The sequence below is a fragment of the Maniola jurtina genome, chromosome 24, assembly GCF_905333055.1.
Source record: "Maniola jurtina chromosome 24, ilManJurt1.1, whole genome shotgun sequence".
Taxonomy (NCBI): domain Eukaryota; kingdom Metazoa; phylum Arthropoda; class Insecta; order Lepidoptera; family Nymphalidae; genus Maniola; species Maniola jurtina.
This window is the reverse complement of record NC_060052.1, coordinates 4,086,895-4,375,252: the sequence shown is the minus strand read 5'-3', so window position 1 is coordinate 4,375,252 and position 288,358 is coordinate 4,086,895. Positions and strand designations below refer to the sequence as shown.

General features: G+C 36.2%; 1 protein-coding gene across 1 annotated transcript; it reads left to right on the top strand.

Moving 5' to 3' along the window:
* Positions 1–81,642: 81,642 nt before the first annotated feature.
* Positions 81,643–266,990, top strand: LOC123877492 (octopamine receptor beta-2R-like). The gene is made up of 6 exons (XM_045924288.1): positions 81,643–81,885; positions 146,016–146,061; positions 253,522–253,777; positions 254,492–254,671; positions 255,985–256,243; positions 258,362–266,990. The coding sequence occupies exons 4-6, from the start codon at positions 254,502–254,504 to the stop codon at positions 259,088–259,090; spliced, it is 1,158 nt and encodes a 385-aa protein (XP_045780244.1). The 5' UTR covers positions 81,643–81,885; positions 146,016–146,061; positions 253,522–253,777; positions 254,492–254,501; the 3' UTR covers positions 259,091–266,990.
* Positions 266,991–288,358: the final 21,368 nt, after the last annotated feature.

Here is a 288,358-nt window from a genome sequence, read left to right as displayed (position 1 = left end):
CGAAATTGGATTTTAATTTGATATTTGCAGTGCTGCGATTTATTTAATTCCATAATATTTCCTCTGATATTTTTATTAGTTTGTGATATTCTAACAAGTTTGAGTTTCAGTTTTAGTTTTTTATTTATAACCGATGGCCCGGTTTCTACCTAAGTCGAGCAGAGAGAAGATGTGTTCAGTTCACCAATCAGATCCTTAATTGAGGATGAGAAATAACCTGATCGGGGGGTCGGGGGCTCGATTCCGGGCACGCACCTCTAACTTCCAGAGTTAAGTGCGTTTCAAGCAATTAAAATGTCACTTGCTTAAACGGCGAAGGAAAATTGCGAGAACATCTGCATGCCTTGGAGTTCTCCGTCATTGAGCGTTTTTCCATTAGCCAACCCGGCACCGGCACGACACCGGCATGGGCCTAGACCGGCACCGGCGCCGGGGCTTTGTTTTTCCACTGAGCCGGTGTCGAAGCCGGTATACGCCCGTCCTCCTACCCACCCCGCGTACTCACACACGCACACGGCTACAATTCATGTACAATACACATGCAGTTTTGCCGGCGGACATGCAGTGGGAAGCTTGCTATCCCGGCGCTGGGCGGCGGGAGTCAACGCCGGGCCGTCACCGGCGCCGGTTAGTGGAAAAACGAACCATATATTTTCACACGTCATTTATGCTTCCCCGGCACTGGCACGGCGCCGGCGCCGGCTTCGGTGCCGGTGCTGGCCCGGTGAGTGGAAAAATGCCCATTATCCAGCGTGGCGGACTAAAGGCCTAAAGTTAAACTCTTCTTTCTCAAGCTGAGAGTAGATCCGTGCTCAGTAGTAGACCGATGATGGATTTAGATGACACATAATGTACATTTAAAAATATATGTTACATATTTTTATTCCCTTGGTAGACAGATACAAAAAACAACAATTAATTTCGCAACATTGCTAAAGTAAAATGTAATGTTTTTCCCATTTCTGCAATGGGAATAGAAAACGCAATTTATCTTCACTTGACATAAAAGGAATAATGCCTTATACCTTTTAAACGTGGCGTCAGATGTTCTGAAATAAGTAAACATTGTAGGTTGTATTGAATATATCTTATCATCTAGCTTTAGCCTTCGGTTTCACCCGCGAGTAATTCTCTTCGTCAAACACGGGGCTAATAGAGTTTATGTGACTTTTTGTTAACTCATAAATTGAAGATTATAGAAAATGACTTAGATATTAAAACATAATGCTAGTGACTGGACCTAATTTATTTTTATTATAATTAAAAAAATTCAAAAATCAGGTACCAGTAAGTACTTAGGTATATAAGTTTTGTGTCCTTTGATAAAGGCAAAAAAGGCGTGAAACTTCTTATTTGCCATCCATATGTAGTTTATGGGAGGTATAATATGGAATAACGTCTAAATTACATAGAAAAACATTAAAAAAAATTCAAAATGAAACCCGACTGCGCAAAAGCCTGTATAACTTAATTACAAATTCATGATCATGCTGAAAATAAGATCTCACGTCGATGTGAAATATGTATATCACTGATATCGATCAATATAATTAGTAAAAGTTTTCACATAGACAAAAGATCGCATTTTTTCTATGTGTGTTCTTCATTTCTGTGCTTATCAGAGAATACCTTCTTCGAATACCGTAAGCTGAAAGCATTTCTTTGAAAAAATATACTTGCACCTCGACTCAAGAAAATATTGCATTTGAGGTGTGAGGCTTCACACTCTAAGGAGATAATTCCGGGACAAAAACCGGGACGTTACTAGGTTACTACTAGGATATACCCGACATGCGTTATGCGACTCGTGCGCCACCTTTTAATGGAACTACATCAGAGCCTTCACGAAACAAGAACTACACATCAACTCAATCGAATAGATAATGTGTATACGCAAAGGTAACGAACAGACAGGCAGACAAACATTAGATGACGCTCGAAACTTCGTCCCCGTGATTCTCGTGGAAACTTTTTTTTAATAAATTTTAAAACATAAAAGTTTATTGTCTTTCTCCAGGAACCAAGTAGAACGATGCCCGCCACATTATGATTGAAATATCCCATAAGAACTCTTTGATTTTCCGGGACTTCGTCCGGGACTTTGTCCTTCCATTGGATGCAAGATTTCTCTTTTTTTTAATTGCCCAGCGCTTGACTGCAATCAGATTTACTGGCAAGCCTATAAGATGAAGCGCGCTTACCTAGAAGATGCCTATTCACTCTTCACTTGAAGGTACCCATATTAATAAGATCACAGTATCAAAAGACAGAATCGGTTAAACGGAAAAGTTAAAAAAGTTATTAAAAGCTAGAAGACAGACTGAAAGGCAGACAGACAGACACACTTTCGCATTGCTTATATTACCTAGCACAGCATTGATTTTCCGGGACCAAAATAGTCTTTGTCGCCCAGGATGACAGCTATCTCTGTACCAAATTTCTTCAAAATCGGTGAACGGAGGGTCCGTAAAAAATTAGCAGACAGACGGATAGACACACTTTCATATTTATAATAATATTGCTATGGATTGGAATGAAACAGAAGATTCAGGTGAAAAATCGGCAATTCCTGTATAAGTCCCACGTTTATCTTAGCTGTTCTGTCTACGGGTATGGGGACGGATTGGATCGGTTTTTGAATTCGCAATGAGAATGTTTTATTCATACCGCCGGAACCGCTGCTACTAAGACGTCCAATTTAAATAAGTCGTGTAAAGTTTGTTTAAACTTGTTTTACTGCAATATAAAGCTTTACATGCATATTTAAACGGTTTGGTGAAGACTCTATTATTTTAATAGATACTAAATTTCTGATATACCTAGGTATGTAGAGATAATATATTAGTGGCTGCGTGTAAAAAGTAAGTAGTTACCATGTAGGTACCTACCTATAGTACCTACCCATTTCAGGTTTTAGTGGACTGATTTTGTATGTAGCTTAAATACAAATGAAGACCTATGCTTGGGAATGCGGTAATCTCGTCAAAATAGATTTTACAGTTTTGGCGGATAAACCGAATATAATTGCACGAAATTAAATTTTACAGGAGAAACTAAGACTGAATGAAAGTTGTTGAAACTTTACTGTGTTGTGTATCATTTTGACAAAAAAAACTTAGACTCAAAGCCGGGTTTTGATTGGAATTAGGTCAAATTTATATTCAGTGATCGAAAACATGAACTTTGGACTCAGTTTCAAGCAAAATTTGAATATTGCTTGGAAACCAATTCATTTGTAGTCAGTGGACCAAAAACGTCCAGATTAATGAAAAACGAATTTCGACCGTTTTGTCGGACATTTTATAAGTAAAAAATAAAATAAAGAAAATGTAGCCCAGAATATAAAATGAGCAAGTAAATATTTTTCATTAGCGATAGAAACGGACGTTGAAATTTCTTTGAACTGTTTTATTTGACTTATTACTGAGTTCATAAAGGAAGGTATTTCTAAGAGCAAGGAAAACTACTTCGGAAAACTTAACAAATAAATTGCATTAGAATGTTTTTCTTGAGTTGCGGGCAGACGATACTTATGAAATAAATAAATACTTGAATAAACCAATGGAATGAAAATTTATTATATTTCCATAAGTTCTGGTTTGATTTTCTCATTTTGTTGAAACATGCGCCCTTTTGAATAGCTAGGTACTTATTGAATGCACTACTTACCAACAGATTTTGTTATAATTGTAAATTGTATATTACAGACTCCTTAAGACTGTGATCTTCATCATTGGTAGTACAGAGCGTTTAAACATAATAAATACCGTCACAATGAAATTCTATCAACGTTGGTGAGATGTAAAATATCATGCTATACCTACAGCCAGTGGCGTGCACAGGATTTAAAGCCAGGGTAAGTATTAATTATGGTATGAACTTATTTTCTGGCAGGTCATAATGGAAAATAAGTGTTAATTTACTAAAACTAGGGTAGGCAGTACTTCTATACATCTATGAGCTGCACGCCCCTGCCTACAGCCTACCCTAAGAGCGGTTACGCACTGCATCCGATCCGAATCCGTGAAAATACGTTCTGAAGTAGTCATAGATGTATATGTATGGTAGTTTACGCAATAGATTCGACTTCCGTCATCCAACTTCTCTCCGTCAACCGTGCATCTCCAATTCGGAACAAATATTCAGACCGCCGTAGTAGGTAGGTATATCTGTATACTGTTTGTACGAAAGCTTTCGCATAACCCCACGCATTCAAATCATTTGTGGAAGCTTGGATTTGGATCAGAGATCGGATTAGTTCGTGAGCAATATCCGAATTCGGTCAGAGTTTTTTATATCCTTATTTTCACGGATTCGGATCGGATGCAGTGCGTAACCGCTCTAACTGCACTAATTCTAACCGTAATTGCTCTAAGCGTCAAACCTTTGTGTCAGAAGCTACTCTGAGAACCCACTGGACTATCATCACTTGAAACGTCCCGCCATAACTCAACTCTGGCCACAGCAGTACTACGCAGAAGGACAAGTTCTAAACAAGCTTCAAGTACTTGAATCGCATTCCTAGTCTATTTTAAACTCGGCAGCTTTCAAAAGTGTTAAAAAGAAGGTTCTTTCTAGAGCGCGTACAAAGAACAAAGTTTCTTTCAAATCTCTTCGGTGTACGTCCGCGTCGTTTCGTTAAAAATACAACTTCGCTGCGCGTTGAAGACGAAGCGTATTGAAGTAAAACTTGTATTCTGAAACGAGTAGTATTTTGTTCGTTAGTGATTTAAACGGTTGGACACACTAAACCTGCAGCGGAAACCTTAGTTTCCGCCTTTAGTCGCCACTCGCGCCGTGCCTCTACTCGCCGCGGTTTGTTTGAGTTTGTAGTGGGTTCTTCACAGACCTGGACGCGTTTGGAACCCTGGTAGCTTTAGTTTTAAGTTTACGTAATTAATTATCACCACTATAATAATATCATCTTACAAATCTAACAATTCTGACCATCAAAAGGTTTACAATCGTAAATACTTTGAACAAAGCCTCGATAGCTCAACGGTAGAGGAGTGGACTGAATTCCGAAAGGTCAGCGGTTCAAACACCTCCCGTTGTCGTACCCACTCCTGGCACAAATTTTACGCTAATTGGAGGGGTATTGAGTCATGATTCAAATTCAAATTCAAAATATTTTTATTCAATTAGACTTTAACAAGTTCTTTTGAATCGTCAAAAACATCTACCACTGGTTCGGAATGCCTTTCCTACCGAGAAGAACCAGCAAGAAACTCGGCGGTTGCTCTTTTCAAAGATTTGACATACAATATTATGCCATGCATAAAAGCAATTGAGGTCCCACGCATTGCTGGAGCGAGCTGCAGGTCAAATCAACGCTCTTTTATCATTTACATAATCTTCGAATGTATAATATGCTTTTCTCAGGAGCATAGTACAAGTTTAAAATTGATTGAGGAATTAGCATGGTTATTATTTAACCATGCTAATTCCTCAATCAAAGGAAGGCTAGCTTTAAGTTTTATTATTTAAAAAAAAATATAAATGACTAGCTGACGCCCGCGACTTCGTCCGCGTGGATTTAGGTTTTTCGAAATCCCGTGGGAACTCTTTGGTTTTCTGGGATAAAAAGTGGCCTATGTGCTAATCCAGGATATTATCTATCTCCATTCCGAATTTCAGCCAAATCCGTCCAGTAGTTTTTGCGTGAAGGAGTAACAAACATACACACACACACACACACACACACATACAAACTTTCGCCTTTATAATATTATAGTGTGATTTTGAGTTTGAGTTTGAGTTTGACTCGCCGCCACTCACCGCACCTCGACTTCACTAGCTGTTATTAGCGCACTCGGTCTACGCTAGCCCTACACTTGAAATGTTTTGTTCCAAACAGTTATATTGCTTTCGAAGTTTCGATGTTGCTCGAGGACACGCTATTTAGCAAATTAGTAGATTGTTTTGCTTTTGCAGAATTGAAGTTCCTCATTGTAACTCAGTCATTATTCCAGTTACTTGATCCAGTAAGTTGATTTTAGTGATGTATTGGCCCTTTGATAAACATGACCCTTTCCGATATTGGTGACACATTTGCATACCATTTACTCGTATAAGAATCTTCTACTGTATAATATACAAGTGTGAATTAAAAATTTATAACACCCCCGACAAGTGAATGTTACAGTAACTAGAAAAGAGCTGATAACTTTCAAGCGGCTGAACCGATTTTCTTGGATTATAGCTAAGAACACTCTCGATCAAGCCATCTTTCAAACAAAAAAACTAAATTACAATCGGTTCATTAGTGTAGGAGCTACGATGTCACAGACAGATACACAGCTGATACACACGTTAAACTTATAACACCCCTCTTTTTGGTCGGGGGTTAAGAGGGCTCTCTCCGTCACTCGTTTCCACTCGTTTCATACAATCGTAGTTCCAATGTCATTTGAATATTAAACAACCAAAGTCCATGCAATTTTGCAGACATATTCTAGAAACTAATATCTATGTCTGTGGTTTTCCAGATTTCTGTTAAAATATTCGGTTTCAAAGTTACGCGGTCTTAAAAATTTACATACAAATCTTCGAGCCCCTGTAATTTTAAAACTACATATTTTTAGATAAATCTCAAACACCACAGACACAGATATTAGTTTCTAGAATATGTCTGCAAAATTTCATGGACTTTGGTTGGTTAATATTCAAATGAAATTAGAACTACGATTGTATGAAACGAGTAGAAACGAGTGACGGAGTGAGCCCTGTTAATAAAAGGAAAAGCTGACTGATCGATCAACGCACTGGTCAAAATGTAGATAACTATTATGGCGTGGACCTCCGTTAAGAAAGGGTTTTTAAAAATTTAATCCCTAATACAGGGATTTGAAATGTGTGTAGTGCACGCGGACGAAGTCGCGAGCACATGCTAGCAATATTATAAATGTGAATGTTTGGATATTTGTTACTCCTTAGCTTCACAATGACTAAACCAATTTTAAAAAAATCTGAAATGAAGATATGTAGTTTATACCCTGAAATAACAAGTGGAAAGAGCTATATTCGAAGTTTCTCTATGTGATCAAATCAGAAATGGGGAGATTCAAAAAGAACCGAACTAACCGACATACATAACTCAAAGGGTTGCAAAGCTGAAAACCTAAGAAACCTAACCTTATTATTTCCTCTACAAACCATGCCCGCCAAGAATACCTACGAGTAGCGTCCCTGAACAGACAGGTTGATTCTTTGCGCAAAAAATTAAGCCAGCCCTTGTTACCCGACTGCGGTAATGCCCAAAAGGAGGGTTATGTTTTTACCTGTATATATGTATGTATGTCCATCCCTATATCCGCCTGTAACTACTCAACGGCTCATAATATATTGACGGCGCAAGTGACAAAAGCGGCACAGTGTGTACACAAAATAAAAATGACTGCTTTTAAGTACGGAGTGAAAGAGATGCAGCAATGCAAACCGCAGTCGTGGTTTTTTCAAACCTTTTAAATTACTTGTTTTTACTCGTACGCGTATATTATCGTTAACAGTGTTGCCAGGTTTTAGTTTTAGAAACTTGTTCTCTATACAAAATCATGTATCAGCGGAACTTTTTCCAACTACCCGACGACGTCGCGTCGCGTGTAACGTGTTTATCCGTATTTTGTTTGAGAAAGTTTATCTCTGTCCCGAAGGATTCCCTTATATCACAATACTTTTGATCACGTAGTAAATTTGATATAAGTTCTTCCATGTTTTTGGGAACACGAATATAATAATATTACTCTCGAAAATACCGACAAATATGAATTTGTTTCTCTATACGTCAACGGTTGAAACATGAAAAGGTCATCTTACTCTGTTCCCTCTAGTCCCCTCCACTTTTAATATAGATACCTTTAAGTAAAGAGTGAATAGGCATCTTCTAGCCAAGCGTGATCCATCTTAAGCTGCATTCTCACTTGTTAGCAGGCCTGATTGCAGACAAACGCTAGGAATGATCGCAAAGGAACTGAAGTGCGAGATTTGAACTATTTAAATTATTGTTATGTAAATTCATAAATGAAGGCTTTATTTATTTATTTATTTAATATCTTACAACAGCATTTAACCTAACAAAACAAAAGCAAACAAAGTCATTATTTCGCGAAGAGCAGGTAACGGTGAAAAGTCTTGCAACAAGAATGAAATGCTACTATTTAGACAATGCAACAAAGCCTCAAATAATCTCTTTCACGAAGTCCTTTGTGTAACGGGGCATAGAGCAATGAATATACAGAAGCTAGTAACGTTAGAGGACGTCCACTGGCTACTGGATGTACCTACTTGTAGGTCTCTTGAAGGTGTGGCGACCGACCACTGTAGGTTGGTTAGACCGCGTTTTGGTCGTCGCGCAACTGTTTGTTGTGTGACGACGGTAAATCGCGGCGGGCAAATTCCAAGAATGCCAGCTGCATATTGCAGCTGCGAGCGCACCTGCTAAACACACCTGCGCGCAGCCGGTAAGAACCAGTATTTACTGGCTTTTGCGTAAACAAGTACGGTGGACGGGGAAAGACTATAAAAAGGCTTTCCCCAGATTCCCAGTGTTCAGTGCGTTTCATCAGTCTACTTTGACACTCGTTGCGTCCCCTTCGTGGACGACTCGCGACAATGAATAGAACGCATTCTGTTCCATGTAAATAATTAGTTAGCATTGTAAATACAACTTTAGTGTAAATTTTCTTATTGTGTATTATATAATGTGGGTAACAATAAACCAGTGTACATAACTTTGGGTGTATCATTTAACACCAGCGGAGTCATATATATATACCCCACAAAGGAATTGTCAACAAAAGTATAAAAATTTAATCTCTTACATGGAGTTATTTGTTTGGCGAGCCATAGAATATTGAATATACAGAGACAGCTTGTAATTTTTTAGCAGTTGATTTATGTATATAGTGTGGTCATAATCATAATCATAATTTGTTCATTGCAATTACATTTTACAATAGGCGGTATAAAAGTGTTCAGGTTATAGAGTATTTACCATTATAATGGTGTGCAATAGGTGGCATTTACAATTACACTCATTTATAATATGAATGACAATTAATTACATTAAATGTTATGCTTACTACGTTATATTATGTTATACGATGTATGCTAATTTGTTTGTTAGGTTCATTTATGTTTTCCACTAAATTAAATTACATTAAATTAAATTGACTAGTCTAAATCTAGTGCTATTCCTCTCTTAATTCGCTCTGTGGAAAAGGACAGCACTTTTAGACCTATCAATTTAGGCGATTGTGTACAACAGAATTAGCCACAATTTCAGCAAAGAGGGTCTCACTGATGAAATTTTTTATTTTTAAACGTCACATAGGTACGCATCTTAATTATTTTAATACAATGTGACTCTGAATATTGATTTTTAGATGGAAGCGCACTAAATAATCAGTCAACATAAAATTAATTTTTCGCAATTTTTCATTTGCTTAGTCAACCCAAGAAAACGTTGCCGCACTGAGTAATTGATTTAATAGTGCTTGATTTTACTCATATTTTTAGAATTGAAAGTTACGCTTTTTGCAACTCTGTTGGCTCTTGCGGCCCTTACGGCTTTTGCGGATCTTGCAGCCATATGAAATATTCTAAGCTACGAGTTATAATTTAAAATGAAACACCTCTACGAACACGTTTACCTGTGCAAAGTATTTCAGAGTCTTGTTCACTGTAATGACATTTGCGGCAGCAAAGACCGTAAAATTATGAGATCCACCATACACATCATAACACATGAAAACTTTTCATTCAACTTTATGTTTTACACGATTCATATAGAGGTCATTTTATCAAAGCACATAACAAGATAGGTTTGTGGTTGGCCGTACATGCGGGAAGTAAGTTGATTTTATAAGTCTTTACTGTCCCTTGTGGTTTTGAAATTTACTGGAATGAAAATAATATAGCGAAAAGCTTTGTGGCTTACCTGAAACTTATAAAAATATGGCTAACCTAAAAATTTTAAGACACTGTAATGATTTTTCACCGAAGAATTTGTATGAAAATGCATTCAAAATGTTATATAGAAGCAGGCATTACTTTACGGAAGTCCATGATACACTTAGGAACCAAAAGCTTTATTTGCCATAATCCGCTGAAACAGGCAGATCTTTAGGGTGCAACAAGCAGCATACAACATGCAACACCCGCCCCCCACTCCTAAATATGCAGGAAAAACCAGTCACCAATATAGTAATAAGCACCACACAAATTCCCCATAACACACTCGACCTCGACACACGTTCGTTTAGATAGGATTTTATAATTGATGAGAAATTACCCTAAGCTAATGCATCAAATCACAGTAAAAACTTTAATAAAAGGTCTACCTAGCAATAATTTACAAAGTTCAGAAGGTACTTTCGTAGTTAAGTAACTTTAGAAAGCTACAAAAAGTATTGGGGAAAAGATTACTGTCATGCATTGAGTTAGGCAACTCAGGTCATAGAGCAGCGGACCTCAAACACCAATAGCTAGTACGCTTAGTACGAGTTTTCGCATTTCGGCAACGTTGATAAATTTCGAATATCGAAGCAATATTAAGTAAGGTCCAAAAGTTTCTGGTCTACACATTAGATTAATCAGAGCAGTGCAAAACTTTCATATCATTAAACGACTGGAGTTTTCGTTACTTACTCACAATAAAATTTACTAAATATTTCATTTTGTTAAAATAAGTCAAACGAACAAAATCTGAGTACCAAAATCTAAATTTAGATTAAATTAGAACATAGATTAGAATATAAATATTCATGTGCCCGACCGCAGTAGTTTTAACATATCCCGGGCTTTAGCCGTATCCCTAAGGGAGTTGGCTAACTTCCGGCTTATGCCATTTCGCTGCGATATTATATACCAGTCACGTCGGTCGCGGAGAATTGCTGTTCTGTTGATATACAACTCTCTGAAGCCATGAATAAGAAATGGCGAAAGTTTAAAGTGAACGGTACGGACTTCAATCCAACTTATTCGTAATCCGATTCAGAGATATTCATAATTTGACATCGCCAAGAGAAGCGACGAGTTTATTTTCCTATTCTTTGAATTATTGGTCGAGCAAAACAAGGTTGAATTTCGATTAGATTGGGTGAATTTTGTTCTTTTGAGCGTCTGTCTGTCCAAAATTTTTCAAAATTCAAAATTCAAAATATTTTTATTCAATTAAACTTTTACAAGTGCTTTTGAATCGTCAAAATAATCTAACACTGATTCGGAATGTCGTTCTTACCGAGAAGAACCAGCAAGAAACTCGGCGGTTGCTAAACGTGCGGGTCCAATTGTTAAAGTTCTAAAAGTTCACAAACAAATTATTATCAATAGCTTATAATATGAAAACAAAAATATTATAGTATTACTCTTTTGCTTCTCAGAGGGTTTTTGTGTCAGGGTATTTAAATATTTTTTTATTTCGTGCTTTTTAACATATTATACAACTAAATAATACAAACAACAGGCTAAACTGCCTAAACCAGATAAATTGTATTTATTTTGATGGTTAAAAAATTATATTACGACTCAGCGATAGGTACCTAAAAGAGAAAAACGAAAATTTATAAACTTTTATGAGTGAGTTTCAAAAGAAAGCAAAAGTTCCTATTGGGGGGAAAATTAAAAACACGAATGAAGAATGGTGAAAGTTAGAGAGAACGAGATTAAAATTGACCAAGGTTGAATTAGATTTCCGATTATCCATAATTTGACATGGCCTACCCGAAATAAGGAATTCTATCTGGCTTTAACATTAAACACTAATTGACTGGATGGAACTGACTGACTAATATATTAACGTTCAGTTTGAGTTACTGGGACTAGAAACTTGAAATTTAACTCTAGGTTTTCTTTTTCTTATTGTAAGAAGCGTTTACGCTTGACCACAATCACGTTTCATAAAAAGCAATGATGAGGATAGGTAGGCGCTTGCCTAGAAGGTGCCTATTCTGTTTTGCCTTGAAGTTATTTGGGTTATATGTGGTAGGGAATATGGACGCCGATAGGGCATTCCACACTTTAGCGGTCCATATGAGAAAAGAATAATCAATGTCGAATGTCGACCACATAAGGGTGCCAACATTCACGGTTTCTTGCTGTTCTGTAGCGGGTAGGTTCTTAACTAGATCTTAGTACTACTTACTCTTACTAACTAACTTACTAACTAACTTACTAACTAACTTACTAACTAACTTACTAACTAACTAGGTAACTTGGATCTCCTAAAAAAAGATTAGAAAACCAGCCGCAAATAAACCATTGAAGTCATAAAAATTGTCTAGTCAAGTCTATGATTGAAGTAAACATCAGCATTTGATTGAGTCTCCTCAAAAAGTAAACTTTGTTGTAGTGGATAAGAATAAAACTACTTTGTATGAAAGCGCTGGTTTTATTGTGTCAATAAATCCATCAGTCACCCATTGTGTCCTATTATTTAGACACGGGGCAGGGTGAGTACCCAACTTCACGGCCCTTAACGCATGATTGCGTCCACTTACCTCAAAGAATTATTGAGGGGCCCTTCGGAAGAAAGGATCCAATTCCGGGTCAACCCTTAAAGTTGCTTGTTCCATTAAAGCGTTTGTTTATGGGCATACATACCTCTTTTATCGCTTAACCTTCTTGTGCTCGGATTTCGGTCCCAAAGACCGATAAACCGACCGATTTTTCGGAAACTACTGATGTCTCCGAATTGGTCCGAAGATTCAAGTTTTAAAATAAGTAATATTGAATTTAAAAACTGTCAAGTGTTAAATGTGGCGATGGTAATCATAATAGATCACAGGTGCTTACTTAAAAATCAGCTATAAGGGTTCCAAACGCGTCCTATTCTAAGAAATAGGTAGCTCTTACATTCACTTAGGTTCCCAACGCGGCTTATTTTGAGAAGAAATAAGTACTTCCTCTTCAGAGGTCTTAGGCCCAGTTGCTTGACAAGCGGCAAGTTAAATAGTTAAATACGTTACGGTTATTGTTAAACAAATCAATCAAATCAGTGTTTTCTAACTTTGGACCAAATTTTACTTTCAACCTTAACAATAGTGTAGCGTAATTTTAAATTAAAACATTTTTACATTAATTTTGTAAGTCACTGGCAGCAAGCCTTGTGAACAGTTTTGTACAAAAAGAAACTAAAAGCCAGTCTAGGAAATTCCAGTTTTAATAAAGCATTCTCGATTACAAACTGTCTATAAATCGAGTCCTAGGGAAGTTAAATCATTAGTTAGTTCAAACTTCCACCATTCCATATTCATGTTCATTGATCAACTCGTCTAGAAGAAGATATTATAGCCACGTTGAATACAAAAAAGGCATTTTACAGAAGCGGAAAATAGTAATTTAACGCTGAAAATAATATGATCGTACTAGCTTATTCCCTACAAGCTAATGCGTGGATTTAGTTTTTTTTAATCCCGTGAGAACTCTTTGATTTTTCGGTATAAAGAGTAGCCTATGTCGCTCTCTAGTTTTAAAGCTACACTCATGCAAAAAAATCAAGTCGATCTGTTGCTTTGTTACGAAATGTTTGAAGGACAAACCAGTAAACCAACAAACAAACACACTTGCATTTAGAATATGAGTAACAAGGATAATTTATCACTATTATACATCAAATATTGAACACGTCATATAGAATATTGAACAAAACAATATATTAAACAACATATTATTATAAACAATGGATTACACTTCGAAGGCAACTATCGACGGCTGAAGTTTGAAAGGGTTTCAATTTCTTATTGCTTTTCTTATCCAGACCAGGCTTATACTTCTCTGAACTAAATACCTAGTCATAGAATTGGCATCAAGTCTTATATAACTATAAGCTGCAGCTTAAATTGTGTTCTACATTTCAACCCAATCAGTTTGCTAAAAAATCAAAGCTACTAATAAAACACTCCTATATTTTGTGTATTATATTAAGACCCAGTGGTCATGTAACTTTGCAAAGGGGAACATTGTTTATGGCACCTCTTCTCCAGAGGGCCTATGTTTCTTTTTATTCAAGCTCGTAATCTTTTTTCCAATACTTTTGCTTGGCGTTTGGAAGTCATGATTCAGAATGGAACTTTATCGGATTGAAATGGCAACATTTTGAATAAATATTTTTCTCTTTCGGTATTCCTATGGTATATGAATGCTATTTTGTACTCATCCCTTATTCCCATCGTAAGGAAAAATCCGATCAAAATGTTTCATAGTATGTAATTTTAATGCATTATGAATATATGAAGGGTCCAGTTTAAGAAGTTAGTTCTAGTATCGACTATAACTCACAAACTAGTCGATACCAGAACGAACTTCTTAAACTGGACCCTTTCAACTAAAGATTTTTATATAAACCTGTGAGGATGATACTGCCATTGCCGCAATTAAAGTGCCATAAGCCTACGTTGTCGTATTAGTTTACAAATTGCGAAAAACCAAGTAAAATTTGAATTTCGCGGGCAGACCCGTCGCTTCCACCTTAACTATGCATCATAAGAAAGCACAGAGTCACTCAGTGGGCTATGGAGAAAACTATGCTTGGAGTTTCTCTACGTGATCAGATAAGTAGGAATTAGAAGATCCATAGGAGCACCAAAGTCCGCTGGACCGATGACCTGAAGAAGGTGGCGGGGAGCGGGTGGATGAAGAAGGCGGAGGACCGTGTTTGGTGGCGCGCTCTTGGAAAGGCCTATGTCCAGCAGTGGATGCATACAGGCTGATGGATGGAAACTAATATTAATAATAAATATTACTAATATTATAAAGCCGAAAGTGTGTGTGTGTGTGTGTGTGTGTGTGTGTGTGTGTATATGTTTTTTAATCCTTCATGCAAAAACCACTGGACGGATTTGGCTGAAATTCAGAATGGAGATAGATAATATCCTGGATTAGCACAAAGACTACTTTTTATCCCAAAAAATCAAAGAGTTTCCACGGGATTTCGAAAAACCTAAATCCACGCGAACGAAGTCGCGGGCATCGTCTAGTATGAATATAAATTACCGTACCCAAATCAGGAATGGGAGGTCTCGTCCACTTTAAAACTTCAGCCATTTCTCATTCATTGATTTCAGTAATCTTTTTTCCGATACTTTCGCTTGCCATTTAAAATCTGAAGAAACTTATCTGATTCAAAAAGCGACTTTGTGAATGATTGTACTCTTTTTCACTGTTTAGAGTTTTAAAATTAGCATGTTGGTGACGCGACCACTTTAAACCCTGCATGTTTAAAATTTCTCCATGATTTTCTCAAAAATTTGAAGTAAGTATGTCAATCCGCATTTGGCCAGCGTGGTGGATTAAAGCCAAACCATTTTAATTGTGAAAGGAGATTGAAAATTGAAATTGAAATATGCTTTAGTGTACACCATAATAAAAAGAAACACAAAAATAAAACACACAAAAGTGGTACAATTTGGCGGCCTCGCAGCTTTGAAGCGATCTCTGCCAGGCAAACACGTTACAGAGGATATAATAACTAGTGAGATAGGGTAAAAAGGAGATCCGTGGTCAGTAGTGACTAATAAGCCGGCGATAGGCTGACGATGATGATAATGGTTATAAAACCTTTTTCCATCAGAATTCAGAATCTCGCAATTAAGTTGGCTGAAGCCAGTTAAAGTGGCTCTCATCTAAATTGCTGATGCTCGGGGAATATCAGCATTTTGCGTTCTCAATTGCATTTTGAAAATTGCCTCTAATCAAGAATAGGAGTCTGAGCTGGATTTAATGATCAAATTAAGTACGTTGAAATGCGATAGCCTTTACCGAACTAGATGGTTATAGGTGGTTTCAGACTTAGCGTTTTTTCTGTTTGTTTAGTGTAGGTATTAGTAAGCGTTTAGCGTATAAGCGTATTAGCGTTTAGCGTGTTAGCGTTTAGCGTGTTAGCGTTTAGCGTGTTAGCGTTTAGCGTATTAGCGTTTAGCGTATTAGCGTTTAGCGCATGAGCGTTTTACATCGTGCGGGTTTCAATAAATTGAATGCATGTGCATGCGATCATTCCGGCGAGCAAGACCAAGACAAGACCAAAACAGAACCCAGGCACAACCAAGACATGACTAAGACCAACTTTGCGAATGAGACCAGAAATCTCAGAGAAATCGGTGTGCATACATTAAAAAATTGGCTGGATTGAGAACCACCTCCTTTTTGAAAATCGTTTGAAAATGACAAAAAGCATCTGGAATCAAATGAAATAAATTAGCTACTAAACTCTAGTGGATAAACGTATCAAGTAAAGCTTTTAATAAGGTAAACTTGAGTTAAGAGCAGGCCTTAATTGTAATTTGCAAGTTCTCTTCAATACGCCGCAAGCTCCAGTTCTGGTACAGTGCAAGTTTGCTGTGAAACTAATCCTACAGTGCAATTGTTAACAGTAACCGTTATAGCCAACGCGTTAGCAAATAATTCAAAAACCGCTTAAACTCACTGCAGGGAAGTCTAATCAAGGAAGTGGTACTAAGCATTCTCGACTATTAAAAGTAGTATTCTGCAATCTCACACTCATGGTACACATACACTCAGATATACGCAACACACACCCAACACAAGTTTGCTGTCAATCTAATCCCACAGTGCAATTGTAAATGGTAACTGCTATAGTTAACTCCTTAGCAAATAATTCAAGAACCACTTAAACTCACTGCAGGGAAGTCTAATTAAGGAGGTGGTGCTACTAAGTGTTCTCGACTTCAAAAATAGGTTAGATAATATCTGCAATCTCACACTGACACACTCACATATATACACACCCAATACAAGTTTTCTATGTAATTAACTAATTAATCGCGAACTGCATTGGCCAATGGAAAACAATGGCATTATATTTGATAGAAATATTAGGCTCCTATATTTTTTACTTCCTGACCATGGGGACTTTGATTTAACACAATATTATTATTTATCATAACAAAAACTTTCTGTATATTTTTTAAGTTAATAAATATAAATAAAATAAACAAATAATTATTCATTATTATCTCTTATTTACTGAATACGGTCAAGGCAATGACAAAGCAACGTAACATAATTCCAGATCCAACAAAATTTGATTACCTCTCAGACAACAACTAAGTTCCTCTAATTCTCTATGCCCTCTAAAGAGCTTTGAAATTTGCAGTGAAACTAAATTTATAATGCAGTTGTAAACGTTAACTGTGATTGCAAATAGTTCAAAGATGATTTAAATACATTAAGGCAAATCTAATCAACTAAGTGGTGGTACTAGGGTTTCTCGATTGTATATAAAACTAAATTTATTTCGTATGCAAGTCGCAACTTGCAGCACTTAACACTTATAAATTACTAGCTGATGCCCGCAGCTTCGCCCGCGTGGATTGGTCAAATCCCCTGCAGCATCAGGATTGAGGAGTTGGACTCCAAATTTTTTATGAAACAATGTCGCAAAGTTCCTCTATCGATTAAAAAAGAAATGACGCAAATCGGTTCAGAAATCTCGGAGATTTCGGTGTACATAGGTAGAAAAACACAACTCCCTTTTTGAAAGTCGGTTAAAAAAGTAGCCTATGTTACTCCCTGGTCAATTCTGTACTTGTCTGTGAAAATCCCGTCAAAATCGGTTCAGTCGTTCCCAAGATTAGCCTTTTCAAACAGACAGACAGACAGACAGACAAAAATTTTAAAAACGTGTGATTCGGTTATAGTATCGTTCAAATAACCATATGACCTTAATATGCGGTAGTTATTTCGAAATTACAGACAGACACTCCAATTTTATTTATTAGTATAGATAACTTTAAGGTTGTTTTTAAAAATTGATCTGAATTGTCAGAAATGATATAAAATTATTAATTTATTTAATGAAGCTAGTTTAATAAGATAAATAGGAGGCCAACTGGAGTGGATTGTATAAGTACAGGTGAAGGGGCTTTTAGTCTCCCTCTGAGATTTGGATAGATCATTACTTTTTTTAGATTAAAACTCTCGAATAACCTGACTCTTTCCTGGTTTCGCATTAGTTTATGGGTTACTTTACGATTACTTTCGTTTGATTTACGAAATTGGAACTGTCATAGTTATAATTTTTCAATATACTACAACTATTATTTTTTAATAAACCCATAGTTCTAGTTGTTAATGAAACGAGAACCTATGGTAAGGGTTTCAACTTACAGAACGTGTTCGCGATTGTGTATTTTGTACTTTTTGCACCGCAATCTTACCTGTACCTAATTTCATTCAAATCCGTTCAGTAGTTTTCGCGTGATGCGTGCACATACAGACAGACAGAAAGACAGATAAAAATTCCAAAAAAAATTGTTATGGGGATATACCCTATCGATAGTAATGTTTTCTCCTATTAAAATTTTCAAAATATATTTAATGTACAGAAATCATCCAGTTACAGTTTAATTATAAGTATAGATATAGATTTATAGCTGGTTTTAAGTGAAACGAGAACCTATAGTAACGGTTTCAACTTACTGGACAGGTTCACTATTGTGTATGCTTGCAGATTTGCATCTTCTTCCTCCTTGTTTGTTGGTGTACTCAAAAGTGAAACAAACAACTTAGACTCAAGTGCGGTTGTCTAAACTAGACGTAAACTACGGCACAACATTGAAAGTTCGCTCGCAGAAATAATTTCGAAGAGACCATAAAATTGCTTTGTTTTTATGGCTCAATGCACTTTGCGGAAATTCAAAGCAACGCGATGCATTTTTTCTAGAATGTTAGCGTAGTGCATTCACTATTCTAAAATTCTAGAAAAAATGCAAACTTTATCTCTAACTAGATTTTCCTTGTGACTTCTTTCGCGTTATTTATAACTCGGGGATAACGTAGTTATCTATCAGTGAAAGAATTTTCAGAATTATCCCCTACATCCAAACATACAAAATTTTAATTCGAATGTTCTTTGAAATAACTTTTATGATTGGTAAACTCAAAATAGTTAACGCCCATTGAGATTTTTGGTTCTGTTGTTTATATGGGATTACGTTGAATGGTGGGTCGGTATAGTACTGAAATAGTAGCTCATTAATTTTAAAATGTAATTATATTGTATGCTTTAGGATAGGACTTCAGCAAATGAACCTACGTGGTTTCAGCTGGAGTCAACAACTTTTTTTTTGTTTTTTTTTTTTATTCACTATAGGTCAGCGCTTGACCTAAGGTCTAAGATGGGACGCGTTTACCTAGAAGGTGCCTATTCACTCTTGTTTTAAAGATACCCGGATTGTACTTGGATAACTACATGTAAAAATTGTATTTCTTTGTAATTTTGAATACTTAAATAAAATAAATAAATAAAAAGTGAATCTGTCAGATCTGCAGCCACAATATACAAACTCGTTTTTGTTGAAAACAAATAATTGCTTCTAACAGGCTCCTCATATTATTTGCTAATTTGCGGTTACACTTACAACTTACATCTGGTTAATTTTACACGAACTTTCCAAACACGACTGGTGTTGGATTGTGTATGCAAATTTTACACTCGTAATTTCAGTCGCAGAGTATTTTGTACTATCCAGACTAATCCATACTTAGGGCCTATTTCATTATCGCCAGATGAACTTCATCTAACGAATTTTGAAATTATTTTCAAAATTCCCAATTCAAAAACTGTCGTAGCGTTAAATTTATTCGTTAGGTAAAGTTTATTTGGCAGTTGTGACACAGGCGCAGTTCACGATAGTAAAAAAAACTAAATTAAAATCGGTTCATTAGTTTAGGAGCTACGATGCCACAGACAGAGATACACAGATACACACGTCAAACTTATAACACCCCTCTTTTTGGGTCGAAGGTTAAAAACAGATCAAAGGGTTTCGCCTACAAATAAGTTCATTCTTTAGAAAGGTTTAAGTCAATGTATAATTAATTTAGGTTAAGTGCATTTTACACAATAGTATAGAATGATTGGAGTCCTTCAATCCCCCAGGTCAAATCGGGTCTCACCCGGCCCTAGTCCACTTGACCTGACCCCAAGCTGCACTTCAATCTGTAATATCAACTACTACGTGCTTTACTGTGCCTATTTATTTTGGTTTACTAGTTAATTTACTTTTACTGATTTGTGAACTCAAGTTAACCCATGTCATCATTACACTGAGTACGGGTTTCCTTTCGGAATGAGGAGTTTTAGGCCATAGTCGACCACGCTGGCCAAGTATAGATTACAGACATTATTAGAATACATACAGATTGCCAAATTTCAACGCCTTTGGAAACATTATGGCGAACTCTCAGATATGCAGGTTACCTCACGATGGAATAGAATATAATAGAATAGATTTTTATTCAAGTAGACTTTTACAAGTGCTTTTGAATCGTCAAAATAATTTACCACTGGTTCGAAATGCCGTTCCTAACGAGAAGAACCAGCAAGAAACTCGGCGGTTGATCTGTTCAACTATTCCATCCATACTAATATTATAAATGCGAAAGTGTGTCTGTCCGTCTGTCTGCTACCTTTTCACGGCCCAACAGAGTAAACGATTCTAACGAAATTTGGTACAGGGTTAGCTTGTACCCCGGGGACGGACATTGGCAACTTTTTATCCCGGAAAATCAAAGAGTTCCCGCGGGATTCCGAAAGACCCATCCGCTTAACCGATTTGTTAGAAATTTGGTACCGAAGTACTTAGCTTGCGTCCCTGTAATTGAAATAGGCAACTTTTTATCCCGGAAAATCAAACAGTTCCCACGGGATCTATAAAAATCTAAATCCACGCGGACGAAGTCGCGGGCATCCTCTAGTTTACAATAATATGCTTTTTTTACTGTTAAAACTGATGTTTAATTATTCAAACTACACATTACTCCGAAAAGTTAGAGGTGCCTACCCGAAATCGAACCCAGGACCCTTCGAACAGGAGGCTGGCGTGACGTTTTAACTACTAAGTTATATTATAGCACGCTATAAAACAATATTAGGGAACCACCAGCTTACTTATCTACCACTTATTTACTTACTCATTATTTAGAACTTAAGTGCCTCAAGAAAAGTTATAAAGTTACTTATAAAATAATTTAAAGTATGCAGGTGTTTAAAAGGAAAAGTTTATCTTTAATGCCTCATTTTATGAAAAGATGCTACGAGAGCCTACGCATCTGCTACGTTGCTACGAAGACGTAGAACGGGCAGACATTCTTGGCTTTATCATGGCTTTATCAGTGACCTTGAAAATTTTTGCCCCTAAGCCATCAGTTTTAATCGATTTCGGCAATAAAAGTGTATGATTTTGTTAGCGATTCTCTCAAATTGTTACAGTTTTTGGTTTAACTATAATTGGATTTTAATTTAGTTTGTAACGATTGGGCTATCATATAGGTCACTTATAAAAAGCCTTTTGAACTTATCACACAAAAAATATTAATCATGATCGAATGATCATGACCGATTGTCAATCGATCGATTGTGCACACCTGCCGGTGAAGACGAGGCCTCGCTCGTGTACCTGTTTTTTGAAATTTCTGTTCCAGGCTAGATAATTACTGTCTTGAACTCATACTGCGATCTGAGGAGTGCGAAAGGTCTAAAGTGAAATCGTCAAAAATTTGAGATAGCATAGGTATATTATGGCCAACGAATCGATACAACACAATCGAAGATTATGTAAATGATAAAAACATGGATTTGACTCGCTCCAGCGATTAAAAAGAGCAACCACCGAATTTTTTGCTGGTTCTTCTCGCAAGGAACGGTACTCAGAACCAGTGTAAATGTGGTTTTGAATCATTTTGATGATTCAAAAGCACTTATAAAAGTTTACTTGAATAAAAATATATTCTATTCTATTCTAACGCGGACAAAGCTGCGGGCAACAGCTAGTTTATTTTCATATTCTCTTCCGCGTTTCTCTAACCAAGATTTTGCTTTGTAATAACGTACATGTCAAGTTTACGACGTCATATCGCCACGTGAGATGAGTTTCTTATTGCTGTAATGGGATTCTTACTTAACATTTTGTGAGCAAAGAATAATGTTATATACCTACCTTTTCCACGTCAATTCTTTTTATAGATGACAGACTTGCTCTTGACCATATATAGAGTTCCGTAACATACGTAATGATAATTGTAAAAAAAACATTGGTAAAAATTTTGTTTATAAGTCACAGAAAAATTTGTTACAAAATAAAGTATAAAGCTGTTGCAGTACAATAAATCATAGTGTAACCCATAAAAACGGAGCAGCTCAATCACAAATATATACGTTCCCTATTTCCTCTCTGGGAAACCTATACTGTGGACAATGATTTATGAAAAGCATATTTTTCATTTTTCCATTTATTTTGACCTAGGTTAAGGCGGCTTCGTCCGCATGGAATACAAAAACCCCTTATATAACCCCCTCGTGAGTTGAATTTTCAAAAAACCTTTCTTAGTCTATATCTAGCTATCTATATGCCTTTCAGCCCGATCTATTATAGTTTGAGCTGTGTGTTGATAAATCAGTCAGTCAGTCATTTTTTCCTTCAAATATATAACAGGAAAAGTCAGCTGAAGCAACGCACAGCTCAAACTACAGGCAGGGGAAATTTCTGAAAATCATTTTGATTGTGGACGACGGACGTCTATATCATACTAGAAAATGCCCGCGGCTTCATCCGCGTGGATTTCGGGTGTTTTTAAATCCCATAGGAACTCTTCAATTTTCCAGGATAAAAAGTAGCCTTTGTCCTTCCCCGTGATGTATCCCAAGTTTGTAACAAATTTCATTAAAATCGGTTCAGTGGTTGGGCCGTGATAACGTTGCAGACAGACAGATAGACACGCCTTCACATTTATAATATTAGTATGGTTTTTATTTTATTAGAAAGGAAAACTAACAGCTAATCACGAAAAGTAGAAAAATAAGCACAGAAGAAAAGTTTAGCTGATTAAAAGTTTTCACGGATAGAAAAGTTATATAGGAAAGAAAAAAAGCTTGCGTGGGAAAAGTAAAAGAAAAACTCTTACAGTAAGAAAATCAGGATAAAATAAGTAAGCAATAACAAAAGTAAGTTTAAAATAGAGTCAAAATCGTACTGTCAAAGGGTCAAAGGACTCTATCGCAATAATTATCCCAAGAAAAACATCCGTACCATTATTGAATGAGGTCAGACGCTCAGCAAATCAATGCTCCCAGATAGAGATTTTGAGAGCAAAAAATACGGCCACATTAAACCTAGATCAAGATATTATATGATCTATGATCTAGAATTTATGTTCTAGTGATATTAGCGCGGTGATCAAAATCATATTAATCATTTTTATAGACGAGAAGACTGTAAGTAGGTACTTACCACCTATTTCATAGATAAAGACAATTTTTGCCTTTGGTAACGATGACTTTACATTCATCAATCACACTAATCACACTATCACACTTCACACTATCATACTTCACACTAATATAATAAAGACGAAAGTTTGTGTATATGTATGTGTGTGTGTGTGTGTGTGTGTGTTTGTTACTCTTTCACGCAATAACTACTGAATGGATTTGGCTGTTTGGAATGGAGATAGATAATATCCTGGATTAGCAAATAGGCTACTTTTCATTCCGGAAAATCAAAGAGTTCCTACGAGATTTTAAAAAAACCGAAATCCACAAAGCCGCGGGCATCTTCTAGTTGAAATATAATTAAACAGTGTACAATTGATATTTTAAATAGATGACTTTGACTTTGACTTGAGGTAATAATGCGGCCGTAGGACTCGATCACTCAACTAAGAGTATCTATAGGTTATTGAGTATAATATCAGATTTTAGTGATACTTAATATCCGGAAACAACGGCACGTGCTCTCTGATGTAAACGGGAAACGAAAAAGTCAAATTCGGAACTCCAATGTCGGTCACCCATTCATTTACCGACTTGAGTCAACGTTGCTGTAGTAGCGCAATGTGCTTACTGATATGTATACGTATAATTGTCGCAACTAAACCGTACTATGTCCCTCATGAAATGTATAGTTTTCCAGTATTTGCCATACATGTAAAACTCGAGTATAAGCAGTTATACCTACATACCTACTTGTTGCGTTCGAGATTTAAATGCAATGGCTGCGTTTAGCCATTGCTTTCTCGAGAATTCTGGGACATGAAAAGCAGTTCTTCACAATCCATTTTGGTCTTTGTGCACCATTATTTTAAGAACAATATTGCTTGCAGTTTTAAGCACTCTAGATTTCGCGGCAAAGTATGTTTGTGGCACTTTGCAGTTTAGAAAGATGCTATTGAGCTGTAGAAGTTGGAACATTGATAATAAATAGAATGTTTTATTCAGGTTAAAACACTTAGGTCATAGAAAATAATGTTTGATACTTCATATTGAGTGTATTTTTAACCCCCGACCCAAAAAGAGGGGTGTTATAAGTTTGACGTGTGTATCTGTGTATCTCTCTGTGGCATCGTAGCTCCTAAACTAATGAACCGATTTTAATTTATTTTTTCTTGTTTCAAAGGTGGCTTGATCGAGAGTGTTCTTAGCTATAATCCAAGAAAATCGGTTCAGCCTTTTGAAAGTTATCAGCTCTTTTCTAGTTATTGTAACCTTCACCTGTCGGGGGTGTTATAAATTTTCAATTTACACTTGTGTTATGCAAAGTTCGAAAAGAGAAAGGCTGATTGTACCTACATCGGTATCGCATGTAACTCACTTTATTTTGAGAGGACACCTACGTTCTCCTCTCAGACTGAAATCATCATCATCATCATCTCAACCCACCGCAAGTCCTCTACTGAGTACGTCTCCCTCTCCTCTCGCTATGAGAAGTCAAACCCTTTCTCTTTTTGAAGATCATCTACGCAATTAAAAATCATTTGATATCAATACATCTATACATATAATAAAATTGTAGAAAAGTGGTGTCTGTACAATGAAAATATATAAAAAAAAGTAGCAGGGGTTGTTATTATATCGATACCGAACCCGAAATTGTAATTAATTTTTTTTTTGTCTGTTTGTCTGTTTGTCTGTGTGTTTGTGCACGCTAATATCAGAAACGGCTTATTCGATTTAGATACTGTTTTTACTAATATATTGTAGTAAGCTTCACTTAACATTTAGTGTTTATTTCATGTCAATCGGTTCATAAATAAAAAAGTTATGTCAATTTAAAGAATCACACTGCCCGAAAAGTCACTATTCCACGCGAACGAAGTCGCGGGCACAGCTAGTCAATAATAAAATTTGCGCAAACGACTATGACCGCTTGAGCTTTTATCGCTCGAGAATATTTTTTTATCATCTTAATTTTTATGGACCTTTTGTCCAACACGTACAGGCCATATTAGGGTCTGGAAGGTACTATTAAGTAGGTATTATATGATAGCAACCAATGTGTTTTACAAAAATAATGCAATATGCATTGAGTGGCCAGCCAATGAGAAAAGCCTTCAACAAAGAATAAACTAGACGTTTTTAACAGGGCTCTCTCCGTCACTCGTTTCATACAATCGTAGTTCCAATTTCATTTGAATATAAAGCAACCAAAGTCCATGAAATTTTGCAGATATATTCTAGAAACTAATATCTGTGTCTGTGGTGTTTCAGATTTTTCTAAAAATATGTAGTTTTAAAATTACAGGGGCTCAAAGATTTGTATGTAAATCTTTAAGACCGCGTTACTTTGAAACCGAATATTTTAACAGAAATCTGGAAAACCACAGACATAGATATTAGTTTCTAGAATATGTCTGCAAAATTTCATGGACTTTGGTTGCTTAATATTCAAATGAAATTGGAACTACGATTGTATGAAACGAGTGACGGAGAGAGCCCTCTTAAAACCTAAGTTCTACAGTGGCCTGACCTTTCTACTAATAGCATCAAGGTTGAGGTCATTATAGTAGATACTGGAGTTGTCATTAAAACTTTTTAATCAGACTTGGAGTTACAGCTTTTTTATTACCTTTGATAAGGCTTTTTAGTATAAATTGGTATACCTATACTATGGGATCAGTAACATAATTTTGCAAACTCAAACAATATATTTATTTAGTCGTCCCGCTTTACACACATACATACATCTCAAGCAATTATGACTGCAAATACTAGTCTAGTAAAATTCAAAATTGCTTGTATAGTTTATGGTTATTACTCAAAGTTGTTTGTTGTAAGTCTTCGTCCATCGTTTGCAAAATCATATCACGTAATTTTCACTTCTGCTTGTAAGGAAATAAGTATCAAAATCGCATGTGGTATTTATAATGTTGGATAAATATTGTGCTGTGTAAACTCCGGTTAGTTGTCCTAGTGTCTGCACAAGTTTATGTTTAATGAGCGTGCTACGACCATAACCATTAGTGTTCTAGTTTGATGAATAAATACTCGTAGAGGTTTGTCCGTGTAGCATAGACAATCGTACTATTATTAGCTATTATCTAAGTGATTCATAGTACATACCTGTCAGCGATATGAATATCTAACCACAAGATTTTAAATAAGTTAAGGCCGATTCACACCAATTGCGTACACGTGACACGTGCGTAGTGACGCGCGTAAACCCCTAACACACTGGGTTACGCAGACGTCCACGCTTTACGCAAGCGGTGTGCCATGTTTCATACAGTTCCGTACATTACAACGCAATGGCACGCGCTACGTGTACGCTTATGCAACGCTTACGCAGCCTGTGTGAACGAGCTATAAGTACTTCAAATGCGGCCCGAAATATAAAAGTAATGTCCTCATTTCAAATTAGTCAATTTTGTCGTCTTATCACTTAGGTGTTAAGTTTTATTTTAGAATAAATATTTTTGCTCTCATTTAAAATAATCCTTTTCGAATCTTTTAATATTAATTGTGGATGACAAGAGGTCTTAAATATAAATATTATGTTCAACTGTTATGGTCTATTAATAAACTGAAGTTGTTGAACTTGTTGATATTATAAAACTTTTTTCTACATTTTGTAATAGGAAACATAATAATTGTGTAAATAAGTAGGTATATGTGTTACATGGCCACTTGAGCGATAAATCCTTAGAAAAACAAAGTTCTTTTTTTAATTATTTATTAACCCACGACCCAAAAAGAGGGGTGTTATAAGTTTGACGTGTGTATCTGTTTATCTGTCTGTGGCATCGTAGCTCCTAAACTAATGAACCGATTTTAATTTAGTGTTTTTTTTTGGTTTGAAAGGTGACTTGATCGAGAGTTTTCTTAGCTATAGTCCAGGAAAATCGGTTCAGCCGTTTGAAAGTTATCAGCTCTTTTCTAGTTACTGTAACCTTCACTAATTGTCGGGGGTGTTATAAATTTTTAATTTACACTTGTTTATTTTATCGATGACAGCATAATAGCCATGACTCACGCTACGTTTCTTTACGGATTTTCCTATGCCTAGGAGCTTTATTCGTTTCCTTCGTGCCTTTGAAAACCTTTGATCCCCATTACCATGAACCAATTAAAGATCCTAGAATTAGCACACTTGTTTGGGTTACCAATTTTCCTACAGTGGGTAAGTACCTACATCCCATTCAGCATCTTTTCTTTCCTGAGCTTTCTTATGAGGCGCTTGTATAATATCGTTGTATCTTGCGCAGTTTGGTAATCTTCGTATAGATTGGCCGCCAATCGCCATGGCCGTAATTTGGCCGAAGGGAACAGTTAACATAATATTTTATCGGACGTATGTTTCGGTCCTAAGACTTGAAAACAATCTGATAGAGTTGCAACAGTATAAGCAGAGCCTCGATAGCTCAACGGTTGAGGAGCGGACTGAATTCCGAAAGGTTGGTTGTTCAAACCTCACCCGTTGCACTATTGTCGTACCCACTCCTGGCACACGCTTTACGCTTAATTGGAGGAGAAAGGGGAGTATTAGTCATGATTAGCATGGCAAATATTCTTTTATTTTAAAAAAAAGTATTCTAAGCCCATCAATACAATCTCAGATATAATGGTTATTCTATATCCACCGGAAACCGCTCAAAGTTAAATAATATACACGATACAAAATCGTGTTAAAATGATCCATTAATAAAACGTTACGCTGTAAATACGATTAAGCGTACCTATATTGTATGGAAATCTCTTGTTGTACAAAATAACATTGCAAAATGATATCAACCTTCAACACGCAATTTTCCGAGGAATTCTGCAGGATTTTCTCGAAACCCAAATGTATTTTTAAAATCCACGGAAACGAGAGGTTGGTAAAATCTTGGCCATTCTTTAAAAATAAATACTAAAAGTTCCTTTACTTTATCCATGTAGAATTTTACGTTTCCCTATAGTATTTTTTCGCAAACCCACGGCGTTTTCTTTAAATCTTTCTTATCTAATACCTTCATTTTATACCAACATCCACCCGCTCCCCACTACCTTCTTCAGGTCATCGGTCCAGCGGGCTGGAGGTCGTCCCACACTGCGCTTACCGGTACGCGGTCTCCAGGAATATAAAAATCTGAGGAAGGCGGAGGACCGTGTTTGGTGGCGCGTTCTTGGAAAGGCTTATGTCCAGCAGTGAACGCTTACAGGCTGATGGATTGGATTGGATTGGATTGTTCCTTCGTTCAATAATACAACCGTTTTAGCCTTAAGATTCTTAAAATGGTTTATTTTTTGCAATATGTTTTGGAGTCAGGGGACTTAAAATCGGCTCCAAAGTCATTTCTTTGACAACGATTCTGATATAATACGATACGATACGCTAAGTAATACCTAATTATAGTGTCATCATCATCGTGCTAAATCCATTGCCGGCCCACTAATGAGCACAAAATATCGCCTCTCAGAAAGAGATGGGTTTATTTAGTCGTCACACTGGCCAAATGCGGATTGGCAGACTGATTATTGCTGATTGGGTTTGGTGATGTAAATTAAGCGGATGTGTGTCTATCTGTCTGCTACCTTTTCACGGCCCAACAGTTTAACCGATTCTGACGAAATTTGGTACAGGGTCAACTTATATCCCGGGGACGGACATAGGCTATTTTTAATCAGGAAAATCAAAGAGTACCCACGGGATTCCTAAAGACCCATCCGCTTAACCGATTTGTATGAAAGGTACCGAGGTAGCTTAGCGAGGCATCCTCTGGTAGATAATAAATTTTTGGTAGCTTAGACATACATGTCTTCATTGTAAAGTGTAATAAGTAACAGGTTACATGACGCGAACGAAAAGGTTACAATGTCAAATCCTTTGATATTTGGTTGCCTGGTGGAGATCGCACTGAGCAATAAGGTCGCCTATGAATACAATTGTTTTCAGTTTTTAGTTTCTTTGTTATGTCTTGGTTATTTCATGTTTTGTGTGCAATCAAGTTTTCTATCTATCTATCGAAACTACTAGTTCGTCGCAATAACAGGGCAATGTAAGTGGTGTTACACGCTCCAGCGCCGTGCTGTGGCACTCTGCTGCGAATTGGACATTACTGACATATCATACTGGGATCCCCGACATATTACTTACTAGACTTTGGAATATTTTTAGCGGTGTTCGTTTTTTTCATCATCATCATCATCATCAGCCTGCGGACATCCACTGTTGGACATAGGCCTTCCCTATAGAGCGCCACCACACCTGGTCCTCAGCCTTCTTCATCCAGCCACTTCCCACCAGCCGCTTTGTATCGTCGGTCCATCGTGCTGGAGGGCGTCCCACACTGTACGCTTGCTTAAACGCGGTCACCACTCAATTTAAAAAAAAGAAAATTAGGCAGGCTAAATATGACTAATATTCCCCTTTCCCCTCCTACTAAGTGAAAAGCTTGTGTGGTTGAGTGGTTGCGACAATAGTGCAACGCATGGGGTTTGAACCGCCGACCTTTCGGAATTCAGTCCGGTCCTTAACCGTTGAGCTTTTGAGGAGAAAAACTGTTTCATGCGAGTAGATTGGTTATCGATTATTGCCTACGTAAGAATGCCAATATTTGTGGTTTCACACAGATCTGTGGTAAAAAGAAAGAAGAAAAAAAACGTTCATTTTGCAAATGGTGCCACAGATCACATGAATAATATCATAGAACGCAAAGACATTACATGGTGCTTCGTCTGTGTTGGTGTTAGCTGGCGGGCGTGCTCTGCCTTTTTGGAGTGTTTTTTTTTTGTTAAAACTGACTGCAAAGCGCTCTAAGGGGGTGCCGTGCGTATATCAGCGAGCGCCGGCACAGACGGGGTCCATACTTGTATAGTTTAATTACTAACTTGTTACAAATAACTACGAAATTGACGTTGGCTAATCTTTGTAAAGCCAGACGAGAGAGGAAAAAAAAAAGACATTACATCGCAGACAGAACGATGGATATTATAAGAAACCCAGTACAATAGCGCATGAGAATAAAATCGATAGTTGCAGGCATTGCAGCCATCTGCCATCCTCTCTGCTCGGATATTAAACTAAATAAAATAATACTGTATCGATGAAGCTATTCTGATATGGGTAATCCCATTTTGATATTTTTCACTTTCTTTGGATAACCTTTAATCGATAGAAATATTCTACGAATATCATAAATGCGAGACAAAATGTGTTTGTTTGTTGATTTGTTCTTCAATCATGCCGCATGGAAACTATAGATCAACGTGTTTTAGTGTCCCGTACCTCAAAAGGAAAAAGGAACCCTTGTAGGATCACTTCTGTCTGCCTGTCTGTTGTATCAGGCAAGATCCGTCAAAGGAATCAAAATCTTAAGGGTACTTACTTCCCGTTGACCTAGAATCATGAAATTCGGAAGGTAGCAATGCCTTATAGTATATATAGTACCTAAAGGAAAAATCTGAAAACCATGAATTTGTGGTTACATCACAAAAAAGTGTTATTTCTTGTACGAATGGTACGGATCCCTTCGAGGGCAAGTCCAACTCGCACTTAACCGGTTTTTTGCATGAATATAATTAAAGACCTGGAAAATGACATTTCACGTTTCGTTTTTAACCCCGACCCAAAAAGAGGAGTGTTATAAGTTTGACGTGTGTATCTGTGTATCTGTCTGTGGCATCGTAGCTCCTAAACGAATGAACCGATATTAATTTAGTTTTTTTTTTTGTTTGAAAGGCGGCTTGATCTAGAGTGTTCCTAGCTATAATTGAAGAAAATCGGTTCAGCCGTTTGAAAGTTATCAGCTCTTTTCTAGTTTTCTTATAGAGGTTTTTGTGTCGGGGTTTTTTAATTTTGAGTTATAATCACAAAAAATAAAAATAAATCGCAGGGTTTTCACAAAACCTAAATCTACACGAATGACTAAGAAGTCAATAAAGTATGGAAGGAAGTACCTAGCTATGGAACTTAGTAAACCTGTTGAAGCATAGCATGAACAACAATGGAAGAAAGATTAATCAGGCATGACCAACATGACAGAAACAGATTTCCTGAGGGTAATCCCTGAGGAAATCTGTGTGAGATGACACCCAAAACAACAACAAAAGTTTTGCTTGAGATGACAGTGGGTAGGCCCTGCATTTTGTAGAATTAATTACCACTGGGAAAGTCTCGAGGGTCTGCGAGGTATCTGTAATTCACTCCCGGCTATAGAGTAATTCCAAAACTTACCTAGTCAGGTACCGAACCCAGAATTATTAGGGTTCAAAAAGAAAAACGGAACCCTTATAGGATCACTTTGTTGTCTGTCTGTATGTCTGTCTGTCCGTCCGTCCGTCCGTCGTGTCTGTCAAGAAAACCTATAGGGTACTTCCTGTTGACCTAGAATCACGAAATTTGGCAGGTAGGTAGGTCTTATAGCACAAGTAAAGGAATAAATCCGAAAACCATTAATTTGTGGTTATATCGCAGAAAAAAAAATTAAGATGTGTTTCAATTTTCAAAGTAAGATAACTATACCAAGTGGAGTATCATACTATATGAAAGAGCTTTACCTGTATATTCTAAAATGGATTATTATTTATTTTTGTGCATAATAATTTTTGATTTATCGTGCAAAATGTCGGAAAAAATACCCGAGTACGGAACCCTCTGTGCGCGAGTCCGACTTGCACTTGGCCGGTTTTTCTTTTATGTAGGCCACTGCGTTCACTGGTGTACCAGGAGGTCATCAAATACAAGTGTTGTGTCTTCAAGTTTCAATTTACAAGGAAAGAGCTGGGGGGATGTGTGAAGATGAAACTGCGAGGTGCCGGTAATTCACTCGCGGCTGGTAATATTCCGCGAGTAGGTATATGTATGGTGCTCTAGTGTTTTTTTTTATTTGAGAAGAATTATTAATTTCACCCTCTTACTACAATTACTTGGCAGCATTGTTTTTTTGGCTCAGTGGTATCACTGGTAACTATAGCTCCAGTCGCCCTACCACCGAACTAGAGAGTCATTCCAAAAATTACCTAGTCAGGAACCGAACCCAGAACTTTTCATTTATATAGGTTACTGCGTTCACTGGTGTACCAGGAGGTCATCAAATACAAGTGTTATGTCTTCAAGTTTCAATTTACAAGGAAAGAGCTGGGGGGATGTGTGAAGATGAAACTGCGAGGTGCCTGTAATTCACTCGCGGCTGGTAATATTCCGCGAGTAGGTATATGTATGGTGCTCTAGTGTTTTTTTTTATTTGAGAAGAATTATTAATTTCACCCTCTTACTACAATTACTTGGCAGCATTGTTTTTTTGGCTCAGTGGTATCACTGGTAACTATAGCTCCAGTCGCCCTACCACCGAACTAGAGAGTCATTCCAAAAATTACCTAGTCAGGAACCGAACCCAGAACTTTTCATTTATATAGGTTACTGCGTTCACTGGTGTACCAGGAGGTCATCAAATACAAGTGTTATGTCTTCAAGTTTCAATTTACAAGGAAAGAGCTGGGGGGATGTGTGAAGATGAAACTGCGAGGTGCCTGTAATTCACTCGCGGCTGGTAATATTCCGCGAGTAGGTATATGTATGGTGCTCTAGTGTTTTTTTTTATTTGAGAAGAATTATTAATTTCACCCTCTTACTACAATTACTTGGCAGCATTGTTTTTTTGGCTCAGTGGTATCACTGGTAACTATAGCTCCAGTCGCCCTACCACCGAACTAGAGAGTCATTCCAAAAATTACCTAGTCAGGAACCGAACCCAGAACTTTTCATTTATATAGGTTACTGCGTTCACTGGTGTACCAGGAGGTCATCAAATACAAGTGTTATGTCTTCAAGTTTCAATTTACAAGGAAAGAGCTGGGGAGATGTGTGAAGATGAAACTGCGAGGTGCCTGTAATTCACTCCCGGCTGGTAATATTCGCCGAGTAGGTATATCATGTATGGTGCTCTAGTATTTTTTTTTATTTGAGAAGAATTATTAATTTCACCCTCTTACTACAATTACTTGGCAGCACGGTTTTTTTGACTGTGTGGTATCACTGGTAACTATAGCTCCAGTCGCCCTACCACCGAACTAGAGAGTCATTCCAAAAATTACCTACTCAGGAATCGAACCCAGAACTTTTCATTTATATAGGCCACTGTTGTACCAGGAGGTCATCAAATACAAGTGTTATGTCTTCAAGTTTCAATTTACAAGGAAAGAGCTGGGGGGATGTGTGAAGATGAAACTGCGAGGTGCCTGTAATTCACTCGCGGCTGGTAATATTCCGCGAGTAGGTATATGTATGGTGCTCTAGTATTTTTTTTTATTTGAGAAGAATTATTAATTTCACCCTCTTACTACAATTACTTGGCAGCATTGTTTTTTTGGCTCAGTGTTATCACTGGTAACTATAGCTCCAGTCGCCCTACCACCGAACTAGAGAGTCATTCCAAAAATTACCTACTCAGGAATCGAACCCAGAACTTTTCATTTATATAGGCCACTGTTGTACCAGGAGGTCATCAAATACAAGTGTTATGTCTTCAAGTTTCAATTTACAAGGAAAGAGCTGGGGAGATGTGTGAAGATGAAACTGCGAGGTGCCTGTTATTCACTCCCGGCTGGTAAAATTCCGCGAGTAGGTATATGTATGGTGCTCTAGTTTTTTTTTTTTTTTTTGAGAAGAATTATTACTTTCACCCTCTTACTACAATTACTTGGCAGCATTGTTTTTTTGGCTCAGTGTTATCACTGGTAACTATAGCTCCAGTCGCCCTACCACCGAACTAGAGAGTCATTCCAAAAATTACCTACTCAGGAATCGAACCCAGAACTTTTCATTTATATAGGCCACTGTTGTACCAGGAGGTCATCAAATACAAGTGTTATGTCTTCAAGTTTCAATTTACAAGGAAAGAGCTGGGGAGATGTGTGAAGATGAAACTGCGATGTGCCTGTTATTCACTCCCGGCTGGTAATATTCCGCGAGTAGGTATATGTATGGTGCTCTAGTATTTTTTTTTTTATTTGAGAAGAATTATTAATTTCACCCTCTTACTACAATTACTTGGCAGCACGGTTTTTTTGACTGTGTGGTATCACTGGTAACTATAGCTCCAGTCGCCCTACCACCGAACTAGAGAGTCATTCCAAAAATTACCTAGTCAGGAACCGAACCCAGAACTTTTCATTTATATAGGTTACTGCGTTCACTGGTGTACCAGGAGGTCATCAAATACAAGTGTTATGTCTTCAAGTTTCAATTTACAAGGAAAGAGCTGGGGAGATGTGTGAAGATGAAACTGCGAGGTGCCTGTTATTCACTCCCGGCTGGTAATATTCCGCGAGTAGGTATATGTATGGTGCTCTAGTATTTTTTTTTATTTGAGAAGAATTATTAATTTCACCCTCTTACTACAATTACTTGGCAGCATTGTTTTTTTGGCTCAGTGGTATCACTGGTAACTATAGCTCCAGTCGCCCTACCACCGAACTAGAGAGTCATTCCAAAAATTACCTAGTCAGGAACCGAACCCAGAACTTTTCATTTATATAGGTTACTGCGTTCACTGGTGTACCAGGAGGTCATCAAATACAAGTGTTATGTCTTCAAGTTTCAATTTACAAGGAAAGAGCTGGGGGGATGTGTGAAGATGAAACTGCGAGGTGCCTGTTATTCACTCCCGGCTGGTAATATTCCGCGAGTAGGTATATGTATGGTGCTCTAGTATTTTTTTTTATTTGAGAAGAATTATTAATTTCACCCTCTTACTACAATTACTTGGCAGCATTGTTTTTTTGGCTCAGTGGTATCACTGGTAACTATAGCTCCAGTCGCCCTACCACCGAACTAGAGAGTCATTCCAAAAATTACCTAGTCAGGAACCGAACCCAGAACTTTTCATTTATATAGGTTACTGCGTTCACTGGTGTACCAGGAGGTCATCAAATACAAGTGTTATGTCTTCAAGTTTCAATTTACAAGGAAAGAGCTGGGGAGATGTGTGAAGATGAAACTGCGAGGTGCCTGTTATTCACTCCCGGCTGGTAATATTCCGCGAGTAGGTATATGTATGGTGCTCTAGTATTTTTTTTTATTTGAGAAGAATTATTAATTTCACCCTCTTACTACAATTACTTGGCAGCATTGTTTTTTTGGCTCAGTGGTATCACTGGTAACTATAGCTCCAGTCGCCCTACCACCGAACTAGAGAGTCATTCCAAAAATTACCTACTCAGGAATCGAACCCAGAACTTTTCATTTATATAGGCCACTGTTGTACCAGGAGGTCATCAAATACAAGTGTTATGTCTTCAAGTTTCAATTTACAAGGAAAGAGCTGGGGAGATGTGTGAAGATGAAACTGCGAGGTGCCGGTAATTCACTCCCGGCTGGTAATATTCGGCGAGTAGGTATATGAATGGTGCTCTAGTTTTTTTTTTTTTTTTTGAGAAGAATTATTACTTTCACCCTCTTACTACAATTACTTGGCAGCATTGTTTTTTTGGCTCAGTGTTATCACTGGTAACTATAGCTCCAGTCGCCCTACCACCGAACTAGAGAGTCATTCCAAAAATTACCTACTCAGGAATCGAACCCAGAACTTTTCATTTATATAGGCCACTGTTGTACCAGGAGGTCATCAAATACAAGTGTTATGTCTTCAAGTTTCAATTTACAAGGAAAGAGCTGGGGAGATGTGTGAAGATGAAACTGCGAGGTGCCTGTTATTCACTCCCGGCTGGTAATATTCCGCGAGTAGGTATATGTATGGTGCTCTAGTATTTTTTTTTTTATTTGAGAAGAATTATTAATTTCACCCTCTTACTACAATTACTTGGCAGCACGGTTTTTTTGACTGTGTGGTATCACTGGTAACTATAGCTCCAGTCGCCCTACCACCGAACTAGAGAGTCATTCCAAAAATTACCTAGTCAGGAACCGAACCCAGAACTTTTCATTTATATAGGTTACTGCGTTCACTGGTGTACCAGGAGGTCATCAAATACAAGTGTTATGTCTTCAAGTTTCAATTTACAAGGAAAGAGCTCGGGGGATGTGTGAAGATGAAACTGCGAGGTGCCGGTAATTCACTCCCGGCTGGTAATATTCGCCGAGTAGGTATATGTATGGTGCTCTAGTATTTTTTTTTATTTGAGAAGAATTATTAATTTCACCCTCTTACTACAATTACTTGGCAGCATTGTTTTTTTGGCTCAGTGGTATCACTGGTAACTATAGCTCCAGTCGCCCTACCACCGAACTAGAGAGTCATTCCAAAAATTACCTAGTCAGGAACCGAACCCAGAACTTTTCATTTATATAGGTTACTGCGTTCACTGGTGTACCAGGAGGTCATCAAATACAAGTGTTATGTCTTCAAGTTTCAATTTACAAGGAAAGAGCTCGGGGGATGTGTGAAGATGAAACTGCGAGGTGCCGGTAATTCACTCCCGGCTGGTAATATTCGCCGAGTATACTTTATCCCGCCTTGCGGAGATATCCCAGATCATACGAACTTGTAGTGGATGGTGCTCTACTTAGTTAGAGTATCCATTGAGAAAGGACTTGCCATATTTGTTTTGTGGCAATTGTCATGACAAAAGTAAGATTTTAGTCCTTACTAGCTGACGCCCGCGATTTCGTCCGTGTGGATTTAGGTTTTTTGAAATCCTGTAGGAATTTTTATTTTCCGGGATAAAAATAGCTTTTGTGTTAATCCAGGGTATAATCTATCTCCATTCCAAATTTCAGTCAAATACGTTCAGTAGTTTTTGCGTGAAGGAGTAACAAACATACACACATAGATACTTACAAACATTCGCCTGTATAGTATTAGTGTGATACTGTGATTCCAACCATAATTACTTGTACTATATACATACTTACGTTATAGTTGTTTAGATTATAATTAATAGTTTGCATTTAAAATTATTCATCTGTCATAGATGTTTGTAGATTGTGGATGAAGCATTAACGATCGTTGTACAAATCAGTTGGGAAAACAAAAAAAATATTATATGCAATAATGAATAACGGTAAATAACGAATTTGGTAGAGCATATTTCAGTTGAGGCACTCACTCGTATATACTTATTATATCTGTGCTTATATTTTCCTCGAGTTGAATATATTGGTCGCTACTCGCGAAGCTTTGATGTGATTCTGTTTTTTTTTTTTTTCACTTTAATATGAAGTAATTTTAAATAAACCGCCATTGCAACGCCATTGCAATATTCAAACACCTAAGTTGTATGCAAAATTATTCAATTGCCATTCTGAAATTATTCACATACATTTGCATCTGATAGAGCACTAATAACACTGTTTTATCAAAATAGACGATCTCTGTTCTCAGTTAGGTATTAGGTATAACCTAGTCGTGTTTTGTTTATAAGCATACATAGTATCGTGTACCGGTTTTTTTAAATCAGATACAAGTTAGCCCTTGACTGCAATCTCACGTGGTAGTAAGTGATGATGTAGTCTAAGATGGAAGCGGGCTAACCTGGAAGGGGTATGGCAGTTTTCATTCAACCTATTCTCCCTTGGTTTCTACACGGCATCGTACTGGAACGCTAAATCGATTGGCGGCACGGCTTTGCCAGTAGGATGGTAACTATAGCCACGGCCGAAGCCACCAGACAGATTTAGCCACCCACCAGTGACAAAGAATTAAATCAATGATGAGCCTAATGAATCATGATCATCACCAACCCTCACCGGCTCTCCGTGTCTCTTAGAATGAGAAGGGTTTGACAATAGTCTACCAAGCTGGTCAAGTGAGGTTTGACATACTTCACACACTTTTGACAACATTCCGTAGAACTCTTAGGCATGCAGGTTTCCTCACGATGTTTTCCTTCACCGTTAAAGCAAGTGATATTTAAATGCTTAAAACATACATATATCTACTACACACATACATACTACACATCTACAACACTAGCTTCTCTTTCAGCAAAGGTTGCCTGGTAGAGATTGCTCTAAGCAATAAGGCCGCCTTTGCGCACAATTGTTTTTTCTGTTTTCTTCTTTCTGTGTAGTGCTCCTTTACATGTGTTTTTGTGTGCAATAAAGACGTCTATCTATGTATCTACTACTACTATATAGGTATATCCGAAAAGTTAAAGGTGTGTACCGGGGATCAAACTCCAGTCCCGCAGAAGTCGAAATATCAATATTACTATGGGCTATAGAGAAAAGACGAATAGGAGGTTAACGTTTTAACAAATATAAGTAAGTATTAGTATAGACTATGGAGAAAATAGGGTTTCTGAAACTTCATACCTAAGTACCTACTTAATATTTTCCAACCGGGAAAAGTATGAGAAAAGTAGCGCGAAAATGTCTATTCATCTCAAGAAGCTATTTTGGAGTCTGCATACATCAAAGATATAAGACGCTCCGGGGCTGCCTTTAAACTCAGGAATTTTTAACAAGCAAACATTTTTAGGTGAGATATCATGTCGACAAAGTTTTAAGCACTTCCTGTAAACTTCTGAGCTCTTAGTAAAGAGACTTTTTTTTTTCTTCGGGGGAGGAAAAAATCCCTACGGACATCTGCCTGCTGGCAGGGTGTGTCCGACTTGCACGGACTAAAATAACCTCCCCATATCTGCCAAGGTGAGCACGGAACTGCGTGGCATTACATCATGCTGACCTCCTAAATCTCTATCTTCTTCTTTTCTTCTTTTTCTTTGTCCTCCCTTCGCATCATGGTAGCCCTCAGCATTTGGCTATATCTTAGCTAGGCGTCTTCGCTCGACAGCATGCGCGCCATAAGATTTCCGGCATTCACGTCCTCCGCGTCGGTCGATCGAAGCGCTTTTGCCCTTAGGTCGGCACTACCTGGGCATTCGAATATTGCGTGTCTCTAGTAAAGAGACTTAATACATATACAAAAGCTCATAGTTTGAAGAACTGATCTAACATTAGGGTCCCAAGTTGCTGGAACGCTGGCCCATAAGAAAACACAGCGATAAGGGAACACCGCAGAAGTATGTCCTGCAGTGGTCGTAGCAATGGAAACAATGAAAACTTTTGGTAATATGCAGGATTAAAAAAGCAGTAATAATGCATTGATGACCTCCTTGGCGCAGTGGTGAGGTCTGAAGCCTCATAAATGGGAGGTCCCGGGTTCGATTCCCGACAGGAGCAAGTTGGAAATTTATCACACTTAATATTATAAAGGCGAAAGTTTGTGTGTATGTGGTGTATGTGTGTGTGTGTCTGTGTGTGTGTGTGTGTGTGTGTGTGTGTGTGTGTGTGTGAGTGTGTGTGTTTGAGTGTGTGTGTGTGTGTGTGTGTTTGTTACTCTTTCACCCAATAACTACTGAATGGATTGGGCTGAAACTTGGAATGAAGATATATAATATCCTGGATTAGCACATAGGCTACTTTTTATCCTAGAGAATCAAAGAATTCCTACGGGATTTTAAAAAACCGAAATCCACGCGGGCGAAGCCGCGGGTATCTTCTAGTAATTTATAAATCGTCTCTGGTCTGGTCTCGGGGGGGAGGCTTCGGCCATGGTTAGTTACCAGCCTACTGGTAGAGCCGTGCCACCAAGCGATTTAGCGTTCCAGTGCGATGCCGCGTGTAAACCAACACACTTTTGCATATAATATTAAATATAGATCGTTACAGCGGCAGTAGAAATACATGATAAGAATAAAAAAATTAACTCTCTCTAGCTATTAGGGTTCACGAGATAGGTACAACTCACTGACAGATAGACAGACGGTCGAACGGAATGCGGAGGCTCCCGTTGGCATCCTTCGGGTACGGAACCCTGAAAATAGCTCGCAGTTATGGTGATCACGGATATAGTCATGAGGGACTAACTACAGAAATAGAAAAAATATTTTTCCCACATAAGGAAATTATATCACGCAGCGGTACGAAAGAAGTTATCAAAAAAATACGTGTTCAGAAATGCTTAAATACTTTCTAAGTTGTAAAGCTTTTATGGAAGTTTCTTTTGAAACTGTATCAAATGTTTTGTTCTACGGCTTTGAAGTAGTAGGTTCAACTTCTTCAACAATTTCTTGGTAGTTGGGTAGGTATAGTACACGACAGTTCGAGATGGCCGCGTGGATTTAGGTTTTTCCAAACCCCGAGGGAAATCTTTGATTTTCCAGGATAAAAAATAGCCTATGTGCTAAGATTTTGCGTGAAGGAGTAACAAACATACACACATATATTATATACATTATTATTATTATAAAGCCTTTATTTATTCCTTACCTTACAAATTTTTTCCTTATGTCTAATCTTAACTATTACAATTTAGTTTCTTAACCTAATTAATGTTAGTATAATATGCTAATGTTAGTGTATATACACTATACAGTTATTTTATCGATAAGGATCCCTCATTGGGTAGGTATAGGCCCTATACACATTGGGAGGCCATATACACATATACACACCAACTATCGCCTTTATAATAAAATATTAGTGTGATGTCTTTCAAATGTAAAAAAAAATACTTTTTTGTTAGTTTTGGCTAGGCAGTCGTGACTTTTTAATCACGACTTGTATTACTCACTGTTAAGTTATCAACTAATATTCAATTACTTACTTAATTAACAAAATAGTTGCCAGTTTTAGAGCATCAAAGGACAAGGATGAACTCAACTGGAGTTTACTTTATAAATCGGCTCTAAAACATCGCTTAGCAAACTTTATTTGCTTTTAAACGAATACCACCTTACATAAATAACACATACTTCAAACAATTTTAGAACGTACCCTTCACGTCATAGATATTAAAATCGTATGCAAACTATTGAGTAATAGAGGTGCTATACGCTCCTGATATGAGCCAAACTTCTTCAATCAAATAGGAACTTTTTATCAAACAAATAGAGATTAAAATGGCTTGGGCGTTTTCGGATAATGTGTTTGTAAGTTCCGCAATGGATCCTGGCTAGTTACTAAAGTTTATGTTTATTTTACTGTCCGTCGGTGTTCTACTAGGTAAATTAGTTCTAGGTTAATTTGTATACTATATGAGAGATTTTGGACATGAAACACTGATCTATTGTTTTTCAGAGTTTATTGGAAAAGTAGGTATCTGCGATAAGCGGTAATAGCCTATAGTGATTAAGATTTATCAGCTTTCTATTGGGAGAGTCCTGAATTATTGATCCTGCGTTTCAAACAATTGAATAAGTTGGGGTAACGTTGAAAAAAAATATCGCGAGGAAACCTGCTGTTTTTCCCGCACTGGTAAATTCTATGGGAAATTGTTAACTTATCTCTCCACTACCACACTACCCATTATTAATGCGAAGGTTTTTTTTATGATAAAAGAAAATAGTGAGTAAACGAGCAGGTGGATCACTTGATGTTAAGTGATTATCGCCGCTCGTGAACATTTGCAGCAACAGTTATTTCTTTGTTGGTTTATTGGTTTGTTAGTTTGCTCTCAAATGAAGTCGCAACAGAGCAACGAATCAATGTGATTTTTTGCATGAGTGATTTTTTGCATTCTGGATCGATGACAAATTCCCAATTTTCAGAATCCAAAACGTAAATTCTAGAACTCTTTGCTAGATCAGTAGCAAAATAGTGTTTAAGTGGTATAATATTTCCCTTACCAACTTTCTACGTATTTTGCTAACTTTGTTCAGAAGTTTCTCGTGTATTGTGAGTATAATATCATGTAGCTTTTACCTAGAACGTACTTACTAGGTTTTTTAGAGTTCCGTATCTCAAAAGGAAAAACGGAACCCAGGATCACTTTGTTCTCTGTCTGTCTGTCTGTCTGTCCGTCCGTTGTTTACTCAACACACAGCTCCTTAATATGATCGCTAAGCTACGCCATTGTACCCTACAAAAAAACCGGTCAAGTGCGAGTCAGACTCGCGCACCGAGGGTTCTGTACTCGGGCACTTTTTCCGACATTTTGCACGATAAATCAAAAACTATTATGCATAAAAATAAATGAAAATCTGTTTTAAAATATACAAGTAAAGCCCTTTCATATGATACCCCACTTGGTATAGTTATCTTTCTTTGAAAATTGAAACACATTTTAATATTTATTTCTGTCCTGTAACCATAAATTCACGGTTTTCGGATTTATTCCGTTACTTGTGCTATAATAGCTACTTATCTACCAAATTCCATGATTCTAAGTCAACGGGAAGTACCCTATAGGTTTTTTTGACAGACACGACGACCGGACGGACAGACAGACAGACAGACAACAAAGTGATCCTATAAGCGTTCCGTTTTTCCTTTTGAGGTACGGAACCCTAAAAATCTTGGATTAATCCCGAAACTCATGGCCTTCTACTTAAACACCCATGGTAGAAGAACTGTAATCACACTAATATTATAAAAGCGAAAGTTTGTATGTGTGTGTGTGTGTGTGTGTGTGTGTGTGTGTGTGTGTGTGTGTGTGTGTGTGTGTGTGTATGTTTGTTACTCCTTCACGCAAAAACTACTGGACGGATTTGGCTGAAATTTGGAATGGAGATAGATAATATCCTGGATTAGCACATAGGCTACTTTTTATCCCAGAAAATCAAAGAGTTCCCACGGGATTTCGAAAAACCTAAATCCATGCGGGCGAAGTCGCGGGCATCGGCTAGTTAATTATATGATTGCTAAACTGTGGTAATGACATGTTTGCGTGTTGGTTATAAAGACATCTCGTGATACATTTATTGCAAAGAAATCCTCTTTTTTGGATTCCAAAAAGTAAATAAAGAAACAGCTTTATCATCCGGATATTCATAACATAACATTACCATTTAATCTACTTACTTTTTGTAAGAAAGATATATTAATAATATATGTAGGTATACTATAAGGGGCAGAGTATAACAACGGAGTGGAGTGTAGCTGAATATTTTTGATAACATATTTTGATAGCATTGATAATACTTTTGAAATTACCGATTGTAAAATTAATAAATTATAACGCCCCCGACAAGTGAAGGTTACAGTAACTAGAAAAGAGCTGATAACTTTCAAACGGCTGAACCGATTTTCTTCGATTATAGCTAAGAACACTCTCGATCAAGCCACCTTTCAAACAAAAAAAAAACTAAATTAAAATATTTATTAGTTTAGGACCTACGATGCCACAGACAAATACACAGATACACACGTCAAACTTATAACACCCCTCTTTTTGGGTCGGGGGTTAAAAACAAAACACGAATGAGACCCTGAACGAATGAAACCCTCGCCCATGAGCGCACCTGGGTGCAACTTACCACGCCGCCACAATGCAAAAATAATTAATTAATACAGTTTAAGTTTGAGTTGTTATCGATAACGCTACGGTACAGCACTACTCTACTCTGCCGGTGTGCGTTGCGCCTAACCAATAATATTTTTGACTTGAGCTGGGGCTCGAATCTGCTGCGGCGGACATCCGCTGGCGGAGTAACGAGGCGTTGTCGGTTCCTTTGTGCTCTGTCGTCAGCAGTAGGATGGAACTTCGTGAGGTTTTTTTATTTCAAGCGTAAAGCTTGTGTCAGGAGTTGGTACGACAATGGTGCAACGGGTGCGATTTGAACCGCCGACCTTTCGGAAGTCAGTCCGCTCCTCAACCGTTGAGCTATCGAGGCTCGGTAGCCTCGGTTTTTTTAGTCGGTAGGAGTCCGACATAACCTCTGAGCTCCCCCGTGGCCGGTGGTATCCATGACGAATAAGACATTAAACCAACAAGGCAGTAAAAATATACTACACAATACACTAATGCAATCATAACGCCTTGAGCCAAACAATTCAATTCTATCATAATTTGATTTAATTAAAGCTACAGAGTTAGGTCGCCGTACAAAGTTATCCTAACGTTTCCTCGTTTTATGCAGCTGATATTAATCATGTAATATCATATTGTAGTACAATATACTCGGAGAGCGCAGTGAATATATTAATCACTATTTAGTTTCAATATACTTAGATAATTCTCTACACGACGACTTTCGTCTAAAGCACAAGCTCAAGCGTTTTTATAGGTTCGCCATGTTCGTCTGTTTGACCGTCCGTCCGTGGCTTGGCTCAGATACTATTAGTACCAGAAAGCTGTAATTTGCATGGGTACCATATTAATTACGCGGGCAAAGTGGTAAAATAAAATACTGAAAAAAAATCATGGTAGGTACCTACTTCCCCTACATTTAAAGTGGTTTTTTAACCCCCACCCAAAAAGAGGAGTGTTATAAGATTGACGTGTGTATCTGTGTATCTATCTGTGGCATCGTAGCTCCTAAACTAATGAACCGATTTTAACTTAATTTTTTTTTTGTTTGAAAGGTAGCTTGATCGAGAGTGTTCTTAGCTATAATTCAAGAAAATCGGTTCAGCCGTTTGAAAGTTATCAGCTCTTTTCTAGTTACTGTAACCTTCAATTGTCGGGGAAGTTATAAATTTTTAATTTACACTTGTTTCTATCTCCTGATGTAGGGTAACGTTAGTATAATTCGTAAAATCAATGTACACTGTTATCTTTAAGTTTGCTAACCATTTTATCGATATAAATTAGCGATTAAACTAAAAAAGTACGGCTTACGTCGAATACTTATGACGTCACATCTGTGTATTTCATACAAGCTCCGCGTTTTATCGTTTGATAAAAAGTCGCTGATTGAACTAGTAGTCACCCCTATTCTTTCAAAATTTTGTGCGTGTGTAAAAATCATTTTTGATTCAGGGATCCGTTTGTGAAGCGCTACGAGTAATTTTTGAGATCATCTATTAATATCTATTATATATCACAACTTTTAACAATGAAGAATATGACCTAGTGGTTGTGTTTATATTCATAGCAATCCTGACTTACAATATAAGCCAAGCAACAAAGCAATTTCGGTCGAGTTAGTACTTTGGTAGGTATACAATGTTTGAGACCCAATTTAGACGTTGCGTTTCTATCAAAAGCAGCATTATACATAATATTTAACTTAATGTATAAATAATGTATGGCAAACTCAAGACTCGTAAGTCGTAGGTACGACAGTATTAAGAGGGGTCTCTCCGTCACTCGCTTCATACAAGCGTAGTTCCAATTTCATTTGAATATTAAGCAACCAAAGTCCATGAAATTTTGCAGACATATTCTAGAAACTAATATATATGTCTGTGGTTTTCCAGATTTCTGTTAAAATATTCGGTTTCAAAGTTACGCGGTCTTAAAAATTTACATACAAATCTTTGAGCCCCTGTAATTTTAAAACTACATATTTTTAGAAAAATCTAAAACACCACAGACACAGATATTAGTTGAATGACAGTTATTTTGTATGAAGCGAGTGACGGAGAGAGCCCTGTTAATGTATAAATAATGTGTGGAAAACTCAAGACTCGTAAGTCGTAGGTACGACAGTATTAAGACAGGAATGTCTTCCTAGACATAACAATAATTATTGATTATTGATTAAGCATCGATCCAGTACAATATCTTAAACCTCAATAGCTCAACGGTTAAAGAAGCGAACTGAAATCCGATGGGTTAGCAGTTCAAACCCCACCCGTTGCACTATTATTGTAGCTACTTCTTTTTTCGTGAGGAAAATCCGTCATGGATACCGGCTACGGCGGAGCACAGTAGTTCCTAGCTAGTAAGCTTTAGGCTTAGTTGCAGGGAAAAGGCGAATGTTAGTTAGGAATCATGATTAACATGGCTCATAATATTCTATAAAAAAATGATTAAGTATGCCTACTTAGCAATATCTTAAGGAGATTTGTCCCCGTAAAAAAAAGTTAAAAAAAGTGGGCATCTATTAAGGAACATTCCGAAAAATGTGAATTTGTGTGTAAAAATGTGCTAATTTGTACGATGGTAAGGAACCCTTAGTGTGTGAGTCCGACACGCACTTGATTATTGTAGTTGGTTAAAACTTTAAATCGTTAGTTAAAAAAGTTTGATATAATAATAACAGACCTTATCCTATTTTATTAATTAAACCCACGAGTTATTATCATCTAAGCTCCAATAATCCAAATAACATAATATCATATAACCGTATTAAGATGGCCGCTCGTGTACATTATTAATATCTCAATTTGCTCAAAGATAAAATAAATGACTAGTCGTAGAACTAAAATATCTTTTGCTATAATAATAATTTATATCTAAAATGAACTTCATTTTAACGTTTCAAAGCTGGCTGAAACATTTTAACCAAAGTTTTTGACAATTTGGAGAGGTTCCTCAACAAATAAAACAACTGAATATTTAATTAACCAAGTACCATGCAAATTACTTAGAAATCTTGGAGAAATTGGTGTACGTTTTAGATTACGTAAGTGTAAAAATTTATCTCACATCTGAATTTAGACATTGGTTTTAAGTTACTTTTAACCTACTTTTAACTTTGTTAAATTACCTAATAAGTAAGTAGTAAGTAAGTAAGTACCTATCAAGAATGCACAAATTATGTTACTATTTAAAAAAAGTTTAAAATAAAAAGATTTTGCTCCTTGGTTTTCTCCATAACGCAGAACTCTACTAAGAATGGATTTTTCAGGATTTTCCATCCGAGCAAAGCTGGGGCAGGTCAGCTGGTCATCATCATATGAATTTTACCCATGAATGCACCCGTGCTAGGGCCTACCCCAGCTATCAACATACACTAATATTATAAAGGCGAAAGTTTGTGTGTATATATGTGTGTGTGTATGTTTGTTACTCCTTCACGCCAAAACTACCAGACGGATTTGGCTGAAATTTGGAATAAGGATATATAATATCCTGGATTAGCACATAGGCTACTTTTTATCCCGGAAAATTAAAGAGGGATTCCCACGGGATTTCAAAAAACCTAAATCCACGCGGGCGAAGTTGCGGGCATCGGCTAAACTAAAGCATATACACACGATACACACAAATATACTACAAAACACGATGTTTTCGTTCACCGTATAAAGCGAATATTTAATCCCCGCCGCACATAACTCCGGAAAGCTCTGTAACTTTTCGGATTTATATGCGCACATACCTCTATGTGCTCCCAGGATCGGATAACCCCGATTTTTTTTTAATTTACAGACTAGCAGACTAGCGCTTGGCTTATCAAACCTGCTAGCAAGTGATGATGCAGCCTAAGATGGAGCGCGCTTGCATAGAAGTTGCCTATTCACTTTGTCTTGAAGGTACCCATATTAAAAGTGTAAGGGAAAACTTTTTAATAAACACTAGCCGATGCCCGCGACTTCGTTCGCGTGGATGTAGGTTTTTTAAAATTTCCGTGGGAACTCTTTGATTTTCCGGGATAAAAAGTAGCCTATGTGCTAATCCAGGGTATAATCTATATCCATTCTAAATTTCAGCCCAATCCGTCCAGTAGTTTTTGCGTGAAGGAGTAACAAACATAGACACACACACACACACACACACACACACACATACATATTAGTGTTATTAGTGTTAGTAGTATGTTTATTAATATACTAACCGATAGAACCATAAGCTGCTTAAAATTGGACGAGTAGGTGCCAAAGCGATCGCTCAAGCGGTAGTAGGCATTATCGGAAATATGCCGAACAATTCTGTCGAATCAGTAAAGGCACGTCAGGTTTCGAATTGAATTTGCTATTTATCCATCTAATATCTGTCAATGTAGTAACTCATGGGAACAGCATAGGAGTTACTAGTGGAATTTGGACCCACATTTGCAGATTATTGTTAAACTAGATAGTGCCCGCGATTTCATCCGCGTGGATTTAGATGTTTATAAATCCCGTGAGCACTCTTTGATTTTCTGGAATAAAAAGTTGGCTATGTCAATTTCCGGGACGCAAGCTACCGGTTAAACGGATGGACCTTTAAGAATCCCAGATAAAAAGTAGCCTATGTTCGTGCCCGGGATGTAAGCTAACTCTGTACCAAACATCACTGTACCTTTCATCAAAATCGTATACTATACTATAAATACACTATTGGGCCGTGAAAAACTAGCAGACAGACACACTTTCGCATTTATAATATTAGAATTGAAGTATGGATTCCGTGGTGTACCTACAACCAGCGGAATACAATAGTGTGTAGAGATATGTACTTATATAAGCGGATGTTTTTATATAGGGGTTCGTACAAGGAACGGTTCAGAAGAATTCAATATCCGATCCAGAATTCTAAATTCAGGCGGGCGAAATCAAACCCAAGTATTTAACCAATATTTCATCAATGAAACATTGTAAAATGCTAACCAATCAACCCATAAATCATTAAATGCTGAAACAAATAGCCTAGCGTTTTGTAGCAATTCATTAGGTGAAACTCAATTACTTGAATCGAGCATTGATGAGTTTGGGCGTAGTTGCGGATTGTATCTGAAATCGCTACATAATCGCAATCGCGAACATGATTATGTGAATTGGGAACTATAAAACGGGATTCGGGTTATTCTAGCTTCGATTGTAATGGTACGTTTTATGTGAATGGGTTATGAGTTGGAACAATTAGGTATACCTAGTCATTGAAACGTTATTTGAGTAAGTTAAAATTACCTTGATAAAGTGATCAAAAGTTTGTTTTAGAAGAATTCTCATTTCTTAATCATAATATGTAATTATGTAACTTGGTGTCTTTATCATTATGATCAACCCATTGCCAGACCCCTACTAAGCACGAATCTACTCTCAGAATAAGAAGGGCTTAGGTCTTAGTCCACCACGCTAGCCCAGTACGGATTGGCAGACTTCACAAACATTTAAGAACATTATGGGGAACTCTCACGCATATGCCTTCACCGTTAAAACAAGTTCTATTTTAATTGCTTAAACCACACATAACACTAGGCTATAACGGCTTGGTATCTTACGTATCACTAAATTCCTTGCACATTAGATATTACAGGAAGTATAATTTACTAAAGGATGCCCGCGACTTCGTCCGCGTGGATGCAGGTTTTTGAATTTTTTGCGTAAAGGATCAGCCTGGCTGTCCAGCAGCCGGAAATGCATCCAGTATTCTTGACACCATTCTACGCGGGCAAGTTTTTTATAGTAATTAGATAAGACTAGCTAAAATATTAGACGTTTAATCCCAAAAGCACTTTTAAACTGGGAAAGCGGGACTGGATCACTTTCCCTGGCTGATTTATGTTCACTTTTATCTCAATGAAACACGAGCGCTTTAAGTCGCTTAATTACCGACGAAAATTTTAAAATTACGAGCAAAATGTTCGTGGTTTAACGACAAAATTTTATACAATAACTAGCTGAACTGCCCGGGCTTTGCGTCGTTGTGATAAATAATTTCTGGACATACTAGGACTGTTGTAGGGACTTTAGCACGCCACGGTCTTGAATCCAGGAGCTCTCTGTGACTTTTTTTTCAATAAAAAATACCGAGCAAATGGACAGGCGGGTCACCTGATGTTAAGTGGTAACCGCCGCCCATGAACATTTGCAGCACCAGGGAACCGCCGATGCGTTGCTGGCCTTTCCTGAGTTTGTTAGTCCGCCGCTTGAATAACCAACCCCATGTTGTAATCTAGTGGGAACATGCGACTTATCTAATTTTGGTACTTATTTGCGAGTACTTATTTGTTGTTCATGCTCAGGATGTAACTAAAATTATAGACAAGTTTCAGTTTCTAATATTAGCCGTTTTTGACATACTTATAGCGTCGATTCGATCTCCACTTTAAAGCACCCCATATCATATGAGAGCCCCCCCTCCCTGGAATAAAGTCTTTTTATATTTTTGTATGCAATACTCGGCTGAAGACTATCAGTTTACATTATGTTTAAATTTGAAGAAATTACGTTCTGTATTTCAGAAGGTATCAGGGTCTGACAAACGGACAAGTGCAATTTGACTCAAGAAGACTCGGAAACCTAGCTTCGCTTGGTCAATGATACTAATTGTTAGTATTTACAATAACCTATTATTGCAAATCCGTCCTAGTTATATAGGGTACATAGCTTTTCCGACGAATCTTGTATCGAGCAGTCGTCAAACTGAACATAAACTACTAAATTACTCTTTAACAAACTTTGTTAATTAACAGCAAAGATGGTTGAGACCGACTGAGTTCTTAGATAAGCTTTGATCAAATACCTCTTATCAGAGCCGAAGTTTTGCTTTGATCAAAAATATTGTTTGTGAATATTTTGAGGTTTTAATATTGTTTAGCTCAAGTTATAGGGAAAATGTTAATAAAAATTCTGAATTTAAAAAAAAATCCTTTTTCCTGTACTATGAGTGAAATTCATCATCATCATCTTTATGGCCAACCCATCGCCGTCTCACTACCGAGCACGGGTCTCCTCTCAGAGTCAGAAAGGTTTTGGTATAGTCCATGGCCGTAGCCGGGAGGGGGGGGGGGGGGGGGGGGGGGGGGGGGGGGGGTTACTGTCGTACCCACTCCTGGCACAAGCTTTACGCTTAATTGGAGGGGAAAGGGGAGTATTCGTCATGATTAGCGTAGCTAATATTCTTTTTTTTTAATTAAAAAATGAACTTGCTAGTCGATCATGAAGAGCTGCATGAAGACTCAATTTAGATAAACCTTCACAAAAGTTGACGTATGACGGCTAAACTGCGTCAATTTATCTTTTACAGCGCAGGCAGGTGAAAAAGTTTCCGTAACACTGTCGATGGCATGACAAATCGATGCCATTTGTAAAATCTAACGTTTGAGTGATGTTACCTTTTTTTGGATATAGACGTAGAAGGCTTGATGGTAAATCGTTTTTTTAGGGTTCCGTAGTAACAAGCAAGCCTTAAAGCTCGTCCAGTCCACCTTTCCGACTATCCGTCTGTTCGTTTGTCTGTCACAAGCACTTTTAAAATAAACTATAAGAACAAGTTAAAAACTTACAACCGCTACATAGAAACATGTTAGTTAAATTTTGAAAAATATCAAGGTAGGTACCTCCTGAATATAAAAAGCGTACATTTGACCATATTTTTATATAGTTTAAAATGTAAAATTATAATAATTGTACCGCTGTTGTTTAAAAATAAAGGAATAAAATATAAAATAAATTAATTAAGTATTTTAAAACCCTTATTAGGTTTCTTAGATAATATTTTGGAAAAGAAATACCGTTGGAGATAAAGACCTCCTAAGTTTTTAACGAGTAGCGTGGCTACAGAACCCTACCTTATGCGTTCTGTCCGGCACTTGACTAGATTTTCATTTGACGAAAAGTTAGCCCTAGACTGCGATCTCACCTGGTGGTAACTGATGATACAGTCTAAGTACAGAGATTTTTATTAATCCTACTAGCTGATACCCGCGACTTCATTCGCGTGGATGTAGGTTTTTGAAAATTCCTGTGGGAACTCTTTGATTTTCCGGGATAAAAAGTAGCCTATGTGCTAATCCAGGGTATAATCTATCTCCATTCTAAATTTCAGCCCAATCCGTCCAGTAGTTTTTGCGTTAAGGAGTAACAAACATACACACACACACACACACACACACTTTCGCCTTTATAATATTAGTGTGATAAAGGAGAAAAGGAGAAAGTTTATATAGTGTGATACCCCTTATCAGTTTCTACACGGCATCGTATCAGTACGTTAAATCGCTTGGTGGCACGCCTTTACAGGTAGCGTGGTAAATAACCACGACCGAAGCCGAATAACAGACCAGACAGGAGACAGTTTAGAAATTATAAATTTCCAAATTACCCCTGCCGACAATCGAACCTGCAACCTTCCACTTATAAGAACACCGCGGTCAACACTGTACCAGTGAGATTGGTTAAAAAAGATAAAGCCAAGAAGAAGACGAACTAACCTCCTATAAGTAGAGCATTATAATCAAGCCATTGCTGGCCCACTACTGAACACGGGTCTCCTCTGAGAATGAGAAGGGTTTAGGCCATAGGCTGCCACGCTGGCCCAATGCGGATTGGCAGACTTCACACACCTTTGAGAACATGGAGAACTCTCAGTTCCTCGGTTTCCTCACGATGTTTTCCTTCACCGTTAAAGCCAGTGATATTAATTTCTTAAAACGCACATAACTGAAAAGTTAGTGGTGCGTGCCCGGGATCGAACCCCCGACCTCCGATTAGGAGGCGGACGTTCTAACCACTAGGCTATCATAGCCGTAAGTAGATACATAAAGAAACTTCTAAACAAAGTAAGAGTTTGCTTTTATAAGGCAGGTGTTACATTTCACGAGATTTCTTACATAAGCCGGATAAGTGGAAGAGTATTAAAACTTTTTATCTTGCCTTCGTTTTCGGGATTCTATTTAACTTGAGATGGTTTCCTTTGATACTTTCATGACCTTTTTAATTTTATTTATTACTGAACACGGATGGTTCAATAATAGCTTGCACATTAAGTAAATTATTTGGCGATTTTTAAGAGGGAAGTTGGATTTTGGAATCTATCTTGCTATAGATTAAATTAGACCACTCTCTCTCTGCCTCATTTTCCTCATAGCTAGAAGGGTCATGACTTATATCCATTAATACCATAATGACCTTGGTTTTTTTTTCGGGATAGTAATCTGGTGACCGATCTGATCTTTCCGGATACGAACCTAAGAGAAAAAGAGTCGGGACCCCGACTCTTAGGTTTAACTGGGGCTGGCCAACGACTTAGGTGTATTCTCCGAGGCACAGGGGAAACGAAATGCCAAGACCTCCAAACTCGGTCACCCATTCAGTTATCTACCTGGGTGGATATTGTTTAACCAGCGTGATCCAGCGCTTGGTGTTATGTCCAAACTTGGCCACCGTTCCTAGGACAATCAGATTTATCATAAAGGAATATACCTACTTTCATTATTTTGGTTTTGGTATCTAAGTAGCAAATATTTTGAGCTTTATTTACAGTTTAGGAATCTAGGTATTGGTGGCGGGATCCTAAACCGCATCCAATTTGCTGTTAACAAATCGAACGTTGTTGTGACACTGATGTGCGAAGTAAAACGAGGCACCTTTTTAATTTCATCCAGTCCGTCTGTCCATCTATCCAGTCACAGCAATTTAAATTTAAACTATTACATATGAAGTGTAGAGTTTAAAGAACGATTATAGAAATCTATTACCGCTACACAGTGGCATATAAAATTTTTGAAAATATATTTCTTTTTTTCAGGATACCTGCCTCCTGAACATCGAAAAAAACAATGGTTTACGCCCTCGAGTCTTCATCAACAAACGAGTGATATTATATCGTTAAACGGGTTTAGTTAACTTAACTTAATTATAGTTTTTGAAAAAAAAAAACTACTGTTTAAGAAATAATAACCGCCAATGTTTTTACTTACTTGCATGGCTATGGAAATCTAACTTATTATGCGTGTTCGAACACGGCCTTCATAAGATTTCATATTATACACATATAAATTTTTGATAAATTGTCATCACAATCATAATTTACAACGTATAAGATTACTAGAGGATGCCCGCGACTTCGTCCGCGTGGAATTATGTTTTTAATGATCCCGTGGGAACTGTTTGATTTTCCGGGCCTATGTCAATTACAGTGACGCAAGCTACCTCGGTACCAAATTTCATACAAATCGGTTAAGCGGATGGGTTTATCAGAATCCCGTGGGAGCTCTTTGATTTTCCGGGATAATAGCCTATGCCCGTCCCCAGGATATAAGCTAACCCTGTATCAAACATCAGAATCGGTTAAACTGTGAAAAGGTAGCAGACAGACAGACAGTACTACAGAGAGCCAGACAGACACACTTCCGTAGTGTGTAATTTTTTATTAGGTAGATAAAAAGCGCTAGGCTAATAAACAATAGCGCATCCACTATTCAAACATTTTGGTTCCTGCAAAAGCTTCTCCTCTAATTGGGATGCGGTTGTATCGGTTTTAAGTTAAAACTACTAAAATACTGCGTTGAAAGTTTTTTAATGAAGCTTTTCAATCTTATGATCGGCTAACAGCGCTCAGTGGATCCCAATTAATACTTTTTGTGTTTAATTAAAAAAATATGGAAACATTAATAACAGAAAATTCAACTCTTCCATTTTTGGAATGTTTGTTTTTCAAATTTCAGTTATGGATAAGATTATTAACTAACTTTAGATAAAGATATTATAAAACTTCAGTTAAGAGGGGTCTCTCCGTCCCTCACTCCATACAAACGTAGTTCCAATTTCATTTGAATATTAAGCAACCAAAGTCCATGAAATTTTGCAGACATATTCTAGAAACTAATATCTATGCCTGTGGTTTTCCAGATTTCTGTTCGGTTTTCCAGATTCTGAAAATATTCGGTTTCAAAGTTACGCGGTCTTAAAAATTCACATACAAATCTTTGAGCCCCTGTAATTTTAAAACTGCATATTTTTAGAAAAATCTAAAACACCACAGGCTCAGATATTAGTTTGTAGAATATGTCTGCAAAATTTCATGGACTTTGGTTGCTTAATATTCAAATGAAATTGGAACTACGATTGTATGGAGTAAGTGACGGATAGAGCCCTGTTAAACAAAGCTCAAACTGTAGGTATTAAAAATTGAGGACGAATTCGTATGCTTGGGTGTGTGACATAATATTATACGCGTAGCAACACAAGCTACATTGATATTGTGGTGCGGTGTTTACGCACCTTTTGGCATCTTCAAGAGTGCTTCAAAAAATAGCAGCCCGTTGCCAGGATTGACTTTAGATTATCTATAAGTATATACAAGAATATACTTATGACTTATTATCGCTCATAAATTATATCGCACATACTAGGTCTTGAAACTTGAAATTTTGCACCTTTGTCCGGGTACTTTTAAATTAAAAGTGAATAGATATTTTAACTAAGACAATCCCGTTCTTAGGCCGCATCATCACCACTTACCATGAGATGAGATCACAGTCAAGGTAAATCTAGGTACCTGTGTAATAGTAATAAAAAATGACCCATTCACCGGTTCTTTTCACGACAGCAATTTGCAAAAGTGCACGCTCCAAAGCGCTGTCTGTTCGTAAAATAAAAGTTATAAATTTTCCACTTTTTCAAAAGGCTCACATTTGTAACAGACTTTTCATCATTTGCAGTTTGCACCCTCGTGACTTTTGTAAGGGTGCTCGTGGAGCGGGCGATACGAAGTTGACTGCGCTAACCACTTCAAATAAAAATTTAGATAGTGTTGTAAAAAGCGAAAACCGGTCAAGTGCGAGTCAGCAGAGGGTTCCGTACTCGGGTATTTTTTATGACATTTTGCACGATAAACCAAAAATGCATAGTAATAAATAAAAATCTGTTTTAGAATTCACAAGTAAAGCCCTTTCATATGATACCCCACTTGCTATAATTATCTCACTTTGAAAATAGAAAATACTAGGTAATTATATTTCTTCATGAACACATTTCAATTTTTTTTTTTGTGATAGGTATAACCACAAATACACGGTTTTCGGATTTTTTCCTTAACTTGTGCTATACGACCTAAGTACCTGCCTAGTCCAAAAGGGATCCAAAAAGGGTCCAGTTTAAGAAATTAGCTCTAGTATTGACTGAAACTCACAAATTAGTCGATACTAGAGCTAATTTCCTAAACTGGGCCTTATCAAGTAAAGATTTTTATATAAACACGTGGAAATGATACTGCCATTGCCACAACTAGAATGTCATAAGCCTACTTTGTCGTATTAGTTAAAAAATTGCGAAAAACCAAATAAAATTTTAAATTTCGCGGGCAGACCCATCGCTTCGTTCATTGCTGCCGCGTTTTAATGATTACAGGACTTCGTCTGTGGTGGCGTTTGCAGGCGCGCGTGCGATGCTTTTTTGGAGTGTTTTCTTGTGAGAAGTGGCCGGTTTTTGTGGTCTGCTGGTGTTTATTGGTGGTGGAACTGACTGGGAAGCGCTCTAAAGGGACGCCGCGTGTATGTCGGTGGGCGCCGGCACAGATGAAGTCCATACTTATATATATAATATATAGTTTCCATAACTTGTAAATAACTACAAACTTGACATTGGCTAATCAGTGTAAAGCCAGACGAGAGAGAAAAAAAATGATTACAGACATACAGCCTCAACTTACTACAGAAGTAAATTGCGCAAGATCGCAAAAGTTTTCTCCGGCTAACCTCCGAACTTCAGTTAGAAGATAACACCGTGTGATCATGATGTTTGACTTGCTAGAGCTGGTTTACTGCAAGTTTTACTGCATTTGGTTTGAATATACAGGAGGTACATCTACGGGTTGAGTAAAACGCGCAATTAAGTCGGGCGGCGACTCAGAAAATTAATTCTGTAGGCTATCACTACGACGGTAAGGGACAACTCGCATCCGCTGGGGAAACCATAAAGCGGTCCCACTTTATAAGCCTGAATAAAGTCTTCGATCATATACAAAGGTCACTGAAGGGTTCTTTATTGATGTTGCCAATGGTTGCCAACTTATCAAATCAGCAAATCTTTATCGAAAGACAAAACGCGCGCTCAGTATAGAAGCTTGTTCTAAATAGTACAAGTGTAAATTAAAAATTTATATACAAGTGAAGGTTACAGTAACTAGAAAAGACCTGATAACTTTCAAACGGCTAAACCGATTTTCTTTAATTATAGCTAAGAACACTCACGATCAAGCCACCTTTCAAACAAAAAAAATTAAATTAAAATCGGTTCATTAGCTTAGGAGCTACGATGCCACAGACAGATACACACGTCAAACCCCCCTCTTTTTGGGTAAGGGTCAAAAATATTCGGTGAGCTTTGATAGTTTCAATTTAATTAAAAAATTATTTAGTTAGATAGTATAGTAAGGCTAATTGTACAGCACGCTATTGTCCCGATATTAATCTTGATTGGGAGATTGCTCTGAGCAATAAGGCCGCCTTTGCATACAATTATTTTTAGTTTTAGTTTCTTTGTTTAGTCTTGGTAATTTCATGTTTTGTGTGCAACAAAATTATTTCTTAGTGGATGTCTACGTCGTAACTTATAGCTAACTGCATACCAAATTTCAGCCGAATCCATCCAATAGTTTGAGCTTTGCATTGATGGATCAGTCAGTCAAGGCCGATTCACACCAAGCACGTACACGTGACACGTGCGTGGTGACGCGCGTAAACCCCTAACACACCGGGTTACGCAAAAGTCCACGCTTTATGCAAGCAGTGTGCCATGTATCATACAGTTCCTTACATTACAACGCAATGGTACGCGCTACGTCTACGCTTACGCAGCCTGTGTGAACGAGCTATCATTCAGCTTTTTTTTCGTATAATATAAATTATTTTCATGTAGGGTTTCAATGACAAAAAACATTTAAAAGTCACGCTCGTATATTAAAACGCCTACACACAGTAAGTGGCAATAACGCCCTTAAATGGGCGACATCCCCGCCCAAGGCGCTCGCAGCCGCTCACAATATAATTTATGCGATATTTTAATTTTAATTAACAAGATCCCTAATGGGGACGACTGCTAAACGACTGTCATTTCTTGCCGCTAATTTTGGAGATTTATTAAAATTTACCGAACGGCGGGCGGTTAGTTAGTTAGTTAGTTATATTGAAGTTGCCAAACTGCGGTTTCTACGGCATTTTTAGGCTTCCGTACCTCAAAAGGAAAAACGGAACCCTAATTTAAAATATTCGGCCTAATTTTTTAACAACTTCACCCGCTTGGCGTTTAAAAAAAATCAATTTCTTAAAATCCTTTCCTAAGCAAAATCCTTTTAAAAGGTAATTGGGTAAATAAAGACTTACCTACATGTAGAATCTTAAATTTCTGGCCCACGCTGACCCAGTGCGAATTGGCAGACGTTGAGTTGATTATCAACATCTAATTAGTTACATTATAAGATATAGTTTAAGAACTTTGATTGAATAAATGAAACTTGACTCTTGAATTATCTGTAAACCGACCTTTAGGTTGCTATAATGCACCACTAAGTGACTAACTCCAAATTATATTTCATGCAATTATTTAAATAGGTATTTACAATACATTTTTAATATCTATAGCTGTATCCTTTGGACCATTTTGGTTGCCTGGAAGAGATCGCTAGGTAGAGATAAGGCCGCCAAATTGTACCTGCCTATATTTTGTTGAGCTTTGTATGTGTTTTTCTGTACTAATTTTGTGGTGTACAATAGAAGTACATATATTCATTCATTCAATCATTCATTTTTCGGATAGGTAGGTATACTTTTTTAACCCCCGACCCAAAAAGAGGGGTGTTATAAGTTTGACGTGTGTATCTGTCTGAGGCATCGTAGCTCCTAAACTAATGAACCGATTTTAATTTAGTTTTTTTTATTTGAAAGGTGGTTTGATCGAGAGTGTTTTTAGCTATAATTCAAGAAAATCGGTTTAGCCGTTTGAAAGTTATCAACTCTTTTCTAGTTACCTTCACTTGTCGGGGGTGTTATAAATTTTTAGTTTACACTTGTTTTAATAGATATATACGTATAGTACGCGACAGGTCGAGATGGCAACCGGGGTGAGGACGCCACACACTAACACGGTGCGGGATGGCGCGGGTGACGTGCGGGTGTGCAGGGCGTCCCCCGCCTCATAGGTACCCCGATAGCCATATCAATCTGTCGGGTATAGGTGTGTTAACCCTCAATAAATATGTGGAACCAAATTACACGTAAACGCTGAAACTGACAGTTCATTATATCCATTCAGGTGAAAAGGAATAGCGTATAACGATGTGTTCTAAATATATAGCTGTGTGAATCAAAGCATTGAATCTATTACATTTCCAGGAGCTCTATAACTATTATTGATAATATAATCATTTATTAACCCCCCACCCAAAAAGAGGGGTGTTGTAAGTTTGAGGTGCGTATCTATGTATCTGTCTGTGGCATCGTAGCTCCTAAACTAATGAACCGATTTTAATTTAGTTTTTTTAATTTAAAAGGCCGATCGAGAGTTTTCTTAGCTATAATTCAAGAAAATCGGTTCAGCCGTTTGAAAGTTATCAGCTCTTTTCTAGTTACTGTAACATTCACTTGTCGGGGATGTTATAAATTTTTAATTTACACTTGTAACAAAACTACCTGATGCCCGCGACTTCATCCGCGTGGATTTAGATTTTTTTTAAATCAAATAATTTAACAACATAAAGCTCTAAGCTCTTATTAAACGCTTAGATTAATAATTCAAAATTTAATTTAAAAACCCCGACACAAAAACCTTCAGAAGAAAACTAGAAAAGAGCTGATAACTTTCAAACGGCTGAACCGATTTTCTTCGATTATAGCTAAGAACACTCTCGATCAAGCCACCTTTCAAACAAAGAAAGCTAAATTAAAATCGGTTCATTCGTTTAGGTGCCACAGACAGATACACAGATACATACGTCAAACTTATAACACCCCTCTTTTTGGGTTGGGGGTTAATAAATAGAATAACTTGAACAAATCATAAAGTTTGTGTGATGGCAGTTTACTGATCCTCGACAGGCAATATCAGGTTTATGAGAGCCATTATAGTTTTAGAGCGAAAATAAACTGTTGTAACAAGCTCGTCGCGACTTAATAGACGTTATCTGACTACAAAAAGTTTCAGTAACTAAGGTCTCATTTACACGAGAGCTTTTTAACGTCGTTAAAAAAGCTTAAAGGATCATTTGTTCTAAGGTCTCATTTAGACGAGAGCTTTTTAACGTCCGTTAAAAAAAGCTTAAAGGACCATTTGTTCTAAGGCCTCATTTACACGAGAGCTTTTTAATGTCGTTAAAAAGCTTAAAGGATCATTTGTTCTAATGCCTTATTTACACGAGAGCTTTTTTACGTCGTTAAAAAAGCTTAAAGGATCATTTGTTCTATTTGGACGATTTTTTAACGGACGTTAAAAAGCTCTCGAGTAAATGAGGCCTAATATAACTAGGTACCCATATTTTTATGTGAAAATGCTGCCCTTTGATTGGTTGATTCACTGTTTACATTTTTTTACAGCCAATCAAGGGGCAGAATTTGCTAGGTACCGATTACGATAACGATAAATGAGTTTTTCTTACACAATCGAGGGGTTAGTTTAATCTGGTACCTGTTTAGTCTTCGGGATTTTATAAATTGCAAGAAAAGAATGAATTTAACACGATGAAAACTATCATCATTGCTTTTTATTAAGCGTGATTGTCGTTACTGTAAGCCTATCTCGCAATAATAAAAAATATATAGACAAAGTAAAGAATTGCGTCTGTTTTATTTTAAAAGACTATCCCAACACAAGTACCTACCTAAGTCTTAAGTAGTAAAGTCGTACGTACTAAGTAAGTAAAGGTAATTAAAAATCACTCATACACGAGGTTACGTATCAACGTATTAGAAATAGCACCTTACATTTTTTTATATAACCACAAACTCATGGTTTTCTGATACTTGTGCTACTAATTGCCTTTCATGATTTTAGGTAATAGGGAAGTGCCCTATTTACTTGACCCTATGGGTAATATTACCTTGACGGGTCTTGACAGACATAACAGACAGACAGACAACGTAGTGATCCTACTAGGATTTTCCACCAGAGCGAATCTGGGGCAACCAGCTAGTCGTTTTCTACTCAATATTCAAGAGTTACGAGTAATACTCGAGTTTAACTTAACCGTTTTAAGCTCCCTAAATTCAAAGTCTTAAGCACTAATCATTAATTACTTACGGTCGTTATTACTCCTTAGCTGTGGCTTAAGATTTATGGTCATCATTATAATTTGCAGGAGTACGAGCCTCAGGGAGGGCATTTGAGAAGGATAAAGAGTGCTTAAGTGGAGTTTCAATTGCGGCCAAACGGACACTTAAAGACCAAGCCCCTCTTAATAAAAAAAATACTCATTATATATAAATCGCGCTAAACTCACGTTTTTGTTGGAGTATGTCCGACAGTAACACGAGTGAGTCATGACACAATCTGCCGTAAACATTCGAAGACGAAGATTGCTTTGAAATAATGACCTCGAACGGGTCCAAAACTTGTCGGGCATACTCCGACATAAAACTTAAGTTTATCAGTTTTCTACAGCTTTGATATTGTGAAATAGTGATAATAAAAAGAATATCCAGCTGAGTTGTTGTGGGTTTCTTTTCAGACCAGGGCGCGAGAGGTCATAAAAAAATTTCAGCTACATTTAATGCACTCCAACCGCATAATAAAATTCATAATATAATATATAACGACGTGAATAATTCAAAGGCTTTTACAAAACTTATTCAGATAATCCTAATATATGTACCGCCAGAGACAGTCATGAATATATGAATTCATTTTCTTTGAGAGACCCCACACGTGAAATTTTTATTGATTTTATGCTTAACAATATCTCTCCATCATTCACCCCATACACACGAAGTTTGGACCTCATCGGAGCTCGATGAAACCAATCAAACAATCAAGCAAAGCTGAAGCATATTTCGAAATACCAATAGACGTTGGGTCCCAAGGTGTTAGCATGGTGACCTTGCACTGGAAAGTGCAGCGTTGGAACACCCCCATAAGGGACTAAGAGCCAGCGCCTGCCAGGCCTTATCACACTTCACATTAATATTATAAAGGCTAAAGTTTGTGTGTATGTGTATGTGTGTGTGTGTGTGTGTGTATGTTTGTTACTCCTTCACGCAAAAACTACTAGACGGATTTGGCTGAAATTTGGATAGATAATATCCTGGATTAGCACATAGGCTACTTTTTATCCCGGAAAATCAAAGAGTTCCCACGGGTATTCAAATATCTAAATCCACGCGGGTGAAGTCGCGGGCAATCGGCTAGTTTATTTTATAAGAGCTGAAAGTTTCTCTGCGTATTGTCCCCAACATAGGGAGGATCTATCAGCGACTATGAAGTTTGGATCATGTCGGCTTTGGGGGATAACAGGTACCTAACTACCTTACTTACCTAAGGTAAGAGACCTGATTTTGAAACAAGTCTGGAAAAATACAGACATAGATATTAGTTCCAAACTACGTTTGTATGGAGCAAGTGGCGGAGATAACGTCGTTAAGCTGCCGCGAAAATAATGTTTTTCCTTGACTTCAAATATATTACGTTGACATTGATGAAAATAATTTGGGTCTTTTATCAAGACAACAGAATTTTCCATGAGGGGCTTGATTAGTAGGGTGACTACGAGTTTTGCAAAGAAAAGATCTGTACCCACAAATATTTACATGAATTAATGAATAATGAATGAAATATGCTTTGAAATATGCTTGAAATATACATCGAAAGAGAAATACAAACAAAAATAAAGTAAAAGTAGCTCCTTTTAAAATCATGCTGTCTTTTCATATCGTGAATATTTTGAAAAGAATGACACACTTTTTAGTTCCGTAAGTGATCTTATACAAAATATATTGTTGGATAATGCGTACAAAATGGCTACTCACGCGCCATTTTAACTTTTTGTGTCAAATATCATGTGAAAAGTACGATTCAGTCTTTATTATAAAGGTGAACCATGCTTTTGACATAACAATTGACCCATAGGGTTCAAATGGCGCGTGAGAAGTCATTTTTAACCCCCGACCCAAAAAGAGGGGTGTTATAAGTTTGACGTGTGTATCTGTGTACCTGAGTATCTGAGTATCTGTGTATCTGTCTGTGGCATCGTAGCTCCTAAACTAATGAACCGATTTTAATTTTGGTTTTTTTTTTGTTTGAAAGGTGTCTTGTCTTGATCGAGAGTATTCTTAGCTATTATCCAAGAAAATCGGTTCAGCCGTTTGAATGTTATCAGCTCTTTTCTAGTTACTGTAACCTTCACTTGTCGGGGGCGTTATAAATTTTTATGTATGGTCTATAAACAATTGTATATTCATATACATTACACATAAACTATTTAGTCCAATAATACTTTATCCCGTCAAAGCACCTTGAAAGTTAGGAGTATTTACGAACTAAACTATGCTAACTCAACTCGTTTGGGAGCTTAAATGTTAATTTGGCAATTTATATTGGAACTTCGGAGAGATACGTATTCGTACTTTCGGCTATAAATTACAGACAGGGGTCTTACTAATCGGGAGCATACGCTTCATTATACTTAAGGTTAGGGTGCTTCCACACTATTAGTGACTGCTCATTATACGGACGAACCGCACGAATCCTCTCCATATGAATCGATACCAATAAATTACTGTTTTTTTTTATTTATTTAATTTAACAGAGTTTCTCTGATATATGTCAGAGTCTTTTTCTACATTTCTTTTTACATGTTATATTTTTACTATGTTATATCAAAAAAAAATCTGTAGTTTAACATATCTATTCTCATAATAGACATGTAACTATCAGTCTATATTTTTAGCCTAATATATTAAAATTATAAACATTTAGTTTTATTTTTATTTATTGATCTCTTTGCAACTTTTGTGCAGAATTCGAGGAATGCCATCTGGCATTTCCTGTTTGTAATCAGTACATCCAGCGTTTCCTTCTGTACTTGTATACTCGTTTTCTGCTCCAACGCATAGCGCTCTTTGCAATATTTGGGGCAGTCCAGAAGCAGGTGTAACACCGACTCTTCGTTTGCTGGGTCGCAGTCATAAATTACTGTTAGTTTCAGATAGAAAGGATGACCACACACCAGAAAGCGCAGCGTTGGAAGACCCCCCCAGTAGGTGGATGAACGACATCGAGCGAGTCACAGGGAGTCACTGAGTTCAGGCGGCGCAAGACCGTTGCATGTGGAAGTCCCTACAAGAGACCTTATATGTCCAACAGTGGACGTCTATCAGTTGATGATTATGATGGAAAGGGTGTGTTTAAGCATAGGCACTGTTCTCTTATATACCTACCTACTGCGTTGGAAACGAGAAGCTGCCGAACGATGGCAACGGATCGCACGCTTTCATAAACACCCTTTCACACAGGTTCAGAAAGGATTGGCCATAGTCTACCACGCTGGTCAAATGCGGATAAGCAGACTTCGCAGGCGTTTGAGAACATTCTGGATAACCCTCAGGCATAAAGGTTTTCTTACGATGTTGACCTTCACCGTTAAAGCAAATGATATTTAATTGATTAAAACGCACATTATTCTGAAAAGTTAGAGGTGCGTGCCTGAGATCGAACCATCGACCTCCCGAAAAAGAGACCTTACGTCCCAACCACTAGGCTTTCACCGCTCTATATCGCTATTATTCATAATACAGGTTATAACCAGAATGCTAGCAAAAATTTAGCGTTATTTTTATACTACCTTAACACAATCCAATGCCAATAACCATTTATTTGCCTTAATCTTGTAGTTTTAGTGATTAAAGTATTTTTCAAACCCGCATTGTATAGTGTGCAAAACTAGAGCCAATGACCCACCTACGGCCCATTGACTTCGAGTGACCTATTTACGGAACGATCGATGACTTTTAGCGTCAGTCAGATGATTTATTTGCAATATATTGTGAACTTTTGAAAACTACAGGTTTTTTTAATTCGTAGTTTTTTTATGGTATCTTATCAGTAATCAGTATATTCGTTTTTGCTAGCGTTCTGTTACACCCTATATATTACTAATTACTATAAATTTATGCATAGACCAGTAGGTATACTTAATTGTCAAAGCCAAGTAGTTGTTTGCATATTAATTCCCCATTAACCCTTTAATAGGTAGACAGTTAACATCTATTAGCTCAGCCTAATTAACTGAATGATGCTAATCACTACGATGGTAATAATATATTGCCCCTTCTACAGTTCCCTTCCTATAAAGTACTAGCTGATGACCTTATCGTTCGCGTAGATTTAGATGTTTAAAATCTAGTGGAAACTCTTTGAATTTCCGGGGTAAAAGTAGCCTATATGCGCCGACACAGCTAGGCCATAGGTCCCTTATAATATTACTATTATTATACTAACTACTAATACTTGCTTACTACTTACTTACTATACTAATAATATACTTATATTATAAACTAGCTGATGCCCGCGACTTCGTTCGTGTGGATGTAGTTTTTTAAAAATCCCGTGGTAACTCTTTGATTTTCCGGGATAAAAAGTAACCTATGTGCTAATCCAGAGTATAATCTATCTCCATTCTAAATATCAGCCCAATCCGTCCAGTAGTTTTTGCGTGAAGGAGTAACAAACATACACACACACATACAAACTTTCGCCTTTATAATATTAGTGTGAAGTGTGATGCGAAAGTAATGTAAACAGTTGTGATTCTCGATATATAACTTGTGTTCTTTATTTGAGAAATAAATGTCTTTAAACCAAAAGTGTGTTTATTTCTTGGTTTGTCCTTCAATTAGGTACACCGCAGGAGAACAACGGATCGGCATGAGACATGGAAAAGTTAAAGTCCTAGAGATTGACATAGGCTACCTTTCAATCCGGAAAATCAAAGAGTTTCCTCGGGATTTAAAACCTAAATCCACGCGGACTAAGGCGCAGGCGTCTTAGCGTTGGTGGTAGCATATTTATTGAAGGTAAGGTCTAAGGCGTGCAAAGTGGTAAGTACGAATAAAAGATAGTTATCCTATGAATGTATAATACAACAACGTCGGTTTCAGGACGACATTTACATAATCTTCCCATTGCCAATCGGAGAGCACATGAATATTTATCAAGCGACCAGTTTTACTCAAATTTTGGGACCGTATCAGTGACGATGTGTAGCTTGAAAATAATTATCCTGCTGCTCGATTGCTTGAAAACTATATCAATCATTACAATCGCAATGGCTGTGATTAGCTGATTTTATGGTATTCTTGTAGCCAATAGTAAGCGAGCATCAATCAATCAGACATGATTGCGATCGTGACATTGTAGATATCATTCTACCGCAACTGAGCTGCGGGATGCAAGAGGCCTGAGAGAAAGGTGTGTGTAGTCTGCCAATCCGCACTGGGTCACCATGGGAAACTATGGTCTAAACTCAGTAGTGGGCTGGCGATGGATTGATCACTATGATGAATGATGATGATGATGACAGGGTACCTACGATTATTATGGACGATAAAAAAATAATACATGAAACAAACCAACTCGTACGTCTACTTTTAGGCATCTATTGGAGATAGGTACGAAAAATAATGTTATAATCATAAGTTCTTTAAATAGTTATTTATCATTATCTTAATTGTATGATAAATGTTATCATCCTGATATTTATCATATAAAACATCAACTACGCATTAGCTTTAACACCTTTAAAAACTACACTTCTATTTTTTTATTGCGTGAGAATGAAAACGCTGGCAAAGACTAGTTCATAAATGCCCAAATTTGTAAATTCGCATACCTCGATCTAGTATATTAGGCAGAATTCCATGAATTGGTATTAGTGATGATAGAATTTAATTAATTAACATTCACAGCATCTCGCTTTGATGGAAGCTCCGACCGGGCATTGCCTCGTTTGCGAGGATGTAATATTTATTTAGTAGGTATCTGAACGAGTCTAAATGTTGTGTATACGTTACATTGCAGGCTATGAAATCAGTGAACTTTATCACGACGACTGATCATGGCCACGCTTGGTAAAAATATCATCATCATCTCATCATTAATCGCCGGCTCACTACTGAGTACCTACTGGTCTCCTCTCAGAATGAGAAGGGTTTGGCCGTAGTCAAACACGCTGGCCAATTGCGGATCGCCATGTAGACCAGATGGAAAACATACAAACCTACCTTGGAAAGTCTTTTAAATTATCATCATCATGATTAACCAATCATCGGCTCATAAGTCATAAGAAAACTAGAAAAGAGCTGCTAACTTTCAAACGGCTGAACCGATTTTTTTGCATTATAGCTAAGAACACTCGATCAAGCCACCTTTCAAACAAAAAAACTAAATTAAAATCGGTTCATTAGTTTAGGAGCTACGATGCCACAGACAGATACACAGATACACACGTCAAACTTATAACACCCCTCTTTTTGGGTCGGGGGTTAAAAAGCAATGTACTGCAAAGTTTAAATTACTTATTACTACATTTTTTTTGCTTTCATTACGTACTTTAGCTACGTAGGTACGAAAAAATACTTTGTCGGACGTAGGTACGTAAAACCAATCGACATGGATTCAGGTAGATTTTGGGTTCGCTTCTAAAGTTTTTGCGAAAAAATGTTTTCCAGAGCACTTTTAAACTCGAGTGAACACTAGTGTCAATAGAATAAAATGTTTATTGCTTGTAGGTAGACTCGTATGTACGTAACGGAAAATATCGGAGACTAAACTATGTAAAATGTTTTCAGTATTTTCGACCTTTTATCGGAGATTTTTTATTTGAAAGTGCTGGAAATATTTTCGATTTCCCTTTATTGAGTTGCCATCCAATAAAATAAAATGGGATATAGGTACACGATCAAGTTTTCAGGATTCCTTAAAATAAAATATCAACTTCTAATAAAATTCAAATTAGTAACTTGAATATTTCTATTCGACAAGAAATGTCTATGTAAGGTATAATATGTAAGCTTTTTTTATAATGTATGCACTCACTAAAGAAATATATATTCGGTAATTCTACTCCTGGGGGTTAAACAGGGGAGGAAAAGCATAAAAGTCCGTCATTTTTTTTTTCATTATATTGCCGTATTTACATAGTCTAGTCATTTGGTAGTTTTACCTTGAAAGTTTTCCGAGTAGTTTTGAAAATTGCTGACTTTATAGATTTGGACATGCTCTTTCCGAGTTATAATTTTGCCACCTCGTCTCCGCCATCTTGGAAAAATGGAGCCCAAAAAAAGGTTTTTGACGATAAATTCTATCTGACTCATTTTACGATGAAAATGGCTACGTAATAAATTAACCTAGAGACGATGCCAATTTAGGTTTTCGGTAAAAACTTTTACGACTACAACTTTTTGGAAATTCCAGTCCTAAAGGGGTCCTTAAGGTATGAAAGTTTGAATAGAAATGTGTAATTTTTAAAATTATGTGAATCAAAATTTTTTTAGGATTTTCAGCCTAAAATGGATTTTATGAAAATTCAAGGATTTTTGAAAATTTCAACCCTCATCGATTGTTAAAATTCCACAAGCGAAAGCTGGGTGGGTCAGCTAATTTAGGGATAAAAAAGTCTACGAAATAGGTAAGCTATACATGTAAAGTCGGGGTGATTCAGCTACTTGTCATACAAAAGTAAATACAAGATCCGAGTAGACCTATCTATGTACTCCAAAAGACAAGTGTAAAAAATGTATAACACCTCCTACAAGTGAAGGTACAGTACAGTAACTAGAAAAGAGCTGATAACTTTCAAACGGCTGTACCGATTTCCTTGGATTATAGCTAAGAACACTCTCGATCAAGCCACCTTTCAAACAAAAAAAAACTAACTTAAGATCGGTTCATTAGTTTAGGAGCTACGATGCCACAGACAGATACACAGATACACACAACAAACTTATAACACCCCTCGTTTTCGGTCGGGGGTTAAAAAGTAAATACAAGATCCGAGTAGACCTATCTATGTACTTCGAAAGATAAACGAAAAAAGTTAATGTTGCTACGTGACACGAACGTCACCGAAATCACATTTGTAGCAAAATCTCATTACGTTTAATGTGGCTCGGTTTACTTACGAAAATCAACCCCAGCTGCGATAAGGATCCCACAGAATATTACGTGTAACCAAATCATGTGTGTATTCCAAAATAAGTCTTATTCCCAACGTAATTTAAAGGCGACAATAACTAAAACCCCTTGTACTGATTTTATTAATTTCATAATCCACACTATCCAATATCTACATACTTAATATTATAAATGCGAAAAAGTGTCTGTCTGTGGCCCAACAGTTTAACCGATTTTTATGAAATTTAATTCAGAGTTAGCTTACATCCCGGGGACGGATATAGGCTACTTTTTATACCGGAAAATCAAAGGGTTCCCATGGGATTCTAAAGGCTCTTTCTTCTGTTGAACCTATTTATATGGGCATAGAAGTAGGCCACGTCCCGGAAATTGACATGAGCAATTTTTATCTTGGGAAATTAAAAAGTTCCCACTCGATTAAAAAAAACCCTAAATCCACGTCGACGAAGTCGCGGGCATCATCTAGAAATATAATAATGTCGCCCGACCGAATTTCAGGCAGACAGGTAGGTTTATGTGCAAATCCCACTAGCACTTGACCGATTTTTAGAGTTCCGTATCCGAAGGGTACCAGCGGGAACCTAAGCTAAGCCCCCGCTGTCTATCTGAAAAATTCAAATTCAAAATATTTTTATTCAATTAGACTTTTACAAGTACTTTTGAATCGTAAAGAGCATCTACCACTGGTTCGGAATGCCTTTCCTACCGAGAAGAACCAGCAAGAAACTCAGCGGTTGCTCTTTTCAAAGATTTGATATACAATATTATTATGCCATGTATTACAAGTAATTAAAATCCCGCGCATTGCTGGAGCGAGCTGCAAGGTCTTGGAGAAAATCCATGCTCTTATATCATTTACATAATCTTCGATAGTATAATATGCTTTTCTCAGGAGCATAGCTAACGGACATAGACAGTCTGATAACGGTCTGTATCTCGTGAATCGTAATAGTTAAAGAGTTGAAATTTTCACAGAATGTGTATTTTTATTGCCGCTAAAGCAACCAATAATAAAAATTTCAAAATGGCCACCATGAAAATTAAAAAAAAAAAAGTGTTATTTCGTATACGATGGTACGGACCCCTTCGTGTATGAGTCCGTCTCGCGCTTGGCCGGTTTTCATTTACCAGACCTCTAGTGCGTCCATCATGTTTGCGTAGAGCCGAGCTGAGAACTGCCTTGCAATCATACGGAAGGGGATCGCCTCGCCAGAAGTTCTAATTGCAACCGCATTTGAAAGCTTACAAAGGCAAGTTTAAGTTGTTATCAAAGAGACTTGGCTCCATTCCACTTTGTGGGTATGAAACGTAACTTATTAGTTTGTAACTTTATTAATAACGAGCTAATAACATTAATGATTAGTTACATGCTTATACCAGTTCGCGCAGTGTGGGACGAACTCCAGCCCGCTGGACCGATGACCTGAAGAAGGTAGCGGGGAGTGGGTGGATGAGGAAGGCGGAGGACCGTGTTTGGTGGCGCGCTCTTGGAAAGGCCTATGTCCAGCAGTGGACGCTTACAGCCTGATGGATTGGATTGGATACATACTTTTAACTCATGGAGTATTTTGTTTGGAGGCCGGCAACGCATCGCCGGTACCTCTGGTGCTGCAAATGTTCATGGGCGGTGGTAATCACTTAACACCAGGTGACCCGCCTGCTCGTTTTTTATTTAAAAAAAAAACATGGAGTATTAAATTAATTGCTGAGGGTTGTGACTCCTTTCCATTTATCACATAATGGCAGAAGTTCTCTTGGGATAATAATTCGGTGGGTTCCCATATCCTTCTGTATAATAATCAACTCAATTAAACAAGTGTAAATTAAAAATTTATAACACCCCCGATAAGTGAAGGTTATAATAACTAGAAAAAAGCTGATAAATATCAAACGGCTGAACCGATTTTCTTGGATGATAGCTAAGAACACTCTCGATCAAGCCACCTTTCAAACAAAAAAAAAACTGAATTAAAATCGGTTCATTCGTTTAGGCACATACAGATACACAGATACACAGATACACACGTCAAACTTATAACACCCCTCTTTTTGGGTCGGGGGTTAAAAATACCATTACCAACTAATAAATAAACCAACTCAATTAAAACATATTCCAAACTCTAAGCACCACTACCGTCCCATTTTAATAGAGTGCAAACATAAACATAGCTGTTTATTTATTTACCATGATAGCTATTTACCTGGCCTTATTGATTCTATGCCATTAGAGGTAGTGTATACTATCTTGTTGGCGACGTTTACTCCTGCACATATTACAAGTGAAGGTTACAGTAACTACAAAAGAGCTGATAACTTTCAAACGGCTGAACTGATTTTCTTGGAATATAGCTAAGAACACTCTCGATCAAGCCACCTTTTAAACAAAAAAAAACTAAATTAAAATCGGTTCATTAGTTTAGGAGCTACGATGCCACAGACAGATACACAGATACACACGTCAAACTTATAACACCCCTCTTTTTGAGTTGGGGGTTAAAAAATCCTCTTTAAATGATAAGAAAGTTTGGGAATGAGGTGCCAAACAGCTTTGATAGATCTAATAATTATAAGTGATTTAGTCAAGTGGTGATAATAAAAAAAAGAATACCCGGCTGAGTTTGTTACGGTCTCTTCACACACTTGGGTGCATTTGGAACCCTCATATGGTTAGTTTTAAGTTAACGTAATTAACTATCACCACGATATCATTGTTTGACAATCTGAGAGACAGTAATGTTTATTATTATAACTAATTGTGTTTTGTTACGTTTATGTTACATTTGTTTCTGAGCCAAATAAATATATCTTTATCTTTCTTTAATTTGACTGTTCTTGAAATTGCTTAAACTGCGAATTGTTCGCAATTACGAAAAACTCTTTCAACATTGGCCATATAAAAACTAAAGTGCCGTGTCAGTGTTTTTCGAGAGGGGTTAAATAATTTTATAATGTAATAAACGTTTCATTTCGTGCTTTCTAAAAAGCAAAGATGTTTCTGAGATTTTTTCAATATAGATAGGTATAATTATAGGGGTTTAAGTTTTCGTACGGAACATAATATTTTCTCTTAATTGATGGTTTCACCTTTTTATTTATATTATTACACTAGAGGATGCCCGCAATTTCTTCCATGTATAATTTTTATATGTTTGTCTAATAATTGAGCTAATAATACATAATAATAATAATATTCAACTTGAATAAATGACTTTGACTTTAGACTTTGTAGGCATATCCATAATGTAGGGTCTCAAGCCCCGCAACTCGGTTGAAGGCATCTGTAATTACAATATAAGCAAAAAAGTGAATGAAAGCTGTTGAATCTTTACTGCAATTGTACCGTTTTGACGAAATCACGAACTTTAGCACAGTTTTAGGCCGTTTTGCTTGGAAATGAGCTCAAGTTTGTATTCAGTGATCGAAATTATGAATTTTGGACTCATTTTCAGTACAGTTTTAGGCCTTATGACTTCAGATTTCTGTTCAATGCTCCAAAAAAGGTTTGGGATCGAGTTCATGAAATTTTGTGTAGAGTGCATGGGGTGTAGAGTGCAGACCTTTGCAAAGCTTTGAGGTCCGATAGTAAAATGGCGACGGGGGAACTAGATCAAATAGCCCCTTTGCACAATCTCCGAAGTGTGGAAAATCGGAATCTTTCCGTCGTTTGAATTTAGGTGGAAATTTTCAGTATTAGTATGCGTAGGACTCACTGAATACTGTGCTTGTATCGCTTTCAAACATTTTATATTGATATCGGGATTTACATTACAAAGATTAGTTTTCTGCTTCACAACATTTGTATCACTATTTCTTGAGATTGACCTCCTGTTGTTTTATCAGTGATTTGTTTTATTGTTTGGTTTACTTTTCTGGCGAAGTAGTTTATTACCTGTGAGTCCAATGTTTTTTTTTATTATTTATTTTTATTAAAAAGAATATGAGCCATGCTTAATATGACTAACACTCTCCTTTCCCTTCCAATTAAGCGTAAAGCTTGTGCCAGGAGTGGGAACGACATTATAGTGCAACAGATGGGGTTTGAACCACTGATCTTTCGGAATTCAGTCCGCTCCTCAACCGTTGAGTAAAGTATGATTTTGTATGTAAAATGTTCTGGTTAGATTACTCTTCTTTTGTCAACTTAGATACTGTAGGTACGTGAGACCACTGGTAGGTACAGCTCTCGGCCGGATCCCTCCAACAAGCCAAATTCACTCAAGAATCACAGAGGTTACTCAGATCAGCAATGAATTCAGTCTTGCTGGTTAGCAAATATTGAATTGTTGAATCTGTTGCGTGTTCCAGTGTTTCGTTGGTTTCCCGTTTGCTCCCTGAAGAGAATTCTCTATCGCCTATATAAATAAAAATCGTTTGTCTCATCAATTATTTGGTTTTCTATGTTGTGTTTGTAATTATTGTCACGATAAGTCATTATCATCATCATAGTTTCACTGCTGAATATAGGCCTTTCCTAAAATACAGTCAGTTTAAAGGAAATAACGCAAGCGTCTCGATTTCAGTTGCAAGCCAGTTCAAAAAATAAAGAAAAAACAAATGATAAACTTAAATGCGGGCTCAACAGCACAGTAGAAACGGGTGCGATCAACACAATTAGTTAATTAGACGGAAGGACAGATCGGCTGCCGTTGCTGCCGTGTAATCACGACCGGTGTAGTCCAAGAGCTAGTCACCAAAACTGCCTTGCCAATGAAACCTTTAAGACACTCAACAGCACAGTACAAACACGTGCGATCAACACAATTAGTTAATTAGACGGAAGGACAGATCGGCTGCCGTTGCTGCCGTGTAATCACGACCGGTGTAGTCCAAGAGCTAGTCACCAAAACTGCCTTGCCAATGAAACCTTTAAGACACTCAACAGCACAGTACAAACACGTGCGATCAACACAATTAGTTAATTAGACGGAAGGACAGATCGGCTGCCGTTGCTGCCGTGTAATCACGACCGGTGTAGTCCAAGAGCTAGTCACCAAAACTGCCTTGCCAATGAAACCTTTAAGACACTCAACAGCACAGTACAAACGCGTGCGATCAACACAATTAGTTAATTAGACGGAAGGACAGATCGGCTGCCGTTGCTGCCGTGTAATCACGACCGGTGTAGTCCAAGAGCTAGTCACCAAAACTGCCTTGCCAATGAAACCTTTAAGACACTCAACAGCACAGTACAAACGGGTGCGATCAACACAATTAGTTAATTAGACGGAAGGACAGATCGGCTGCCGTTGCTGCCGTGTAATCACGACCGGTGTAGTCCAAGAGCTAGTCACCAAAACTACCTTGCCAATGAAACCTTTAAGACACTCAACAGCACAGTACAAACGGGTGCGATCAACACAATTAGTTAATTATACGGAAGGACAGATCGGCTGCCGTTGCTGCCGTGTAATCACGACCGGTGTAGTCCAAGAGCTAGTCACCAAAACTACCTTGCCAATGAAACCTTTAAGACACTCAACAGCACAGTACAAACGGGTGCGATCAACACAATTAGTTAATTATACGGAAGGACAGATCGCCTGCCGTTGCTGGCGTGTAATAACAACCGGTGTCCAAGAGTTAGTCCCCAAAACTGACCAACCATTTTTACATGTATACTATCTATACATTAAGGGAAACCCTCATGGACCCCCACTCTTACCGGCTAAAACCCCTGTTGTCTCACAGCAACATTTCTGTCTTTTCCCCTCCGTTTATCTTCTTCCTCGTTTTCCTTCATAATTATTATTTAATTAATTTAATTTGCTATTTGTTTTAGCGGGTTACAGCAAATTAAGTTTTTCGTTCCTTTTACAGAACCCAAAAAGACTTGTCCTGACTGACTGTTAACGCATCAGTTTAAACCGACGCAAGCACTCACTAAGAAATGATTTTTGGAAATTCTACTCCTAAAGGTGTTAAAAAATATGGTATTAAAATTTGTATGAATGCCCATCATTTTCAAGTTACTATTTCAATTCATTCTCCAACCTTAGCCTTTTCATTCTTCTCTTACCTACCAAGAAAGGATTTAAAGAAAAGGGAATCACTGAAATTGCAAAAAGCTAGTCACTTATAGGATAAGCTCTATAATGAAAGAAGAACAGATCAACAGCTATTGTTGCTGTGATGGTGGATAGTCACGTCTGATATAGACTAAGAGATGGAGACAAAACTTGGGTTACCAATAAAACATTTGTAAACGCCATTTTTAACCCTCACCCAAAAAGAGGGGTGTTATAAGTTTGACGTGTGTATCTGTGTATCTATCTGTGGCATCGTAGCTCCTAAACTAATGAACCGTTTTTAATTTAGTTTTTTTTTTGTTTAAAAGGTGGCTTGATCGAGAATGTTCTTAGCAACTATAATCCAAGAAAATTGGTTCAGCCGTTTGAAAGTTATCAGTTAGTTCTAGTTACTCTTTTCTAGTTACTGTAACCTTCACTTGTCGGGGGTGTTATAAATTTTTAATTTACACTTTGAACAGTCTAATAGGATGCACAGAGGTTTTAACTAGAGTAGGCATAAGGCATCATGCAATCACAAAATAGGAGTCATTGTACACATTTTTTTTTAGGGAGGCAATGTTCTTTTAATTTATTTTTAAAGAACAATATTATAAGCCATGCTAATCATGACTAATAGTCCCTTTCCCCTCAAATTAAGTGTAAAGCTTGTACTAGGAGTGGGTACGACAATAGTGCAACGGGTGGGGTTTGAACCGACAACCTTTCGGAATTCAGTCCGCTCCTCAACCGTTGAGCTATCGAGGCTTTATAGCGTGTATCCTTGGTACACTACTGACCAACACTCCTAAACTTCAAACACTAGGTATATCCTCTCTTCACGTGTTCAAGTAAATAGCGTTGTATTTACATGGACATTTCGTCAACATCTCTTGGACTATAGCCTCCGGGCTATTCCTGTGCAATTAATGTGCACGAATTGAACCTATCGAGAGGCGGCTCTGTTGAATGCTTCGAGCATTCAGCCGAGCTGTGACTTAATAGTCCATAGCAATTGCTACATTAATTATTTAAAAAATGGGGAATTAAAATAATTTGCATTGTTTTTGCTCTATGGTTCATAATCATTTCTGAGCATGGGTATTCTCTCAGAATAAGAAGGGCTTAGGCTATTCAACCCTCGACCCAAAAAGAGGGGTGTTATAAGTTTGACGTGTGTGTCTGTGTATCTGTCTGTGGCATCGTAGCTCCTGAATGAACCGATTTTAATTTATTTATTTTTTGTTTGAAAGGTGGCTTGATCGAGAGTGTTCTTAGCTATAATCCAAGAAAATCAGTTCAGCCGTTTGAAAGTTATCAGCTCTTTTCTAGTTATTGTAACCATCACTTTTCGGGGGTGCTATAAATTTTTAATTTACACTTGTGTACGGAATATATATTCTAGTTGACATCTTGCCTTGCAGTTGCTAAGCAAGTTATTTGTTTTAGCATCGAATGCAATATATTTTGACACGCTGTCTCCCGCTTCCGTGGCAAGGCAATTTCGAGCGAGCACGTTTAGTTTGCGAGGCTTTGGAGCGCGACTAACTTTGAACAACGGAATGAAGTTCCCAACTCAGTTGCAGACGATGTTATTATTGCCAATAAATTCTTATTTAAACCACCACAAAGCCTCTATACGCACTACGGTAAGGTATCCAACACGGCTTCTAGAAGTCTGTCTATACAAGTGTAAATTAAAAATTTATAACACCCCCTACAAGTGAAGGTTACAGTAACTAGAAAAAAGCTGATAACTTTCAAACGGCTGAACCGATTTTCTTGGATTATAGCTAAGAACATTTTCGATCAAACCACCTTTCAAACAAAAAAAAACTAAATTAAAATCGGTTCCTTAGTTTAGGAGCTACGATGCCACAGATAGATACACAGATACACACCTCAAACTTATAACATCCCTCTTTTTGGGTCGGGGGTTACTAAAAGGAAAAGCCGACTAACTGATCTATCAACTGAACGGTCTTTTCGCATGCAGCCTAGCTATTATGGCGTAGTCACCTTAAGAAAGGGTTTTTGAAAATCGAATCCAATTCGCCAATTTTCGTTTCGTGATGATTAGGAGGTCAACTGTGGTCAAAATACGTAATTATACCAAATGTTAGATTCATTGGCTGCATATGCGCTTTTCGGAAGTACACCCATATACTTTCGCATACGAACATAGTTAAGCAATAAGGGTTCCTTATTCACTACGAAACTCTAAAAGGCAAACTTTAATTAATAGTCACATCCCTCAGGTTCATTGTAAGCCCAGAGCAATCAAAAAAAAAAACAAAATATTAATAAATAAAATAACTAGAGGCAATTTAAAGCCTGAAAAAATAAAAAATGATTAAAAATTCAAACCGTCCTTTTTTATTGGACATTCAATAAAAGTAATTTGATAATCATTTTTCGCATATGTTTGTATCGAAAGTAATCAAGGGATTCAATAAAAGCCGTTTGATTTCATACATTTTTAAATGTTCATAAAATAAAATTCTCTCGGTAAACTCAGTTTTAAAACTTATCCATACTTCCAATACTAATATCATAAATGCGAAAGTGTGTCTGTCTGTATGTCTGTCTGTCTATCTGTTACCTTTTCACGGCCTAACTGTTTAACCGATTCTGACGTTTGATAGTTTAAATTTAATCTATAAGTTTCTCAATAACTTTTCATACAGAATCATTATCATCACAACTCATCGCCAGCTCACTACAGAGCAGAGAGAGAGTCTGGAGAATGAGAAATGCTTAGGCTATAGTCCAACACGCACTCAAGCAGTGAGTGACAAAGAGCCACAAAGGCTGAGTTTCCTCCTTCGAATTCCTCCCTCCCCCCCCCCCTATTTTCCCCTTAGAGGTACAATTTTCAAAAATCCTTTCTTAACGGATGTCTTAGTCATAAGAGCTATCTTTAAGCTGAATTTCAGCCCGAGCCGTCCAGTAGTTTGAGCTGTGCATTCATAGATCGGTCAGTCAGCTTTTCCTTTCTAACCCCCGACCCAAAAAGAGGGGTGTTATAAGTTTGACGTGTGTATCTGTCTATCTGTCTGTGGCATCGTAGCTCCTAAACTAATAAACCGATTTCAATTTAGTTTTTTTTTTGTTTGAATGGAGGCTTGATCGAGAGTGTTCTTAGCTATAATCCAAGAAAATCGGTTCAGCCGTTTGAAAGTTATCAGCTCTTTTCTAGTAACTGTAACCTTCACTTGTCGGGGGTGTTATAAATTTTTAATTTACACTTGTATATAATATTTAGATTATTTATCTGTACAGACCAATTTATCCCTATAACTGTAATTCCAAATAAACACATTTTTTACCCTCTTCTACTCTTAAATTTAGACCCTGGATTATAAAATATGAACGTAGTCAAGCACAAATCTACTATTTATTTAATAACCATCAGGGATTTTTATAAATTACACAGAAAATTACTATTGCTTTTCCATTTCACATGTACAATCCTTAATATTCGAATCCGTCTAAAATATACAAAATTAATTATCGAATCCTTTCCCTCTGGTCTATTTAATTGTACAAATAAAATTCAAGTATTCTTTGCTTTCAATTCTATTGAGAGCTCTTGGGGCATACTCCATTATTATATTAATTGAAATTGTCGACATTTTCAACGGTTATAACTGTGCTTGAAAAATTTTCTCCGTGAATTTGTTCGAAAGGATGTTGTATTTTAAATACTAGTTGCATAATTCGAGCGTGAGTTTACTTATGTCAATGTATGGACGAACTTGAGCTTTACTACTAAGTACTTAAGGTCTATTTTACTTTAAAGCTGAAGTATTTTGTTTTGGCACTCGCAAATCTTAGTGTGAGATGTAAAAACTTCCATAGGACTACTTTATTTTTAACCCCCGACCCAAAAAGAGGGGTGTTATAAGTTTGACGTGTGTATCTGTGTATCTGTCTGTGGCATCGTAGCTCCTAAACTAATGAACCGATTTTAATTTAGTTTTTTTTTTGTTTGAAAGGTGGCTTGATCGAGAGTGTTCTTAGCTATAATCCAAGAAAATGGATTCAGCCGTTTGATAGTTATCAGCTGTTTTCTAGTTACTGTACCCTTCACTTGTCGGGGGTGTTATAAATTTTTAATTTACACTTGTTAAATAACTAATGAATAGAATTTGTGCATCATCATCTGTGACGTGCACAGGTTAAAAGGCGTTAAGGTATGAACTCATTTTCTGGCAGGTCATAATGGAAAATAAGTGTTGATTTATTACAAATGGTAGGCAGTACTTTTATGCCTCTAGGAGCTGCACGCCACTGATCATCACCATCATAATTTCATTATTATTATTATCATAGGTGTCTTGTAGGGACTTCCACATGCCACGGTTCACGTACACGTGACACTTGCGTAGTGACGCGCGTGAATCCGTATACAACTGCACGCATTACGTCTACGCGAACGTTCACGTCACGCAAGCGGTATGCCATGTCTCATACAGTTCCATACAATTACAATTTATAACGCAATGGCACGCCCTACGTCTACGCTTACGCGGCCTGTGTGGCCGGCGCTTTAGACCCAACGTCCATCGCAATTTGTGAAATTGTTGCAAAGAAAGGTAGTATTTTTATGATAAGTTCTAGTCAAACCAATAGCGCAAAATTATCGGCGCTCGCTAATACCTACTCTACGTAGATATAAGCGTGGAATAAGGTACCTAAAAGGGTTTTTGTAATACTACAGAGACCTGAAAAATACATTTCTCTATATTTACCCGTACAATAGGACAACCACACTCACAACAGTCTAAACTGGGACTAGAAAATTTTGCAACAACAACGGCATAGTATATTCAAAAACTGGCGGCTCACTGACTTTAATTATTACAACTTGCAGTTATTTTTTATGTATTATTAACTAGATTTTCCGGGATAAAAAATAGCCTATGTCCGTCCCTGGGATATAAGCTAACCTTGTACCAAATTTCGCTAGAATCGGTTAAACTGTTGGGCCGTGAAAAGGTTGCAGACAGACGGACAGACACACTTTTGCATTTATACTATTGGTATGGATAAGCCGTCTGCTCATTGTAACGATGTAAAGCCGGTGGCAGAGTGAATCGATTTGTTCTTGTATAATTTTTTGATACATTTACAAACTCAAAGAGCATAAATTAATTTAACAATGTAATTAGATTTTAAAATAACATATTCATGCTCAATTTCGGCTTAGCCACCATAGCATGACATAAATCATTACCCCAAAGCTTTTATATAGCATACATAGGTTCAACTGGGTATTTGAGGACCAGGGTCCATACATTTTTGCCCATGATCTTTTATGATTTATAATAGTCAATTCGCTGCTTAAATACTTCCTAAAAGAACAAATTATTTAGAAGCAAAATATAAAACTCTGTAAATAGTGTATGAAGTGTGAAAATAAGAAAACACAACACAGAATAGACTACTCGTATTTTGATTAGGTATATATTAATTTTATCAGGAAAGTCTTTTTACATTATGATGCTTTGTCACCCTACTTTAAGTCCCTAGGGAGTAGTAAAATATCAACAGCTCCAGCCTATAGTACCTACCCTCGGGAACGACATCGTTAAGTTTGTGATTTGGAAAACAAAGAAAATGTCTGCTTTTAAATAAACATTTGATTGCTAATCGCGTTTTAATGGACCGTACACCTTGCTTGTGAGAAATAACTTCCTTACTATGAATGTGAAAGTGTGTATGTCGGTCTGTCTGTCTGCTACCTTTTCACGGCACATCCCTTAAACTGATTCTAACGAAACTTGGTACAGATACAGAACAAATTAGAAGTAGTAGTAATGTCGTAGTCTCAATAGCTTAGCGGTTAAGGAGCTGACTGAATTCCGGAAGGTCGGTGGTTCGGTTCAAACCACACCCATTGCACTATTGTCGTACCTACTCCTGGCACAAGCTTTACGCTTAGTTGGAGGGGAAAGGCGTATATAGTAGTCATTTTTAACATTCCCTCTAAAAAAAGTCGCGAGCAACATCTATTTTGTTACACAAATAATATCTTATAGGTATGTCGGAATCCGATATAGGCATCTTTTTATCCTGAAAAATCAAAGAGCCTTCACGGGAATTTTATAAACTAAATCCAGGCGGACGAAATTGCGAACATCATGTTAGGAATAAAGCCCTTTAAATCATTATATTTCGATTAACATTAGTACGTATTTTTCGGCGGGAAATAAAGTACTTATACCTATTAGTTCAGCTACGGATTGAACCTTGACCCTTATTTTTTAGGGTTCCGTAACCGAAGGCTGCCAACGGGATCCTGTTACTTAGCCTTCACTGTCAGCCTATATGGCTGTCTGTCAGAGGGATGTATTTTATGGACCGTGATAGCTAGATGGTGGAAATTTACACAGAGTGTAATTTTCCACCTTACCAGTTACCTTTCAACCAAATTTTATGCGGTACAGCCCAGAGAGATAGCTTGCATTTCAATTTCCGAAGATGGACAAAGGCTACATTTTTCCCGGAAAATCAATTCCTACTGGATTTTTTAAAAACCTAAACCCACTCGAAAAAATCGCGGGCATCATCTGACGCTAAAATTTCACACCTACATTAAAGTACTTACTGCATATACTGACCTTGACATCTAAGAAGGTCAATAGTCATTCTACGTGCAAACTCAGCTACGAATTACTTTAGCTTGATTTGATCAACTCATTACCGGCCCACTACTGAGCACCAGTCTCTTCTCAGAGTGAGAAGGGTTAGGCCATAGTCAGGCATGCAGGCTTTACTTTAGCTTACTCTACTAAAACTTGTAGAGTCGAAAGCACTATACTAATAAAATCCATAAATCTCCACTTAATGAAAACACGGTTCAAAAGCGTCAAGTAACGTTCAATAAAACCTTCGAAAAGGTTAGCAATGCAATGACCATCAATTTCGGAACGTCAGAAACATGCAAAGAAAAAAAAACCTCGCGTTTCCTTCGCCATTTCCCGCGCTTTCCCACGACCGTAGTCCGTAGCTCGCATTTCCCCGGCCAGTCGTTTTCAGAGCGCTACATCGTGTGCACGTATACCGACCTCGTTAAAAATAATGCAAGCGTAAAAATTTGTCACAACGGACAACTATTTCTGTCGTCCGATCTAAAGCGTTCAGTGGTTTATGAATTAATGGTGACAGTAGGGAATTTCATCGAATGTTCTAGTGTTTTGTGTTAGTGTCAACCGAAGGGGATATTAATTTATCTGTGATCACATTTATCTAACCGGAGACGAGCAACGCAAGTAAGTTTTGAGTGCAATTTTCTTGTTTTTCTTTTCGATTTCGACTCTCTGTAAATTTATAAAACAAAACTGTAAAAGTGAAGGATTTTCACTGAATTTTTCGACGTCTGTATTTTAGTAAAAAAGAAGAGTATGTTAGCCGAATACCAACATTTTCGACAAACGCGCTGATTGTTAACCGACTACCAAAAAAGGAGGAGGTTCTCAATTCGTCGGTTTTTTTTTTTTTAATGTAACATACACATATTATACATTCCCCGATTACTCAAAGACCCCTCGACCGATTTGCATACTGGTATATTGTGCAGGTGGTCCCATATTTTGGTGAAGATCTGATGAATATCTTCGGAGATGGAGAACAGAACTCCTCAATGGATAAGAGCAAATTGCTCGCGATCAGTGTAATAGCTTAGTTAACAGTAGGGTTTTAACTGGGCATAGCATATTATAGTACAGTGAGGCCACTAAAAATTGTGAAATAAAAAATTTTCAAAAGAAAAATAAAACCGACTTCAAAAACCACAAGCACTAAAAAGTAAAAAATAAGACACTACTGAAAATTGCCGGTTAAAAAATTATACGTTGCACAAAATTTATCGTTTTATTCGTTGAACTAATATATGATTAATTCCATTAGTTCGATCTAAACCAGTGGTTTAGCAATAATGAAATTAATAGCTGCTCGATATAGAGTTTATATTATTTTATTTTATATTCATCCACATTTTATTATATCCAGATACAAGTTAGTCCTTGACTGAAATCTCACCTGGTAGTAAGTGATGATGTAGTCTAAGATGGAAGCGAGCTAACTTGGAAAGGGGTATGGCATTTTCATCAAACCCATATTCCCTTGGTTTCTACACGGCATCGCACTCGAACCGCTACACCGCTAACCTATAAACTGCATTATGGTTTTGCCAGTAGGGTGGTAACTAGCCACGACCGAAGCCTCCCACCAGACCAGACCAGACCAGAGATTTAGAAATTATAAAATTTCAAACCCCTGCCGAGAATCGAACCCGGGACCTCCCACTAATAAAACCACGGTTACCACTACGCCACAGATGCCGTCATATGCTGATTGAAGACACAATCACTTGGATCCTGCTCTATCAATTTAGCGCAACTATCTTGGCCGGCATCATCATTTATGTATTACTAGCCGATGCCCGCGACTTCGCCCGCGTGGATTTAGGTTTTTCGAAATCCCGTGGGAACTCTTTGGTTTTCCGGGATAAAAAGTAGCCTTTGTGCTAATCCAGGATATTATCTATCTCCATTCCGAATTTCAGCCAAATCCGTCCAGTAGTTTTTGCGTGAAGGAGTAACAAACACACACACACACACACACACACACACACACACACACACACACACACACACACACACACACACACACACACACACACACACATACAAACTTTCTCCTTTATAATATTAGTGAGATGAGATGAGATGAAATCAGAGTTCCAGCGCGGAAGTTGTGATTATCACATTCGCAATTGTTGTGTTGTTGCTGAATTTATGGCATTCTTGCTACAGTTCTTAGACACTTTTAAACTTTGATTTGCGTCTGGCATGGGGTTGCCACGATACTAAGTATCTGGCAATGCATGATGTGATTTCTAATACTTTTCCGAAGAAAATATTATAAAAATAGACTTTGACGTAAGATTTTTTAGACCTTTATCACCTGTTATCTTCCAAAGCCACCATGATCTAAACTTCATAGTCGCTGATCGTTCCTCCCTGTGTTGGGGACAATTCGCAGAGTTTTCAGCTTTCATAAAATAACGAATGTCTGGCACGCGCTGACGTATAAAGTTTGCCAGATTTCCGTAAAAATACTAGTTTTAAAGTTATACAGATGATTTGTATGTAATCTTGAGACCGTGTAGCGTTGCGTGACCAGGATCGAACCGCCGACGTCTCGAATAGCAGACCGACGTCTTAATTACTAAGCTATCACCCCTTTGAAGATAAATAAGAGTGTTTTTAGTATTATTAACAAAAGTAATTGTAACAAAAAACATCCTTTAACAAGAGTTAAGCCTCTTAACAGACTTGCGGGCAAAAAGGGTTCGCGGTCCAAAATAAAATAATTATTGTGACTCTTAATTTTATTGAAACTTTTGTTGAAAATTAAACGAATTAGAAATAAGGCCTACAAAGGGCATTATAATACTTTTGAGCGCAGAAATGTGTTAGAAAAAACCAAAAAAAAATGATTAAGTTTATTTATTTTTAACCCCCGACCCAAAAAGAGGGGTGTTATAAGTTTGACGTGTGTATCTGTGTATCAGTCTATGGCATCGTAGCTCCTAAACTAATGAACCGATTTTAATTTAGTTTGTTTTTTGTTTGAAAGGTGGCTTGATTGAGAGTGTTCTTAGCTATAATCCAAGAAAATCGGTTCAGCCGTTTGAAAGTTATCAGCTCTTTTCTAGTTACTGTAACCTTCACTTGTAAAGGGTGTTATTTTATTTTAATTTACACTTGTTAATGATTAAAATTATTATAATCAAGATAACAAAAAGTTGAAAAATAATGAAATCTTGAATTGAAATAAGTACAAGTTTGGTATTGCAAAGAGTCGTGTGGTGACGGCAGATCAATACAGTTATCACCACTCCTCCTCCATTTCCTTAATTTCCGAGATTTCGGAACCAATTTGCGTAATTTTTTTTTATCGATAGAAAAACTTTGAGACATTGACCCAACAGAGATTGTATTCCTACTCCTCAATCCTGATGCTGCAGGGGACCTGACCCCCAAAACTGATGGGATTTACAAACTGATCGATTAATTATAAATTAATATTGGAGGAACCAAGTAAAGACTTTATCGTTGAACTCCAGGACCCAACTCCTCAACCCTGATGCTGTAAGGGATTGCAATCCTAAATCGTGATGAATCCACGTTTAAATGTTTTTACGAATTTTGGTACAGACATACCTTGCATCCCGGGAACGAGCTGCTACGGATAGACTACTTTTGTCCTGGAAATTCAAAAGTTCTCATGGGATTTTTAAAACCCAAATCCACGTGGGCGAAGCCGCGGGTATCATCTAGTCATATAATAAAAAAAGCTTAGCAGAAACTTAATAATAATGTAATATCCATTTAATATAAATAAGGATGTAATAAGGATTATGGGTTGTTAGATATTATATATCAAGTAACATTGAAACAGAATAATACAATCAATCAGCTTTGGTCCATTACATTTACGCAAACAAAATATTTAATCATGTTATTTATTTACGTCCTGTACTACTCATAAGATGTACCTACTTATATCATAATAATTGAAACAGTAACCCAAAATAATGGGGCAATTACACTTGGCTATTAGTCTGTATTTGGGTACCAGAATGACTACCCAAATTCGGGCACCAGACATTCGGGTACACAATAACACAAGTAGATTAGAATTTGGATGTCAAAGGACGCCTTCTATGGACCCGAAATTGTCCGTAGACGGGAGAAAGCGCATGACATCGTATATTTACTGTGTCCAAGCACAACCATTGCGACATATTATCCCTCACAGCTAAAAGTCGCACGATAGCTTTATTGCTTGTAGTTGCTTGTGGTTTGCTCAAATAACCGAATGTTGGTGGTCGACCAATAGTACTCAATTCAACCATCATCATCATCTCAACCCATCGCCGCCCGGTCCACTACTGAGGACGGGTCGCCTCTCAGAATGAGAGAGGTTCATACTATAGTCTGCCTCTCTGGTTAAGTGGGATATTTTCCTTCACCATTCGACCATCAGTAATTCCTTTTGATCCTTTTTTTTCCTCGTGAGGAAAATTCGTCATGAATACCACCGACCACGGGGGAGCACAATTATCCCAACCTAACCAGTACTTACATATTCTTACAATTTTATCCCTATCCGTTTCCAAAACCGAAAACTAAACACAAAAAAAAGGATATTCATATGACAGAAAGCACATTAGTAAATTTCGCTATAATGGTTTTTTCTTGGCTGAAAACTTTGACGAGGGTAACTTAATAGAGCGTCGAATGTCGAAATGTATAGGGATAAGTACCATACAGTAATCATACTACCATACAGTAGTAATAATAATATCTACTCTGATGATAATATGATTGCGAAAACATCAAACTCTAGGGTAGAATATGCTTTAATCAAGTTTACTTTTACCAGATATAATATCAGACTATCAAAACCATATCAAAACAATATATTTATTTGCTTTGTACTCGCGTAATACGATAAATCTGGTTTTTTTCATATATTTTTTTCGGAAAGTCGTTGATCTGGCCCCTAGATACAGGGAGGACTTTTGACCTTAGCTTTTGTTGTTATTAAATCTTTATGTTTCTATCTGTTTTTAACCCCCGACCCAAAAAGAAGGGTGTTATAAGTAAGACGTGTGTATCTCTGTCTGTGGCATCGTAGCTCCTAAACTAATGAACCGGTTTTAATTTAGTTTTTTTGTTTGACAGGTGGCTTGATCGAAAATGTTCTTATCTAAAATCCAAGAAAATTAGTTCAGCCGTTTGAAAGTTATCAACTCTTTTCTAGTTACTGTAACCTTCACTGGTCGGGGGTGTTATAAATTGTTAATTTACACTTGTGTATCTATTAAAGCCTCCTTTTATATACACTAATATTATAAAAAGTACTCTGGAACTAATTAATGATTAAATTATATCAAGCGGCCGACGTCACGGAAAAAACTAGGTACTTATAAATACGAAAGAGTGTTTTTTGTTGGTTTGTCATTCAAACTGGCCACAATGGAGCAACGGATCAAAGTGATATTTTATATATTTAAAGATATTTCATATACCTTTCTTTTTAAATAGATTGCAGTCAAGGGCTAACATTTCAAACCTAAATCCACGTGGACGAATTTACGGGTGTCATGATATCACATCACACTTCGAAACACTAATCACACTATCACACTAATAATACTAAAAATGCGAAAGTTTGTGTGTAAGTGTGTACTGTGTATGTGTGTATGTTTGTTACTCTTCACGCAAAAACTACAAAAACGGATTGGGCTGAAATATGGAATGGAGATAGGTCATACTCTGAATTAACACATAGGTTACTTTTATCCCGGGAAATTAAAGGGTTGTTCCGGGATTCAAAAAAACGATATCCACGAACGAAGTCGCGAGCATCTAAATACTAGTCCTTAATAAAAAAATCTATAACCTTCCACGTTAATCCACTTCTATTTGAGATTAAGTCGTCACTGGTCACCTGGTAAAATTGTAATCAAGGGTTGTAATCAACTGGTCATCGAATAAAAAAGTAAAAAGCGGTGATAAAGTTAACTACATTGTGTCATAAAAACATTTTCATTTTTATGCATACGTAGTGAGGCAAATCATTTTAGCAAAAACCCACTGTAGCTGTACAAAATCGTTTACAATTTGTATTGTTTGTCACGGTACCAATTTATTTGAAATACAAAGGCCGATTTTATTAAAGCTCCCCTTTTTATGGCGCCATTAAAAAATGATTTCCAATTCACTGACTCATTAAAGCTCGCTCGAATCTCTGTGAAACGGCGTTATTTTAGATTTTCTATCTGATTAATTCCTTCGGATTTAAGCGACGTAACTTCGGAAGCTTTGACAAAAAATCAATTGAAGGGCAATTTCATTTTCCCTTTAGGAGCAATTAAAACGTTAACCGGGAGATTCTTATAGTCGTTGTTTGAATAGGTCATTGAAATTTAAACTGTTAATTTGAGCCCATCAAAAGCAAGGCAATGATGCTAATTCTATTGTACATAATCTCTATACTAAATTAAATTGACTTGTCTAAATTTATATAGATATAATAGTGCTATGCTTGTCCTAACCGATGATGTTTTTAACCCCCGACCCAAAAAGAGGGGTGTTATAAGTTTGACGTATGTATCTGTGTATCTGTCTGTGGCATCGGAGCTCCTAAACTAATGAACCGATTTTAATTTACTTTTTTTTTGTTTGAAAGGTGGCTTGATCAAGAGTTTTCTTAGCTATAATTCAAGAAAATCGGTTCAGCCGTTTGAAAGTTATCAGCTCTTTTCTAGTTACTGTAACCTTCACTTTTCGGGGGTGTTTTTAATTTACACTTGTTAGAATGTGTCTTACGTAGTATATAAATATTGAGTTAGAAGTTCGATTTCTTAACATTCAAATAAGAATTAAACTCTGTTTGTATAAAATAGCTTTGAATACAGTGCTCTTGAAAGTCTGTTGAGGGATTATAAATGCAGATATCAATAATATCATCGTTAAAAAGTTTTTCGATAGTATCATGAGATCATTATTAACAGGGCTCTCTCCGTCACTTACTCCATACAATCGTAGCCCCAATTTCATTTGAATATTAAGCAACCAAAGTCCATGAAATTTTTCAGACGTATTCTAGAAACTAATATCTATGCCTGAGGTGTTTTAGATTTTTCTAAAAATATGTAGTTTTAAAATTACAGGTGCTCAAAGATTTGTATGTGAATTTTTAAGACCGCGTAACTTTGAAACCGAATATTTTAACGGAAATCTGGAAAACCACAGGCATAGATAGCTATTCGTTCCCGGAACGTTTCTACAAAATCCCATTGAGTATAATTGGTTTGTATTCCAATGAGAGACGAACTACGTTTGTATGGAGCGAGTGACGGAGAGACCCCTTTTAAGTAATCAACAACGCAATGATCTCCAATATTGTAATTAATGAGGCAATTAATAGTCTAGTACTACGTAATAGGTCTCAGAATGAGCTCTATTCTGAATGGATAATCTTTACCCGTGTGATGCATATAAAGTGGATTTATAATATCCTCCTATATCGTGTGATTTATTGGCGCCATACCCTTAACAGACGATAAGGTCGTTTGGTTCCTCGTGCAACGTAAGAATTTTCCTATCTCTATGTACTACAAATGCTATACTTCGCGTGATTCCCTTCAATAATATTTATGGTTCAAGATCCCACTGCCGCCAGACCTTCCTTATTTTCTGAGAATGTCTCTGTCTCTGTGGGATAGGGTCTACTTTTGATGTCCGCATGTTTGCTAGATTGTACCTCGGGCCAATTTAAAAATATCAGTAGCTAAAGGCACGTTAATATTACTCACTTTTCTTAAGAGGGGTCTCTCCGTCACTCGCTCCATACAAACGTAGTTCCAATTTCATTTGAATATAAAGCAACCAAAGTCCATGAAATTTTGCAGACATATTCTAGAAACTAATATCTATGCCTGTGGTTTTCCAGATTTCTGTTAAAATATTCGATTTCAAAGTTACGCGGTCTTAAAAATTTACATACAAATCTTTGAGCCCCTGTTATTTTAAAACTACATATTTTTAGAAAAATCTAAAACACCACAGGCACAGATATTAGTTTCTAGAATATGTCTGCAAAATTTCATGGACTTTGGTTGCTTAATATTCAAATGAAATTGGAACTACGATTGTATGGTGTAAGTGACGGAGAGAGCCCTGTTAATGTCTGAGTACTGATTTTTATGTATATTTTCTGAGTATCATAATATACAAATTACGACTCGGACTAATAAGTAAGATAAATTATGTTATTTTTTGCGAGCTTTAAAGCGTCTGGTGGAAATTACCGGCGACAGGAAGTGTCTGGCAGTTTTGAATATTTATTATTAACAATATTCTGTAAAATATACATGAAAATAAGTAGTCAGACTTTTAGAAAAGTGAGTAAATGCTTAAACTAGGTACTTTCAGTAGCTACCCATAAATAGATAAACAGTATGATACCCATAAATTGGCCCACGGCACAAGCTAACAGATCTGTGTACGTTAATTCTACTCGTTTCCCACACATTATGTTTCTCAGAGAATAAGGAACGTCTGATGATAGTGAGATCTTGCTCTATAACGGAAGTAAGGAAATAATAACTGCATCAGCAATGTATTTAGTGGTATAATAGTATTTCATCAAGATCAACCCATCGCAAGCTCACTAGAGTAACCCGGCTTTTTAAAAATTCCTAAATGTACCTATTATAATATTAATAAACCTATTATATCCCCGAAATGCAAGCCATCTCTGTACCAAACACCAAAATCGAATGCTTGCTTGCTTGGATGCGGGATGCTTGGCCAATGAAAAGCTATCAAACAGACAGACAGACACACTTTAGGATTTATAACATCAGTATGGATTTAAATTCATGCACATTAGGCACATGACGTATTCTATTAAAAACTTTTCAGAAGAAGTAATGGCGGAAATTTTTCACGACAAAAGTTTTATTAAAAAGAAATGCTAATGATTCTTGCGCCGCAAGTGTTACAAACCGTAATTTAATATTATAATAACCGAAGCCTTGCATAAAGAACATGCGCAACATCAAAGTTGTAGGTAACAGATTGGTCGAAGACTAACTTTTCTGCACTTTAACACTGAGAAGCTGGTCTAAGCACGTACATTTTGAATCTCAAGAGAAGAAAGCTTCAAAATATTTTTTTAAATTTTAATACATACTATCGAAAATTACGATTTTCGTAGGGATGTCAAATTTTATTGAAAACCTACCTAGGTACCAAATTTCATACAAATCGGTTAAGCGGACGGGTTTTTAGGAATCCCGGGGGAACTGTTTGATTTTTCGGGGTAAAAAGTAGCCTATGTCCATTCCCGGGATATAAACTAACTCTATACCGAATTTCGTCAGAATCGGTTGTGTTATCGGTGTGTGTCGGAGTGTTGGGCCGTGAAAAGGTAGCAGACAGAGAGACAGATAGACAGACAGACAGACAGACACACTTTCGCATTTATAATATTAAGTATGGATGAAACATAGCCAATAATGTAGCTTTCTATAGGTAAAAGAATTTATAAAATCGGTTTAGTAGTTTTTGAGTCTACCCATTACAAACAAACAAATCATTCCTCTTTATAAAATTAGTACAAAAGTATAAATATTAATTTAGATTGTATGAGTAATCATAATAATGATTATGTGGTTTATAAATAACATACGTGCAAATACAAAATAATAAAATTAACTAAAATATTAGTAACTAAAATCCAAACCACAGTATTCTCGTACTATAGATAGGTAGGTACCTACTCTGAATTCAATTGAGCTATATTTCGTACATGTTAACCAATTTCCAGGAGCTTCGGTTTCTAATTGAAATCGTTTGGTTATTTAAGCGGAAAGTTAAATTTTCGAGCGTCGGAGCCAGCTGTCCATATTAAAGTTTCGACGTGTTCTAGCGCACTTTGTCGCCAATATAACATGGCGGGGTTGTGCAATTTAAATGCCTTAAGACCAGGGGCCCATCTAGTGTAAATCACACGAATATTATAAAGGCGAAAGTTTCTGTGTATGTTTGTTACTCTTTCATAAAAAAACTACTGGGCGGATTTAGCTGCTTAACACGTAGGCTACTTTTTATCCCGGAAAATCAAAGAGTTCCCACGGGATTTTTGAAAAACCTACATCCACGCGAACGAAGTCTCGGACCTCAGCTAGTATAACATATTTTAAATGATACCCGTGACTTCCTTCGTGTGGATTTTAGAACACTTCGGGACAAAAAGTAGCCTTTATTCGTGTCCGGAATGCAAGCTATGTCTGTACCAGAATTCGTCAAAATCGTTTAAATGGATGATCCATGAAAAGTTAGCAGACTGACTTTCCCTTTAAAGTATATAGGGCATGCAACGCCCCATTTCTGCGTCAAAGGAAAGCCGACAATTTCCGCTCACGATATTCTGCTTATTAAACTTATAGAAAGTAGATGACATTCCTGCTACATTCAGTACCACAAAAACTGGCCAAGTGCGAGATAGACTCGCGCACCGAGGCCGAGGGTTCCGTACTTTTTCCGATTTTTGCACGATAATTCAAAAACCATAATGCATAAAAATAAATAAAAATCTTTTTGAGAATGTGCAAGTAAAGACCTTTCATATGATATCCCACTTGGTATAGTTATCTTACTTTGAAAATTGAAACACATTTTAATTTTTTTTTAATGATGTAACCACAAATTCGCGGTTTTCAGATTTATTCCTCTACTTGTGCTATAAGACCTACCTACCTACCAAAGTACCCTATAGGTTTCTTGACAGACAGACAGACAGACAAACAGACAACAAAAAGATCCTATAAGGGTTCCGTTTTTCCTTTTGAGGTACGGAACCCCAAAAACTGTAATTTAATTGTTTTCATATTCACTAACTTCGCCAGAGTTAGTAAATATGAAAACATCTAAATACTGTTTAAACTAACGTAAAACTAAAAACCAGTTTATAACTTTAACACCTAATAGTTTGCGATGTTATAAAACTCCTTTCAATTTAGTTTAACGTTTGACACTAATTGAAACAGTATCGTTTTTCCTCGTAAAACATAGCGCTGGGTTTGTATGCTGTAAACTTTGAAAGAGTCTTACAATATAATGATTTTAACAGGGCTCTCTCCGTCACTTACTCCATACAATCGTAGTTCCAATTTCATTTGAGTATTAAGCAACCAAAATCCATGAAATTTTGCAGACATATTCTAGAAACTAATATCTGTATTCTAGGAACTACGATTGTATGAAGCGAGTGACGCAGAGACCCCTCTTAATAATAGGATCCTGTTGAAACCCAACGGAACCCTAAAAAGTCCGCTAAAGATGTTTCAAAAACGCTTATCACTGGTGCATAAAAATATAGGTACACAGTCTTGTGTATATGTTCCCTTTGTTTAAATGTCCCACTTTGGAGTATAAAATGCAAATTCCGTGGCATTCTGCGATGTTGTAGTTTTTAAAATATGCTAGTGCTTTTTTAAATAAGTATTGACATTTTCTTACTTTCGTAGCACTAAAGTCTACAAGTTGTTTAGTATTCGTAGTCAAGGGGCCGGCAACCTCGTTTTCTTTCGTGCATATATACATATATGTATATTTTATTCGGATACAAGTTAGGCCTTGACTGTAGTTTCATCTGGTGGTAAGTGATGATGCAGTCTAAGATGGGAACGGGCTAACTTGGAAGGAGTACGGCAGTTTTTACCCCTTTGGACAGGTGAAGGTTACAGTAACTAGAAAAGAGCTGATAGGTTTCAAACGGCTGAACCGATTTTCTTGGATTATAGCTAAAAACAGTCTCGATCAAGCCACCTTTCAAACAAAAAAAAAACTAAATTAAAATTGGTTCATTAGTTTAGGAGCTACGATGCCACGGACAGATACACACGTCAAATTTCTAACACGCCTCTTTTTGGGTTGGGGGTTAAAAAAGGCTATTATCCCTTGCCAAAAAATTTACAAAACAAAAAAATATTCTACGAGTTTCAAAAACTTTATTCAATATCCGTACCCACAAAAGGATAAGCTGGTATACCGCAAATGTGTCTCTAAAACTGAAAGATGGAAGCTTGTTAAGGGGATTACAAAGGATAATGTAGTTTTGCTGTGGATTGAATTTAGTAATCCATTTCGATTCAGCTTTGAACAGACAAATACGACGAAATAGGCAGTAGTGTGAAATGACTAGTACAGTGTGTTCGTATCAGCCCGTTCCAGCTTGTCGGCTGTCGGGTCCGGATTTAAATCGGATGTTCCAGTGACAGAACATTTTGACACAAAATCGGTTTCAGACAAGTGTGAATAGCTTCATATAAAATGTTCTGCCGCTGGAACATCCGATTTAAATCCGAGCCCGACAGACGACAAATGGGAACCGGCTGTAAATGACCTCCGCGTGGATTTAGGTTTTAAAATCTTTGATTTTCACAGATAAAAAGTAGCGTATATCACTCTTTAGATCTATAGCTAATCCTTACAAAATCACGTCGATTTGTTGTTCTGTTGCGACATAATTGAAGGACAAACTAATAAACAAACAGAGACAGACACATAATAGAGGTAGTGATGGGTAGTGATGCGTAAGTGTCTGTCTGTTTGTTTGTTACCGTTTCACGGCCCATCCGTTTAACCAACCTTGACGAAATTTTGTACAACTATAGTTTGCATGCCAAAATTGTATCTCTTTTTGATTATTCAACGTGGCTGTAACCTATCACCCGATTACGGATAGATTATTAATTTTGACCGTAAGTTAGCATCTAAACCTTAAAAACTACCTCTAAGCTCTGTGTAGATTACGGTATTTACAATGAAAAATATAATCTATACTAATATTATAAAGAGGAAACCTTTGTATTTTTGTATTTTTGTATGTTTGTATTGAATAGGCTCAAAAACTACTGGACCGATTTCAAAATTTCTTTTACCATTACTTAGAGGGATTCTTCCGAATCCGTATAGGCTATATTTTATCCCGGAAAATAGAAAAAATAAATGTCCACCCGTGCGAAGCCGGGGCGGGTCGCTAGTAAGTAATATATTCAGTTCGTATTCCCAATTCGACCATAACCGCAGTTTTACTTCCAACTTTGCGTTGCAAACTCCAACGAGACCGTGCATTTCATGACTATTGTACGAAAGCGTGCAACTTTGCAACAAAATTGGACGAAAACACACAGACACAAATATTAGTTTCAAGAATATGTCTGCAAAATTTCATGGACTTTGGTTACTTAATATTCAAATGAAATTGGAACTACGTTTGTATGGAGCGAGTGACGGAGAGAGCCCTGTTAAGTTTAATGTAGCTAAATGGCAACCGCGCACCGGAAAACGCAACGTTGACGCATTATACTACTACTACTAAGTCTACTATACATTATATACATTGCATTATACTATTGCATTATACTACTACTACTATTAATAGTCTACTATAGTCTACTGTAGTCTATATTTTTAACCCCAGAGACCAAAATGACAACTAGAAATGTCAAGCTTAAAAATAATGGTACCAGCTTAGCAAAAATAGTGTTGTCCTCATGGTTCCGATTTAGGTTAATATCGTTAATAAAATATTAATATTTCGTGCAAAACGAGTAAAATAAACATGCGAAATGTGTAATTACGAGTTCAAAAGTAGCACTAATCAGTAATTACATATTATTTGAAAGACTTAAAGAGTAATTAGTAACAAAAAATAAGGGGTTTTATTTATTTCATTTGAATTGGAATTATTTTCAACACATTTTGTTCTGGTATACACATTTGACAAGAATTCCTAGAAATAGACACACGAAACGTCATTTTGGTCTCCAGGATTAAAAAAGAGGCTATAGCCAAACGATACCAAACGAATCGCAGGGAGTCGCTGAATCTAGGCGGCTCAAGACCACAGCGTGTGGAAGTCCCAACTAGAGACCTTATAATATATCCAGCAATAGACGACTATCGTTTGACAACAATGACAATTTTAAACATAGAGGAGATGATCGGTTTCACAGGTAGTGGTGGAGTGAAAATCACGTAGAAAGCATACATATTTAACCCCCGACCCAAAAAGAGGGGTGTTATAAGTTTGTTGTGTGTATCTGCGTATCTGTCTGTGGCATCGTAGCTCCTAAACTAATGAACCAATTTTAATTTAGTTTTTTTTTGTTTGAAAGGTGGCTTGATCGAGAGTGTTCTTAGCTATCCAAGAAAATCGGTTCAGCCGTTTGAAAGTTATCAGCTCTTTTCTAGTTACTTGTCTGTAACCTTCACTTGTCGGCGGTTTGTTATCAATTTTTAATTTACACTTGTATAGATAACACTTTGCTACCTTACTTAAAATAGCCTTTAAAAACCTCTCAAGCAATTACGAAATAAAATAACACTATTACGTTATTTTATGCACATGTCATCGACCCGAACTAAGGAGCTAAAGAGCTGACTAACGAGACGAACACTCGTTAGCCAGAACGTGACGAAAAACGTGTTAGAAAGGAGAAAAAATTTAGTTAAATTAATGTAGCAAACTATCGTTTTCCGGAAATTTTCGCACTTACTTCTTTCCAAAATTCACTTTCCGCGAAAAACCACCTGTGAAACTTACGGCCGTATTCACAATCATTACTATGAGGTCTCACAGTGCGCTCGAACGCATAGTGTAGGTTCCACCAATCAGATCATTGTAAATTGACGTGACACAGTCATCTGATTGGTGGAACCTACACTGTGCGTTCGAGCGCACTATGAGAGCTCATAGTAACGTTTGTGAATACGGGTGTTAATCATGATTGCTAGTTAAATTAATGTAGCAATCGATTGTAAATGCGAAAATTCATAAATTACTTTCAGTGTAAAATCACCTGTAAAATCACTTTGAGAAAAATAATCTCTCTTTCTATAGTGGTATTCCTCATTACTGAGAGTCGTGATCCCTTGCCATTAATCCTATAATGGTAGGAGTTCTCTTGGGATAATGATTCCCAGATCCTTCCCCATACAACCCGACTAAGAGAACGAAATTTCGAGTTTTAGGTTAATTTACAGTTATTATCACATGTAAGTGATAATAATTAACCGGGACCGACGGCTTAACGTGCTCTCGGAGGCACCGAGGAAAATAAAAAGCCAAATTCGGACCTCTGAAGTCGGTCACCCATCCAGTTACCGACTTGGGTCAACGTTGAGAAAAAAATTCAAATTCAAACTCAAAATATTTTTATTCAATTAAACTTTTACAAGAATTAATTGTACTAAATTAAAATGATTTAAAAGTAGCAATGAATGCCCCTTTCTAGTCCAAATACAAAATCCTCGAAGCTGATTGCAAAAATTCTAACTAGGTGGCAATACTCGCAGTAAATTAACAACTTTTGCAGAATCCATTCCACTGTAAAAAGGCTTAAAAACTTCAGCACAGATTCACCATCTCGTTTCCAATAAAGGCCAAGCCTTTTTCTATTTGTGGACTTGATAAAGGGGAACTCTAAAAGGGGTCCCCTTTTCCTAATGTCAATTTGGGCGGACAGTCCTAATGAAAGGTACATACTTTGTGGGTACTTTTTGAAAGGGTTACGATAGTTGCGTGGAGTTCACAACATGGCATGCGTGGTTTCAAATCAATTTTTTCGTAGTGCGTTTAGGGTCATAAATAGTGCTTAGTGAGTCAAGGCGTACCAAGGGTTCCGTACCTTGGACGGAAGTGGTTAGGTTTGATTTTCTTTTTGATTTTCCCGGATAAAAAGTAACCTATGTGTTAATCCAGGGTATAATATATCTCCATGCCAAACAGCCAAATCCGTCCAGTAGTTTTTGCGTGATTGAGTAACAAACATCCAAACATCCACACTTTCACATTTATAATATTTATATTAGGATTATTACCTACATATATATTTCAGGTATTCCGAAATCACAGTCAGATTCTTCAGTTTAGTTTAATTGTCGATATATATCTGATATTAGGTAGCAAAGATTCATGAGTATACTTGGAAGGACAGTAATTTCTATACTATAATTTTGTAACTTAGCACAAACTTCTTGGTAAAGAGGACCTATTCAATATGGACGAGAACTAGTTTATTCATAGTAACAACTACCTAAGTTTAACAAGCTCGCTTGACCGTACATTTCAACATTTATAGGTTCCGCCCACAAACTGTAAGTATGTAGGCGTGAATTTTCCCCTCTTTTCCTTGTAATGTTTATTTTATTAAACTATAAAGGTTAATTTCAAAATCAATGACATGAATTTTTAAATATACATACACAATCAACCCATCGGCGGCCGATTACTCAGCACGGGTCTCCTCTCAAAATGAGAAGGGGTTTGGCAGGCGTTTACCTTTGAGAGCATTATGCACAACTCTCAGGCATGCAGGTTTTCTCACGATATTTTCCTGCGTAAAAACAAGTGCTATACATTACATTAAACACGCATGACTCTGAGAAGTTAGAGTTACGTCTTTGAACGGGATCGAACCCCCGATCTCCATGTCTGTGACCACTAGACCATCACGGGACAAATTCTTTGAGCCCATGCAACTTTGAATCTACGCATTATTATGGAAATCTAGCAAATAAACAGACACAGATAAGTATAGTTTGTAAAAGGCATTTCCAAAATTTAATTGAGTTTGATTGTTTATACTCAAATGAGGACAAAACTACGGTTGTATGGGATCGCTAATGAGATAAGTATAGTTTGTGAAACGCATTTCCAAAATTTCATCTAGTTTGATTATTTATACTCAAATGAAGACAAAACTACGTTTGTATGGGAGCGCTAGTAAGCGCACTAAAAACTTCTACCGATAGACACAATTGGACAAAGTCTAGGTAAGGATCTTCGCAAGTTGTCTGTATCACAATCCATACCCAGTTAGTGGCCAATTTATTTAATGACACATTAAAAACTTTACAACCTTCACTTAGTGGTACACATGTTGTATCGACCTCATAAACTATCCATTGAAACGATACTGGGAAACTTGCCAAAGGCTCGACAAAAATAGGTAGGCAATATCGACGGTTGCAAAGAACAAATGCCCAACTACAATTTTGGAAAAATCCACTTTTTTAACCCCCGACCCATAAAGAGGGTTGTTATAAGTTTGACGTGTATATCTGTATATCTGTCTGTAGCATCGTAGCTCCTGAACTAATGAACACATTTTAATTTAGTTTTTTTTTGAAAGGTGGCTTCATCGAGAGTATTTTTAGCTATAAACCAAGAAAATCGGTTCAGCCGTTTGAAAGTTATCAGCTCTTTCCTAGTTACTTTAACCTTCACTTGTCGGGGGTGTTATAAATTTTTAATTTACACTTGTTCAAAATAATCAACATGGGATTATTCAAGGGGTGGACCAACAAATTCCCGAAAGGCCGGCGACCGACTTCATCCACGTGGATAAATGTTTGAAAAATCCCGCGGGAACATTGTTTGATAATAAAAAGTAGTCTAAATGTATAATCTATATCTGCATTCCAAACAGCCAAATCGTTTACTAATTTTTGCGTGACAGAGTAACAAACATAGACATACACACACTCATACAAACTTTCGCTTTTATATTATTAGTCTGATTAGTTTGATACATATTTTTGTTTCAAGATCGTATTTAGTACTTATTTTGTTTATGATTAAAAACGAAGTAAACTAAGACATTCTACTGAGGCAACCCACCATTTACCATACATTCAAATCTGTACAGGCATTTAGGTTATAGTTAAATAAAGAAACTCACATACAAATGAACCCTAAAACATAACACTCCTTTTTTTTGGGCAGTCGTTAAAAATCACGTTTTTGTAGATAACCGTTTGTTCTACGCGACCGACGATATACTTCGAACATATTTTTTCAATATCAATGTCAATACCAATTAGGAAAATAATTTTTTATATATTTTAGCTATCATAAAAATGTTCATAGGTTTATTTATTAATATTAATATTGTAAGTACCTACTCTACTTGATTGGATTTTGGTTTGACATGTTTGAAAATCAGCGCTGTAGCCGATTTCGACTATTTCAGTATGCTCTATTCCGCAGACGGAATACCCACTGTAGAATTGATAAAGAGAGTTCCAGGTTTTCGAAAAACTATTTTTTTCTGCATTTTTACATAATTCATCTTCGTGCTTCGTGCATCTACCCGACCGTGGTAGATGCTCTTGACCGATTCAAAAGTCCTACTTGTGAAAGTCTAATTGAATAAAAATAATTTGAATTTGAATTTGTGGCGAAGCTTAAAGGAGGTCACGTGTTTGACCAAGGTATATGTATGTATGCATATCCGTCGTAACTACAAAACGGCTCAACCGATTTTGATAAATGATACGTCATTAGATTCGTCTTCATGGCGCGGGTGTCAGCCCTACAATTTGAAACTTTAAGGGCAACTGGCAGGAGGTTGCCACGAAACCTTAGCTTTACACATTTATTACCTGTTATATCCCAAATCCACCATGATACAAACTTCTCAGTTGCTGATCGGAGCCCTGTGTTGGGGACAATATGCAGAGAAACTTTCAGCTTTTATAATAAAATGAAGGTCTGGCACACGCTGGCTCTTAGTCCATGACATTTGCAATGCACAGAATTTTGTTGTTTTTTTAATCCGATTTATTTGTTGTCGGATAAAATTTTCATTTCTATTTTTGCTAACGCTAAGCCGCAGGCAAAGGCTGATAAATTACATTTTATTTTGTTATGTGTTGACGTTGATCTGACAATGTGATGTGAAATTTGCGTGGCTACATGATATTCATTTTATCCGAATTTTATCTTTTATAATACTCCACATCAAAATCCGCTTGTGGGAAACCTGCCAAAGGATTGTTGGTTAATATATTTTTCAATATCGACGTCATATTACGTAATTATGAATGAATTAATATACTTTTATTGTATACCACAAAATTAATACAGAAAAAAACACAATACAAAGCGAAACAAAAATATTGGCATTTACAATTTGGAGGTAATTATTTTAATGGCCTATGATTTCTATGATTAGTAAACTCAATCCGGGATGACTCAACTTCAAAGTTCCTTTTGATCGTATTCTTAAACTATTAAGTACTTCAGATTTTATTTAAACTTTCCTAAAGTTATCATGACCTTAAATAAGTAGTAATTAAAAACCGTAAAGAAACCTACAGAAGAAACACCTAATTCAATATTGTGATTGTCAATAATAGTAATTATAGTGTGTAACTAACTAAAGCTATTTTGATTTAATTTCAGTAATAAACAAATATTTAGCGTCTGTATAGTCGACTATTTTTAACCGACTTCGAAAAAAGGAGGAGGTTCTCAATTCGTCGGAATCTTTTTTTTTTTGTCAACAACATCCACTAAGACTTTTATAAATGTTCAAACGACATTCAACTTAAGGTTAAAATGTTTAATGTTAAAAATATATATTAAAGTCAAAAGCAAGTCATTAGACATAATATTTATGACGTTTGTTAGTTCAGTTGTAATGGTTTTGACGAACAGCCAGCTGACGAACGTTCATTCACACATTACTAATAATATAACTATTATGAATGAATATTTTGGCTACTTATTGTATTAATATTATGCTGAGTTGCCTGAACTATTATATGATATATTATATGTACTATTAATATTGATACAATAAGTAGGTACGCAGAAGACCGTGGCGTGTGGAAGTCCCTACAAGAGATCTACATAATATATCCAGCGTTGAACGTCTATGGGTTGTTAATGATGATGATGATGATGCGAAAGTGTGTTTGTTTGTTACCTTTCTACGGTTAAAACAATAAATCTAACTTGAAGCCCTTTTGCACAGAGATATTTTTCATCCTGCATATAAGCCAGTCTCCAGGATATAAGCCATCCTTGATACTAAGCACTGAAACACTATGTATCCCAAAAATTCAAAGAGTCCACATTGATTTTTTCTAAATCCTCAATCTTGGACTAAGACCCGGGCACCATCTAGTCATAATCCTAATAATATACAAGTGTAAATTAAAAATTTATAACACCCCCGACAAGTGTAGGTTACAGTAACTAGAAAAGAGTTGATAACTTTCAAACGGCTGAACTGATTTTCTTGATTTATAGCTAAGGACACTCTCGATCAAGCCACCTTTCAAACAAAAAAAACTAAATGAAAATCGGTTCATTAGTTTAGGAGCTACGATGCCACAGGCAGATACACTGATACACACGTCAAACTTATAACACCCCTCTTTTTCGGTCGGCGGTTAAAAAGAAAAAGCTGACTGACTGACTGACTAATCTATCAACGTACAGCTCAAACTACTGGACGGATCCGGCTGAAATCTAGCATGCAGATAGCTATTATGACGTAGACGCTATGAAAGGATCTTTTAAAATTCAATCTGTAAGGAAAAAATAGGGGTTTAAAATTACTGCAGTGGACGTCCACATGGACGAAGTCACAGACATAAGCTAGTAATATCATAAAACTGTAAAACAAAGTCACTGGAGCTTCAATCGGGTCCAAACTCATTGAAAGTCATTTACATGGGAGCAGGTGGAAGCTTAAAAGCTTTCTGTTTTACGGGCAAGGCCTTTTAGCATATTGTACAGACTAGCGGTCTAATACATGGACTACAAAGTTATAAAGTTATAGTTATACCCACTATCTTAGAAACTCATCGACAGAGTAGCGTAGTTGTGAGGCCGTATTTTGCACTTTTGGCGTCTTCAACTTTTTACATGCTTCTTGCAAAATATATTGAATTTAACTTCATTTTATGAACTACTATACAAACAATACAACTATAAAGCCAAGATGCTGCCTGCGACTTCGTCCGCGTAGATCTCGTGTTTTGAAGATCCTGTAGGAACTCTTTGATTTAATGGAATAAAAAGTAGCCTATGTCACTCTTTAGGCCTTTAACTTTATTATTATCATGCAAAAAATCATGTCAATCCGTTGCTCCGTTGCGGCGTGAATGAAGGACAATCCAACAAAATACTTACTTTCATATTTATAATAATACAATAGTAGTATACTGTAGTAATAAGACGTTAAGAAAAAAATGTAACAAATTGCCTGACTACAAACTGAATAGGTATCTACTAAAGTACGAAGCATTCGGATGTAGTTTTTGAAGTCGAAGAATTTTAATTTACAAAGACTTTTATGGTTCATCTACGCCGGCTCATTTTTCGTCTTTACAAGCTTCCATAATCTTCGTTTTATTTAAAGACTTTTAAAGAAATTAAAACACAGCTCGGACGTAATTACGAAATACTTTCAGGCATTTTTTCGAAACTCAATTCATTTTAGAGAATGCTTCAGACATTTTGAGACCCAATTCATTTGCCCGCAGCGAGGATTCTTTATCGTTCGCATTTTATTGTAATGCCATTATAATTATTATCTGACTTGTGTTCATTCCGTGAATAGATTCGTTGATGTCTCTTATCTCTTTTGTTGATGGGATCCCATTTATTTCGCCCTTATTTATTATTTAATTCAATTTATATCAGATCCTTTACACCGGCTTCCCACGGTGCGTGATATTGCAGACGCGGACCAGCCCGAACGGTCGCACCGTGGAAAGAGTATCGTCCGTGATAGTGCAGACAGCGTCATCGTCGTCGTCCGAGCCTTTTGCGCGGTGCGTGATTGTCCGTGGTCGTCGGTTGTGCGTAATAATCCGCACATTCACGCACCGTGGGAACCAGGCATAATAATACACAAAGCCGTTACAGTTGCTTAAAATTTGCGCCGTTCGTGCCGAATCTTGCAGTGTACGATCTCTTTATCCCACTCCATACAACAGTTAAATAAATTTTTGGGGACCGCCATTTTGACGTGACAACGTCTTATAATTCGATAGAGCCGGCTGCACGCTTGAAAAAACATGACTCATGCGGCGTTACCTCGCTCTGAGGCGTTCCATGTAAGGCTTGAAGTGCAAGCGAGAGCGCGGAACGAGCGACAAAGAAGTACAATCGGCCTTTGTTGTCACGTTCAACGATCGTCAGTAAACAGACTTTACAGACAACCAATTTTTTTTTTTTGATGTAACGATAGTCAGATCGATTTTTTCGTATAAAATGTAGCCTGTCACCTGGACAAGAACAACGAATCGATTGACACCTCATTCATCAAAATCGGCTCCTTAGTTTAGACGCTATGGCCCAACAGTTTAACCGGTTCCGACGAAATTTGGTACAGGGTTAGCTTATATCCCGGGAATGGACATAGGCTACTTTTTATCCCGGAAAATCAAATAGTTCCCACGGGATCTTTAAAAGCCTAAATTCACGCGGACGAAGTCGTGGGCATCCCCTAGTTATATTGTATACTAGCTGATACCCGCGACTTCGTTCGCGTGGATGTAGGTTTTTTAAAATTCCCGTGGGAACTCTTTGATTTTCCGGAAAAGTAGTCTATGTGCTAATTCAGGGTATAATCTATCTCCATTCTAAATTTCAGCCCAATCCGTCCAGTAATTTTTGCGTGAAGGAGTAACAAACATACACACACACACACACACACACACACACTTACAAACTTTCTCCTTTATAATATTAGTGTGATTGTCATCAGTTCCGTAAAGTCAACGAAAAGTAGGCGGGGTAAGTTTAACAAAGTCTGTTCATGACAGTCTCAGAAGTCAGAACCAATACAATTAAATGTAACTCAGCATTACTATTGACTCGATATCAATGATAGACTTTGCTATAACGATCGGCCTCATTTCATCGAGATTGTGGCTAGTCTTGATATTGTGGCTACAGTCAGCTACTCATTAGTTAGTTCTCGGTGAGATATTTTATGAAACTTTTATGAACATTTTTAGGGTTCCGTACCTCAAATGGAAAAACGGGACCCTTAATGGATCACTTTGGTGTCTGTCTGTCTGTCTGTCTTTTTGTCTGTCTGTCAAGAAACCTATAGGGTACTTCCCGTAACCTAGAATCATGAAATTTTGGCAGGTAGGTACCTAGGTTCTATAGCACAAGTAAAGGAATAAATCTGAAAATCGCGAATTTGTGGTTACATCATTAAAAAAAAATGTGTTTCAATTTTCAAGTGGGGTATCATGTGAAAGGGCTTTACCTGTACATTCTAAAACAGATTTTTATTTATTTTTATACACAATAGTTTTTGATTTATCGTGCAAAATATTGGAAAAAATACCCGAGTCCGGAACCCTCAGTGCGCGAGTCTGACTCGCACTTGGCCGGTTTTTTGAAGTGGTTCTTTTTTAGACGCGTTGATCGATTTTGGGACGTCCTAGAGTATTTATGTCCACCGGTGGACGTGCATTTTCAACTAAATTTGATTGTAAAACTAAATTTGGTCGCATACACGAATCTTTACTTGTTTTTCTTGACAGATAGACAACGAAATGATCCTATAAGAGTTCCTTTTTTCCTTTTGAGGTACGGACCCGTATAAAAAGCAACGTGGCACGACTTCTAACCCGCTAGATCGATAAAAATGACGTGGCTGGTATGCTTGTTACCAGCCACGTCACCTCAAAAGGAACAAAGGAACTCATTAGAACTCATTATGGACTAAGGACTCTTATAGGATCATTTCGTTGTCTATCTGTCAAGAAAAACAAGCAAAGATTTGTGTACCCAACCAAAAGTTTCACAATCAAATTTAGTTTCAAATCACATCAAGATGGCGCTCTTCACTTAATTTTTATTATATACTGATTTGAGATATCTTATACGATGGTGCGGAACCCTTCGCGTGCGAATCTGACTCGCACTTGATCGATTTTTAGTTAGAAACATCAACTACATAATTTTAAGTAGGTGAGTGTTATTTGGATATTTAGCTTCTGTGACTTTTATTTCTCTACTAGCTGACGCCCGCGACTTCGTCCGCGTGGATTTAGGTTTTTCGAAATCCCGTGGGAACTCTTTGGTTTTCTGGGATAAAAAGTAACCTATGTGCTAATCCAGGATTTTATCTATCTACATTCCGAATTTCAGCCAAATCCGTCCAGTAGTTTTTGCGTGAAGGAGTAACAAACATACACACACACACACACACACACACACACACACATACAAACTTTCGCCTTTATAATATTAGTGTGATAGCTCAAATTGACTAGCGATTGTTCGAACCACATATTATTATCTTACACTAGCTGATGCCCGCAGCTTCGCCCGCGTGGATTTAGGTTTTTAGAAATCCCGTGGGAACACTTTGATTTTCCGGGATAAAAAGTAGCCTATGTGCTAATCCAGGATATTATCTATCTCCATTCCAAATTTCAGCCAAATCCGTCCAGTAGTTTTTGCGTGAAGGAGTAACAAACATACACACACACACACACACACACACACATACAAACTTTCGCCTTTATAATATTAGTGTGATTGTACTCAAACAATGGTAGTCAACAATATAATAAACGGTCCGTCTGTTATGACATCATAAACAACGAGTACGGTACCAAGTCCGTTGAAGACTGTAGTTAACAGGGCTCTCTCCGTCACTCGTTTCATACAATCGTAGTTCCAATTTCATTTGAATATTAAGCAACCAAAGTCCATGAAATTTTGCAGACATATTCTAGAAACTAATATCTGTGCCTGTGGTGTTTTAGATTTTTCTAAATATATGTAGTTTTAAAATTACAGGGGCTCAAAGATTTGTGTGTAAATTTTTAAGACCGCGTAACTTTGAAACCGAATATTTTAACAGAAATCTGGAAATCACAGACATAGATATTGGTTTCTAGAATATGTCTGCAAAATTTCATCGACTTTGGTTGCTTAATATTCAAATGAAATTGGAACTACGTTTGTATGAAGCTAGTGACGTAGACACCCCTCTTAAATTGGTAGTATATATGTATAGTATTACTGTTCTTTTCAAATTGCTCTACATGGAAGGCTGACGTGAATTAAAATTCTTTCAATTCAGTTTATTATGTAGCTACAATAATTAATTGGTGCTATTGTTGGTAATATATTATATGACTACGGGAAAAATATGTTTTTAGTACGTTTTATTAATACTTATCTGTCTGCTTGTAAAGGGAATGCCAGCCGTTGTCAGGTAGAATATTGTTCCTATGTATTTACATAGGAACAATATTCATTATATGTACATTATATGGAATACGCCATGCTTAGAACATAGGTGTACCGTAGGTACGTCTTTAAAAAGAGCAACTGCCGAGTTTGTTGCTAGTTCTTCTCGGTAAGAAAGGCATTCCGAACCTGTGGTAGATGCATTTGACGATTCGATAATAGGTACTTACTTGTAAAAGTTTATTTGGCTAAAAAAATATTTTTCTATTTCCATTTCTAAGGCTAATAATGTTTTCAAAGGTGTGTGAAGTCTGCCAATCCACACTGGGCCAGCATGGCGGGGTATTGCCTAAACACTTCTCATTCTGAAAGGAGACCTGGTCTCAGTAGTGGGCCGGTGATGGGTTGATCATGATGGTAATGAATATAAAATGTCAGTGAAATAAAATAAAACTTAAACACATTCATAGACATAAAAAACACCCACTCAGGTAATACGCGTACAAAAATAGCCAAAAATAAAGTGTAGACGAAATAAAGAAGATAATTAAATAGCCATTCCATTTCATTTTATCTTTATCAAAAAAGTTTTGAATGGGGCTCGAGGGAGTATTTTTCGGGATAAATGTTTTTGTTTTGTTTATTAATATTACGAGTAAGAGGGGCCAGGGACCAGACGTTAGAAAATATTTGAGATAACTCTAAATTTATTTAATGCAACCTTAGTGTTAGACTCTTATATCTTTTGTTTATCTTGATGTATTTTTATGAAATTTTCCACATTATATACCTACCACATAAATTCTCCTAACCCTAAAATTATTTGGCAGTTATCGCTATTCTACGCCTTTTATATTTTACTTGCTTCTTCTAGTTCTTTTATATATTTCAGTATTAATGACTACTTATTATTGAATACTTTCTATCTTTATTGCACCTATTCTACTCCCTTTACAAACTCTCGCACTGCCAAGGGTCACTGGTAGAGATCTCTCATATAGATAAGTGCTCTAAGATATAAGTGCTTCCCTGTCCACTTTTTTTCCTTTTCTCTTTATTGTTACAACTTTCTGGTACAAATAAAAATAAATAAAAATAAAATAACTTTGTGATGTACAAATAAAGAGTATAATAATATACATATTTCAATGCCTCTTTCTGAAAGACTGCTATTAGGTTTTTGCTCAGGCTTGATATTTCTTCCATCAATCAATCAGTCTGTTTGCGTCCACAGCTTTCCCGTAAGTGCGCTACCAAATATTATGGTCTACCTTCCTCATCCATCCACTTCTCACTGCAGCCTTTTTGAGAACGTCATTCTACTAGACTGGAGCTCGTCCCACCCTGCACTTGGCGGTATCTAAAGGCCAAACAAACTTTATTAGATAACTACAAAATCAGAGGGGTCTCTCCGTCACTCGCTCCATACAAACGTAGTTCCAATTTCATTTGAATATTAAGCAACCAAAATCCATGAAATTTTGCAGACATATTCTAGAAACTAATACTATGCCTGTGGTTTTCCAGATTTCCATTAAAATATTCGGTTTCAAAATTACGCGGTCTTGAAAATTCACATACAAATCCCCTGTAATTTTAAAACTACATATATTTAGAAAACTCTAAAACACCACAGGCATAGACATTAGTTTCTAGAATATTATGTCTGTTGGAACTGGCTGTAAACTAAATTGTTTATATTTAAACTTATTCTTTTTCTTATTCTTTTTCTAAAATCCTTTTGTTTTACGTTCGATGACTTTTTAACTCACTTCAAATATATATCTCAAACAGATGTTGGAAGTGGCTGTAAACTAAATTGTTTATATTTAAATATATTCTTATTCTTTTTCTAAAATACTTTTGTTTTTACGTTCGATGACTTTTTATCTCACTTAAAATATATATCTCAAACAGGAAGTCCAAGCTTTTCTTTTTACTGATATTTTTCCTATAAATTCAAAATATCCCAACAAGGAAAAATATCCCAACACGTTATTAGCACGAGGCTCTTGGGAAAAAATCATAAGTGGAAAAGTGGTGTTAATTGTCCAGTGTTGCTATATTTGTTGCGAACAAGGTGATTCTGTCCTTCATGCTTCGCCCTGTGGTGGACTGTACATAGTTGATGGTACTGTTAATATTCCACCTAAGATGAATAGTGAAAATATTGCGTACGAGGTGCACCCTGACTGTCTGAGCAAGTATCAGCTCTGGCATTAACGGTTAGGACACTTATGTCGCATAGGCATGAATCAATTGAAGAATCATCAGGTAGGAGTAGATTTTAGTTAGTTTTTTATTTTTTTGTTGCTGTGTGTTGATATGTTAAGTTTTTTTTGTAAGACAATTTAGTTTAAAGGGGGATGTTGGAACTGGCTGTAAACTAAATTGTTTATATTTAAACTTATTCTTTTTCTTATTCTTTTTCTAAAATCCTTTTGTTTTACGTTCGATGACTTTTTAACTCACTTCAAATATATATCTCAAACAGGACGTCCAAGCTTTTCTTTTTACTGATATTTTTCCTATAAAACCAAAATATCCCAACAATGTCTGCAAAATTTCATGGAGTTTGGTTGCTTAATATTCAAATGAAATTGGAACTACGATTGTATGGAGTAAGTGACGCAGAGAGCCCTGTTAATTGAAAACAATACTCGTACTAGGAGTAAGTACTGTCATATCGTCCTATTGTATTTATGTAACTTGGATCTAGCAGACAGATTCCTGTCAGGTTGAAACGGATGATTTGGATTTAGGGGATGGAATCTGAAACCAATCAACAGATTACAGATATGCTGTCAAATCATGCATCGATATTTCGGTACAATTGAACTATTAATGTACCAATGTTATCTTCAGTTTATAATATGATATTCTAAAAACCCGAACTACGGTAAATCCTAAGATTTTAGACTAAACTTAACAGGGCTCTCTCCGTCACTTACTCCATACAATCGTAGTTCCAATTTCATTTGAATATTAAGCAACCAAAGTCCATGAAATTTTGCAGACATATTCTAGAAACTAATATCTGTGCCTGTGGTGTTTTAGATTTTTCTAAAAATATGTAGTTTTAAAATTACAAGGGCTCAAAGATTTGTATGTGAATTTTTAAGACCGCGTAACTTTGAAACCGAATATTTTAACGGAAATCTAGAAAATCACAGGCATAGATATTAGTTCCCGGAACGTTTCTACAAAATTCCATTGAGTATGATTGGTTAGTATTCCAATGAAAGACGAACTACGTTTGTATGGAGCGAGTGACGGAGAGACCTCTCTTAAGATTTACCAATGCTGAACTGGTCTGTGGTAATAGTTAATTTCAGACTTGGCCTTCAAAAGCATTATGTGACTTGTAAACTAATTTTTTATAAATTTTTCTATTGACTACTTTTTAGGTTTTACCGGTAAAGCCTCGGATTTACCGCATTTCTAAATCAACTGCTCAGGTGCTTCACTACCTTTCGTCACACACAATTTTCACCCAATCGTTTACTAATATTAGTTTCCTAATTACCTTATACCTATTGCGTCATTAGAACAACCATAAATCATCATACATTACTACGAAATGTACACACGCAGTTGACGGGTTACGAGGGGAAGTTAATTAAATCTACGTATATTAAGATTCAGCGGAACTGTTGATTTATTGCAATGACATGTTAAGTGAGTAATGATTGTGTAAAGCTGGCCGCATATAGTCAGTAAACGTTGCCCAGAAAATTTGACGTACTGGAAGTGACTCTTCTCTTACACATTGTACTAGACCATACTAGACCCTTCAGACTGTCACAATTTTGCCAGATACCATATTTTTAAATACCCGTCAAAAAGTATCATAATATCAGAATGTAGGAATTTGGAAGATGCTCTCTCTATATTGATCTAAGCCCCGCAAACCATCAGAACTTTGTTTCAGAATCTCATTCTGGACTGGCGCAGACAGCATATCGCAAAATAAGCTCAATTTTTTATTTAGTTTAGATTTTAATTTAGTTTTTTTGTTTGAAAGGTGGCTTGATCGAGAGTGTTCTTATCTATAATCCAAGAAAATCGGTTCAGCCGTTTGAAAGTTATCAGCTCTTTGCTAGTTACTGTAACCTTCACTTGTCGGGGGTGTTATAAATTTTTAATTTACACTTGTATTAACTTAGAGTTTTCTTCGTATACGGTCAGAATAAGACAACATAAAAGAACATCTTGGTCACCCAGATACATATATTTTGAGTTTCCTACAAACACTAAAATAAAAGTTATTTTAGTTCCTGTAACTAAATGCAGTTCGCCACTCGGATATGGATAAGTTAGGAATGAATTGCCGGCTAAATGAAATAAATCCATTCAGTTTTAGACTATTTCGGTGGTATAAAGTATCATTCGGTTTTAGAATATTTTAGTAGTAAACTGTTACGGGAACTTCGGTTTAAATTATGAACTTCGTATTTGTGCAGTATCTGTTTTGCATTTGCATTGTATTTACAATTCAGTCTGGTTTAGAATATTTCAATTCCAAATTTCGCACGTATTCTGTTCAAGTTTTAGCTTTGCAAAGTGCATTTTACAGATTTCACTTTGATTTTTATTTATTTATGGTATAATTTTAAGAGTATATCTGTATGCAGAACTTATTTTAGCTATACACCCTTAGTCAAAGGGTATGAGCATAATAATGCTTCTAACTTCAAAACTACAGATAAGTACCTACTTATTCTGTTATTTTAAGATTACAACTTTGGGTCATAAACCTACTTCGCCTTTATTGACAGAGATCTAAGGCGTATAAAGGGAAAACTTACACTAAATAAACATCCTTACCAATCATTTTTCGACGTTTGCTTATTTTTTAGGGTTCCGTACTTAACTAACTAACTGACTGACTAACTGCTAACGGGACTTATTACTAAGACGCTGCTGTTCATCCGTCTATCGATCCGTCCATCCGTCAGTCTCTTATTGCTCTTGAACCGTAATAGGTAGAGAGTTCAAAATTTAACATATTGTGTTAAATTGTAACTATAACAACAAATAATAACAAGTGTAAATTAAAAATTTGTAGCACCCCCGACAAGTGAAGGTTACAGTGACTAGAAAAGAGCTCATAACTTTTAAACGGCTGAACCGATTTTCTTGGATTATATCTAAGAACACTCGATCAAGCCACCTTTCAAACAAAAAAAACTAAATTGAAATCGGTTCATAAGTTTAGGAGCTACGATGCCACAGATAGATACACAGATACACACGTCAAACTTATAACACCCCTCTTTTTGGGTCTGGGGTTAAAAATCGGAAATGGCCGCCATAAAAATTAAAACTAATTAAAAAGTGTTATTTCTTGTACGATGGCACGGAACCCTTCGTGTGGGAGTCTGACTCGCACTTGACCATTTTTGATAGATCTCTACAATCTGAAGTTGTGTTGTACATACAAATACATCGCAAATATCACTTTCTATAAAAAACATTTTTACTCTTTTCATCCAAAGCCAGAACGTACAAGTGATTTACATTAGGTTCCTATATAAACACAAAAAGCCGTAAGTACCCAGACTCTTATACGCGACTTTCTCGCTTCCCCATAAAGGAATAGCGTAGAGAATTGTGTGTACACGTAATTCTATGAGGGTTTTGTTTTCAGTTTTCGAGTGCCTGCGTCTTTCGCTACACGGTGACTTGATTTTGGCTCATTTGCATGACCATTGTTCAGGTAGGTTGGCCATGATTGATCGCTTTGGAGGATTTTTTTAATAATAAAATTGCCGGCAAATGAACAGGCGGGTCACCTGATGATAAGTGATTACTGCCGCCCATGAACATTTGCAGCAACAGATGTACCGCCGATGCTTTTCCGGCCTTTCAGGAATTTTTCGGTCTGCTTCCTGAATAACCCCATGTTGTAATTTAGTAGGAACACCACAGTTTGCATGTGCGTGAAAAAAAGGATCTGGCACAACGGCCGGCCGAAGTGCATCAGGCCTCCAGGTGGTGAGTGTGAAATTGCTTGTATTATGGCCCTAAAATTATCGGAAAATTAAATGGCGCTGGACAGGTCACATGCTAAGAGAGCCAACAGAAAAATTAATCAACACCGGTATGATGCCGCGTAGTGACCAAAAGAGAATGGGTTTAATGAAAACTGCCATACCCCTTCCAGGTTAGCCTGCTCCCATCTTTACTTAGACTGCATCATCACTTACCATTAAATGAGATTGTGGTAAAGGGCTAACTTGAATGTAAATGGAAAAAAAAAAACAGAAAAGAAGAGCCTATAGTGGATGTATTTCACACAAGAGCATGTTTTGAACTTCACTTTTCAGAGAGAAGTATGCCTTTCGTTCGTTTAATGAGACATTGATGGGCACTTACGCAAATGTAAATTACTCAATCCACCGATAAATTAATTAGGTAAATATTTATAATTAATTCTTTTTCAAACATAAGTATGCAATATAATTAAATTCCAAGCCGCTATTGAGGCTGATAACGTATTTTCACTAATGAAAACTTATTGTAACGTTCCGTAATATTACTCATTTTTAACACCCGACCCAAAAAGAGGGGTGTTATAAGTTTGACGTGTGTATCTGTATATCCTTGTATGTATCTGTCTGTGGCATCGTAGCTCCTAAACGAATGAACCGATTTTAATTTAGTTTTTTTTTTTTTGTTTGAAAGGTGGTTTGATCGAGAGTGTTTATAGCTATAATCCAAGAAAATCGGTTCAGTAGTTTGAAAGTTATCAGCTCTTTTTTAGTTACTGTAATCTTTGATTTGACGCTCGCCAGTGAAGTCAAAGCCTTGACTCTAGACCTCGAGTCAAGACCTCTAACTGTCGTAAACTGTGATGCGTGGAGTAGCGTGACGTAGCGTGGCGACTGGCGTAGCGTAGCGCTGCGCGTCGTGGCGTACAATAGCGTGGGTTTTTTTAAAGAATATTAGCCATGCCAATCATGACTAATATTCCCCTTTCCCCTCCAATTAAGCGTAAAGCTTGTGCCAGGAGTGGGTACGACAATAGTGGGGTTTGTACCGCCGACCTTTCGGAAGTTAGTCCGTTCCTCAACCGTTGAGCTATCGAGGCTCTAAGTTTTGGCTTATGGCTAGTGTTTTTAGGCTTCTGTTTTACGATTACGAGTTAGTTTCAACTAGGAATACGCTATTCTAAACACAAGAGTGATTTACCTGCCGTTACGAATGGGTAATCACAATAAATGGCTTTCATATCAAATGCTCATTACCTCAAGTAGGTACTTACTGTTCAATTCATCTAAATAGCAGTTCAGTTTACCTCAGTATAAACAAACAAAATGGGCGATCGGTATTAAATTTGTTTTCTTGTTTAAAGTTGGGTTTTATAAAAAAAAACCGGCCAAGTGCGAGTCAGACTCGCGCACTGAGGGTTCTGTACTCGGGTATTTTTTCCAACGATTTGCACGATAAATCAAAAACTATCATACATAAAAATAGAATGTTATAGAATGTATAGGTAGAACCCTTTCATATGATACCCCACTTGGTAAAGTTATCTTACTCTGAAAATTGAAACACATTTTTCTTTATATGATGTAACCACAAATTCGCAGTTTTCAGATTTATTCCTGTACTTGTGCTATAAGACCTACCTACCTGCCAAATTTCATGATTCTAGGTCAACGGGAAGTACCCTATAGGTTTCTTGACAGACACGACGGACAGACAGACGGGCTGACAGACAGACAGACAACAAAGTGATCCTATAAGGGTTCCGTTTTTCCTTTTGAGGAACGGAATCCTAAAAATTCCTAACACTTGCTAGTATGAGGACTTAATAGATTGATTTCATAAAAAAAGTGGAAAATGGATTTCAACTCGAAAATTAAATTTACATTCATATTTTATTGAAAATAATTATTCTTGGGTGAAAATGACAAAATCAAACAAACAAATGGTTAATTACTTTAACATAAACACGTGCAGATAAAGAGTTAAGTACCTAGCTAAGTATTTTACTTTATGATCAAAATCGTAAAAATATTATGGGTAAATTTTATAGTCGAGAGAATTTATAAAAATAGTACTTAATAAATTTTATTACTTACCTAATAGCTTTGATAGATTTAAGCAGAGGAATAATTAATATAATAAAGGCTTTATATTTTCTTGTACTGTACTTGTACTTTTATAATAAGACTTTTATTGTTATTTATACTTTTTGTTTATACTTTTATTGCTTACTAGTCATAGAATAGAAAAGAATAGAATAGATTTTTATTCAAATAAACTTTACAAGTGCTTTTGAATCGTCAAATAATTTACCACTGGTTCGGAATGCCGTTCCTACCGAGAAGAACCACCAAGAAACTCGGCGGTTGCTCTTTTCAATTGTTCAATTTACAATAACACTTTACAATTTACATACTGTTTAAACACTGCCATTTTTTATAGATCACGGCCTTCCTAGTGCAGGAAACACGCTTTGGCATTTACAATATGGGTATAGTGACTAGATGATGAACGCGACTTCGTCCACGTGGATTTAAAAATCCCATGGTCTTCTTTTTTTTTCTCTATCGTCTGGCTTTACAAAGATTAGCCAATGTCAAGTTTGTAGTTATTTGTAACAAGTCAGTTAAACTATACAAGTATGGACCCCGTCTGTGCCGGCGCTCGCCGACATACGCACGGCACCCCCTTAGAGCGCTTTCCAGACAGTTTTAACAAAAAAACACTCCAAAGAGGCAGAGCACGCCCACCAGCTAACACCAACACAGACCTGGTCTTCTTTTATTTCCGGGATAAAAAGTAGCCTATGTCATTCTCAGTGATACTAACATACATACTGACGCGTCATTCTCGCGACAGGTCAAGATGGCAATCCAGGCTGGGGATGCTCCGCACCCCACACACCTCTGCGCTTACCTGGTGCGGGGTAGCGCGAGTGGGGTGCGGGTCTGAGGGGTGTCCTCCTGCCTCATACCCCAATTGCCATCTCGTCCTGTCGCGTTCTATATCTATCCATGCATCGGTTGCTACGTTGCGGCGTGATTGTAAGAGAAACTAACAAGTTAAAGTTGAAAACTAAAACCCGACTGCGATCGTTTTAATAAACGCTGAAATATTATAGTAAAATTGTTTTTCTGTCGCTTGGTATATTTTAATATTGTAGTAAATTTACATTTATGAACTCAGAATTTTTTCCTCTTTCATTTGACATCCCACTCGATGCAATAGCAAAAAAAATTTTGGAGACCCCCACTTTTTTTTCATGTAACATCCGTTAGGTCAATTTTTTTCGTATAAAGTGTAGCCTATATCACCCGGACCTTTACGACGAATCGATTGACACCTCATTCATCAAAATCTTCCCAGTAGTTTAGGCGCTACGGTGGAACACACAGAATCTGGATACAAACATACATACCCACATACATACATACTTACATACCCACATACATACATACCCACATACATACATACATACATAGACTGCTAAAATCATAACCCTTCCTTTTCGCTTTGCCGCAGTCGGGTAACAAACAAACACTCTTTCGCATTTATAATATGAGTAGGATTAATTATTTGGTAATCATCCCAATGTATCATTAATTATTTTCACATAAAAGAGATATGAAAGCCATCAACCGATTTAATCTCACCTGTAACTAAATAATTACTCTAGTAAAAGTGATACTGTGTTGCAAGCGAAATTGATTAATCCAGATTAATCTATTAAATTAATCGCTTTTACGAAATGTGCCACGATAATAATAAAATTACGCTCTATATCTGGCTCTCCGTGCTGGATTTATATTTATTAAGTTATTTATTTTTGCCGAAAACAGTGAATTAGGTATACACTTTATAATATTATAAAGGCGAAAGTTTGTGTGTATGTGTGTATGTTTGTTACTCCTTCACGCAAAAACTACTGGACGGATTGGGCTGAAATTTAGAATGGAGATAGATTATACCCTGGATTAGCACATAGGCTACTTTTTATCCCGGAAAATCAAAGAGTTCCCACGGGATTATTAAAAACCTATATCCACGCGAATGAAGTCGCGGGCATCAGCTAGTTAGGTATACATATAAATTGATCTAAAGCTAAATCATTATCATCATCAACAACCAATCGCCGGAATTACTGAGCACAGGTCTATAATTCTCAGAATGAAATGGGATTAGGCCATTGTCCATCACGATGACCAAAATGTGAGTCAGCAAAAATAGATCACACTAATATTATAATGGAGAAAGTTTGTATGTGTGTGTGTATGTTTGTTACTCCTTCACGCAAAAACTACTGGACGGATTGGGCTGAAATTTAGAATGGAGATAGATTATACCCTGGATTAGCACATAGGCTACTTTTTATCCCGGAAATTCAAAGAGTTCCCACGGGAATTTTAAAAACCTACATCCACGCGAACGAAGTCGCGGGTATCAGCTAGTTCAAGATAAAGTCAGTATAAAGTACGATATCATTAGCCATATTCACATTCATTATATCAATAGCATTAAAAGATCCTTTCAAAAACAACGACTGATCTCTAAATTAGTCACTATTCTTGAAAATTTTATGACAATGTATGTCATCGGCTCAACTGAGATGAGTCTGTATTTGTGAGGGGCCTAGGGCCTGTATTTGTGGGGGCTGCTTCTTTTTAACGAACGTTGCACTGGGGCATAATCGGCGTTGCGTTTCTATTCATGATAAAATATCAGATTTATGATCGTTTGGAGTTACGTAGATTCTCCCAACCAGCGATAAATCGATTTTTATTTGAGACTCCTTTATAGTAAAAAGGCTTAAGATTCCATTGTGGCAAAACTGGATTATTATTATTATTTTGATTAATCTAAACTACGTTTGATTCTATGTTTAGATCTTACTGGAACAATTTCAAAACATAATTTACGTGCAAATTGATAAGTAAAACAAGTTTCTAAAAACAAATTAACGTACAAAAAAACAGCTTAATTACAGTAACTATATCTCATTGTTGTATATGATTTATGTTTTTTATTGCCGCGCTTTAATTATGTTTTGATGGAAGAACGCGAATTAACACGAATACCTTAATTGATTAAAAAAATCTAAATGCGTCTTAAAAAGAGGACATGGCTGACTAACATTTATAAAAGTACATATTAAACCGCTTAGTTTAAAAATGTCTACCGGATTTTTCATGTACCTATAGCTCGCGACAGGTCGACATGGCAATTGTGCATGGCACAGGATATGGCATGGCATGGTACAGGATAGTGCGGTGACTGCGGGCGTGCGGGTGGTTCCCCCGGCTTATATCCCGATTGCCAACTCGGCCTGTCGCGAACTATATGTCCTCATTGCTCAAGGGTCTTAGGCTATCACAGCTTCCCCTGGGACTTACCTAATGACAATGTTTTTTTTCGGATTGTGCCACACATGACACAGTTTATTCCGTCCGTCCGTCCGTCCATCGTGTCTATCAAAAAAACCTATAGGGTACTTCCCGTTGACCTATAATCATGAAATTTGGCACTCCTTCACGCAAAAACCACTGGACGGATTTGGCTGAAATTCGGAAGGGAGATAGGTAATATCCTGGATTAGCACATAGGCTACTTTTTATCCCGGAAAATCAAACAGTTCCCACGGGATTTCGAAAAACCTAAATCTACGGGAACGAAGTCGTGGACGTCAGCTAGTAAATTATAATAATAATCGGGACCAACGTCTTAAAGTGCTCTCCGAGGTACAGAGGAAATTAAAAGGCCAAGTTTGGACGTTGGTCACCCCTCCAGTTAGCAACTTGGGTCAACATTGCTTAACAATCACAATCGATTGATATGAGTTGTCATAACTAGGCCGCACGGCTACAATAGTATAATTTTGAAAATCAGTCTCTGAAAATCATGGTTACACCAAACGACAGTCAGTGGTCAAAGCAGGCGTCTGCTGCTGTCACCTTGTCTGAAAACTGACAGCCGTGATGATGAATAGTTCGATGTATAGTACAATTTACAAGTGATTTATTGAAATAATTTTTATAATTTTTACTATAGTGTTTTACCTACACTTCAAGGAAATTTCTTAATAATTAGGGTTCCGTACCTCAGAAGGAAAAAACAGAATCCTTATAGGATCACTTTATTGTCTGTCTGTTTGTCTATCTCTCTGTCTGTCTGCATACTTAATAGTTTTTGATTTATCTTGTAAAATGTCAGAAAAATACCAGAGTACGGAACCCTCGGTGAGCAAATCTGACTCCCATATTTATAAAAATTGCGAAACTGGCAGGATTCAAACCTGCGTCTTCGCTTACGTCCACGGCTTAGCTTACTGCAGTGACGAAATTTGTGATATGTATGTTCATTCAGTACTGAAGCGACTGTTAATGCCATCTGGTAGCGACAATTTGCAGCTATCGAAACTACTTCCAAATGTCCATATTACAATGCAGCTGTTTAAACGAGAAATGACATATTGCTTTTTAATATTTCTATAATTATTGATTTTTTGTTGCTTTAATAATAACTTTAAGTGCAGGTTCCTGTGTTTATAGCTACTTTGACGTAAGATTTTTTATACCTTGTTTACCTGTTATCTCCCTAAGCCACCATGATCGCTTCATATGATGATTTCATAGTCGCTGATCATTCCTCCCTGTGTCCAATACGCAGAGAAACTTTCAGCTTTTATAAAATAACGAAGGTCTGGTACGCGCTGGCTCCATTCCATAATACAAATTGACATTTTCAGCGCCGTTTCATAAATTAAAAATTCCGCTCCGCTCATGTCTTACACCACACAATTTCAAGGCTTCGTGTAGTGATTTTCGTAACTTCGCGGTCAAGTAAAGACTTTGTTTTTGTAATTTGCTTACGAGTATTGTCTGCGTCGTTTAGTTTTTTACCATACGTCAAATAACCATAAACTGAATGTATCTACTTCATACCTACTTACTCAGGTAATAAAAGAATAATACTGAACCACGCAACAAGTGAATCTCTTTGAAAATAACTTTGTATGTATTTTTAAAGTGTAGTTTATTTTAAAACGTGTTTTTTTCTCTTCTAAATGCATTCTAATATCTATGATAAATTCGAAATTGTCTGTCTGTCTGTTAACTTTTCAAAATTTTACTGTGCAAACTTTGATAGGAGATAATTTGCCTATTTTTTATAGTTTTTATCACCAAAAGTCAAATAGTTCCTTCAACAATCTAAATCCAGATGGATGAAGACGTGGGCATCGCGCATAATTTCATATTGTTTTTTGTATGGATTATACTCTAAAAATCGTATTGCAGAATCCCTCTACCTATTGATGAAAACCGTATGAAAATCGCTGTAGACGTTTCACAGACAGAATTAACTCGGTGGAGGGACTTTTTATATTTCTATAATATTTAGTGCTAGAGCAAAAATATGGATATTACCTATTGGATTACTAGCTTATTGCATAATACAAATCCCTATTTACAGCCTTAGGGGTTGTATTTTCAAAAAACCTTTCTTAGCGGATGCCAACATCATCATAGCTATCTGCATGTCAGCCCGATTTGTCCAATAGTTCGCGCTGTGTCAGTCGGTCATTCAATCAGTCAGTCAGTCAAATTTTCCTTTTATATATTTAGATAGATGTTGACTACTGAACATCCGATGCTCCATAACAAATAACTTATAAGTAGGTCCCACAACGCAAACATCGGAACTTAATCTTACATCAGACCACTTGCGAAGATCGGACCGAATTAGATGACGGCAATCGGTACAGAGTACTTGATGGATATAGAGTCTCTTACTAATATTAGCTCTTAACTAACTCGCTCCGGCTAATCAATGATAAACATTTAAAAGGAAAAGATGACTGACTGACTGACTGATCTATCAGCGCACAACTCAAACTACTGGACTGATCGGGCTGCAATTTGCTGAAGAAAACGTGAGAAACGACGGTTCTGTTAGCATTTCGTTTTTGATTTTTTCTATTCTAAAAACTAGTTAATTACCATAAAATTTATTTAGATAATTTCAATATATCAAAGTTTCATAAATACCTACTAATTTTATCTCGATTTGCTTCCTTTTTACTATCATAATTAAAAAACAACATAAATACATGACAATATTATAATAGTTTTATTGTAGTATACCTCTATACCTCTTTACTCTATGTCTGTGTGTATGACTTAATTCGACATCACTTGACCTGCGAGTGATGTGGGTCTGCGCTCGAATCCGGCACAATATTGTTGAACTATTGATTGCATTACATCTCTTAAACTTGATGGGAACTACTGTTGGCAAGCAGAAGTAAATAGGAAATAACAAGAGCAGAAATTGACTGAATAACATGTTAGCTTTTTCAAAAAAACTATTTAAAATTTAAAATAATAAAACAGATATTTGACTCATTCGACGTCACACGATCGCTTCCGAGCAGCCATCTTGAATCGATTTGTATAAATACGGCTGCTTGACGGTTTTTAAGCCAGTCTCGCTCCGACTCGAGACTCAACGACTATTAAATACTTTTGTGTTTAGGTCGCCAATTTGATTGAGTGGTTGCAATAGCAATTGCGCCCCGATCAAATTAATATTGCAGTTAGGTTATTTAAAGATTAAAACTCTTGATAAGCCTCTACGCGTTGTGGCTTATGTCCTCGCGCAAGCTTAATATGAAGGAACATTTAATAACTTATAAAAATAGTTAAATTATAACGCCCCTTTTGGTCTAAGCTTACAGTTCAGAAAGTGGGATAGAATTAACGCAAAAATCCACTTAAAGCATACAAAATATAGTTCACAAATGAATATAGTTCGAAGTTAAGGGACAACCCTGGTCCTAGAATAAAATGTGTTGGGACAACCCTGGTCCACTCATCCCTTTAAGGGACAACCCTGGTCCACTCATTCAACACCCTTTAAGGGACAACCCTGGTCCTAGAATAAAATGTGTCGGGACAACCCTGGTCCCGTAGTATTACGAACAACCGTGCCCCTATTAGTATTCTGGACAACCTGGCCTAATATTTATTTTCGTCGCTCGAGGTCGAACGACCCAATTTGGATGGCCGACTGTTAGCTTTTTCAAAAAAACTATTTAAAATTTAAAATAATAAAACAGATATTTGACTCATTCGACGTCACACGATCGCTTCCGAGCAGCCATCTTGAATCGATTTGTATAAATACGGCTGCTTGACGGTTTTTAAGCCAGTCTCGCTCCGACTCGAGACTCAACGACTATTAAATACTTTTGTGTTTAGGTCGCCAATTTGATTGAGTGGTTGCAATAGCAATTGCGCCCCGATCAAATTAATATTGCAGTTAGGTTATTTAAAGATTAAAACTCTTGATAAGCCTCTACGCGTTGTGGCTTATGTCCTCGCGCAAGCTTAATATGAAGGAACATTTAATAACTTATAAAAATAGTTAAATTATAACGCCCCTTTTGGTCTAAGCTTACAAACATATTGCCAAAGAACAAGTTTTTTAATAACGTCTTCTATACTAATATTATAAAAAGGTATTTGTTTGTCAACGCATTATCCACCCCATTTACACGCATATCCTGTTTCAGCAATTCATCCATCTTTTCTTTAGTATCCTCTTCTCTTTTTCCTTCCACGTGCATATTTACCATGCTAATGCTCTCCTCTTTTTCCTTCCATGTGCATATTTGCCATGCTAATCATGACTAATACTCTCCTTTCCTCTCCAAATAAGCGTAAAGCTTGTGCCAGGAGTGGGTACGACAATAGTGCAACGGGTGGGGTTTGAACCGCCGACCTTTCGGAATTCAGTCCGCTCCTCAACCGTTAAGCTATCGAGGCTTTTAAATTCTACTAATATATGATTTACTTTCCTCCGTATTACATGCCTATACCATGCCAGCCTATTACCCCTCACGTTTTCTACGAATGGTGCTACTTTCAAACTTCCCCACTTTGGTTGCGTGGAAAAAATCGCTAGGTAGCGATAAGACCGGCAAATTGTACCTGACTATATTTTTGTTTTACGTATGTTTTCTATACTAGTTTTGTGGTGTACAGTAAAAATATAATTCATTCATTAACCATGTATTATTATATTCATTCCTTATCCTTGTTAAACCACACATCCATCTCACCCATTGATGTCGGAGTAATCTACATAACTCTGTGATCTCAATATTTACCAGACCCAATGAACCGATTCTGAAAATTCTTTCACTTATAGAGTGCTACATTATTGATTATCCCCGTGTACTGAAAATTATAACTATCTATGAGGGTTACCTATTCGTTTCATTATGGACCCCAAAAAAGTTTCCAAATAACAAGTGTAAATTAAAAATTTATAACACCCCCGACAAGTGAAGGTTACAGTAACTAGAAAAGAGCTGATAACTTTCAAACGGCTGAACCGATTTTCTTAAATTATGGCTAAGAACACTCTCGATCAAGCCACTTTTCAAACAAAAAAAACTAAATTAAAATCGGTTCATTAGTTTAGGAGCTACGATGCCACAGACAGATACACAGATACACACGTCAAACTTATAACACCCCTCTTTTTTGGTCGGGGGTTAAAAAGGATATTATAATATCCATCTGATGTATCTATAGCATATAAATATAGGATGTAAAGCATTAAATAGTGGAGAAATAGGATACAGTTGTGTCGAAATCTCTTGACCCACCCAATGATTTGGGTCGGGTCCAGACGGTGCTGTCAGAGATTTGAGATTATTGGATCCGCATCTAATACACAGCTTTTACTGACAGTGGGGTATTATGTGATTTGAAACATACATTGACTGACTCTATTGGTCTTGTTAGCTAGCCTGTTTTGCAATGGATCGTGAGGTCCCAGGTCAGGTCAAAAAGTTATGGCGGTTTTTATTAGTAAACGGGAGTTGGGAAGTTAGCTGTGTTACACCCCTTTGTCTCAGAGAAAAGCTGTCGGTCCTGAGACTTATATATTATCTCCGTTCGTGTCGGATTGCCGTCGTCGGAAAATCAGCGTTCCTATGGGGGATTTAAAAAAACTAAATAAACGCGGATGAAGTCGTGGGCGTCAGCTAGTAATATGTAAGCCTATGTTCGTTATCATCATCGTCAAGTGACAGATAGACAGACAAACCAATCTTTCTTTTTTTATAATATGGTGTAGATTAATTAGATGGAGAACTTATATTATGCCGCGGGTGAAATCCACAATCCGTATTAAGTGTTAAGTAATTAGGCTTATCAAATACAACTATTCCCTTTTCTCTTCAATCAAATGTAAAGTTTGTGCGTAAACGATGCCGTGTAGAAACCAAAGGAATATGGGTAAGGTTTAATGAAAACAGCCATACCTCTTCCAGGTTAGCCCGCTTCCATCTTAGACTGCATCATCACTTACCACCAGGTGAGATTGCAGTCAAGGGCTAACTTGTATCTGAATAAAAAAATGCGTATAAACACGACAATAGAGGTGATCTGATGGGGTTTGAATCGTCGACCTTTAACTTTCAGCCCGCTCCTTGACCGTTAAGCTATTGAGTTTTAAATAAGTTACGCCTCTCATATCTATTAAGAGCTAGAAATATGCGATCCTCGTGCGCGGAGGATTAAATTACATTTTATTTTAAACTCAAGATAATATATTACATTCTCTAGCCAGGCTCTAGTATTTATTGGAGACCTTGCAAGAAAATTTTCCATTTTCTTCCATTATCATCCTATTATCTCAACCCATCGCTGACCTAGAACTGAGAATGGCCATCACTCAGAATGAGTATTTTAGGCCATAGTCTACCACGCTGACAAAGTGCGGAACAGCAGACTGTACGTACACATTTGAGAACGTTATAGCCAACTTTCAGGCATGCACGTTTCCTTGCGACGACGTTTTCTTTCACCTTTTTCTTTTCTTTAAAGTAGTCAGAATCGGTTAAACTGTCGGGCCGTGAAAAGGTAGCAGACAGACAGACAGACACACTTTCGCATTCATAATATTAGTATGGATTAAAGTATTCATTTGGATGCATTACTATTTTCCCAATTCAGGAAAACTACCAGTAGGTACAAGTACTTAAGGACTTATATTACCTGCCTAAAACAACCAGGAATCGAAGACGGGACCTCTTGTTTACGACCATGACATGAGTATGGGTATTAAAATTGTGTTTTAATGTGGAACAGTTTAATGTGGATTCTGTGACCTATTTTAGCATCTCATGATTCTACTTCGTTTGAAATATCATTTCACAATAGCTAAGCTCGGCTGCATTCATTTCAGAAGAGAAAAAAAAATTTAATAGGGCTGTCACTTGTACAGAAAATTAATATAACGTATTTCTGTTTTGAAAAATACGTTACTCAATATTGGTACTGATTTTGTTGGTATCTAAATTTTAGAGTATTCGCATCCTCTTTTTACTAATGTAATATGAGAAGTACAGACAATTTTACACTTTTAAATTTAATTTAGAGCTGTCAAGCCTTGTGACTTTTGCTACCAGTCGCGAGCTTATTGTTTTAATTTGTATCATGCACCAACATTTAGAGTCTCTGAATGTAAAATTCATGTTCCGTCCTTTTTTAGCAATATTAAAAGAGAATTTAGCTTAGAGAAAGACAATAGATGGTGCCGTTATCTTCTCTAAATCTAAAACAAAATGGCAATCCACATGTCTGTACTTGCGGGTTCTAAACTTCGTAATGGATTTTAAAGTAGTTTTCACCAACCTTTACATTTTACGAGCGAGGTTTATACTGTGTATTCAGGCTATGGAATAGGTAAGTTTAGATACATGTTTGCACATAATCACCTCTAGCAGGGTGGGTCACTTAGTCTAAACTGACTGACTGACATTTCAAGATTCAGCTGAAGAAATTCAAGCCTATCCCTTGCGCTACTGTCCTGTCGTACCCATCCCTTTTTTTTATGGGGAAACCTCATGAACGCCACCGCATTCGAGGAGGTACGGATGGTCTGTCGGAATTATATCAACTAAAACCCCACGGTATAACACGGATCACCTGGTGGCTGGGCTACGCTACCAAGCCCGTTAACGCAGCCTAGCTACCGGTATCTGCTGAGGTAGACACTCCTGCGGGACCGATAACGTCTCTACATATCACCTGAGGACTAGGTGCCTGGGAACACAAGTAAAACCTACAGAATGCTTAATTGGTAGACAATGGAGAATATGTATACAATATGTACATATTATATAATATTTTTGATGCATGTCACTTAACACTTCCACTTCCCCCTTCACTTCCCCTTCCACTTTCTTTAATTTTTATTATCTCCTCACCCTAAGGTTGCCTGGAAGAGATCGCTATTGTAGCGATAAGGCCGCCTTTTGTACAGGAATCCATTTTATTATAATTTCATATATTTATAATTTTATCTTGGTGTACAATAAAGAATATTATACTTTACCTACTTTTAACATTAATTTTCATGTCGAAAAACTTTGATATATTTAAAAAACAGACAATTATTTTCAAATTAAGTAGCAGCCCTATAGAGAAGTGGGTTCGTACTAAAGTTCTGATTACTCACTGAAAAGGGATTCAGTAAAAACTACTTTGTTACAAATACCAGCGTTTACAATAAACAGCGAATATTGTTTGCAATTTTAAAAAAAGTTCTTTTGTTTTTGTTTATATTGTTTGTGATAAAAAAGTTCTATTGTTTTGAAAATCGTACAAGTGTTTGCCTTCTATTAAAAATATAATAATTGTGAATGTAGTTTTTTTTAATACGTGCTACTTTAAAGTAAACACTTTAAAAATAACAGTTAAACTTAAATAAAATTATTAATAATTATTAATATAATAATTTTGCAAGACCATTGTATGGTATTGTAGATAATGTCAGTGCTTAATAAACAAGGAACCAAAAGCTTAATTTGCTATAATCCGCTAAACCAAAGAAATCTGTATGGTGCATGCAACATGCAGCATGCGACATGCACCGCCCGCTCTCCCACTGATAAACATGCAGGAAAGGATTTTCCTGCATGTTTATCAGTTGGAGTGGTGGCGACTGGATAGCCACCAAGCAATGTGGTGTGTGGTGCGTATTGCTTGCTTGGTGGTTGGCTTTTCCTGCATGTTTATCAGTGGAAGGGCGGGCGGTGCATGTCGCATGCTGCATGTTGCACCGGACAGATTTGTTTGGTTTAGCGGATTATAGCAAATTAAGCTTTTGGTTCCTTGCATATCATGGACTTCCGCAAATTAACGCCTGCTTCTATACTACATTTAAATATTTAATAACACTGTAACATCATTGTACCTGCAATCGTGAAAATATTGATTTGATTTGTTTGATTTGATAATATAGGCCAAAGTACTCATGTAATCAATGTAATATAGTCAATATACGAGTACCTATCTTTTGTTATCGCATAGCGTAGTCGTTTGTATAATGAGGGTAGACAATACAACAATAGGCACCTGTAGCCGCTGACCTCGATATACCCTACTACCCTATACTGGTTGTCTGACCATAAGTTGTCCATCTACACGCACGAAACGTTTTTCGTCTTCATTCCTCATACGCATGGCCAAGGTTTGGAATACTCTTCCGCGGTCTGTGTTTCTTACCAATTACAATCCGGGTATCTTTAAAACAAGAGTGAATAGGCACCTTCTAGGTAAACGCGTCCCATCTTAGACCACATCATCACTTTCCATCAGGTGTGATTGTGATCAAGCGCTTACCTATAGTGAATAAAAATAAAAAATAAATAAAAAAATCCGGTGTTTGACAACTAGTCAAATCAGTATCTTTTTATCAAACGTCAAAACACGCGCTTAGTATGCGAGCTTCTATGAAATGCTGGCATGTGACGTCACCATGATTTGACTGCTTATTTAGGTTAATCGATAATTTAAAATGGTTATTATTACATTTAAAACTAACAAAGGACGTGGATTTGATGTATTTTGGAAGACCCTTTATTTAATAATCACTGCGAAATAATTTATTTTTAACTCCCAACCCAAAAAGAGGGGTGTCATAAGTTTGACGTGTGTATCTGTGTATCTGTCTGTGGCATCGTAGCTCCTAAACTAATGAACCGATTTTAATTTAGTTTTTTTTTTTGTTTGAAAGGTGGCTTGATCGAGAGTGTTCTTAGCCCAAGAAACCCAACCCAAGAAAATCGGTTCAGCCGTTTGAAAGTTATCAGCTCTTTTCTAGTTACTGTAACCTTCATTTGTCGGGGATGTTATAAATGTTTAATTTACACTTGTTGACATAGACAAATACTGTTTAGATTCAGTTAAGTAAGTACGTGATTTGAAATGTAAAACTTTAACTTAAATTCGAGATTACTACTACTACTACTATTATTGAGGTCTTTTGACATTAATGCTCAATTATTATTAGAGGCGCCGGGATAACCTAACCCGTAGGTATAACTGGTAATGCACAGCTTTCAGCTTTCAAAAATAAACGTTTTTTCTTCCTTTCTTTCTAGATTTCTCTATTGTTAGAACAAAATACTTAAGAAGTACTCTTCCGATTCTCCTTTAAAAGGCATAATAGGTTAAGGCCTATATTAAAAAGGCGAGAAAGATGTACGAGTATGCCGGAAGGCACACCCAAGGAAGGCAGGCCCACATAATATTATATTACCTATACATAGTGGTGCGTATTCTTGGAATGTCAATTACGAAGGGTCCAAACCCTTGCGGCACCTTGTGGCTCGATGCTAAAAGCATGTCTAATATCATTATATTTTCATCTTAGTACAGTTCCGTATATTCATCTCGATCGAAGATTTCCCAAGCAGCAATAACGTAGAAGCGTAAACAATAGCCTTTATTCTGAAGTACCAATAACCACAAGTATAACAGCTATTATTGGAACTAAGATTAGGGTCCTGTTAAATGTTTAGTGAAGTGACGCTAAAGTCTTAATAAATAAGACAAAATCTTTCGTTCTCAAGATCTTTAAAGATTCAAAGACGCTTGACAAACTTTTCTTCTCCGTATAGAAGTTAAATCTTATACAATAACAAGTGTAAATTAAAAAATTTATAACACCCCCGACAAGTGAAGGTTACAGTAACTAGAAAAAAGCTGATTTCAAACTACTGAACCGATTTTCATTCATCAAAATCGGTTCAGTAGTTTAGGCGCTACGGTGGACCACACGTAAATACAAACCTACATAGACTGGTAAAATCATAACCCCTTTGCCTTTGCCGCAGTGTGGCAAAATGAAAAGTCCTGACTCACTCACTGACTGACTCGACAACGCTCACCTCAAACTATTAGACCTAAACAGTCTTAAAAATGTAGACAAGGAGTCTACATTGTTGAGAGATTTAGCGCAAGGTCAGGCAAAACCAGATTTTTCGAAATTCCCACGGGATAGGGAATAAAGAGGATTTATATTCACGCCTTATGACTCAAGCGAGATTAGCTAGTAGCTTCCTCTTTCTTTCTTTCTTCATTCTGGGCTGGTTTCCGCACTTAAACGTTTCCGTCTCTTGTGCGTGCGTTGCCCCTTCCATCGAAGCTTATAAGCACAGCTAGCTAGTAGGTTATAAGAGTGAGGTTTAAATATACATATTTACTACACAATCTAAGAGATTACGCAATATTCTGAAACAGCAATAGCCTAGAACCGTAAACAATAGCCTTTATTCCGAAGTACCAATAACCAAGAAGCGTACACAATCTATGGCGAACGCAAACTAAGTTCTGCCCGAGTACAGTCAAGCCGAATCACAATGGAACTGGGACAACCAGGGGCTGAAATTGTGTAGAGGACATCTCTGAATAGCGATCAATCCTGAACTTTGAGGCTTATGTTTAAAACAGCGTTTCTATATTGTGGTTAAGGCTCGACCACACAGGCAAAGTGAACAAGAGGGCGACTCTCGGTTTTTTTTTAATAAAAAATAGCGAGCAAATGTACAGTCAGCAACTAAGCTAGGTTTGGACCCGCCCATAGTCGCTTGTACTGGCGGATGCAAAGTGCAAACCCAGCTTTGTCTCTGACTGTACAATGTACGGTTGAAAGTTTATTAAACAAAGTATAGGTAGGTAGATAGGTACACTGTTCTCCATCTCCGAAGATATTCATCAGATCTTCACCAAATTTATATGGGACCACCTGCACAGTATAGGTACCCTTTCAAACAAAAAAAAAATCGAAATCGGTCCAGTTGAAGAGTTCCAACCTCTATCTTCGAAGATCCTCCCCACTATTTAAAAAAAAATTAATTTAGTTTATTTATTGAACTTCTACATACATACTACAGCAAAATTAAGATTATAGTCTGTCTACGCTCTACTGAAAACATTATATTTTGAGTCAATATTTTCATTTTTGTTCTCACATTGACCTGAAACAATGTGGGTATGGTAGGTAGGTACTTAATGCAACGCTCAAAACGAACCCATATTCTCATCACAATACTGATATTGCATAATAGCCTTTATTCCCACGCAGTACGATCCATGAAGCGTACACAATCGCAGCAAATGCTGGCTCAGCCACGAGCATTGTAAAGCCGTGGCACAATGCAATGGGGACAATCACCGAGCTGTATTGTGTGAGTAAGGACATTCTAACATAGCCATCAAAACTGAATTCAGTCTGTTTATACAACTTGTCTCACAGGCTGCTCGTTTGGAACCTAGAATCATCATCATCATCATCATCATCAATCCATAGACTCCCTGAGCACGGATCTCCTCTCACAATGAGAAGGAATTAGGCCCCAGACAGTCATCACGCCAGCCAAGTGCGGTTTGGCACACTTTTTTTGGGTTTCGTACCTCAAAAGGAAAAATGGAATCCTTATAGGATCACTTTGTTGTCTGTCTGTCTGTCTGTTTGTCTGTCCGTCCGTCGTGTCTGTTAAGAAACCTACAGAGTACTTCCCGTAGACCGAGAATCATGAAATTTGGCAGGTAGGTAGGTCTTAAAGCACAAGTAAAGGAATAAATCCGAAAACCGTAAAGTGTTTACATCATTTAAATTTAAAATATGTTTAAATTTTCAAATTAAAACTATACCAAGTGGAGTGAAATCATATGAAAAGGCTTTACCTGTACATTCTAAAACAGATTTTTATTTATTTTTGTGCATAATAGTTTTTGATTTATCGTGCAAAATGTCGGGGAAAATACCCGAGTACGGAACCCTCGGTCCGCGAGTCTGACTTGCACTTGGCCGGTTTTTTTATTATTATTCATTATAGACAAGCGCTTGACCACAGTATAATTATTATACATCGATGAATTACACCTATAGGTCGCGTTTACCTAGAACATGCCTTTCTCTTGTTTTAAATTGTAATTGGTAGGAAACACAGATCGCGGAAGAGTATTATTCCAAACCTTAGCCATGCGTATGAGGAATGGTGACGCAAAACGTTTCGTGCGTGTACATAATTTCTTAAAACACTTAAGCAGCTAACTCCGAAAGTTGCATGCCCGGGATCGAATCTCCGACCTCCCGTAAGTATAGGATGCGGACGTTTTAACCACTAAGCAATCACGGCTCTATCAAAATCATATAGTTTAGTTTAGCCCAAATGTGTGAAATATGGTTGAAATGATCCATTTAATCCAATGTTTCATCTTTTCCCCCTTATCAAACCGTATTTTCATCATAGTACATTACGTTAAACTGCCTCGTAGGCAACAAAACTGAATTTACTCTATGTTTGCATAATGTTATAGACTTTCTGCGGGGTAAAACGTTTGGAATAGAAAATTTTATACAGATTTAGCCGTTTTTCTGTTGCTGAATCAGCCAATTTTCAGGATAATATTAGTTTTTAGGTCTCCGTATTTTATAAGGGTGAATCGTAATCACCGTTCTTTATTTTTCCTCTCACGTAGATATCTGCGCATACAAGAGTGGTCATATTTTTACATAATATAAGGTCATATAGGAGGTCAATAAATTTGGAATTCATAGACTCTCTTGCCAAAGGAGCGCTGGTAGGCTATTTCGGCATACAATGTACTCTTGCTACTATAGACAGGTATTCTTGCGCTATATGAACTGGTAGAGATTAGTGGGGATGCTGGCAAGATACCTGATGGATTGACGCTGGTTCGCTGGGAAGGGAGCGGGACCCTAATGTGACGCAACGTGCATTGACACATTGGCCTCGTGTCAGAGTAAACTAGAGTGAGGAAACTCTCGATTTGACCCTGAATCGACGATATTATGTCAAAAACTAGGCTATGTGTGACGTGAAATCAAAGAAAACAGGCTATTCATAGGCTACCTAGCGTCAAATATAAGAACATTTGACGCCTGCCAATGACGTCGAAGCTTCGACGTTTTGACTGTCGTAAACTGCGCCCGTGTCATATCAGGAAGACATCATCATCAAGATCATCAGACATCAAGACCGAAAACCGCAGCAGAATGGCTGAAACCGGTAAGCGGCGGAAGTGTTCCTATATTCCTTTTGAGGTACGGAAACCTAAAAAGATTAATATTAAACTGTCAGAAACAGACGTTTTTCTCACAAATAGATTAGAATAGATTTTTATTCAAATGAACTTTAACAAGTGCTTTTGAATCGTCGAAATAATCTACCACTGGTTCGAATTGCCGTTCCTACCGAGAAGAACCAGCAAGAAACTCGGCGGTTGCTCTGTCTCTTTCAAGTGTTCAATTTATTCCATATAAAGAAGTAGGAAAGAGAAGCGCCGTTTAAAATAAATTTTATAACTAGGAAACTAAACTTTGTACAACCCTCCGCCCACATCATACCGAAAATGTAATCCTTTGGAAATTATGATTGAACACAATAGCTAGTTGGCCGAAAGTTTCCCTAACACGGTGCAGCGATGCAAAATGCTCGCGGAACTCAGCCGAAACTCATTACAAACTTTATACATTAAACGTCCGATACGCATGGCAAGTTGGGAGTATATTCTACTCATTTTGTTTTATGAGGTCTTGTATATCAAAAGTTAAATTATTACACTTTTCCAAGATTTCGTTTTGTTTCAATGTAAAATATGAAAAGTAGCTGTTAATAATTTAGTACTGATTTCAGAGATAAATAAAGCACAGAAAGCTTCTCGCCGAACCGCCCAAGAAAATGTGGTTTGCTTGTTCCTATAGCGTATCTAAGCAATATGCAATAATAGTTCAATCTAATAACTAGTTCACGGATTTCAATTTTTTTCCTATATTTATGCTACAAGAAATTTCAAACCAGCATGTATAATAATAATTAAGTTAATGACGAACAGCACCATCTTGATGTGATTCGAAACTTTTGATTATGAAACTAAAGAAAAAAACACAAATTCACGGTTTCCGAATTTTTTCCTTTACTTGTGCTACCTACCTACGCCAAATTTCAAGATTCTAGGTCAACAGGAATCACAGTAACTGGTGTTTGAACTTTGAATATTAACTTTTTTTTATAAGGCAGCCGGCAGGATTAAAATATTAGGGTTTACGACTATAAAATTCAAAATTCGAAATTCAAAATGTTTTTATCCAATTAGACTTTTACAAGTTCTTTCGAATCGTCAAAAGCATCTACCACTGGTTCGGAATGCCTTTCCTACCGAGAAGAACCAGCAAGAAACTCGGCGGTTGCTCTTTTCAAAGATTTGATATACAATATTATGCCATGTATAAAAGCAATTGAAGTCCTGCGCATTGCTGGAGCGAATCGCAGGTCAAATCCACGCTTTTTTATCATTTACATAATCTTCGATAGTATAATATGCTTTTCTCAGGAGCATATTTTTAATAGATTTTTTGAACCTGTGTAAAGGCAAGTCCAAAATTGGCTGAGGAATTTTGTTATAGAAGATTATACCCATTCCCACAAATGACTTGTGGACCTTCCTGAGGCGGAGCCTATAGAATATTATAAGTAGGATAGATATTTTATTCAATGTCTTTAAACTGAACAAGGAAAAGATTGTAATAAGCGTGTTAGTGTCAAGTGCGAGTCAGATTTGCATACGATGGGAACAGAGAGTAAAAACATTTAATTTTTTTAATTTTCATGGCGGCCATTTGTAATTTTTTTTTTCTATTTGTTGTAATAGCGGCAATACAAATAAAAATCTGTGAAAATTTTTCAACTCTCTATCTATTATGGTTCAGGAGATACGCTGACCCGCTGACATATAAACGGACGGATGGATAGCGGAGGCTGAGTAGGTTTAATTTATTAGGGTCCCGTAGTCACCCTTCGGGTACGGTACGCTAATAAATTAAGTAATAGACGCCCCGCACACCCGGTGCGGCTCTCCGCCTCATACCCCGATTGCCATCTCGACCTGTCGCTATACGTAACATGTAAATGGGATACAAGTGCATAATAATATTGTCAAAGCACTTAAGGAAAATTTTGCGATATTAAGTAGGTATAGTATATACCTACACAGGAGTTAGATGTACGACAGTTAGAACTACACAATTTAATTAGTCTAAATTAATTATAACATTCTGCATAATTACTGCAATGCCGGAACTGCTTGGTGTAGTTACAAACACCCACTAATTGTTGTAATTAGGTACATTCAAAGCACAGGTACTCGAATAATTATTTATTTGAAACATTATAATTAATTTCCATGTGCATGTTTTTTATTCCGGCGAATTATTATGTGAAACTAGCTGATACCCGCGACTTCGTTCGCGTGGATGTAGGTTTTTAAAATCCCCGTGGGAACTCTTTGATTTTCCGGGATAAAAATTAGCCTATGTGCTAATCCAGGGTATAATCTATCTCCATTCTAAATTTCAGCCCAATCCGTCCAGTAGTTTTTGCGTGAAGGAGTAACAAACATACACACACACATACAAACTTTCTCCTTTATAATATTAGCGTGATTGCTGGCGCACGTGGGTAATCTGTTTGCTATTTCACCTAAGATTGTGTGAAAAAGAGATCCCCGGTATAAAGATGCGCCGGCTGGCCCTTCAATCAAACGCGCGAAAAGAGTTGAACAGTCGTTTGGGAAAAGTATTTTTGAGAATAACTATTAAAATGTCTGCAATGTAAAGTTATTAAACTAAAGAATAAATAAACTATGCCTAAAGTTAAATTGTTTTAGAATTATCATACTCCTAATCTTATCTATTTACGCACAAAGTTGTCATAGTGTTAAAATAGGAGATACGTACGTACTACGATTTCACTATACAGGTTGTTTGGTAATTAGTATATAATGACGACACATACCCATTCTACTTTGATCTGATAAATATAATGCTGAAGAATAATCACACTAATATTATAAAGGAGAAAGTTTGTATGTGTGTGTGTGTGTGTGTGTGTGTATATTTGTTACTCCTTCACGCAAAAACTACTAGACGGATTGGGCTGAAATTTAGAATGGAGATAGATTATACCCTGGATTAGCACATAGGCTACTTTTATCCCGGAAAATCAAAGAGTTCCCACGGGAATTTTACAAAACCTACATCCACATGAACGAAGCCTAACGTGCCCTAACTCACTGAGATCGTTGGCTCCGCCTATTTAAAGATGGCCAACGAGTCTCAGTGAGTTAGGGCACATTATGGTCATGAAAACTTTGACATTTAAAAAAAATGTATGGAATTTTTTATAATTTTATTTCGTTATTATACTTCAGTATTATTTTTATCAGATCAAAGTAGCACACGTACCCATGTGTCATCATTATATACTAATTACCAAACACCCTGTATACCTATTATAGTGAAGCTCAAAATAATTCCTGAATATTTTACTCTAGTTGCGTTGCTACCATAAAAGTTTTAAATTACAAAGTACTTCTCAACAATAATCTGTGTTCTCAGCTATTATGACAATCCCCTGTGGAGAAGGTAGTTTGTCTCATTAGTGAATAGCCGGTTTTATTTCCTCACAAGTTGGTAGTTTAGCGGATATTGTGAGAAGTCCCAGAGTAGTTTTGTAACAGAGAAAATAGAAATTTTTACATACTTACTGATTTTATCGTCCAAGTTTTAAAAGATAATAAGTAGATCAATTTTTTTTAAAGCTTCGGGTCTCCACTCTGTATCCAAAATAAAATGATATCTTTTCAAAATAAGCTTACCACTACATCATTGTCTGACAATAACAAAGTGTACAGTTAGTACCCAATTTGAATAAATTAAATTAAATAAATTGACTTTGACTTTGAATAGTTAGAGATCGCCTGTAGAGATAAGTGCTTCCCCGTCTCATAATTTATATAGATAAAAGTAAATATGTATTGATAGATATACCTAGAGCAGAATAGTGTGTTAATATTTGACCAGCGAAAAATTAAAGTCCATTTTTCGGTTGCGTAAAACTAAAATGTATGGATTCAATGCCAAAGCTTTTAAATGGCATTGTCTCAAATGAGCTGTCAACGGTTGGTAATGGATGCTTTATGAATCCATCACTATTCTTTGTTTCAAATTGTTTCTCCTCAGAGACTCTTCCTTTGTGTATTGTATTACATACTTTCGTTTGAAGGAAACATGACTACAACGTTGTGCCAAGACGTTTTAGGGTTTTAGTTAATACTTATAAAAATTGATCATTAAATACAGACTGATTGAGGGAGATGTGGCCTAGTTGTTCCAACGCATATCAATCGATTGCGACTGTTAAGCAACTTGTATCCAAGTCGGTAATTGGATGGGTGAGCCACTTGTTAGGTCCGAATTTGGTCTTATCGTTTTCTCCGTGCTCCGAAAAGCTTGTTAGGTCTCGGCCCCTGTAATTATTACTAACATCTACTAATAATTATTATTGTAAATAACAAAAAAATTAAAAACCCCTGACACAAAAACCTCTATAAGAAAACTAAAAGAGCTGATAACTTTCAAACGGCTGAACCGATTGTCTTCAATTGTAGCTTAGAACACTCTCGATCAAGCTACCTTTCAAACAAAAAAATACTAAATTAAAATCGGTTCATTCGTTTTGGAGCTACGATGCCACAGATACACATGTCAAACTTATAACACTTTTTCTGTCGGGGGTTAAAAATGAACCTTTAGGTATATAAGAAAACAACAGAAAGTCGAAATTTTGGCGCACCATTGAAAGCATTTAGTTCCCCACTGCGTTATTAATAAAAACCTAATAATAGTTAATCATACTATTGAGATGAATTAGATCGACAAGTGATAGTATTTGGCATCAATCAAGCAACACGGAGCAGTAATGCGTCACCGATGAATGTGTGCCAATAGAATTGCCTTGCCAATGGAATTGTTGTTATAACAGCTACTTTTATCAATCAGCCTGTTTGTGGACATAGACCTTCAAGAGCGCGCCACCACACACGATCCTCCGCCTTCCTCATCCACCCACTTCCCGCTATCTTCTTAAGGTCATCAGTCCAGCAGGTTGGAGGTCGTCCCAAATTGCGCTTGCTGATACGCGGTCTCCACTCCAGAACACATCTGCCCCAGCGGCCATCAATTCTGCGGCAGATCTGGCCTAACTACTGCCACTTCAGCTGTTCTCCTACGGATTTCTTCATTACGGATTCTGTCCCTCAGAGAGATCCCTAACATAGCCTCCTACATAGCACGCTGAGTGACTTTGAATGTGTAGACAAAGCCAACTGTCAGTGTCCACGTTTCTTTTCACTACTTTTATAGTCATGAAATTATAGTAACTAGACTAAAATGTCATCATCTCAACCCGTTAACGGTCTACTGCTGAGCCAGGGTCTCCTCTCAAAATGAGAAGGATTTATTTAAACCATAATCCACCACGCTGGCTAAGTACGGAATGGCGAACTTCATTCATCTATGAAAACACTATGAAGAACTCTCAGGCATGCAGGTTTCCTCACGATATTTATCTTTGCCGTTAAGGCAGGTGATATTTAATAACTTAAAATGCATCTAACTCTTTTTTTTTGCAATTTGCATCGGCGTTTACTCTCAAATCCTATGATAGGTAAGCGGCAGTACTATTAATCGTCCAGTAATATTTGACCTGCCTGTTTGTATGCTGACTATTATTAGGTATAATTAATTTTATAAAGAATTTTTTTCAGATGCACTATTAATGCTGCCACCAAGGCTGCCACTTGACTGCGTTTGCATATTTTCCGTTAATTATTATTATCAGACTGCAATAATTTGATTAAGTCTAATTGAGTTTGAAATTACGGTGGGTTACCCATACTAATATTAAGTATATAAAATATTATAAATGAGAAAATGTATGTCTGTCTGTCTGTATATATGTGTCTGTCTGCCTTGCTAACTTTTCACAACCCATCCGTGTGACCGATTTTGATGAAATTTAGTACAGAGATAGCTTGCATCCCAAGGAAGGACTGTATTTTATTAAGGAAGGATTGTATGTATTTGGTCCCGGAAAATCAAAGAGTTCCCGCGTGATTTTTAAAAACCTAAATCCACACAGATGAAGCATCATCTAATCTAGCATAGGTATATGATGATAATAAAAAGAATATCCGGCTGAGATCATTGTGAGCGTCTTAGCAAACCAGGGCGCGTTTGGAACCCTAACATGATACTAATATTATAAAGGTGAAAGTTTGTGTGTATGTGTGTGTGTGTGTGTATGTTTGTTACTCCTTCACGCAAAAACCACTGGACGGATTTGGCTGAAATTTGAAATTTAGATAGGTAATATCCTAGATTAACACATAGGCTACATTTTATCCCGGAAAACCAAAGAGTTCCCACGGGATTTCGAAAAATTTAAATCCACGTGGACGAAGTCGCGGGCGTCAGCTAGTATTTGTTAAATTCAACCATTAGCAATCAAAAAGTGTCCCTACAGTGAAATGTGATTACATAATATTATCATATCAGAGCAAGAGTGCGTGTTTTCGAATAATATTCCATAAACATCAAACCTAACAAATAATAAAGTTTAGCATACAGGTACAAGTCGCCAACGGCCTTACGTTTAACTTTACATTTTATCCAACTCACGTGTTAACAATTAAAAACATAATTGCTTACACAGTGCACCCAACTCAAAACATGTTCACGCAATTTTGATACGTCAAACTTATGCATTATGTCCTACATTCCTGTGTGCAGTTTTTGAGATTTGTATGCAAAATTAGTTTTAAACATTATCGTTAGTAAAATCTTTTCTTACAACACAATGGTGTATCGTTGTATCTACGTAGTCATTATAATCGTTAACAGTCGTTAACCTTCCAAAACCCGCGTGTTGGTCTTATGGACCGACGTTTGCAACACTTTCTACACTTTTTAGGGATCCGTACCTCAAAAGGAAAAACGAATCCCTTATAGGATCACTTTGTTGTCTGTCTGTCTGTCTATCTGTCCGTTCGTCCGTCGTGTATGTCAAGAAACCGATAGGGTAGTTCTCGTTGACCTAGAATCATGAAATTTGGTAGGTAGGTAGGTCTTATCGCACAAGTACAGGAATAAACCTGAATACCCGAGTACGGAACTCTCAGTGCGAGAGTCTGACTCGCACTTGGGCGGTTTTTTATTATTTGAAGGCAATTCAACCTTTCAAACAATACCAGTGGATAAACATGCACGCCCTAAAAGAGAACTTAGTTTGCACTTTGCAAGAACGAATTTTTTGAAATTACTAACGGATGCCCGGAACTTCGTCCATGTGGATTTAGGTTTTCAAAATTCCGTGGGAATTCTTTGATTTCCCGGAACAAAAATAATCTTCGTCAATCTCCAGGTCAGCGTGATTTGTGCAAAATTTCAGCTTTCTGGATCTAGGGCTTGCTCTGCGCGCGTTAGTGAGTCAGTCAGTGAGTCAGACTTTTCTTTATCTAAACAAGTATTTCAAAAATAATATATAGATTATATGATTAGGTACGTATGTTTATACTATCGGTCTTACGGACCCAAAAGAATTGTATATGTGCTCGGAAAATCTACGAGTTCAAGGAGTGTTACAAGTATTATTGCCTAGGTATCGTTGATTGCGCTTATGGTTGGACATCCACAGAGTTATGCGCGTGCGACTATTTATATTAAATAGGTTAATGAGTGACGGACACAGTTCTATCACAGTACAAACAGAACAGTTCTGTTTGTACTGTGGTTCTATTGATGCTGTTACAAAGGGTAAACGAAAATGAGTCATCAGGTGTTATATTTTTATAATAGCAAGTAGCAACTAGTTAAGCCGCCCGGGTTTGTTTTAGTTTTAGGCTTTGCTTTAGGGCTAGTTCCATTGGCATCCTGAGGGCATTTGCTAACAGGTTTGATTTTCAGTACCTGAACCATTGTCATATGGTGCACGTGCTGACTAATCAAGCCTGTCTTAGATATACCTAGTATTGGGATTAGGTAAATAGTTATAAGATCACTAACATTAGTTTTAAGGTGTGTGTTAATACTAACAATTTTATTATGATCTGGATAATTTATGGTCGAAATAAAGGATTTTTTTATTTATTTTATTTAGCGGAATTTTTGAAAAACTGCGACGAAAGTATTGACTCAAACAAAAAACTCTACATAAATAAACAAAAAACTTCAACAAACCTCAATCAAAAAGATTCGATGAGCTAATATAAAAGCAATTTGAATAAATTCTCATAGATATGATATTTGAATTAAACTCATCGTATTCCCTATTACTAGAAGTTACGAAAAAAATATTTGTACATTAATCTTATTACTTCAAATACGATTCGCTTGAAACTTCTCGAGGTAACTCCAATAAAATAAAATTAAAAGGCTTGGGCATGTATATAGCGAGGCGGCAGCGACGCGCGACTTTAACGCGCCTAGCTTATTTTATTCTGAGCCACGATTTTTGTCGTTATGGTCTATGAGACTATACATATAGGAGGTTGTGAGAGGTACTGGATTCGTTTCCCATCAAGGGCAATCTGGAAAAAAATGGTTGTCTGTAAAGTCGGTTTACTGACGATAGTTGAACGTGACAACAAAGGCCGATTGTGCTTCTTTGTCGCTCGTTCCGCGCTCTCGCTTGCACTTCAAGCCTTACATGAAACGCCTCAGAGCGAGGTAACGCCGCATGAGTCATGTCTTTTCGTGCGTGCAGCCGGCTCTATCGAATTTTAAGACGTTGTCACGTCAAAATATATTCTACATTGTCTCTGGTCAGATCTAGTGGGTAGCTATCGTTATGGCTAGTTAAGAATCTTCATGCAAAGATGTGCCACCAAGTGATTTAGCGGTCCGATACGAAGCCGCGTGGTGTATTTTGTATTTTATTTTTATAGTTTTAAGCGTAGGATTTAACGTAGTCTACTATGCTGTATGTAACATGTAAGTGAGGGTACATAAATAAAAGTTAGTATTGAATGAGCTATACTTACTATCTATTATGTTTCAAGAAAGAGATAGCAATAAAGCAAGTTGACCGCAACAGGAATAAATCATCAAATTATATTATTACTAGAGGATGCCCGCGACTTCGTCCGTGTGGATTGGTTTTTAAAGATCCCGTGGAAACTGTTTGATTTTCCGGGATAAAAAGTTGCCTATAAATATAAATCAATAAATAAATATACTTTTTTATTCGGGACTATAAGCTAGGCGCAAACACAACACTATGTTAATTATAGGGACGCAAGCTACTTCGGCATACAAATCGGTTAAGCGGATGAGTTTTTAAGAATGAACCTGTGGGAACTCTTTGATTTTGTGAAAAGGTAGCAGACAGACACAGACAGACAGACAGACACACTTTCGCATATATTACTATGGATTGTTTAAAAAATAAACTATAATAAAATGAAATAAATATCCACTTTTCAATAATTTTATTGTTTTTAGAAATCATAACCATCCACATTACATATTATATGCTAGAAAACAAATCACCTTTTCCGATTAAAACTAATAAATCTAGATATTTGGAGCAGTTTTCGGAATTTTTTCCTATTGAAGAAATTGTATCCAATAGTTTTTCGAAAACTAAACATATTCAAATATCAATCAGTACTATTATACATATAGTTTTCATTTATGACTTCTTTAGTTTGCTTCCTTAAAACTTCAAAGAGCCGAGTTTTATTTGATGTATCGCTGCCTTAGCGCGTTGTATATGCCCAAGCCTTGAAACCCATCCTACTTCCAGCAGAAATATAAATCCTGGGCATGCTTGATGAATATCTTTTGTAACAGTCTCAAGCTCTCGACTAATGAACTTGGGATTTTAATACGTAAAACGAATTAAAATGTCCGTTCTTCCGTCTTTATAATAGCTAAAGTTGCAGTTTAAAATTTTAGCGCACTTAGGAAGAGATTTAAGAACTTGCACAGCTTTTAAATAATGCACTTGAAATGGTGCCTAGGATTTTTCAAAACAGCTCTTTTTAACGACCCTCATTTTTAAGCCCCAACCTAAAAAGAGGGGTGTTGTAAGTTTGACGTGTGTATCTGTGCATTTGTGTATCAGTGTATCTGTCTGTGGCATCGTAGCGCCTAAACGAATGAACCGATTTTGATTTAGTTTTTTTGGTTTGAAAGGTGGCTTGATCGAAAGTGTTCTTAGCTATCACCCAAAAAAATCGGTTCAGCCGTTTGAAAGTTATCAGCTCTTTTCTAGTTTTCTTATAGAGGTTTTCGTGTCGTTTTTTTTTAAATTTTGAGTTATACCTATTGAGCTTTTAAATTAAATACTCGTAGCATCAAAGGCTGCATCATCACTTGCCACTAGGTCTGATTGCAGCCAAGCGCTAGTCTATAAATTAAAAAAAAAAAAAAAAGGTTTGGGGAATTCCGTGCTCAGTGCTTCTCATTCTAAAAGATCTTGGTAGTGAGCTGGCTAGGGTCGAGATTAATCCAACTTTTTAATCCAAAACACACTCCACATTTTAAACTCGCAAATCACGCAATGATATCCACGAGTCAATTTATAAACCTTCACATTTCCCGCACCCACAAAGTTTCAGGATAATATTTGTACATTAATCTTCAACTTGGAATGGGATTTAATAGAAACTTCCTCAAGCAACTTCAGCGACATTAAGAGTCAAAGCAGACACTATGCTTTTAGCATCAGCGATCGGCGACTTTGCGACTTCATCGATGCTACATCACGTTTTGGTAACTTTTACGATCGATCGATGTATTCAAATCGCTACCCATGTTGTGAATGTGAAAGTGTGTTTGTTTGTTGTGTTTGTCCTTCAATTACTCCGCTACGGAGGATCGGATTAGCATGATTTTTTGCATGGATATACTTAGTTACAGACCTGGAGATTGATATAGACTACTTTTTATCCCGGAAAATCAAAGAGTTCCCATGGGATTTTTAAAAACCTATATAAAGATAAAATCGACTTGTTCGCTGCGACTGAAGATTGTATACGTGCGTGCAGAATGAACCGTTCAATCGCAGCATCAAGCTTCCGAAAAGCAACTAAATCATCGATTAATAATGCTAAAAGTATCGTGTCTGCTATAGCCCTAATAGAAACTCCTCCAAGCAACTTCAGCGAAATTAAGTCAATAAAATGCACCCGGCAACGACGCGACGGACGGAGGAAAATCTGAATGTTGAATCCCTTGATGAATATCTCGCGAAAATAGATTAAAACGCTCGTCCACTAACTTTTTGATATTTCAATATCTTGTCGGGTAGCGTTTGAATTCATTTCATGAAGTTAATTTAGTTTTGTGAAAGTTTTCGTTCGTGCATTGAGGTGTTTTAAAGATTAAGTTGAAAAGGAAAATCCTTTTTTAGCCCAGGTCTAAAATCCCTTGGGGGTGGTCTTTCCAAAAACCCTGAAACACCTTTCTTTTTTAACAAAAAACTCACATAACGACTTTCAGGAAATTAAGTAAACAAGTGTAAATTAAAAATTTTCAACACCCCCGACAAATCATTTTCAAAAAAATAATTATGTAGATATATCTAGGCAACGTCCATCTTGACAGCTTGACATTTGTCAATTGACACTTGAATATTATGAACCTAAGTGTTATCTAACCTTCTTTTCTACAAGAAAACTAGAAAAGAGCTGATTACTTTTAAACGGCTCAACCGATTTTCTTGGATTATAGCTAAGAACACTCTCGATCAAGCCACCTTTCAAACAAAAAAAAGTAAATTAAAATCGGTTCATTCGTTTAGGCGCTACGATGCCACATACAGATACACAGATACACAGATACACAGATACACAGATACACAGATACACAGATACACAGATACACAGATACACAGACACACAGATACACAGATACACACGTCAAACTTATAACACCCCTCTTTTTGGGTCGGGGGTTAATAAATAGGTAATTAATTAGGAATAGAATTTCTAAAAATCCGTTCTTAGTCATTTTAAATTTTTACTAAAAAAAATCTTTTTCTTATAAGTGCCTACGTCATCAAAGGAACCTACTGTCAAAATTCCAAGTTGCGGTTCAGTTTGTACATTGTACCTATAGTACGCGACTGGTTGACATGGCAATCGGAGTATGAGGCGGGGGAACACCCCGCACACAAATAAGTCACCCGTGCTGTCCCGGGGTCTGTGCGGGTGTGTGGGGCGTTCCCATCCCGTTTGCCATGTCGACCTGTCGCGAACTATTGATAGATCATCAGTCAATGAGGATAAGTCTTTTTTAACCGACTTTCAAAAAAGGAGGAGGTTCTCATTCGTCGGAATCTTTTTTTTATTTTATTTTTTTATCATAGATGATTACAGCAAACTAATTAACCTCGGAAATCATACGCAGTTATTATACACGTAGGTACTTGACCGGAATTTTCTCTTCAATATAATAAATGAAAAAGCTATTTTCACGTATGCATAAATATTTTCTCCGTGCGTATGAATATTATTTATAGCAGAATATATTACTGTACCGCAACAGTGTTAAGGTAGAAACACACTTACAGCACTACTCGTCAAACTAGATGATGCCCGCACCTACATCGGTGTGGATTTATTTTAAAAATTCGGCAGAAACTCTGATTTTTCGGGATAAAACGATAAATCCATCCAAAAATATCCAATCGATCCATGCAAAAAATTTCGTTAATCCGTTGCTCAATTGCAGAGTGATTGAAGGTACTACACATACTTTCGAATCACACTAATATTATAAAGGAGAAAGTTTGTATGTGTGTGTGTGTGTGTGTATATGTTTGTTACTCCTTCACGCAAAAACTACTGGACGGATTGGGCTGAAATTTAGAATGGAGATAGATTATACCCTGGATTAGCACATAGGCTACTTTTTATCCCGGAAAATCAAAGAGTTCCCACGGGAATTTTAAAACCTACATACACGCGAACGAAGTCGCGGGTATTAGCTAGTTTATAATGTTAGTAGTATTTGGTCATAGTAATATATCTAACTTACCAAAAATATACGCAGTCAAAATAGTCACTGGGCATTGTGCCCAATACACTGGCGCTATTACCTCGCTAACTGTGTACTAGTTAAGTTAGGCTATTCGATTTAGCGAGAAATTGCTACTCTAGTAACATGACCACTCTGTGGTTATAAGTATGTTTCCACCCTTATAGTGAATGCGGGATATATTGCGGTACAGCGACAGCATAAAGGATCGATCGTAGTATGATGCAGGAATTTCATTAACGCGCCACTATGAGATGCCATATTACTGTGCAGTGTACATAAACCAGTAGGTACATACATAAACAGATTGTTTAGTTTAATCAATAAAGATTTTTAAATACATTCAAAGATCTTGCTTGTCGAAGTTAGCTCTTTACTGAAAGAAGACAACTTTTTATTTCATCATAATTAGTTAACATATTTTATTATATTGTTGAATAAATGCAGGTGTTAGGTATCATATGAAATAAAGGGCTTTACCTGTACATTCTAAAACAGATTCTTATTTCTTTATGCATAGTAATTTTTGATTTATCGGGCAAAATGTCGGAAAAATTACCTGAGTACGGAACCCTCGGTACGAGAGTCTGACTCGCACTTGGCCGGTTTTTCTATTTTAAGTATTGAAATTTTAGAAAATATCTGTCATCGTGTATACATAATATAATTATGTAGTAAACGTGGCTACTCGTTTCGATGAAATCAAATCTTGTCATAATATCTATGCGACGCTGTTTGATATAATTGTATGTTAATTGATGTTAATGGGTCTTAAATGGTAGTCAACAAAGCCCTGAAATTAAATAGCCATAAAATATTATATTACTGTTATTGTGCATTTTATTGTCCGTCGACAATTTAGCCACGTGAGAGCGCAATGAAAGAGGTGACTCTCGATCTGTACAAAGTATGTATGAATGAATATAATATACTTTTATTGTACATTACAAAATACCTACAGAAAAAACACGTAAAAAGCATAAGAAAAATATGCCTATATTTTTCTTTGCTAGTCTTAAGAGGGATCTCTTCGTCACTCGCTCCATACAAAAGTAGTTCCAATTTAATTTGAATATTAAGCAACCAATGTCCATGAAATTTTGCAGACATATTCTAGAAACTAATATCTATGCCTTTGGTTTTCCAGAGTTCTGTTTAAATATTCGGTTTCCAAGTTACGCGGTCTTAAAAATTTACATACAAATCTTTGAGCTCCTGTAATTTTGAAACTACATATTTAAAAAAAAATTTAAAACACAACAGGCACAGATATTAGTTTCTAGAATATGTCTGCAAAATTTCATGGACTTTGGTTGCTTAATTTTCAAATGAAATTGGAACTACGATTGTATGGAGTAAGTGACGGAGAGAGCCCTGTTAATTTGGTGGCCTTATCGCTACATAGCGATCTCTTCCAGGCAACCAAATTGATGCAAAGGACATAACTACTTATAGATGCATAATAGTACGTAGCTGAAGTATCAAAGTTCTAAAACTAATAACTAATAAATCATCTTTACAGGTAATTCTAAACGTCGTCGGCTGAAGACAGCGTTTCAGAATTTATGGTGAGTGAATGGGTAAACTTAACCTAATATTGTAAGAACTATTTTATGGGTTTAAAAATAAACTATTATTTTGAACTGACCTGGATATTTTTTTATGGAAAACGTTACACGGTGTGAGTCATTATATCTATATAACCTATACTTATGATGTGAATGATCTGTATCCATACCTATTATGTATAATGTATATTAGTCTCTGATATGTATGGTGAAGCCATATGTAATATTTTGGTTAAGGCTTTTTAAGATACTTATTACTGTTACTTAATATTTATTATGTTTTTAATTATTAATTACTTTTTAGAATTAGATTTAAATTATTACTTAACTATCCACTATGTCAAAAAATCGTATGTCAGGGTTTCCGGACTAGACGTGTTGGCTCAACTCTGTATTGTAAACACGTTGTCTTCCCATATTGTAACAAATAAACTATTTAATTTCATTTCATTTACCTACCAAAGTTTCTTTTTTTGGAAAGTTGTTTAAAAAAGTATCCTATGCCAGTCTGGACGCAAGTTTCACGAGATTTTCAGAAATCTATAAGGCATAAGCTTAATTTAATCGCCAGTTTAGTGTGACTGCTTCGTTGAACGTGGTTTTATACATTTGATTAAATTTTTATTATATCACACACTTAACGATGCCCGCGACTTCGCCCGTATATATGTATATTCTTAAAAAAATCCGCAAGAACCATGGATTTTTTACGGGATAAAAAGTAGTGTGTTAATCCAAAGTATTTGTCTCTGTTCTAAATTTCAGCCAAATCCCACACACGCACACATTTTCACCTTTGTTTATTAGTATAATTTCACTTGATTACAATTATTTCAAATAGGTAGAGCTATCTAGTAGGGGATGTTTACATATTGCATACGTTTGCTTATCTCCACAAAAAGCAGCGCAAATGAGGCCGAAACAGTAGGTATATTTCGTCGCAATGCGGGCATATCTGGAAATGAAAATTGCAAAATAATTTATTAAACTGTAGGCACTGTACAAAGAACAGAATTTTATACGGATATACGATGAAAAGTTAGTCTTTATACTGCAACTTCGTCTGTGGTAAATACGAGTAGAGTTAAAGGCATAGGGAGTTACAAGGAACCAAAAGCTTAATTGGCTATAATCCGCTAAACCAAACAAATCTGTATGGTGCAAAATGCAGCATGCGACATCCACCGCCCGCCCTCCCACTGATAAACATGCAGGAAAATCCAGCCACCAAGGAAGCTATACGCACCACCACCACGCAGCACCACAGAAATTCCAAAACCACTCGACGCACATTTCGCCCCGACACCGGAGCATCCTCAGGAGATGTAGACCTTACAATGTCAGCATAGTTATATGTATAGAGCAGATTGGCCAGCCTCCATCACTCACTGAACAGTGATCATCACTGAATGAAAGCCAACAAGCTTATTTGACACTAGAGACCTGCCCCAGCTTTGCACGGGTAGCTTATTATAATTTTCATAGGGATCTCTAATTTTTTTGAAATAAAATATAGCCTATGTCACTCAGGAATAATGTAGCTTTCTATTGGTGGAAGAATTTTCAAAATCAGTTCAGTAGTTCCAGAGATTACCCCCTACAAACAAACTTACAAAGTTTACCTCTTTATAACATTAGTATTTATTTATATTTATAATCCATTGGTTCAGTGGCAGGGCTATCAAACGAAATGAAAAGATTTTTCGATCAACGGAAGGCTTGTAATTGGCAGTCTGCGTAATGGTCCGCAACGTGGAACGTGTAAACAGGAATCGTAGGAAATCCCCATCGATAGATTATGTAAAATCGATATAAGCGAATGTATCACACTATCACACTAATATTATAAATGCGAAAGTTTATATGTGTGTGTGTGTATGTGTGTGTGTGTGTGTATGTTTGTTACTCCTTCACGCAAAAACTACTGGACGGATTTGGCTGAAATTCGGAATGGAGATAGATAATATCCTGGATTAGCACATAGGCTACTTTTTATCCCGGAAAACCAAAGAGTTCCCACGGGATTTCGAAAAACCTAAATGCACGCGGACGAAGTCGCGGGCGTCAGCTAGTTTAAAATATTTTCAAAAATATTTATCTTTAACTCAGTCAATAATCATTCAATGATTTTATCAGTCACAATAAGCGTGATAGTGGCAGGGCTATGTATCGAACGAAATAAAAAGATTTTTCAATCAACGGAAGATTCGTATTTGGCAATGCTTAGCAGTCCGCAACGCAGAACATGTAAGCAGCTACTCGTACCGTAGAAAAACCTTCATTGGCAGATTTGTACTTTATCAATGCTCCAGTCGTTGTGGTAATTGAATTCCTTTGAAAACACCATCGATTTCTAAGTACTAGTAATAAGTCGCCATATTTAAAGCCTGCTCGATCAACGGAAGATTTGTAATTGGCAATCTGCGTAGTGGTCCGCAACGGAGACCATGTAAACAGCGACCGTGGAAAATACCTTAGCGATCTGTACTCTACGAATGTTCAAGACGTTGGGGTGATTAAATTGCTTTGATACCCTCTGAGAATAGCTAAGAATATTCCACACTAGCATTTGCCTACGGCTTCATTCGCGTGAAGATCAAGGTGTACCTAAGTTAGGTACTAACGGATTGCTAATGATTAATGTTCATCATCATCATCATTTCAACCCATCTCCGACTTACTGCTAAGCGTGGTTTAGATGATGGTCCATCACGCTGACCAAGTGTACATGGACAAATGCACACACTTTTGAGAATATTATGAAGGATCCAGGCATGCAAGTTATCTCATGATATACTTTCGTTCACAGTCAAAGCAAATGATATTTAACAGCTTAAAGCATATATATTCCCGAAAAGCTAATTCTGTATGTTGATACTAAATAAAAATAATTAATTTATGGTGGATAAACGGAATAAGTCGCATCATTTCAGGCTTCTAGATATAACGGTTTAAGCCCTAAGTATATGATATGAATCAGTCAGTTCTCCCAGATATAAGTAGTGTATTGTACATTAAACTTATCAGTGAGTGAACAGACCAAATTCAGCCCATTGATATTCAAATTGTACCAATCAATAATTCCTATCACAAATTCAATTGCAACTTGGTCCACGCTTACTGTGCCTCCCCTTACAATTACATTAGGTATGCTAATTGTTTGGAACACAATCGAAGCTGTTAATGCTCTGTGCCCATTTAATTTTAGATCAGTTTGAGCACATAACAGGGCTCTCTCCGTCACTCGTTTCATACAATCGTAGTTCCAATTTCATTTGAATATTAAGCAACCAAAGTCCATGAAATTTTGCAGACATATTCTAGAAACTATTATCTGTGTCTGTGGTGTTTTAGATTTTTCTAAAAATATGTAGTTTTAAAATTACAGGGCCTCAAAGATTTGTATGAAAATTTTTAAGACCGCGTAACTTTGAAACCGAATATTTTAACAGAAATCTTAAAAACCACAGACATAGATATTAGTTTCTAGAATATGTCTGCAAAATTTCATGGACTTTGGTTGCTTTATATTTAAATGAAATTGGAACTACGATTGTGTGAAACGAGTGACGGAGAGAGCCCTCATAAGAGCCCCATTCATGGAAGCTACAACTCATTGGTGGGTACAGTTTAAAATAGTGCTGTTTCTACAGAATTAGAAGAAGGACATGATGTTATCTGTGGATGTCACCCTTTCCCTCTAGCCGCACCTCACCTCGAGAGAGGCCGGGGGAATGAATTTTGCTTGAGATATTTCAAATTGACGTTTGGAATTACGCCTATTTTATTTTATTAATCCCCGACCCAAAATGAGGGAGGGGTGTTATAAGTTTGACGTGTGTATCTGTTTATCTGTCTGTGGCATCGTAGCTCCTAAACTAATGAACCGATTTTAATTTAGTTTTTTTGTTTGAAAGGTGGCTTGATCGAGAGTGATCTTAGCTATAATCCAAGAAAATCGGTTCAGCCGTTTGAAAGTTATCAGCTCTTTTCTAGTTACTGTAACCTTCACTTGTCGGAGATGTTATAAATTTTTAATTTACACTTGTATTACATAAACTAAAGATATTTGAAATTATTATATAGTAAAGTGTGACATGGCGTTGTTAATTTTTCAATTTTCTTATGTAGTTTATTTACGCACGAAGATGCCTCAAAATTTTTCCTATAATAGGGATTTTTCAAGATTTCAACAACTTTCAAAATAAATATAATTTGACTAAAATTATTATTTTAGGGCATAGATGATGGAGAAATAAATCGATATGTGTCTCAATTTCAGACCAATTACAACAAATATATATATTTTTATTAAAATTATATAGACTAGTGCTTGGCTGCAATCAGACTCGCTAGCAAGTGATGATGCAGCCTAAGATGAAGCGCGCTTGCCTAGAAGTTGCCTATTCACTCTTGACTTGAAGGTACCCATATTATAGATGGAAGGGAAAACTGATGCCGGAAGTGCGTTCCACATCCTGGCAGTATAATAGAAGCTATAATACGTTTGTGTGGAGAAGCGCATAAAAAAAGCAAAAAAAACCGTAAGCGTCGGCATTCTTACGTGGTCTACATCCACTCTACTCGTACGAAACGTTTTTGCTTAACATTTCTGATACAAACCGCTAAGGTGTGGAATGCTTCTCCGGTGGCCGTGTTTTTCCAAGCATAATTTAAATACTTTCAAAGCAAGAGTGAATTGGCATCTTCAAGGAAAGCGTACTTCAACGTAGACCTCATTATTGCTTCTTATTGGGCATGATTATCGTCAAAACTGTCATACCCCTTCTAGGTTAGCCCGCTTCCATCTTGGACTGCATCATCACCACCAGGTGAGATTGCAGTCAAGGACTAACTTGTATCTGAATTTAAAAAAAAAACCTACAACATACGACAATGAGCTATGATGCAAATGGAAAGATTACTTTTGTTTATGGCCTCGAATATTAACCAGTCAAACTCAATTAAATAAACGTTCTATAAATTAATGTCTGTATCTTTCTGTAAAAATATAAAGTTTTAAAGTTAGATGGTCTCAAAGATTTACATAAATATCTTTAAGCCCGTGTTTCGAAACTACACATTTTTACGGAACTCTGGCAAACCAGACATTTCTAGAACATATCTAGTTTAACGAGATTGAGTTCCACGCTTTAAAAGGTTAATATTAAATAATATTATTAAAAAAAAACATCAAAGTGGAGCTGTTTCTGAGGACTTCCAAAGATTTTCCAAAGGCTTCATTGACTCCACTAATTGGGATCTGGATGAAATCACATTTTAAGAGAAACACCAATTCGTGAAAGTTGAACTACTATATGAGCCCATAAAATCCAACTCCTGCCAACACTCTGCTAACTGATGAATGTTGACGCAAAGTCAAGCGTTGCTATTATCCATGAAGCTTGCCCATCGATTATACACTGCGTGGGAACCAAAACGTTCACATAAACAATAACCAACAACAATAAACAATATTTTACAAGCAGCTAATAGTTTAAGAGTGCACTGGACCATTAGTTATTACTCGTGTGTAAGCAATGATATTACCTATTACTCATTCCACTTACTGCAATACATAAGCATTTATTTATATTTTGAAAAATAATCTGGATACAAACATACATACATATTACATACATACATACATACATAGACTGCTAAAATCATAACCCTTCCTTTCGGCTTTGCCGTAGTCGGGTAAAAAAATCTAAACATGAAAGACATGAAAAGCTTTAGTTTTAAGTTTACGTACTACATCATCTTACAATTCTAACAATTCTGGCCATCAAAAAGAGGTACAATGTTACCTATTTATTTTGAATAAATGATTTGACTTTGACTTTACTATGGCAAGTCATAAAGGATATAGAGCATTGAGCTATTTCAACTAGTGTAACTATTTGTTCGGTAAGCAGTAGGTACTATTGCAACTCAATGAGTTGCATGCCACTGGTCATTTTTAACCCCCGACCCAAAAAGAGGGGTGTTATAAGTTTGACTGATAAGTTTGATTTTAATTTAGTTTTTTTTTTGTTTGAAAGATGGCTTGATCGAGAGTGTTCTTAGCTATAATCCAAATAAAATAGGATCAGCCGTTTAAAAGTTATCAGCTCTTTTCTAGTTTTCTTATAGAGGTTTTTGTGTCGGGGTTTTTTTTTTAATTTTAAGCTAAACATTTTTTAATAAATGATTTGACTTTGACTTTACTGGCAAAGGGTAAAGAGCATTGAGCTATTTCAACTAGGGTAACTATTTATTCGGTAAGCAGTACTTTTATGCCTCTATGAGCTGCACGTCACTGGTCATTATACATGCTTTGGTAAGCAGTACTATTGTAACTCTATGAGTTGCATGACACTGGTCATTTTATATGCTTTGTGACACAAATCGTAGGAAATAAGCCGTACCCACAAAGTATACTTAATGTATAACAGAGTAGCGGGAATATGTACTTATTGCTATAACAATGCTACGTGCATTATCATTGTGTTTGGTCTATGTGTATACTAAGTGCTTAACAATTCGTTCCTATATCGCATGACATACAGGGTGTAACCAGAATGCTAGCAAAAACGAAGACAGGTGATAGTACTGATGATTACTGATAAGATACCATACAAAAAAGTACGGTTTTTTTTTTAAATCCTGTATTTTTTTAAAGTTCACAATATATTGCAAATAAAACATCTTATTTTTTTTATTTTTTTATTTATTATTCTCAGATACGCCCACAGCATGTTCACAAAACACTTAAAAAAATACAATAGTACAGTCATAGTCGGTGTGACACACCACTTACGGGCACACACAGCTCCTGCAGGGAAAACAAGTACATGACCGATCGCATATAAATTTGGGAAAAAAAAATATAGCTCCGAAGGATAATTAGAACAAAGTGTTAACAGTAACTAATAATAATGACAAAATATGACTTAATCTTCTTAATTATAAATATTTGCTATAACTTTTAATTATTAACTATGCAATTAAATATAATTGAAACAACTACAAAACAGGAACTGGCCGGTTAATCTCTCAAAGCAGAGACAGACAGACTCTTACTGACACTTGAGGTCAACGAACGTTTTGTAAATACGTCACTCGAAGTCAATGTCACGTCGTAGGTGGGGCATTGAACCGAGTTTTGCACGCTATACAATGCGGGTTTCAAAAATACTAAATCACTAGAACTACAGGATAGAGCAAATGGTTATTGGCATTGGATTGTGTTAAGAATAGAATAGATTTTTATTCAAATAAACTTTTACAAGTGCTTTTGAATCGTCAAATAATTTACCACTGGTTCGGAATGCCGTTCCTACCGAGAAGAACCAGCAAGAAACTCGGCGGTTGCTCTTTTCAATTGTTCAATTTACAATAATATTCAATAATATAATAAGGTAGTATAACGCTAAGTTTTTGCTAGCGTTCTGGTTACACCCTGTATACGTACATATTATTATTATCATAGCATTTGTATGTTTATGCAACTGTAATGCAGCAATTGCTTTGCAAAGGTTGATTGCATACCAGGATGACCCCCAGTGTGACACTGACCAGCCAGAAGTCAAACTATTTTTAACCCCCGACCCAAAAAGAGGGGTGTTATAAGTTTGACATGTGTATCTGTGTATCTGTCTGTGGCATCGTAGCTCCTAAACTAATGAACCGATTTTAATTTGGTTTTTTTTTTGTTTGAAAGGTGGCTTGATCGAGAGTGTTCTTAGCTATAATCGAAGAAAATCGGTTCAACCGTTTGAAAGTTATCAGCTCTTTTCTAGTTACTGTAACCTTCACTTGTCGGGGGTGTTATAAATTTTTAATTTACACTTGTATTCAAAACTGCTAGTCACACACTAGGTCCACTAATCTATGAATATCAGTATTGGATTTATCATAATCTAGAGGATGCCAGCGACTGCATCCGCGTGGATTTAGATTTTATTAAATCCCGTAGAAACTCTTTGCTTTTCCGGGTTAGAAAGTTACCTATGTCAATTTCCGGGATGCAAGCTACCTCAGTACCTGGGTTAAACTGTAGGGCCGTGAAAAGCTAGCAGACAGACATACAGACCCACTCTCGCATTTATAATATATTAAGTAATTAATAAATAAGTATTAAGTATGGTTAATATGGATGGAAGTGAGGCAATGGTGATAATAATCCTTTACTAGTAATTTTATTTCTTTACTAAGCCAACTTGTGGCTCTTATGACATATTTGGGTAGTATATAATATAGTGTAGATAAATCGTTGAAAATCATATTTTACTGAGATAACCGGCAAGTAAAGTACATAGTTTAACCAAATTACACCTATTAAGTTGTGGGTATGAGATCGCTTGATTAAAAAATTCATCATCTCAAGAAAATCCGTAATTGTGTGATTAACCGAAGAGGTCCGAACCTCCAGGCAAAGGGAATACACGCAGACAGAGAGATAGTCTAGTTGTACCTAGTATACCTGCCTACAATTTATTATTCCGTCGAAGAAAATGGGACCTTTAAGGTGCCCTCGCACTTGAACTGAACTAACGATATTCTCTCCAGCCGTGACGCGCGTACCGCATAGCGCGTCACTGCCGCGCGTCGCGGCTGGAGAGAATATCGTGCGGGGCGCTGCCGCGACGCGCAGTTTAGCTGCAGTTCAGTTCGATTGCTTGGGCACCTTTATACATCTTTACCGTAATCGACTACGCTCTTTGCTCGCTCGACAAATTCCTATTCTACCTAGACTTTCCTTATTTCCCAGCTCTTAAGTACGGCAAATTGTACATCGGAAATTTTAAATCACATGAATAGATCCTAAGTACTTATTATTAGAGAGTTTTTTGAATTTACTCTTATCCGCTTGGCTTTATTTAAAATGTCTCGTGAAATGAAAATTGTGGAGTTATGGAGTGGAATGGAAATCACTTTCTTTTTGAGCCATTATTTTTTACTTTAAATATTTCTAGGCATATTATGTAACTAAATATTTATTAAATATTCTTTCGATTACTTTATTTATAACTAGCTGTAGCTAATGCCTGCGACTTTATCCGCGTGGATGAAGATTTTTTAATAATCACGTGAGGATCTTTGGATTTCAGAGATAAAAGAAGGTATGTCTTTGCCACATCTTGTCAACAGACACACAGACACACTTTTTAATTCATAACATAATAAGCTACAGCTGCATTTAACTTGTTAGACAGTAGAAGTAAAAGAAAAATTTGACAAAGAAATATGTCTTCCGTAAAATGCGAAGAAGAAAGAAATTATATAGAAGTAGAGGATGCCCGTGACTTCGTCCGCGTAGATTTAGGTTTTGAAGATCCCGTGGGAACTATTTGATTTTCCGGGATAAAATGCCTATGTCAATTGCAGGGACGCAATCTACCTCGGTACCAAATTTCATACAAATCGGTTAAGCAGATGAATTTTTAGGAATCCCGTGGGAACTCTTTGATTTTCCGGGGTTAAAAGTAGCCTATGTCCGTCCCCGGGATATAAGCTAACTCTGTATCAAATTTCGTCAGGATCGTTTAAACTGTTGGGCCGTGAAAAGGTAGCAGACAGACACACTTTCGCATTTATAACATTAGTATGGATTAAAGATAGTAAACTTAGATTTTAAACTTTATCTAGACGTCAATTATATTATTGAGAGTTTCCACACCATAGTAACTGAACAAAACAAGGCACTTCAAAGAGATGTATTCATTTAAAATAAACCACTTTAGTAGCTTCAAAGCAAAACTTTGTCGACAACATTATTGAGTCTAATTATTCTAATCTAAATGAAACTAATTCAAATTAAATTGCTTTTATTGAAGGTTCTAAACAACGATACGATGTGGCTTAACTTTTAAGGCTATGTTTATATTGTAAAGGCAATTGACTACTATCTTTATCATTATCTCAACCTATTACCGGCCTACTACCTGAACAACTTGAATACTTGAAAAGAGCAATCGCCGAGTTTCTTGCTGATTCTTCTCGCTAGGAACGGCATTCCAAACCAGTGGTAGATTATTTTGACGATTCAAAAGCACTTGTCAAAGTTTAACTGAATAAAAATATTTTGAATTTGAATTTGAACATGGGTATACTTCATATTAGAAAATAATAAAATTAGTATGACTTTATTTATTATGATGTTATCTACTTACAAAATCAAAATTAATTATTATACAAGGTCAATCAAGAACTATAATTTTTTTATCAAAAACAATACCTTGTCTGTCCGTAATTACCCGTAGCCCTCGGGGTAAATACGGACGGGTGTTGGGTTAATTACGGGCAGCATGGGGTATTTACGGACGAGGCTTTATTTATGACAGAAATCACAAATAAAACCTCTGGAATCAGTCTCAAGAATGCAGTTCTCCATGAGTCCAGTTCTTAACGAGTAACCAGTGATTGTGGCGACAGGGTGCGGGGGAAGGGACCGAGGAGATATTCTATTAGTGCGTATTTACCCCGCGTCCGCAATTTCCCCATCGTCCCTTACCTGCTTTATTTACATTATGTACCTATGTTATTATGTCGATATAAGACGAAATAAGCCTACCTGAAAATACAACGTTCAAGGCCTGAAGATAATACTTATTTGTTCCACCCCGCCTTTTATCCTCGGTATTTGTTTATCCCTGGTCGTCGCTCCAGCGACTAGAGGTCGTCACCTTCGTTAAATAGTCTCCTACGAATAAATCATCGCTGAATGGATGGATGCTTTTTGCTAATTGAGATATACACTCGATTAACTTTTCTTTGAAACTCTCTTAGATAGGTACGCGTGTAATCATTAACAACTTAATCTACTTAGTTCGCTGACTAAGCAATCGAAATAAGTAGGTACACTATTATATTATTATAGTCCGTAAAATGACTTCTCACGAGCCATTTTAAGGCCTCATTCGCACGAGAGCTTTTTTAACGTCCGTTAAAAAAGCGTTCAAATGGAACAAATGCATTCCCAAGTAACTGTTCACACGTCAACGCTTTTTTATCGCGCACTTTGTAATAATATCAGCGCAACGCCGGGTTTTAACGCAACGCTTTTTTAAAGCTCGTGCGAATTAGGGCTTAAATGTATATTTTTATCCCAAGTATATATTATCACTATAGGAACACGCTTGACCACAAGCAATCCTGATGGGGAGTGATCATATGGGCTAAAATGAGACGCGTTTGCCTAAAAAAAGCCTATTCATTCTTGTTTTAAAGATATCCGTATTATGTTTGTTAGGAAACTCTGAGCGGGGAAGGGTATTCCGAACCCTAGCCATGCGTATGAGGAGTGATGATGCAAAGCGTTTCGTGCGTTGAAATGGAATGTGAAACGAAATTCGTTCGGTGTCTTATGGAAGGATCGATGGTGAAAAGATGAAAGGTGAAAAAGATTGAAAAGTTCCTGAGCATGCACTCCGAAATATATCATGAATCATGATGATCAAGGCTCTTTTGTTTCGCTAAAAGTGGTGAATCTCCGCCTGTAATATCTCTTAGTATCTTCTCTCTTTCTCTCTCTCTCACTCTCTGCCACCCGGACCATAATAACGAATCAATTGACACCTCATGTATCAAAATCGGCGGTTTAGGCGCTACGGTGGAACACACAAATGCAAACCTACGTACATACATAGACTGCTAAAATCATAACCCTTCCTTTTGACTTTTGTCATAGTCGGGTAAAAAACTAAACACGCGCTCGTCTCCGCGAATCCTTATTCATACGCGCTATCCTAGGAGTAAGTAAATTAATTTGTTTAGGCGACACGCCCGAAGCTTCTATAAGGCTACACAATTATGTAGCTGATCAAAATGCTGAGTTAATTATTCATCGTTGTTTTATTCTCCCCTTGTTTGAGACACTTGAAAGCGCTAGATTGTAATTTGTATACAAGAAGTTAGATATATAATTCTGGTTCGTACAAATTGACAAATTACCGCCTACAATTCAGAGTTTGAATTTATCACGCGAGGTCCCTCTGGATTAGAAGCTGGGAAATTGGTTTTTGAATTTGTTTTTTTCCCCGTAAATCTCTGAACAAACCTTACGCGATACATTTCCCCTGAAACTAGTTAAAATTGTGTGTCGAAGAATAGTTAATTTTAATATGGGTACCTTGAATTCAAGAGTGAATAGGTTAGTTCTAGGCAAGCGCGCTCCATCTTAGGCTACATCCTGACTTGATAGCCGGTCTGATTGCAGCCAAGCGCTAGTCTATAAATTAAAAAAAAGTCCCATACAAAGTACCTGTCATGCCGTCTTGTGGAGTCCATGGCTGACCGGGGGGGTCTGGCAGTTACCTTAGTCAGCATATTAGTATTTGTGAATATCGTGATTTAAATAAATGTAATTAGGATAGATACCCATAGGTATATTTAAATAAACTACTTAGGTGCAATGACTGTAAATCCGAGTTAGGTACTTCTTTATCCTTATCAAATCAAGCCCGCTTATATCCGACTCCAGCAATTGGGGAAAAGCTGCCTTAGCCAGCATATTAGTATTTGTGAATATTGTGATTTAAATAAATGTAATTAGGATAGATACCTATAGGTATATTTAAAAAAAAACTACTTAGGTGCAATGACTGTAAATTCGAGTTAGGTACTTCTTTATCCTTATCAAATCAAGCCCGCTTATATCCGACTCCAGCAATCGGGGAAAATTGGCACGACTCTGTATCGTACATATCCGGGATCCTCATTTTATTCGCAGCTCCAAATCCCGCCCGGAGGCTATAAACCGTTTGAAGTATTGATTGGAAACAAGTTCGAAACCCGTGTAATCTTTATTTCGATTTATACGTTTGCTCGGATGCAAAAAAATCCGGTACGAGTAAATCCATATATAAAACCAGCCAAGTGTGAGTCAGACTCGCGCACTGAGGGTTCCGTACTCAGGCATTTTTTCGACTTTTTGCACGATAAATCAAAATCTATTATGCCTAAAAAGGTTCCGTGCCTATAATTATTGTAATAATTTCGTTGAACGCTGTAGATAACAATTAAATAAATAAAATAAAATCCGCTTAACCTATTTTGATGAAATTTGGTACAGATATAGCTAGCATCCCGGGGATGGATATGAGCTACTTTTGTGTCCCGGAAAATCAAAGATTAAAAAAAACCTAAATCCACGCGACGAATTGCGGATGAAGTCGCGTGCATCAAGTAGGTAGTAGTATAGTAACTTCCTGCATTCCTGGACGGGCGGTATATTACTATCGCATACTGCAAGATATAACGATCAATATTTTGTCTGTTTGTTTGTTTTAGGGGATTATAGCGAATTAAGCTTGTTGTAACTTTGTGTACAAGTATAAATTAAAAATTTATAACACCCCGACGAGTGAAGGTTACAGTAACTAGAAAAAAGCTGATAAACTTTCAAACCGCTGGACCGATTTTCTTGGATTATAGCTAAGAACACTCCCGATCAAGCCACCTTTCAAACAAAAAAAAACTAAATTAAAATCGGTTCATTAGTTTAGGAGCTACGATGCCACAGACAGATACACAGATTACACACGTCAAACTTATAATACCCCTCTTTTTGGGTCGGGGGTTAAAAATGGATAAAGGTAGAGATCTCGTTCTATTAGCTCAACACACCTATTTACCTGCAGTGACAGTAATCACGATAGTGGGTAGGCCAAGCGGAACTGCAGTAAGCTATACTGCATATGTTCACAGCGACATTGTTTAGTGACTAACGTAATAGAGAGAGCCTGTGAGGGGCAGACCTTCGTTATTTTATTAAAGCTGAAAGTTTCTCTCATTGTTCCCAACACAGCGAGGAACGATCAGCGACTGAGAAGTTTGGATCATCGTGGCTTTGGCAGATAACAGTTAATAAAGACGTCAAGCCTGCCAGAAACGAAAGTCTTATTCATAAAAATCCCTTATTATAGGTTTAAAACGTTCATTAGCTAAAATGCTCATTAGGCCTATTAAACGTTTCAAAACTTTCTTTATTCATAAAGGTTCAATAAACCTCTCACAACAAAATTCTCGCTATAGGCTAGTTTCGCTTTGTTAAGTTGTCGTTCTGATGAATTCATAGACAAAATTGCAAAAAAACTGGGCTCTACACAGAAAATTGACGCAGGTGTGACATTTGTTTTCGGTCAATTGTCTGAGTTCTGGAGGATAGTTATCGTTCGGAGTTTTGTTCCGATTTATTTAATTAAAAATGGAAACAGGAAAGAATTTAGAAATTAGCGTTAGATTTTATTATACTAGTTAAAAAAAACATGTATTAGGTAAAAGTATGTATTAGATACAGTACCTGGACATTCATGGAATAAAATCCTTTTTTTTTAATTGAAAATCACACTAATATTATAAAGGCGAAAGTTTGTATGTGTGTGTGTTTGTGTGTGTGTGTGTGTGTGTGCGTTTGTTACTCTTTCACGCAATAACTACTGAATGGATTTGGCTGAAATTTGGAATGGAGATAGATAATATCCTGGATTAGCATATAGGCTACTTTTTATCCCGGAAAATCAGAGTTCCTACGGGATTTTAAAAAACCGAAATCCACGCGGGCGAAGCCGCGGGCATCTTCTAGTATTACAATAAAACTTAAAGCTAGCCTTATTTAGTTACTATACAAATCATGCCCGTGTGGAATGGTGCCAAGAATACTGGCTGCATTTCCACGCTGGACAGCCAGGCTGATCCGTTGCGCAAAAAATGAGCCAGCCCTTTTTTTTACCCAAATCCTTCTCGGTTTATGTAGTTAGGTACTGAGCTGCATCACCGCTATATTTCTTACGTTAGAAGAAATCGCATACCTATGTAAAGGAATGATTACATGAAAAGAAACTTCGAAATTAATTATGGCAGTTAAAACTTGCAACTCTGGTTAGTTACCACAGCCTCTCAACTCCAGAATAAATAACGTACAAATAATAATTACAATGCAATGACACTAGAATCAATCAAAACAAAATAACCTCACTTCAATCTTGCATATCAAACAAATTATCAGCTGTTAAGACAAGACGGCGACCATCTTGTTCTTTAATAAGGGTTTATAGTAGGGTTCAGCCTGTTATAAGTTATGGAGCCGTTATTGAACACTTTTAGCACTATTGAAAGTTTATAAATAATGTTTTTGAGAACTTTGCTTATAACAAGCTAATAAAGCTTCTACAATTTTTTATGAATAAGACTGTAATTAAACTTTAACAATTTACTAAAGTATAGGAATGTCTGGCAGGGAATTGCCACGATACTAAAGGTGAAAACTACAGACCGCATTCAGACTTTGCTTAGACATTAAAACGAGACAGATGTATACCTATCTCTCACACAAATCTGTCTCGTTTTAACACAATGTTAAGTCTAATCATAGTCAAAGCGCGCTTTATAAATCTTACCCTGTCGGGCAACGCATGAAGTGATTTCCAATATTATCTCCCAGAAAATATAAAAAATTACACTTCTAACGAATTTTATACATCTTTGTTAACTGTAATCTGCCAAAGTCACAATCCAAACTTCAAAGTCGCTGATCGATCCTACCTGTGTTGGGGACAATGCGCATAGAAACTTTCAGCTTTTATAAAATAACGAAGGTCTGGGCTTCACGGGCTCTTAGCCCATATATACGAGCGCATCGCTGCACTTGTTACACAACTATTATTCCAATATTCTGCGAATCTCGTACAAAATGCCAACTTCCTTTGCTAAACTCCTTTGGATTTTATTGCTGGTGCTTAAGATGCCCTCTTAAGTGGTACAAATTTTTTGACTGTACAGCAACGAACAGTTCCATACAAAATTATTTGTACAGCCAGATATATTAAAGACCGTACTAGGTGATGCCCGCGACTTCATCCGCGTGGATATACTTATAGGTTTTTAAAAATCCCGCGGAAACTCCTCGATTTTCCAGGATAAAAGTAGCATATATACATACCTACAGCTCCGCATAGCGAGTAACCTTACTATCGCAAGTTGTAAAATCTTTTACTAAGTTAGAGACTTATAAAAGGATCTATCATCCTTATCCATCGAAATCTTATTGCCATATTAATTTTCCTTCATTTTTATCCTTATTTATCTGTTGTAAACAGCGAAGGAGTATTTGCTACATGTAAATAAATTAAAAATAAAGCTCAAGCTCTATCGAAGCAAATAGGGGCAGGGCTATACATTACAGGATAAGCCCTGGAGCACGAAATACAGGTCACTCGCCATATTTCTCTCAAGCAGCGTACGAATGGCCTAGAAACCATTTACTTTGTTGTACGAGTGTTTTATGCTACGATACGGTAACGGCTTGGATACGATTTCGCTTTTAAAAAATCTATATCCATCCATACTAATATTATAAATGCGAAAGTCTGTCTGTTTTCTAGCTTTTCACGGCCCAACAGTTAAACCGATTTTGATGAAATTTGGTACAGAGTTAGCTTACCTCCCGGGGAAGGACATAGGCTTTTATCCCGGAAAATCTAAGAGTTTCCACGGGATTCTTAAAGGATATGAAATTTGGTACAGAGGTAGCTTGCAGCCCGAAAATTGAAATAGCAACTTTTATCCCGGAAAATCAATGAGTTACCACGGGGTTTTACTGAATTTTAATTCAAGCGAAGTCGCGGGCATCACCGAGTAATAAAAATAAAAGGTATAAAATAAATAATTCTATGCAATTTTTGTTGCAGGTACGTAAAAGTGAAGCAAGCCAGACTACTTGTTAGTAAGTTTTTTAATAAAATCCAGACTAAACTGTCCTAGATGTCTCAAGCATAAAGATGAATCGCCCATTGTACATACTTAATGAAAAGTTTTTCCAAGTAACATTTTCATATGAATAAAATTTTAAATTCTTAACTCTCGTTTATTTAGAATGGGGACTGAAGTGGCAAAACCTATGATATAGAATACCTACCTATAATAATAGTAGATAATATTTTATAAAGAGGTAAAGTTTGTAAGTTTGTATGTAGGAAGTAATCTCCGGAACTACTGAACCGATTTTGAAAATTTTTTCACCAGTAGAAAGCTACAGTATTCCTGAGTGGCAAAGGCAATATTTTATTTACATAAAAATTAGAGATCCATACGAAAACTGTAATATACATTACCCGTGCGAAACCGGAGTGGGTCGCTAGTATATAATAACTTTGGAAAATGTTTCATTGTTGGTTTGTCCTTCAACCACACCGCAACGGAGCTATGGATCAACGTGATTTTTTACATGGATTAAGTTAAAGTTAAAACTTAAAAAGTGACATAGGGTATTTTTTTTTTCGTTTTTTTTACCCTTAATTCATGCGTAGAAGAATTTTATAAAGTCGAGTTAATCTTTCTTTCGTAGATATCTTATTCCATGTCGTATATCGTTCTAAACAAACTCTTTTTCAGAGATTCCCATTTCAAAGTGGTATATAAACCGGGTTTTATATATCAAAGGGCGACATTTACTATCTAGAGAAAATAGTGTTCCGTACATTTTCCGCGAAACAAAGCCAGATGGCGTTGACTTTAAAACAAAGGCTTTCCCTCGCTTTTCCACAGTAATGAGAAAAAGTTCTCTTACTTGAAACAACTTATCACTGCGCGAACTCCTTTTGGCTTTAAATAACAAGTGGGTATTAGGACGTTGAAATGTACTCTGCATTCATAGAAAGAAAGAAAGAAAGAAAGAAAGAAAGAAAGAAAAAACGTTTACTTTGTAAGTTGTACCATACATGTATTACCAAAGGGTTGGTTATCCCGGTACTATCAGGGTACCCTGAGGGCTCAAATTAAGGGCAGAAATTTGCCACTAAAGCCAAAATAACTGTCATGTGTGAGACATTCCGAAAAAAGGTTCCGGCTCAGCATAATGCAGTATACTTGGACGAAATTCATCCAAGGCTGTATGCCTTGTACAAAAGTACATCGCCGAATTTCATTATGGAGTCTACATCTCTTGGAGATGCTCTGGTCTTGAAGTGAAACGTACATTGAGGGTGTTCTACAAATTTTGTGTGTATTGGTGGAGTGTATTCCTTGCTTTTCCTGCTTCATTAGTAGTGGTAGGACGGATTATGCATATCAAACGCTGCAAATTGTACCATACGTCTGTTATGGTGGATTATAGCGGATTTGGTTCGTTGTATATTATTTTCTCTTTTCTGCTCATAATAAATTTAATAGCTGAAAAAGAGCTTAAAACAGGCTTAAGTTTAAGCTTTTAAAAGCCTGATTCTCAGTAACTAGAAATGCCCTGGCCATTGGCCACTAAGGATTAATATAAGTACGTCGGTCGATCTGTCGGTGGGAGAGTTCTGTTGCGGTTTGTTAGTTGCTAATTACTTTCACTCTATCGCATAATACGCATAGACCTCCTCCTTTTTTGAATTCGGTTATACGGATATACGGACGTTATATTCCGGATACGTCGGAATATTTTTTTAATAATATGTTTCTATCTATTCTATTTAGTCTTTACCCTTTAAATAAATCGATAAGCCTCCTCGTTTTTGATTCGAACAACAGTTTAATAGTTTTTTTTTTAAGAGGAAAACCAATGCGAATGACATAGACGATTTCACCTTCAAACTAGCAATTTTGACATGTCATGACCCTCTATTGACAATTAATCAAGCAGACATTTCAATCTGCGAAATTTACGCGGACTTTTAGTATTTTGACGTAGGAGGGTAAACGATCCAGTAAATGAACAAATAAGGACTACCCTGACATTGACCTAAAATTAAGGTATATGAGAATCGTTCTATATATAATTTTTATATTTTGTGTGTCTGTACACAGTAGGTATACACTCTTAAATTATTTAAATATCAAAAAATCAAATAAAATGCGTGGTATTAATTATTATAACTTATTTTATTTAACAAAAGGATAAATTGCCAGTAAATGAACTGGGAATTTCAGTGAATGAACGAACTCTATCTAGTGCATAAACTCTCGATTCCTATTAATAAATAAATTCTTAAATATATTTTCGGCTTGGAATTCAAAAAAAATTGTCAGATTTTCACAGTTTTTGACTTATTGTATATTTTTTTCTACATTTTGCGCGATAAATCAAAAACTATTTTACATAATAATAATAATAAATAAAACCTGTTTTAGAATGTATAATAGAGCCCTTTCTGTATAATAGAGAAAAACTTAATGCCCATGTTGCACCCAAGTCGCTGGAAGTGCAACATCAGCTGCTGAATGTTTTGAGAGTAGTGAGAACAATATACCGTAACACATGTTATCAGATTTGTTCCTTTGAGCCGAGAAGCCACATGTTCTGATGCTTTTTAGACAATCTAAGATCTCTCATTAAGTGGTCCAAATCATTTTGATTGAATAGTCTAAGTTGAGATGTAAAAGTCACTACATCGTCACTACCTTCTGAAAGTTCTTGAAGTAGATTGGAGGTACTGGGTTGGGGCTGAGGTACAGATTTATCACCAGAAGTCAGAATCGTTCTAATTGTAGACTGCAAGTTACAATAGAGTCGCTTGGAACAATTTTTTTGCTGTTTCTTCTGGTTATATTCACAATGCAGAAATAATAATCATCATGGTGTTTAGATGGTTCGCGCCAAATTATAATACTTTTTTTAGTAAAAGTAGGGTCTATTCTTATTTGCTCATAAACGCAATGAGGAAATACAGCTTCCACATATAAAAATTTGGAGTCCAGGCCTTGCTGTTAGCTGCTAATGGGTTCTCAAAGTAGCCCGAGTATGCTTGTTTTACAAAGTTAGACACACTTGCACGACATTCTTTAATACGTACTCGCCACCAAATAGTACAAAAATGATTGGAATAACTTGCAGATGTTCTTCTTGATGTTAACAACTCGATAAATTTTGGATATTACTTGTGTGATCTTAATAAAGTGTGAACATACAAAGTGTGAGTATAGTGCAAAATATGGGGGTACCTGTATCTCAAAAACTAGAGCTGCTGTGTAAAAAATTAAAGTAGATCTGAAATCAGCGACGTCAAATTAGTAAGAAACAGTTTCAAAACCTAATAAAACAAAAAAGTTGAATTTTGTATGCCAGTGAAATGATTCGGAATCGGAAGCCACTTTATATATCGCGAAATTTGGAAATGTGGTCAAATTTTCGAAATCCATATTTATCAATGAAAAGCGACATAATTTTGTAAGTAGTACTTACTTACTTCAGTTTACTATTTTTGAACAGTTTCGCAGAGGTACAACAATCGGCCTCATTCAATCAGCCGCCATATTTATAGTAATAGGCAAATAAATACAATTAAGTATTGGAACTACAATACCTATGCTCCTAAATGTATCTTAAAAAACAAGTCTCATTCAGCGTTACAAGTGCAGAAGAGGAAGTAGACAGACGGATTAACATCAGTTCGAACAAGTACTGGGCACAAAAGGAAAGAATGAAAGGAGCTTACCCAGTACATCTTAAAAGATCCGTTACAGATACATGCATCCTGCCATGCCTCACCTATGCCAGCCAAACATGGGCCCAGACAAAGAATATAAAAAGAATAATAGTGACTTGCTAAAGGGCGATGGCAAGGAGCATAACTTAAGGAAAAAATATTCAAAGTGAGAATTGAAGACATAAGAAAAAAGACAAAGCCTACAGACACCTTGAGACATGCCCTAAAACTGGAATGCAAATGGTCATATTGTATCGATTTTTACAGATGAAAGAAAGACAGGAAAAATCTCCCCTTGGCCAGGTCCAGCAGGCAAAAGAAAAATAGGTAGACCGAAGACGCGTTGGTCTAATGCTATTGTGCAAATCGCGAGAGAAAATTAGCTTGATAGTACCAAAGACAGAGAGAAATGGGGATACCCAAGAGGGATCCTTATCCAAGAAAGAAGAATACCAGAATAAATATTAAAAAAAAAATCTAAAGAAAAATTAAACCGACTTCAAAAACCACAAACACTAAAAAGTAAAAATAATTTTAGTGATTGTGGTTTTTGAAGTCGGTTTTATTTTTCTTTTGAAAATTTTTTATTTCACAATTTTTAGTGGCCCCACTGTACTATAATATGCCATACCCAGTTAAAACCCTACTGTTTACTAAGATTAATATCTTAGTAAACAGTAGGGTTAGGGTACACTGATCGCGAGCAATTTGCTCTTATCCATTGAGGAGTTCCGTTCTCCATCTCGGAAGATATTCATCAGATCTTCATCAAATTTATATGGGACCACCTGCGAAGTATACCCTATCAAACAAAAAAAAAAATCCAAATCGGTCCAGGCGTCTTTGAGTAATCGGGGAACATACGTTAAAAAAAAAAGATACCGAGGAATTCAGAACCTCTTCCTTTTTTTGAAGTCGGTTAAAAATATTTTTTAAATTTTGGTAACAGTTTCCTTTTTTGTGATGCCAGGGAGCTCTAAATATCGATTTTGAACGAAATCGGTCAATTAACAAAGAATTTCAAAATGGCGTCGACTTTTTTAAATTTTGGTAACAGTTTCCTGTTTTGTGATGCCAGGGAGCTCTAAATATCGATTTTGAACGAAATCGGTCAATTAACAAAGAATTTCAAAATGGCGTCGAATTTTTTAAATTTTGGTAACAGTTTCTTATTTTGTGATCCCAGGGAGCTCTAAATATCGATTTTGAATGAAATCGGTCAATTAACAAAGAATTTCAAAATGGCGTCGACTTTTTTAAATTTTGGTAACAGTTTCCTTTTTTGTGATCCCAGGGAGCTCTAAATATCGATTTTGAACGACATCGGTCAATTAACAAAGAATTTCAAAATGGCGTCGACTTTTTTAAATTTTGGTAACAGTTTCTTATTTTGTGATCCCAGGGAGCTCTAAATATCGATTTTGAACGAAATCGGTCAATTAATAAAGAATTTCAAAATGGCGTCGACTGTTTTAAATTTTGGTAACAGTTTCCTTTTTTGTGATGCCAGGGAGCTCTAAATATCGATTTTGAATGAAATCGGTCAATTAACAAAGAATTTCAAAATGGCGTCGACTTTTTTAAATTTTGGTAACAGTTTCCTTTTTTGTGATCCTAGGGATCCTCAGATATTGATTTTGAACAAAATCTATGACAGTTCAAGAAAATAGATTTTAAACACTATTTAAATTATTATCATTAACATTAAATTAAATGAAAACACGACGCGCGACGTGTACTGCAGCCCCTGAGCTTGAGCACAGGCCGAGCCGGTATAAACCGATTTCTCTCCGTACGCGACGTAGCGCCTGTGCTCACGCACACACGCGCCTCAAGCTTGTAGTAGTGTACCTATCGTAGCGCGCTTGTATGAAGCTTTGACTCTGTTCGCTACTCATGTGGTTATACAACGCAATACCACACTCACAAACACTCGTACAAACATACAGACAAGTATATACTCACACACACTCACACACACACACATGGACGCACACGCACTTTTGAACGGTTTGAACGGAACACGGTTTTGAAATTGAAATTGAAAAAAGTGTAAGAATTTGTAAGAAAATATTTAAAAAAGGTATGTCAGCCGGTTTTTTATTCCAGCTCTTAATACATGTAAAAACGTCCAATCTGTTCATTTACTTGAGCCTTTACCCTAGTACCTAATTATATCGACCGCCCCATATCAAAACAAAGTAAATGTCATTTTTCCGAAAATCGTTTTATGTCATAAGCCTAACTTTCATAGTATGTCCCGTTGTATTGTAAGGACACCCACATTAAAGTAAAATTAAAAGCTAGTAAGTCGCTTTGACCATTTTAAAACATAGTAAGTCTATGAACTCGCTAGGTTTTTTATAGATTAATGCGCCTTACTAAGTTTTTCAAAGGAATTAGATTAAATAAAATAAATATCACCCATTATCTAAATACCATGTCAAAACAGTAAATACTTAATAATGCATTAAAACTTAAAAGTAAGATAGGAAAAGTCAAAAGGAGTTCTGACCTCTACATGTCAACTGTTAAATATGGTTTGCAAGGGAAATACTTTGCATACTTACATAATGTTTTTAGGGTTCCATATCTCAAAAGGAAACACGGGACCCTTACAGGATCACTTTGTTGTCTGTCTTTCTGTCCGTCTGTCCGTCTGTCGTGTCTGTCAAGAAAACCGATAGGGTATTTCCCGTTAACCTAGAATTATGGGCAGGTAGATAGGTCTCAACTCTCATAGCCCAAGTAAAGGAATAAATCCGAGAACAAATTTCGTGATTCTAGATCAACGGGAAGTACTGTATAGGTTTTCTTGACGGACGGACGGACAAATGGACAGACAACAAAGTGATCCTTTAAGAGCTCCGTTTTTCATTTTGAGGTACGGAACCCTAAAAAAGAAAATGATGCACATGTTATGAATAAATGTGTAGGCCAGTCTTCACACTAAAATATTTAAACCCCTTTAATTTAAAAACTGTCATAGCCTAGTGGTTAGAACGTCCGCCTCCTAATCGAAGGTCGGGGCTTCGATCCTGGAATCACGCACTACTAACTTTTCAGTTATGTGCGTTTTAAGCAATTTAATATCACTTGCTTTAACGGCGAAGGAAAACATCGTGAGGAAACCTGCATACCTGCAAGTTTTCCATGTTCTCAAAGGTGTGTTCCTAAACTTCTCTTGAATTTAAACCACTTACTAGGTTTTGATCTGAGAAAGAAATTTGACATTAATTGACAAAATTGAGAGACCTAAGCTTGTATAAGAACACAGAAGTGTCATAATTCGTGTTCACTTTGCCTAACGTCTCTCAGAGAGCAGAGAGAGATTTAAACTGTTTCTTATAATCATTGGCCATATTTCAAATGCGAAAGTGTGTTTGTTGGTTTAATATTCAATCACGCTGCAACGGAGCAACCAGTCGACGTGGTTTTTTGCATGGATACATTTAAAGACCTTGAGAGTGACATCTCTCTCCGCATCGTATTCTTTATTGCTGAGGGTTGTGACCTCTTTCCATTATTCCTACATCTAATGGTAGGTTTTCTTGGGATGCGGTGAGTTCAAAGAGCCTACGGAACTCGACTAGAAAAACGAGATTTTGACTCTTAGGTTTAACGGTTATGAATTAGTTATTATTATCAGTGATAAAATTGATTAGGGCTGCCAGGTAAAATGACATTTATCTCGGAAAATCAAAGAGTTTCCACGAGATTTTTTCCAAGTTTGCGCTACTAAGTACATATATTATGAAGAGGAAAGGTTTGTTTGTTTGTTATCGATAAACTCTGAAACTACTGAACTACTTGCACTAAAGACATAATCATCAACATCAACCGACAGACGTCCACAGTGTAGGTCTTTAATAGGGTCTTCCACATGCTACGGGTTTGCGCCGCCTGAATCTTTGCGCTTGCGCTTGACGACAATCATGCTTTAAAGAAAGCAATGATGAGGTCCAAGTTGGAGCACGCTTACCTAGAAGATGCCTATTCACTCTTGGCTTGCAGGTATCTAAGGTATATATGGCAGGAAACACGGCCGCCGAAATGGCGTTCCAACCTTTAGGCTCTCCCCATTGCCCGCAGCATGAATCTGAGCTTTCTTATGATGGTTATATTATTATGTACATATAATATCTCATAAGAAATCTCTAACACACAATCCAGCTAAGTAGGTCCAATTTCAAAAAAAGCTAGCTAGCCGACAAATCTAACTCAGTTAGGCAGCCTTCGGGAACCTTCGAGATGTCTCTCGTCCAAAATTCCTCAATGCTTGAAGACCAGTCTTTGAATAGTGCATGATGTCAGTGATGAAAAATGGATCCGAAATATAAGTCTTTTTTGTACACAGGAAATGCCTGACGCATACCCCTCCGTCATGTGGGGCTTGCACCAAACTTGCACTACTACGAAATCCATTTCGGAACACGGCACCCGGAACGAGGCGCGCTATCTCCTAAAAAACATAGGTATAATACCTATTTAGAACACTTACTATCTGTCATCATAATCTATGACAACCTCCGAGTATTTACCTGGTAAAACCGTGACTTTAGAATAAATTTTAGTATATAAGCAGGCTTCATTTAGAAATGAAAAAATCCCTATTTTATTTTTCAACGATTATAAACACAACTTTCATTCAAAAATAATAAGCTTAAATTCATTTTAAATAATATTTTGCGACGAAATGACGCGCGCAGTCCGCCCGTCATGACAGTCCAGTGGACACTGAATTCCATAGAGCGCCTGCAAGAAAATAAATAGCACAGGAAGTTTTTTGGTTAGTTTTAGATTATTTAAGAAATGAAAAACATTTAGTATAAAACTAACAGTTCGAATTGATTGCTAAACCTAAACATATCATTTTCTGGAAGTTGGCTTCAAAGTATCAAGATGTTAAAGAAAATTTTTACAGAACAAGTTGCGAACAGCAATGTTTTCAACTTGTTTTTTTTTTTTTATTGGGATAATGTATACTAAATTAAAAGAGGCCCTTATAATCTTCACAAACTGAAGTTTTTAATTGCATGTATTTAATAGCTGTTAATGCTTTAGAAAAATAAACAATTTACTTCAAAGTACAGCGTTTTTGCGATTTGTCAAATAGCCATAGTCTTAATTCAAATATTTTTTATTATAAGTGGGTGAGAATCATCCAGTGAATCTATAGTATACGACAGGTTGAGATCTCAACCTGTCGCGGGTGACGTGCGGGTGTGAGGGGAACGCCCCGCACACCCGCACGTCACTCTGTGACTGTGCGGGTATGCGGGGCGTCCTTACCCCGGTTGCCATCTCAACCTGTCGCGCACGATACCACTGGTTCGGAATGCCCTTCCTAGTTCCTACCGAGAAGAACCAGCGAGATATTCGGCAGGGAAGCATTTTGTAATTTGTATGAAGATGAAAAAACTTTATTTCTATTCTAGCCTTCTACAAGTCGTCAGTTACAATTTAAGAAGTCATAGGCACCAATATAGTTCGAGTAAAAAGCATAATAGGCGATAAATTTACGTACAAGTACCATATGGGAACCGCATTCAACGAGCGATAAAAATTTTGTGAGTTTGTTTGAAACTGTTCTTGCTATAAACTAGTCGTTTTATTGATGTGTTAAGTTTACCTGTTGATGGAAATCATAGCAGCGAGCTTCAGACATACTATACGCTGTCCACGGAGAGGAGTTAGCAAATGTCTAATGTCTATCTCTTGAATTTCGAATGTTTTTTCAAGTTGCAAATGTTCACACGGCGTTTCTAAAAAACTAATACCTTGCAAACGAAATCTCAAGCTAATTCTAATCCATACAAATAATACAATTGCGAAAGTGTGTCTAACTGTCTGTTACCTCTTCCGTCCTATCTATTTAACCGATGTTGATAAGTACAACATGCAAAAAATCAAAACCCTAAATCCTCGCGCACAAAGTCGCGGGTATCATCTAGTATGATATAAATCTGTGTCTGTTTAGTTAAAAGATATGAAACGTAATCCGTAAAAATTACTTCTCTTTTCGTAAGCCTCTGACAACGTTTATCTAAGGACTGAGGGTGGGTCCACACTTGAGTTTTTCAACGATCACGATCATGTAATATTGTATTTTTATAAAGCACACATTATTGAGTTCCGTCACTCATTTTAATTGATTTTATCAATACGATTATTAGACAAATCATCCGTCCGTCAAATTGGATAAGTTATCGGTAGTATCTATAATACCAAATATGTTATTGAAGTACCTACGAGTAGATAATAGATTTTATATAGGAAAACCTTTGAATTGTTTTCTTCTTTCTTCTTCGAAAACTTTTCAACAACTAAATCGCTTGGCGTCACATATTTTTCAGTAGGGTAGTAACTCCCATCAGAAAAGACCAGAGACGCGAGAGCGCTCATTCCAGCGTTAGGGAGATCTAAGAACTTGCGCCTCATGAGTTCACTTTCTTCATCGCTCAGAAGGTAATAAGTATAATAATAATTTTAGTATATTTCACTAAAGTGAGTATTTGTTAGCCTTGAAGCATTCTTGAGGTCATTCATGTACATGTTATTTTTGAATTGTAATTAATTATGTGCAACAAAATGGACTAAGGATACAAAGAGGGTGCCAGCAAGTGACTGGATGGGGAAGGCTGATGACCTGGCGAGGTGGTGCTATTTGGGAAAAGGTTATGTTTAGCAGTGGAAATAATCATGAGCAGAAGCTGAAATAACGATCATTGATTCTAAAGTCCTTAAGCTCTGACAGACGGACAGGCAGACTGATGGATAAATGCGATGTACCCATGTAATTCCGAGAGCTCGCTTCGCAACAACGTGGATGAGACAGGATGGAGATTGTGAATCGCGAAAACATCAGGTGTGAACCCACCCCAAATAGCGTATCATTTTTCACGCCCAAAGAAAAAAATGCCTCAGCCGCCTTTCGGGTTTTTATGACCTAGCGAGATTGAAGCAGTAGACTGTCTTAGATTGCTTTCAAAGATATTGCATTAAGGATATCTCTTAGACACTCGGCGGGACAGTAAATGTGATTGGGATATGGTTACTCGATTTGTTAAGTCGGCCTTTGATGTTGTAAAAGTGAACTACACTAGCTACATTAGATAACGCTGCCTTTTTAGGGTTAGAGGATCACTTTGTTGTCTTTGTTGACAAATTCACGGTTTTGGATGTATATAAGACTAGGCTACCTGCCAAATTTCTAGGTCAACGGTAAGTACCCTATAGGTTTTCATTCCCTTGGCGTTTTTGACAGACAGCCAGACAGACAACGAAGTGGCCCTATAAGGGTTCTTTTTTCTCTGAAGATACGAGACCCTAAAGATACGGTTATTGGACAGGTGCATTGGCCTCCCCACTAACACGCCTGTCCCTGGTGGCGACCTTGCTTGTGTCTCTCGAAATAATCTGTCCCCACATATAACAACATGGCGCATCGCCAAACAGAAGTGACATTATAAACATGGGACAGTTTCGGAATAAATGCTTGATAATTATCATGATCAGTGGGAAGTGGGTAAGAAAGTTGACAAGTTTTAGGTAAACAGTAGTCAGTTTAAACAAGTTCAAAGTCGCTCAACGTGCTATGGAGCGGGCTATGTTGGGTATCACTCTGAGGGACAAAATCTGTAACAAGGAAATCCGCAGGAGAACCAGAGTGACCGACATAGCTCAGCGAATTAGCCAGCTGAAGTGGCAGTGGGCAGGCCAGATCTGCCGCAGAGCCTGCCGTGGAGACCTCGTATCATTTGATACAAGGTTCATTTCGATTCATTGAATCAGCTTAAAGCATTCTCCTCACGACACTGCGGCAGGGCAGATTTTAGGGTGAAAAATTGAGAAGGATCCTAGATTGTCTCCCGCTCAAGAAACGTACAATCGATGTATGATGATTCCGTGTCAATAAAGAGATAAATAAAAATTAGCAGTTGATCGCTGACTACATGCACATTTTAGCTTTTCCTAAAGAAAAACTCGCTCAGCGACGCTCTCTTGGTGGTCAAAACATTTTTATGACAGACAGGTAGACAACAAACATACTTATTGTACTACTACATAACATACCTATTGTACTGTCATTCTGTCTGCCCGTGTGTCAGTTGGCGAGCTTTTCACGGTCCATCCGTTTAACCGATTTTGGCGAAATTTGGTACAAAGATAACTTGCATATTTCTATTTTTTGTCCTGGAAAATCAAAGAGTTTCCACGGGCTTTTCAAAAATACCTCACATAAAATTCTAACGTTAATTATCTATACGCAATTTATGCAAAATTTATGTAACAAAATGCAACGAATGAATTATAATCGAGCTTACTAATTTACCTAAACCCAACCTTGAACAAATCGCGAGCATCGTCTAGTTAATCAAGTAATTATTATTATATTAATTTACTAGGAAACTAGATAAGTACGACGACCCGTGGCTCCATTGCAGTGTTAACTTAATTGAAGGTTAAACTAACAAATAAACACACTTTCGCGTAATAATAACATGGGTATTGACTGTAAATTATCTCTGATTAGACCAACAGGTCGTCAAGGTCTGCTTATATTAATTAACTATTCAAGTTGGGCGCAAGAGCATCAAGGAATACCCAAAGTCTTAACAGGGCTCTCTCCGTCACTCGTTTCATACAATCGTAGTTCCAATTTCATTTGAATATTAAGTAACCCAGTCTTCTACAGCAAATCTTTCACCGTACTAGCCACTCATCTTTGGAACTCACTTCCTGAGAATATTACCTATCATTACAATAGAGTATTTTATTATATTTTATATATATTATATTTATTCGTATTTTATTATATTATGCATAACTATTTATTATTATATTATTATTGTATGTAAGTATTTTATTTTGGTATTTATTGGAAGATATTTGTGTAAATATTATTGTGTAGCACTTGTATTAACCATTTTATAAATCTAGTACCATGGAACCTATTCCACGTATTTATGCACCTTACTCACAACCTGCACGGGGAAGCTGGAAGAAATCTCTGTTTAGAGATAAGCATTTCCTATGTACATAGCTTAATTTATCATAACTTTGTAACTACAATTTTGGTACATGAAAAATAAATATATAAATATATAACCAAAGTCCATGAAATTTTGCAGACATATTCTAGAAACTAATATCTGTGTCTGTGGTGTTTTAGATTTTTCTAAAAATATATAGTTTTAAAATTACAGGGGCTCAAAGATTTGTATGAAAATTTTTAAGACCGCGTAACTTTGAAACCGAATATTTTAACAGAAATCTGGAAAACCACAGACATAGATATTAGTTTCTAGAATATGTCTGCAAAATTTCATGGACTTTGGTTGCTTAATATTCAAATGAAATTGGAACTACGATTGTATGAAACGAGTGACGGAGAGAGCCCTCTTAAACTGCACGTCAAACTTCAAAGCTTCCCAAGCTCGGGCGGAACTTTGTCTGCACAAGAGTGCCAACTTTAACAAAACGAGAGGAAAAGAAAAGTTTAAACTTCCAGTTGTGTTAGATTTGAAACTTAAGCGATTTATTCTCATTAATTTAAAATTATTCGAGGCTTAAAACGGTAAAATCAAAGTTCTTCCGAGATAATAAGTTATTTTCACGACTAGCTCATTTTCGCGACTACTGCAAGACTACTGCGTAGATTTACGTTTTTAAAAGATATCAATCACACTTCACACTAATATTGTAAAGGCAAAAGTTTGTATGTGTGTGTGTGTATGTTTGTTACTCCTTCACGCAAAAACCACTGGACGTATTTGGCTGAAATTTGGAATGGAGATAGATAATATCTTGGATTCAAATTCAAATTCAAATTCAAATTCAAATTCAAAATATTTTTATTCAATTAGACTTTTACAAGTTCTTTTGAATCGTCAAAAGCATCTACCACTGGTTCGGAATGCCTTTCCTACCGAGAAGAACCAGCAAGAAACTCGGCGGTTGCTCTTTTCAAAGATTTGATATACAATATTATGCCATGTATAAAAGCAATTGAAGTCCTGCGCATTGCTGGAGCGAATTGCAGGTCAAGTCCACGCTTTTTTATCATTTACATAATCTTCGATAGTATAATATGCTTTTCTCAGGAGCATATTTTTAATAGATTTTTTGAACCTGTGTAAAGGCAAGTCCAAAATTGGCTGAGGAATTTTGTTATAAAAGATTATACCCATTCCCACAAATGACTTTTGGACCTTCCTGAGGCGGAGCGTAGGAGTCGCAAGCCTGTTACGGTGTCTAGTCAGCCTGTTGTGTAGATCGCCAACTCTCTTGTAACTAAGAAAGTAGTGTTGAATTGGGGATTCTGTATCAAAATTGGTGGGGATTTTGGATCACTCTCGCTACGCTCGCTCGCTTCGCTCGCCGTGATCCAAAATCGCCACCAATTTTGATACAGAATTCCCCAATTCTAAACTACTGTCCTCAACAACACATTAAATAAATGGAGTGTAGCTAAATCCAAGCAAAAATTAATCAACTATCCGTATTTTGAACAAACTATTCACATGGTTTAAGAACGAAATATTCATTCTATTTGCACGAGCAAATATGTTGATAAAACTAGATAGGTACTAAGAAACCTTGAATTTTAAAATTACTCTTCAAATGTAATATTTTTACAACATGAAAAACAACTATTTGGCTATAACAACCTACACCAAATATTGTGTTTTCAATACGAGTATAATCAGTAAATTAAATAAAAGAAGCAGGTATATGGAAATTAAACAAGCATATTTAATCATCTAAAACTTTATTATTCATACACCACTTTTTTAAACAAGTTACATTTTTCAGCGCACAGATGGTCGGATGATAAACACAACTATATATGTCAGAATGTGAATTATACAACTCATACAATGTTAATAAACGAGGACATCCTTTATCTTCTAAATTATGTACGTTAGGATTACTTAATATATCTTTTAACCATAACTGCTTTTCAAGGCCTTTACAATAAATATCATTATTTTTTAAAATATCTATTAGATGGTATTTATAGGTCTCGTAAGGCACGATTCCCTCGCTCCATAATATTTTTCTATTCTTTTCAATCCATTTAACTTGTTTCTTTTCTGTGTCTGTTAGCCATTCATAGGGATATGGTGGTTTTATTAACAAAACTTGAACTCGATCACTATACACTATAGCAATCTCTTTAGGCAGAAAGTAATTTTGATCATTTTTAAAACCTTGAACGTCCACAATAATTTTCATGATAGTTTTCGAACAATGTTACTCAGCGGCCTATACTCCACAAGACGATCGTTTATGATTAAACAGTAAGCGCTGGTATTGCTTGGAATTTCCTGAGACGTTTCTATTTCCAGACGAACATCAACTGGACCAGTTTTTAAATTTTCATTTTGTCTGGAACAATCTATGACAAATAAAGGCGCTATTTCTTTAAATGTATGAAGATCAAGCAGTGGATCAATAGGAAGGTTGTAAAACGACTGACGAAACTTGGTGTACATGTCGTATAATATACTGTATTTATTTTCCTCAAACTTGAGATTTAAAGCATCATACGGATAATAGTGGGAATTCAGGAATAATGTGACATTGGTTAATGTACAATGATCGAATATTGTGCTGTCTCTGTTTTTAACATTTTTTCTATTAGTTTGCAAACCAAATATAACATATCGAGGTTTTTCTAATTGAGAAGCAGTCTTTAACGCCCATGAATGTTTGGTAGTTTTTGGCAATAATGGATATTCATACAAATCCCAATTTCTAAATGCTATTTGTACGGGATTATCTTTTTCTAATTTCCTTAAAAGTATTAATCTTTGCTGATCTGATACTTTAATATGTGGTACTCGCCATTGGATTCTCTGTATATCAATGTCTACAATATCATCGCTACCCATGACAACACTATTTATGTTAGTACTACCTCTGTTAAGTATGAGTTCATGTTTACAGTTTATTATTATTTTATTGTAGTCTTCAGCAAAACCTAAAATCTTATTTAAGGGTATCAAAGCATTAAAATTTCCATTTTGATTTTTAAATCCGTCTATATTCCAACCCCAAGCAGCAGCCGCTTTACTGTCACCGCTATTCATTGAAATGAAAGATTTTATGGTTGTAGTTATTCCAGCATTTCTAATACGATCGATTTCAACACCATTCATTTCGTATCGGATATCTTGAAAAAGAAATGCAATTGCATTATTACTGAAGTCAACACTTTTCTTTTGAACTTTGCCAGCTTGATCTTTATGAGTCACCGAAACTTTTCCTTCAATGTAAATGGAACTGGCTGATGGTAACACGTAAATATCTTGCTGGTGAATAGGTATCCGAATTTCATCATTTTCATTGAAACTGTTATTGTATGGATTATATGTATGAACCTCATAACTCTCGATAGAGTTATCGAATTCAGGTAATTCGTTGATCTGAAGGAGGCTCATACTTTGAAGCCGAGGGCTTTAAGAAATTGTTTATTACTCTGATGAATTTTTTTATATACTCTAACACGTCTTCTTTGTTTTACACTTTCCTTGGTAATAACTTTCTTAATAGTTGGGTTATACTCTTTATAATAATTACTTTTGTTAAATACGATCATTTTGACTTTTTCAAATGAAGACACAAAACAATAGTTTCGCCCTTAAAATTTATATTATTGCCTTCCAAATCCAAAATTTTTATTGTTATTGATGAAATTATCTTTCTTTTGACCGGAAAATATATCACATTACTTGGAGATTCTATAAATCTATGACCTGGAGGAATGTTTGGCACAAACTGATAAATAATATGTGAAGGAGAACCGTTAGTGTACGAACTCTGTACAAGATCACATTCGATCCTTATGACAGACAGTGGTAGAATGTTAACGGATTCTGTAGATTCATGCCATTTATTTGCTTTTAGTTTTTCGTTAGAAAAACCTAGCATAGGTCCAATACTATTTTCTGAATTAAAGTTTATAGTTTCAGTACAGTACAAAGAGCATGTCATTGTATTGATGTTAGATTTTATTTGTAATTCACAATTTTCAACTCTTTCTTTTAGGTATTCATACAAATCTTGTAAATCGTAAGCACCTGGTTGAATAAGAATTCTTTTTTTCTCTTCTCCATATTCAAACACATTATTATTATAGTCTACATTTGGAATTGAATTAAATGCAGAAAAATATACTAAGCCACACTCATATTCGTCTTCCAAAATAAGAGGAGGGGCGTAAAATGATTCTAGAATAGATTTTTCACCCACGATCGTGAGTGTAATAGACATGATGGTTAAATGAGCTTACATATTTTTGTATCATCTATTTATTTTCAATTTTTATTCCAAAAATTAATAAGAAATTTGATACATAGATGGCCACAGTTATAAGAATTAGATCCTTGATAATTGTCATAATTATAATTAATATTCGCTCCCACATATTTTACAAATTCTTTAGGCGGTTTCAAATTACCATAACTATCAAAGTATTCAATGTAATTATTTATTTTTGCATAGGCTACCCAATGAGTTCCAGGATTTTGAGAGCTATCTAAGTTGATGATACCACACTCTTTTTTAAAAGGATATTTTGGAAGTTCATTTCTCATAAATACACCTCTGAAATAAGGAATATTTTTTGAAATTTTTAGAATATCCAAGTTACTTAGAGCACGATTAGGTAGCCGCCGAATCAGTTTTTTTCCTTTGCTGTGTATATTCCCAAACCATTACCATAGGGCTTTATAAATAATCCTTTTCCGATACACAATGTTTCCATCTTCTCGTTATGTCTCTTTAGTTCTTGAAATTTTTTTTTCATTAAATTAATAGCATTGACTGCTTTCACTATACTAGCAGTACCACCCGCTAAGCTGCCCGCGGCAGACAATCCTGCAAATATGGGGACTAGTGGCAAAACCCCACCTGTCTTTGGTATGGGTATTATACGCGGTACATTAACTGAAGATGTCGCTGCTAATTCCTTAGCAGCAGCAAGAGCTAATTCGATTGCAGCTTTTTTGCATTTAGGTTTCAATTTATGGATATGTTTTTTCGCGCGAGATACAATATCCTTAAAGCTTTTCTTAAAACCAGCACCAGAATTACTTGTTTTCAAATTGTTAGATTTTCTTCTCAAAGTCATTTTACGCTTGGATGGTTGTTTCTCCATTTTTAATAAAAGAGAACTCTGCTCAGTATCGTAGATAATAAGAGACTGAAAGTTGTTAACATAAAATGTGTTTATAAAAGATTTAGTTTATCTATCCAACTGTTTTCACTAGGCGGCAGACCTAACCATTTGACATATAATTTATTTCCTTTTGTTTTTAAAACCTTTTCAATAAGATATATATCAGGATGTTTTGTTTTTTGTAATTCTTCAGTATAGAATGATCCTAAAATAGGTCGCTGTCTTGCATCTTTTAGAAGGTAAGTAATTGGATGAGTGTTTTGAACTTGAGCTATATTAAAAATTTCAGTTGACCAGTTGGGAGTATATCCTTTGTCAAAAGTTCCTTTGTATTTGCTTATTCTTACATAATCTCCAATTTTGAATTTTGAACGTTTCTGCGATGGTGCTGATAATTGTAGTAGTCTGTATCTTTTTAGTATATTTTGTTTATTCTTTTCATTAACTTTATCTGGAGCTGTACCAATTGTTCTGTGAAATGTGGAGTTATATTTTTTCATGATGTGCTCGAGGGTTCCATCATTCCATTTGTAATTCCCTTGCAAGCTAAATTGCTTGTACATTTTAGTTTTCAACGTTCTTATAAATCTTTCTACTATTGACGCCTTTTTAGTGGAATAAGTGGAATAATGATTTATACCGTATTTTTGTAATAATTTTTTGAAACAACTATTATAAAATTCTGTTCCTAAATCAGTTTGTAGATTTTTGGGAACACGACCTTTTTCTAGTAACTTACTAAATGCTTCAGTCACAGTTTCTTTATTTTTAAGTTTAAGCGGATATGCCCATGCATACTTTGAAAAAGCATCGATGACTGTTAAAATATATTTATATTGTGAATTATCTTTTGAGAATGATTGCATATCAACTAAATCGGCCTGCCATACATCATCAATGTCTTTAAGTATAACATGTCTTCGAGGAAAATTTTTCCTAACATTTTTATGTATTTCATTTACTACACTATCTTTGCTCATTTTTTGAATTTACGACTTACACCTTCTATATTCCTTTTTAGACTATTTATTTCTGATTTTAACTGCAACAATGTTTCCTCTACTGTTTTTAATCGTATATAGAGCCCATCTAAGAATTTGTCAACATATAGTTTAGTAGCACAGTCGTTTGGGTCAATGGGTGTACCAACATGTTTGATGATTTTATGTTGAGCATCAAAGATATTTTCTAAGGCAGAGCTATCCATTTTCAGTTTCTTGTGTACATGATGACCAAACTTGTTGACATTCATGTTCAACAGTGTTTATAGAACTAAGCAAAAATGTAACCAGGTTTTATTTTTATATACTTATTTTATTATACCAGCTTCTTTAAGTTCTTCAATTATTGATATAATCTCATTGTCATGACTAGTGTTGCCAGCATCTTTTGAAGCAATTAAAATTTTCAATCTATCTACTAACTCATTCGGATCATCCCAGTATATGAAATCTGTATTTTTTTTCAAAGTTTTAAGAGTTGGCATAAAACCACCTTGTTTTTTTTCTTTTAATTCACTATCAGTAAAGAGAGGTTTCACAATTTTAGTATATTTTGTCCCTTTATCGCCTTTAATCTGATTCGTAGGGTTATAATCTCTCCTATGTGCACTAGTATTGCATAAAATATCTTTATATACTAATTTATCTTGATCAGATACAATCTTTACATCTGGTTTACTCTGAAATAATAATTCTGCCAAACCTGGGGTTACTTCATAGGATCTATTTCCTATTTTAGCCATCATATTTTTGCTATGAGCATCACCATCTGAAAATGTTACTTTTGTATTTCCAATCATTAAATTACTATTTTCATTACGTACACCAAAAGGTACATTCAAATTATAGATTTCATTGCTTTTTTCAGGCGTTGGAGATGGAGTATAGAATTCTTCGATTTCTTCAAAATTTTGGGTAGAAGTTATTGGTTTTGGTGTTACATAATTTTTATCATCATTTTCTATGTTTTTAATTTTATCAGAAGTTGAAGGTGAACATGTATCTGGTAAATCATGGTGACTATTGTTTTTATTTTCTTTTTTTTGCAATACTATGGATTCTAATGGATCCGTTATGGATTTAAAAAGTTTGCGCCTTTTTAGTTCTAAATCATCTTCTTCTTCACGCATTTGTTTTGCTTTCTTTTTGATGGTTTCAATTGATTTAATTAATTGTTTCTTTACAACGGCTTCCATTTTTAAATTAAATATGGGTAGGTATTCTTACCAGTGCTCTCATTTGACTGACTAAATTTGTGTCTCGTATGTGGTATATAATTGTAAAATTGTTAGTCGAATTTCACGAATATGTCAAATGTTTTTCTGTACCGACCGTTATTTAGTTCGCAATCTTTGTTGATTGATAAAAACATAAACGGATCTTTCCAAATACTTGCACACAATTGTTTAAAGACATGCCAGCTCATATCAGAATTAACATGTTCCTTATATATATGTTTTAAGTTTATATCATCTTGCTTGAAAATAATTAAAAAGTTAACATTGTCACGTATTAATTGCTTAGGAATTTTTGAATATGTTTGGGTCAAGTAAAAGCAATCAATTTGTTTGTGTCTGCCCATCGAAAAATAATTTCGAATATTAACTTGATTTTCACAAGTCACGTCGTCAAAAATGAAAATAGAATTTCTTAAGGCTTCAGTTGGCGAAATAACTTCTTCACTATTTTTGAACATAATAAATTTAACATCTGGAGTATTTTGAAAAACTTTTTGTAGGAAACAATATTTAGATTGAAAAGTGGACTTTGAGTAAATATAAACATTTTGGAATTTAAGTCCATTTTCGTGCAATAATAAGTTTATCATAATATTTGTTTTCCCACAGTTGGAGGGTCCGCAAATTATGCATCGAATTATGTTTGGTAGAAGTTTACTATGTCGGCTAAAGCATGGTGGTGGTGTTTCAACATCTATATAATTTATTTTTAATGATTCAGCCTGTTTTATCAACTTCATATTACTGATTGATGATAATTTTAAAAATGCAACTTATTAAATAACTTCATATTATTGCTAGTTGATTTAAATTTTAAGGTATTGCTTGTAGGTATCACATTCGTGTTTCACTTCGCACTTGTCTAGCGCACTATTATTTGTCGATGATTATATTAAAATGTAGGTATACATTTTAATTTAAACCTTGTGATAATAGTATGAAATTGAAATTCGTAAGAACTTAATACTAAACAGGTTCTAACATGTCGCTAGAGATTGCATAATGCGGACGAATGTCATACAAGTATATACAATTGTTTTGAAAACTTGACTCCATAGATTTGTTACTAAACAATTTTCATTCCCAGATCTTCTCACGCAAGGAACTCACTCGCTTCTGGTTAGTGAAAAAAATTACTTATATAATATTTTGACTGTATTCTTTTCTATTTTAGAATTTGTTTATTGATATTTTTATAAATGTTGTTTTATTGTTATATTTATAAAATTTTGTATTTTGTTACAGCATCATGTCGGACTTTTATTTCACGGATGACGAAAGAAACACAAGTATGAATAATCCATTTTATGGAGCTCAAGACTTGGATGCTATTTTAGAAAGAGAAGAAGAGAATAGATTGAAAGCTTTACGTGAGCAAAAAAATAATGAAACACTTGAAAATAACACCAGTTTGAAAACCATAAAAAAGAAAAATAAATTGTCTTTAAAAAAGAAGCTTCCAAAAATAGATCATGTGATTTCACCAGCTCCAGATTCATCTTTTGTTATACGGAAAAATAAAGCAAAGGGAAGCCACATTATAAAAATTGAAATACTTGAAATTGATAGTAAAGAACAGGAGAACAGTGCAAAGACTAATTTGAGTGTACAGTACATAGTGAGTGATAATTATGACAATATGATGGATGCTACAGAAGATTTAATTAATAGGATTATACAAAAGCTAAGTGTGCCTGAATAGTTAAATTTAATATTATTTTATTGTTATTTTGCGATTGTAAAAATAAAAAGCATAAATGAGTTCTAATTAAAGTATAAAGTATATTTTATATTTTCATATCATGCAAGTAAGTTGTAGTCCGAATATTTTCCATTAAGTAGTAAGTTTTTATAATACGTTAATCTTATGTTAAGTACTAAGTTTATGAAGTAATGTAAATAATTGGTTGAATTAATAAAGGGAATATAAAATATGTTGTGATTTTATTTGAAATAAAACACTGTGGTAAACTTAATCAAATTTATTAAATGCTAAATTACCATTAAAACTAATATTAAAATTAGACACATAAAAATTTGTAAAATACATAGGTACTCAGCATAATATTTTTACTAAAGAATCGTGCTGTAATGCCCCCAAGGCAAAGTTTTAAAATCATTTTCCATTATTTGCCTTTTATTATCATCACTATTTAATACTAATTTATTAATTTTCTGAGTAAAAACCTGATGATTTTTTGATCGTATGACAAACATATCATCTCTTATATTTTCATTGCAAAATAAGGCTTTCTTATATTTCTCAAAGTTTAATTTTTTTGTCACAGGCTTCGTGATACCCTTTGCTTTACTGATAGTTTTTTTCTCAGAAAGTAAACAATATAATTTTGCGCGTAAACCAACAAATTTAGAAATGATTTCTCCTCCCATTTCGTCTTTAAAATATCCAGGTATTTTCATATTAGCTTTCGGCATATTAAAAATATTATCATCTTCAAAATTGCTAGTATCAAAATAATGAATGTTATCTTTCATATCTTCATAAAAATCATCAGTTTTTACAAGATATAGTAAACTATCAGTATCCGTATAACATAACTGAACATTATTTCCATAGATTCTTTTTATGACCGAATAATGAAAATGATACAAATGCGTTTTCGACAGTTCAAGAATCGTGAATCCAATATATATTGGTCGATCTAAGACAATTTTTGTTTTTTTCAATTGAATAGCTACTAAGTTTTCAGAAAAAATTGATAAACTGTGAAAATGTGGTGCACTAATATATTTTTCCGCTCCATTCAATTTATTAGTATTATTTGTAGTATCTCTCCAAACGTTTACTAGTTTTACGTCAACCTGCTTCCTTTTGTTTTCTATCGTTTTTCCAAAAATAGAATTATTCTGCTTTTTAAAAAAGTCTTTCTCAAAATCAGACTTGGCATTTTGTCTGAGACTTGTGTTTAAAAAAATATAAGGCTCTAAAAAGTTGTCCTGATAAAAAGATAGCACTCTGTATATTTTTAAAAGCAATAAACCATTCTTTAAGCATTCTTGCAAGTGCATATAATGAATAACAAAACGATGTTTATTATATAAATTTGCCACCAATTTTTTGCTTTGATTTTGAGCAGGAGAATATTTTTCCGCAGCAAATGGTAGGTCTGAATGAGCATCATGAATATTATCCGGATAACATAAATCTACCTCGAGAATATATCCACACTGACTTTTTTTAGAAATGTTCCTTACATCAAAATTTTTAATTTCATTTTCATTTAAAAATTTAAAGTCACGCATTGGCATTTTTTGCATCATAGCAAAACCGTAAAGGTTGACACAGTCTAAATAAATTAAGTACGTACTTGACTCATTTTTATTGTAGGATGGTAAATATTTATTGTTTGCTTCAGCATATCTCAATGAACACTGGGCTAAACCACCTCGAATACCTTTTTCTAACATCTGATACATATCCACATCAGAAATCAAATCAAGCTCAACTTTAGTATATAACAACATTGCGTCCCAACTTAAAGATGGAGATGATACATAATAGCAGGGGTCTAAATTATAATAGTCTAAACTCATATTTCTGAACTTTTCAAAAACGTCGCATAGTAATAAGACATCGCATTGTAAGTATAAATCTGTATACTCTCCTAAGTTTTTTATACCAAAAGTTTTCCATATTTTTAAAGCGTGTTCGTAATCCTCAATGGAAATATTTTCACCTGTGAGTTTATTAAAAAAAATCGAATGTTTTGGTAACTTTGTTTCATTATATTTCTCCCATGCATCCATATAATCATAACAATAGACACCCTTTTTACAGGCCAAATTTAATAAGTGTTCATCCTTAATAAATACACGCATATGCTGAAAATCATTCGGATGAAGACTCTTTGCCAGTTTATCCAAACCCGAACTCAAAAAATTAAATGAATCGATAAACTTCAGTTGAGCAGCATTTGTTTTATCAATAGGTAAAAATTTTGTGAATGATATATATTTTTCTTTAGATTTTGGTATCAAGCTCGTTTTTCCGGTAATTTCTGATAATTCTTTAATAAATAAGTGGCAATCATAACCACTCAAGTTATGAAAAATGATCGGTATAAACGTACATTTTTTTGCATTTATGTTACAAGTGTTGTGAGCAGGGCCTCGGTATTTACCTGTAAAATGGTCATGATCCTTTACTATTATATCATATTTTTTAAACATTGTTTTACAGATGCAGCAAATTTTTGCTTCATTATATGAAGTCAACTCTTCGGTAGTAAGAGGAAACATTGGATTATTTGTATTTAAAATACCGTGCAATCTTTTTACATCTCGCGTAATGCTTTCAACAAATTTTTTACCACAGTTTGGTCCGCGATAGCTTACAAAGTCATTAAGCTCAGGTTTAGAATGGCAACATATGTAATAAGCGAAACAAGATGGTTCATGTGTTTGTATATCTTCAGTATAAAGAGATTTATTTTCGTTTGAATATTTACAAAGCAAGCTCTCAAAATCGCCATATATCACGATAGGAATTCTTTGAGTTCTCTCATAGTTTGAAAAATGCAACTTACTACCATCTTCTGGAAGTACAGTTTGTCTTTTAGCACAATCGTGATTGTGTAGTTTTTGTTCATTTGCGAAATATAAAAAACATTCATCACATAAAAATATTTTAGACTTGTGTTTTGTTAATTGCCTTCGCACAAGTCGGCCAAAGTCTTTAATCAAACAGTAATGGGCTTTGTCATTTTTAGTAATATATAATAAATTAACATGGGTAAGTTTTCGAGCTAAAGTCACATACAAAGGACCTGTAACTGTATTATTGGCTTCTAACCCATAAACATTTACACTAATAGTTGGATTGTTCTTCTCAAAGGTTTTAATATCTTCAATTCCCGGAGGAAATGTCATATTTCTTATGTCAAAAAGCAATGAATAATGAGGATATGATGAAACTCTATTGGAATTAAGTTTTGTAGGATACATTTTAGCAGCAATGCACCATAAAAAGCAACAATCATCGAAATTATGAATATTTAGACATGATTTTGTATTTCTTATATGTGATGGTAATGCCAAATATGATCCACCTTTCAGAGGATTATATTTATTAATATTTATCTCCAAATGACTGATAGAATCAATTGTCCAACCAGATTCTGACTGTTCGAATTCTGCGCATTTGCAAGTTAACTTTTGAGCACATTGTAATAAAAAATTATCAATATCAGTACTTTGGACTATAATACCATATTTAGTACTGAAAGATTTAATAGACTTTTCAAAATTTTTTGGTAAAATATACGAAACAAATAACTCGAAATTTACTTTAATGGCAGTGTGTTTCTTTAGAGATATATTTATGATCTCGCGTGTGGTTTTAAATATTTGTGAAAAAAAACTCTCTGGAACTAAAGTTGTAGAGGTCGGATTTACTTTGTAACTGATTATTCTGTTTCTAAAAGCCGTTTTTATAATTTGCACATTCTCATATCTAGATTGAAATAAACTATTAGATTTATGAGTATTTGTTCTGTTATGTGACGATATAGATGTTTTAACATAAAGGTTACACTCTTTGCAGAAAAACATTTTCAATTTCATAGAATTGCTTATCTTGTTTATCTATTTAGTATCTAGTTTCTCAGTTCTGGTTTTAATATTCTGCGTATAAAAAATCGGTAAGGAAATACAGCTAAATAATAAATCAAGCTATTGGCTAATAAACAGTAAACAGTTATTAATAGAATGGAAGTAATGCGATGTTTCGATATCAACATTCAAACATGTCAAGTATCTAGTTTGTATGGTTCTAGTTTCTCAGTTCTAGATTTTAAATTTTGGATAGTTATGAGATGACTGTATTAAAATAAAGTAATCTAGTTATTTTCAGACAATGTGCAGACTTAGTAAGAGTATAAGGGCTGTAAGTATCACGTTATTAATATCCCAACTTCAAATCTTTCGATATGAACATTTAGACATTTTTATTTAATTTTATATGGTTCTAGTTTCATATGGTTCTAGTTTTTATGTTTCTAGTTTCATATGGTCTAGGCTTTGTATGGTCTAGGTTTTGTATGGTCTAGGCTTTGTATGATCTAGGCTTTGTATGGTCTAGGCTTTGTATGGTTTAGGCTTTGTAATTTCTGTAAAAAAAACACGTTAATTTAATTTTATATGGTTCTAGTTTCATATGGTTCTAGTTTTTATATTTCTAGTTTCATATGGTCTAGGCTTTGTATGGTCTAGGTTTTGTATGGTCTAGGCTTTGTATGATCTAGGCTTTGTATGGTCTAGGCTTTGTATGGTTTAGGCTTTGTAATTTCTGTAAAAAAAACACGTTAAAAAATATTTACAGGCACAAACATAAAGATAGTAATTTAATTGTCATACTTATTATATACAATATGTTGCAGATGAAATATTTTTTGAATTTATTTATGAAAATAATTTCTAAGATTTACAAAATTTAATTTACAAAATTTATCTTAGAAATTATTTTCATTTGCAGGGTATAAAATGGGCTGAATATTTTTTAGTTCAGCCTTACTATCATCAATTAATTTGGTGAGGGACTTCCATACCACCGAATTTAAATCAGTTGCAAGTTTTAGTGTGCAGATGGCATGCTTCCAACGCTCATTGTTCGCGAGTTTCTCCACTTCTTCAGAGTTGTAGACGCGCAGCTCGAAGTAGTAGCTGCCTTTCTTCGATGGGTCTGATTGGGATGTATACCCCGACGCAACGCGCCGACTGAGAAAACTTCTCAATTTCGCAGCGCGCACTGGCTTGCTAGTAGATTCATCCTGAAATTGAAAAATATTCAATTTAGTATCATCTGCGATAATTTCAACTCTCTACCTATTATGGTTCATGAGATAAAGCCCGCTGACAGACAGACGTCCGGGCGGACAGCGGTAGCTTAGTAATAGGATCCCACTGGTACCCTTCGGATATGATCCCTAACAAAATAATAACTTTAACAAACTATATTCATAAATTTATATACAGACCAATTGCCTAACAACATTCTTATTGGGAAGTCTTTTAAAAGCTTTAATCCAATAAAATATAAATAAGACAACTCACCTCAGATTCGGTAATAAACCTCCTCCGCTTAACAGATGGACTCGTAGGTGTATTTGGAGACGTTTCGGGTTCAGATTCCGATCCGCTCGATTCGAACGGATTCTTCGGAGCAGAAGAAGTCACCTCCTTTTTCTTGATCGTCTTCTTCCGCTTCACCTCACGTTTCTTCTTAAGAGACTTCGATGTTGATGGGGGCTGCACCAAAGCGATGGGGTCTTCGTCTTCGTCAAATGGATTGATGAAAGATGAAGAGGCCCTGAAAAACAATTTAAGTAACTATCAACATGAAAACTCCAAATAAAAATTCAATAGGTACCTAGTTGCTTAATTCAAAAATAAACATATAAAATAAAAATACTTACATACTTTATTTCGACTGTTGTTGTCGTCGTATCCAAAACTCGGAAAGAAAGGAATGGTGACGCTTAGGATCGACCTATTTATACGCTCGAATTCTAAAACCTCTTTCATAATAAACGAAATGGATTGAAATAAATTAGATTTAAACATTTGCGCATGTAACTTTAAACACTAAATCATCACAACATAAAACTTATATTTGCGAAAGTAATCAGACTAGATTTATACATTCGTATGAACACTGTCTTACGTATAAATTATTGCCGCATCAGCTATAGGTGTTCGATTTTGAAGCATGGAAGACGCTGTTGTTTATAGTTACGCAGTGAATTGAGATCTAACCGTAAAAGGAATGGTATGCGTCGGACTCGCGATAGTTAAAATGTTAAAAGGTTATACATTTTACTACTTTCCATAGGTAGGTATAAAATTTGTGAAAGGTCTAATAATATTTGCTCCTATTTGATGCTTCAATCTTCTTCCTTGCGAATTTGATTTAAAACTTGAGTGGAAATCCTTTAATTTTCGACGTCAAAAAATATCCTGGATCCGTCTCCAAGATGTGAATTGTCTGTGTATCAAATTTCGGCAAGATTCAGCCGTTAGTCTTTAGTTTAGACAGACGCCTTTTTGCATCACTAATCATACTTATTATAAATGCTAAAGTGTGTCTGTTTGTTTGTTTATTGGTTCGTCCTTCAATCACGTCGCAACGGAGCAACGAATCGACATGATTTTTCGTGGGTATAGTAAAAGAACTGGAGAGATATAGACAACTTTTTATCTCGGAAAATCATAGAGTTCCCGCAGGATTTAAAAACCTAAATCCATGCAGATGAAGTCGTGGGGGCATCAGTGAATTTATTATATTAGTACGCATTGTACGTATTTTTTTCGTCCATTAATCTCTATTTATCAAAGTATTTATAACAATCGAAATATATTTAAATAGCGGGAAATGTGTCTAAATTCATCATTAAAGAATTAATTTTCGATAAATAATAATGTATGATAAGCTTGCACACCTTACTAGAAATCTGCTATAATATATTTTTACTAATAAATCTTTATCCAAAATTCATTGTTTGTAGATCAGAATGGAGTTAATATATCCTAAATATCCTCGCTATGCAACTCAAATCGCAAGATTGCGAAGTTTTGATACCTGGCCTCAAGATTTAAATCAAAAACCTCAAGAAATGGCTGATGCTGGTTTTTTTTATACAGGAGATAGTGATCGCGTGATTTGTTACTTTTGTGATGGCAGGCTCAAAGACTGGGGCATCGAAGATCATCCATGGTCGGAGCACGCACGCTGGTTTCCGTCCTGTCCCTATGTTTTACTTGTGAAGGGTGAAACATACCTACAAAGTGATAGCAAAGATGTTTGTGGTGCATCAAAAGTATCTGAACAATTTGTAAATAACAATATAATAAGTTCTTTTGCAGACAGAAACATATTATGTGTTGAAAATATTAAAGAAACACTTTGCTGCAAAATTTGTCTTGTAGAAGAAGTAGCTGCGTGTTATATACCATGTGGTCATGCTATAACGTGTACTAAATGTGCTTTATCGTTGGATAAAATGTTATGTCCGATATGTGGAAAAGCAATCGTTAATGTAATACGAATATATTTCTGATGAGCTATAAACATTTAAAGAGTCTACCTTTATCCAACCTATTATAAGTATGCGCAAGCCTCGAATCAATCGATCGAAATTCATACTAATGAATACAGCAATGCCGGATCAAGCAGAAACACGATCAATATACAAAAATAATTTGAGCGCAACAAATCAAATGGTTAACTATGCGAGAGCAAACTTTTAGACGTAAAATTATCATGCATATGGGCTCGTTCGCATTTCTTATGAATGCCGCAGTCTCGTCGAACTCATCGTATTATATCATCCACTGTGCGGTGCGGGCGTATGATATAGGATCCGCAATAACTAGTCATTGAGGATTTTGTCTCACTGTTGATAGTGATTAATTGTTGCTTGGATTTAGGAATACTCCATTTATTTAATGTGTTGTTGTGGACAGTAGCCTACATTGGGGATCCTGTATCAAAATTCATGGGGATTTTGTATCACGGTGAGCGTAGCGAACGAGCGTTAGCGAGAGTGATCCAAAATCCCCATGGATTTTGATACAGGATCCCCAATTCAACACTACTTAAGAATATTTTGTTTTACAAAAATTATGTTGTTGTAAATATATTGAGAGGCTACGGTAAGGATACCTATTTCCTTAAATTTTTCTCGAAGTGAATCGCGTGGTTTTAAGTTATAAATTGCGCGTATTGCCCTTTTTTGTAATACAAAAATTCTCCCAATATCTGCCGCTCTACCCCATATTAAGATTCCATAAGACATAATACTATGAAAATAAGCAAAATATACTATCTTTGCGGTCTCCACGTCAGTTAATTGTCGAATCTTTCTAACCGCGTAAGCAGCAGAGCTTAGTTTGCCAGCAAGAGTTGATATATGGGTGCCCCATTGCAGCTTCGCATCTAAGGTTATCCCCAAAAATGTAGTAGTCTCTTCCATTTTCAAAATATCATTATTTATCATTAAATTAATGTTACTTGTGTTCTTAGTATTGGGCAGTGCGAATTCAATACACTTAGTTTTTTTTAGCTTTTTTAGCAGATTAGCACATAGGCTACTTTTTGTCCCGGAAAATCAAAGAGTTCCCACGGGATTTTGAAAAACCTAAATCCACGCGGGCGAAGTCGCGGGCATCGGCTAGTTGTAATTATTATTTTTGTTGCACTAGATACTTAGATAGGCTTACGCTTGACGAAATCTTCTAAATATGTATATAAAATGCTAGATGATGCCCGCGACTTCGTCCGCGTAGATTTATGTTTTTGAAAATCCCGTATGAACTCTATAATTTTCCGTTGAAAAGTTGCTTAAGTCAATTTCCGGGATGCAAGGTACCTCTGTACCAATTTTACATAAATCGGTTAAACGGATGGGTCTTTAAGGATCCGGTGGGAACTCTTTGATTTTCCGGCATAAAAAGTAGCCTATGTCCTTCCCCGGGATGTAAGCTAACTCTGTACCTTTCATCAAAATTGGTTAAACTGCTGGGCAGTGAAAAGCTAGCTGACAGACATACAGACAGACACACTTTCACATTTATATAATACTAGAGAATGCCCGCGACTTCGTCCGCGTGGATTTAGGTTTTTAAAGATCCCGTGGGAACTGTTTGATTTTCCGGGATAAAAAGTTGCCTATGTCCGTCCCCGGGATATAAGCTAACTCTGTACCAAACGTCAGAATCGGTTAAACTGCTGAGCAGTGAAAAACTAGCAGACAGACATACAGACAGACACACTTGCATATGTATATAATATTAAAGCATGGATTTTAGCTTCGTTTCCTTCAAATATCCTCGCTGCCGCCTACGTAACTGGCATCTACGCATGCGAAATCGCATGTAACATAAGTACTCACATAAAAACAAACATTGCGCTGGTAATTACCGTGCTAATTAAACAGACAAGTCTCATTTTCGTAACAAAACTCCCAAAGTTTTAACGAATACCTAAACGTAACGTGACAGCTGTCATGTATATACGTGACGATGACTCGCGTGAAAATGACAGTCAGAACTCCATGTTAACTTTTGTTAACAAATTGTAATGATAGTCTTGATGAAAGAAGAATGAATGCTGAAAATAGCTGAAATACAATAATGACAAGTGTAAATTAAAAATTTATAACACCCCCGACAAGTGAAGGTTACAGTAACTAAAAAGAGCTGATACTTTCAAACGAACTTTCAAACGGCTGAACCAATTTTCTTGGATTATAGCTAAGAACACTCTCGATCAAGCCGCCTTTCAAACAAAAAAAAACTAAATTAAAATCGGTTTATTCGTTTAGGAGCTACGATGCCACAGACAGATACACACGTCAAACTTATAACACCCCTCTTTTTGGGTCGGGGGTTAAAAATTATTTGTAATTTATGATTTACCATGAAAGGCACTGATCTCTAATAATCCAAATACGCTGGACCTGCGATTGCCGACCTGATTTTGAAGCACTTGATTTTTAACGCCCGACCCAAAAAGAGGGGTGTTATTGCCATCTTGGCGCTGGCTAATAGCAGCAGCGTCGTGTGAGAGCGCTCGGAATTATGTTAGTTAGAACCCTGGAACGACTGCGTAGTCTGAAACGCTTAAACATTTTCATTATATAATTTTCCGAAACATTTCCAGTTGAATGGGAAGCAAATCCCATTCATCAAAATAATCTTAACTAAACATTTCTGCCAAAGTCTATACAGAGACCCAGAAAACAATAACATAATATTTATCTCGAACATTATTTAGAGCTTCGTTGCCACAAATCAGATATTCAGAAAGCTCATTAATTTAACTCAAAGTGCTTAGTATGAGATTTTACTCCCACAGATTCTACAGTACCCGGCAGGAAATATCAACCTTTAGAAAGAGATAGCGGTTTTGTAGAGCGTTGTCTCTATCGTTGAGATTGACGACACGTCACATAGGTATGAGTGGCAGAAACAACACTTTACGAAATCGTTATCTCTTTCTAAAGTTCGATGAACAATATTTCCTATCGGGCACTGTACATCGATGCATCTCACCAACGTTTGATAAAATTCGAGTTTTGTGTTTTGCACAATAACATTAGAGTAAATTGGACCTAAACAGTCTTGATTTAAAGTAAAAATTTCAGTAGTACTTAATATAATTTTAAAATTAACAGTATTGTTAGTTTAAGTTGGTTTATAGATCCGTGGCATCAAAAATCAGCGCTATATGCTCTCGTGTAATTTTAAAAACCATTACATTATAATGTAAAAGAATCAATCTCGTGAGATTGTGAACTATTTAAAATTTCCGTTTTAGATATATAAGTGAACTTAAACAGTAAAACAAAGCAATTCAGGTCCATTTTACCTTAACACTGAAGTGATTCGACGCTCGGATACTATCAACGTTTTGGTGAGACGTAAACTCTCATACCAAGCATACAAGCCGTATCATTTGTTGTATCGAAATACACATTCGAGTGAGTATTCGGATATCATAATCGTATCTAAACGGCTGCACGCATTGCCAAATGACTATGGGCAGCCGTTTTGACGTCACGATGCAACGCTTGTGTGAATGTTAGTGGCTTCTGGCATGCTTCTGGCATTCGAGATGGGGAAAAATATCCGAGCCAAGTGGTAAAAATGTTAAGTGGACAAAGATATGTGCATAATTTACACAGAATGTGTATTTTAAATATTTTTTTAATCACTTTTATCATTACAATGCCGTTGGAGCCAAATTGTCCTAGAGTGGAGCGTAGGTATATGCAAGCGTAGTGTGGGACGCCCTCCAGCATGATGGACAAACGATAGGCAAGGTAGATAAAGAGGCTGGCGGGGAGTGGCTGGATGAGGAAGACTGAACACCCACCACATCCGGTGGTAACGTGTGCGTATATGCGTTCTGGTACGATGCCGTATGACCTATTAGGGTTATGGCACAGTTCACGACAGTTAGGGAGCTATGAACAAAACGGCGAGGCTTCGATGTTACTGGCACTAAAAATGACTTTTGTAAGCAGTACTAACTACTTAGTAAGGGCTTAAAAACTTTCTCAAAAGACGTGAAGATGCAGACTAGTAGGTATTCAGAGATAAGGTCAAGTGCGCACCGAAATTAATGCTAGAAACAGACGTTCTTTCAGTGCTATGAAACGCGAACTTACATGTGTGGGAGAGTTAAGTTTTATTACCCGACTACGGCAAAGCCAAAAGGGAGAGTTATGATTTTAGTAGTCTATGTATGTGTGTATGTTTGTAATAGATTATGTGTGTTGCACCGTAGTGCCTAAATTACTGGACCATTTTGATGAATGTGGTGGCAATCAATTAGTTATTATGGTCTAGGTACAGGCTTCATTTTATACGAAAAAAGTTGACCTGACGGATGTTTCATATGAAATGTAAATATACCGATCGAATAGGAGGTTGACGTCTTATAGCTCGTTCACACAGGCTGCGTAAGCGTAGACGTAGGGTGTACCGTTGTAATGTATAGAACTATATGAAACACAGCACACCGCTTGCGTAAGGGGTGGACGTATGCGTAACCAAGTGTGTTAGGGGTTTACGTGCGGTCACTACGCACGTGTCGCGTGTACCCAATTGGTGTGAATCGGCCTTTATCCACTAGGCTATCAGGGCTCGTAAAACTTAATTACGACCTTATATAAACACCTAACTGCCTAATTAACTTTTTTTTTATTTTTTATGCATGTTTAGGAACATTTGGACATGACAAAATGTTATAGCAGCCAACGACAGATGGAACAAATTGGTCTATTTGTGCCACTTTCCCCATTTCCTGTGACCATTTTAAAATGATTTGTTCCCGTCATGGAAACTTGGCAAGTGTGTGACAGTTGCTGACGCGACAAAAAGTGGCTAGTGTGACGTAACTCTCTTTCTGCGGCTCGATTGCGATAATATCACGGTTGCAATCACCTTTGATTAGGTGACGCTCGTTCACAATAGTGAACAACTACAATGCATTGTTGCGACAAGAATACCATAAATTCAGCCAATCACAACAATTGTGATTGTAATAACGATTGCTGTAGGTTTTTCAGGATCGACCTGCCGTATTCGTACTTCGCATCACTCGATTCTGCGCTATGTGCTCTCAGATTTAGTATAGATGCACTCTTGAACATGGCGATACGACAAAAAGGTCACTAGTGTGTCGTAACCGTATTTTCATATTCGTAGTTCTCATCACTTGAGACTGTGCGCTCTCAGATTTAATTCAGAAGCACTCTTGAAGATGGCGACACGACAAAAAGTCGCTAGTGTGTCGTAACCCTTTTTCCGTATACGTAGTTCTCATCACTCGAGTCTGCACTGTGTGCTCTCAGCTTTAATTTAGAAGCGCTCTTGACCCATCTTGTCTTTGAATACAAGTCTGGTTCAACTGAAGGTTACGACGTAAGGTTTTTGTAATCGGAAGCAGTTTAAGATGAGGAGTTTTAAGAAAAAAACTGTGGTAATTATCGATCTATTTATTTATATCTATACATATAATAAAATTGTAGAAAAGTGGTGTCTGTACAATGGAAATATATAAAAAAAAGTAGCAGGGGTTGTTATTATATCGATGCCGAACCCGAAATTGTAATTAATTTTTTTTTGTCTGTTTGTCTGTTTGTCTGTGTGTTTGTGCACGCTAATCTCAGAAACGGCTTATTCGATTTAGATACGGTTTTCACTAATATATTGTAGTAAGCTTCACTTAGCATTTAGTGTTTATTTCATGTCAATCGGTTCATAAATAAAAAAGTTATGTCAATTTAAAGAATCACGCGCGCCTGAGCGTCCGTGGCTATAATATAAAGCGCGGTCACTATTCCACGCGAACGAAGTCGCGGGCACAGCTAGTGGTGTTAATATTATTATTATCACCCGACTGCGGCAAAGCCTTCACAACTAATCAATAATTGACACCTCATTCATCAAAATCGGCCCAGTAGTTTAGGCGCTACGGTGGAACACACAGAATCTGGATACAAACATACATACATAGACTGCTAAAATCATAACCCTTCCTTTTGGCTTTGCCGTAGTCGGGTAAAAATATAATTATACCTATAGGTAGATATATTATTTATAATCGTCTGACACGCGACAGTATTCGTCGTGTCGATCTGGAGCGGGTCCAAAACCAAAAATAGATTCAGTGGCATATAAAAATTGATCTTTATGATTAATAGCACCATCTTGCTTGTTTGTGTTATTTATCGTATTTTTTTTATTTCTCAACATAATACTGTTTTTATGACAGTATTCATAAATTGTGTTGGCGAACTGTTATGTGGTTTTATTATTAATATTAATATGGTCGTTATGTCTTGTGGTTTAAAACTATGTGTGAACTGAACTTGCAATTAATCTAATCGATTCGGCAATTTCGATTCTGAATCGATTGAATTAGTTAAACGCTATAGTTACTCGAACTTATAAGCTCATAATATCAGGAGAGCGTTTTCTTTTTTTTTTATAATAAAAAAATTGCGAGTAAACGAGCAGGTGGGTCACCTGATGTTAAGTGATAACCGCCGGCCATGAATATCTGCGGCATCAGAGGAACCGCATATGCGATGCCGGCTTTTCAAGAATTTGAGGAATGATGCTGCAACGGTGGTCTTCAGGTTAACGGACCCAATGGCCACAGTATCACTGGCTCTCCAACTTGCAGTTGGAACATATAGGATGCTCTGTAAAGCACTTGGAACTAAATATGTCAATTTTTATTCCCGGTAAGCTCAATGAGGCAGGCGGGCCCTTCGAATTAGCACAAAAATAACTGTCATTTTGTATGGCATATTATTGTAAATTGTACATTTGAAAAGAGCAACCGCCGAGTTTCTTGCTGGTTCTTCTCGGTAGGAACAGCATTCCGAACCAGTGGTAGATTATTTTGACGATTCGAAAGCACTTGTAAAAGTTTACTTGAATAACAAGTGTAAATTAAAAATTTATAACACCCCCGACGATCCAAAGTATTTGAGTTTTCCAAAATATCATTTTCAAACAAATAATTATGTATTTAGGCAACGTCCATCTTGACAGCTTGACATTTGTCTATTGACATAATATTAAGAACCTAACGGTTATCTAACCTTCTTTTCTACAAGAAAACTAGAAAAGAGCTGATAACTCTTAAACGGCTGAACCAATTTTTTTAGATTATAGCTAAGAACACTCTCGATCAAGCCACCTTTCAAACAAAAAAAACTAAATTAAAATCGGTTCATTCGTTTAGGCGCTACGATGCCACAGACAGATACACAGATACACAGATACACAGATACACAGATACACAGACACACAGATACACAGATACACACGTCAAACTTATAACACCCCTCTTTTTTGGTCGGGGGTTAAAAATGATTTGATTTGATTTGATTTGATTTGCATACTTCTATATAAATTAAAGGAAATACGAAAAAGATTGCTCCTTGATTGCTCCATATTATTGTTTCTATTTTTCTTTTTAAAAATTGACGTAAATAACTCGGTAACCTGAGGTAAAGTTAACTTTTCTTTGAACAAAAAATAAGTGAATTGTATGAAAATAATATTTTCTTCGCTGCAACCTTTCGCTTGATGTTTATCTGCTGACATACACTAACGCTCGTAGAAAATTATTTTTATCTACAGTATCTGGTGTAGGGCTTGAAGTTTCAGATTGAAGAGAAGTACCTAAATAAATAAAAAGTTGAAGTTATTCTATGCAAGAAAAGCGGATGAAAAGATTGTAAGCTTTAGGTAAAAAATTTATACATTCATATTTTACAGAAACTTCAGGTCTTTGACTGGCATCTTGATATTATTATGTTGTATCACACTAATATTATAAAGGAGAAAGTTTTATGTGTGTGTGTGTATGTTTGTTACTCCTGCACGCAAAAACTACTGGACGGATTGGGCTGAAATTTAAAATGGAGATAGATTATACCCTGGCTTAGCACATAGGCTACTTTTTATCCTGGAAAATCAAAGAGTTCCCACGGGAATTTTAAAAAACCTACATCCACGCGAACTAAGTCGCGGGTATCAGCTAGTAAAGAAATAATATTATGCTTCTCTGTATATATCTATACTATTACTAATAATATCACAATATACTAATATTATTAAGAGGTTTGTAAATTGTCCTCGCCTTGAAGGTATTTTATGCTGACGTGGCAGGAAACACGGACGCCGGAAGTGCAGTCTTTGATTCTTTTATACGTTCAATAGGGTATTTTTATAACTTTCTCTCATTACTGAAGAATATTATTATATTCCCCTCAATATCTTAAGCTTAGGGATGACGTAAGATACTTTCATAAATAAACATATGAGTGGTCGTAGGTATTAATAGGTTGAAATATGCATTAAAACATAATATATATCACGTGGGTGGACAACATATATTTTGTGTCTCTTCTAAATTGTGTTAATTTGTCTATTTATTTCTTTTGTCGTTCAAAACATCAACTAAGACAATTTTTCACCTTTCTTTTTTATTCCTATTTCTAAAGTAGAAAGGTACCACCTAGGTATTTTGCCCGACATATTTTTTTAATTTTATTCCTATAGCCCTTGAATGCAATTTCACTAGGTGATAAGTGACGATGCAGTTTAAGATGGTAGCTGCTGGAAGGGGTATGGCAGTTTCAATAGACGATAGATGACGTGTAGAAACCAACCAGGCGGTAGGTTTCTACGCACCATCGCACCGGAACGCTTGGCGGCTCGGCTTTGCCGGTAGGGTGGTAACTAGACACAGCCGTAGCCTCCCATCAGACCGATATCCAATCCCAATATTTTAAAAATGCATCGAGGCCAAGGTTAAAATTGCTGTCAAAAAACTTGGCATAAAAATTAAAATTGCAGGTAGAAACCAACTGTTTTTCTTTACTTACATTAGATACCAATATTATTTGGAAACACTACAAAATATACTACGAACATTTTCTCAGCCGCCCACACTGCGCCGCCCCATTAATGAAAGACGCCGCATTAAATAGCGGGCTTCTAGGGTTCCGTATCTCCAGAGAAAAATCCCAGTCAAGTGCGAGTGGGATTCGCATATGAAGGGTTCCGTACCATCCTACAAGATATACCTGACTACTTTTATGTGTAACACTGAAGTTAGTTACACTAAATCAATTAAATAATTACTTGTAATAATGTAACTACAAATTCACGGTTTTCGGATTTTTTCCTTTACTTGTACTAAGACATTTCAAAAATCCCAAAAAGACCGAATTTATAAAAAACATTGCTACCTGTCTTTCATGACTCTAGGACAACGGGAAGTACACTTTTGGTTTTGATCCCCTTGTCTTGACACACACGACAAACAGACAGATAGACAACGAAGTGATCCTATAAGTTCAAGGGTTCCGTTTTTCCTTTTGAGGTACGGTCTGTCTGTCAAACCCCGTCAAGAGAATCACAACTAATGGGGTACTTCCTGTTGACTTATAATTATGAAACTTGGCAGGTAGGTAGATCATATAGCACACGTAAATGAAAAAATCCAAAAATCGTGAATTAGTGGTTACATCACAAAAATAAAGTAATTTTTAGAGTATCTTCGAGACTCGATTCCGTGATAAAAGACCTGTTTACAAACCTACAAGTTTCTACGGAATGCTCATTGCGCGAACCCAACTCGCACTTGGCCGGTTTTTTAAACTGATCGTGCGCACGATGACATAATTATAAATCTTGGCGGTTTTTCTCAATAAAAATGTATATTTGCCGCTGGATATTATTCTTAGCGGAGTGGCCGATACATAAAATGTTTAAACGCGTTCGAGGCGCCACTTATGTCTTGTGTACATGTCACCGTGAAATTGTAAATACGACGTTAGATTATAATCTAAGCCCCCGTCCACACACTCCCGTGTGGCATGGGAAGAAGCGAGGAACGGAGGCAGATACGTAGTGTGGCCGCGTTACTCGCATGTTCCTCATTCATGCCCATCGCTCCCTATTTTGTCGGTAAGTATGCAAAAGCACACACGCTGCCACAGTTTCGACGTCCATCGTGTTGCAAAGGCAAGCGACCTAGTATGGCGCGTCGCGATTAATTGCGCGAGTAGAGCAGTGTGTGAACGCACACTATCAGAATCAATCTCGTGAGATTGTAAACTGTCGAAAGATTGTGAACTCTCTGTTGCGCGATCTATATGTCGCAACGTGGCCTAACTGAAAAAAAAATCTCAAAGGAAAAAGAAGGGCGCCAAAATAGAAAGTTTGGTTATGTTAGAACATAAATATCCATGTGGATAGCTTAGATTCTATTGGGTAATATTATCTTAATATTATCAGGTCTTTCAGTAGTCACTAAACTATTTATTTTATAATATCACTAGATTTGTTTAGTGAAATGGTCTAATTGAGTTTCTCCCGGCTTATGCCAATTCACTGCGGTCTGCGACATAGATCTTCTAAATCTTCTAATCTTTTGACAGTTTACAATCTCACGAGATTGATTCTGTTAGATTGTAATCTAATGGTATTTACAATTTCACGGTGATATATACAGTGCATGTAACACGCATAAATTGAGACTGTCACAAAATCATGTGATTTATTCACAACACTACCCATCACACTAATATTATAAAGGTGAAAGTTTGTGTGTATGTGTGTGTGTGTGTGTGTGTGTGTGTGTGTATGTTTGTTACTCCTTCATGCAAAAACTACTAGACGAATTTGGCTGAAATTTGGAATGGAAATAGATAATATCCTGGATTAGCACAAAGGTTACTTTTTATCCCAGAAAATCAAAGAGTTCCCACGGGATTTCAAAAAAACCTAAATCCACGCGGGTGAAGTCACGGGCATCGGCTAGTTACTTATAATTTACGTCTCGCCAAACAGCACAGCAATTTGTTGGTGATTTTAACCAACTTCTAAAAAAAGAGGTGTTTAACAATTCGGCCTGTTTTTTTTTTTGTAGGTATGTACACCGGTTTTAATTGTTCACGTGGTCCAGTCCTACTGATTTTAAATCGGATTTTATTCTGGGGTACATTCTTTTCGATATGCCAGTGTAAAACACAGTCCTATACCTACTGGTCTACTTCAACTGGCTAGTGGTTACCTATTACGGCTAAAGCTATAGGACCTGTGTGACAGATGAACGGACGGACAGACGGACAGCGGAGACGTAGTAATAGGATCCCATTTGGCACCTTCGTTTACGGAACCCTAAAAAATTCTGAAACATACCTAAAAGAAAAAAATGCATGATTGCATGATTGTATTTACGTCAAAGTTCGATATATTTGCGCGAACCCTGAAGGCTTAGTAGAAGATTTTACATTTCAATTAACGTTAATAGAATTCGAGCGTCAAAAACTACAGCGTTCAAGTAAAATTAACCTCAACTGCTTTGTTTTAAAGCTCAAGTTCATCTATCACACTCATATTATAAAGGCGAAAGTTTGTATGTGAGTTTGTATGCTTGTTACTCTTTCTCGCAAAAACTAATGGACAGATTTAACTACATATTTGAAATGGAGATAGATTATACCTTGGATTAACACATAGGCTACTTTTAATCCCGTTAAAATCTTTAGTTCCCGTGGGATTTTTGAGACATAATATATCTACGCAGACGAAATCACTGGCATCTTTTATAGACTACAGGCCCATGTTCAAAAATGGATGGGTCATATGAACCACCAGGTGACGTATACAGGACGATATAAGAGCATAAAATAATAAGATTCAGCACTATGCCGTCACTTGTAAGCTGTCCAACAGAGTGCTGGTGAGAATTCAAAAGTGCAGGTAGAGTGAGTACATTTTGGTCATATATTTTTGTACGGCATTTTTACCATCGATAGATCCATGAAAAATAATAAGAAAGCGCGCAGTGCCGTAAAAAAATGGTGCGCCACAAAGTCAGTAAATTTTTTGATTTTCTGACAATTTCCAGGATAAATTTGGTCATTTAATTCTGTACGGCATTAGTTTTATACTGTTTCAATACAGCCTCTAATCCATTATTCCGCAACGCCGTACAAAAATCATGCGACAAGGGGAAAAAATTGAGGGTAGCAACCCCCTCTCTTTCCGTGGTCATTGTCAGAAATGGAATTTGTCAGAATTGTCAGAAAATCAAAAAATTTACTGACTTTGTGGCGCACCATTTTTTTACGGCACTGCGCGCTTTCTTATTATTTTTCATGGATCTATCGATGGTAAAAATGCCGTACAAAAATATATGACCAAAATGTACTCACTCTACCTGCACTTTTGAATTCTCACCAGCACTCTGTTGGACAGCTTACAAGTGACGGCATAGTGCTGAATCTTATTATTTTATGCTCTTATATCGTCCTGTATACGTCACCTGGTGGTTCATATGACCCATCCATTTTTGAACATGGGCCTGTAGTCTATTAGTACGTCCATATAGCCAGCGTTCCAAGCGAAAACAAACATTTTTTATTTGCCAAAATAAAGAATACAAAATATTTGCACGCCATTGCATGCCAAATGTAGTATTGGTAGGTACTGTTTGAGTGAATTGTAACATATTTTTGACCTACATTTACGGCAAATAAAATGTTTAATTGATTGATTGAAATCTTGCGAAATTAAAATCAGTGATACTTACTGTATTTTTGTCGCTAAATTACGAACTTTTGGTTCGCTCGTTAGCATCTTAATCTGGCGTTGTTGTGTTTGAACTTTCGACGCTCGATTTCTATCAACGTTAGCGAGTCGCAAAATCTCGTACTAAGTACACTAATATCCATGCTTGGTTACACATCGATTTTGCCCTCAGGGCAAAAGTTGTCTAGCCTTGGGAGTAGTGCCCGAACACAATTCATTCTCTTGTTATACTCATGTCGAGACATGTTTTCTCAAGCGTACAAATAGATGCTGAATTCTGGGCAAAGTTGTTTGTGTCCCGTTGAAATGTCATTATTTATTTATGTACTTAAGTATAGCTTTTTCCTCAACATCATCCGCTTGGATTAAGGTTTTTAAAGATCCCGTCATCTTTGAATGCTTCTTAGTAAGGGTCAACGTTATAGCACAGAGTATACTATACATCGATGACTATTACCTACTAGTAAAGAAGCTACACTCACTCCCCGTCGTCAATATATCTTCGACTACAACGTAATTAGGACTTGAACTCCGGAATTTCGGTTTTAGCGTAACTCCGGAGCTTCGAAAGAGTACTTACAGATTCGTTTGTGAAACCGGAGTTATCGTGAACCCAATCGGAGTTTCGATTTTCGATTTCATACATGAGAGAGATATGTCGTATTGATTGTGCTAGGACTCCTGATGATATTATGACGCATGACTCACTTATTTACGAAGCCGGATGATGAAGCGCGACAGGTGGCGCGGGGAAACGTCAACGCATTCAAAGGACTAAATTAGGTGCTAGCACGATAGTTCCATTCGTTGGTAAATATTTGTGTTTGTTTATAGAGATTTGAGTGGGATATACACGTGCGCAAATAATGCAGGACGCATGGATATTTTACTGTACCTATGGGTATTAACTATTAAATCAATAAATACCACTGTATACCACCAAAGCAGAAGTATTATACAATCGAAGATTATGTAAATGATAAAAAAGCATCTATGAAGTTAGGTAGGCACCTGTAAGAATAAATAGGTATCTATAGTGTCAGTTTAGTCTATTTGTTAACCCCCAAACCAAAAAGAGGGGTGTTATAAGTTTGACGTGTGTATCTGTGTATCTGTCTGTGGCATCGTAGCTCCTAAACTCATGAATCGGTTCTAATTTAGTTTTTTTGTTTAAAAGGTGGCTTGATCGAGAGTATTCTTAGCTATAATCCAAGAAAATCGGTTCAGCCGTTTGAAAGTTATCAGCTCTTTTCTAGTTACTGTAACCTTCACTTGTCGGGGGTGTTATAAATTTTTAATTTACACTTGTTGTTTGTATAATATTCGAAAAGTATCAGAAACAAAACCTTATATCTACAAACTCCTATAATTACGAGCAAGTACCTATATGTAGATACCTATATAATGACAAGGTTAAAATCTAACGATATGGATCACTTCAAACAATACCAGATTAGTTATGCATCGTTAAATATAGGTACAGATTTAAGTACTACACGGCTATTTTTGCTCCGTACCTGAAAAAGAAAAACGGAACCTTTTAAAACGACGACTCACGACTTTTCAAAGCATTCACAAATTGCAACAGGATTAAAAATATCTAAATATACCCGAAAAAAGACTCGAGCTCAATAAAGTAAGTAGAGTAGTATTATATTAATAAGTTATAACACTATTATTATAATGCTAATATCAATAGCCTAAATTACCAGTTCATTGGCCGATATTTGAAGCAAATATAATCAAAATATTACTTCACAAACAATACCATTCCATTAGGCCATGCGTGATACAAATGGTAAACAAAAGAGCATTATAACCATTGAGCTAGATCAAAGAGTAGCAAACCAAAGCAGATATGGACATATTACAGAAGTACGCCAGATAAGGTGTGCAGGTGTTTTGAAACGTCCCCGGAAGTTAAAATTGACATTTTGGTCCTCGTATTACGTCACTAAAATTCAAAATTCAAAATATTTTTATTCAATTAAACTTTTACAAGTGCTTTTGAATCGTCAAAATAATCTACCACTGGTTCGGAATGCCGTTCCTACCCAGAAGAACCAGCAAGAAACTCGGCGGTTGCTCTTTTCAAGTATTCAATTCACAATAATATGCCAAAATTTATTATTACTATTATAATTATTTATTTGTACCGGAAAGTTGTAACGATAAGGAGAAAAAGAAAGAGAAGTGGACAGGGAAGCACTTATCTCTATAAAAGATCTTTACCAGTGACCCTTGGCAATTTAGTTCCGAGTACGCTCATAATATGACGCTGCCATCAGCACCAAAATGGCTATAATCAAATTGCTTCAAAAACAGCCCACCGATTGTGTAAGAAAAACATATTCATCGTTATTGTAATCGACAACAAATTCTGCCCTTTGATTGGTTGATTCGCTGTTTAAATTTTTCACAGCCAATCAAGGGGCAGATTTTGTTACGGATTGCAATAACGGTGAATATGTTTTTCTTACGCAATTGGTGGGTTGATCGGCAATAGCAAGTACAGCGTTCGTGGTGGCATACGTCCAGCAACGTATTGGTAGAGGTCAGTGAGTGAACCTCATACATCAAGTGTCGAACAAGTACCCCCACCGTTGATGATTACAAAAATGGCTTACAACTCAGGTAGATCTAGTTTAATAGGCCACTTCTCATCGTTCTTTAATATTATGAATGCAAAAATGTGTTTGTTTGTTGGTTTGTCTTTCAATGATAGAGCAAGGGGGCTACGTATCGACGATATTTATTGTATGGATATGGTTGACCTAGAAATGAAATGAAATGAAATGAGTTTATTTTGCGAAATGTGAGTAACAATAATGGTAGGTATATTGACTGGTCCTTGGTCCTTCACATTTTGCCATTTGTGTATGGCGTGCAAAATATACAGTAAGACTATTAATTACAATAAATAACAATAAAAAATAGGAATATTAATTGAGATTGAAATGACCATGCGACTCATGACAGTGAGATATTACAGTTGGAAAGTGGATTTTTGAAAATTCAAATCCACGCTGATGGAGTTAAGGGAATTAGCTACACGTTTACACGGATCTGGTTGAATCAATTTTGCCGGGTATTGCTACTCTATTAATGACAACTCACTGATTTGAACAGTTTGTGTTACCTACATACTTGGTCCTGTAATAATATAATACATTGTCGGCAAAATGCAACGCCATAACATTTATTATTATCGACTAACTGTTTTGTACTGTATAAGTATTAATTACTTCCTGTGACTTGGCCCGCGTGGAATTTCTATTTTTTTGCGAGTATGACGGGCGAATACTGAAACCTGAAACGACTGCTACCGCGTTTCTATAATAGCTACGGTGTTTTATAAGACAATGTTTAAATCTGTTGCTGTCACTCTTTTACAATACATGTCTATTGAAGAAAAGGTGACAATAACAGGTTTTAACAGTTCAAGGCTTTCATTGATGCGAGGGTTCCGTATTAAGACCATTTAAATTATAAATTTTTATTATTTCATATAGGTACGGCAATATAAATACACATCCTGTGAAAATTTCAACTTGCTAGCTATTACAGTTCACAAGATACAGCCCGCTGACAGACAGATGGATAGATGGACAGACAGCGGAGATTTAGTAATAGGGTTCCCTTCGGGAATGGAACCCCAAGAAAGAAAAACATCAATCACTTAGCATTTAGGGCGCTCTTAAGTATTCCGAATTAAGACCTATCAGTAGTCAGCTATAAGTGGACAAGTGTAAATTAAAAATTTATAACACCCCGACAAGTGAAGATTATATACTAGACAGCTAACTAAGAACACTCTCGGTCAAGCCATCTTTCAAACAAAAAAAACTAAATTAAAATCGGTTCATTTGTTTAGGCGCTACGATGCCACACTCAGATACACAGATACACACGTCAAACTCAAAAACCTCAATAGCTCAACAGGTTGAGGAGCCGACTGAATTCTAAAAGGTCGGCGCGGCGGTTCAAACCCCACCCGTTGCACTATTGTCGTACCTACTCCTAATACAGCTTTGCGCTTAGTTGGAGGGGAAAGGGGAATATTAGTCATGATTAACATGGCTAATATTCTTTAAAAAAAAAAAAAAAAACTTATAACACCTCTCTTTTTGGGTCGGGGGTTAAAAATAGAAATTTGATGCGGAGGAAGTTGAGGATAGAGAAATAAATAACTGATAGCTATTAATTTTTCTTCGTCTCTATTATTATTTAAAAAGGTCGTTATTTGCAGAACGTCCTCATAATATTAGAGATATCATTAACGTCGTCAAATATGCAATACAAAGTAATATGACAGACAGACAAATCCAATTTGAAACCGCGCTCGTAGAACATTTTTATTCATCGCCCGACGTTAATATCTTCCACACAGGCTCCGTATTCCAGAAATGCCGTCTGGATTCCAACAATGAATAGAACGAAAATATTGCGTCGGAATGGAAAATTCCATTCGGATATAGCTTTCTCGTAATAGCTTAGGAAGTGGGACAGTTGAAATGTCTCTCTCTCTACACCAACTTCCGGAGTTAGTAACAAAACTTTCAAAATTTAAAAACCCCCGACACTTTTTCATTAGAATTTGGCTGGATACTAATTTGTATTGGTCGGATAGTAATAACCGGTCTAATAAGAAAACTAGAAGAGAGCTTATAACTTTCAAACGGCTGAACCGATTTTCTTGGGTTATAGCTAACAACACTCTCGATCAAGCCACCTTTCAAACAAAAAAAACTAAATTAAAATCAGTTCATTCGTTTAGGAGCTACGATGCCACAGACAGATACACAAACACACAGATACACACGTCAAACTTATAACATCCCTCTTTTGGGTCGGGGGTTTCCAATGTAGACTTCAAGATGAAATATGACAAATTATTTTAATGATTCTTACATGCGAAAGTGTGTTTATGTCTTCGTTTGTTCTTCAATCACGTCGCATCGGATCAATGGATCGATGTGATTTTTTTCATGGGTATAGTTAAAGACCGACATAAGCTAGTTTTTAATCCGAAAAAATAATTTTATTAGACCCTTAGACCTTAATCAGTTGAGACAAGATATCGATTTGATAGTAATATTCAACTAATATGGCACTTGGATTCACGCTTTATCAAATGAATCAACAAAAAATAATAATATTGCTTAATTTACATATTATTACACACACAGGATAATAATATTATATGGAAAACAATAAAATCATTTTAACATTGCGACCGCGTTCAGAAATGATGTGTAATTGCCGCCACGGCCATTTCGACTTCCTTTATTCCGGGCCTAATGTCATTTCAACTGTCATTAGGGTTGTCAACTCCAGAATTTAAATATTATTACAATTTTATTTTTTATTGCTCTAGCTTTTTAGTATATCTCCTAAATCTCGTAATTATCTTATTTAGGTGCTTAACTATACGATAACATTAGTTATTGTCCTCTTAACATACTATTTCACTTTTATGCCAGACATATCTTCTTTTAGTATATTTCATTTTTAGGATTCCGTACACAAAGGGCGCCAACGAGACCCAAGTACTAAGACTTAGCTGTTCGTCCATCTGTATGTCAGTGATGTGTATCTCGTGGACCATAATAAGTAGAGACCTGAAATTTTCACCGAACGTGTATTTTTATTACCGCTATAACATCAAATACTAAAAATTTCAAAATTGCTCCATGAAAATTAAAATAAAAAGTGTTATTTCTTGCACGATGGAACCCTTCCTGTGCGAATCCGACTTGACGAATGTTTTTGACTTTCTGATGAAAAAGTAAAGCATAAAAAATTAACACGAAGCATAGCGATAGATACCTACCTATTTTTTTAACACTTGAAAAATTAGATATTGTTTTGACAACCCTATGATATAACGAAGGTTAGATATTTTGTCATAAAGCCAAACAGTGGTTCTGCACTTGATGGTAACGGTATAGTAGCTAAACCGATGAGCTATGAGCAAAATATGCAACTATGCCATCCAGCCCAGGATTCTCTACAGGTTGTTTGATAATTAGTATATAAAGACGACACGTACCCATGCTATTTTGATCTGATAAATACAATGCTGAAGTAAAATGACGAAATTAAATTATAAAAATTTCCATCATTATATGTCGTCATTATATACTAATTACCAAACACCCTGTACTGAGCTCTCTGAGTTTTAAGTAGCATGTAAAATGGTTAGGCGTAAGTTTATCTTGGAAAAGTTGGCCAAGATAAGGTCATATCGATGAAATATCTTATTGAATTAGATTAATTTTAATCGTTTATTTAAAAACTTTCACAGTATTGTGAAATTCTGTTTTTATTTTGGGCTCGCGATGAAATCTGTGCCATTGTATTTGCATTCGCACGAGCGTACTTAGCGAGCAAAATTAAATCGGAAAAGGGTACAGTTTACATCAATTAAACACAACAATAACGAGACATTGTCGAGGTTATAACCTACTTGTCACCGAGCCAAACGCACAATGTCTTCAATGTAAATTGTTACAATTCTAGAGCTTGTTCTAGAGTTAACATTTTGATTACCTACATAAGATTGTGGTATTTTAGGGAACCCAATGCAATTGCTTACTCAAATAAGACATGACCTATTTAACGGAGATAATTGAGGTCTTTAAGCGTACTATATGGATGAAATTGCACTTTGTCAAGCTGTACGTCGCGTCGATCTACTTTTAAGGTTTCGTACTAACAAGGAAAAAAGGAATCCTTATCACTTCGTCGTCTGTCATTCTGTCAGGATCCTTTTTTTCAGGAACTTGTGGAGGTCTCAAGTTGAATATGAATGAAATACTCAGTTCTATGTAGTTAGCACATAGCTAATGGTCCTCGTAAGAAGGTTCAGAGTCCCTCTCAGCGAGCATTTGAGTGTGATCAGATCAGAAATGAGGTGATCCATACTAGAGCAACCGACATAGCTCAACGGGTTGTGAAGCTGAAGTAAGAGAACATAGTTCGTAAAACCTTTGGGACTTTGGGGTCCCAAGATGCTAGAATGCAACCTTGAGCACTATTGGTAGACCACTAAGTATGTGGACAAATGATATCAAACGATTCGCAGGGAGCCGCTGGATTGAGGCAGCGCAAGAGGTGGCTTGTGAAAATCCCTACAAGAAACCTATGCCCAGCAGTGGACGTTTGTCAGTTGATGATGGCTTATGTCTAAATCCCTTAAAGCTGTGAAAATTATAACAAACGTCAGCGCAATGAAAAGATATGGCCTTAAAAGCCAGAAAAATGAAAAATATAAGCTTTCTATTGCTTATCACACAGTGAGGATCTCACTTTGGCTCTCAAAAAGATAAGACGAGTACTTGGAAAGGTAGTTTTGTGAAATCCACACAAAGGAAATGCAGCGTACTCTTTTCTGTGGCCATTTTTCAATCCTTTAAACCTTTAGCGTCACTTGCACTAGCACTCTACTTACGCGGGTTTTATCAGTATTTCGCGAGGAAAGGAAACGTCAGCTATTTTTCAAAATATATTATTATAGTTGCAACTTTCTACCCGACTACGGCAAATCCAAAAGAAAGGGTTATGATTTTAGCAGTCTATGTAGGTATGTATGTATGTTTGTATCCAGATTCTGTGTATTCCACCTTAGCGCCTAAACTACTGGGCCAATTTGATGAATAAGATGTCATATCAAGTGATTCGTTGTAAAGATCCAGGTGACAATTTTTATACGAAAAAAAATTGACCTGACGAATGTTACATCCAAAAAAGTAGAGGTCTGCAAAAAAAAATTCAATTGTATCGAGTGGGATATCAAAAGAGGAAAAAATGCTGAGTATAAATATAAATATACTACAACATCAAAATATATCAAGCGACAGAAAAACCATTTATAACCATTTATTCATATTTCAGCGTTTATTATTAAGACGATCGCTGTCGGTTTTTAGTTTTCAACTTTATCTTTTTAACATAGACCTCCGCTAAAAACATATTTTCAGAAATTCGATCGGAGCGAAACGGAGCGGAGCATTTAATAACTATGTAAATAAAGATACAAAAGTTACTCTCCTCAACCCAAACCCATTTAGTCTAATTATGATATAATCTAATGGTTCAATTTACGGATGATGCACGCAAAATTTAACAATAATTTATTTACCTAAACTTAATATCAGCCCAAAGCCAATATCATTAAGCCATTAGCGTACTGAAATCTGTTTACCGATTGAGTTCAAACGCCGTAATATTTACTTTAATTTGATGGCTCTCATCAATCGCCTACACTGTTTGACTGTTTGATCTACTGACCAAAATAATTACCAATGTATCGTGTAACCTTTTGATTTGAAATTAATAAATGAAAACCGACCAAGTGCGAGTCAGACTCGCGCGCTGAGGTTCAGTACTCAGGTATTTTTTCGACATTTTGCACGATAAATCAAAAATAAATAAAAACCTGTTTTAGAATGTACAGGTAAAGTATTTTCATATGATACCCACTATAATACCCACTGGTATAGTTACCTTACTTCGAAAATTGAAAATACTAGTTATTTATTCATGAACACATAAATTTTTTTTTTCTGATGCAACCACTTTACACTTTACGGTTTTCGGATAATTCCCTATACTTATGCTATAAGACCTACCTACCTGGCAAATTTCATGATTCTAGGCCAACGGAAAGTAGTACGCTATAGATTTTCTTGACAGACACGACAGACGGACACCAGACAGACAGACAACAAAGTGATCCCATAAGGGTTCCTTTTTCCTTTTGAGGTACGGAACTCTTAAAACTCAATGTTATTTTGTAGACACGTCCTACAAACTAATATCTACATATTATGTCTGTGGGTTGCCTGATTCCAAACAATCGTTAACCAACTGAATCCGGGTGTAACATAGTATTATGTTACAATGTATACTTATTACGATCACGCGATGTTGATCGTTATTATTCTCAATCACGCACAAAACTAAATTAGGGAGAAAAACTTTTTTCGGAACTTCCATCAATTAGAAAAGTTTCGGTTTTGATTGACCGTGTTTGTATACAAAAGTTATTGTGTTTGTTATTATGGATATCTTTTAATTGGTGTTTTATCCCCAACCCAGAAGAGGGGTGTTATAAGTTTGACGTGTATCTGTGTATCTGTCTGTAGCATCGTAGCTCCTAAACTAATGAACCGATTTTAAATTAGTTTGTTTTGTTTTAAAGGTGGCTTGATCGAGAGTGTTCATAGCTATGATCCAAGAAAATCGGTTCAGCCGTTTGAAAGTTATCAGATCTTTTCTAGTTACTGTAACCTTCACTTGTCGGGGGTGTTATAAATTTTTAATTTACACTTGTGTTTTCTTTGTTACAATACGAGTATACTAGGACCTACTAATCACTGCCCATATTATAAATGCAAAAGAGTATTTTGATTGTTGGTTTGTCCTTCAATCACGTTTCAACGGAGCAACGTATTGATGTGATTTCTGTCACCCGGTATATAACATTGTACTAAGTATATTTATATTTATGAACTCAGAATATTTTCCTCTTTCATTTGATATCCCACTCGATACAATAGCAACCAGTGTAAACTAAACATTTATAACACCCCCGACAAGTGAAGGTTACAGTAACTAGAAAAGAGCTGATAACTTTCAAAGGGCTGAACCGATTTTTTGGATTATAGCTAAGAACACTCTCGATCAAGCCACCTTTCAAACAAAAAAACTAAATTAAAATCGGTTCATTAGTTTAAGAGCTACGATACCACAGATAGATACACAGATACACACGTCAAACTTATAACACCTCTCTTTTTGCGTCGGGGGTTAAAAAAATTTTTTGTAGGCGCCCACTTTTTTGTATGTACCATCCGGTCGATTTTTTTCGTATAAAATGTAGCCTATATCACCGTATATTCTTTCTGATTCATGATTTTAATCGTTTTATGACTATCCAGTATCCACTTTATATAAAATTCTAGAAATTGGATAGATTAAAGGATAGATTGAAGGGTAATTGAAGCATTAAACCGTACCAGGGGACGGGTTATATCGATTATTGTTTTACCGCGAAATATCCCCTGGGGATAGCCCCAGATAGCTGGGGATAGGATAGCCTAGGGCCGGGGTTTCCTTTGCTCGGACTTATAGCATTTCAACGATATTGAATTTCATCTATCTCCTTTGAAACATTGATGTATTTCTCGGCTTCGCAAGGGTGAGTTTAACTGTACTTACTATAATATTTGAATAAGATACAGAAACTCTTTCCTCGTGGAATTATCTAAATTATTGTGGATACTTGAAGTTCACTAAGAAGGGCATTTAGCCTATTTTTTATTCCGAAAAATCAAAGAGTTTACATGGGGTAAGTATTTAAAACCTAAATCCACGCGGATGAATGCGTGGGCAAAATCTAGCATAAAATAAAATGAACTGTTCAGTTTGAAATTCTTTATATTAATTCACTTGTTAATTTAATTATTACCAAGCCACCATCAATGAAATTTTCACGAAACTTTTAATCGGATCCTGTTTCGAGTGCAATCCGAATTGCGGCAGATTTTCTTCGCGTACAATAATAATTAATTAATGGAATGCTTTTAAACACGATATACTTGTAATGGCGGACAGATTATAAAGAATAAAGGCTGTTTTAAGCTTATTAAAGTGAAACCAAAGTAACGATTGTGTGCAGTGGGAATGGAAATTATTTCCCCTTATTTTTCCAGAGTAGGTTTAAATAATAAAAACGTTTTTAGGGTTCCGTACCTCAAAAGGAAAAACGGAACCCTTACAGGATGTCTGTATGTCTGTCTGTCTGTCTGTCCGTCGTGTCTGTCAAGAAACCTATAGGGTAGTTCCCGTTGACCTAGAATCATGAAATTTAGTAGGTAGGTAGGTCTTAGCACAAGTACAGGAATAAATCAGGCCAAGTGCGGATGGGTAGACTTCACACACCTTTGAAAACATTATGGAGAACTCTCAGGCACGCAGGTTTCCTCACGATGTTTTTCTTCACCTTTACTGCTAGTGATATTTAATTCCTTAAAACTCTTCTTTATTGAAATAACTAGAGGATCCCCGCGACTTGGTCCGCGTGGATTTGGGTTTTTTAAGATCCCGTGGGAACTGTTTTATTTTCCGGGATAAAAAGTTCAATTAAAGGGACGCAAGCTACCTCGGTACCAAATTTCATACAAATCGGTTAAGCGGATGGGTTTTTGAGAATCCCGTGGAAACTCTTTGATTTTCTTCATCAGCTAGTATTCCAAAGAAAATATTATATTTTCATATTTTTAAAAGTATGGTTGCAGTTAGTCCCTGTATAAAAATCAGGGCAAGTCATTATTTCCAGCTATCCCATCAACGCCGAATGACGAAAATCAATAAACTCTACCCGACAAAATACATAAACCTTGATATTGGCTCAGTCTTTCTAATTAATTCGACGATCGCGATGCCAAGGTTTGAGGTGAAATTCTTATCTTTCTTTATTGATCTACTGAATTGTGCTCACGACTTCGTCCGCGTTGATATAGGCGTCTTTGAAATCGTGTGGAAACTTTTCAATTTTCCGGGATAAATAAATATAAATTGTTTATTGCAGCCAAAATTTTACAAAGTTACAACTTATTCTAGACAAAATTAAAACTAACACAACTAAAATATAATTATATAATACTCTCATAAATATGGATAAAAACTCCATTTCATATTTCAGTCAAATCGGTTCAGTCAACAATTGTGGCGTGAAAGAGTAACAAATATCCAAACTTTCACATCTCTCCATACGAATATTATAAATGCGAGAGTGTATCTGTCTGTCTGTCTGTCTGCTACCTTTTCACGGCCCAACAGTTTAAGCGATTTTGATGAAAGGTACAGAGTTAGCTTACATACCGGGGCGGATACGAGCTACTTTTTATCTCGGAAAATCTAAGAGTTTCTATGGGATTCTTAAAGGTCCATCCGTTTAACCGATTTATATTATATTTTTATATTTGGTACAAAGGTAGCTAGCTTGACTCTCGGATATTGACATAGGCAACTTTTTATCCCGGAAAAGCAAAATGTTTCCACAGGATTTTCAAGAAAACCTAAATCCACGCAGACAAAGTCGTGGACATCATCTAGTTTATATTGTACTGATAAGTATTAATGAATGTGAAAGTACCTAAGCATATTGGCTAGATACCTACCTACCTACCTTCTAAGCATATTATACTAACTTGCACAGTTCATAGACCACCTTTGCGGTGAATTGCCCCAATATAACTTCATAAAGTATCAATATTAGATGCATTAGACGCTTGTTTAGACGTCATAGAAGAACTTTAGGTATCAAGGTCTTGTTATTGAAGCTATCGATTTGCGACCACCTGATGGCTTACACGGGTAGGTACCTGGTATGTGCAAATATAAAAACCGACCAAGTGCGAGTGGGACTCGAACACGAAGGGTTCCGTGCTAATGTACAAAAAATTACACTTTTTTTTTAATTTTTATTATGACGTGTTGTTATAGTGGCAATTTTCAATTCAGTGGAATTTCAAAATGGCCGCCATGCAAACTAAAAAAAATTGTATAGGTAATAGTGTCATATCCTGTACGATTAGGGAACCCTCCGTGAGCGAGCTCGGATTGACCGGTTTTTAATTTCTATTTTCGCTCAAGTTTTTCGGACCGACTGTTATAAAAATGGTTGTGTACGGTAAACATTAGAAATACAATAAAAAAAAATCCGTAAACAAGTTTTTTTAAATCTCTAAGGTCGCAATTTTTGCATTCACGTCACCGCTCCGATTTCAGCATCAATAACTACTCACAATGAAAATAACTCAAGGGTTAGTACTATAATAGTTTCCTGTCTATATTCATTCATATTTTTTTCACACGTGTATGGAGAATGGAGGATCAGTTTTCTTTGGCATTGTATAAGGCTTAAGGCACTTGTCCCATCACCGACGAGAAATTGATTAGCTAGCGACTATTATCGCTCAAGAAACTTACAAACAACGACAAAGTTAGGTTTGCACTCGCCAGTGTAAGCGAGCAGCAACTTAGCTTTGTCGCTGACCGTACAATCGATGTATAATTCAATCAATAGTTGATCGCTGATGTACACTTTCATGGTTTAAACTGCGGAAGCTATTCGATTTATACAAAATGTATTTTGCTAGTTGTTTCTAACTAAATATTGTCATACTAATATTATAAAGGCAAAAGTTTGTGTATATGTGAGTATGTGTGTGTGTTTGTTACTCTTTCACACAAAAACCACTGAATGGATTTGGCTGAAATTTAGAATGGAGTTAGATTATATTCTGCAATAACATATAGACTATTTTTTTAGTTCTTAAAGTATTTTCAAAAACCTATATCCACGCGAATGAAGTCGTGGGCATCAGCTAGTGTCTTTATAAAGTTTACAGCTCCAATAAGCCTTTATTGTTCAAGATTACCTCAAACTTCCTAAATTTTTCTTTATAAATCTGATATTAATATTTGCCCATATCCGGATAATCCATTAGCCTTATAATATACCCACATTTAACAGAGGAAGTTTTGTCTCGGGTAAACTTTTTTAATTTGGAGCTTGGAGCTATTGGCATGCTTAGGTCTATTCATCACTGAAAGGGTCGAGCGATGCGATAAAATTTGTTTCAGTGTTATGCTCGGAGACCCAGCTGGGAGATGATTCGCTTACTCTGTATTTAAAAACTGAACGATACATTAAAAGTACCTACCTACACACTGAGACTACTTTATCCCACACATTTTGTATCTCAGAAAATAAGTGACTAGCGGTTCTAGGATCTTGCTCGATTACAAGTACATACTTTAATAAAAACTTTATACATATAAGCAAATTAGTTTATCATAGTATCGCATCGCTGTTACGAAAGAGCCTTTACCTGTTTTTATTTTCATTTGCATTTCGTTATTCGGTATGACCCATTTTAATTTCGTTCTGCACCTGGTGTCTATCCATAAATCTAAAGTAATAACATCTCTATTTTTTAAAGTAATATGCAGTTTTAGAAACGGACTATTGAGAACTATTTGGGAGCCCACCGCATTATATATCATATTTTTGGTCCACGGGATCCTTAACAACAGAGCTAACAGAGGAACAGACATAGATATTAGTTTCTAGAATATGTCTGTAAAATTTCATGGACATTGGTTGCTTAATATTCAAATGAAATTGGAACTACGTTTGTATGAAGCGAGTGACGGAGAGACCCCTCTTAAAAACCTAAGAATCCATGCGGGAAAGAAGTTGCGGGAATCATCTAGTCTAAATAATAAAAGGAAAAGCTGACTAACTGACTGGCTAACTCACTGACTGATCTATCGGATAAGATACTGGACGGAGCGAGCTGAAATTTGGTATGCAGATAGGTATTATGAGGTAGACATCCCCTAAGAAAGGATTTTTGAAAATTCAACCCCTAGGGGAGTAAATAGGGGTTCGAAATGTATGTAGTCCAAGCAGATGAAGTTGTGAGCATAAGTAAGTTTTTTTTTAAAGAATATTATTCATTTTAACCATGACTAACATTCCACTTTCCCCTCGAACTTAGCGTTAAACTCGTGATAAGAGTGGGTACGACAATAGTGCAACGGGTGGGGTTTGAATCACCGACCTTTCGGATTTTAGTCCAGTTATCGTTAAAGGGTCAATAATCAGCAAAATAGATTATGATACTTTCGAATACATATTGCCTAATAGTCTAACATTCAGGGTACAGGTGCGGGCGACTGCGGCTTTGGCTGCTGAGCTGTTTGACCTAGATCTTCATACACCAACCCCCGCTTCGCACCCCTCGCTCCCCTTTAGCGTACAACTGCAACGCAAAACTGTAAAGACTAAAACGAACGCGGAAAAGGTACGAGATAGAACGACCTTTACCGATCTGATAACCGGATCAAAGCTTTTAGGGTTCCACACCTTCAGAGAAAAAAACCTCTAAAAACGGTTACGCACTACATCCGATCCGAGTGCATGAAAATACCGATATCAAAAACTCGGACAGAACTCGGATGTTGCTTACGCACTAATCCAATCTCTGATCCGTCATACATCCGATTTCAATCCGAGGCACATCCGAGATATTCTCACGGATGACGGGGGAACTCGGATGACTGAAGTCGGAGCTAGTGCGTAAGCTACCACACAAATAGTTCTATGGCTACTTCAGAGCGTATTTTCACGGATTCGGATCGGATGAGTTTGTAACCGCCCTTATTGACTGATTCACTTCTTTGTTGAGTTTCTTGATTTTGTCTGTCTGTCTGTCGTTTCTGTTAAGAACCGTCAAGGGAATCAAAAACCATAGTGTACTTTCCCTTTGACATAGAAATATGTTTGGCAAGTAGTCAATGTCTTACATCTTATGGCATAAGTAAAGGAAAGAATCCGAAAATCGTGAATTTATGATTCCATCACAAACAAAAATTAAAATGTTATTATTATTGTACAATGGTATGGAATACGAAATACTTCAACGGACTTAAAAATCAGACTAGGTACACATACAGAGTTATTTTTTTGGTTGAAGCCGGGACTCGAACCTAATGATCCACAGCCAAATAAGCTGGACCACAGGCAGTTCAAGAGCATTAATCATAAAACAAGTGGCATAATAAAACTAGAATGGACAGTAAAACTCATTTCTAAGAAAAGTAATAATGTTATATCTTGGAGAGGCGCCAAGTGAGTCAGGTTCGTCTTCATTAGAGTAACTAACTGACTACAACTAATGAGTAATCTAGGTCATTCACTATTCTCATCATCACCGACCGTTAGACGTCCACAGCTGGAAATAGGGTCCCTTTTGTAGGGACTTCCACACACCACGGTCCTGCGTCGCCTGAATCCATCGATGTATATGGATGGGCCCTTCGAAGATAAAAAACGTGCTCAAAAAGTCAAGAGAATTTGCAAAAGTCTCTTGACTTTGTCAATGACGATGACGTAAGATTCAAGCGTATTTTTGCGGACGGAATTGTATGGAAAAGGCTAATCCATATACATCGATGCCTGAATCCATCGACTCTGCCAATCTTTTTTTTTTTTAACTCTTGTTACTATAAAAAGAGGCGGCTGCTTCCTCTGTCGTAGTGTCAGAGACGTTTGTAAGTTTTTTTTGCAATTTATACTAAAAAAATTATAGAGAAAATACATAATAACATGTGTATAGTCTAATGTGCGATTTTCTGAGTGCAATTTTTAAACCCCTACCCAAAAAGTGTTATAAGTTTGACGTGTATATCTGTGTATCTGTCTGTCGCATCGTAGCTCCTAAATGAATGAACCGATTTTAATTTAGTTTTTTTTTTTGTTTGAAAGGTGGCTTGATCGAGAGTGTTCTTAGCTATAATCCAAGAAAATCGGTTCGGTTCAGCCGTTTGAAAGTTATCAGCTCTTTTCTAGTTACTGTAACCTTCACTTGTCGGGGGTGTTATAAGTTTTTAATTTACACTTGTTTCCCATTTTAATCTTGGCATTCTATAATACTAGACAACATTGGGTCTTCATTACCTTATTCAGTTCCTTCTGCAACTCGTTTGATATCGTCTGTGGGATCTTCCAAACGCTGCGCTTTCCGGTGCGAAGTCGCCATTTTGGTACCTTGGGTTACAGCTATCGGTTTTTAAAGTTTCGTACCCAAAGGGTAAAAACGGAGCACTCTGCTATTTGTCTGTCTGTCTGTCTGTTCGCGTATCACACGTCTCTAGCTTGTGGACTAAATAAGTTACAAACCTTGGTATTTGGTAAAGAATATGTGCCAGACACCCTTAAACTTCCACGACACTGTGTCTGGCAATGCATGACGTGATTTCTAATACTATTCGGAAGAAAATATTAAAAAATTAGACTTTGTACTTAGACGTAAAATTTTTTACACCTTTTTTACCTAATATTTCCCAAAGTCACCATGATCCAAACTTCATAGTCGCTGATCGTTCCTCCCTGTGTTGGGGACAATTGAAAAGAGCAACCGCCGAGTTTCTTGCGGGTTCTTCTCGGTAGGAACGGCATTCCGAACCAGTGGTAAATTATTTGACGATTCAAAAGCACTTGTAAAAGTTTATTTGAATAAAAATCTATTCTATTCAATTCTATTCTATTCTACAATACACAGAGAAACTTTCAAGTTTTATAAAATATCAAAGGTCTGGCACGTGTTGGTTCTTTCTATAATCTGACAAATTGCTACAGTTACTTTACGAATTATTTATTTCGGAAATACGTGAATCAAGTCAAAATGATTTATAGCTTGTATTTAGGTCAACTCGCAAATATATCTAATGTTGTCCGTCACTCGTAAAACAAAGACCTTAATGGATTGTATCATTTATTCGCATGCTACTCTAGCAAATTAGGGAAATCCTGTAATCTCTACATAGACTATACATATAATAAAATTGTAGAAAAGTGGTGTCTGTACCATGGAAATATATAAAAAAGTAGCAGGGGTTGTTATTATATCGATGCCGAACCCGAAATTGTAATTAATTTTTTTTTGTCTGTTTGTGTGTTTGTGCACGCTAATATCAGAAACGGCTTATTCGATTTAGATACGGTTTTCACTAATATATTGTAGTAAGCTTCACTTAACATTTAGTGTTTATTTCATGTCAATCGGTTCATAAATAAAAAAGTTATGTCAATTTAAAGAATCACGGCGAACATTTTTAACGTACTACACGCCTCACGCCCCGAAAAGTCACTATTCCACGCGAACGAAGTCGCGGGCACAGCTAGTATAAAATAAAGTCGCTTAGTACACTTAGATCTTTTGAACTACGCAACGGATTTTAATACGCTTTTTATCAATTATAGATAAAGTGATTAAAGTCCTCGTTCATAAAAACTTTGCCATCTTCCAAAGTAAAGTATTCTTGGATGTTTATTTCAGCCTATATTTTCCTGTTTATCAAAAGCCATGATTGACTGGAATGGGATATATGGCTTATTTATGGTTTCACAAATTACTAACTTTTATATTTTCTTATAATAGGTGCCTACTCACTACGGTAAGTTAACACAAGAAAAAATAATTTTGACGAATTTTCAAATCTACTGAAAATTTCATTATTAATTTTGCTTTACATCCAACCTTACCATAAATCAGAGGTGGTCTGTGTACCATACTCAGGTCCGCACTCAAACTATGATTTATCAATCAATCAATCATTTATTTTTGGTACATGTAGCCAAGTAAGTAAAAAGAACTCTAACCTTCCACCGGCGCAGTAGAGCAAGTAAAATTCGCAATTTTGATTTTTAGGCCGACTTTTCAATCGTTTTATCTAGGGAATAAATTTGAGATTTTGACAGTAGGAAATCTAGTATAGGAAATCTGTCAAAATTTCAAATTTATTCCTCATATAAAAGTTATTTGACGATTGAAAAAGTGAAAACTAACACGCCATCAAGAGGAAATCTAATAACGTACTATTTATCAAAATCGGTTGAGCCGTTTAGTAGTTATACGAGCGACGTAGGAAAGGACATAACACATAGAATACATACATTCAAGTCAAACACATAATCCTCTTTTTGGGCTTCGCAGCAGTCGGGTAACTAATACTTGCCCGAAAGTGGTTCCGCCAAGAAATATTGAAAAAAAATCCCCTCACAAGTATTACCATAAATCCTCCCTTTGGCTAATGATACAAAAATAAGCTCGCTGATGAAAAATAATGCTCATCTCGAAAAATCTTCGGGGCTTTTCACCTTATTATCATAATTTTTAGCAAAACCTTTGATTATTCGCCAAAATTGGTAGATATAAGGTTTAGAGCGCTAATATTTTAACTAAGGGCTAAGGCGTTAGACTAATTTTAATATTCATTTAATTAGAATTTTAACGTAAATGCTCTTATGAATAATGAATCAGCCAAAATCTCATCCGATTTTAATGTTTAAACTATCGAGAGTGGTTTCCATTTTACGTATAGAATGTTACGGCTATATAATCACGTATTTAGTCGATGTGAGCCCGGGTAGTTTTGAATCCATTCGAGATCCTTTCATACGATTTTAGTCGGTGTATGCCCGAATAGTTGCGATTCCGTACGTACTCTACGAGTGGACATGCGACCAAGCACTCGAGTAACTGTAATAGTTAAGTATAAATTAAAAATTTATAACCCCCCCGACAAGTGAAGGTTACAGTAACTAGAAAAGAGCTGATAACTTTCAATTGGCTGAACCGATTTTCTAGGATTATAGCTAAGAACACTCTCGATCAAGCCACCTTTCAAACAAAAAAAAACTAAATTAAAATCGGTTCATTAGTTTAGGAGCTACGATGCCACAGACAGATACACAGATGCACACGTCAAACTTATAACCCCCCTTTTTTTGGGTCGGGGGTTAAAAACCTCGTTTTTTGGTTCAACTTCTGTTTTTTTTTTTTGACGAATTTCCTAACGCAATGGTGAGCGCTGCTGGTCATCTAAGCGGAAGGTCCCGGGTTAAAATTTAGGTATTCATAATTTCTACAGAGTACGTATAGTAGCCTCCTATGGCCATGGCCGTAGCCTCCTACCCTACAGGCAAAGCCATGCCACCAAGCGATAAGTAAGGGTTTATCAAGAACTGCCATATACCTTCCAAGTTAGGCCGCTTCCAACTTGCACCAAATCATCACTTATCACCGGGTGAAATCATTAAAAAAAAACTATTGCCGCTCCACGGCACGGGTATGAAAAGGGTTTTGGTTTTAGCCATAGTCCATCACACTGGCTAAGTGTGGATTGGCAGGATCCACACACCTTTGAGAACATTATACAGAACTCTCAGGTATGCAAGTTTCCTCAGATATTTTTCTTCACCGTTAAAGCGAGTAGTATTTATATTAATTTTTTTCATTTATTATAAAGAAAAGGCCTCATAACTAGCGGGATTTCTTAAGCTCACTTTATTTATATCAACGAAAGCATACATAGGGCTAGAAATATAGTAAGGCCGCTTTTCTACCTACTAAGGCCTCTCAGTGAGCACCCGTTGACCTAGAAACAGACAAAAGAGGAGGATGCGCGCGGCGTTTTTAGATTTGAATTTTATTTTACGTGGTCGTATGTGTTTTTAACCCCCGACCCAAAAAGAGGGGTGTTATAAGTTTGACGTGTGTATCTGTGTGTTTATGTATCTGTCTGTGGGATCGTAACTCCTAAACTAATGAACCGATTTTAATTTAGTCTTTTTTGTTTAAAAGGTGGCTTGATGGAGAGTGTTCTTAGCTACAATGCAAGAAAATCGGTTCAGCCGTTTGAAAGTTATCAGCTCTTTTGTAGTTACTGTAACCTTCACTTGTCGGGGGAGTTATAAATTTTTAATTTACACTTGTAGCTGTGATAGCCTAGTAGTTAGAACGTCCGCCTCCTAAGCGAAGGTTGGGGGTTCGATCCCGGGCACGCATTTCTAACCTTTCGGAGCTATGTCCGTTTTAAGTAATTAAATATCACATCGTGAGGAGACCTGCATAGCAAAGGTGTGTGAAGTATGCCAATCCGCATATGGACAGTGTGGTAGACTTTAGCCAAAACCCTTCTCACTCGAGAGCAGACCCGTGCTCTGTAGTGAGCCAGTGATGGGCTGATCATGATGTTTTACCCGACTGCGGGTAAACCCAAAAGGAGGGTTATATGTTTGGCATTGACCTGTAGGTATGTGTGTGTGATCCGGTATATATCTAAGTAATATCCGGTCGTAACTGTTCAACGAATCAACCGATTTTGATCAACTTACTTTGTCTTTTATTGGTGGTCAAAATTTAACGGTAGCCGTTTCGTAACTTTGACTGCCCGTCATGTAATTAGAGCTCTTAAACGCCGTCATACTTTTATCCTACACTGCAGAATCACTTATCACCAGGTAAGATATTGCAGTCAAGGACTAACTTGTCACCGAATAAAAATGTTCTTTTTATATTACCTACGTACATAGGGAATAAACATATCAAATCTTGTATTCATAAAAGCGATATACTGTATTGCTTGCCACGTTATTACCTGCTTTTTATTCCATTCCAATCTCTACAATACCTGAAATATTATTATCTGTTTCCACAAACACGTAAAAGTGTTTTATTAGGTGCTGAAAGATTTTCTCTTTACTGATATGATAATTCCTGTTTCCTTGTTAGAAGAAAATAAAAATGGAAAAGTAAATAAAACATTTGTGGCTATCACATTTTTAACTATAACAATTTATTAAATTTTAAGGGTGTCTGGTAGGGGGTTGCCACGATACTAAGGGTCTAGCAATGTGATTTTTATTACTATTCCGAAGAAAATATATAAAAAATAGACTTTATACTTTTACAAAAGATTTTATACCTACGTATTTGTTGCCTGTTATCTACCAAAGCCACAATTATCCAAACTTCATAGTCGCTGTTCGTTTCTCCCTATGTTTAGGACAATACGCAGAGAAACTTTTATAAAATAACGAAGGTCTGGTACTCCCAGGCTCTTATTCCAAAAAGCTCATTCATCTCCAGTTTATTAAATAACAAAAGCACCACCGTTGAATTTATACACTACCTAGATTGTTACTCTAGTAATACAAAAACTTTAACTCATACAGCGTATTCTTTATAAAAACAACAAGGTGTACAACTATGCAATCTAATCTCTATTAATAATGGTTAAATTTAACGCGATCAAATCGTAAATACCATAATTGTTAGTTTGCCTGGCGTGATAAGAATCCATTACTAGGCAAACATACCGACAGACCAGAATCAAAACTACGTAAGTGGCTTAAAAATGTAATCTTAAAGATATGGCATAGCATTCATATACGTTTATTTAGTTTATTTTATTTTACTTGAAATATTTAATAGCTATAAATATTAATATAGTAATATAGGTATAAATCCTATAATATTATAAATGTGAAAGTGTAGATGTTTGGATGTTTGTTAATCACGCAAAAACAGCTGAACGGATTTGGATGAAATTCGGCATGCATATACCCTTTGACATGGAAAAGTGAAAAGAGAAAAGAGTAAATACACGCGGACGAAGTCGCGGACATCAGCTAGTAATTAATAATAATAATGAATAAGTCTTTGTTGCTTCAAATATACTTCTTTTTATTTATTTGATATTTATAGTGCACAGTTTTTTTAATAGTGCACAGTTAGAAGGCAGATTACATAATTAGGATAAATAAAAATTTGCTGATGATGAAAAATAATTGATGATGATGAGAGGTCGGCACTCGGCACTGACCTGACTTTTGCTCACGTACTTTTTCAGCACCCGATGCTGCTGACCTCATTTGCATATTCAGTCCTGAAAAATGCGCTTCTTGTATTGCCTTCTTTTCTGGCAGTTTTTGTGCCCTGCTGGTCTTTTAGAAGGGTATAGGTCATAGAGGCATAAAATCACTGCTTACCCTAGTTGAAAAAGCTCAGTGCTCATTTTTTTTTGACCTGACATAGAGTATAAAAGCACTGCTTACTCTAGTTGAAATAGCCTAGTTCTAATTTTTTATTAGATAGGTAGTTAAGTAACCTAATTATAATGACAACTTTGACCTAGAGCCCCGTGTGTGCTACTACTGCGTGTACGATATCCTAGGGAGTATTTTGTCATTTACCAGGTTTTGCTTTGAAGCAGTAGAATTAAAATATGCCGACTTGGCGTGTCGCCATACTGACTCCTATACTTTTGTAGTTAATAACCAAATAAGTGTTTCAGTTAATTTTATTGGATGTCTGACGACGATAACTACCTATACGCAACCCGTGTTATGAACTTACCTACTACAATAATAATAAATAATTAATAGCAAAATTGCGCCGTTGAACGGGAGTTTTGGTGAAGTTATTTCAACTACTAAGAAATGCATTCAAACAATAATTATTTCTTTTATGGTTGATTGCAGACTGTAGTCCACAAATAGAACTCCTTTTTTCACAACCCAACCACTGAACCAATCTTGATGATTTTCATCAGAAGTAAGTTGTATTACCTACCTAGGTATTTCAAAATCAAAATCATTTATTCAAAACTAGCCGATGCCCGCGACTTCGCCCGCGTGGATTTAGGTTTTTTGAAATCCCGCGGGAACTCTTTGATTTTCCGGGATAAAAAGTAGCCTATGTGCTAATCCAGGATATTATCTATCTCCATTCTCAATTTCAGCCAAATCCGTCTAGTAGTTTTTGCGTGAAGGAGTAACAAACATACACACACACACACATACATACAAACTTTCGCCTTTATAATATTAAGTGTGATAGGTACTATTGTACACGTGTTGTTTGTCCGATTTGTTAGATTTGAAAGATGATGTAGTGGTGATAATTAATTACGTAAACTTAAAATTAAAGCTACGAGGGTTCCAAACGCGCCCAAGTCTGAGAAGAGCCAACAACAACTCAGCCGGGTATCCTTTTTTTTTTCACTATCACCAATTTACAAAATCACTTATACCTACTTATTAGAACTATCAAAGCTTAGATGATTAGAACCTTATTAAGACAAATATGGCTTAGGTACATATATTAAAAGGGCGTCTAAATGTCCTTATATTATGGTAAAGTAAACAAATAGGTACCTAATTTAAATTCGAGTAGAAACATAAACCGAGCTTATATAATGTTTTACATTGACCAATATTATGTGGCCACAATATAATCTCATATCTGAACATGGAAAATAAGTGAATAATCCTCTAAAAGGGTAATATTGAGACCCGTCAAAGAAAATGATTTTTGCGTTTTCTTAGTATTGATTTGAAGTAAAATTGGTAAAGGCTGTAGGTATATATTTCGAGCGTCTTACAGCAGTGATAGTCCAGTGGTTACAACTTTGGCTTCCTATTCTGGGGGTCTGTTGGATCGATTCCAGACACTCATCCCACTTTTGGAGCATCACACTAATATTATAAAGGAGAAAGTTTGTATATGTGTGTGTGTGTGTGTGTGTATGTTTGTTCCTCCTTCACGCAAAAACTACTGGACGGATTGGGCTGAAATTTAGAATGGAGATAGATTATACCCTGGATTAGCACATAGGCAGCTTTTTATCTGGGAAAATCAAAGAGTTCCCACGGGAATTTTAAAAAACCTACATCCACGCGAACGAATTCGCGGGCATCAGCTAGTTTTAAATAAATATCATTAAGTATTTTGATGTAGCAGTAACAGTCCTATCTGGCGCCCTAACCTCTAATGCACATCTACACAGGGTATCAGGGTTATCAACTTTGTTTCGGAGTAGTTTGAGAGGAGTTCTTTGGATTGTGTGTATGTATAATAACAGCGCTAAGTTTTTGTTAGCGTTCAGGTTACACCCTATATCTAATACAAAGAAACAAGTGTAAATTAAAATTTATAACACCCCCGACAAGTGTAGGTATGGTAACTAGAAAAGAGCTGATAACTGATTTTCTTGGTTTATAACTAAGAACACTCGATCAAGCCACCTTTCAAACAAAAAAAACTAAATTAAAATCGGTTGATTAGTTTAGGAGCTACGATGCCACAGACAGATACACAGATACACACGTCAAACTTATAACACCCCTCTTTTTGGGTCGGGGGTTATAAACTTAGCTTGTATCGTTGGTGGTAGGTGTACATTACATTACCCTCAGCTTACAGAGTATTCCGAACTTGACCAGGCTGAGTAGGCTTAATCCCCTGCTCAATGTTAGGGAAACAACCGCTTAATCCCCAAAAAGGGTGAAATTGAGACCTCTCAGAGAAACGTTTTTATATCTTGATCCCTTTATTAGGGGCATTTGCTGAGTATATGTATAAACTAATTCCAGAAAATGTGTGCCAAATAATTTGAGGCTGGTTTTCTCTCACGAGAATCATCAGCGCTGGTCATCCAGTGCGTAGCTAGCAGGCTTTTAAACGTACTTAGTGTTTGAAACAAGTTTTTATGAAAAACTAGCTGACGCCCGCGACTTCGTCCACGTGCATTTAGGTTTTTCAAAATCCGGTGGGAACTCTGATATTCCGGAATAAAAGTATCCTATGTGCTAATCCAGGATATTATCTATCTCCATTCTAAATTTCAGCCAAATCCGACCAGTGGTTTTTGCGTGAAGCAGTAACAAACATACACACACACACACACAAACTTTCACCGTGATAGTTTTAATTAGCCGTAGCCTCGATAGCTCAACGGTTGAGGAGCGGACTGAATTCCGAAAGGTCGGCGGTTCAAACCCCATCCCGTTGCACTATTGTCGTACACACTCCTGGCACAAGCTTTACGCTTAATTGGAGGGGAAAGGGGATTATTAGTCGTGATTAGCATGGCTATTTTTTTTAACAACAAATTATGGTTTAAACGTGTAATAAACATATTTTAAACGTGTTTCAAACGAAAATGATTTTATCAAACTGTTTTTTCCCCATCTCTAACATAAACATTTTAAAACTTGACCGTGCTGAGTAGGTTTGTACTTGATCCCCACTCCATGTTGAGGGCAATAATGTTCAACCCATAAAAGGTTAATATCGAAATCCCTCAAAGAAAATATTTTTATTGTACGATTTGGCTTTTCTAAGAACGATTTACTGAACAAGAATGTTTTTTCAGGATTCACTTAACTCTTTGACTCTTTGAATAACTTAACAGTCTCCTAGAAAAGTTTTAAATTAAATATTTAAAAATCATTTATAATGGCATTTTGAACTGAAATTTTTGCCGATTTTTATTTTACTACTAGTTTTTCCCACAACTGCATCCTATCAACTTAGGTCTCTTTAAGGTCTGAAATCCTTTCTGTGAGACTCCCGTTGGCTCTAGAATATTGAGATTTTGAAAAACATAATACTTACATACTTACTAAAATAGCTAGTAAAATATCGAGCAACAAAAAAATCTTGGATACAACAGATAGGAGTAAGTTTGAAAAAAATTTAAATCGGCAATGCTGCACCTCATTAACTTTTATTTCCTGAATGCGGACGTGATTCTAAAGGTAAAAAAATTAAACTCTATCCGTGCGCCTACAATTTTAGGTTATCTGCACAGAGTAGGTGATAACAGAGTCAAAAACCATTGTCTTTTCTCGTGAAAATGTTAATTTACTTTACAGTCTGAGCGCAGGCATTAAGCATTTTTTACGCTTTTGGAATTAAGCCCGAATTCAGCTAATTAAAGTTAATTGGGTGCAGTGTTAGCGACTCTAACGTTTCAGACTCTTTAACGATTCCGTACCTCGTAAGGAAAAAAAGGACCCTTAGAGGATCACTTTGTTGTCTGTCTGTCTGTCTATCCGTCTGTCGTGTCTGTCAAGGAAGCATATAGGGTAGTATAGGCACTGAGCGTAGACCTAGAATCATGTTTGTTAGGTAGGTAAGTAGGTCTTAGGTTGTTAGATAGCACAAGTAAAGGGAAAAATGGTATTTATTGCTTCTTACGGGCAGCTTATTAAAATTTTCGTAGGGGTCTCTTATTTTTTGAAAAATAAAGTATTGCCTATGTCACTCAGAAAAAATGTAGCTTCGTACTGGTGAAAGATTTTTCAAAATCGGTTTAGTAGTTCCAGAAATTACTTCTTAGAGACAAACTTACAAACTTTACCTCTTTATAATATTAGTACAGATTGTCTTTTATTTTCTTCAAATGTTGATCTCTCGTTTCCCGGATATTTTTATTTTATTTTATGTAGAGTGTAAGCCACTTTATTACTAAGGGAGTATCCGATAACAAGCTTTGGGAATATAATATGATATCCATAGTTTTATTTATTGAATGAAACAAGAGAAAATTCTGTGGCAAAAAATATAGCTTATTATTATTACTTATACCAACTATAAGGCAACAACTAGTATCTACTATCTAAGTTTAGATTTAAAAAAAGTATTTACAATGTTTCAAGCATACCTACCTCAAGTATAAGTACCTAAGTAAATACCTACTTAAAATTTTTTTTTTTCAAAAATCAACAGGATCGATTTGGCAAAAATCTTGAATTTTTCAAGCGTATTCTCAATCAGCTAAATAAAGACGAATAAATACTTGTTGAAAAAAAAATTCAACCGGTTCTAGAACTTTATAAGAAATATGTTGATTATATAAATTTAATTACAAATAGTAGTTCTACAGAGTAATAAATAAACATAGAAATGTCTGTTTGTGAATTTGAAAAAACTGATATAATTATGTTAATATTAAGTTCCCACCTTTATTTACGTCTTCGATAATAATCTAAACATTTTTTTTTAATTTTGATCTGTCTATCTGAATTTGTATCTCAAAACAGCAGAACCGCTAACATAACTTTCATATGTAATTATGCGAAAAGCAATCTCTGATATTCATATAAAGTAGTATCTATGGTAACGGTAAATATAAGATTATAAAGCGTATAATATCTCTACCATCCAAAGCACCGTAAATTAAACTACATATAAATGCTATGCAATAAGTCTGTGTTTACAATAATGTGATCTGATGTTTCACGAAACATATGCGTGACACACTCTACTACTTCTATACATATTCAAAATTCCGTGATTCTACTTTTCATACCGTATGAAGCTCATTTAGAGTCTGTGGTATTTGGTAAAGGACCTAAATTCACGCGGGTAAAGTTGCGGGTTAAAATGTGATTGTATAATATAAAATATATTTGGAAAGTCTTTGTATAATCAGCGATATAGATTGATCAAAACTCTTGCAAATCTATTTTTTAGCTACTCTGTATCCAAGTCTAATAATGATCCTTTTTTCATTGATCAACCCTCCCGCTTCCGGAATTCTTAAAAAAGATTTTTCATTAGAATTTCCTTTCTTTTTTCACGGGTCTGAAATAATGAAGGCTCTGAATTGTGTTTGACTTTTAATCTGCTTATTGTTTACGGGTAATTTTTAATAGCAGTTTTAACGCATGGTAATGAAACGAATCCAAGATTTTTCATAAATAATTAAAAATTAATTATAATCGTCGTGTTTTTACCCGATTTAGCAGTGTATGTATGTATGTGTGTATGTATGTTTGTATCGAGATCCTGTGTGTTCCACGGTAGCGCCTAAACTACTGGGCTGATTTTGATGAATGAGGTGTCAATCGATTCGTCGTAAAGGCCCGGGTGACACTGGCTACATTTTAAACAAAAAAAATTGACCTAACGGATGTTACATGAAAAAAGTGGGGGTCTCCAAAATTTTTTTTGCTATTGTATCGAGTGGGGTGTGAAATGAAAGAGGAGAAAATTCTGAGTTCATTAATATATCATGTACTACAACATTAAAATATACCAAGCGACAGAAAAACAATTTTACTATAATATTTCAGCGTTTATTAAGACGACCGCAGTCGGGTTTTAGTTTTCAACTTAATCTTGTTTTTCAACCCATCACCGGCTGGTCTAGGGTTTAGCCGAACTCTGAAAAATGTTAATCCATTGTACCAAACCAAATAATCAGCTGACAACAAAATGTTGAGACTGAAAGTGATATAATTTCGTATTTTCCTAAAGAAACCTCACTTAATTATGCCTACTCATGTCTTTCATGTCTATGCCTAAGCAAACTAAAATTTTAATATATCTTACTACTTCTTTGACATAACATTATTTTGGTACATAATATAGGGATGTTGCCCGTGTTTAAAAGAGATTATTTCATAAATGATTATAAATAAAGGACCTTCCAAAATATGAAATATTGACGTCCTTCAAAAAGCACATCAAAGGTTTCACTTCAGTATTTCATACAAGCTCCCATACCTGCTGTGTGTTTTGAAGTTTGATAAAAAGTTACTGATTGGACTAGTTGACAACGTCCTATACTATATGGATACTAGCTGATGCCCGCAACTTCGTTCGCATAGATATAGGTTTTTAAAATCCCGTAGAAACTCATTGATTTTACGAGAAAATTTTAGCCTATGTGTTGATCCCGGGTATAATCTGTCTCCATTCCAAACAGCCAAATCCGTCGAGTAGTTTTTGCAGGAAAGAGTAACTAACATCCATACATACATACAAACTTTCGCGTTTATTATATTATTGGGATAGAGATACTTTTTATTACGGAGAAACAGAGTTTGCACGCGCTGTCCACACTGCCAATTCACTGTCAATTTTCGATCCGGTGTAGATACCTACTTATTATTTCTATGAGGGGTTGCGCTTTACATCCGAATTTCGAAATTCAACTTAATACTTCAATACTACCTGCATGAGTACCTGCGCACTGCGCCGATTCGAATCAAAATACGCAAGAAGAAACCAAAAGCTTAATTTGCTATAATCTACCAAACCAAATATATCTGTATGGTGCAACATGCAGCATGCGACATGCACCGCCCGCCCTCCTACTGATAAACATGCAGGAAAAGCCTCCTCAGGAGATGTAAACCTTACAATGCCTAAATTGTATTGTAAGTTCAACATCTCGTGAGGAGAGTTTGACGGATTATGGCCAATTAAGCTAAGGTTCCTTGTATATCATGAACTTCCGCAAAATAACCTGCATTTATACGACATTTAAAATACGCAAACATCATGGATCCGTCGAAGCATGGTCGAAGCGGACGCAATGTGAAATGACATCCGAATTCGATTCGAGATTTTTCTGAATATTCTAGATCTCAGATTCGAATCGAACGTAAAAAACCTAAGTCAAGTATTAATTTCTAGGTATACTTTTTGGCAGGGAAGGGTACATTTCAAACCAGCCAGCACAATGCTAAACAGTAAAAAATTTAGTAGACAAAATATCATATTATCTTTTTATTAAAATAGCGCAAAGAATGTTAATATGTAATGCGATTGTTATCGTAAAAAGAAGAAAGCATGCCAAATCACGTATAATGTGTCCATTAGATTTAGACTTTAGAGCCTGCGAAATAAATTTATCCCTTGTGAAATATATATAGAATTTTATAAGTTTGGACGGATATATTTATGAATATGACAGTATATTTCACTAGATGGCTGATTTCACCAACGTAAAGTTGCCTTCAAACTACGGAAATATGTGTGTTCACACTTTGATGTAATATTATATTACATCTAAGTGTGAACAGTGACATTTCAAAGTAGGGTGAGCGATATTTATATATTATATTATATTTCCGTAGTTTGAAGGCAACTTCAGCCTTATCCGAAAACTATAATTACGACCAATTTATTCCTCTCTGATACTACATTAATCTGCCACTCTATCGCGGCGTCACCAACGCAAAAACACTCGACTCGAGTTGATATTACCTCACTTATATTCTTTCTAGTCACAAGTGAAGGGAAATACATATCTGAAAACTGTGAATTTGTAGTTACATCACAGACAAGTGTAAATTAAAAATTTATAACACCCCCGACAAGTGAAGGTTACAGTAATAACTAGAAAAAAGCAAATAACTTTCAAACGGCTTAACCGATTTTCTTGGATTATTATAGCTAAGAACACTCTCGATCAAGCCACCTTTCAAACAAAAAAAAACTAAATTAAAATCGGTTCATTAGTTTAGGAGCTACGATGCCACAGACAGATACACAGATACACACGTCAAACTTATAATACCCCTCTTTTTGGGTTGGGGGTTAAAAATTAAAGGTTATTTCTTGTATGATGGTACGGAACCCTTCAAGTTCGACTCGCACTTGACTGATTTTTTAATTTATTGACAGTCAAAAAAGTGTAGTTCTATACACTCTTTAAAAAATATGTATTAAAGAATTTATTTTTGAGTTTGAACTTTTCTTTCATTTTAATTTTCTTTTCGAATAAAACAACGGCGATTTTATTTAAGAATTTCACTATTATAGAAGTGAAGGCAAAGGTATATTCTCAATGAGCGTTAATTTAATTTGCCGCGTTTAAATGCCGTGTCTGGAAAGGCTTTTAGTGATAATAGGTATTTTCGGTCCCCGAAGCGAAGATATTTCTAATTATGCTCCTTAATTTCCTCATTGGGAGTCTGAATTTGTCTTTTTCATTTTATTTGCATTAGTAACTGGAAGGTATTATAGCCGGTTGATATTTTCTAGTCACTGGAACCAGTGAGTTATTCATGTCTTAGAGATTAGCACCAAAGTTTTATAGCTACAGTGTGATGAACAGATGAACAGGACACATAGTTCGAAAAACCGATAGACTTTGAGGTCCCAAGGCGCTGGAATGGCGACCTCACGTTGGACTTTAGGTAGACGGACGATATCAGGCGAGGTGCAGGAAGCCGCTGGATTCAGGCGGCGCAAAACCGTGGCATGTGGAAGTCCTTGCAAGAGACTTATGTTCAGCAGCGGAAGTTTATCGGTTGTTGATGATTATGTGATGATCGAAATCGCTTCCAATTTACCGACTCTTTTGCTATTGGCTAATATGTACATCCAATCAAAACTGCAAGCACATCTTTCATGCTAGCTCTTCTGATTGTCTTTCTCATTGAAATCGTAACTATAAGCCTCAGTTAATCGGTACACCTCGTAGTCTGATTTCACATAGTATTTAGTACATACTGCTGAAAAGCACGTAGTACTGAAATGAAACAATTTCGACATTATAATTTTATTCCAATAGCAACTTAGTGCTTGATTAGATCACTCGACTGGACTGCTACTGGTATAATGTGAACCAGACATAAAACCTCCGATGTTTATTTGCCCTGGGTTTAAGGCTTTAGGGACGGTAAAAAACATTTTTCTTGTATTCGCTTAGTGCCCGTTTATAAAAGTTGATCTTTTGTTCAGGCTAACGGTGGTCATAATACTTACTATATTTTATCCTAGTACAGTTTCTGAGATGGCCAGACAAATAAAAATACAAAGAAAGAATTACAAGGAGAATTTCTTTCTTTCAAAGAAAAGTTATCAATTTGGGAATTTCATTCTTTTAAGTGGATCTTTTAGGGCTATCTTGAAAGCGAAGGAAACGTGAGCTTTCACTAGATATTTTTATTTTTGGTAATACAAGAAACAGAATTATATTTCGGGTGGGTAGAGATTTGCAAAAAACAGCTGTTACTAAAACAGCTGTTAAGCTGTTAACACACGAACATTTTATTTATTGCTAGCTGGCCTGTGTTAGAGTGGAATTATTGAAAACGGACCGACGGCGATTTCTCTCTAAGATAAGGAGGGTATGAAAAGGCGAAATTCAGAGCTCCAAAATCAGTCACCCATCCAGTTACTGACTTGGGTCAACGTTGCTTAACTATAATTGCAATCGATTGATATGCGTTGTCATAGTTATTAATAGGCCACGCGTCCCATAGGTACAGTGTGTTTTTTTTACCGGGAGAGTATGGGGAAATCCAAACCTAAAGGACATGGAAACTGTCTTGGGAAACATTAGGTCTTTTTAATGAAAAAAAAAATTAATCAGTTTTGTTTATTTTTATGGACAACTCACGCTTGACCAAATTAACTATTCCAAAATTGTTTTCATAAGATAGTTTTCGTGTATCTCCTATGGTTTTGTACGTCCCCATACTGTCCCAGCTAAATTAACTACACTTTATAGGTGTACTATATCCGTGCTAAGCCGAGAACTATTCGTAAAAGTAATTTAGAGCTGTATTTAGTTATATTGCATCAGATTACATGTATCTTTGTAAAAGAAAAAGTGGATGGATTGCGTGTAAGAGGATATGCGTGTAAATGGGGTGAATAATTTGTTGACAGATGGCAGAAGCAAGTGGAAGAAGAAGACATGTGCTACATACGACTACCTTCCTGGTGCAGTAGTAAGCGTTATGGCCTTATAGTGTGATGTCCCGGGTTCGATTCCTGGCAGGGGTTTAGAATTTCATAACTTCAAAATTTCTGGTCTAATTTGGTGGGAGGCTTTGGCCGTGGCTAATTACCACCATACCGGCAAAGCCGTGCCGCCAAGTAATTTAGCGTTCCGGTACTATGCCGTGTGGAAACCAAAGGGGTGTGGGTTTAATAAAAACTGCCATATCCCTTCCAGGTTAGCCCGCTTCCATCTTAGACTGCATCATCACTTACCACCAGGTGAGATTACAGTCAAGGACTAACTTGTATCTGATTTTTTTTAAAGTGGATGGATTGCGTGTAAGAGGATATACGTGTAAATGGGGTAGATAATGCGTTGACAGATGATAGCAGCGTGAGATAAGGACAGGAAGAAGTATTTAGAACTATTCAGACGACCGCTTTTTGACTTTCCAAAGGTCACTGTGACCGCGGGATATTAATGACACGTCTTTCGCGAACAGCTAACAAATTGTTACATTTATCTTGCGCAATTATTCGGCTGTTTGTCCTTTCGCTCTAATTGGATCTCATGACAAAGCTGAGTAAAGACGAGCGGGCCTTAATCTGTTTCTACATTTACTCGTGCCTAATAATATGTACAACTAATATTAACTCACATTAATGAAATGAGATTATCCATAGAAGAACCAGAGTAACTGACAAACGGCAAGCTTATACTGATAAGATAGCATACCAGGTGCTGGCATTCTCTTTCAAAACGATGTATCTTGTACTTAGTTTGCATATGCCAGTTTCTAGAAAGGCTTTAAAGTGCCAGTTGAAGATTTCAACTTGCCCTCCCCTCTTCCTTAAAAAACGAAAAAATCAAATGGCTTGCGCTCTTCTTTACTAATAAAATCTATCTACGCAATATGACAGTAGATGGCACTTTTTTCGATTAGGAGGGGAAATCCTCATTGTCATCCGATAGTGCCGGACTCCTACCGACTAAAAACCCCTCCTTTCTCCAAGCAATAATGTTCCCGCTATGTTGGCCTACCATTACTGCCGTGGTCTGGCTCATCTTCCTTCTCTTTCATCCTTCTCTTTCATCCTTCTTCTTTCTTTCAATTATGGCTTCCATATGTTTCTGGATTATCACCCATTTCCTTTTCTCCTCCAGCATTGCACTTTTGAGGCGCTCCACTCCAAATTCACATCCCAACTCGTCCACAACAGCATCAGTCCAGTAGATAGCACTTGCCAGTTTTGTATTTAACTCTTAACAAAGTTCTAATTAGGAACGTTTGTCAGCATTATCTCTAATCACCAAAGACGATAGTTTATTACTTTTGAACACCACTAATAATTATGTTTGCCAACAGCTTATATAGCTGTATCTGGATGAATAATTCTCCCCTAATATAATACCTTTGCGAATAACTAATGAACGTATAAATTATAATCATCCACTACGTCTAAGACTACAGCAGTCCAAATTGAAATCCATTCTGAAGGGTAGACCACAGAATTCAGGCAGCTGATTATGTAATTGTTCGGTTAACCATACCTTTGTATGTAAATCTACGTTTGAACCTGTCAAATGAATACAATTTACTTATAGGTACCCGAGAAGGAATCCGGGTACCTATAAGTAAATAGTAATAAATAAAAGTAATAAATAAAAGTAAACAGGGTTATCCAGAGCTCGATCCCGTCCACGCATTGTTTGTTTTAAGCAATTAAATATCACTTGCTTTAACGATGAAGGAAAACATTACCTATGTAACCTACATACCACGACTAACTTGAAGAAAACATTGTGAGCAAAGCTTGTTTGAGAATTCTCTGTAATGTTCACAAGTGTGTGTAGTCTGCTAATCTGCAGCGTGGTGACTGGTGTACTATGGCTTAAACCCTTCTCATACTGAAGGAATCCCGACGTACTAAGTACTGGGCTACCGATGCACGATGGGTTGAGAAGATGAATATTGAGTGTAATTAGGAATACAGCTAGGACCTACATCCAACACGTAACTACTTAGAATAAATAATATAATAATAATAATAAATTGTTTATTGCAGCCAAAATTTTACAAAAGTTACAACTTATTCTAGACAAAATTACAACTAAAACAACTAAAATATAATTTAAAATAATTTAGTATAACCTAACAAAACTGACAAAACTAGCACAAATTATATTATTGATCCACTGTCCCTAACCTGTATCTTAGGCGACAGTGCTCTCCTTTATTAATTGAGTCATAGTTAATAGTTAATATTGTGTTGACAACACCACGTGCTAACGTGTTGGTGACTATGCTGTGGTCGTGACGTAAGCGACGTCCCCTTCCATGGAGACGAAAAGATGGCGCGTGGAGGGGAAGCGGGGTGAAAACGGGAATCTGACTGGCAGTTTTGGTGTGGTTGGAGTTCCGACCGATTTACTGTGCATTATACGGGTTTAATTTAACTATCTGAGAGTTTAATTGCTAACATCAGAAGTGTGTAGTAACTTACGCTTTGAACAGAAATCGGTCGAAACGCAAACCTACTTTTCCACCTCGAGTTCTTCAAGCGCCAGGACACCGTCGGTCACGAAGGAAACGAAATGAGGTATCTCGTAAAGATACCGAAACTGTGAGTACTTTGAATTATATTACACTTCATACTAAATACATGGCGTAATATCACTCAAACTTTAGTATAGTCAGATGGGATAATTCGTTACTAAACTCTAAATAAGTGGAAGGGATCAGCTAAAAGTCTGGTATGATTTATTATTAGTTACAGGCTAATGGTGGCCCTAGCAGAAATAGAGTGATTGGTAAACAAAATTGTCATTTAATTTCAAATGAATATGTTCGAAAAATGTTTAATTTTATTTAGTCTGTTCGAATTTTATTTTGGATCAAAATGTTAAATTCACGCTTGTTTCAACTTTTTCCAAACAAAATATTTTTAAATTATAGTGGGTCAAGTATTATAGTAGCATCAATAGTTATACGTCCTTAGAAGCTAATAATTTTAAAACGTGTGATGATTTAGCTAGTTATTTACATGGAAGTTTTATAATGAAAATATTGAATATGTGAGAGTAGTTTACGGACGAACAAGTTAAAATATTATGGTGGTAATGATAAAAGTAATGGGAATGTCGTTGATTGATTAGTCAAAATTCACAAGTGAATTTAAACGTGCCAAAACATACCTAGTTTTCAAATGTGAGCTCAGATGTTTATCATAATAACCAGTCCCAAACTCGTAGGTTAATTAAATGTAACATAGTAGGTATGTGGGGTAGGGTATTTTATTTTTTATTTTATTTTTATTAATTAGCTTCACTTACAGCTACTTACATTATACATTTAAAATAGTACTTGTTTTAAACTTACTAATTAATGTAGTCGCTATTTACAAGTGAACACAACATTCACCACAACAAATTTACAAAAAAATATATTACTAGTACAATGATAAATAAAAATAGGGTAAATCATAAAAAGAGTATATTTTCGATACATGTCACGAGGGTTTATAGATACCGGAAGATTTTGCCCGCGTATGTCAAAATCTTTAGTAAAGGGATTTCAGTTTAAAAACATTTATTTCTCAATAAAGAACACAACAATGCATTTATATATCGAGAAAATTATAACAGCGATTTACATTTACAACGGTAGGTACTTACGCACATGATATCAAGTATCACAATTTAGTACTCGATATTATCTACATTAAATAATTGTGTGGGTAGCCTAGGTAGTACCATTCATACTTTACAATACTAGTTTTTAGGGAACAGATGTTTAAGTTAATGCCCTTCTTTTAAAGCGTAATTGGGAGTGTATATCCTGTTATTATTTTCCTGATAAGAATACAAGTTTGATGTGCGTACAACTGACTTATATTTCGAATCTTAATCTTAATACAATTTATTAAAATACCTAAGTAAAAAAGAAAAAAAAAATTAAATAAAATGCCCTTACTGCAGTTTTAAGTGGGTACTGTAACTAAATATTATTTACATAATGAGGTTTTAGTTTTATTTTTATATTCTGCGTGGCCATTGAAATAGGCCTCCTCTAAACTTTTCTTCTTTTTTTAGTTTATTAGTAGGTAGTCATGTCTATATAGTGCTTTAAATTATTTATTCTGAAGAATTTGTAATTTTTGGATATATTATGTGTTTTCGCAGTGATTCCCTTAATTTTGATATGATATTCAATATAGATAGAATACATTTTTATTCAAGTAAACTTTTACAAGTGCTTTTGAATCATCAAAATAATTTACCATACTATGAGGGTTGACTAGAGCGTTATAATATTAGGGCGCAATTTGTTTTGGTATGCAAGATGAATTCTACGTAAGGCTCCTATTTAAAGGTAAAGGACAATTTTTTTGTTGAGATTTGATTTGGAGTATTACAAGGGTTACTAAGTAGAATTGCAAAAAGGTAACCAAGAAACTTTGTGTTAATATTCCTTTTGATTCAACCGCGTTAAGTGAATTGATTTTCACGTTAAAGGTACATCATTAGATAGGGTGTAATAGCTTGCTTGGACGAAATATAACAGAGTGATTCAATTTGGTTTATCCCCGAGAAGAGTACTGTAATCGTAGAAGACTCGTAGACACATTGATCTCTGAAAGCATTTTAGCTATTTTTTTTCATCCATCCAGATAGAAAACCGTTTTGTACACAGACACAAGTAGAGTAGATTAAACTAGTACGAAGGTAAAAGGATTGTATATTATATTTTAATAAAATAGACACAGACAGACTAGTAACGATGAAAGTAATATTTCTCTTCAGAGTTTGAACTGTTGCCTGTAGTCTATTCACTTCAAAAGATTCGCTGTACTTGTTAGGTACCTGCTTCAAAAAAATATATATATATGGATTATAGTGTGTATAATATGATAATGAAGCTTCATTTAGTTTGTAAAGTTATAGTACATCATTAATAATGCAAATCAGAATAATATTTAAAATAATTATGATTTATGTTGGTAGTTAATAATATTACAAATTATTAGGTTCATACATTATAGTGTTGAACTGCTATCTTGTTTGGACTCTTTTGGGTAAAAACATTCTTATCCGGATAACTTAGTGGGTATTGTTAACTCGAGAAATTCTCATTTAAAAGATTACAAAAGGAAAGTAGTCAAATGCAACATTTTATGCTCTCAGCTGCAATTCTGTGCTATAATCAGGACAGGCCGAAAATAATAAAGAGTGGTAGGTAGTAGTAGTATATTGCGTGAATAGAAATATTAAATTGCATACAGTGGCGGCAGATGAATTTCCTGCGCGAAGGGACGGAATACGGATGTAAAAAGAAAGTCTTGGATGTGGCAGTGGCATGCGTCGGTGTCGCTCATAAATAATCCATCACTCACAGTTTATCATTTTCGATTACCCTAATAATTATTTGAGATAGCGTAATTAATATTTATGTATATGGAATATGGAATACCAATTATTATTATTGTTTGATACTAGAGTAATTCATAAATTAAAATAGTTTGTGGGTTATAAGATTATATTTGGTGACCAACCCTCACAACTAATAATGCTGTGAAGTAGTGAAATTATAATGGCAGTTAAGACATTGATTAGTTTGAAATGATAGTTTTAATATGATAATAATAATTATTATTTAAAGTTAACTTTGATAGCACCCGCTTTACAATCGAATAATCCGTTTATAATAATAAAGCATTGATAGTTAAAATAAAATGGATGTTGAGATTCTTATGAGATTAATTAGTTTGTGTTCTGGTGAACTAGACACCGGTGATCCCTAACGTGGATGAACAGTGTCTGGGCACTGTGTAGATGCACGATGCATTGGCATTCAATATGTATTCAGAATTAAGTATAGAATTTTGAGATTTAGTAAAGAGGTATGATCTGATTTTAATCGTGAGTGCCAATGCAATGATTCTTTAAAGAGTGTTCATGGAGTATCAAAAGTCGTGTTGACAAGGCTGCCTTGTATATTATGTTGAGTAATTCATTAAAAATTATGTATGTAAGCAACATAATTGATACAGCGAGCCGTGATAAAATTTTAGAAGGTTAATTATTGGGAATATTGCACCATGGATATCACATTGGGATACGAAGCTTGAACTATGATAAAATATTAGAGGGTTAATTGGGAATATGGTACAGTGAATATAAATTGGAATTTAATTTAAGAAATAAGACGCTTGAACTTGAAGTCGAACTTGGTACGTTTAAGTGAGCGAAATGCTCTTTAAGCGCAAGTGGTCTTCAAGTGGTCTTCTTCGATGCTTGGAACTTGAAGGCAACTTGATAGTCTTAAGTGAGCGAAATGCTCTTTGAGCGCAAGTGGTCTTCACCAACTTGGTACGCTGAAGTGAGCGAAATGCTCTTTAAGTGCAGGTGGTTTTCAACTATGACAAACTTGGTCTCCTAAGTGTGGCAAAGTCCCTTTAGGTGGAGTTGTCTAGTTGTTTAAGTTGCAAGCGAAGTATAATTGTAAAGTGTTAAATGGTAACGAGTGTACAATATTCCTTAGGAACCTTACTAGTATAGAACTGCGACAAACTTGGTCTCCTAAGTGTGGCAAAGTCCCTTTAGGTGGAGTTGTCTTGTTGTTCAAGTTGGAAGCTATCGTATGATTGTTAAGTTATAAGTGATAATGAATGGGCAGTATTCCTTAGGGTCCTTACGAGAATGTAATGTGATTCAGGTGTTAACGGTTGTTTGTTTTGCAGTGATTTTATCCCGACTCGTGGGGTGCCCGGGGCGGGCACCATGCAGCATGGCCGTGTTGACAACACCACGTGCTAACGTGTTGGTGACTATGCTGTGGTCGTGACGTAAGCGACGTCCCCTTCCATGGAGACGAAAAGATGGCGCGTGGAGGGGAAGCGGGGTGAAAACGGGAATCTGACTGGCAGTTTTGGTGTGGTTGGAGTTCCGACCGATTTACTGTGCATTATACGGGTTTAATTTAACTATCTGAGAGTTTAATTGCTAACAATTGCATACATAATATACTTTTTTTTTTAATTTACATAAAATATTTCAATTTTTTTATATTATTTTTGTATTCAATACAAGGTGTGCTTGTAGTGTGTATGCGTGTGTGTGTAAGTGTTATATATATTATATATGTAATAAGTTTGAAATTTATATTTTATTAATTATGTAAATAAAACATTAAAATACTTAATCAGGCTATTTAACCGACTACTTTAGACTGGGTTACGGGGTGAAATACAAATACTAACAATTATCATTATGACCAAACAACGTATTGTTTAAATAAACCGTCTCGGTTACAACAATATCTCACAATTTAGCCAATTTATAACATGTGCCGCTTATGAGAATGTATGCTGTAATAATATGGCACCTAAACTAAAACGCCGAGATATATATACCATAGAGGCAGACACCATACATATTATGTTATCAAAAAACCGGCCAAGTGCGAGTCAGACTCGCGCACCAAGGGTTCCGTACTCGGGTATTTTTCCCGAAATTTTGCAAGATAAATCAAGTCAAATTTATTTATTTGCTTATGGATTTATATAAATCAAAAATAAAGGAGAAAGTTTGTATGTGTGTGTGCGTGTGTGTGTGTGTGTGTGTGTGTGTGTGTGTATGTTTGTTACCGATAGACGGGCAACTTTCCACCGATGTTCCGAACTTTGAAGTTTGGAACATATTATCAGCGGGTTCGTTCTATATACGGCCATTTTGCGGGAAATCACCGCTTCTAGTATATGGCACCTCCTGGTTTTAACCTAGTATTTAGGTATTGAGTTTACCTAACGTGCATCTGTCGCAATGCGGTGAAACGTGAAAATCCATTGACTTCTGAAAAATACATTAAAGCGGTTGTTACATGACTTACTTGTACTTAACTGGCTCATGCAAGCGGGTATGTTCGCGTGATCCTAGGTTTACAAACTCCCGTGGGAATTCTTTGATTTTCCGGGATAAAAAGTAGCCTATATCACTCCCCATTTCGTTAACTATACCAATGCGAAAAACCACATCAATCCGTTGCTCCTTGTAACGTGATTGAAGAACAAATTCGACCCTAAAAAGTTAATTTTTGGTGAAAAGGTGACGGAAAATCGTTTTTATAATATCTTATAATGTATGTAAAAGCAATGATTTTCATCAAAAACTTAACATACGTTTGCAGATAACAGACCAATCTATGCAATCTGTAGTTCCATTTCATTTGGTATATCAAAAGGCCACAAAGGATATCGAAAACTCTTATATTTGTAACATGTTTGCAAAGCATGGCAAACGCGCCCTTAAATACTAAAAAACTATTTAGATAATAATTATGAACTCAAAAATCCTTTTTTCACATTCACAATTCACAAAATCCTTTTGAAAAACTGTTGTAGCTTTAACCAATTTAATTATAATTGTAATATTTCCCTCGTTGACTACCTACTAAGAGATTTGTTTTATAATATCTTGAGGTAAATGAAGAACCCTTAATTCTTAAAGACCGTAAGAACTTGAAGGATACTGGTTATTGTTAAGTGTTCATAAAATAATAATTAATTAATATTATAATATTTTACTTCTCTCTTTCTCTCTCTGCTTTGTATTCCTCATTATTTTGAAGGTCGTTACCTCTTATAATGAATTACATGACAGTAGATTTTTTCTATATCATCATGATCAACCAATAGCCGACCCACTACTGAGCACGGGTCTCCTCTAAGAATGAGAAGTGTTTAGGCCATAGCCAATATAAAAATCGATACGAATAGGAAGAAAGAAAGAAAAGAAAAACTGTTTATTTGGTACCAACAAAAATATAACTTAAAATAAATAAAATATGAAATGGGACGCGTGGTGTGTGGTGCCAAAATGGACTCCACTCAGCATTTGCTGAGCCTGTGTCGGGAACGCAGGCACAGCGCTGGTCTTCCGTGAAGCCAGAAGTTTCGGACGGTAACTATAGGATGCAATATAAGTGAATACAAAATAAATAATGTGGTTAGTAGATATAGGGTTAGTACAATAATTTAATGATAAAGTAGGTATATAATAAAATAAAGTAGAATAAAGATGTGGGAGGACCTGAACTACGCGCCTTCCTCACCCTTATCATGCTATCCAAAGCACGAAGGAAAAGAAAATGCAAATTCGTACCTCTAATATTTTACAATTATCATCATCATCAACAACAAATCGCCGGCTCACTATTGAGCACAGCACCTCAATTGCGGGAATGACAGTTACAAAGTCATATAGTCATAGTGATTGGATGAAACTCGCTCACTATTGGCTACAATGCATTGTTGCAATGAGAATATCTAAAATTCAGCCAATAACAACAATTGCGATTGTAATAATGACTGAATTGCAATCGAGACGCTGGTCACCTTTCAGAATGAGTAAGGTTTAGCCAAAGTTCACCGCGCTGGCCAAGTGCGGATTGGCAGACTTCACACATCTTTAAGAACCCTCAGGCATGCAGGTTTCCTTGGGTTTTTTCAAGTGACATTATAACTCGGAAAAGTTAGACGTCCATGCCTGGGATCCATCGTCGAACCCACGAGCACGACCTTCCGAACAACAGGCCAAAGTCTTAACCACTGGGCCATCAACGCTATAAAAATATACCTACGGACATAAAAAAAATATACTAGCAGAATCAACACAGCTTTTCCAGTTTTTATTAAGTTTTTAAATATTTTAATAAAACTCAATTTTTACACAGTTAAGTGTAATAAAATCTGAATACAAAATTCTTTTGTTGCTTGGAATAATTTTACAGTTAAAATATACGCTCGTTCGATGTGAATTCCTTAAAATTTCAGTTTCATTTAATTTTTTATTTTTTAATTAAACTTAACACAATGTTACTATTGTTTGGAAAACCTCAAATATTTTTTGTTTCATTTAAACTACAAAAAATATGTGATTGTTTCACTTATTATGTAAATTAAATTGTTTTATACAAACTAAACAATAAGATTCTGATTCTAGGCGCTTTCTATTGCCTGCTGCTGACTGACTCCGAGCTTTCTTATGAGGCTTCTAGTTAGCAAGCATGTTTCGGATCCAAATAATGCATAATTTTATTTCATGCATAATTAACATTTTACAAAAATATGTACAGCAAATCTCACGCCAAACTAATTGGTCAGGTGTTTGACAAGGCGCTCTTAATAATAAATTAATTCTAAGCTATCCTAAACAAATGCATGACTTCGTCTGTGTTGGTGTAAGCTGGCGGGCGTGCTCTGCCTTTTTGGAGTGGTTTTTTTGTTAAAACTGACTGGAAAGCGCTCTAAGGGGGTGCCGTGCGTATGTCGGCGAGCGCCGGCACAGACGGGGTCCATACTTGTATAGTTTAATTAACTTGTTACAAATAACTACAAACTTGACATTGGCTAATCTTTGTAAAGCCAGACGAGAGAGAAAAAAAAACAAATGCATGTTGGAATGTCAGTCAGCTTTCCTGGAACAAATTTTAACAGTTAATATAGCATTTTGGTGACGCGACATTGAAGTTTTTAACCATCCTAAAATCGCCCAATGCGCCTAAAGAAATTTTCACTTCAAAAATGTTCCTCTAAATAAATGTACAAAATATAAGTTGAACAAAACAATACTCATTCATAACAATCGGGAGACCTCTTGACAGGAAGACCCCCATTTAAACTCGCCGCTTTATTCCACACCGATATAAAATAACTACTGGAAATACCAAAGCATAATATATCACTAGCCATATTATCATAAATGCGTTTGTTTAAAAACAAATTGTTGGTTATTTGTGTTCTTGTTAAAGTGTGTTTGTTGTTAGTTTTTCCTTCAATCACGCCGTAATGGAGTAACGCGACAGATCGACGTAATTTGAAAGTGACATAGGCTTCGTTTTATCCCGGAAAATTAAAGAGTTCCCGCGAAGACCGGATTTAAGTGTTTTAAGCTCCCGTGGAAACTCTTTAGTTTTCCGGGATAGAAATAGCCTATTTCATTCTCCATGTCTTTAAGAGGGGTCTTTCCGTCACCCGCTCCATACAAACGTAGTTCGTCTCTCATTAGAATACTAACCAATCATACTCAATGGAATTTTGTAGAAACGTTCCGGGAACTAATATCTATGTTTGTGGTTTTCCAGATTTCCGTTAAAATATTCGGTTTCAAAATTACGCGGTCTTAAAAATTCACATACAAATCTATGAACCCCTGTAATTTTAAAACTACATATTTTTAGAAAAATCTAAAACACCACAGGCACAGGTATTAGTTTCTAGAATATGTCTGCAAAATTTCATGGACTTTGGTTGCATAATATTCAAATGAAACTGGCGCTACAATTGTATGGAGTAAGTGACGGAGAGAGCCCTGTTAACTATAGTCATTGAAAAAAATCACCGATCCGTTGCTCCGTTGTGGCGTGATTAAAGGACAAATAAACAAACCAATACACTTTCGCGTTTATAATGTGGGTCCAGAAACAATAGTAGTGATAGTAAACAGTACCTATTTAAATTGGGAATGAATATCGCTTCTAGAACATATAATTCTGAAATATTGCCGGACGTTATTTAATGGATAATTTCCTATGAATTTTGTTGACTTATTTTTATGTATGTGGCATATTTATGGAAATATGCCACTACCAAATCCACCATATTTTGATATTATTATTAGTTCCTTATAACTTCGTTTCTGACCTAATTTAAAAAGAACTAAAAAAGTTTGAAGTATTTTATTATTTATAAACTAAGTAGTAGATGATCTCTATTTCCTAGTTTACGTTGATGAATGAATACTACGTAAGAAATCTTCACACAAATGTCAACAACAATTGTATAAAATTTCAAGTCAATCGAATGAACGATAACAAACGAATACACAAAAAAAATATATGGATATTATCTAAATAGCTGACGCCTGCGACTTCTTTGCATGAATTAACTCTATGATTTTCCGCAATTATTATTCAATGTCCATCTCGTAAAAAAAAATCGTTATTTTATGTGAATATACATAAACACGTGAGGGTTGAATACACAACTTCCTTTTTTGAAGTTGGTTAAAACAGAACCAATAATCATGTTTGGATTTTCGTTATTTTTAACTGCAATCTCGAGTTATTGATGTTGAAATTGTTGCCCTGATTAAATAAAAAGTAAAACAAAAGCAATTCCAAGTATAGATATATAACGCGTTTCCATGATTGCTATAAAATCTACCTTTTATCATTTTCATTTATCCAGGAAACATGATATTCGGAATGCCTTTTGTTTTTGTTTCGGTCACCTGAAAATATTCAGACATTGTTTTCACGGAAAATATAAAAATGTTTAAAGCTGAAAAAATGTAGTATGTATGCAAACAATGGCTGTTTTCATAGTCGTCCGAATTTAAAACCGTTTTGTCATATTATACTTGGAGTATCTTCCTATGTTTTATTCCTCAGTAGTTAAAGCCCGCGACTTTGTCCGCGTGGATTACGGTTTTTTAAAAGACTCTCCTTAGATTTTCGTTTTCCTTCGATTTTTAAGTATAAAGAGTAGCCTATATCAGTATATAAGCAAGGGGTGCAAGCTATTTCACCCCTTACGGATAGGATCACGGAAATCCACGGAACGAAAAATAACCTATGTCCTTCCCCGGAATATAAGCTACCTTTGTACATCAAAATCGGTTATATGGACGAGCCGTGAAGAGCTAGCCAGATTGACAGACAAACATGCTTTCGCATATCTAATACTCACCTAGGTTTTAAAAATCCCGTGGAAATCTTTATTTTCCGGGATAAAAAATTGGTTGTCTGTAAAGTCGGTTTACTGACGATAGTTGAACGTGACAACAATGGCCGATTGTGCTTCTTTACCGCTCGGTCCGCGCTCTCGCTTGCACTTCAAGCCTTACATGGAACGCCTCAGAGCGAGGTAACGCCGCATGAGTCATGTTTTTTCGTGCGTGCAGCCGGCTCTATCGAATTATAAGACGTTGTCACGTCAAAAAGTAGCCTATGTCCTTCCCCGGGATGTAAACTATCTGTGTACCAAACTTCGTCAGAATCGTTGAACGGATGAGCCTTGAAAGGTAACAGAAAGAATGATGGACAAACAGACACCCACACATAATATTAGTATGGATTATAATTGAGGCCCATCCATTATTGAGGAAGGCGGATGACCATGTTTAGTGGCTCTTGGAAAGGCCTATGTCCAGCAGTGGACGCAAACACGCTGATAGATTGGAATGGAATTATAAACCAAAAATTATTAGATTCATTTAATATAAATGATTATAACCTCATTATATTCTGTTAGTGGCTGGGATGGGATGAAAGCTTAATAGAATATTATACGCATACTATACGGATAAATGAACTCGTTTGTCCCGTTTGTCGGACATAAATGCGCTATTTGCTTGCAAGTCTGTCCCTGTCACAGTAATTTCCCAACGTAACTCATAAACGTTCGCTGCCAGAATAATAAGAGGAAATTCCATCTTTAGGACTGAAATGGGTTGGCGACAGAGATAGGTACTGTACTATTATAGAGGTAATAATATCCTTCGTAAAATGACCCATATAACTAATTTAGCAGAGACGACGCCTTTCATGTTTGCGGACGAGTTCGTACTTAACACCTAGCTACCACTATGGAAAAAAGGAACCCGTATAGGATCACTTCGTTGTTTCTCTGTCTGTCTTCTGTCCGTCTATCGTGTCTGTCAACAAAGCCGTATAGGGTGTGTGTGTGTATGTTCGTTACTCCTTCACGCAAAAACTACTAGACGGATTTGGCTGAAATTTGGAATAGAGATAGACAATATCCTGGTTTACCACATAGGTTACTTTTTATCCCGGAAAATTAGAGAGTTCCCACGGGATTTTGAAAAATCTAAATCCACGCGGGCGAAGTCGCGGGCATCGGCTAGTATGTTTATACGTTTCAAGCTTAGTGTGTTTTTCACCACATTATGTAGGGGTGCCTTATGTCTAAGGTCTGCACCTCTATAGTCTAAGGCTGAAATCTATAAAGCGCACTTTGACTTTGCTCTGACTTAAGATCGAGTTAAAACGAGACAGATTTATGTGAGAGATATAGCTCTGTCTCGTTTTAACTCTGTCTTAAGTCTAAGCAAAGGCAGAGCGCGCTCTATAGATCTCTCCCTTAAACTCAATGACGCAATGGGTCGACGTTATTAAGTTGCATAGCTTACACCATTCCCTCTCGAGCCTTTCTGGAGGAGCTGTTTATTGAGCCGTATTTTGCACGGTTTCCCCGGAATCGTCATTACAAAGCTGTGAACCACAGTTAAACATGAAATGGTTAAAGCTTGGACTCAAAATTGGATGTAAAATATACTGCAAGTAATGTCTGTACAATCCTGCTAATATTATAAATGCGAATGTTTGTAAGTATGTATGGATGGATGTTTGTTAGGTACTCTTTCACACAAAAATTACAGGACGGATTTGGCTGAAATTTGGAATGGGGGCACTCGTAGGTTTATACCCTGGATTAACACTTTTTTCCCGGAAAACCAATGAGTTCCCATGGGATTTTAAAAAAATCTATATCGAACGGAACGAATCGCGGGCATGAGCTAGTTGGTTTATAATGCCAATAATAAGTTATCATCATCATCACTCTCTCAACCCATCGCCAGTTCACTACTGAGCATGAATCTCCTCTCTCAATAAAAAGAATTTGGTCACAGTCCACCATGCTGACAAAGTGCGGATTGTTAGTCTTCGCCCATCTTTGGACAACAAAATGACATGCAGGTTTCCTCACGAGGTTTTCCTTCACCGTTAAAGCAAGTGCTAATTACTAAAATGCTAACAATTTATGAATGGAAACGTCTGAAATAAACATTTATTTACTACTAGAGGATGCCCGCGACTTCATCCGCGTGGATATAGGTTTTTGAAGATCCCGTGGGAACTGTTTGGGTTTCCGGGATAAAAAGTGGTCTATGTCAATAACATGGACGCAAGCTACCTCGGTACCAAATTTCATACAAATTGGTTGAGTTGATGGGTCTTTAGGAATCCCGTGAGAACTCTTTGATTATCCGGAATAAAAAGTCTATGTCTGTCCCCGGGATATTACCTATGGTAACTCTGTACCAAATTTCGCCAGAATCGGTTAATCTGTTGGGCCGTGAAAAGGTAGCAGACAGACAGACAGACGGACGGACACAATTTCGCATTTATAATATTAGTATGGATTCATTTAATTAATTGCTTAAAACGCACCTAACTCCGCAAGTTTGAGGTGCATGCCCGGAATCGAACCTCCGACCTCCCATTAGAAGGCGGACGTTTTAACCACTAGGCTATCACGCATTAAAAACATTTTACGCATTAAAGGTATTTAAATAAAAGTTGTGAAAGAATTTGGGTTGTGCTCGGACTACAAGGGATTTCTTTTACCCATGAAAACACGTTGAAAGAATATTGTTATTTTTTAATTTTATATTTCCCAGTTGCGGCCCCTTCAGAGGACCTAAACAAACAGCGCGCATCCGTGTATTTTATTATTTTATTGCTCCTAACATGTAGGTAAAACAACCTTTTAAAATTTTATTTAGCTTCATAATTATTGTGTACATTAACGAAACTGTTTTTTTTTTCGTTTCCATCCCCTGGCTATCCCGCACGGGGATATATTATTTTCCAAGGGATATATTTACTCGTGTTTTGAGGTATAAAGGTGTTTATTATTATAAACACCTTGATGATATGATTTTGTGAAAATAAAGTAGGTACTAAATGGTTCAAAAGTTCGACGGTCAGGAAGTTTGGCTTAGTTCCGAAAGGTTTTGGCTTATTCTATTACACATAATCTCTAAACTAAATTATCATAAAACTATCTTTTTCATAATGCTACCCTGCGGGAAAGGGCAGTACTAGATTTAGCCAATTCAGTTTAGTTTAGAGCCTCGATAGCTCAACGGTTGAGGAGCGGACTGAATTCCGAAAGGTCGCCGGTTCAAATCCCAACCGTTGCACTATTGTCGTACCCACTCCTGCCACAAGCTTTACGCTTAATTGGAGGGGAAAATACTCCCCGTATTAGTCATGATTAGCATGGCTAATATTCTTTAAAAAAAATGATAAATGCCTTGAGTTGATGTAAAAAATGTGTAAATAGGTACAAACGAATTAGCCACACTATTATACCTATTACTATCTTTTTTATAAGAAATTTTCAAGCAAATGCCAACAACGGTTGTACAAAGTTTTAACTCGACGTGCGAACACATAGAAAATGGGACACACAAAAGTATTAAAACTAAGCAATATTTTTCTATTGTTACAGATCGAAAGACCAGTAGAGATCAAAGAAGAAATCATACACGGTAACCATGAAGTTATTATAGCCGAAGATGTATGTGAGAAGAACACTGGAAATAGGTTCAGAGACGGTTAAGAAGAAAAAGATGAAAACTCACTTAATCCAACAGTTAATACAGTAACTAAGTAAGAATGCTCAATGAAAAGTTATCCAGAACAAGGATTGTGGTAGCTTGTGACAATGAAAATTGTTTGACGAGATTTAGACGCGAAAGATAAAGGTAGGTATTGGATAAATCATTATATTTTTGGGTTCTTAGAAGTGGTACCCAATGGTTCCTTAAGCGCCAAAAATTAAAATGTTAATATTAATCAAAAAGAAATTGTACCAAGACTATCATCAATTTGAACGGGTTTAATTCAATTATATACTAAGCCAAGAATTTCTATTAAAAAAAAAAACTCAAAATTCTAATAAATTTTATCTCGAAACACCTTATCATATTTTTATCATGTCTTGTGACTTAGAACACAATAAGTAGGTATCAGTGGCTCAACCTATTAAATTACTCATCTGAATAATGAATGTTTATTTTTTATTATTAGATGTTTCATTATTAATCTTAATTTTACTACTAATTTTTAGGGTTCCGTGCCTCAAAAAGGAAAAACGGAACCCTTATAAGATCACTTTCTAGTCTGTTTGTCTGTCTATCCGTCTGTACATCTGTCGTGTCTGTCAAGAAAACCTATGGAGTACTTCCCGTTGACCTAGAATCATGAAATTTACTGTAGGTGACTAATGTGTCCTATAGCACAAGTAAAGGAAAAATCCGAAAACCGAAAATTGGTGAATCGATGGCTCATACCGCTATTGAACTTGGAGAGTTCTACATAAAGGTGTTAGGTATATCTTGTACGGTACGGAACCCTTCGTGTGCGAGTCCGACTCGCACTTGGCCGGTTTTTTATTAATATTACAATCTAAAATCCAGACTGCCCCTTATGGATCAAGTAAACGTGACCCAGAACCTGACGAGCAATGCGACGGAGGTGGAAGACCCAGAATGGACGCAGACTGTGATGTTCAAGCTGCGGACCGCGGTGCTGCTGCTGATCGTGATCATGGCGGTGCTCGGGAACATGCTGGTGATAGTCAGTGTCATGCGGCACAGGTAAATATTGATAACTAGCTGACGCCCGCGACTTCGTCCGCGTGGATTTAGGTATTTCAAAATTCCGTAGGGACTTTTTGATTTTCTGGTATAAAAAGTAGCCTATGTGGTAATCCAGGGTATAATCTATCTCCATTCCAAATTTTATCCAAATCCATTCAGTAGTTTTTGCATGAAAGAGTAACAAACATACACACATACATTCACACAAACTTTCGCCTTTATAATATTAGAGTATGATTCGTAGCTAATAGACTCGCATTACAAGCGGTAAGCTCTTTCAAAGTTCAAGTATAGAGGTAAGTGTCCAAGAATGGACGCAAACGGTAATTGAAGATTATTAATTTTGGTAGTATGTACCTTACTAAAAAAGTAGCTTATTCCCGCGACTTCGTCCGTGTGGACAACACAAATTTCAAACCCCTATTGTATCCCTTTAGGGGTTGAATTTACAAAAATTCTTTCTTAGCGGTTGTCTGCGTCATAATAGCTATCTGCATGCTGAATTTCAGCCCGATCCGTCCAGTAGTTTGAACTGCGCGTTAATAGATTAGTCAGTCACCTTTTCCTTTTATATATTTAGATAATGATAGCTAATATAATAATTATTTATTACCCCAAAGAGAAGAATCTGGTTATTTTCATCACCTCGTTGTAAAACCCTTGAACCACTTATTCTCAAGAGACTGCCACTTCACTCTTGGATGAAATGGGATCAAAGGCTATATCCGGCCTTTGAAAGCTGTAAAATGACTCGTATAAATCGCATAGACTGGATTGTAGAGCCCTGACTATTGACCCTTGCATAGATTTTAATAGACCTTAATAATTCTATCTACAGGTTTCAGAATAGTCCCGCTAATGATTAAAGAAGCCTCAATAATTCGCGTTATATTAATGATGTATTTACATATTCTAACAGTTTAATTTATGGTGCATTTTCAAATGTGAAAAATTTTACTTTGTAAAGTTCCGCTCCCGAAGGACGCAAATGGGACCTGTCCATCCGCTGTCCATTTGTCCGTCCGCCAGTCCTTCCATCAGTCCGTCCATCTGTCTGTCAGCAGACTGTATCTCATGAACCTTAATAGTTACAAAGTTGAAATTTACACGAAATGTGTAACCACAAATAATAAGAATTTCAAAATGGCCGCCATGAAGTTTTAAAAAATAAAAAGAGCTATTTCTTATACGATAGTACGGAACTCTTCGTGTAAGAGTCCGAGTCGCAATTGACCGATTTTTTTGACAACGAAATCCTGTTTTCAATTTTGTTAACTACGAATTGTTTTACCAATATATTTCTATTGCAGAAAACTTCGCGTCATCACAAACTACTTCGTCGTATCACTAGCGTTCGCGGATATACTGGTGGCCATGGTGGTGATGCCGTTCAACTTCAGCGTGCAGTTCTACAACGAATGGATCTTCGGCCCCATCATCTGCGATCTATGGAATTCCTCTGACGTGTACTTCACATCCACCTCGATCCTGCACCTGTGTTGTATATCCGTGGATAGGTACTACGCTATCGTGAAACCTTTGAAATATCCGATTAAAATGACGAAAAAGGTTAGTATTATTTTATCAGTAAGTATATGATTTTCGTCTGTGTCGATTTAGGTTTTTAGGGTTCCGTACCTCAAAAGGAAAAACGGAACCCTTATAGGATCACTTTGTTGTCTGTCTGTCTGTCAAGAAACCTATAGGGTACTTCCCGTTGACCTAGAATCATGAAATTTGTCAGGTCTACCTACCTGTAGGAGTGTACAGAGGTAGCCTGCTTCCCGGAAATATACATAGACAACTATTTATGCCGGCAAATCAAACTGTTTCCACGGAATTTAAAAAAACCGGCCAAGTGCGAGTCAGACTCGCGCACTGAGGGTTTCGTAGCTACTCGGGTATTAAACTATAATAATTAAAAACTATTATATATGCATAAAAATAAATAAAAATCTGTTTTAGAATGTACAGGTAAAGCCCTTTCATATGATACCCCACTTGGTATAGTTATCTTACTTTGAAAATTGAACCATATTTAATTTTTTTTAATAATGTGACCACAAATTCGCGATTTTCAGATTTATTCCTGTACTTGTGCTATAAGATCTACCAAATTTCATGATTCTAGGTCAACGGGAAGTACTCTATAGGTTTCTTGACAGACACGACAGGCGGACAGACAAACGGAGAGAGACAAACAGACAGACAACAAAGTGATCCTATAAGGGTTCCGTTTTTCCTTCTGAGGTACGGAACCCTAAAAATAATAATTTAATATAGATCTTGTAAACGAAATTGTAGTTCAACCTTAGAATACTAAAACAATTTTATTTATTTATTTATTTATATATTTATTTACTATAGTACCGCCCACAGAGTTACACATTTAAATTATACATGTTGTTCCTTACTTTCTATTGCTCTTATGCAACTCCACTTACGGGCAGTCACAGCGTGCATTAACATAAGCATAAGTCGTACAGTAAAATAAAAAATATAATATAATAGCTAACCTAAGGACTATGAAAAAATACCTAAGTTATAAATTTTAAAAGAATATAATAAGATGAAAATTAAGTTAAAGTATTTTAATTTTATGGTTAAAGCTACATTCCACAGATACTTCCATACGTATTTCAGTCAATTTATTCTCTTGTTCTATTTACAAATAAACAAACAGAGCCCACCAAAGCCCGTACTTAGGTGCCTTTTGTTTTTATCAAGAACCACTTTAAGTTTAAGTAACTTTGGTAAAATAAAGCAGGTACCACAATATTTCGACCTTTTTCACGATGAAAATCTTCTATTTAATATTTATTAATCTAAACATAAAATTTATCTTCTTGAAAGCGTTTTCTGTTAAAATAATCGTCTACTTATAGCCAAGTATTACATTTCTTAGTACATACTAAAAGGATTACTTAAAGAGGTTAACTTTACAAAATTTTAAGTGTTACAAAGATAAACTTCTACCAAACAAATGTTGGTATAATTTAATGGATTTTAACAGCAGAAAGCTTTTAAAGATATACTTAATCGAATGTTCTCGCCGCGAAGCCTAGTTTATCTTGCTTGTGTTAAATTAACCAGCATCGTAATTAATTGTGTTCTCAGTATAACTTTATATTAAGTTTAATAAAGGCTCTCAACTTAGTATCTGAAAGTTTATGAACTTTTGGTTGCCTCATTTAAGGAAGAGATCCTTTAAAATGAATTAGGAATCGACTGAACTCACGACCATTTTCGGTTGGTGTATGCTAGACTGAGCGCTAATAGACTTCAGTCTTCTATTTGAGGGGGTTGGAATTCGATCCCGGGCACGTATCTTTAATTTTTCAGAAATATGTATGTGCATTTTAAGCACTTGAATAAATATGAGATATGAGTAATGAGAAAACCAGCGTACCTAAGAGTGTTCCATAATATTTTCAAAGGTATGCGAAATCTGCCATACCAAACTTAACCAATGTGGTGGACTGTGGCCTAAAAAAATGTAGAAAGTAAACCAACAAAAACAGATAGTTTATAAAGTCAACTGTTCCATAATTTATTAGATCAGATCCATAGGGCACTGACAATATTAGCTTAGGGATTATTGATACCCAATAAATCATTCATATATTTATCTATTATCTCCATCACATTTTTTTTCTATTTTTCTTTAAACAATGATTTCTATTCCAGATGGCGTTCGTCATGTTAGCAGCGACATGGCTCAGCCCCATAACGATATCGTACGCCCCAATTTTCATGGGCTGGTACACGACCAGTTACCACATGCAAACACGAAAACTTAACCAGTGCGAATTCATAGTCAATAAGCCATACGCTGTCATATCCAGCTCGATATCATTTTGGATACCCTGCACCATAATGTTATTCACGTACTTTGCCATTTTCAAAGAAGCAAATCGTCAAGAGAAGGCTCTCCATGCGAGAGCTGGCAATGCGATGTTAATGCACCGCCATTCGAGGGACGTTGGTGATAAGAACGGATTACATATCAACGCTAATACCCCAACCAAAGATAAGAACATTTTGAAAATGAAACGTGAGCACAAAGCAGCCAGAACGCTGGGCATTATTATGGGTGCCTTTATCCTATGCTGGCTGCCATTTTTTCTGTTCTACCTATCGACGTCCTTGTGTGATACCTGTGAATATCCTGAAGTGGTGACTGTGATCATGTTTTGGACTGGTTATTTTAATTCCGCGTTAAATCCGATCATTTACGCGTACTTCAATAGAGACTTTCGCAACGCTTTCAAGAACACTTTAGCGTGCGCGTTCTGTAGTTTCTGTCGTCGAGGGTCTCACGATTCCGACGCGTTAGATAGACTGGACCGACGGGGTTCCGCGCAGTTAAGAGTGCCCCTTCCTTCTAGAAGACAGTCGGACCTTGCGTCCCTTTGAATATCGCCACATCGTGTCCAAGTGACAGACGTATGACGAGCCTAGTGTTTCAACGAAATATTACGACGTAACTAATTCCGTAAGTGACTGAGTTAAGAACAATGTAATTGCTGTAAATATTTTTAAACGAATCTCTCTATCTCGAAATGGTGGATATGACCTTCGAGACGGTTGTTTTTAAACTTCAATTTTATGGAATCAAATAGTGGTCTTACAAACCATCCCAAATACTTAGGAGTTTTAATATTGTATTAACAGTATTTTGTTTCTGTGTTTTCAGTTTTTAAATGTATAGATATTCTTTATGAATAACTTAGGTATGATATATCGAAATGTATATAGATTGGTGTGTAAATAATTAGTAATTAGTAAATAATCTGAAGATGGCTGAACTGTAGGCCTAAAGCTTAAAATAACAATCGAAAAGGCCAAAGGTACATTGTATATATTAGTGTTAAAGATGCAGTGAATCTAAAATTCACACTGTGCAGAACTCTCAATCTTCACAAAAGTAATACATAAATATAATTAGTTAAGTAGACGAATAAAAATTTAATTTTTAGGTTAGATTAAAGGATATTTTATGATTTTTGAGATTTGATAACAAGATTTAACTATTAAAATTATTTATTTGCCTGTCGTTGCGAAGGAATATGTTATAAATTATAATTTTTCGCTGAACAGTGATAGGTTCAATAATAAAATATAAATATTCTTTTTATCACAAAAGTTGCAAGCCAGATTTAATTAAGCTGCAATAATGTAAACTTCAATTGAATGTAATTATATAAACTTCAATTCTTGAATCGTATAGCTTGTTTGAAACTAGAGAATTTAACTTCAAAATTCACGTTTAACTTTTTATTGAACTAATAAACAACTCTTAACTTTTGTTCAATTTATAGAAATTCAAATTCGGTATTGGTTTAATCCATGGAATTTAAAATAAGGTAATAGAAATGGTATCTGCTGTGTTAAATAATGGCATGTCGCTGATTTGTAGCACTTAATAGCATTACACTCATACAAATATACTTCAAAAGAACATTTTAATGAATCTAGCATCCAAAGCAACGGAAAATAAACTGTAACGCTAGAGAAGTTTATTCGTAACGTAATCCAAACAACCATAATTTGGTTCTCATTTGAATATTTACCAATCACACAATAAATTGTAGAAACGCTCTAGAGACTGATACCTACGTCTTGTGGATTTCCAGAATTCTGTAAAAATGTGTAGTTTTAAAGTAAAATATGCCTTTGTATACTGTATGTCTATGTAACTTTAAACTACTCATTTTGACAGAAATCTGGCAACCACAGACAAAGATCATTTCTAGAACGTGCCTACAAAAGTTCATTGAGTATGATAATTTATATTCAAATGAAAACCAAAGTACGTTTATATGCAGAGTACTGGTAAGCACGCTAGAAAAACTTCTCTTAATTTAGAATTTAGATTGAACACGTTATTATATAATTATGTATAGTTTTCAATTACGTGCTGCTGTTTTATTAGTCACCTGTGCGGCAACAATCTGACACTCTTTTACCTCTTCTATATTTCTGAATTCTGTGGTTGAATCCCTTTTCTCCCGGGGTTAATCGGTAAATTGTAATTTCAATGATAAAGTTTTGTATAGCCGTCGGCATTCGAGTTGTAAATAAAATTAGGAGTAAATTTACATTTAGGTAAATTATAAGTAGATTAAGAAACATAACGTAATTTATAGGATATACAAGATGTTACTTTGTGAGCGATCAGTGAAGTGAAAATTTTTTGAGATAGAGAAAGATCTAAGAGACAATAGGATCGATTATAAAAAAGGGAATAGTTACATTCAAAGATTTTAATTTTTTTTTAAATTACACGAAAGCGTAGCCGCAGTGAGTCCTAATTATTGGGGGACTATTAACTTGGAAAATCGTAAATCTAGAACTGCTAAGTATTATTTTTTTAGAGGTCAAGCTTATTTACATTATTTTCTTATGATATCATTTTATTGAAATAACGCACCTCCGTTTTCTTAGTTCAAAATAAGAGGTTTTTAATTTTTTTTGAGTGTGAGGCTTTTTGGGAAATCTTTGTATCTAACTACACAGTTTTTCGAAGACATGGTTCCATAAATCTTTCTCTATGTCTTACATTGTTAGTAAAATCGTCTCACTGACAACTCTCAAAACAACACCATGTATTAAAAAAATCATTTTAAACATTAATAGAGAGATATGATAATGATTATTATGGGGACAAATAACGCTTCAATAGAAAAATCGAGTTTTAAAATAATTGATGTTCTATTAATTAACTGTAACAGACCGATTAGAATTTGGTGTGTTGGTGTCGTGTTTACCAGTCTGTAGACATTTAAATACTAACCTTGACTAATTCGATGGATAATAATACGAATCACATCTACAATTTTGGGCAGCATGAGACCTTGAGCGGCTACATTTTTGGAAAAGAAGGTTAAATGTCTATAAATTAAAAAGGACATATTTAGTGGTCCAAGCGATGGCTGAATAAAAACTTCAGAATTTCTGAAAGGCTATGACAATGAAGGACTCTGACCAAGATAGACTTTATAGTAAGCGGTTCGTGTGGATTCTCCTTTAAGGCTTGATTATGTCAAATCATCGATCAATATACATCGGGAATCAGGATACTCAACAAATGGTTGCGGCCGCGGCTCCACCTTAGTATAATTTTTTTTTTTAAATTACCTACACACAGCAACGATTGGTACAGACATTTTGAGCATATAGTAGGACACTACAAGCATTTTTTTTAATTCAAGATATGCTAACGCTCGAATACAATCATACTTAGTAAAAATCAATGATGAAGTAAGTCCATAGGCTGAAACACGCTTACTTAGAGTTTCACTCTTGATGTAGGCGTTTTCTATTCTCTACAAAACTTAACAAAATGTAGCAGCTTTGAAATTGATACGACTATCATGGCTGCTCAAAATTTTAAATGTACGCCAAATCATAGATATAATATTTTCTTCGGTGTTCATCTTAACTCCTCATAAATAATATCTGTCTGTCGATGTCCATAATAGATGTCTTTGCTTGAAACTCTGCGACCTCAAAATAACTGAGAAGCTGTTGAAAGTTTCAGTGGTACTTACTGTACATTTATTCCTTCTAACACAATTAAATTAAACAGAGAGTTGCTTTCGGAAGATGAAAACGGATAAATTGGAAAAAGATAAAGCTGGAGTAACTTCTATTTTTTGTCGGTGTATGTCCGACTGGTTCCAAACGGGCTTGAAAAAATAGGACCTACACCGAGAAAAAACCACATGTAGACCGCATTCATAAAGCTTAGTAAATGCATACTGCATAGGTAGTGTAGTTTACCTGTCTTGAAAAAATTAACCGTTTTGTCGGTTTAACCCCGATTAGATTTGGACCTACCCGGAATCAGTTGGGCTTACATCGACAAAAATTAGTTCGAAAATTATGAAAACTCATATTGGAAACAGCTGACAAAGTTAAGCCTTAGTACAATCCGTGAAGAACTTTACTGAAACTTCCACAGTTTTCGTAATGATGTCGCTCTTTTAAACTCAATGTGTCTTCCTTTAAATAAGTATTTAGGCTCAAGTCGTAAATGTATTAGAAAACGTAATAGGAAACAAAATTAAGAAATAACTGGTCCTGTAGCCATTTTTAATCTAGATGTACCTATTTATTAGAGCCCAGAACTATTATTTCTACTACTTGAGATTTCTACGACTGTTAAAGTCATAAAAATATGTATTTAAATGTTAAAATGGGCTGTAAATGTAATAAAAGTAATAATATATGGTTGTGACTTCTTTAGATATTACAACTAACTATTTAACGAAATCATATCTTAATGTTATGTTTGTTTAAATATATCCCACAAATAATAACTTGTTTATGAATAAGGTAACGACTCATCTCTATGTGAGGTTTTTGTCTGTGTATGCCCGACCAGTTCCAATCGTGCGGTGCACTATAAGCAGGAACGCTCTTAAAGTAGTTGATTCACTAAGGGCCCCGAATTTATCCAAAATTGTCGGACATACACCGACACAATCTCACAACACTTGATCCGTTGCCTTGCTTATTTGAAATGAGAACAACTCATGACAGTTTAAATCCTAAAAGAACCCGGGTAATGTAAATCATTTTATTGGAGTATTTTACCTAATATTTGAATATCAAAGACCGTTTTATTTGTGAATTGTAAATGTTATTTGTATAAGAAACATTGCTTAGCCAAACTGAAATTTCATTTGTTTCTGTTGAATCCGTCCAACGTAATTTTATTTTAATAATTCATTCTTTTTGTAATTTATTTCAAAGAATTTCAGTGTATTTGTTAAGCCTAAACGTCCACTAGGTCGCAGTATTTCGCCTCCCATTCTAAAATTTAGTATATACAAATTTTATTGCTATACACACAGTTGGCTTAGTACAGCTGGCCGATAGAATCGAATATATAACAGTAATCATGATTAACCCATTGCCGGCCCACTACTGAGAACGGGTCTCTTCTCAGAATGAGAAGGTTTAGGCCATAGTCTGCCACGCTGGCCCAATGCGGATTGGCAGACTTATGTAACAGTACCCGGTAGTAAATATATGATAGTATATAGTAATTGGCAACTTCGACTATATACTCTATATAGGGCGTCGTTTCTACCACTCATACCTAGTAACGTGTTATCCTACGTATTTCAACGACAGAGACAATGGTCTACACTGAGATGAACAAATCAGCGACAAAATGTTACAGGTCCTATGACTCCTATGAGTAATAAAAACGAGGCCATACAAAACCGAAGCTACTGATTATTATCTATATAATATTTACCACTAGATATTACATATAGATGAGTGTTTAGCAAAAAGACCACTCAGATTGCTTTTACATACATATATTTGGCTTTCAGCGGCACAGCTGGGTGAGAAATCAACTGGTCACTCAATATGACAAAGATCCGTTAAAAGTGAAACAGATATCGAATGAACCCGAACAGTTTTGCGAACGGCAACCCAAATGAAGGCGTAGAAGGTGCAATGGGTTGGTTTTATTGTTATATGAAATAGCTGAATCAACTGTTCCGACCCGACTATGCGAATAGCAATTCGATTCGGCTCTATTGGACTCAATTTCATAGTTAAATATAAGGGAGGCTTTACTATGACGTAGACGTAAATTCGTGTAACTCCAAGTAATTGTAAATATGATTGTGGAACATATTAATATGTCTAGGTACTTACGACTTTCATAGAACTTCTTCGATTTTAAACATAGATAGATCTAGTTCAAAGTCAGACAGCAATATATGTAACTTTAAAAGTCATTATAAATAAGTAGATCAGTGTATAGCGTAGATAATGAAATAAAACATACTTTTTTTATCGTAGTCTCGGATTTGTTAATTTATTTTTTTAATTCTTCAATACAATGTTTAACGAATAGCATGGTTGGTGTCCATATACACCAGTCTAGTTAAGGGCATTTTGTGGGGCATTGCACCCTCTAGTAAAGACACCTCTATGGCTCCTGTAATAGGGAACGTGTATTCTGGTTAAATTAGATATTTTTTTAATATACCTGGACTGTGATACTTTGTATTATTCCTTGTTAACGTTTTTGTTATCACTAAGGGCCAAAACACACGATATTTTCAGAGTTGGCGATTAACTGCGATCCAAATCGCGCGTTTTTTCAAGCTCCCGAAAAGCAATCAAAATGCTGACAACCAACGCTAAAAGTATAGTGTGTTTTGGCCCTAAATGCAGAATTTATTTAGAGCTTTGCAGAGTTACCATTTTATATTGCTAAGTTATTTATTCAGAGTTTATTTATAAGCCCGCGTTTATATACAGTTATGGAAAGTCACTTGACTGGTGCAAACTTAGGCTCAAGACATATTGCAACAATCGTAGAGAAACGACGCGTCTTTTCTAAAATATTATAAATTGAAGATACCTAAGCAAAGGAAATGGAAAATAAACTGTACTCTGGTTTTGGGGTCTTGCTGATCTGAAAACTTATTAGTAAATGTATCGATAAATGTGTTGATCATTATATACTTATTATTTATACGTGACTTTTCATAACACTTGTAAATAAGGGCAATTTAGATTCTATCTATCACAATAACTCTTAGTATTAAATCTCGATACCAAAATAATAAATGTAAACTTTCGTTGTAAATAGTCTCTTTAAATTATATAGAATTATATCAATACATAAAATCGTACTATCATTGTCATTATAATAGAATCGTTTAAATTATTTGAATAAAAAGTGGAAGGCTAAAGACACATTGTCGCAGAATTGAGGCGTAGTGACGCGTCATTCCTAAAATATTTCAGTAAACCGAACTTTGCTACACAATTTATGGATCAACATAAAAAAAAGAAACGTTAATACGCGCTTTCAACACTACGACAATGTGGCTTGAACTTTATGATCTGGTCTTACTACGTAACTTTTGATATTCGATTTTCAAAATGATAACAGACTTTTCCTTGTTTTTAAATGTTTATTTGTGACTTCTAACAATGTAAAGAAATCCAAAAACTAGGTACTTATTACCTATTTCTAAAATTATCAATTTGAAACTTGACAAAACTTTGACTTTGTGTTTGTGTTGGGTGTGATGGTGGAGGTAGAAAAAGGCCATAGGGACTTAAAGGGTTAAGTAAGTCCATTAAAATTGGGATTTTAATCCTTTGGTAACTTACTTGTGATTATAAAGGTAAACTTGTTTTATTGATTTTTAAAACTTTATTTTGGTACAATTTAGAGTACTTGTAAAAGTTTAAATCAATGAAAAAATCAATTTGATATATTTTTGTCTGTGATTTCCTCAATCATTTCACTACATGGCATGCAATTACTCTAAAGTGGTCAGAATGTAGGTAATGATTATAAATTTTGAATGAATGCATTTTAGACAAGACCTTGATGCTAATCAGCAACATTATTTTGCGCGCCAATCTCTTTCAATTTATAAAAGCCGTAGAGTACTTGGTTGCCAAATTGGTGTTCTGCGGTCAGTATAACCATTTCAACTTTTAAAGAAATTATATTTTATTCCAATCACTGAATAAAAAAAACAGATTAAGATCCGATATAAATCTTTAGTAACCGTTTTAAGTATAAGAAATCACATTACAATGTCCAAATCAAGTCAAAGTACGGTCCACAGATCTCAGTTTTTTCTTGTGTTTGAAGAATAGATTAGTGCTCACCTTATACGTTAAATAAAGGGACGTATTTAACGACCTAACGGGAACTGAAGCCTAGGAATTCAGTACATGATTCTGAAACCTCAGTATTGAAAATTTTCATCGGTGCTTTCATGATTTTGACGATATTCCTTTCGCATTTTTTTTTTACTAATTACAAACGGGATCAGCTATTAATCTGTCTCAAGCTGATTAGAAATAAAAAACAACAAATAATATTTCACACTTAACAGCAATGTACATTTAAAATATACGCGTATGATTAGCTGTTTATCAAAAGCTCATGGCAGATAATTGCGGCCGGTATCGGTGTTCATTGATCGCAGAGCGTTTTGATGGCATTGTTCGCAATACATTGCGTCCTCAAAAATTACAACATAGTGAAATTACAGTAATTGTAATTTCGCTACGGGCATTAAGTGTAACTTCTTCACAAAGTTTTCATTAGGGCGTTTTATACACCCTTTCTCTGGATTACAAGTATTATTTTTATTATTATTAGTATATATTTATTATCTGGATTTATTAAAGATATCAAAGTTACGTAATAAGACCGACATAGCATGGTGAGATGTAATCTACGGGTAAACACCCAATATGTGCGTGTATTCAAAATGCTTTTTGCAAAATAAACAAATTGTTTCGTATATAAAATTGCTTTGGTTTTATTTATTACCACCCATAGAATAATTAGGTAAGTAAAAATTTTTATTTCGTAAAGAAAAACAATATATACTCAAAATTTAAAACACCCCCGACACAAAAACCTCTATAAGAAAACTAGAAAAGAGCTGATAACTTTCAAACGGCTGAACCGATTTTCTTCGATTATAGCTAAAAACACTCTCGATCAAGCCACCTTTCAAACAGAAAAACTAAATTAAAATCGGTTCATTCGTTTAGGAGCTACGATGCCACAGACAGATACACAGATACACACGTCAAACTTATAACACCCCTCTTTTTGGGTCGGGGGTTAAAAATTCATGAAAGTAAAGCAAATGGAATGAAAAATGAAATTCGAATGTAATTTATAACTGTATCACAACTTCCTTCAATTACTGAACGATTTATTTTTATCTAATAACTTCTTTGATATTTCTATTTAAACGATAACAGTGAAAATAATTCAAATAGCTCCATTCTCCCAGTAAAGTTACAAGCAAAAATTTTGTTTTTAAATAAATTTTCATTAAAAACGGTTTTTCTATTTGCCGTAACATTCATCACTTGTCAAAATGTACGATGAAACCTTTGGACCGAAAACCATAAATCAGTAGGGATTTACACGTATGAACTGGTGTTGAACCAACGTCCCTTATCTCATTTTCGGATGGTTATTTAAATTAATTTAACACCTATTTCAGAATACTCATATAATAGAAGGTACGATTAAAGCCACATTACAAGAAAAAAGAGTTCTACAAAAATCGGAGTTAATAAGACCAACTATCGCCAACTTGATCTGATTTTTGATGGAGAGAAGAATTTAAAGTTATGGCGTGCGATAAAAATAATTTAATAGCACTTGCTTAACTGTGAAGGAAAACATAGTGAAGAAACTGTATACCTCAGAGTTCTCTATAATGTTTTCTAAGGCGTATGAAGTCTGCCAATCCCTTCTCATTCTGAGAGGAGACCCGTGCCATAGTGAACCAGCGATGGGTTAGTTACGATGAAGCACTCTCGGCTTAGTAATCAAATTCGAATTTAGTTTATTATTAACTAGCCGATGCCCGCGACTTTGCCCGCGTGGATTTAGGTTTTTCAAAATCCCGTGGGAACTCTTTGATTTTCCGGAATAAAAAGTAGCTTATGTGCTAATCTAGGATATCATCTATCTTCATTCCAAATTTCAGCCAAATCGGTCTAGTAGTTTTTGCGTGAAGGAGTAACAGACATACACACACACACACACACACACGCACACACACACACCCACACACACACACACACACACACCCACACACACACACACACACACACACACACACACACACACACACACACACACACACACACACACACACACACACACACACACACACACACACACACACACACACACACACACACACACACACACACACACACACACAAACTTTCGCCTTTATAATATTAGTGTGAGTGTGATTCCTTGTATTTTGTTCAAATAAGAGTCGTTGAACGAAGTAATTCTGTTTTCTAAAAATAAACTTTCTTGATTAATTTGTTTTTATTTGATTTCATATAGGCATTTCTAATCTTTGCTTTGTTTTCAACTTATGTATTCTAGATAATACGAATACTTACCTAATTACTTTTTGTTAGTAGTTTATTGGTCCAATTTTTTTTAGTTTAAGTATTTGTATAGTTGCTGACTTTTTTTTTTACTCGTAGGTCATTATTTTGCCCTGTAATCACCACTCTGTTAAGATCATGTCGGTTTTTACGGATACTTTGTCCCGCCCTCTGCCACTTAACGCTTATAGTCAGTCTATTACAAGAGCGACCTTTGTTCAGTCCCCAAGTCATTTGTCTCTTCACTAGGAATCGAAACGTATCAAGTTTTAATGCAGAAAATCGTACAGTCATTTGTCAGTATGTCAAGATCTGCTTTCATAGTTGAGTTCGCTATCGAAACAAAATATTTGGCCTATAGAATAAGTTCCATAGTAAAAAGATATAAAATGTCTGATTATTTCATGTTTTTCTTTCATTTATTTACTACCTTGATAGATTTTATCCATGAACAAAGCTTGGCTTTTACCTTGGGCTGTAAAAAAAAGGAATAGTGGTCTACAGAATTAACCTATTTTTTCGATTCTATCCTGTAGTTTTTTTCTGAAAAATATCCCTGTTCGTAGTATATTATAAAAGTGACAGTGTAATTTTAATATCAAAGCGTCTTTTACAAAATGTACGTAACACTGAACACACAACATAAATTTCAACCTCGCTTGCGTATCACTGTCGCTAGTGTGGTCTATTCGCACTGCAGTAGAATTAAAAGAACCTAAAATTAGGTGATTACTACCACCAAATTACAGCACCCGAGAACTGCCAACGCGTTGGCGGCTTTTTGATGATCTTCCTGGCGCAGTGGGAGGACTTGAGGTCGATTCTTGGCAGGAACAATTTGGGAATTTGTAGTTAACTAGCTAATGCCTGCATGACAAATTTCATCCCGATCCGTCCATTAGTTTGATTTATACGTTGATAGATCAGTCAGTCTATCAATCAGACTGAGTTTGTTGTGGGCTCTTCTCAGACCTGGGCGCGCTTGTAACCCTCGCAGTTTTAGATTTAAGTTTACATAATTAATTATCATCTTACAATTATAACAATTCTGACCATCAAAAGGAGTACAATAATACCTACTTTGAATAAATGATTTTTAGTTTGAGTCAGCTTTTCCTTTTATATATTTAGAAGATTGTAAATTGTCGTCTGGTCTAGTATACTTTGGCCTTAGCTATAGTTACCACCCTACTGGCAAACCCCTACGTTTTGCTAGTAGGCCAGCTAATAGTCCCAAGTAGTTGGCTAAAGTAGTGTCCCGCCCTGCCATTCATTTTCACATTTAATAAGTCTCCGTAGTGCGCAAAGGAAGTAGGAAGAAGTTTATTTATATGCTGCGACATTGCTCTCTATCATTGGGCGTTGGATAATTTCCAACACAACATTTCCAGTTGCTACGTTCTAATATTAGTTTATAAGTGTTCAGTGATAAGGTGGCCTCATATTTTAATGGCTGTTGGGTTGTACATTTAATGGCTGATAGAATCTAGCAAAGTCTCTGGCGATGTGGCAACACTCAGGAACTGTTTCAAGCGTTTTGTCATTGAAACTTATTTCACACTAGGAAATGATGCCAGCGACTTCACCAGCGTCGATTTTTCAAAAATCCCATGGGAACTCTTTGATTTTCCAGAATAAAGGTAGCCTATGTTCTTCCCTGGGTTGAAAGTTATACGTATGTGTACCAAAATTCGCCGTTCGATGGGCCGTTAACAGCTAGCAGACAGACAGAAAAAAAGACAGGTACACTATCGACTTTAAAATTAGACATTTTCATTGGGAAGTAAAAAATGATCAGCCATTTAAATACTTAGCTAGAAAAATTTGGTTTAACTGTTTATAGGTCTGCATATTATTAAAGTTATAGTCAGCTAACAATTAAAAATGAGCTTTATCATATCTAACTGATATGCTGAAATCAGGAAAATCTGAATATGCACTATTTACCAACGTCGGAGTGACGTTTAATCGAAAAATAAACTGGGCGTAATGACAGTTTTTGTACTGAAAATCTGCCAAAATATCAAAAGTGTTGGATAAGACCTATTTTACGTTGGTGAAATCGGCCCGATACCGAGCTTTCGATTTCGACTTCGATTTTACAGTTATTATCTGATGTTAGTTATAATAACCAGGACCGACGGATGAAGAAACTCTCCGAGCCACGAAGGAATCGAAAAGGCGAAGGTCAAACCTCCAAAGTCGGTCAACCATCCAGTTACCGAATTGGGTCAACGTCACTGCTAGACCACACGTCTGTCGATTTTCAGGGTTCCGTAACCGAAGGGTGCCAATGGGATCCTATTACTTAGCCATCCTTCCGTCCGTCTGTCAGTGAACTCGTCGCGTTAGTGACGTGTGAAGTGACGTGTCAGTCATCTCGTGAACAGTTAATAGGTAGAGAGATGAAATTTTCACAGAATGTGTATTTCTATTGCCACTATAGCAACAAATAATAGAAATTTCAAAATGGCCGCCATGTAAATTAAAAAATTGAATAATTTTGTCGCTGGCACGGAACCCTTCGGTTGCAAATCCGTCTCGCGTTTGCCTAGTTTTTATACTCAGAGCAATATCGAAATAAAAGGTTCTAGCTCCAATATCAATACCTACATTCGGCCTAACGGTTCGCCCACGCTATAAGTAGTTTTTCAATAGACTCAGCTGGGTTATTCTCGCTATAATTTTCCGGGCTGACAGTTTCCCCGGCCTTATGTGGAGTTTCACATTTATTTTTCATAGTTTCAATGCGCACGAAACGTGGTAAGTTATTGTTAGTTTTTATTACCAGCTTTTTGCCAGCTGGGTACTTTTTAGCGTTTAAACTGTCGTTAGTGATATTAATAAAAGCAAGTGTGCGCCAGACTTTCGTTATTTTAGGTTATTTTATAAAAGCTGAAATCTTCTCTGCACATTGTCCCCAACACAGGGAGGAAAAATCACCGACTATGCAGTTTGGTTTCTCGTAGCACACGAGTAGATATCCATCTGTGATCGTAGCTTTGGCAAATAACAGGCGTAACAATGGTGTACCTACCTACTTTTTACACTTAGTATAAAGTGTACCTTATCCATACTATCCATAAATTGTTTCCCTTGACGGGTCTTGACCAACACGGCAAACAAACGGACAGACAACGAAGTGATCTTAAAAAGATTTCCTTTTTTCTCTGGAAATACGGAACTTTAAAATTTACTGGTAAAACAGCTCAACTCATGTTTGTTTGCCAAACGTGTGTAGTACAAGGTACTACAAATTTGTTCAAAAGTAACTCAAAGTACTAGTAGTTAAAATACTGTAAAATCCTTAAGAAATCGGAATTTTTCACCACAGTATTAAATAAAACCCACCAACGGCAAAAATCTTTTAGAAAGCTGTATTTTATTTCAACGGGATTAAAGTCCGGTTCTTTGACAATCGGCTAATACTCAGAAGTGCATTTAATTCGATTGAAACTGGTTTTCAGTACTTATTTTAATGAAAGTCTTTACTTGCGAATAAATCCGGGCCCCTTTATCGGTCCCAATAAAAAATAGAACTTCAGTGGTTTTAATTTTACAAGAAAGTTATGTAAGAAGTATTTTTAACTAAGTATTCTTTATTTTTCCTACTTCAAAATATGATAGTAATGTTCAGTGACTATTGAATTGTGAAGTATTGCGTTTCTGTTGAAAACTTATATGTCTGTATGTCTTTAAACTGAACTAGCCAACTAAGCAAAAATTACAATACACAAAATATTATGTGCAAATAAAGGTACACTCTATATTCCCTCACTCTTATGCAATCCTATGGGACGGCAATTTGACACGACCGGAGAGATATCAGACACTGTAAGTACTAACTTTTCGTGCTCTCAGAGGTATGGATGTAGTATAAAACCGCCAATTTTCAAACTTCGGATTGGCGCTGAGAAATTTTCAATAGGAAAACCCAAAAACTTTTTTGGTTCAACCCTGAACTCAAATCCGAGACGTTACCCATAGTTACCGTAACTAAATTCGTTAATTGTAGGAGATAGTTATGGTATTTTTCACCCAAAAGTTATGAGCAGACGTTTCAAGCCCCAGGCATTTTAGGAACATGTTGGAACTTGTTATATACCTGAACGCGCCCTATCGACCCTATCTTTATAATGAAGCGTATGTTTCAGAATAGCGCCTCCCTGAGGTGTAATTTATTACCGAAATTGCAAATCTGTACTAAGTTCGCTATAAATTGCCAAATTAACATTAAGCGGTGGCAAGGGTGAGATGGTAGAAGTATTACGAATTACGATAGTAATAATAATATGATGAGCTTAAAGGTACTTCAAGGATCCTTGATGTTTGTTGAATTAGTATCACACTAATATTATAAGGCGAAAGTTTGTGTGTATGTGTGTGTGTGTGTGTGTGTGTGTGTATGTTTGTTACTCCTTCACGCAAAAACTACTGGACTGATTTGGCTGAAATTCGGAATGGAGATAGACAATATCCTGGATTAGCACATAGGCTACTTTTTCCACGGAAAATAAAAAAGGTCCCGCGGGATTTCGAAAAACCTAAATCCACGCGGATGAAGTCGCGGGCGTAAGCTAGAAAGTAATTAAATTAACAAATACAATACAGCTGCCAGTGATCAGGGCTACAGAGTGAGAAACCTCCTCACAATGCGTGCACGTCTAAAAAACCACTGCCCTCTGTATCTTACCCTTGATCCAACAGTTAAGCGATAGTTTCTTAAGATGTTGGTCGAAACTAATCACAATAAGATCATGGATTGATACAACTATCGGTACAATAATCGCTGAGTCTACACTCCGCATGGCGGTAATCTCGTTAGCCAGGTCCAAATATTCCGATACTTCTTTTTTTCTACTTTCGTCTGGTTGGAGGCTTCGGCCGTGGCTAGTTATCACCTTACTGACAAAAGCCGTTTCGCCAAGGGATTTATCTTTCCGGTACGATATCGTGTAAAAACCAAAGGGGTATGGGTTTTAATGAAAACTGCTATATCCCTTCCATTTTATGCAGTAAAATGGAAGCGGGTCCACTTACCACCACGTGAGATGCAGTCAACTTGTAACTCAATAAAAAACCGCACTTGACCGGTTTTTTAAGATACACATGCGTAACTTTGAAACGTCTAGATTATACACGTGGAGACCTAGAAATAGACATACAAGCAGATATCTAGACACCTAGCTCGTAAATCATATTACTATCGGCGCCTCGGGCATTCTGGATAACACATTCGGATCTATTAACAGTCTGAAAGCGGCCTTATCGCAATAATGAAGAGTAAGGCTGATGTTCGGACTATTTTTCAGCTCCGGAGTCGGTTTTCGATACTCAGCGTTTCAACTCCGGCGTTCCGGAGCTTCGAAGCTTCATTCACTCGTGTGATTAAATTATGCATTCGATTTGCATATTGCTTGCATGGTATAAAACAAAGTTAGATATATGAATAGAAAAATCTATTTTATGTCATTTTGAGGGCCTGCTTATATTAATTATTGTTTAGATTTTTCTTTTATATTGTTATGTTTTCTGTCAATAAAGTTGGATAAGTTTTATTTACCCCATTTCATATATACAATTTATGAAGACTGTGTACTGTATAGTATTTGACTGCTGAGAAAGCACGCTTTTTTTCTTAAAATCTGAACATTGAAACTCCGGTTATAACAACTCCGGTTTTAATCTTTTAAAACTCCGGAGTTACAGCAAACCCGGAGTTCCGTAGGTCGAAGCCCTAGTACCTACGCTACAGATTAACACGTCCCACGAGCGAAATTTATCTTCGAAAGGGCGTATCTGTAGAAAGTTTCAATATAAATTATTATTATCAAATTAATATTAGGGTGTAAAGTAGTTATGTTCGTAAATACACTCAATTTGGCAAAAATAAAGTGACTGTAGCTTTCAGACCCTGATTTAGATCTCTTAGGAATTGAATTTTCAATTCCTTAGTGGTCTCTCTACGTCATAAGAGCCATGCCAAATTTCAGCCAGATCCGTCCAGTAGCTTCAAGCAGTCAAGCCTTGACTTTTCCTTTTATATAGGTATTTAAATTTTACCTACGTGATTAAATCAGATATGAGGAGATCAGTAGGAGATCCGGAATAACCGACATAGCTCAACGGGTTGCGAAGCTGAAGTGGCAATGGCCCTGGGGGTAGTTGGCACCATTCCTGCACCTTGGGGTCCCAATTTTTATGGGATTTTAGAGCAAGTTACCACGTCTGCTTCGCGATTCTTTCTCTAGTTCTTCTACGGATTTCGTTAAGTCTGACTGAGATAGAGAAACTCCCAACATCTCTCTCCATCACCAGTTAAGTTATTCTGAGTTTTCATAATTTTACCATGGATTTTATTTAATTTCCTTCGTCGAAGTAATTTCCTTCCTTAGTCTGACCCTGAAATTAATGGCCCTCAGTTTGTGAAAACTTTTAATTCCCGATAAAAGTGTTTGCAACATAAAACTTAATGTTCGTCTGAAATAGTAAAACTAATAAGTGTTCTACAGACTCTCCTTTAATCCAATCATCATAAAACTTTTATGGTGATGATCTTCAATTTACAACAACGCGTTAAGGATACAAGGTGTGTCCTATGTAAAGTATAGAAGTTGAGGCTAAAGAGCAATGCACACAGCATGAGCCGAGCCGCGGCGGCTATAAAGACGACAGCGCGACGCGACGCTAGTATTTCCTTGTTATGTTTTACCTGCCGATTTCAACGGTATGCTGTAAAGGTCATACATACAAGTGTAAATTAAAAATTTATAACACCCCCGACAAGTGAAGGGTAACTAGAAAAGAGCTGATAACTTTCAAACGTGTGAACCGATTTTCTTGGATTATAGCTAAGAACGTTTCAAACAAAAAAAAACAAAAATTAAATCGGTTCATTAGTTTAGAGAATCTACAGAGACCATTAATTTAGTAATTATTATAAACTAGAGGATTTTAGAGAGATTTCGGTTTTTAATTATTTGATTTTCCGGGATAAAAGTTGCCTATGTCAATTGCAGGGACGCAAGCTACCTCGGTTCCAAACATGCAAATCGGTTAAGCGGATGAGTATTTAGTAATCCCGTGGGAACTCTTTGATTTTCCGGGGTAAAAAGTAGCCTATGTCCATCCCCGGGATATAAGCTAACTCTGTATCAAACGTCAAAACGGTAAAACTGTTGGGCCGTGAGAAGGTAGCAGACAGACACACTTTCGCATTTATAATATTAGTATGGATTCCCCAATTGCCAAGTAGATTTTTACAAGTGCTTTTGAATCGTCAAAATAATTTACCACTGGTTTGGAATGCCAAAATATGTATAAGCACATAATGATAATAATATAATTCAACGTGTAGGTATCAGTTCAAATGTAATCACTAATTACATATTAAACTGCAAAAGCCGGCTAAAGATCAAAGAGTTAAACCGCTATCCATCTTATGCTGTCCTCTAAAGGTTAATCTTCACATGCTAAGGGTATTACCTAAAGGGACGTTTACTGTTTAGGCATAATCAAGATGAATTGCTTGTAAATTAAACTACTATTAAGGCATTTTCCTATCACAAATAATATAAAAGATTAGATCTCTAGAAACTAAAGATTACCTACCTGCTCAGTGGAATTTGGAATTTTACCTTTCAATCTATACTAATAATAAATAAAATTGGAGTGTCTGTCTGTAATTTCGAAATAACTAGCGCATGTTAAGGTCATATGGTTATTTGAACGATACTATAACTGAATCACACGTTTTTAAAATTTTTGTCTGTCTGTCTGTCTGTCTGTCTGTCTGTCTGTTTGAAAAGGCTAATCTTGGGAACGGCTGAACCGATTTTGACGGGATTTTCACAGACAAGTAGAGAATTGACCAGGGAGTAACATAGGCTACTTTTTTAACCGACTTTCAAAAAGGGAGTTGTGTTTTTTTACCTATGTACACCGAAATCTCCGAGATTTCTGAACCGATTTGCGTCATTTCTTTTTTAATCGATAGAGGAACTTTGCGACATTGTTTCATAAAAAATTTGGAGTCCAACTCCTCAATCCTGATGCTGCAGGGGATCTGACCAATCCACGCGGGTGAAGCTGCGGGCATCAGCTAGTTTGATAATAAGAGTGAAAATTATTAATTACTAGCCGATGCCCGCGACTTCGCCCGCGTGGATTTAGGTTTTTCGAAATCCCGTAGGAACTCTTTGATTTTCCGGGATAAAAAGTAGCCTATGTGCTAATCCAGGATATTATCTATCTCCATTCCAAGTTTCAGCCAAATCCGTCTAGTAGTTTTTGCACAAAGGAGTAACAAACATAAACACACATATACACTCAAACTTTCGCCTTTATAATATTAGTGTGAAGTGTTATTTAAACAGCAAAGTTCGAGCATACTTTTTTTGCTTACATAACCAGTTTTCTCCTATTAAATTTCACACACCAGAAAACAGGATTTTAATCAATACATCAATCAATCAATAATAATATCATAGTTTCTTTATAAAAATATGTTTTTCAGGATAATGTTATTGATGCCACGCGATTTTTACTTGCTGTATTACTAACAGTAAATTGAGATTCCACATTTTAAACCGTTAAATTGATAGACCAATCTAAATCTCATATCTAAATCTAAATCAGGCCTATTAATTATATTAATCCGAATCCGGATATTTTCACCGAGTATAAACTATACCTATTAGTGAATAAAATAAATGTAGTATAAAAACCGTGGTTATAAAAGCAACAAGTAGGTAAGTACATTTTCCGTAGTGTTACTTGCAGGTTTCTAAAAAAACAAAAAAAAAATCCTTATCAGCTTTCCTTACACAGGCCCTAGGCACTGTTATCTCGGTTAAGTAGCGAGATAAGCCCTCAGGTTGGGGTGGGTCATAAAGATTAGCGAAGGCAGAGCTTCATTACAAAGAGCCGTTTGTCCTTTGCCGTAATGAGATTGAATGAACGTGCACATACCTTTACAGGAGATTGGAAAAATATCTATATGAATGTCGCAGCGAAATGGCATAAACCGGGAGTTAGCCATATCCCTTAGGGATATGGAGATGTTAAAACGACATCTCAATTAGACTATTTCACTAAACAAATCTTGTGATATATCATAGAATACTGAGTATAGTTTTGTGACTAGTTAAACTCCTGATAATATTAAGATACTATTGCCCAATTGAACCTAAGTGCCTAACTCCCGGCTTATGCCATTTCGCTGCTACATATAAGTACATGATTGTGCAGTTGGCATCACGAAAAACCGGCCAAGTGCGAATCCTACTCGCGCACCGCGGGTTCTGTACTCGGGTATTTTACCGACATTTTGCACGCTAAATCAAAAACTATTATGCATAAAAATAAATAAAAACTTGTTTTAGAATGTAAAGATAAAGCCCTTTTATATGGTACCCCACTTGGTATAGGTAGTTATCTTACTTTGAAAATTGAAACACATTTTAATTTTTTTTTATTTTTTAACCACAAATTCACAGTTTTCGGAGTTATCTCTTTATTTGTGCCGTTAGGCCTACCTACGGGAAGTACCCTATAGGTTTTCTTGATAGACACGACGGACGGACGGACGGACGGACTCACAGACAAACAGACAGACAACAAAGTGATCCTATAAGGGTTCCGCTTTTCTTTTTGAGGAAACCCTAAAAAGAGCTTGAACCTGCGCAGTAGAAGAGTTATCGAGCTATTTGGTGGTTTAAAGTAAGACCCAGGTAAGTCTATACGGGGACAAAAAGTGCCTACACTATGTCCATCTCCGGAATGCAAGTTATATTCGTACCTTTTGTGAAAATTAAATAGATGGCCCTCGAAAAGCGCAAGCTGACAGATAAACACAAAGACACACTCGCATTTTTAATATTAGTATGGATTGTGTATGTAAAAGCCTAGAGCGCTCGGAACTTTCCTAAATCCGATTCCCTATTACCGCCATCGTTCTCTGGGGTCTCATTTCCCGGGAAAAAGGAAACCTCACTTCCTTTGGGGTTTTGCTTGGATATACCTATCTAATATCCTTTCTACGTAAAGCCTTTTTATCCGCGACGTAAAGGACACGGAAATGCATGAGCCGATAAGTACTTATTACTTTACTCATGTGTTATGACGCCCCGTTGGTCTAGCTTATTCCACTGCAAAATTATGATGTCCCAGGTTCGAGTCCAAATCGAACAAAAAATTCTGACTATTCAGAATTTTTCGAAAGATACCCGGGACACCCCTCGTAAAACACGTAAACCGGTGTCCCTGTGCGTGATCTTTCTCCGGTTTTGTCGAATAGCCGTCCTATTGAATTATGAGCAGCAGAGACTCCCCACTTATAAGACCACAGTGTTCACCATTGCACCAGGGAACTCGACTACGAACAAACTCGGGTAAAAGGTTGTATCTTGTATCATGTATCGAAAATTTGATTTTGGACGAACATACTTAGCAGAAAGATTCAGTCTAAAATACTGAATTGGAATTTCAATACAGCTAAAAGTAAACGGGCACTTTAGCATGGAAACCCGCGGCGGCAGACGTAAGCGAATTAAACAGTATGTACATTGTACCTATTCTTTGACTCCGATCTACTAACACTGGCATAGGTCGCGTTGTTGTGGGTTATGGGAATCACGAAAAAAATCCAATAATTTTTGCACCATGTAAGAAAAACCTTTATTTATGCTATTTTCAATTTTTTTGATTCAAATATTTATATACAGAAAGGTTACAATATTATGTTTGATTTAAAACTATTTTGTTTCATGTCCGCAAATCGGGTCAATTATGCCCAATACCTTTCAAGCGAGGGTTTTTCGGAAAGATAATCTAAGTATCTAAAGACCGAACGTTGCTAATCGGCAGGGTTTACGTAAAGTTTGCCTTCACCGCTAACTAGGAATTATACCCACTTAACCCAAAACTACTTTAAACTTAACCCCGTCTAAACAACGGAACTGGAACAGGAAATTTGTTATCAGCAAACTTTTATGGGGTTTGGAAATCTAAAAACACCTAATGGGAAGTTTGAGATTAATACATTTTTTAATTTAATGATTTTAAGAATCAAAATAAAGTACTCTTGAAAGTGCATGTGTTCGTTAATTTGCTACGCATCAACTACTTAACTAATTTGAACGAAATTCAGCATCTGTGCAAAGCTGACCCTCTAATAAAACTGAAAATAACTCCTCAATGAAATTTTGTATGCAACTCAAGCACCATCTCTTTCATCAATATCATAGATAAATCTAAACAATCATAAGTCAAGAATGGTCGCTACAAAAAAATAAGGAAGCCCTAACGATGTCCAATTAAGACGATTCTTCTGCAGATATTGGATTCACTTAAAAAACTTGTGAGAAAACAAATTGAAAAGGCGAAGAAGCCCTGCTGAGCTGAAGAAATTGATTTAAAAGACAATTGAAAACTCAAGGCCGGCGAAGCAATCAGTTCTTTGAATACCTAATTGAGGGAATTTAATCTAAATGGAATCATTCTTTTATTACAATTATTATCTAAGAATCTCTACACATGTCTTTTTTTTCTCTCTCGTCTGGCTTTACTCTGATTAACCAATGTCAAGTTTGTAGTTATTTACAGGTTAGGGAAACTATATGTATCTTTCAGTATGGAATTCGTCTGTGCCGGCGCCCGCCGACATACACGCGGCGCCCCCCTAGAGCGCTTCCCAGTCAGTTCTACCACCAATAAACACCAGTAGAACACAAAAACCGGCCACTTCTAACAAAAAACACTCCAAAAAGGCACAATACGCGCGCCAGCAAACGCCACCACAGATGAAGTCCCCACTCCCCACATGTCTTGTTTTCAGAGTTCCCTATCACGGGATAAGAATTGCTTCCAACTTCATTTATAACTAGTTGATGCCCGCGACTTCGGTCGCGTGGATATGGGTTTTTTAAAAATCCCGTGAGAACTCATTAATTTCAAAAGTAGCCAATGTGTAATTAATCTAGGGTATAATATATTTCTATTCCAAATTTCAGTCGAGTCCGTCCAGTAGTTTTTGCGTGAAAGAGTAAAAAACATAGGTACTACATACACAAACTTTCGCCTTTATAATAATTAGTGTGATGCGATGCACATTTTGCACCCGAATTTCAGATCACTGGTGGTAAAATAACTGTATTCTATTTAGATCACGCGCCTTTTGAGGTCTTTAGGGTATTAATTGCATCCGGGCGCTGCATGTGCTAGGGCCAACCCTGTGAAAATACCTAACAAAAAATATTATCTTGGGCGCAAATATCAGAATTTATATCCACCGTAATTAAAGATAACGAGCGTCATTAATTTCGACGTTTTCTTTTCCCCCCTTTTTTTGTTAATTTACGATCACTAAATGGTAATATATTTTCACCGAAAAACAGAATTGAGTGGGCGTTCATTTTCGTGATAAAAATGCTCCAAGGGAATAAAATGAAAGCGTCTGTTGCTTTATTAGTCTTATTTACATAATTTTCTCGTTCTATGATTCCTTCCAGTATTCGTGTATTTATGATTTTCCTTGATTTTTCCGCTACAAACACTTAAAAATGTAATTGTTTATTCATTACCACTATCACCCCATCACATCGCCCGTCTCACTACTGAGAATGGATCTCCTCTCAGAAAGAGAAAACCGGCCAAGTGCGAGTCAGACTCGCGCACTGAGGGTTCCGTACTCGGGTAATTTTCCGACATTTTGCACGATAAATCAAAAACTATCATGCATAAAAATAAATAAAAATCTGTTTTAGAATATACCTACAGGTAAAGCCCTTTCATGTGATACCCCACTTGGTATCGAAAAAAAGTGGCTGTGACATACGGACGGACAGACAGACAGACAGACAGATAGACATGATGAATCTATAAGGGTTCCGTTTTTGCCATTTGGCTAAAAAGCGCTTCCTCTAGCGTTTGTTTGAACTGCGCCTAAAGTTTTTATAATAAGACCATAAAGCTCCAGAGCTCAGTTCAAGTTATCCCAAGCAAAGAGAGTTTCCTTACTCGATATATCTGTGAATGTGATGGTAAGTGCAATTCCAAAGGTATGGAGCCTTAAGAGACAAGTAAAGCTACTTATCGGTGTGACGCTGGGATTTATGAGGAAACTTTATCACTTCCTTATTCCGAAGCATTACGTTGATACACACACGTCGTTTCTTGGAATAAAATGGGAAGCTTTCTTATAAAGACGGAAACAGATGCGTGAAACTTGACGCGACGTGCATACTTTTTGACTTAAGAGGGGTTTGTATGGAGCGAGTGACGGAGAGACCCCCGTCACTCGCTCCATACAAACGTAGTTCCAATTTCATTTGAATATTAAGCAACCAAAGTCCATGAAATTTTGCAGACATATTTTAGAAACTAATATCTATGCCCGTGGTTTTCCAGATTTCTGTTAAAATATTCGGTTTCAAAGTTACGCTTTCTTAAAAACTCACATACAAATCTTTGAGCCCCTGTAATTATAAATAAACTACATACTTTTAGAAAAATCTAAAATACCACAGGTTTGCTGGTCAGGTTGCTTAATATTCAAATGAAATTGGAACTGCGATTGTATGGAGTAAGTGACGGAGAGAGCCCTGTTAAAAACGTCTATTCGCTCGGTACAGTGATGGTCGAACGAACTTTCCTGTATATTTTTTTTATTCGTTATAGGTACATGCTTGACCTAAATCACACCTCATGGAAAGTGTTGATGCGACCTAATATGGAACCCTTTACCTAGAAGATGCCTATTCACTCTCGTTTTAAAGATACCCGGATTAAGTATAATTAATTGGTATGAAACACAGATCGCGGAAGATTATTCCAAACCTTAGCCACGCGTATAACGAATGATGACGTAAAACGTTTCGTACGTGTAAATAGACACTTTGTAATGTGCAATTCGTGAATAGCGGAAAATTGCGTCGCGCAGCGTGTTAAAAGTATGTTTCGGTCTTAATACTCTGCTAGAAATAGGATGGTGTGGATCCGTTGAGATAAGGTATGAAACTAATGTGCTTATTCACCAAAGCTAATGCTAGGCGATGGTTGAATATTTTTTTATTTGATTATAAGTAAGCGCATGGCTGTAAGACTACAAGACTACTTAATGGAAGCAGGCTCACTTTAAAGGACAGTTTAATTAATAAAACTAGCGAGCAAACGAGCAGGAGGCGGGTCATCTGATGTTAAGTGATTACCGCCGCCCATGGACATTTGCAGTACCAGAGGAACCGCCAATGCATTGCCGGCCTTTCAGGAATTTGTTGGTACCTTGAATAACCCCATGTTGTAATCTAATGGAAACGCCGCAGAAGGGAGTTAAAATTCCACAGTTTGCGTGTGCGTGAAAAAAAGGACCTGGCATAATGGGCGGTCGAAGTGCAGCAGGCACCCAGGCGGTGAGGGTAAAATAGCTTGCGGTGGCTTACGGTGCGGTTGTAGAAAAAGAAGGATGGAATGAGGTCAAACAACTCTTCAGAAAACTCCCCATCATATAGGCGATTACCGGTTAGGGCATGGATTTCATTAAATCTAGGCTCTTATCGGTTTCTACGAGGAATCGTACCTAAACGCTAAATTGCAACATTGGTTGACTTCCCATTATTGAAATTCATTCTGTGGTGTCCGGTATAGATAAAATATGGTAAGTCAAAAATCAGATTTTTCAATATGAGCATATTTTCAGTATAAACACTTTTCTCTCGAAACTCGAAACTTGTGAGTATAGCAGTAATCATCTATATGTATAATTTATGTTAAGTTCTTGTGTGTACAAGAAACAAAATCAAGCTAAAACCAACGGATAAACTATATCCTCGTATCACACAGTCAACTCAAACAGACCGTACTTATCCTAAAACACACAACCTCGATCCCGGCGGGTAGAGGATTGACATAGCTTGAGATTGCACTGAGGAAAGTCAACATTCTGAAACTGTAATGCAATTAGTGCCAACCGAGCTGATGTCACTACTAATACTGTTGAAACATTTTCTACCACGTTGTGACGGTTTAGCTAGAAATAAATTTTGGTTCAATATCCAATAATGTTATAAATGTGTAAGTGTTTCTGTCTGTTAGTCTGTCTGTCTGCTAGGTTTTCACGACCTATTCGTCCAACCGAAAGAAACCGAAGAAGAAGAAATTTGGTATAAATGAAAGTCTGAGTATACTCAACAAAATTTAGGCAGGTAGGTACAATTTGGCGGCCTTATCGCTAACTAGCGATCTCTGGTACAGAGTTAACTTACACCGCGGGGACGGAAATCCAATTCATTTATCTTTAGTTAACTTATATTGCGTTCTTTTGTGTACAAGAAACAAAATCAAGCTAAAACCAACGGATAAACTATATCCTCGTATCACACAGTCAACTCAAACAGACCGTACTTATCCTAAAACACACAACCTCGATCCCGGCGGGTAGAGGATTGACATAGCTTAAGATTGCACTGAGGAAAGTCAACATTCTGAAACTGTAATGCAATTAGTGCCAACCGAGCTGATGTCACTACTAATACTGTTGAAACATTTTCTACCACGTTGTGACGGTTTAGCTAGAAATAAATTTTGGTTCAATATCCAATAATGTTATAAATGTGTAAGTGTTTCTGTCTGTTAGTCTGTCTGTCTGCTAGGTTTTCACGACCTATTCGTCCAACCGAAAGAAACCGAAGAAGAAGAAATTTGGTATAAATGAAAGTCTGAGTATACTCAACAAAATTTAGGCAGGTAGGTACAATTTGGCGGCCTTATCGCTAACTAGCGATCTCTGGTACAGAGTTAACTTACACCGCGGGGACGGAAATCCAATTCATTAATCTTTAGTTAACTTATATTGCGTTCTTTTGTGTACAAGAAACAAAATCAAGCTAAAACCAACGGATAAACTATATCCTCGTATCACACAGTCAACTCAAACAAACCGTACTTATCCTAAAACACACAACCTCGATCCCGACGGGAAGAGGATTGACACAGCCTGAGATTGCACTGAGGAAAGCCAACATTCTGAAACTGTAATGCAATTAGTGCCAACCGGGCTAATGTCACTTTACTGAATACTGTTGATACAACGAAATGTATACCTTTCCTGATCTCTCTCTTGTCGTGTCGGATAGTCGTACCATCGGACCTGAGTGTGTCAGAATAATTAGTAGGTATAAGTACCTCTATTTGTGTCCATAATTTACGCATATCAATCGATTGCGATTGTTAAGCAACGTTGAACCAAGTCAGTTACTAGATGGGTGACCGACTTTGGAGGTCTGAATTTGGACTTTTCGTTTCATCTATGCCACGAGCCGTCGGTTCCGGTTATTATCACTGATGTAACATCTGATAATAACTACCTATAAGTTTGAAATCTGGTTCTCTGCAGAGTTGTATGCGGGAGGATCTAGGAACCAAATAAATAAGTAAGTATACAATCTTTCCAAACTACTGAACCTTCTAACTAAATTTGCATGTCGTGAATCCCTCTAAATGGAATGATAATATTTTACCTAGCTTAGGCTCTAGGTACAATATTAAAACTCCATTTAGAGGCTGTTAGGCCAGACAGGTAGGTTCCAATAAAATAAAAAAGGTACTATTTGGGGTTATTCATGTGACCTCCCTTACAATCCTTTAAACTTTAAAGGGATCATGACCTTTTATCAGTTACCTTTATAGGTATATAAATATTCAATATACTACCACTCATTTACAAAACTAAATGAAATACTACAATTAAATACCAAAGAAAAAGTTTCGGGCATTCTGTATATTTAAATATTCAAAATTCCACATTTTGACTACACTCATTTACAAATTAAATTAAAATACTTATTAAATTAAATAAATAACAAAGAAAAAGTTTCCGGGGTGTATTTAAATATTAAACATTTTACATTATAACTATCACTCATTTACAAATTACCTAAATGAAATATTATAATTACTAAATAACAAAGGAATTGTCTTCCGCATTTGTGTCCCACTTCCCAAATGAAAGAGAGCCTGCACCTGAAATTTAAAATTAAAATTCGCGACATAAAAACCGTTGACTCTTCCACTAGAGAGCGGAAGTTAAAATAGAAAACGGGGACATATTTTTACATACAAAGTGGTTAGATTCAACTTTAGGTAGAGAATAGAGCACGAAGGACACTTTTATTTTGATGGGCTATGCAGTTCTATGCAAAAAATCTGGTAGCGTGCTTTTGTAGGACAGTTTTATGATAGACTTTTTCAGCAGCTATTATTTTTTAGTATTTTTAGAGTTGATAGATCTATTTACGACGTTAAACTCATTGCTGGGGGATGTGACCCTTTATATTGATGGTAGACCGTTTCTCGGGATAATTCTTAGGACAATAAGGAAGCGCGCGAAGAGCAGATAGCGACCGATGACAATGGCACTGGTCATTACGACAGAAAACGTTATTCTTTCACTTTGCTATGAAATATTTTGAAAAAGGCGCTCTCCATCAATGTGTTTCGACCCTAAAACTTACTTAAAATTAAAATAAAATAGCACTATTAAATAACAAAGAAAAAGTCTCCCGCATTTGTGTCCCACTTCCCAAATGAAAGAGAGCTGCACCTGAAATTTAAAATTAAAATTCGCCGCATAAAAACCGTTGACTCTTCCACTAGAGAGCGGAAATTAAAATAGAAAACGGGGACATATTTTTACATACAAAGTGGTTAGATTCAAACTTTAGTAGGAATAGAGCATGAAAAACACTTCTATTATGAAGTTCTGTGTAAAAAATCTGGTAGCGCGTTGAATACATTTTTTTTTTCCTATGTTTGATTTTTATCGATAAAATAGACGTCGGTTTTTTTAGACCTTTACATTTTTACCAAGGACTCTTTTCGAATACGGTGGGGCAAAGAAAGGGTGCGTTTATGTTTGTGTGAACATTTGTATAGATCTTGTTTAGCATCACAGTTATAAGCCTTTTGTTGGTTGAACTTTGAATAGGATGCCGTTGGTTTTGGTTAATTAAAATTAATAAAAACCGACCAAATGCGAGTCAGACTTGGCATAGTCACGGTAATGGTATAATATTACCGTGGCATAGTTATCTTACTTTGAAAATTTAAAACACTAATTATTTGTACATTAACACTTTTTAATTTTTGACCACAAATTCACGGTTTTCAGATTTTTTCCTTTACTTGTGCTATAAGAGCTACCCTAGATACCTGCTAAACATGATTCTAGGTCAACGGGAAGTATCCTATAAGATTTCTTGACAGACACGACAGATGGACTGACGGTCAGACAAACAGACAACAAAGTGATCCTATAAGGGTTCCGTTTACCTTTTGAGGTACGGAACCCTAAAAATCAATCTATCTGTAATTTATCAATGTTAGTTAGAAACGTTGTTTTATTTAGTCAAATTGTATGGTTTGTACTTTCTGACAAATAGACTATTAGGTACCTATATATTCTGTGCAATTAGTTGCCAATACAATGCCAATAAATTATCAACGAATACAGTAAGGAAGATTATTATTATTATTAATTTGGGCTGTAAGTAACTTATCGACTTATCAATCTATTTAAGTGAAGGTCAGTCGAAGGAGACTTCAAAAATTGTATGTTTTTTGGAAAATAAAAATTTCGTTGTTAGGTAAGTACCTACCTACAATTAGTACTTTATACAAATATAGATTTTATCCATTTTAGTTTGGCCATCAAGCAACGGTGACAATGGTAAAGTAAGTAAAAGTAAAATATTCTTTATTGAACACCAAAAAATTTAAAGAAATATAATTATAACAAAATATATGTTTGTACAATAGCCGGCCTTATCGCTAAAATAGCGATCTCTTCTAGGCAACCGTATAGGGTAGAGCATTTAATAAAAATTAATAAAAGAAGCAAAAGGGTTGTACTAATTATAAGTACTAAGTAAATACACATAGCGTAAGTGTCTGTATAATTATAATAAAAATTCAAAAGTAAATAATGGTCAATAGCAAGTAACAGAGTGGAATAAAAATAATAAACCCAGCCATCGGTAAATAGCGTAATAATTCAGCAATTAATTTAAACCTTTGTTTTCAAAGCCCAGCTAACCGGAAACACCCACAAAGGAACGCAGAAAGGAGTGTGAAAGAACCAACGTACCGGAAAATTGATTAGGTGTGCGTACATGTAGGTAGGCACCTGTATCACAGACGTGGAAACAATTTGGGTGTCGAATGCTAAGGAATAGGGATTTGGTGAATAATTTCAGTAAAATTATTACCCCTTAATTTATTTCTAGCGACCCGCCCTGGCTTCGCAGGGGTGCAATCCATTTTATAAACCTCAAAAATTCAAAAAAGGAGGTTCTCAATTTGTCGGAATCTTTTTTTTATTGTGAAATGATACGTAAGATAACAACAGGAGTGTCTGTCGGAAATACGAAAGTAATGCCACCCATGACGGCAGCGAAGAAGATCCTTTAACTTGGTCCTTTGATCTCTGTTAATTCTTATTCTTCTCTGTCTTATTCAATTTTTGGTTCAGAGTTTGAGTGACAACAAGTTATTGATAGGTAGTGAACTGGTAGCTGGCTAGGAAGCGGTTAAGACATCCAACTCCTATTCGGAAGGTCGGGGTTCGATTCTCTTACTTATAAGCAATTAAATATATTATCACATGCTTTAATGGTGAACGAAAACATCTCGAGTATGCCTGAGAGTTCTCCATAATGTTCAAGCTTATAGGTGTGTGAAGTCTGCCAA

Bases quoted from the DNA above. Each gene is read 5' to 3' on its own strand.
- LOC123877492 (XM_045924288.1), top strand. From the start codon at position 254,502: ATGGATCAAGTAAACGTGACCCAGAACCTGACGAGCAATGCGACGGAG. The intron at 254,672-255,984 runs GTAAATATTGAT...TTTCTATTGCAG, and splicing joins GTCAGTGTCATGCGGCACAG to AAAACTTCGCGTCATCACAA. The intron at 256,244-258,361 runs GTTAGTATTATT...TTTCTATTCCAG, and splicing joins CGATTAAAATGACGAAAAAG to ATGGCGTTCGTCATGTTAGC.